The 286,096-nt window shown below is 38.2% G+C and overlaps 21 protein-coding genes and 1 non-coding gene across 31 annotated transcripts in view; 11 read left to right on the top strand and 11 right to left on the bottom strand.

Annotated features, from left to right (window-relative positions):
- Positions 1–1,320, bottom strand: part of LOC143884857 (inactive poly [ADP-ribose] polymerase RCD1-like) — an 18,384-nt gene extending 17,064 nt beyond the window's left edge. For 2 of the 3 annotated variants that reach the window (XM_077388679.1, XM_077388680.1), the window contains exon 1: positions 1,157–1,320. The gene's annotated coding sequence lies outside the window, so the exon portion shown is untranslated. The remainder of the gene's footprint in view (positions 1–1,156) is intronic. The other variant, XM_077388678.1, reaches the window with a different exon arrangement.
- A 20,381-nt stretch (positions 1,321–21,701) lies between these two features.
- Positions 21,702–28,909, top strand: LOC143884855 (cellulose synthase-like protein D3). Of its 2 annotated transcripts, none has more exons than XM_077388675.1 (4): positions 21,702–22,080; positions 23,132–24,045; positions 25,170–25,968; positions 26,840–28,909. In XM_077388675.1, exons 2-4 carry the CDS (start codon positions 23,168–23,170, stop codon positions 28,586–28,588), a joined length of 3,426 nt encoding a protein of 1,141 aa, XP_077244790.1. In that variant the 5' UTR covers positions 21,702–22,080; positions 23,132–23,167; the 3' UTR covers positions 28,589–28,909. The 2 variants fall into 2 exon arrangements, with proteins under 2 accessions (XP_077244790.1, XP_077244789.1); XM_077388674.1 differs by having other exon boundaries at positions 21,702–22,250.
- A 1,348-nt stretch (positions 28,910–30,257) lies between these two features.
- On the bottom strand, positions 30,258–45,613 carry AE7 (MIP18 family protein (DUF59)). The gene is made up of 6 exons (XM_077388677.1): positions 45,359–45,613; positions 37,403–37,569; positions 34,857–34,962; positions 34,642–34,741; positions 30,988–31,033; positions 30,258–30,897 (listed from the first exon to the last, which is right to left on the bottom strand). Exons 2-6 carry the CDS (start codon positions 37,524–37,526, stop codon positions 30,797–30,799), a joined length of 477 nt encoding a protein of 158 aa, XP_077244792.1. The 5' UTR covers positions 37,527–37,569; positions 45,359–45,613; the 3' UTR covers positions 30,258–30,796.
- A 1,703-nt stretch (positions 45,614–47,316) lies between these two features.
- Positions 47,317–57,415, top strand: LOC143884854 (bZIP transcription factor 1-B-like). Its single transcript, XM_077388673.1, has 13 exons — positions 47,317–47,578; positions 48,395–48,488; positions 48,590–48,643; positions 48,729–48,821; positions 49,551–49,640; positions 49,750–49,809; positions 49,921–50,093; positions 50,195–50,249; positions 50,620–50,632; positions 50,723–51,003; positions 56,139–56,216; positions 56,702–56,827; positions 56,905–57,415. Exons 2-13 carry the CDS (start codon positions 48,432–48,434, stop codon positions 57,025–57,027), a joined length of 1,203 nt encoding a protein of 400 aa, XP_077244788.1. The 5' UTR covers positions 47,317–47,578; positions 48,395–48,431; the 3' UTR covers positions 57,028–57,415.
- Positions 57,416–63,218: 5,803 nt separating this feature from the next.
- Positions 63,219–85,365, bottom strand: LOC143884853 (26S proteasome non-ATPase regulatory subunit 13 homolog B-like). Its single transcript, XM_077388672.1, has 6 exons — positions 85,017–85,365; positions 81,636–82,082; positions 79,718–79,798; positions 69,430–69,626; positions 69,110–69,209; positions 63,219–63,725 (listed from the first exon to the last, which is right to left on the bottom strand). The coding sequence occupies exons 1-6, from the start codon at positions 85,164–85,166 to the stop codon at positions 63,540–63,542; spliced, it is 1,161 nt and encodes a 386-aa protein (XP_077244787.1). The 5' UTR covers positions 85,167–85,365; the 3' UTR covers positions 63,219–63,539.
- Positions 85,366–90,918: 5,553 nt separating this feature from the next.
- LOC143882819 (tRNA-specific adenosine deaminase TAD3-like) lies at positions 90,919–102,332 on the top strand. Its single transcript, XM_077386225.1, has 6 exons — positions 90,919–91,071; positions 96,975–97,112; positions 97,737–97,814; positions 100,043–100,531; positions 101,384–101,493; positions 101,935–102,332. Exons 1-6 carry the CDS (start codon positions 90,919–90,921, stop codon positions 102,125–102,127), a joined length of 1,161 nt encoding a protein of 386 aa, XP_077242340.1. The 3' UTR covers positions 102,128–102,332.
- Positions 102,333–106,277: 3,945 nt separating this feature from the next.
- LOC143884852 (cystic fibrosis transmembrane conductance regulator) lies at positions 106,278–111,782 on the bottom strand. The gene is made up of 3 exons (XM_077388671.1): positions 111,511–111,782; positions 109,918–110,088; positions 106,278–106,669 (listed from the first exon to the last, which is right to left on the bottom strand). Exons 1-3 carry the CDS (start codon positions 111,574–111,576, stop codon positions 106,457–106,459), a joined length of 450 nt encoding a protein of 149 aa, XP_077244786.1. The 5' UTR covers positions 111,577–111,782; the 3' UTR covers positions 106,278–106,456.
- Positions 111,783–112,520: 738 nt separating this feature from the next.
- STRS1 (DEA(D/H)-box RNA helicase family protein) lies at positions 112,521–125,721 on the top strand. The gene is made up of 13 exons (XM_077388670.1): positions 112,521–113,059; positions 113,156–113,280; positions 114,903–115,010; positions 118,576–118,656; positions 119,484–119,562; positions 122,427–122,512; positions 122,593–122,649; positions 122,759–122,826; positions 123,232–123,300; positions 123,492–123,585; positions 124,632–124,796; positions 124,875–124,967; positions 125,075–125,721. Exons 1-13 carry the CDS (start codon positions 112,570–112,572, stop codon positions 125,168–125,170), a joined length of 1,611 nt encoding a protein of 536 aa, XP_077244785.1. The 5' UTR covers positions 112,521–112,569; the 3' UTR covers positions 125,171–125,721.
- A 15,718-nt stretch (positions 125,722–141,439) lies between these two features.
- On the bottom strand, positions 141,440–145,630 carry LOC143884850 (NADH dehydrogenase [ubiquinone] iron-sulfur protein 6, mitochondrial-like). The gene is made up of 3 exons (XM_077388669.1): positions 145,426–145,630; positions 141,971–142,055; positions 141,440–141,829 (listed from the first exon to the last, which is right to left on the bottom strand). The coding sequence occupies exons 1-3, from the start codon at positions 145,552–145,554 to the stop codon at positions 141,720–141,722; spliced, it is 324 nt and encodes a 107-aa protein (XP_077244784.1). The 5' UTR covers positions 145,555–145,630; the 3' UTR covers positions 141,440–141,719.
- Positions 145,631–146,493: 863 nt separating this feature from the next.
- SCAMP5 (SCAMP family protein) lies at positions 146,494–158,838 on the top strand. Its single transcript, XM_077388667.1, has 12 exons — positions 146,494–146,726; positions 151,531–151,635; positions 151,736–151,798; positions 152,049–152,082; positions 152,189–152,311; positions 154,374–154,436; positions 154,540–154,633; positions 157,522–157,567; positions 157,654–157,721; positions 157,919–157,967; positions 158,386–158,451; positions 158,590–158,838. The coding sequence occupies exons 1-12, from the start codon at positions 146,670–146,672 to the stop codon at positions 158,623–158,625; spliced, it is 804 nt and encodes a 267-aa protein (XP_077244782.1). The 5' UTR covers positions 146,494–146,669; the 3' UTR covers positions 158,626–158,838.
- Positions 158,839–161,276: 2,438 nt separating this feature from the next.
- PRK (phosphoribulokinase) lies at positions 161,277–166,312 on the top strand. The gene is made up of 5 exons (XM_077388666.1): positions 161,277–162,171; positions 163,975–164,059; positions 164,152–164,236; positions 164,833–165,077; positions 165,836–166,312. Exons 1-5 carry the CDS (start codon positions 161,624–161,626, stop codon positions 166,085–166,087), a joined length of 1,215 nt encoding a protein of 404 aa, XP_077244781.1. The 5' UTR covers positions 161,277–161,623; the 3' UTR covers positions 166,088–166,312.
- Positions 166,313–167,723: 1,411 nt separating this feature from the next.
- Positions 167,724–173,133, bottom strand: LOC143884847 (plastidal glycolate/glycerate translocator 1, chloroplastic). Its single transcript, XM_077388665.1, has 8 exons — positions 172,754–173,133; positions 172,128–172,443; positions 170,846–171,107; positions 170,636–170,751; positions 170,098–170,207; positions 169,679–169,856; positions 169,322–169,451; positions 167,724–167,995 (listed from the first exon to the last, which is right to left on the bottom strand). Exons 1-8 carry the CDS (start codon positions 173,075–173,077, stop codon positions 167,845–167,847), a joined length of 1,587 nt encoding a protein of 528 aa, XP_077244780.1. The 5' UTR covers positions 173,078–173,133; the 3' UTR covers positions 167,724–167,844.
- Positions 173,134–175,116: 1,983 nt separating this feature from the next.
- LOC143883444 (choline-phosphate cytidylyltransferase 2-like) lies at positions 175,117–182,083 on the bottom strand. Of its 4 annotated transcripts, none has more exons than XM_077386790.1 (9): positions 181,613–182,083; positions 178,962–179,075; positions 177,299–177,394; positions 176,977–177,019; positions 176,722–176,877; positions 176,478–176,558; positions 175,826–175,936; positions 175,541–175,600; positions 175,117–175,412 (listed from the first exon to the last, which is right to left on the bottom strand). In XM_077386790.1, exons 1-9 carry the CDS (start codon positions 181,852–181,854, stop codon positions 175,311–175,313), a joined length of 1,005 nt encoding a protein of 334 aa, XP_077242905.1. In that variant the 5' UTR covers positions 181,855–182,083; the 3' UTR covers positions 175,117–175,310. The 4 variants fall into 4 exon arrangements, with proteins under 4 accessions (XP_077242905.1, XP_077242906.1, XP_077242907.1 ...); XM_077386791.1 differs by having other exon boundaries at positions 176,490–176,558; XM_077386792.1 differs by having other exon boundaries at positions 175,186–175,412; positions 175,504–175,600.
- Positions 182,084–185,342: 3,259 nt separating this feature from the next.
- LOC143884846 (uncharacterized) lies at positions 185,343–190,991 on the bottom strand. Of its 2 annotated transcripts, none has more exons than XM_077388664.1 (4): positions 190,763–190,991; positions 190,526–190,592; positions 185,916–185,993; positions 185,343–185,732 (listed from the first exon to the last, which is right to left on the bottom strand). In XM_077388664.1, the coding sequence occupies exons 1-4, from the start codon at positions 190,922–190,924 to the stop codon at positions 185,653–185,655; spliced, it is 387 nt and encodes a 128-aa protein (XP_077244779.1). In that variant the 5' UTR covers positions 190,925–190,991; the 3' UTR covers positions 185,343–185,652. The 2 variants fall into 2 exon arrangements, with proteins under 2 accessions (XP_077244779.1, XP_077244778.1); XM_077388663.1 differs by having other exon boundaries at positions 185,916–186,005; positions 190,763–190,989.
- A 3,485-nt stretch (positions 190,992–194,476) lies between these two features.
- On the top strand, positions 194,477–212,437 carry LOC143884845 (ERAD-associated E3 ubiquitin-protein ligase HRD1B-like). The gene is made up of 8 exons (XM_077388662.1): positions 194,477–194,625; positions 195,279–195,823; positions 197,516–197,692; positions 198,720–198,869; positions 199,038–199,246; positions 207,098–207,248; positions 210,793–211,087; positions 211,967–212,437. The coding sequence occupies exons 1-8, from the start codon at positions 194,515–194,517 to the stop codon at positions 212,123–212,125; spliced, it is 1,797 nt and encodes a 598-aa protein (XP_077244777.1). The 5' UTR covers positions 194,477–194,514; the 3' UTR covers positions 212,126–212,437.
- Positions 212,438–213,235: 798 nt separating this feature from the next.
- TRNAG-GCC (transfer RNA glycine (anticodon GCC)) lies at positions 213,236–213,306 on the top strand. The gene has a single exon. It is a non-coding gene; the product is annotated as a tRNA-Gly (tRNA).
- Positions 213,307–214,676: 1,370 nt separating this feature from the next.
- LOC143884844 (uncharacterized) lies at positions 214,677–229,311 on the top strand. Its single transcript, XM_077388661.1, has 7 exons — positions 214,677–214,910; positions 218,171–218,261; positions 222,071–222,186; positions 227,562–227,621; positions 227,736–227,801; positions 228,412–228,612; positions 229,019–229,311. Exons 1-6 carry the CDS (start codon positions 214,854–214,856, stop codon positions 228,601–228,603), a joined length of 582 nt encoding a protein of 193 aa, XP_077244776.1. The 5' UTR covers positions 214,677–214,853; the 3' UTR covers positions 228,604–228,612; positions 229,019–229,311.
- A 6,689-nt stretch (positions 229,312–236,000) lies between these two features.
- Positions 236,001–246,935, top strand: LOC143884841 (protein TOPLESS-RELATED PROTEIN 2-like). Of its 2 annotated transcripts, none has more exons than XM_077388657.1 (25): positions 236,001–236,900; positions 237,170–237,349; positions 237,437–237,550; positions 237,630–237,788; positions 238,144–238,321; positions 238,410–238,536; positions 238,685–238,794; positions 238,920–239,058; positions 239,172–239,281; positions 239,422–239,491; positions 239,620–239,693; positions 239,776–239,871; positions 239,961–240,056; positions 240,234–240,361; positions 240,623–240,857; positions 241,057–241,224; positions 241,368–241,475; positions 241,559–241,693; positions 242,698–242,808; positions 242,900–243,082; positions 243,288–243,416; positions 243,822–243,917; positions 244,274–244,459; positions 245,333–245,505; positions 246,299–246,935. In XM_077388657.1, exons 1-25 carry the CDS (start codon positions 236,821–236,823, stop codon positions 246,510–246,512), a joined length of 3,399 nt encoding a protein of 1,132 aa, XP_077244772.1. In that variant the 5' UTR covers positions 236,001–236,820; the 3' UTR covers positions 246,513–246,935. The 2 variants fall into 2 exon arrangements, with proteins under 2 accessions (XP_077244772.1, XP_077244771.1); XM_077388656.1 differs by having other exon boundaries at positions 238,410–238,554.
- Positions 246,936–248,882: 1,947 nt separating this feature from the next.
- Positions 248,883–251,925, bottom strand: LOC143884842 (uncharacterized). The gene has a single exon (XM_077388658.1). The coding sequence runs from the start codon at positions 251,351–251,353 to the stop codon at positions 249,194–249,196; it is 2,160 nt and encodes a 719-aa protein (XP_077244773.1). The 5' UTR covers positions 251,354–251,925; the 3' UTR covers positions 248,883–249,193.
- A 748-nt stretch (positions 251,926–252,673) lies between these two features.
- On the top strand, positions 252,674–258,639 carry LOC143884843 (phosphoacetylglucosamine mutase-like). The gene is made up of 9 exons (XM_077388659.1): positions 252,674–252,862; positions 253,004–253,266; positions 255,838–255,957; positions 256,053–256,195; positions 256,314–256,565; positions 256,649–257,064; positions 257,165–257,340; positions 257,786–257,882; positions 258,288–258,639. The coding sequence occupies exons 1-9, from the start codon at positions 252,802–252,804 to the stop codon at positions 258,440–258,442; spliced, it is 1,683 nt and encodes a 560-aa protein (XP_077244774.1). The 5' UTR covers positions 252,674–252,801; the 3' UTR covers positions 258,443–258,639.
- An 8,286-nt stretch (positions 258,640–266,925) lies between these two features.
- On the bottom strand, positions 266,926–270,120 carry LOC143883443 (uncharacterized). Its single transcript, XM_077386789.1, has 5 exons — positions 269,536–270,120; positions 268,942–269,443; positions 268,601–268,802; positions 267,750–268,160; positions 266,926–267,579 (listed from the first exon to the last, which is right to left on the bottom strand). The coding sequence occupies exons 1-5, from the start codon at positions 269,900–269,902 to the stop codon at positions 267,178–267,180; spliced, it is 1,884 nt and encodes a 627-aa protein (XP_077242904.1). The 5' UTR covers positions 269,903–270,120; the 3' UTR covers positions 266,926–267,177.
- A 2,170-nt stretch (positions 270,121–272,290) lies between these two features.
- On the bottom strand, positions 272,291–280,055 carry LOC143884840 (E3 ubiquitin-protein ligase SINAT2-like). Of its 2 annotated transcripts, XM_077388655.1 has the most exons (5): positions 279,719–280,055; positions 278,208–278,274; positions 277,812–278,124; positions 276,207–276,593; positions 272,291–272,805 (listed from the first exon to the last, which is right to left on the bottom strand). In XM_077388655.1, the coding sequence occupies exons 3-5, from the start codon at positions 278,022–278,024 to the stop codon at positions 272,485–272,487; spliced, it is 921 nt and encodes a 306-aa protein (XP_077244770.1). In that variant the 5' UTR covers positions 278,025–278,124; positions 278,208–278,274; positions 279,719–280,055; the 3' UTR covers positions 272,291–272,484. The 2 variants fall into 2 exon arrangements, with proteins under 2 accessions (XP_077244770.1, XP_077244769.1); XM_077388654.1 differs by having other exon boundaries at positions 277,812–278,274.
- Between the last annotated feature and the right edge of the window lie 6,041 nt (positions 280,056–286,096).

The raw sequence follows: 286,096 nt of genomic DNA, 5'->3' as shown, positions 1-286,096 counted from the left end.
ATTTCTTATTTCCACAGCTTATTTGGAAATCTGATTTTTTCACTGTCAGTCACGGAATTGGAAATTCAAGGATTTGATCGGGATCCAAATGTCAACGCAAAAAGGGCTGCAAATGTGAGAATTCCAAATCAAAATCTTCTCGGCATCCAAACAGGCCCTAATGGTAGCTCAGTAAATATCATTCAAGGAAATAATACAGGTCAACTCCATGATCGGTAGCGTGACACTTTTCCTTCAAAAAATTCTTCTTCCTACTATTCCTTCTTCACTTCGTAAATCTTAACACGTTGATATAAAGGCGTTCCATTTGGAATTCCTGAAGAAGAGTTTAGCCATTGAATTCACAGCCTTTATCAACAGTTCTGAACATCCAAACTCTGTCATGGAAATGTGGAAAAGGGCAGTGCTAGCAATTAGCTTAGCCTAGTTGAGTAGCATATAGAGAATTGCAGCATGCTCTCTAGTCCTAAATTAAATAACACTTAAATATAAAGATCGAAACCTAATCAAGCAATCAGACAACCAATAAATAATCTGGTGTAAAGGTTTCAGTTGACTGAAACATATCTTAATAAGATCTGGAAGGAGCTCTAGGTAACAGATTAATCAAAAATCTTGATATCCAATCCAAGAACAATCACAATTGTTAATCAAGTAATTGTTTGAAAAAAAAAAAGAGGAAAAAAAAGTATGTAGACAGATTTCATGAATAGAAAGAAAATGAAGTGAATTCCCAAAAAATACAAAGCCAATACATAACTGATCAATAGTGAATTAGAGAAAAAAAGTAGTGTGATTCTGATATTTCCAACCCCTCTGACCCCACTCTACAACCATAGTACAAACCATATTCCCCATAATTGGAACCCTATCCCTAACCGATCATAACGAATCTTTCTCCAACCCCACTCCTCACCATAATGTAAAAACAAATTCACTCCGAGTCAAATCCACGTGTCACTCTAACAGATCATAACAATGACAAGCTTCAAACATTTGTTAAAATGAAAAAAAAATAGGAATCAGATACAGGTGAAGAAAAATGAAAGAAAACAGAACAAATACAGAGCAAAGATCAAAAAATTTCAAAAAAATACGGAAATGAAGATAAAAATAACACTAAAATCATAACAAAAATAAGTCTATAAAATGATACCTATGAACATAAGAGAATTGCTGGTTTTTCATTATCGAGAAAGAGAGAGAGAGAGAGAGAGATCTGATTCTCGAAACCCTCTAGACAATGCGAAAGAGATGAGAAAAAGACTGAAAGCGTTAATGTTGTGAAAGTCAGTCTTAGAATGCGGCTTTAATTTCTTGGGGGAAAAGCAACATCGAGATTTGAGCCTTACTAGCGACTCCCGGTGGGAGATCCAACGGTTGATATTCTGTTCTTATCGGATAAGGTTTTTTATTGGCTCATGGCTTACGTCCTGTTCCACGTAGCGAAGTATGATAAGGCGAATAGTTTCGGAGCGCTTTTCGGATCCTACGTACAGAGTCTAGGTCTCGATCCATTTTGAATTGGACCTTTCATTGGAGTCTCCTAGCTCCTGCTTACGTTAAGTGGTGCAACTTGGGTCGGGCTCAATTCAACCAGATTTTTGCTGGGGTTGGGGTAGCATTTCCTCATGTCAGGTTTGGTTGGGAAAAGCCAACCCGATTTAATTTCGGGTTGCGTTAGGGTTGAGGCCTTGGCGACCCGACCCGACCTCTGTCCTTTAATTTTATCTGCATTTTCTTTGGGTCATGTTTTTTTCTTGTATTTTTCTGTTTGGTCCTAGGTGAACCCGAACCCAACCCGACTGAACCCGAGCCGATTTCAGGTTAGATGGGTTTAGTTAGGGTTGAGAGATTTAGAGGCAAGTTGGGTTAGGGTTGACCATCCTTAACCTAAGGCTTGGATTAGGTCAAGTTAGGGTTGAGGGAATTGCTATCTCGGGTTGGACTAGGGATGGCTGCAACGTGACCCAAATTGCACCCCTACTAACAATGTACATAGTTTAGGGATTAGCGTTCAGAGGGAGAGAGAGAGCATTTTATATTTTTTTTTGCAAGAAATGTGTTACGCATGATAAATAAATTAGTTATTTTTTAATCTAGTACGATATTATCAGTTTGGTAGGATAAGAGTTATTAGTTAATAGGACTTTGTGTAATAAGGATTGTAGGTAAGTTTCATTGGCTTACATTCTTAGTTGGCCTTAGTTTTTAAGATTGGTCGGTTGTTCTTAAAAGGCTTATTAATTGTAACTTTTCTATTATCAGAATGAATGAAGAAACTTATTTGAGAAAGTGTGTTTTTGCACAGAAAGTAGGAAGGACCCTTCCCTCGCAGTGGGTCAAGAGGTTGATCTTTCCTCCAAGAAGATCAAATCACGTTGCGAACCGATCTAGGTTCGTAACAATTGGTATCAAAGTAGCACGATCTGGGCCATGGAGAAGAAAATCGAAGGAGCAATGGATCCGTGGGATGGGACAATAAGAGAGATCAGAAGGCACCTAGCTTCCATGAATGTCAAGTTCAACAAGATGGCACTCTCGCTTAGCGTGAAGATAGAAGAACCACCATGTTTGAAGAAGTTGAATGAAGAGTTCAATGAGAGAATCGTCAAGAAGGCTTGTGTGATGAAAAAGAAATGAAGAAACAAAGAAAGGGGAGAAAAGAAGAGAGAAGAAAGACGAGGAAGACACAAAAGAAAGGTCGTCGCCGAAGAGTCTACCGTTCATCTTCCTCTTAATCTGTCCAACGCAATCGAATAGATTCTCACCCACAACTATCAATGCGTCAACATCCCAATCATTCTAAAAAAAACTCAAAGAAGGAATTTCGATGAACGGCGCAATGTGATCGATTTGAAAAGAGGGCCGCCTAAACCCTTGATGATGTCTTACAAAATGTTGACTAATCGCAAGACGAAGAAAAGAAGAAAATGAGGGAGAAGGAGAAAGACTTTTGAAATGTGCGCAAGATCTGATTTCTCACCAATTAACCTGCGATTAATCTTCAACCTTGAGGACAAGGTTGATTTCAAGAGTGGTAGAATGTTACATATCTATTAGGATAAATAAATTAGTTATTTTTTAATCTAGTACGATATTATCAGTTTGGTATGATAAGAGTTATTTGTTAGCAGGACTCTGTGTGCTGAGGATTGTGGGTAAGTTTCATTGGCATACATTCTTAGTTGGCCTAAGTTTTTAGGATTGGTCGTTTGTACTTAAAAGGCTTATTAATTGTAACTTTTCTATTATCAGAGTGAATGAAGAAACTTATTTGAGAAAGTGTGTTTTTGCACAAAAAGGAGGAACGACCCTTCCCTCGAAGTGGGTCAAGAGGCTGATCTTCCCTCCAAGAAGATCAAATCACGTTACGAACCGATCCGGATTCGTAACAAAATGGGTGGATAGGGATGGAAAGGAAACCCTTTTTAATGTTTCCACCTCTTTCCTTTGTTTGTTTGTAGAAGGAAAGCAAATCCATCGTAGATTAGGTTTTTCGTTTTTTTGGATATACTCAACCTAAATCCCGAATATATTTACCTCACGGAATGTGGTATGCAGCTTTCATTTCCACCCATGGAAAGAAGTATCAGGGGCAACTCAAACTCGTGCACAACTTCATCCTAAATATAAACTTAGCATTTTTCCATCATCAACAACTCTCTCTCTCTCTCTCTCTCTCTCTCTCTCTCTCTCTCTCTCTCTCGTTAAAGGATAAAACAAAAGCTTCTTTTCTCCCCGTAGCTGCTTTTTTCTCCTTGCAATTCTGAACGCTGGGAACCTCCAAGATCGCCTAAATCTTGTCTGAACCTCCATTTTCATACTTTGCTTGAAGGACATTGCGATTTCTCCAACTTATTGCCGGAATCTTGGGCGAAATGTATTGTAGTAGCCGAAGAAAGAAAGGCCCCTTACATAAAGTTATGATATGTTGTTTTCACATGGTCTTTGTAGAGCAGATGTTTTCACATGGTCTTTGTAGAGCAGATGTTTTCACTTCTTCTTTGGAGTCATGTCACTTGTTTCTTTCAGTTTTTAAGTGGGTGTGTTTGGAGTCCGTCTTTGCAAAGATGCTAATGTGGCGATCAATTATTTTCAAGTGGTGAATAAAGACATTTGGCATTTGACGGGCTGCAATTCTGTAGAATGCATACTGTAAAAAAATACTGCAAATCTCTAGACCGAACTGTCAAATCTAAAATGTAGGCTAGTAGCACTACACATCCTACTCTATAGCAAGTAGATAATGGGGATTGTGGTCTAACTGTATGATACATGCAAGGTTTTAAATTTCGGTTTCGGTACCTATTTCGGACCCCACCGAAATCCAAAATTTCAGGCCGAAATTTGGTAAAAATTAAAAAAGAATATTTAATTCGTTCCGAAATTTGGTAACATGTCTTTTCTTTTCTTTTTTTAAAGTACATTTTCTCGAAATTTGGTAAAGTTCGAAATTCTGGATTTAGCCAAATTTCGGTTTCGATCTCTACCGAAATCTGAAATTTAAAACCATGGGTACATGTTAACATTATAAGTTGTAAATGCACATTCAACTAAGTTAATAAAAACACTTTTTATATGATGGGATTGCAGTCTTACTTTATGTATGCATGTTTTCTTTCATGCCTAAGTTTGTCGTCAACATGCAACATATCGTCTCATAACAAACTATTGCTCTTTTTCTTGAATATTATATTATTTCTACGGAATTACAACACAATCACATGAGTTATTTTGCATTCTTACATAATACAAGTTTAAGACATTGTTATTTTTGCTTTGCTTGTGCTACATATGAATATATATGGTTAATTTTTACCTCTTTTTTTATTAACATGTCTGCATTTTTTTATTTATTTCATATTTGTTCCCATTCAATCCACTTTATATGAGATTATCTTTATAATTAGAGTGTATCAATACAAACGTAAACCTATAATGTTGGATTTCTGAAGTGGAATGTACCCACTCTAATCTTGAATTAGTAATCCTTTTTTTGTGAATCTTTGATTTACTTAACTCCAAAAAACAATCCGGCATCATAACCTGGGAGACTATTAGCTACATACAAAAAGTGACATTATTACCATATACCCTCTTCTTATGAAACAAACTTGAAATGACTCAATTAACTAAGACTCTAAAAAGGGCCTAAAGATATCACTAGGATGATCTAAACCTTTCACTTGCTAAGGTATTATAGAGATGTCAATACTAGAAAGTTGTAAAAGTCAATGATGCCATTGTCCGCCCCTCAATGACTTACAAAGTGAAGGTTACAAAACAATTTGTTGCTTTCAACGTTCAAGTTCAATTTTCAAATGAGCATATTGTACAACACTACAATTATCAAATGGGCATATTGTACAAAGCTACTGATTTTAGGATATGCCATCTACAATTGGGCAACCATGCTTCTATTGGTCATGTATATGATGACCCATTGCATGATATATTCAACTAATTAGGGGATGTGACAAAAATTTTGTGCACTCCAATTTAGCATGATGGAATAAACTCTGATAGTGTGATCGGTCAAACACAAGAATAATGTGTCTTTGTTGTTCATTCATGTCATTCGAGCCAAAATACAGTCGAGCAGATATAAGAATACCATTGAAACTTCCTATTTTCTAACTCAAGAAGGAGAAACTCTAATTTATTTTAGATGTTAAAGTGTAAGAGGAAGACGTATCACTTCAACGTCTTAAAAAAGAGTAAATTATCATTCAATGAGCTATTTTCTTCGGTATTGCTTTCTAATGTTCTGCCGACCCCAACTAGTTTGGGACAAAGGCTTAGTTGAATTGAGTTTACTGCTTTCTAATGTTCTATTTTAAATTTTTTCAAAGAAATTTTGCATGCTAAGAGTTCTTTAAAGACTTCAGATATTGGAGGAAACTAAAAAAAACCCGAAGACATAGACTTGCATTCGCACCTGTAAGTATCTCTTAGAAGAAATTTTGCATGCTAAGAGTTCTTTAAAGACTTCAGATATTGGAGGAAACTAAAAAAAACCCGAAGACATAGACTTGCATTCGCACCTGTAAGTATCTCTTAGAACAGGCAAAGGATGAACATAGAATTTGTTTGGATCTTGGATAATTATTGTGACTACTACCACATAAGAATTTGTTTGGATCTTGAATAATTATTGTGACTGCTACCATGCATTATCATCATCATCGTAGTTGTCAATCTTGTATAATCATTTTTTAACTATTTTTCCAGTAGTCCTCAAAAAGAAAAGGGGCTCCTTTGCTTTAACAATTGAAGAACAAGATTGAGAGAGAGAGAGAGAGAGTAAAATTCTATATTGTGGATAGCAACCAAAACTGTCACCTAACTTAGCAGTTATCACAAATATTATTATCTAATTTAAACATTTTTTCCTTCCACTTTTATCTTTATTTCTATAAAGCAAGTAAGACCGATGTAGCATTGCTTGCAATACAAGTATCCTAACCATCGGTTGGTGACTCACAAATGAGGCCTTGTTTTGTTTTGGATTGCGAGAATCAATTTTGAGTTGAAAACTGATTATTAGACTCAAAATTAAATGTAATTTTGAGTCCAATAATCAGTTAATCAGTTCTTACAATCCAAAGCAAACGGGACTGTTCGTTTGAGACTATGATGACCGATGGTGAGCCCCAAACTGATTATTGGGCTCAAAATTAATGTAAATTTGATTCCAATAATCAGTTTGGGGCTCAGCATCGGTTGTCATAATCTGAAACAAACAGGGTATAAGTGATTTAATAATGAGATTAACGAGATTAGAATGCTTGTGGATCAGTTTAAGTCTGTTATAGCTTTTGTTCATGTGCCCTGTAGTTCTAATGCTATGGCTGATTTCTTACCTCAAGAGGAGGTGCTAGTCAGCGATAAGAAGTCTGGAGGGCAATCTCTGCCATCATTGTGTTCATACAGATAAGCTTATTCCTCTCATTTCATACAGATAAGCTTTGGATAAGGCAGAAAGGAAGCTGAAGAAATTAAGAATAGTAGTCTCAAGTCTCAACTAGAATAACAATCAACCATCTATTTTCAGGCTCTGCTTGTTCAATCTTTTTCCTACTAATACAACCCTGATTCTAAAACAGTTAAGCCCGTCTATCATAAGCATGGATCCATGAACCACAGAACTTCAAGTTCTGTTATATGAGAAAAACTATAACACTATAACTAAACTATTGTTTTGAATTAACAGGAAAATCATTACTACAAAACTGAACATCCATGGTCATAGCTCAAGTCCAAACACCAAAACATTCTACTTCGCTCATGACGTGGACAGCTTCCCCATCTATATCTCATTAAAAATAATAAAGTGATGCAAGTGGCGCATGCGGAAGCGACAAAAATAATAAAGTCTTCAAAAGGTAAAACAGCACAGATGACAAACCATTTTTCTCAATCGACAATGAGAAAGAGATGAGAAAGCAGTCTTAGAATGCGACTTTAATTTCTTGGAGGAAAAGCAACATCGAGATTTGAGCCTTACTAGCGATGGGAGATCCAACGGTTGATATTTCTTTTTTATTGGCTCATGACTTACGTCCTGTTCCACATCGCGAAGTTATGATAAGCCGGATAGTTTCGGAGCGCTTTTCAGATCCTACGTACTAACTCTAGGTCTCGATCCATTTTGAATTGGACCGCTCTTTGGAGTTCCCTACGTCCTGCTTACGTACAAGGGTGCAACTTGGGTCGGGCTCAATTCAACCCCATTTTTGCTCGGGTTGCGTTTGGTTGGGAAAAGCCAACCAGATTTAATTTCGGGTTGCTTTAGGGTTGAGGCCTTGGCAACCCAACCTGACCTCCGTCCTTTAATTTTATATGCATTTTCTTTGGGTTATGCTTTTTTTCTTGTAATTTTCTGTTTGGTCCTAGGTGAACCCAAACACAACCCGACTCAACCCGAGCCGATTTTGGGTTAGATGGGTTGAGTTGGAGTTGAGAGATTTAGAGGCGAGTTGGGTTAGGGTTGATCATCCTTAACCTAAGGCTTGGATTAGGGTTGAGGGAATGCTATCTCGGGTTGAACTAGGGTTGGCCTCAACCCAACCCGAGTTGCACCCCTACTTACATTGTACACTGTTTATAAGGGATTAGGCTTGGGAGAGGGAAGAGAAGAGAAGTGAAAGAGAGAGAGAATCATCCTTAGAGCTTCTTCTTTTTTTTTTGCAAGAAATGGGTGGAAAGAGATGGAAAGGAAACCCTTTTTCATGTTTCCACCTCCTTATGTTGTTTGTTTGTAGAAGGAAAGCAAATCCATCATAGATAAAGTTTTCCATTTTTTGGGATATACATTTTTTTTATTTACTCAACATAATTCCCGAATATATTTCCCTCTCAGAATGTGGGATGCAGCTTTCATTTCCACTCATGGAAAGAAGTATCAGGGCCAATTCAAACTCGTTCACAACTTCATCGTAAAGCATTTTTCCATCATCAACAACTCTCTCTCTCTCTCTCTCTCTCTCTCTCTCTCTCTCTCTCTCTCTCTCGTTAAAGATAAAATGGAAGTTGCTTTTTCTCCCATTAGTTGCTTTTTCTCCTTGTAATTCTGAACACTGAGAACCTCCAAGATCGCCTGAATCTTGACGGAACCTCCATTTTCGAACTCTACTCGAAGGAATTATGATTTCTCCAACTTATTGCCTGAATCTTGGGCAAAATGTATTATTGTAACCAGAGAAAGTAAGGCCCCTTACAAAAAGTTATGAACTGTTATTTTCACTGTCTCTATAGAGCTGATGTTTTCACATCTTCTTTGGAATCATGTCACTTGTTTATTTCAGTTTTTAAGTGGGTGTGTTTGGAGTCCGTCCTTGCAAAGATGCTAATGTGGCGATCAATTATTTTCAAGTGGTGAATGAAGACATTTGACATTTGACATTTGACAGGCTGCAAATCTGTAGACGGCACACTGTAAAAATATACTGCAAATCTCTAGACCGAACTGTGAAATCGAGAATGTAGGCTAGTAGCACTACATATCCTTTTTTTTTTATGATTAAGCTAGAGCACTACACATCCTAGTCTGTCGCAAGTAGATTATGGGGATTGTGGTCCAACTGTATGGATACATGTTAACATTATAAGTTGTAAATGCACATTAAACTAAGTTAATAAAAACACTTTTTATATGATGGGATCGCAGTGTTACTTTATGTATGCATCATGTTCTCTTTCATACCTAAGTTTGTCGTCAATGTGCAACATATCGTCTCATAGCAAACTATGGTTCATTTCCTTGAATATTGTATTATTTCTACATAACTACAATACAATCACATAAGTTATTCTGCATTCTTATAGAATACAAGTTTAAGACATTGTTATTTTTGCTTTGCTTGTGCTACATATGAATATATGGTTAACTTTTATCTCTTTTTTTCTTAACTTGTCTGCATTTTTTTATTTATTTAATATTGATCCCATCCAATCCACTTTATATTGGATTATCTTTATAATTGGGGCATATCAATACAAATAGTAAACCTATAATGTTGGATTTCTGAGGTGGAATGTACCCACTTTAATCTTGAATTAGTAATCCTTTTTTGTGAATCTTTGCTTTGATTTACCTAACTAAAAAAAAAAAAAAAATGATCTGGCATCATGGCCTGGGAGACTGTGTTAGTGATTTTGGATTTTCAAAATCATATGTTTTGCATGTTTTAGTGTTTTGGAAAATGTTTTATCAAAAGCGTTTGGGAAAAAGAAAATATTTTCTTGGAAAGATTAGCTTTTACAAAAAGATATAGAGGTGTAGTTGAAAAGATAGTCCCGTACCGGATGAGAGAAAAGAAAGAGAAGGGCTTATAAAGCACTATACTTTTCTATTACTTGTTTGATTGCACATTGGGTTGAACCCATGGTTGGACCCGCGGGACGGTGCAACGCACCGTTCGCACGCGCGCGCGGCGTGGGCAATGGGCTATAAGGCGCATAGTGGCGCTTTATTGGCATTTTTTTAGGCGCACTTTGCACTTCGCTTTCCAATGGTTGATCTAACGATGACTGGGTTGGAGAGAGGTTTTACTCAAACCAACAGTCACCTCTAGGATCGATCAGGACCGTTCAATTTCAACGGGTGCGATCTAACGGTCAGATTTCAAACATTCTGGAAAGGTGCCCTGTAGAGGTGTTTTTCACACTGAAAAGACACCAGGTGGTCTACAAAATGTGCAGAATTCAATCATTTCAATATAGAAAACGAATTGGCAATTCTGACAGACTTTACACTCTCTTCTACACTCCTGCAAAATCCCCAAGTATTCTAAATACTGTTTTTTCTTTTGTTTACTGTTCTAGATACTGTTTTTCTGCAGAAACATTACCTAGAAATTTCTCTAAGGCTTGAAATTTCGGAAGGGCATTTCGGGTTTGATTCCGCTAGTGCTATGCGTCATCAAACATTAGTAGGACTTCTCTACTAGGCTTCATTGTATCTTGGAGGCAATTCGCGGATCCCCTTTGCACACTACTAGTGAGGGCGAATCTTGTCTTAAGGACAGTGATATCATGCCTTGAAGCAACAAGTTTCTGTTTTCTATCAACAACAGTTCCCTCAATTTTTTCTAACAGACTGTTAGCTAGAGACAAAAGGTGACATTGTTACCATATACCTTCTTCTTATGAAACAAACTTGAAATGACTCAATTAGCCAAGACTCTAAGAAGGGCCAACAGATATCAGATATCAGTAGGATGATATAAACCTTTCATTTGCTAAGGTATTATGGAGATGACAATACTAGAAAGTTATAAAAGTCAATGATGCCATTGCCTGCTCAATGACTTACAAAATGATGGTTACAAGAAATCAGTTGCTTTCAACGTTCAAGTTCAATTTACAAATGGGCATATTCTACAAAACTACAATTATCAAATGGGAATATTGTACAAAACTATTGATTTTAGGTTATGCCATCTACAAGTCGGTAGCCATACTTCTATTGGTCGTGTATATGATGACCCATTGCAAGATGTATTGAACTAATTAGGGGATGTGACAACAATTGCATGAGCTCCAATTTAGCATGATGGAATAAACTCTGATAGTGTGATCGATCAAACACAAGAATAATGTGTCTTTATTGTTCATTCATGTCATTGGAGCCAAAATAGAGTCGAGTAGATATACGAATACCAATAAAACTTCCTATTTTCTATCTCAAGGAGGAGAAACTCCAATTTATTTCCTCTTATCAGATGTTACAAGTGCAAGAGGAAGAGGTATCACTTCAACGTCTTAAAAAAGAGTAAATAATCATTCAATGAGCTATTTTTTCCAGTACTGCTTTCTAATGTTCTATTTTACTTATTTTCAAAGGAATTTTGCATGCTAAGAGTTCTTTAAAGACTTCAGATACTGGAGGAAACTGAAAAAACCCAATGACATAGACTTGCATTCGCACCGGTAAGTATCTCTTAGAACATGCAAAGGACGAACATTAGCTTCTTTCTTCCATCATGCCTAAGATACCAGTTTTGATAATGTGCACTTTTCATCACAAGAAAACATTGGATATGGCCTACGATACACAAGCTAATATGTTAGGATTTGTTTGAACATAAGAATTTGTTTGAATCTTGAATAATTTTTGTGACTACTACCACTATCATCATCATCATAGTTGTCAATCTTGTATAATCATTTTTTAACTCTTTTTCCAGTAGTCCTTAAAAAGAAAAGGGGCTCTTTTGCTTTACCAATCTGCCAAAAGGAAGAGCAAGATGGAGAGAGAGAGAGAGAGAGAGAGAGAGAGAGAGTAAAATTCTGTGTTGTGGATAGCAACCAAAACCATCACCTAACTTACCAGCTATAACAAGTATTATTATCTATTTAAAAAAAATTCCTTCCCCTTTTATCTTTATTTCTATAAAGCAAGTAAGCCCCACAATGGATGTAGCATTGCAAAATATAATTGCAATCTAAGTATCCTGACCATCGGTTGGTGACTCACAAATGAGGCCATGTTTTGTTTTGGATTGCGAGAATCAATTTTGAGTCGAAAACTTATTATTAGACTCAAAATTAAACGTAATTTTGAGTCCAATAATCAGTTTTGGACTCACAATCCAAAGCAAACGGGACTGTTCGTTTGAGACTATGATAACCGATGGTGAGCCCCAAACCGATTATTGGACTCAAAATTAATGTAAATTTGAGTCAAATAATCAGTTTTGGGCTCACCATCGGTTGTCATAATCTCAAACAAACAAGGCATAAGTGATTCAATAACGAGATTATAATGATTGTGGATCAGTTTAAGTCTGTTTTAGCTTTTGTTCAAATGTCATGTTGCCATCATTGTGTTCATACAGATAAGCTTATTCGACCCATTTCATATAGATAAGCTTTGGATAAAGCAGAAAGGAAGCTAAAGAAATTAAGAATAGTAGTCTCAAGTCTCAACTAGAATAACAATCAACCATCTATTTTCAGGCTCTGCTTGTTCAATCTTTTTCCTACTCATACAACCCGGATTCTAAAACAGTTAAGCCCCTTTATCATAAGCACGGATCCATGAACCACAAAACTTCAAGTTCTGTTATATGAGAAAACATATAACTAAACTATAGTCTTGAATTAACAGGAAAATCATTACTACAAAACTGCACATCCATGTTCATAGCTCAAGTCCAAACACCAAAACATTCTTCTTCGCTGACATGGACAGCTAGATGGGGTTTTTACTCTGCACGCTGAAGTGGACAGTTTCCCTATCTAGCTTAGAATCCACGTGGCATTAGTTTTTTCTTATGATCGTATATACAAAAAGGGTTTTGCTAGGTACCATCGCAGAAGGCATTTCACGGAGCGCCTGTTGCATAAGAGAGCAGCCACATCGGCTCAGATTTTGTCATATTCATTTAATTCATGTGAGGTGGCTGCCCTCTCATGCAATAGCCACTCTGCGAAATGCCTTTTGCAGTAAATCCCTTCTGCTCTCTCACACAATTTCAAAATGATTCTATTTATTATCCTCCTAAACCTGTGGTAAGTAGAATCCTTTGGCCAAAAAAATCTCTGATAAAACTCTTTATTGCGGGCACGCTGCCAAGAATTTGTTTTCATGATTGAAGACCCTGAAAATAGGAAACAAGATCCCGGAAATGGCGTTTTCCATGATGAGAAGCTGATAACAATCTGAAACAAAAAACTCTGCTCAAAACCGGATCAACATTGTCCGGATTGTAGATTCTAGAAACTCAAAGAAAAGATTGGGGTTTAGTCATTGAATATCTTGACAGGGTTATAGTGGATGAATTTGAATCATAATGCTTGATTAACATGATGCACGGATGTTTAAGTTTCTTGATTTCTTGTTATTATTGTTTTTTTTGTCTGAAAGATTGGTCTGTGCGGATTCTTGAAGCTCAAAGAAAAGATCGGTGGTTTACTAGAAGAATATCTTGACTGGGTTATAGTCGATGAATTTGACATGATGTATGGGTGTTTAAGGTTTTTGAGTTCTTGTTATTATTTTTTTGTTTGAAATATATTGGTCTGTACGGATTCTTGAAGCTGAAAGTACTGGGCTTTAGTTGATGAATATCTTTATTGGGTTTTAATCAATGAATTTGAACCTTAATGCGTTTTTATATAAAAAAAAAGAATATTGATTGACTTGGTAGTGACAAAAATAAGTTGAATCCGTCTAGTCGGGGTTCGTAGGATGGCCAACTAAAATAGGGCATGGGTACGGGTCATTGGGTCCACTTCTTCCAGCAAGCACTGTGCAGCCTTGCAAGCTCAACATATTAATGGAAAATTTTCTACTTCACAGCAAGAAATCATCTCAAATCCTGTGATAAACTTGTACCAGGGGGAGGATTACGAAACCCAATAAGCATCTCAACCCAAGTGTCTCCACTCAACATGAATAGAATGATTTAATTTCTGTTTGTCTCAAACATCACAATCTCTCTCACTGCTTGAATATGAGGTTTCTTAGTAGTCTTCACTATTAGGCTGGTTAAATCTTCTCAAACTTAAGACACAGTTGAGACAGTTCCAAATATAGAAATGCAATACCCCTTTTGGTAATGGCCAAAACACTAACCGTTTCTATTCAAGCTTCTGCACATCAGAGCTTGGAAAGTATCATACCTGATTATAAATTATCTGTTATCCAAGGTTGGACCTTGAGAAAACCAATTACATTTCAACAGAGAGATTTAACAGCTTCTAGAAACTTTACAAATCCGTTCCATAACTACAAGAACATCATTTTCAGTCAATGTAGCAAAACAGAACCGAAACCATCCAGGTTCAATACAATGACCCGGGAGTTACATCGATCTTTCCTACATTCAACAACTTCTCCCACACCTCAAGCTCCCCTTTCTCACTGTAAGAGCGAATGAACTTGCTCATATCAGCCCTACAGTAAAAAGTTCCACTACTCTCTGCGCACTTGATGCCTAACTGCCACAAACAGAGAATTCATTTTCCACAACCTGTCCCTTGTTTGATCATTAAGTCCCTGTATAAATTTTGTATCAAAAAGCATCGATATGAGCAAATGTTGCGTAGGAGATGATATGGAGGAAATTGCTAGCTTCTTAGCAGTGGCCACAACATTTTCATTGCAAGAAGAGATGGCTCCCACTCTAAACCTTGGAAGAGAGAGATCTTTATGTTGTAATCACACTATTTGTTGTAAACCAATAATAGAATTGGAATGTATAGAAGAATTGTTAGGGAGATATAAGTATGATTAATAAAGCTTAAACTTGTTCCACAACCCGGAACAAAAGAGCAAGAGTATTGTATATATAAACAAAATAACAAACTTGAAAGAAATCAAATAAGGAAGTGAGGTACGGTTTACCAAATCTCCTTAAAGCGATTTGTTCCTGCCTATGGTGCTTTGCAGATAATGAACAATGCTTCCCAAGATACAACACTTCTAACCAGGCTTGATTAGCACTATCAAACTTAGACGCGATCGAATTTTACTTGGATCAACACACTCAGAGAAAACACTTGGAAAAGTTTGATTTGATTGATATCAAAAGGATGATCAAAAGATAATTTTCTTTCAGAGAATAACTCTTTCTGCAGAAGAAAAACTGTCTTGGATGAGAAATTCGTTTGCTATTTATAGAAAACGAATAGACATGTCTTTTCACCAAAAAATTGTGGAAATTTATAACTGTTAGGAAATGAATGGAGAATTTGTAACTGTCAGGAAATAAATGGAGAATTTGTAACTGTCAGGAAATAATAGACATGAGCCATTAAACCACTTTAAGTTACAACAGTCAAAATTTGAGAATTTGTAACTGTCAGGAAATAATGGACATGAGCCATTAAACCACTTTAAGTTACAACAATTCCCCACATTTAATGGATCAACAAGATAAAACATTTTGACTCATGGAATTCTGAGTGTATCTTTGGAAGGACACTGCATCAAGATAGGTAGCTTTCGCTTTGAACCTTCTTTAGTAATAGCCTATCGGACTTACTTAATTAGTCGATGGACTATGCCTTGAATTGCTAGTTGTTTGTGTAAGCCTAGACAATAGACCTCACATAGAGCCCCCTCCAATCCAAGATTGGTTCTCAGTTGTGTTCATTATTTCGGCCCTGAACCTCTCGGGATTCATGTGTGCTTTAGAAATTTTTGCCTTTAAAGAATTTCATAGAGTCGGCCAGCTCCACGCATACAGGTGCATTCCTATCAAAGGTATCCTACTATACCTCACTTGGTGTACCAAAATATTAGTTTTCCAAGATATATGAATCATTAAACGCTTAGTGTATCCTTAAAAGGTTGTAGGTAGCACTGGTGCATCATAGGAATAGGAAACAGTGCTCACATTAGAGTTTCCAAAATTTACGTTTTCCTATTTAACCTAGTCCACGGGATCTCCGATCGCTAGGTTAGGTTTCCACCCTGGAATCTCTTTATTGGGTTAAGGCTTTTAACCCCATTCCCCTCGATGCGCAGTTCACTTGCTCTCTCGACAAACCTTTTGTCGGCGGATCTACTATATTTTCCTTACACTTCACAAAGTCTATAGAAATTATACCATTCGAGAGCAACTGCCTCACGGTATTGTGTCTACGAAGAATATGTCTAGACTTACAGTTGTATATTACATTATGTGCCCTTGCAATTGCTGCTTGATTGTCGCAATGTATGCAAATTGTAGGCATAGGTTTTGGCCATAATGGAATATCCTCCAAAAAGTGTCGAAGCCACTCTGCTTCTTCACCAGCTTTGTCTAAGGCGATGAATTCAGAGGGGATCTACCTTATACACATTGAAAAGTCAAGGGGTGTAGCTGATGAATTTGAAACTATAGGATTATCGTTGAATGTGTCAGAAAGTTGAGGGGGTGTAACTGTAGTTTTTCCAAAATTAAATGTTAATTTAATTTCCACATGTACTAATTCATCCTCGTTTTGGTTTCTTCTTCAAAGGATGATCTCGCCCTACCACGCAACAAGCAGCCCATGTTCTCTTATTGGTACAACACTATCTGATTGAGAAACAAAGGCAAAGGACTTTACAGCAACTTCAACAAGAAAATCTTCTCTCTTCTTCTATACCTCCTACAGTTCCTTCCATGATTCTCAATTCTCATGGTGAGTAGATGGATTGATTTTATTGCTTAAGAATAGGCTAAGCCCCTGTTGGTTTTGAATTTTGAGAATCAAATGTCAATTCACTGATTTGTTTTTCTTACCTGTATGGAAAAAGGAAATGAAGAAGAGAGATTGGGCATACCTTCTGGCCAGATCATTGATCCTGAACTCCGTGTGGTTTTCAATGCATGGTACAATGCCGGCTTCCTGGCAAGTAAGGCTTACTTTCAACCTGGAAATTGTTTAACTTTAATATCAAATTGGCTTTCTCACTATGTTTCTATAGATTCTCTTTATTTAAAAAGGCACCAAAAGTATCACATGAAAAGATCAAACTGGGTTTTCACTTTGACCCGTTGCCCTTGAGGGTGAAACTTGGGTCGGGTTTGGTCAGGTAGAGGCCAACCGTATCCCAACCCGAGGTAGCATTCCCACAACACTGAGACTCTAAATTAGCTTGACTAGAGATCATAATTAAAGGGATCAGTCTACCTTACAATGTTCCATAACACTCAACTCCGGAGGTTTAGAAACTTGCTTAATTTACTTGAAAAGATAGCTCAAGTACTCAAAAAAATGGCTTTGTTGAAGTCAACTTGGCTTCAGGCACCCGTTGAGTTCCAATCCACCAATCTTAAATGTTTAGACATCGATTGACCCATTTATGCTTGTTCTCTTCATTGTTTTTAGATTCATTTATTTTCCTTGTTCTCTTCGTTGTTGTTAGATTCAATTCTTTTCCCATTGGCAGGATGATTTGGCATCTACACTCATAACAATGCCATCAATCTCAATTCACAGTCCAACGAATCATTGAGACATCCATTGACAATGAAGCCCTCCTTTCTGAGGCCTTGAATGTGAATGATGAAATCCAGAAGGTCGTCTCCAGGTATGAAGAACTAAGCAAGCTTTTTGTAGTCCCACATGTGCCAGAACCTTAGTTGTAAATTCCGTTCCAGTGGCCATTCCGTTTTGGCCACCGAAACGGAATTCGGGTGGGATTTCGATCATTCCGGTGCATTCCAGTCGAAACTTTTCGGTCACACAAATCTCCTTTCTTGAAATTTCGATGGGATTTCTGTCATTCCGGTGCATTCCAACGGCCATAAAATGGTCATAAACGGTCATAAAATGAGGGTAAAATGGTCAAAAAACAATCCCAACGGCTATAATGGCATTGTCGTATTTTTTTTCGAAAAATTTGTGCATTTTCAGTCGATTCTGGGCGAAACAGGGCATTCTGCCGGAATTCCGGCCGGAACAAAAAATATGCCCAAACCATTCCGGATTAAGAGTCGGAACCAGAATTCCGATCCATTCCGGCCGAAACTGAACGGAATTGATAACTAAGGCCAGAACCCTTAATGATATTTAGTAAAAAAGTAGGTTCATCTGAAGGACTGGGTCCAAAGAAGCAGCAACACGAGGATGATCTCATCTCCCTTTGAGCTTCTAAACTTGACCCATGTTCAAAGGCCAGGGGCCTAAGGTGGTGATATTAGGCTTTCAAGATGCATAGAAATTGCATGACATATCAGTTTTATTTGATAGAGAGAAACTATAGAGGAACTAAAGATCGTGGAAACATCCTAATGTATAAAGATTACACAAAAAAGATTATAAAAGTACAGTTTACAACCAAGACTTCCTTATATAATATCATAATTAATTCTAGAGATTTACTAGGCAATTCAGCGGAAAGATTTTTTAAATATAGTACAAAAGTTTTACCTAAGGAAGAAAGTATGCTATTTTTATATTTTAAAATACATCAATCTTAATTAAAGTAGAAAATATGCAATTTTTATATTGCAAGAATACTCTACGACCATTCGGTCCGGCACATGAAATAGAATTCGAGACTATTTCATGTGAAAATAATGTTCCATGGAAATTAAAATTCTAATATCTAGTAGTTTTGCAATTTTTTCTTAAAAATAGTGATTTCTTTTTTATTTTGAAAAATAATCTCCATGAAAATGAATTTACAAATGCTAGAAAATTTATTTTTATTTTTTTAAATCCATGCTTCCAAATAGCCCTTGTGAAAAGTATAAAGATAGGAAAACACTTATAAAATGGGGCTCCATTCCAGGGAATGAAAACCATGATGGTTAATAACCAAAATACCCCTATGAACTGTTAAATTTTCATATATCTACCAACTGGTCGAATATATATAGATTATATGGGATTTGCTAGGGACAATCGCAGAAGGCATTTCGCAAAATGGCTGTTGCATGAGAGTGTAGCCACCTCAGATGAATTAAATGAATAAGACAAAATCTGAGCCTTTGTGGCTGCACTTCATGCAACCCCCATTCCACGAAATGCTTTTACGATGGTCCCTAGCAAATCCCACATTATATTTTAGATATGTTTCACAACTACTAGGTCCTGGTAGAATCCGGCCACGATGGGTCGCTTGGTTTTACGTTGAAATTTTTTACCTTGATGTAGGGTTATTTTACCACGATGGGCCGACCTCAACTAGTTTGGGCCAAAGGCTTAGTTGAGTTGAGTTGAGTTGAGTTGATATAGGGCTATTTTGGTTTTACTTTGAAATTTTTGAACTTGATGTAGGGCTATATTGGTATAATCAAAATTTTGCGCAAGAAAGCTTCCACTCTGTCTTTTTGTGTACAAGAAATTGTTTTTTTTATTTCAACCCGTTTGGCAATCAGCTCTCATAAGTTTTTCTCATAAAAAAGGTAGTACTTGGGATGTTTCTATCTCATTTCCATTTTCCATTGACTTAAGTAAATTACTTTATAGTTAGGGGTAGCATGGTCATTGGGCATTAGGTGGATTTGAAAAATAATGTCATGCTCCGTTTCTCCTGCATTCACGCAACAACGGCTACACCCTCATGACATGTGACTATGTGAGGCGGTGGTGCCAAGCGGGGCCCATGCCGTCTCTGTGTACGCACACTGAGGCCCACTTTTGTGATATATTTTTTTATGGGAAATGATATAGGGAAATGTTATTAGCACTGCTGTTGAGGGCACTCCTCACTTTATTAAAAGTACGGTATGGCTTGCGCCATAGGATGATCCAAACCGTCCATTAGATGGGCCACAGCCTAAATAGGTTGCTAGGCAATTTGGCGGAGGATTAACCTATGGAAATGATTTTTATGGGAGGGTTAGGATCAACCTATGGAAATGATTTTTATGGGAAATGATATATTAGCCCCTTTTTAAGGGATTTGCTAGGCAATTTGGCGGAAAGCCATTTTGCAGCTGATTTTTGCATAGAGAACAGCTACAAAGACTCACTTTTCAGCAGATTTTGTCCTATTCATTTCATTAATCAGATGTAGCTGTTCTCTTATGCAAAAGGGAGCTGCGAAATGGCTTTACACGGAATTGCCTAGCAAATCCCCCTTATAATATTAGCACAATTTGAACTGCTTATTTTAGTGGGTGGCCATATAGAAATTTCAGACGTCAGAGATCCTCGCCATCTGATCGGAAGGTTTGAATATTGATATTTCTCATCACCATTCACCACCTGAATTGATTCCCTACAAAACTCACTATACAGTGTGCCAATATCAAAACAAAGGGGTCCTGAACTCCTGATGCCGTCTCCCGGAAGAAAAAAACGTTCGATGTTAGGAGTTGGGTCCCACTTACATCTCTTTGGCCATATTTGGTATGCTTTGGTAGACTTACGACATGATAAAGTAGTGAACCTCTTACAGCAACTGCCCTGAGACTTCGTAAGAACTACCAAGATGCCCTAAGGAGGAATTCTACGCAGATTAATTTCGGTCGTACCAAGATTTTAAATTTCGACCGAAATCTGAAATTTTTGTCGGAAATTTCGGGTTTCAGTTCGAGACCGAAATCGAAATTGACCATACTCGAAACGGTACTTTATTTCGATCGAAGCTTATCCTAAAATTTCGTCCCAAATTTAAGAGATTTCACCAAAAAATCTCGATTCTTGATGATTATTTAATATTATCCCGAAATTACTAAAATGTGGCGAATGTACCCCAATAAAATAGCCGTAGAAAGATTTCGTCAAATTTTGCAAAATTTCAGAAATTTGGGCTGAAATTTCGGTTTCAGCGATGACCAAAATGCATTCCGAAATGGAAATTTAAAACCTTGGTCCTGACCACCTACGCAAGTGACTTGTAACCTATCTTCACCTGTATTTGGGAGATTGTCTTTGGGCTGAGGAGTATTCACATGAGTCGTTGAGCTGTCTACACTTACACTATGCTTTCAGAGCTATAAATTTTTTTCATGATAAATTAGTGTCTCCAAGTGGTAGGAGAGAGAATTGAGTGGGGTGCTACTGAGATGAGAGTGAGAAGTGGCAAAAAAGTCAGGAAAAGTTTATCTACTTTGAATAGAGTTTTGTGTTTCCAGAGTTTTAGCCACTTCTCACCCAAGTAGTTTCTTGATTTTTATTTCCTAATTTTTAGGCACTTCACAGGCCGGCAGGCCCTATCCCTCTCTCATCACCTGGAGACACTAGTTTATCATGAAAAATTTTTACAGTACCCAAACATGCTCTTGTAGTTTGTCGAGAGTTCGAATTGCTCCGCCTAAGTAGAACGAAATGGAGGAATTGGAGAATAAAATGGAGAAAAAAAAAATGTTGGAATCTATATTTCGCTCCAATAAGTGAAATTCTGATTCCGCCGTCGGAATGAAATTTTTATTAGAATTTTTTTTAATAGAAATCATAATAAGATGTCAATTCAAATTCCTAATTCAGGCAAACCAAACGAGCACACTCAATTGAAAGATATTAATCAGATGGTTAGGATCACCTGATCAATTGTGAATTTGCATGATCGATGGTGGCCCTACATGAACGAGCACTTAATTGAAGGGGTAATACAGTAAAAATAAATTTAAAGTCCGAAGGTAGTCTAGTCTAAACAACCTCGAGAGCCAAACGACCCGTTGAAAAGGTATCTAAAGCATGCTCTGAAATTCAACTAGAACTCAGGGTTATTTTCGTCATCTAAAATAAAAGAACGGTCAAAGAACCCGCCCAAATTACAGCAGTACCAGAGCACCCCCTATATTCTCTCAGAAACTTCGCCCCCTATTTTCCGCCTTCTCCTACTCAGTTTTAGAAGAGAAGTCCAAAAAAGCTCAGCATTTCTCTCTTTCTCACACCCAATCTCTCTCGTTTTCTTCCAGATCTATTTTTCTCTGTCTGAAAATCTCTCCATTGCATAGAAAATGCGTCGACTTTCTGAGTTTTCTCTGTAAGAAGGAAATAATTAACAGATTTGCAACGAGGTTTTGGAGATTTTCTGCCAAGATATGAACCTAAAACTCGCTATAGATTTTCTCTAATCAAAGATTGAGACAGTTGGAGTACATCTGATTGATATCGATTCTGAAACTTTCAGATAATCGATTTCAGCTGGTTTCTTTAAGTTTGGTGGAGGATCGGACTAGATCGTACATAAAAAAGGTACTTTTTGAAGCCTCTGTTTTCTAGATTAGGTCTGCTGAGAAAATGCACTAGTTTGATGTGGAAATAGTTCATTTATGGTGGTTTTCCGCGAAGAAATGAACCTAAAACACACCATAGATTTTCTCTAAGATCAAAGCTTGAGGATCGGACTAGATAGTTCATAAAAGGTACTTTTTGAACCCTCATTTTTCTGGATTAGGTCTGCTGAGAAAATGCTGTAGTTTGATGAGGAAATAGTTCATTTACAGCAATGATTGAGATAAATAACCTGTTTTTGGAAGCGTTTCTCTAGAGATTTTGTCTAAATAGCTGAATTTTTGGGATTCTTTGCGAAAGTTGAGATTTTTTGCCCGTTTTAACGGAGATATTGGACATCAGGGATGATTTCAGTCGGATTTTTAGGAAAATGTCAGTTCCTTTTCTTTTTTCAGCATAAAATTGCTTCGGACGAGCTATTTTCTGCTTAGATCTTCTTTGAATCCCTGCAGTTCTGTTAGTTTTTTCAGTTTAAGCTATATTTTGTGGCATCCCTCACTTTCTTAGATTTTTTATTTTTCTTCAATGTATTAAAGATTTACTACAGGTAGTAATACTAGGGCATCGATGTAAGTGATTCCAAGAGAATAGTTTTTTTTTTTTTTTTAAAGGCTTCGGTTTCGTGTATGATTTAAAAGGAACATTTTTTAGCGGTTTTATTTTCTAGCTTTCTGCAGAGATTGTTGAAGTTTAAACAGTCTCTTGTACTATTAAATGGCCGTTTGGATACATGAATTTTATAATCAAGGATTGTAAAATCCTGGATTTTACATGCTAAAGGCTAGATTCTATAAGCTAGAACTTGGATTTTATAAGCTAAAACCTAGATTTTACTATCTTTAGAAAATGTACCATCTAGGTTTTAGCTTGTTTTAGCTTATAAAATCCAGGTTTTAGTTTGTAAAGTGTAGGATTTCACAATCCTAGATCATAAAATCCTTGTATCCAAATGCCCCAGAAGAGTTCCTGCTTTCCATTGCTTGATTTTGCTTGTGTTTCTGTAAATTTTCAGGATCCGGTGATCAGTGTCCACCACTAGCATTGATAGATGGAATCTAAATCTTTCAAATCACGCTCTTCTCGATCAATGATGTCGGATATTGACTCGCAGAAGATCAAGCCTCCACTTCCTCCATCAGTCACCTTTGGCCGGAGAACTTCTTCGGGCAGGTACATCAGCTATTCTAGGGATGATCTTGACAGTGAACTTGGAAGCGGTGACTTTGCGAATTACACAGTTCACATCCCACCGACCCCTGACAACCAGCCCATGGAGATCTCGATGGATCCGTCAATCTCAGCAAAGGTTGAAGAACAGTATGTGTCGAGTTCTCTCTTCACTGGAGGATTCAACAGTGTCACCCGTGCCCACCTCATGGACAAGGTGATTGATTCTGATGCTAATCACCCCCAGATGGCTGGTGCAAAGGGGTCTTCTTGTGCGGTTCCTGGGTGTGATTCAAAGCTCATGACGGACGAGCGTGGCAATGACATCCTTCCCTGTGAATGCGATTTCAAGATCTGTAGGGATTGTTATCTGGATGCAGTTAAGTCAGGAGAAGGGTTTTGCCCCGGATGTAAGGATCCCTACAAAACTACAAATTGGGATGAGGTGGGCATGGATACAGAGCGACCCCTTCCACTGCCACCCCCTAATGGGACGTCAAAGATGGACAGAAGGTTGTCTGTTATGAGGTCAACCAAGTCGATGCTGGTGAGGAGCCAGACGGGTGATTTTGAACAAAACCGGTGGCTTTTTGAGACAAAAGGGACCTATGGGTATGGAAATGCTATCTGGCCTAAGGAAGGGGGAATTGGAAATGGAAAAGATGATGAGGTTGGGGCGCCATCAGAACTTATTAACAAGCCATGGCGGCCGCTTACTCGCAAATTAAAGATCCCTGCAGCAATTATCAGCCCATATAGGTATTATCCACTTCCTGATTTTCTATGTTATTTTAGCTTGGCTTTTCGGTTTGTATTTGCTTGTTATCTTCTTTAATTTCGATGGTGGATTGTAAAACAGAATTTCCAAGATGCCTACATCTGGTACACATTGGACAATTCATGTATTTGATTCTCAAAATTATTATACCATTCTCCTGCTGCAGACCCCTGATTTGTTCCACCAAATAGAGTAATTTGTTTGCAAGATGTCTATCTTTTCAGCACGGTCTCATGGATTTCATTGCAAGGCATTTCTAGGATATGTTGATAGGAATCATAACAAGTCATCTCAAAAGACTCATACTGCCCACAGATTCTATCTATAATCATGGTTGTTATTCATTATGCGTGAGTCTGCGCGCAAATGTTTGTGTGTGGGTTGGCTTCACATTTGATTACTGCTTCAATCATTTGGCACCTTTCATTCGCATGGGGATTCGATCATGCCAATTGGATATTTGGATCTTTCCTGTGAAAGATCTCACTTCTTTCTTTTTTCTTTTCTGATTCAAATACTATGGCTACCTTTTGCTTCATGGCACAAATATTTAAGGGGAAAAGTTCTTTAAATGTATTTTAGTATCAAGGCTTTGTATTTTCATCATCACAGGTGAAATTCTCTTGTCCTGTCATACTGTTTCTATGCTTTTATTTTCAGGGAGGCTTTGTCAGAATAAAATAGAGAGTTTTATGTTGTGTTTTTTTTTTTTTAGGAGAAGGTGAATTCCTTCCCTGCTAAAGTACACTTTATTACATTTTTGGCAACACAAGCAGATATTATTGGTTGCTTTTTTTGTTTAATTTTGACATTCTTGTATGTTAATAAATGTCAATATCCAACCACGAATTTCTCGTAATGACCTTAAAATCTTGGCAACAAGTAATCACCTGCGTCAACTTATTTTCAAAATATATATAAGCTAATTTACCTTAAATGACACCAGAAAGCATCAGGCGATGCAACCGCTTGGAAACAATGTTAAAGATTTGATTTCTTTATTTTAGGATATGAAAAGTAAAGTGCACCATCAATGTCATTCTCCCTGTTTCTATGACATCAGAACACTTAATAAAGCATTCTTTACCCACACCTGTTCCCACAGGCTTCTCATTTTCATTCGGATGGTCGTGCTTGGACTCTTTCTGGCATGGAGAATCAACCACCCGAACAACGATGCTATCTGGTTGTGGGGCATGTCTGTTGTCTGTGAGCTCTGGTTTGCTTTCTCCTGGCTGCTTGATCAGCTCCCCAAGCTCTGCCCTGTAAACCGTTCCACTGACCTAGCCGTTCTAAAAGAGAAGTTTGAAGAGCCTTACGTTGATGGAAAATCTGATCTCCCTGGCATAGATGTCTTTGTCTCCACTGCGGATCCGGAAAAAGAACCTCCTTTGGTCACTGCAAATACTATACTTTCCATTCTCGCAGCTGATTACCCTGTCGAGAAGCTTGCTTGTTATGTTTCGGATGATGGTGGGGCCCTTCTGACCTTTGAAGCAATGGCTGAGGCGGCAAGTTTTGCCAACCTTTGGGTTCCTTTCTGCCGGAAACATAACATTGAACCCAGGAACCCTGAGAGTTATTTCAATTCCACGAGGGATCCCTACAAGAACAAGGTGCGTCCAGATTTTGTCAAGGACCGGAGACGTGTCAAGCGTGAGTATGATGAGTTCAAGGTCCGGATCAACGGCCTGCCGGATTCAATCCGTCGCCGATCTGATGCATATAATTCTCGAGAGGAGTTTAAGGCCATGAAACTTCAGAGACAGAACGTAGGTGATGAACCAGTTGAAAGGATGAAGGTCATGAAAGCTACATGGATGGCCGATGGTACCCATTGGCCGGGCACTTGGATGGTTCCTGGCCCTGAGCATTCTAGGGGTGATCATGCTGGAATCATACAGGTACTATTAAAGCTACTGCCATGATATTTTGGCTAATTTATGATAATTGTTTTACGGTATGTGCATCAGGCTTTGTTCCGTTAGTGGCATGCCATTACATCATACTTTATTGCCCTTCCACAGTTTGCCCTTATTAAACTATGTAGATTAGATTCTCTAATCCTTGAGTTTTAGCAGTGTCAGTAACCCGAAGATTAGTAGTAGAAGCTTATACAGATGAATTCTATTGTCATCTTGAAATTCTGTGTATTTAATCGTCCAATGATTTGCATCCGTCCTTGCTGGTTGCCAAGGTGATATGGTATTTGACTTTTATACCAAACTGAGCTTTAAGCGGGATCAGCAACCTGAAGATTGGTAGTAGAATCATATACAGAAGAATTCCATGGTCATCATGAAATTCTGTGTAATTTATTCCTTTGATCATCATTCTGGAGGATCGAAGGTGGTGGTAGCAGCAGCAGCAGCAGCAGTATAACCTCTATTTAAACCTTAATTCTATGTCACACATATATAAACCTCAATTGCTAGTGTCTAATCACTCTTTTGTTGTGCATCTTAAACCCCAATTAATGCATTCTGCCTTCTTCTACCAAAAGAAAATGGTACCCATATACGTCTGTTGGGATAAAGTATGTGTGGATGCTGTAGATACTAATAGTCACTGGTGACACATGGTTGGATGGTCTTATTTTTATGATATAAGAAAGATATATGGTCAGATGCTCTTTTTTTCTCTTGGAAAATGCTCTCATACTGTATCAAAATCTCTATGTATCTGTGTATCTGAATTCTGAACATCTCAACTTTAATAATATTTTGAAACCTTCAAAAAATAGAGAAGAAGAAAATCACATGTTTCCATCTACAGGTGATGCTGAAACCTCCAAGCGATGAACCATTGAAAGGTAGCTCCGCCGATGACACCAAGCTGCTCGACCTCACTGAGGCAGACATTCGCCTGCCCTTACTCGTTTACGTGTCCCGTGAAAAGCGACCTGGTTATGACCACAACAAGAAGGCCGGTGCCATGAATGCCCTGGTTCGTGCCTCAGCCATCATGTCCAATGGACCCTTCATCCTCAACCTTGATTGCGATCACTATATTTACAACTCCCAGGCCATGAGAGAAGGCATGTGTTTCATGATGGACAGAGGTGGAGACCGAATCTGCTATGTCCAGTTTCCACAGAGATTCGAGGGCATTGACCCATCAGACCGTTATGCCAACAACAATACTGTTTTCTTCGACGTTAACATGCGGGCCCTTGATGGCCTCCAGGGCCCCGTATATGTGGGCACTGGATGCCTCTTTCGCCGGATTGCCCTCTATGGCTTTGATCCTCCTCGCTCCAAAGAGCACCACCCTGGGTGCTGCAGTTGTTGCTTTACACGCCATAAGAAGGTTGCTTCTGAAGAAAACCGTGCATTGAGAATGGGAGACTCCGATGAAGAAGAAAACATGAACCTATCACTGTTACCTAAGAAGTTTGGCAACTCGACTCTCCTTGTTGATTCAATCCCAGTAGCTGAGCGGCAAGGGCGGCCACTTGCTGATCACCCAGCAGTGAAGAATGGCCGGAATCCAGGCACTCTCCTTGGCTGCCGAGAGCCGCTTGATGCAGGGACAGTGGCAGAAGCAATCAGTTGCATTTCCTGCTGGTTCGAAGATAAAACCGAATGGGGCCAACGTGTGGGGTGGATTTATGGGTCTGTAACAGAAGACGTGGTTACTGGTTATCGGATGCACAATCGAGGGTGGAGATCGATTTACTGTGTCACCAAACGTGATGCATTCCGGGGAACTGCTCCAATCAACCTCACCGATAGACTCCACCAGGTCCTCCGCTGGGCAACTGGTTCAGTGGAAATCTTCTTCTCTCGTAACAACGCTCTTCTCGCCAGTCCAAAGATGAAAATCCTCCAGAGAATTGCTTATCTGAATGTTGGGATTTACCCATTCACCTCCATATTCCTTATTGTCTACTGTTTCCTCCCAGCTCTATCCCTCTTCTCTGGGCAATTCATAGTCCAAACTCTCAATGTCACTTTCCTCGTGTACCTTCTCGTCATCACTCTAACGCTTTGTATGCTTGCCATACTCGAGATCAAATGGTCAGGAATCGAATTAGAAGAATGGTGGCGGAACGAGCAGTTTTGGCTAATTGGGGGTACAAGTGCACATCTAGCTGCAGTTCTTCAAGGACTTCTGAAAGTAGTCGCCGGAATTGAGATATCCTTCACTCTGACAACAAAATCCGGTGGGGATGATGGGGATGACGAGTTTGCGGATCTCTACGTTGTCAAGTGGACTTCGCTTATGATACCGCCCATTACTATTATGATGATGAACCTAATTGCCATTGCTGTTGGGATTAGCAGAACCATATATAGCGAGATCCCACAGTGGAGCCGGCTCTTGGGCGGTGTCTTCTTCAGTTTCTGGGTTCTAGCCCATCTCTACCCCTTTGCCAAAGGACTTATGGGGAGGAGAGGGAGGACACCCACGATTGTGTATGTCTGGTCTGGGCTCATCGCCATTACAATCTCGCTCCTTTGGGTGGCCATCAACCCTCCCTCTGGTGCTTCCCAGATCGGGGGATCGTTCCAGTTTCCTTAATTTGAATTCTGCCCCGAGGTTTTGAAGTATTTAAATGGTGCCAAGTTTCCTTAATTTGAATTCTCCGGTCATATTGCCAGCCTAAGCCAAATTTCAAGAAGGTTTTAGGCGAGTAGCAGGCACTCAGCTGTAACTAATTAAAGCGAAATTTTCTTGATTGTGTTCTTGTATTTTATTTTATTTTTTCCATTTGAAATCTGATGTGTATTTTAATGAAAATAGTTATTCGTTTGTAGTTTTGAGAGGTGATTATTGATCTGAACCATCTGATTCGAATAGTTGTGGGGAAATGGTTGAAATTTTAATTTTGGTTGCGTACAATTCTCTCTCTCTTATGACCACACTGTATGATGATCCAAACCGTCCATAAAATCTCTAGATTAGGGTCGATTTCGTTGCACAAAAAATTGGGAAAATAAAAGTAAAGGACATTCCTTTTTCTAGCAATGTATGGCTGCCATTTACTATATATATATATATATGACAGTCCTTTTCGCCTGAACTTTTCCAAAGAGGGACTGAATGATCCTAACCCTCTATAGATCGGAGGGTTAGGATCAACCTATGGAAATAATTTTTGGGGCACCACCTATTTAGGGTGTGGCCCATCTAATGGACGGTTTGGATCATCCTATGGTGCGGGCCATACTGTACTTTTAATAAGTGAGGAGTGTGATCATCAAAATACACTAGTGTTGATAACATTTCCCTTCTTCTTCTTTTTTGGGAAATGTTATCAGCATAACCATATCTTGATATTTACACAAACCCAACTGTCTTTTCTTCTTTTAATCGGCTGTGAGAGCTTTTTGGGAAATTTAATAACCTTTTGACAGCTCTTTAAACCAGCGCTTCATTCCCTCCACCCACAACTCCTATGAGATCCTTGGAGAGATGGAAGAAGACAAAAACCAGCTTCAGAAAATTGAAGGCCATGGGGGATGTAAGCTCCCTCTATAACCAGAGTGATTCATCCACTTCTCTTGACGCCATCGTGTCTAGCCCAGGACCCATATCTAAAGACGAGAGGCATACAGTGATTATGAGTTTAGGAAAAGCAAGAGAATAAGGAGGAATAGCTAGAAGATGATAGACCTTCTGGATCACAGCAAACATGGTTCCACCTGAGTATAAGGCAGTACTCTAAGGATCTCGTGTATGCTCTTTTCTGCTGCTCGTCGAGTTTGTCTTCAAGGGTATCTTGTCCCTAGTTGTCCTTCCCTTTCTCTTAAGCATTGTACTAAGGATTGGGAAGTGATCTTGGTCCATCATCTTTCTTTTTTAATATACTGGTAGGGGTCCGCCTAACCACAGCTTACCCATCAAAAAAAAAAACTAAAAGACAAGATGGGTTGGTGAAAATATCAAAATATGGTTGTCCTGATATCATTCACCCTTCTTCTTTTTTTTGAAATGACTGTGCTTTGGACATTTGTTAAGGTGTTTTCAAAATCTGATTGAAACCCAAATGGCTTTATTGACATGTAGGCCCTATGCTCCCTCTTTGGAGTGCCATCACCTGTTGAGTGTCTTGTAAACAAATGGTAAATGAATTATAGATAATAATTCATGTTTTAGCTAGTAATGAGCACATGGATTGCAACGGGAAAATGAGTAAAATGATATGGGTAAATCATAATTAGCACATGGATAGCACCTTAAAAATGAGTAAAATAATAAGGAAAAACCTTTATATTGCCCACCGGCCAACACATGGCAAACGGTGCCCGGGTGGTAATGATGTTCATTGGGAATGATATTATGGAGATACCATTCTCTATGAAATACTAAAATTAATCCAATGATATTACCATTTCAAATGTTACCAGTTACTAGTAAGAGAATTGATCCAATTTAGTTACTATCTGAAGCAGATGCTTTAAAACTTGTTACATTTCATTGTTTTTTCTTTGGCCTTCCCATTTTCAGCCTCTACAGAATCTTTGATACGTCAATATGAAACATACAATAACTCTTCTCAGGCAAAGTGCAACCTCACCTGAACAGAGTTCAAACTATTCATCCCTGTTCTTTTCTGATTCTACTGATGCCTAACACAAGTCAACTCCAAAATTTCCCTCTCAAGACGAAGATCGGGCCTCGGAGTTCAATTATCTGCTCATATTTGTATGGACATATCCATAAATAGATCATCCCTTTGATTGAGACACATTTCCCACACACAGATTCTGTGAGACAGTCGTACTGTCAAGCATAAGTCGGAGCGAGACACTCATCAACCATCTCCAAGAGATTAGGGTTTTCCAAAGCCGCTGCTACTCGTTCTTTATCATTTAATTGTTTGTTTACTGCAAGTTAAAAACAAAAAATACAACATTAAAACATGGATAAAGACGCGCTCTAATTCAATTCAGTGCATCTTAGAAATGAATAGATACCTGCAGCTTCGGTTGCATGAGTTCCGGGTGCTACCCTAATATCCACCTGAACATGAAGCAAGTGAAATTGTATGAGAAAGAAGAACAAAATATGAACACTTTCAGAGAACAAAGAGGGTAAAATACCATTAAGAAAATCATCAAAGAGAGGTTCCAAAATGCAAGCAGCATGAAATTTAAAAAATAGAATGATGTGCAATTAAAAATGATATTTATCAAAAGCAGAATAAAGCTCAATCACATCAAAAAAGTGACATAAGCATGACTCTCTGCGATGCATATCAGAATTGTTTTTCCATCATGATTAAGTTGTGAGAGTATTCTGGCTTCATCAAATTCATTTAGGGGCCGTTTGGATAAGCGGATTTTAGAAAACAGGTTTTTAGTTTGAAATCAGTGTAAAAGAGGGTTCATGATCAGGTTGCTGTGTGCTGTCCTGGCAGCATTTCTTGGATTTTAAGCAAGAAAATCAGGTTTTAAAAATCTCTCCTGCAACCTGAGATTTCTAAAACCAGGAAAATGGGAGGATCTTCTACTCTCTTGCTGATGGAAAGAGGGGAGAGAAGTCAAAATGAGTTAACAACGACGGCTGGTCCGCTTCTTCTCTTGTCTCTAACCCTCTTTTCTAACCCTCGTTTACACTGTTTTCAAACTAAAAACCTGGTTTCTAAAATCCGCGTATCCAAACAGCCCCTTAGTATATCACAAGAACTACCTTAAATTTCTTAGTAATTGATTATCGAATTGTGAAATCCAATACAAGATTTTAAAAAAAAGCCCTTGAAATATAAGGTCTGGAAAAAAAACTTTGCGAGTGCGGATGGTTATGCATCGAAATGATAAAAGTAAGGAACCATAGAAACTGGTAGACGAGCGTATGAAGATGACGAATTTCGCAGTGGTATGGGCTTCCCTCAACCATGGATGCCTTGAGGTGGACAACTGAGCTGCCATTGCAAAATATCTTCTACAGAATTTCAACAATTAAACCCAACACCGCACAACCAAACCCAAAATCAGGGGGGGGAAGGCAAGTTTTTCATAAGATTGTTATTAAATACCTTAACAGGTTATATGGGAGAGTGTCCAATAAAAGAGAGTCTAGCATTTCGAAAACACACCTAAAACAATCAGGACTCGGTTGGTAGATCATTTTTCCAACACCACGGAAACCCAAAAGTCCTCACAGAAAAATCTATCGCGCTCAAAAAACATGATCTACATGGTTTGATATTTATTTTTCTAGAAAAGAAAAGGAGAAAAACCTCTAGCAGAGAAAAACCTCTTCCGGCGGCCGATCCGCCGGGCCTCCTTTCTATTTTCGCTCCTCCTTTTTCACTTGCTTCTTCCTTCTAGGGTTCTTCTTCTCTTCTAACCCCACAAACCCTAAATCAGATTTTCTTTTTGACTTTCTTCTTCCTTCTAAGGTTGTTCTCTTCTAACCCCACAAACATTAAATCAGATTTTCTTTTTGCAGACCTTTATATCCCAAGATGAAAACCTCCTCTCTCTTGCACAGAAATTAAGCTTAGGGGGTGATGGAGTCTGGCTGTGTGGGTGGGTGGATAATGGCGAAAAAGAATAGATCTGGGTCGTGAGCGAAAAGGAGAGAAGAATGTTGGGGTCTTGGATGAATGGTGGTTACAGAGAGGGTTGTGGCGGCGACCATGGAGACCGCAGCTTGCGAAGGTCACCGTACTGCGGCCAAATGTCGAATCTTCCCTTGCTTATCGGCGGGGAGACCGGATCTGGCTGTCGGGTTGGGAGGCTGGATCTGACCGGAAGTCGTCGGGAGGAGACTGGATTTGGCTGGAGGCCGGATCTGGCAGGAGGTCTTGCTTTGTCTAAAGCTATGACTCAGAACCTTTGGCTTTTGGCCGGAGGACGGATCTCGAGGTCGTGGGAGCCGTCGAGAGACTGGAACTGGAAGGACATTGAGGCCGTGGGAGGCCTGTGGGTTGCCAAATGTGGAGGTCGTGGAAGGCCGGGGGAGGCCATGGAGGCAGTGAGAGGCCCGTGGTATGTTGAATGAGGCAGCCATGGGTTGCTGGATATAGCAATGGAGAGGATGGAAGAAACAGATTTGGTGCCAGATTTAATGGGGGCCGCTGGAGCCTGGAGGTGGTGCGCCGGAGATCAGGTGGTGAAAATGGCTATCGTGTACGGTTAGGTAGCACAATAGCTCTAGGCCTTCGAGCGGGATTTTTGAAAAATCGAAATCGCCAGTTGGAATGAGGTGGAGAAGTATGTGTGGCATGGCGGACACGTATCATGACTTGGTGGGGCCCACAAATATGGCACTTTTTTGTTGGATTCGATACAAGTAGACTATTGGGTAATAGGTAATGTAATGGGGAATGGGGATGGGTAGCATATAATGGATATATAAGCTACTTCTACTGTATGTAGGGGGCGATATTGTTGTAGCTTGTTAGGGGACAACTAGTCCCTTATTTGGCGCTTTTTGGAATAATAAATGTCAATTTTAAAAAAAAAAACATGATCTACATAAAAAGGTCAAAAATTCTAAAGCCTTAAAGCATAGCTCTATGAACTTGGAAACTCGACCAAGTACTCGAACCAGATTCGACCGACTTGAACCCAACAAATAGTTCAGTTAGTTAGGGTCATATATGAATCCAAGCAATTTGTAGGCATCTGCGTAGGTGGATGAGGAGAGATGAAGCTTTGCAACAAATGTGTGTCAAATTGTCCATAAATTTAACACACATTAATGAATATGCTAAATAAACCTTGTGTTCATGTAAAAGAAAAGTGAAAGGGACTCTGAGCAAATCAGAAGGCTGACATAGTATAGAGTTGTTGGCTTCCTGTGTGTTAATTGTTTACAATAAAGGTAAATATGATGGGGTTATGGAACTGGTAAACCATGGTGGGAAGAAGGTTCTGGAGTGGGAGTGCATCACCTGGGATAGGAGATCCTAGCTAGTAAGTCCGAAAAAATAGAATTCTTCCAGCTAAGAATAGAATGAGGAAAATATGGCTCCATGAATGACCTTCAATATTGTGCTCCGATCCCAAGCAATGATGGCCATGGGTGTTTGCTCTTCATATTAATAAAATTCAACCCGTATATAAAAAAAAACCAAACAATGATGGTATAATAAAATATATAAGCATAAACATTGATCTCCCCATTGAAAAAATAAAGATCACGGAAACCGTTTTACTACACCAATGTGACAGATGGAATGCTTTTATTCTGATTGTCATGAGCAAACAAAAAGATTGTCGTTAAGAAAACACTTAACAAAAAAAGAAAACACTTAACAAAAGAAGAGCTTTCCACTAACTGCAGCCCATTAATTGCTGGAAAAAGAATGCATTGCAACAAATAATAAATTAGGTTGACCCAATAAGCACATGCACACATTCCACCATGCATATATCATATATGTATGATAGAAAGATCTCTAATATCTAGCATTATTTCCATTGACTTGTCCTTCAGTATTTAAAGAGCTGTCAAAAGGTTATTACATTTCTCAAAAAACACTCAGGAGCCAATTAAAGAAGAAATGACAGCTGGGTTTGTTCAAATATCAAAATATTGGTGTGCTGATATTCCCTTTAAATCAAACACAAATCCTAATTCTACTTTGGTTTTATGAAATGAGGGAAAGAGTGTCATACCTTGTAACGAGAAGGTAGGCTGCGCATAAGTTTCACACGTATACAAAGGCCAATAACTGTAGCCATACTGCAATGTTCAACTGTAGGCGTGAATGTGACCCTGTTTCAGGAGGGAGTGATCTAATCATTCAACATAAAATATCATGGTAACTAAGTTGAGTTGCAATACTTTATAAGCACAGGCCGACTTAAAAGCAACAGAAATCGGCACTTACGAAACATGACTTCGCTCATCATTAACTTCAATAGCATCTTCTGAAACCACTTTCAGTTCTTCCAAAGAATAAGGATGTTCTGGATCTTTAATATCTCTAACATGATGTAAGATTGTTAAGATAATAAACATTTCATACTAATTGAGGATATGTGTGTGTGTGTGTGTGTGAAGTTGTTAAATATGGCCCACTACCCTTGCAAAATGTACTATGTAAGTGTTTCTCGTTAAATAGTTCCTCATTATTGCTAACACCATAGAGAGAGCTCACAAGATAACCATGTTAATTTATAAAGATGTTTGCATTTGAAGAGTATTTAGCAATTATGTCTTACATGAGCTTAGCCAGCTGATTGTTGAAATGATATTGGGTAGCTCTTTATGGACCAACTGTAGATTCATTTTCAACATTGGTAAGCCTATGGTGAGAATACTTTGTGTGGTAGATCACCAAGACAAACATGTCATGGGGTATTTGTTTTTTTTTTTTTTTTTTTGAATGGTAGCTAATTTCATTGAAAAGAAGACTGAGGTGATCAATACAAAGAAGAGATAGGAGATCGTCATAGAAAAATACAATAATGAAAAAAGAGAGCAAGGATAGAGCTCGAGGGGGAAGGGAATCAAACAACGCCAGAGCTTCTTTGGAAACTCCCTCCCTAGAGAGGCGATCAGCTACCCCATTGGCAGGTCTCCAAACATGCTTCAAAACAATGGAGGATGAACCCTTCCAATCGTTTATCTTATTAAAAAAAATTGACAAACATCCAAGGATGCTTATGGGAACCTTGGAGCCAGCCCATGACGTCAAGTGAGTCCCCTTCCACGACCACCAAGTCCCAACAACCTTTATCCAATAACTCTGATGCACAGCACGCACCTCAGCCTCTGATGCATCGGCAATACCAATGGCCCCGTGAAAGCCCAAATCACCTCTCCTCTCTCATTCATCAATACTCTGCCAATACCAATGGGGTATTTGTATGAGGCCATAGATAAGGCCAAGGAAGTCATAAGGGATAGATAGAGGAATAAGAAATCAGAGTATATGCCAATCTAGAGATTTATTGATAAAGTATAGGATCAGTGGCTTTATAGTCCCCTTCATGTAGTGGGTTACTTCCTTAAACTAACATTATTTTTTAATCCCACCTCTTCTGGGCGTAAAGAGATCACCAAAGACTTAGTAGATTGTATAAACAAATAATACCAGACGCGGACATACAGGATTTCATCAATATGCTCAAGTCAAGGAGTCTGGCAAAGCCTCAGGTGACTTCGAGATGGATGTGGCAATTTGCAACCAAACGAAGCTAGGTCCAAGTAAAGTAATTTATTTATGTAATGCTTTAAAGTTCATTTTATTTGAAAACTTTAATGAGGCTTTGCTTATTGAAAACTTTATAACTACAGGTGCATGGTGGTTACAGCTTGGTATGACATCCCAGAACTGCAAAGCTTTGCAATTGGGATACTTAGCCAAACTTGCAGTGTGACATGATGAGAAACGAACTAAAGTACTTCCGAGCACACCCACTCCGTGAAGAGGAACAGGTTGGAGCACTAGAGATTGGATAATCGAGGGTTTGTCCACTACAACTTGAAATTTCAAGAAAGGTAATTTTTTTTGTGGTATATTGCTTTTAATTAATGGTCATCCATAACAAGACTCACACTTTAAAGTAAACTAATAAGAATTTCTGTTAATTTGTAAGAAGAATTTAAAGATACAACCTTGACGTTATGATGGAGTGAATAGGAGAGAGAATGGGTCTATAATTTTCAACATAGAGGATTTAGGTTGGCAACGAGTGGAACAATATGTTGCAGATGTTGACAAGGGAGATGATGACATCGATCATGATGGTGGAGCTGGTGACGTGATGATGAAGGGTACCAGCCAGATAAGTATGATGATCAAGCTTACGAGCATGAGATGAGAGATTTGAGAGAACATTATGAATATAAACAGTTTCAGACTTTATTTATGTTTTGTAATATTTATATTTGCCATAATGACTTGTGAATGTTATTGAGTTTTGCAACGAATTTGATATTACTTAGGTTCATCAAGAGCCAATTTCACAACAAACATTTGATAGATGATTGAGTAATAAAATGTGTCTTCTTTTTTTCTTTTCTTTTTTGTTAAATTCAGTTGTTGCAATGGTTTCTTATATTTTTCTAAATATTTTGGAATTAAAAAAAAACTTCTGCAGCGTCTTTTCCGAAACAGAACACCGAAACATTCCAATCTAGGAGAAAAAACAGAACGGTCGCCAAAACATAATTGATAACTAAGCTACTTACACATCAAATGAGCTCTGACTTTAATATAAATATATAGGCTCATAAAGTGGCGTTGAATGAACTTATAAGCACGAAGAATTGGGTAACAAATTATCGTCAATAATGCAGAAGCCACCCATTATTTCATAACAAATTTACAAACTAAACAGAATGAATGGTGCAAATCATATCAGCATTCAAATCTATTTAGAAGCAACAAAACAGGCATGCACAAATCAAATTAAAATCAAAGGATATCAAAAACTTCTTGTTGGTCGATGGGTTCCACAGCGTATTCATCTGCATCAATATGTTCACTCCGCTCTCGTCTCTCTTTTCTTTCATAGATGATGGGATTAGCATTAATCAAACTGGAAATCATTTAGAAGTGTAGAACAAACACCTTTTACTTCAAATTACTATTCCTGTAGAAAAAAGAAATATATGAGAAAAATCACTATCACATGAAAAATAAATACATTAACTACATAAAAGTCATAACCTAAATGCAAGATTTGTCAAACAGAGAGAATTAAATTTTATTTAAAAATACAACTATCTATCCTCGAACAGTCTTTTTTTATTGAGATTTAGGTTCTTGATGCAGGAATCACAAGAACTAGTAATTCTTAGATAACTAGTCTTAATTCGATACCAGGGAAGGCTTACTAATGGTATCTAACTATGAAATGAATACGAAACAGAAAGTAATATTTTTGTTCTACGTAAAGAAAAAAGAAAAGCAAAAGTGGAGCACTAATGATTCTGTATATTAGCAGAATAAGAAGAACCCCAATTTCATCTTTATGTTTTCATGAATTCAAGATTGTTCTTTTGTCTAGGAAATTTAACCAACAATAAAAAAAAAGGAGAAAGTAATACAAATAGAGAAAGAGGATTTAAAAACCCTAGAAAGGCTAGAGGAGATTGGTTTGTCAAGTAAAAAATGAGGTCGGGACTCTTTGGTATGGAGATCCGTTTGTCAGGTAAAAATATGAGTTTGGGGAAGGGATTAGGTTTAGGGAGGGTAAAGGGGAGGGGATCCAAATTTTGGATGATGTATCCAATGTGAATCCGCTCTATGCCATAGATTTCCGAGCCTATAAAGATCAGCAAAAAATAAAATTGTTAGGGCTTCAGAATGTTGTGAGAGAATTAGGGAAAGAGTATGTGGGCTTGGGAGTTATTTAGAAACCTAAAATAGGAAGAAATAATCAGTATCACTAAGCTTCTTTCTGGTTTGAAACAGTCCTGTATATCTCAAGGCAAGAAAGATAAAATTGTCTGGGCACAGGACCCTAGGGGATCTTTAACAAACAGATCATTCTACAAAAACTTCAATAATAACTCTTCTAAAACTTCTTGTAGTAACCTTTTGATCGCACCCGTCCCACCTTGAATCACTGCTTTCACCTGGACTGCTTGCTTGGAAAAGATAAACGCAAGTTTAAAAAGAGAAAGTTCGGACTTGCCAATAGATGCCCTCATGCCCAATATGTCATGTCAAAGAGTAGTCTGTCAGAAAGCTTATTGTTCATTACAAAGTCAGTAACTGGATTTGGAAAAGAATACCTAGATGGTTTCAACTTTGGAGCGAGCTAGGCATTCCCTAAATCAATCAAAGATTTACTTCTCAGATGGAATCTTAAGGGTCCATTTGGATGCACCAAAAATGGGGAAAAGAAATTAAGAAAGACAAATTAAACATTTCCTAGTAGTCTTTGGTTTCCATTTACTATTCACATGGCAGACCTTGTCGGCTGTAAATTTTCCAAATGCAAGCGGCCTTGCGTTGTTTGACTTTCCTCTCATATCAAGAGAAACATGGAAGTAAAGAAATGGGAATCTATACTCCTTTCCTTCTACTTCCATATTAGAAGATGTCGGCTACGGCTAGTAAATAACAAAGGTATGTGGATATAAATATGCATCACAACATTTATTCTTAGCTAGTAACGGTTACAGAAAACTTTATTAAGTAATATAAACCTTTGCATGCTTATACTTGAAGCCTACAATCCCATGCACAATGAGCACCACATTTATGACTATTAGATCATACTCTAGGAATTACGTCAAGCTACATAAATATAGATATCTGCTTAATATGAATCCCACTCACAAACTTTAGGGTATTGTGGTTTTACCATCCAAATTTCCCATTTTACTCTCCATTTCATAATTTGACCCGTCCAAAAATAAATCAGCATATTTAACCCAATCGTGTCAAATGACCTACATTCGTCATCCCTGATAACTGCGTCACTTCTAACACACATCCTTTTGGGTATGTTTGGTTGCACAAAAACAAAGGAGGCTTGGGGACTTTGCTTGGCATTTGGGTGCCATGTTAGCAAAATTCCCCGTTTGGTGGTCAATACTCAATATCTTCTGGGTAATTATTGCGTGTAGGTTGATGTGGCATTCCGTTCTTTGGCGTAGGTAAGTTGGGGTTTGGCGAGGACCCCTATCAGTTTCTTAAATGAAAAGAAAGATGATACATATAAGAATGGAAATCAACATCCCTATCCTTGAGAAACTAGATAAGGAAAACAAAAGGACTCATATGATCCAAGAAAGACTCTCTGTAACAAGAACTTGACGCCCCTAATGTTCCTGGAGGTCTATCATATTCTGACTCAATTTCCTAATTCTTTAGCTCTTCCTCAACTTCTGGTGGTTTGTTCTTCGTGTTTTGTCCTCTGTCTTTGGTGGTTTGTCCTCTGTGGGAGGAGGGTGGTTTGTCCTCTGTGGGAGGAGGGCTATCATCTCCTGACCCAGCTCATGTTCCTCTGGCTCTTCTTCGATTTCAATATTTCATCTCTTCTCATCATGGATGGGTGCCAGAGAATTTTCTTGGTGGAGGTTGCCTGTGTTTCCTTCCTCCATATTCGAGTCTTCAATTTCAGAAGTTTCTGCTTCATCATTAGAGGAATCGTCTATCTCACTTTGATCAATATCCTCCGTTTCAGAGTCCACCTCTTGATTGTCTTTCCATAATGGTAAAGGTGTTCTTTAGGAAAAGTTGCTTTTGGACCTCGGTTTCTTTCTTCAGAGCTTGTGGTTTGGTGTTGGTTTGGCCTGTGTAATTTCTCTCTGATTCTCTTCTCCTTGGTCCATCATTCTTTTAGGGTTTGCCTTCTTGTTGTTTGCAATGGGTCTCCATTCTTGGTGAATCTTTGGTTCCTTGGATCTCTCCTTTTTTGGGCAGTGATCATTTGAATGACTCGAGTTTATACAAGTGTTGCAAGCAGATGATCTCCTGGAGGTGGAGGTGAATGGAATGGTATGAACTTTGGGTAGTTTGCCTCTGCTTCCGCCTCTATACATAGCCAAGCATAGTTAAGCCTGGCTGCATCAGAGGTTTGAGAGCCCATGAACAAAGGCCTCCCAATCTTGCTTGCTATTTTACTAATTCCCTTCGGGCTCCAGAATTGCAGTGGAAGACTTGGCATCCAGATCCAAATCGGAACTACTGAGACAGATAGTTTTTCTAATGAATTTTTCGGTGACCATTTTCGTAAGATGAGGGGGGCCTTCCAGGGAATGAGCAATCATTTGATTGTAGAACCTATTTGCAGTCTTCTATGCAGGTGATCTTGACGAGGAAGAACCCGCTGCTCAAAGTAAAGAGCCGGATCTCTCCTCGAAGCTGTCATTTTCTTGTTATCTTTCAATAATGGAAGTATGGTCTTTTACCAAGAAAGTATCCTATTAGGTTAAAGGTCGTAGAGGCAGTTTTCTGAGCAAAGAGGGCACTACATGGCTGGTTAGGTCCTGATTGGGTTGGGAACTGGGTGGGAGGGTGAAGGCCTTCTGGAATTTTGAAATTTTGGTAAGTGGCATTTTCCTATTCTTTTTTTTCCAGGGTGAAAGTTGACCAGGGCATGTTATTTTTGGAGCCTTCTATTTCTTTGTGCTCAAGTCTTTCCTTTTCAAGTTTCACCATCAACCTCTCACTAATCCCAGCCATTTGGGTTGTGGGGACTCGGGACTCTACCAAATTTTCTTTCCAAGAAATCCGTTAGGGTTGGAGGTGGTGGGAGGGGTTTTGCTTCCAGAATTTCTTTCACCGTTCCTGGGTTATCGCAGGATTTTTTGGGTGTTTTTCCAAACTTTCTTTTGTTGATGTCCAGAGAGACAGATGCCATTTTAATTCTCGCTGGTAATTGTCATTCTGCCCAGTTTTCCAGTTTGAAATTTTTAGGTGGCGTCATCATCCTTTTGTTCCAGGTAACTGGAGAAGTGCCGGTGAGCATTTCCTCCAAAGATATTATCAGTTTTGAGGTCACTAGTGGAGGCTTGTCTTCTCCCCTGACCTTTTTGATAAGGATGCATCTTGCCATTGTAGGTTGCCGGATTTAGTCATCACATCCCCTCCTTATAACATCATCCAAGCCAAAATCCACGAAAAAAGGTGGAATTTTGCTTGAATTTCTTGGGAATGGTGATTTCTCTCTCTCTCTCTCTCTCTCTCTCTCTCTCTCTCTCTCTCTCTATATATATATATATATATATATATATATATATATATATATATATATATATATATATATTGGTAATGACACCCCCTACATATTCCCCTTCTCTCCAAGTCTACGCCCCCCAACCAAGCACTACTTACCACGATTCTCCAAGGTAATTCCAGGCAAATCCAATGCTCGTCTCCTCCCTGTTGACTACTTTTCCACTACTCTACATGCCACGCAACCGAACAGACCCTTAGAGAAATTACCCAACGGAACCATTTCAGTTAAAACTAAAATCACAAGTCTACCAAACCTTTAGGGCTAGTTTGGATGCCGAAAAGATTTGGATTTGGATTTCTCACAGTTGCAGCCCTTTTTGCATTGTAATTTTTTTTTTATATAGAAATTTGGATCGGATCAAATTATTGGATTTCTAATTCAGCAGGTGACAGTGAAAAAAATCAGATTTCTAAATAAGCTGTGGAAATAAGAAATTGGAAATCCACACATCTGACAATTTTCTTCACCCTCTTTGTTCCTCAACCTCTCCCTTCCACTAGGAAATACGCCCTTCCCTCTCTCTCTTCCTCTACATGAGCTGCCGGATCTATTCAATTCATATTCAAAACTCAATTCCAAATCCAAATACAAAATAGGAGGTATCCAAACGGGCCCTTACCTTTTTTAAACACTTCTATACGGGACAAAGGCTTTGTTGAGTTGAGTTCTATATGGTAAAAACTAATTCCAAATACAATAATCCACACCCAAGAAAGCAAAACCATTTAAACATCTTAGAAAAAAAAAACAGCAAAACCGACTTGGGGAAAAGGAAACAAAATGAAATAAAGAAACCCTAGACAAAAGAATAGTTGCTGGTATGAAGGATTTCAATATCAAGAACAAGGAATCCATGGTGAAATCTATTGATTGCAACTAACTAACAAAAGCAATAAACAAAAAAAGGAACAGACTTTCCCCCAAACGTTGTAATTCAAAGGAAAAAAAATTAAAAAATAATGCTTAGATTGTACTTACAGCTTCGAATTCAACGAAGACCACAACTTGGGTTTCTCGGATTGAATCACTATTGATGGAAAATGTTCTTATTTGACAAACAATTAGGGTTTTGAGAGAAAAAACAAAGGGTCGAGCTTTGTTATTGCTTGGTGATCGAGAGAGGGGGGGAAGGAGAGGGATTATATAGTTACTGATATTTGCACTACTATTTTAATAATGAGCCAGTTCACCTTGTCCTTTCTGTTTTAACTTTGCTGCTGAACCCCATTTTGGCTCGGCATGGGTTATTGGGTTTGGCATTTTCTCAGGCTGGGCTGGGTTGGGTTAGGGTTGGGAAAAACCAACCCGATTTAATTTCGGGTTTGGTTGGGGTTAAGAGGTTGAGACCTTGGACATCCCGAACCCGACCTCTATCTAGGGTTATGTTTTCTCGTCCTTGTGTATCAAATGAGTTCTACTTCTTTATTATTTCTCTAGTGATCAAGGCACACACAACACAGTGTATTCTCGTGGTTGTTGATTCTGTGAGAGCGCGATTTCAAAGCCAAGAGTTATTGTATCTTGGAGGCAATTGTATTCAACCTTGTCTGCACCGCTGCTTCATAGTAGGGGGGTGGTTTTGCCTTAAAGAAGGTTGATTTTGTATCGTGTCTCAACTGATAAACATAACTCATCTACTTATGTTTATATGATTACAGTCATCGTTGCATGTTTGTCACTACAAATAAGATTTGGGCAAAATGAGGTACGTACTTAAGTTGAATTATTTTGTTTGTTTTTTCACCCTCAGTATATTATTGGTTGTTATATTGCATCTAAACTTTCAACTTCCATATTTGAAAACAGCTTCAAGAAACAAGATACATGGCACTAAGAGCCCTTGTTAAGAAGTTGTGCTGTCGTATCATTTTCCTTTAACAGTGTATTAGAATTATCATGCGATGATACTGTGACTTATTACCAATTTCAAGTAGATACGTATTCATTAATTTATCAGGTACATTGATTTATTATGTATTTTCTTATATTATACATTACATTATAATTATTAACATATTTGCATACATATTATCAATACACAGTTGATAGATTAACTTACAATTAATGATACACGTGTTGCAGATAAATTTCCAACAAGCCCCTTTTTGGATTGCATGCAAATATTTATGATGAATTTTTTTCCTTGGGAAAAATTTTTCTTTCCACGATTTAGAGGGAAATGATATGAGGGGTACCATCATAAACAAAAAGTCCCTCTGAACAAAAAAATTGAATAGGTTTGTTTCCGATGATCTTTTTCCGTGTGTAAAAAAAGTAGGGAAGTTTGGAAATAATTTTCCTTTCCACAAAATTATTGCAATCCAAACCGGGCCTAAGTTTAAACAATGGGATACACATGATGAGTTTTCTGTGGTGAACGATACTCATAGGCGTAGACCAACACGTGAATGGTTTAGATCAACCAATCATGCACGTGGGGCCTAATTCTTTTTTTTTTTTTTTGATGACTTAGGGTGTCCCTACCCCACTTTGTAGAGCGGGACTAATTCCCTCCGGATGCGTGCAATCACCCGTAAACCACGCGCATCAGGTAAGCCCAGGGGGATTCAGACTCTCATCTCTGGGGAGAATACCCAAGACTTTAAGCCAGAGAGCCACACCTGTACGGGTTGTATGTACTCTCTGGGGAGCATACCCTAATTCATTTTTAGTTGTATGTACTACTCCCACGACCACCAACGTATAAAAACTCAAATATGAAAAGCACCACCTTTTTCTTCTTTTAGAACCAAGCACTTTAACATGTTAACTGTGTGATCTAGATCGTTCATCTGATGTGTGTCCAATGAATGGATCCTAACCCTAGATCTCTCGATTCTACATCCCTTTTCTGCCAGACTTTTCAGCTGGTAAGCAGAAGTTAGAAGCAAGTTCAATCACAAACCTCCATTTAACTAATCAAACTCCCATTCCAATGGTTAAATAGGATTTGTCTAATGAAGGTTTTCATTTGGATGATCCAATATTCAAGTTGGTCCCAATGCAGGCAAAAATCGCCAGCTAAATTTCATCGACAAACAAAAGTTCATGAGAACTGAATAATATAACAGGTAGGTCTCTATCTGTCAAGAAAATTCCAAAACATACAACAGAAAGTACGAACATTGGTATCAAGTTCAGCAGCAATTCAGAGCATCAAAAGCTAAAAAAAAAAACAATCAACCAGTATAATAGCAATTCCAATTTACAGAAGAAAAAATCATGGCATCAATCTAAGGCCCTGTTTGGATTGCTAGAAAAATATTTCTGATGGGTTTTTTTTCTTATAATTTTTTTTTTCTTTCTATAATTTTGAGGCAAATGATTTGATTATGTCTAGTTTAGAGGGATATTATCATAAATTGAAGGTACGTCTAACGTAGAAATTGAATAGTGTTGGTTCAAATCATCTTTTTTATGTGTAAAAAAGTGAGAAAAATTAGAAATATGTTTCCATTCCAAACTTTTCCAAAAAAATCCAAATCGCAGGCTCCACTACGGACCAAAACCCTAGAAAATCAAATCAAAACCCTAGGACACGAAAAAAAATGCTATATTCTAACTCTGAAATATATAATTCCATGGAAATCCGAATCAGATGGCTAATTATAATGCAAATACAACGAATCAATCCAAAATAAAAATTAAAAAATAGAGTCAATCAAACGATGGGATTGAAACTTACATTAAAGTACAGATTTTGCCCTAGAAAACGCAATCGCACCAGAATCAGGTACGAAATTAGGAAAAAGAATAGAACTTTATTGCCAAATAGTTGAGAGAGAAAAACGAAGAAAATCGAGAGGGGTTTTGCGTGGATTTTGTTGGGAAAATTTTTCAGCTTTTGAAGGTCAAAGAGAAAGAGAAACAGTCTCCATTTCTGCTTCTCTTTGACCTAATGAATGAAACAGGCAAACAGCCCTTTCCCTCTCCCTGCGAGTTATACAGAAGAATGGTGTATACATATGAGAGGCAACGAGAGGGTGCGATTGTGTTTCGGTGTATTTTCCGTGTATACGTTTGACCGTGTGGCGCACGAGTCTAACACACGCCGGTAATGTACAAAATGCACCCTCTCTCTCTTCTCTCTCTCTCTCTGGATCTGGCAAGTGTGTATCCACCACGTAAATAGGTTATGTCCAAAAAATCATGCCCCCAGGGTGATCGCCCTCCGATATATAGGGCCACGTTTGGATACCCGTGAGATTTAGATTTGGATTTAGTTGATATTTTGAACTGGATCATATCCTTAGATTTTCAAATCAGCTAAAACAGTGCAAAAAAACAGATAAGATTTGAAAATCAAATTTTTTTGCACTGTTGTAGCTGATTTGGAAATCTAAGGATGTGATCCAGTTCAAAATATCAACTAAATCCAAATCTAAATCTCATGGGTATCCAAACGTGGCCCTATATATCCGAGGGCTAGGATCACCCTATGGGCATGATTTTTTGGACACAACTTATTTACGTGGTGGATACACACTTGCCAGATCCAGAGAGAGAGAGAGAGAGAGAGAGAAAAAAAAAAAGAGAGGGTGCATTTAGGGCTGGCAATGGGGCGGGTCGGGGCCGGATGTTGGGGTCCCCTATCCCTTCCCCTTTGCGGGGAATTTCCCCCCTCCCCTTCCCCTCCCCTCTGCGGGGATGGTGGGGAATCCCCCTCCCCTCCCCGCGGGGAATATCTAATCCCCTTCCCCTCCCCGCATCCTTCGGGGACAAAATCTCTGCCCCACTCCAACATCACCCCCTCTTTAGTCATTGATACATTGATGATGGGTGTCCCTAATCAACTTGATGCAATTTCAATATATAAAAATGTTATAAACTAACATACTTGTAGACAAAAGAGATATATTTCTTACTCTTCAGAAGATAGCAAAATCCCTTGAAGTACTGACTTGACTCTTGAGTGCCCTCGCAGCAGTCGCACCAACAGGCGTTATAAACCCAAATAGATGCCTGAGCAATGTTCAGAGGCTTGGGAATCACCAAAATGCAAAAAGTGAACTGTGTCCCTAACCTGAGCAATGTTTCTTTCGTGGGAAGGAATTAAGGAAACCCTAAGTCCCTAACCAAAATAAAAATGCAATTTATTATTTTATTTTCGCCACCGATGTTGGCACTACGATTTTTTGATAATGGCATACACTCAGCTTGTCTTTATTATTTCAACATCTGTCAAAAGGTTATTATAGTTCCCAAAATACTCTCAGAAGCTAATTAAAAGGAAAAGACAAGCTAAGTTTATGTTTTGGGGAATCTTGTAGCCGATCCACAGAGTTTCTAGTAGTTTTCCTAAAAAAAAAACACTTAAAAATATACAAAAAAATGGCATTGATTAACGGGGCGAGCGGGGAGGGGCGGGGCGGGGCGGGGAGGGGACAGCTACATCCCCTTCCCCTTCCCCTCCCCGCACCGGAGAATTTTTAAATTCCCCTTCCCCTATCAAATCGGGGAATCCCCTCCCCAAACGGGCGGGGCGGGGCGGATCCCCTCTTTTTCGGGTGAAATTGCCAGCCTAGGTGCATTTTGTACATTACCGGCGTGTGTTAGACTTGTGCGCCACACGGTCAAACGTATACACGGAAAATACACCTAAACACAATCGCACCCTTTCGTTGCATCGCATACGTATACACCATTCTTCTGTATAAGTCGAGGGGAGAGGGAAAGGGCTGTTTCATTCACTAGGTCAAAGAGAAGCAGAAATGGAGACTGTTTCTCTTTCTCTTTGACCTGCAAAAGCTGAAAAATTTTCCCAACAAAATCCACGCAAAAACCCCTCTCGATTTTCTTCGTTTGTCTCTCTCAACTATTTGGCAATAAAGTTCGATTCTTTGCCCTAATTTCGTACCTGATTCTGGTGCGATTGCGTTTTCTAGGGCAAAATCTGTACTTTAATGTAAGTTTCGATCCCATCGGTTGATTGACTCTATTTTTTAATTTTTATTTTGGATTGATTCGTTGTATTTGCATTTTAATTAGCCATCTGATTCGGATTTCCATGGAATTATATATTTCAGAGTTGGAATATAGCATTTTTTTTCGTGTCCTAGGGTTTTGATTTGATTTTCTAAGGTTTTGGTCCGTAGTCGAGCCTGCGATTTGGATTTTTTTGGAAAAGTTTGGAATGGAAACATATTTATAATTTTCTCACTTTTTTACACATAAAAAAGATGATTTGAACCAACACTATTCAATTTCTACTTTAGACGTACCTTCAATTTATGATAATATCCCTCTAAACTAGACACAATCAAATCATTTGCCTCAAAATTATAGAAAGAAAAAAAAATCCATCAGAAATATTTTTCTTGCAATCCAAACAGGACCTTAGATTGATGCCATGGTTTTTTCTTCTGTAAATTGGAATTGCTATTATACTGGTTGATCGTTTTTTTTAGCCTTTGATGCTCTGAATTGCTGCTGTACTTGATACCAATGTTCGTACTTTCGGTTGTATGTTTTGGAATTTTCTTGAAAGTAGAGACCTACCTGTTTGAAGCTCGAATTCCATTGTTTATTTACTATAATTATATTCTTCAGTTCTCATGAACTTTTGTTTCTCGATGAAATTTAACTGGCGATTTATGCCTGCATTGGGACCAACTTGAATCACAGGACAGTTCATGTTCTTCAGTGCGGAAACAACCAATTACTCCAACAGTTTAAGCTATTAGAGTTGGTTTTATTTAATCATTTATACTTCAACATTCAGGATGGCGTGAGAAGCTGTTTGAGGGTACTCTTGAATCATGGGCAGCAGTGAGACCGATACACCAGCAAAGGCATCAAAGACGTCTTCCACACAGGTCTACTACGATATCCATGCCCAATTGCCCACCTTTACTTTGATTCGGTATTTTTTTTTAAAGTTTTGGTTTCATCAATTTCTTTTTGCCTTATTATTCAGGAGCAGCCTCCTCCCACTAGCACTGCTGCTGCTTATGACTGGGGAGGATTTCAGGTGCTTAGACATCTTTTGGTCAAGCAATTTGGAGATCATATTGGATGCTTAGTCTTCTCAAATATGTATTTTTTTTTTGTAATAGGCGTATTCTCCTATCCCACACCCAGCACATGGATTCTTTCATCCTCCTGTGGCGTCAAGTCCTCCAGCTCATCCTTACATGTGGGGACCTCAGGTATTCCATCTTTGTATTTGATAGTTCTGTATGGTTATTTATTCATCTTATGATAGAATCATACCTGATTCATATACTGGTTCGTGTGGTTTCACTTAGCCACTGGGTTGGTGCATGATTGAAGAATAGTGAATATTCAATTGTTATTTACAAACTGGAAAGGGCTGAAATTGTGGGTGGCCACACCAGTTTGCAATTTCATTGCATCAAATGGTAGTTCAACTTGCCTGGTTTGTGGAAAGTTCATCAAAAGCTTTGTGCTTTGGGCAGTCCTTACTTGAAGTGGCAGCAGTTGGAGCAAGAGTGGAAACAGAAAAGTAGAAACTAATTTATGTTGGGACTAAAAGAGTGTATGTATCTCAAGATTCCAAAGAGGACAAAGCATGCAAAGTAGAAGATTCGTGCAGCTATAATCTTTTGACTGCTTCCCTTGGCTGTTGCGTGAGGTTTACTTTTTGTGTGGTTTATGCTTGCATTGGGATGTGCCCATGGGAGAATGGGGTTGAAGTGGTTAGGTTAGCGAGTTTGTTTAACGACCACCAAACTCTGTGGATCCCCATGAAAAAAAATTAAAAATGAAAAGAGAAAGCTTAAAAAAATGATTTTAAAGTGCCGAGATGATCTGTGCTTTGGCAGAACTGAACTGGAGATAATTGATTTTTTTTTCTTGTCCTTCATTTTTTGTGCTATTGGTGATAGTATTTCCTTTGACATACTTTTTTTTTGCAGCATCTTATTCCTCCATATGGGACCCCACCACATCCATATGTTGCCATGTATCCTCACGGCGGGTTATACGCTCATCCATCCATGCCACCGGTATTTTCTTGTCTAACACGTGTAGTTATAGTTTCTGGAATTTCTGTATCCGATTGTAATTATTTGTGCTTGCCACTAACTATTGGTTTCATTCGATACTGTGACATAGGGTTCTCATCCATTCAGCCCTTACGCTATGCCTTCTCCAAATGGCAATGCTGAGACTTCTGTGAGTTACCTGCTATAGCATGGTCATGTTTGGATTATGCATTGTAATATTCAAATGTGCATGTGTTTGATTATATATTAGGTGGAGGATAACACATATTGTGTCTTTTAGGGAGCCATGCCTGGTGGCATGGAAGTGGATGGTAAGTCCTCTGAAGGTAAAGAAAAAAATCCCCTAAAGAGATCGAAAGGAAGTTTAGGCAGTTTGAATATGCTTACTGGCAAGAATAATAATGATCCGGGTAAAACATCAGGAACATCTGCCAATGGAGGCTTCTCCCATAGGTATGGTTTAAGCTATTTTGCCATCCACTGAGGTTTTGGGCTATCCATTAATGTGCACTGACTATCCAACTGTGAATTGAAACAAAACCTGCTATCTGCAGTGGTGAGAGTGCAAGTGAAGCTTCAAGTGAAGGAAGTGATGCCAATTCTCAGAATGTATGTATCACAGCAACTCAACTCTTTTCATTCGTAGAATTAATAAAGTGGAGGATCTATGCTCAATTCTAAAATCACTAGTACACTACCCGATTTAATCGAATCCTAAAAAACTATGCATACCTTCTCTGATTTTCTTACGATTTTATATTTTTATCTACTTTGCTTTTTTTACCAATTCTTTATGAAAAAATTTACCACTTTACCAAATCTAGAGTTCAAATACGAGGTGAAATTTTTTCTCAGAAATTCCATTTTTTGTTATTGTTTGGATTTTAAAATGCTGGCGCCAGACTACTCATACTTTTCTTTTTTTGCAAGCTTATTGGGTTTTGCGTTGGACTCACTACAAAAGGCATGATTTGGGCAGGATTCTTTGGAAGGTATCCTCATAGAAAATGTTCTTCTCATTTGCAAATTGAACAATTATCTGCAGTGTCAATAAGAAACACAACATTATGAATGAATTACAGGTGAGGCATCTCAGAATGGGAATGGTGTACGTGGTCCCCAAAACGGAGTAGCTCGTACTTCACAGCAGACAATGGCCATCATGCCAATGACACCAGGTGGAACTCCTGGAGGTATTGCGGGTCCCACTACAAACTTGAATATTGGAATGGACTATTGGGGTGCACCGCCTCCATCTCCTCTGCCTATGTTGCATGGAAAAGTTCCTGCTACACCAATTGGGGGTCCCATGGTTCCTATTGGTCTTGCTGGGCCACGCGAGCCATCAGATCTATGGCTACAGGTTTCTTTCAAGTCTGATTTTCTGAATTTTGAGATTTAAGAATGTCAGTTCTATACTATTTCTGTATAGGATTCACAGGATTAGAGCTAGTATTTAGTTACTTAATGTTTAATGTATACATTGCGTTTGGATTAAAATTCCGAATCAATGACACTGTAAACAATACTTTATTTTTTTCATAAGATCAAAAAATCTCAGGATCAGTTCCTGTTTCTTGTTGTTTTGTGTTTTTTTTTTTTTTCCCTTTGACAATTAGGTTAAATTGGAACTTTAAGCTCCGAATTTGAATTCTAAATCTTGTCCCCAAAATTTGTACTTTGACATTAAACCAGACCGTCCTACTCACTTTTTAGCGCGTGATAATTGCTAAGGCACCATGTTTTTCCTTTATTTTATGATCTTTTGATAGTTCCACATGACACCCTTTAGCATGATGCCTGACATGATGGAGGAGTGCTATGTGTTTGTGTTTATGTGTGGTGGTGCTTCAATTTGCTGTTTGATATTTGGACGTGTGTTCCGTGTGATGTGACACTTAGCAAGGGAACCATGTATTTGTCAGTCGTAGGAGTAACGTGTGCAATAGGTTTTGACCTTCCTCTGTGCAACAACTTTATTAAAACTAGTTCTCTGGGTTATAGCTCTTATTTTGAGAATACTTAGGCTACTTTCCTGGTTTGTTACTTGGGTTCCCCAATGCTTTAAGCACTGGTCAGGATCTAACAATGAAGAGTTCAGAAGGCATCTTGGAAAATGAGACGTCTATTATCTGTAGGAAATATCCTTGTTCAAGCAACCTTGGATATTCTGTCATTGATTTAATATGGGGTTTGGAGGTTGTGTTAAGGTACCTTGAATAATATCTATATTATAGTTGGAGGCAATTCCATAATTTAATTTTGGCATGGGACTTTAGTGACTTGACCATACTGAGTAGATTTTCCTTTGTTTTTGATTCCTTATTCAAAGATAGACTTTTCTGGTTGACATTAATGAGGGTTCTTGAATTCACATAACCCTTTCGATCCATTATACGTTTAGAATTGTAGAGTGACAAGTTTCCATTCTTAAAAATATAACTCATCTAGCTTCACAATCTATCTTTGATGAATGATAGCTAATTACATCTATATGGTTACTGGTGGCCCCTCTCATTGGTGTGATTTGTTGTGATTAGGCCGTGCTAAGAAGATAAGATTGCCGTGGTGGATTGATCGTGTGGTAAAAAACTTCCTCTGTGCATGGTAGATGTTGAAATGGTTCCTCGACACTCTTATGGTTCCTTAGCTTGTGGTGCCTAGAATGAATAAAATCTTTTAGAGTGTGTGACTTGGATTTTGACTTACCTTTTGGTCTTAAGAGGTCCTAGAAGCACTGTTTAAAAACTCCTCGACCCAATCATTGATAAGCTCGAGTCGACTCCCTTTTATCTTGGTCGAGTTCTCCTCTGAGTCTAAGTTTTTCCCTACCAAGTCATTCAATAATTCTTTTACTTGTCTAAGTTAATGAAAATATTGACGTCAAACATTGACTTGCTCGTCGGCTCTCTTTTACCTTGGTCGAGTTCTCGTTCTATTGTGAGTGTTGAAGCACTACTCACAATGAAAGAAATGATTATATTTCAAGGAAAGAATTGGAGATTCGAAAGGATATAAGAGTTATGCTTATAGAATTTCCTGAGCAAGCAAAGCCTCATCTTTTGCTTGTCAATACCTTTTTTTAGGGTTTTGTCTCTTATGCTTAATCATATATGGTTGTGTCGTATTTCATTTCTACATGGGATTTACTCTAACTTGTACTGGCAAAAACATGTGTAGTGCTTGGTTAGTTGTTTGCAGGTACTTATTTACAACTACTCACATTTCTTCTTTTGCCATCTGGGTTTGTGCCTCTGTGGTTGGGCTTAGAGAAAACTGACGGTTGTTGTTGACAAATCTGGCCCTAGAAAAACTCAACAGTCATTATCATTGAGAAAGAATAAGAAATCTAAGAGGAGAGCTCAAACTTGAGTTCCAAATGGACTTTTTTAAAGGAAAAAGGGATTTCTGCCAAAAAGTCTTAGTGTGTAATATATCTTCTAATCTATGTCACAAATGTCGAATTTCTTGGCAAGGGAAAATCTCGGGATATATTATTTTATTTTTATTTTTCGGGCTTATATCGGGAAAAAACCGTAAAAAAAAAATTGTTTAAAAAATATATAAAAATATTAAATTTAATAAAAAATATAAAATAAGGAAAAATTGCCAACTGGGGATAGGAAAAAGTGGAAATAGTGGATGGGGGACACTGTTTTCAAACCTTGTCAAGGGGGTCGATTTACTGTTTTTGACATGTTTTTTGACTGAAATACCCCTCAAGCCAAAAGGAACATGTTAAAGTAAAAAAAATCTCTCTCTTCCTTTTCACCGACCTTATTTACCGCCTTCTCTCCCTGCAACAATAGCCTGAAACCCACAAAATAGAGGAAAATGTTAGTTTATGGTCTTAGGGTTTTGATCTCATTTATATGTCATGTCCATTTGTGCTTCTAACCCGTGTTCTCATTATTAGTGTTTGATAACCCTGGTTTTATCTCTGTAATGTGCTGTATATGGGGTTTTATAAGAGTGTTTGATAACCCTTATTAGTGTATGATGAACCTGCCTAGAGAGCTGCTAGCTGTGACTTGAGCCCCCTCTAGACACTTCATAACTCGCATGTAGATGATTGATAAACCCTTTTTGTAATTGATGAACCATATTTTGGACTTTATAATCCCTTATCTGTTATATATAGAATGCAACTTTAGTAATGTAAGGAGGCGGGACGAAGATGTAGTAAATATGACTGGACAAGACGTACCTAAGAGGGATATCTTTTGCTATCTTGGTTCAATTCTACATAAGGAAGGAGTGACTGAAGAGGATGTTAACCATAGAATAAGAGCAGGTTGGTTGAAGTGGAAGCTTGCCTCAGGAGTTCTGTGCAACCGTAAAATCCCTACCAAGTTGAAGGGAAAGTTTTATAAGACAGATGTGAGGCCAACCATGCTGTACGGGCTTAGAATTTTAGGCCACCAAGAAGCAGCATGTGCATAAGATGAGTGTAGCGGAGATGCGAATGCTTAGATGGATGTGTGGGGACACAAGGCTAGATAGAATTAAAAATGAAGACATTCGTAAAAAGGTGGGGGTGGCTCCAATAGAGGTGAAGATGAGAGAGTATCGCTTAAGATGGTTTGGACATATCCAATGTAGGCCTTTAGATGCTCCGGTGAGAAGAGGCAACTCGTGCCAAATTGATGGAGTAAAAAGAGGTAGGGGCAGACCGAAACCAATTTGGGGTAGAAACAGTGAGGAAAGACTTGATAGCTACGAACATAACAGAGAACATGACATTGGATAGGATAGAATGGAAGAAAATGATCCACTTAGAAGAACCCAACTAGAACTAGGATTAGAGCCGGGTAGATTCCTTTGACCTTCTTCATGAATTTTTTCTAAAGGATTCATTTAGCCGACCCCAACTAGTTTGGGACAAAGGCTTTGTTGAGTTGAGTATAATCCATTATCTGTTGTTGAGAACCCCCATTTACCTACCTGATAACCCTGTTTTGAGACTTGATACACGCTGGAGAGGCTTGATAACCCTCTTGGATAGACTTGAAAACCCCCATATATATACATATATATATATATATATATATATAGAGAGAGAGAGAGAGAGAGAGAGAGAGAGAGAGAAAAGTGTAGCTACACATACGTGTAGCTAACTTAGCTACACCAACGGCTTAAAATACAGTGGGCCCCACATTGTTTAGGTGATGCAAACCATTCATTTGATGGGCCCTCACATAGATAGGGTGTGCCCAAAAAATCAGCTCCATAGGATCATCCCAACCCTACGATTTGTGGAGGCAAAATTGGACGTGTAAAAACCTTCACAAATCTATCAATTTTTGCCTTCACAGTTTGAAGGGTTGGGATGATCCTATGGAGCTGATTTTTTGGGCACACCCTATCAATGTGAGGGCCTATCAAATGAATGGTTTGGATCACCCAAATAATGTGGGCCCACTGTATTTTAAGCTGTCGGTGTAGCTAAGTTAGCTACACGTATGTGTAGCTTCACTTAACTCATATATATATATATATATGAGGAATAAGATTGTACGCTCGACCGTACCTAAAGTTAGGTACGGTAGAGTGCCAAATCACATGGGTCCCACATTTTTTGTGAGCATCTAAACCATTCATTTGCAAGGCCCCATCATAGATAGGGTGCATACCAAAAATCAGCTCCATAGGATCATCCTAACCCATCCATTTGTGGAGGCCAAAATGGACAGACGGTCGAGCGTACAATCCTTTTCCTCTCTCTCTCTCTCTCTCTCTCTCTCTCTCTCTCTCTATATATATATATATATATATATATATATATATATATATATATGAGAAAACATTTCCTACACACTTGTGTAGGTAAGTTACCTACACACTAGCTTAAAATACAGTGGGGGCCCACATTGTTTGGGTGATCCAAACCATTCATTTGAATGGTCCTCACATAGATAGGGTGTCCACAAAAAATCAGATCCATAGGGTCATCCCAACCATTCAAACTATGGAGGCAAAAAATGGACTAATTTGTGAAGGTTTATACACGTCCATTTTACCTCCACAAATCGTAGGGTTTGGATGATCCTATGGATCTGATTTTTTGTGGACACCCTATCTATGTGAGGACCATATATGAGAAAACATTTCCTACACACTTGTGTAGGTAAGTTACCTACACACTAGCTTAAAATACAGTGGGGGCCCACATTGTTTGGGTGATCCAAACCATTCATTTGAATGGTCCTCACAGAGATAGGGTGTCCACAAAAAATCAGATCCATAGGATCATCCCAACCATTCAAACTATACTTTGAATATTATGATACAGACATGTTTCTCTTTCTGTTAACTGTCCGAGGACCTGACACATGTATGTCTTTTGGGTTCTGGGCATCATTATTTTATGGATTTCACATTAGTACTTGGGGTCTGGATGTGGTCGTCTGATGCCAGCATCAACTTTGATTCATAGCTATTTCATGTTCATCTGATTCTACTGACTATTTAACCTGACACATATTTACTTAAATTCAGGATGAAAGGGAACTTAAACGGCAGAGGAGAAAGCAATCAAACAGGGAATCGGCACGCCGGTCAAGGTTGCGCAAGCAGGTTAGAAGCTATATTTGTATTGCATGTTTCATGGTAGGCATTAGCACTGTTTAAAAACTCTCCGAGCCAATCATTGACTTGTCCATGTCGACTTGATTTTTGGTTTACCAAGTAGACCAAACATTCCTTTCGATTCGCCCGAGTAAAAAAAAAAAAAAAACCTCACCACGTGATTCCTTGGCTCACCAAAGTCGATTCGGTTTTGCCCAAGGTTTAAAATTTCGGTTTCGGTTTTGGCTTTGATTTCGGACATAGCTGAAACCGAAATTTCGGAACGAAAATTTGGTAAAAAAAATAATTTTTTTTTCAATCTTGTGCCTAAATTTCAGTAATTCCAGCCGAAATTTGGGAAAAAAGTAAATTTCAGAAAATTTCAGTATTTTGGCCAAAATTTAAAACCATGGTTTTCCCTTGAGCAAATTCTTGCCCTTCTCCGTGTTTTTAAACACTTGTTATTAGTATTCATGGGTGGTTTTGAGTTTCAGGCAGAATGTGAAGAGCTGGCCCAGCGTGTTGAAGTTCTGACAGAGGAAAACACTGCTCTTAGATCGGAAGTGAGTCGCATCAGGAATGAGTACGAACAGCTTCTTGCTCAGAATACCTCTCTCCAGGTGATGTTTGCTTCTTTTTCACGATATATTGGTCTGTTATACACGAAGGAGAGATTTTAACAACACTGGATTTGCAGGAGAGACTTGGGGAAATCCCCGGAGGACACGAAGGTTCAAGATCTGATAGGAATGACCAACATTCAAGCGATGATGATCATCACAGACGCCTGGAGCCTGATGCAAAAAAGCAGGCCAAATAGAACTTTCGCAGAGTTATCATTTAAGAACAAGCTTACTTACATTTCGATGAGAGCACAGCCTAACTAATTTATCAGCAAATCGTTGTTAAATAGAATGTCCAAAACAATTAAATTCATTGTGCTTGACTTTTGCTAGGTAGGGGTTATCTCATCAGTGCTGACCTTTTTTTCATGGGTTCTGTTTATACCATACCCCAAATAGTAATTTCAGCTGATCTTTAACAGTTGAAGATCAAGCCGGATATGTAGGGTGGGGAAGTTTTCTCTGTCAGTAAGGGTGGTGTCTTTATCTCATCTTCATTTCTTTATATGACTTACTGTTTGGTGCAATGTATAACCGAGGAGAGATCATTAATTAGTATGCAACACTGTTATGAGGTTTTATGTATAGGCTGGAGGCTTTATACATATTGTACATGTATTGATGAATATTTAAACCATGATCCTCTTACATGATATCAAAGGTTATCGAGGAAACTTTAGGGCCCTGTTTGGATTGCAAGCAGGAAATATTTTCTACATGGACATTTTTTGTTTCTATAATTTAGTTATAATTTAGAAGGAACTGATATAGTTATAGGTCATTTAGAAGGATACCATTATAAACTGAAGGTCTCTCTGGATAAAACTTGAGCTGGGTGGTTCAAGTTACTGTGTTCATTTGTAATCAGACAATGGAAAAGGAAGAAATTCTGTCAAAGTTTCTCAACAATTCTTGCAATCCAAACAGGGCCTAAATGGAGCTATGACGATGGAGCAGAACATGAGAATAAAATGAAGCTGCAGTAATATGGATTTCTAGGGCTTATCACATTTTGAATTTAGGTCCTTCAGTAATCAACTTCATATTACATTGCCTGAAAGCAAAAATCTCTGATGTTTAATTCTTGGAAATTATACATTTTCGGGAAGTTTTGTCAATTGATGATGGAATAGAATCAAGTAATTCAAATTCTGAAACAACTATTGTGGGTATGTGTTGTTGGTTGTGGTCACAACACTATTGCAAAGGTAATCAAGACCAGAGAACGCCTTATTAAAGCTTTTGACTTATATTTCTCATGATTTAAATGTTATTTGCAGAAACTAGAAAGATCCACTGATGCTGCCAAACATTACTGGAATTTGGCAGCTTGCACCCTCATCTTGGGTTTTGATCATCAGGTACAGTAAGTATACCCTTCTATCCATGTGAATTTTCTACTTTTGTGAATACAGTTAGTTACTAAAGGGATGATAGCCCACCGACACTCAAAAGACCTTTGTTGTAGGTTCATGGACAACGTTCAAAAATTCTAACCGGGGGAGATGCTGGTACTAAAGGGATGATTTCCCATATAATTTGTGAGGTTACTGAGATAAGCATGATTAAGCTCAGTATTACAGAATTCGAGATATCCTACTTGATTACAGATTCCCCACGTTACTGCTTTACAAACCAAAAGGCCTTTTTCTATGGCTGAGATTCTATCAGTGATAAAATCAGCCAGGATGTTAGTCCAGCAACATAAAAAACTTATGTTGTAAGTTCATGGATAACATCCAAATCTTCTGACTGGGGGAGATTGCCAGTTGTGAGAATTAATATTCATTATAATTTGATAGCGTTAGATGAAAATCAGAAAATGTACATGTAGTTCCAAATCTTTACCAAGCCAAAGGCCTCTATATCTGAAGAATCGATGATAAAGTCAACCATGTTGTTATGGTGCCAAATAACTCTGCTCCTTTAAGCATCTTACGAGAAGCCGAATTTTGTGACCCAGTATTTGGATCAACGGGAGATGGAGTGACCGCGGGAGCCATATTTGCCGGGGCTTCTAGAGGGGGCTGTGCCGGAGCTGGTGTCGGCAAATTTGATGGATTTGTTTTGTTACTCTCAGGGGCTGTCATCAACAACACTCCACTTATTCCATGGCATCTGATTGAAGTTCCATTTGCACATATATTTGGGTTGACAATCTCAACATTGTTGAGGTAAAATCTTCTGCTGCCATTATTAGTGACTTTGAGCTGGAAATCTGGTTCGCAAGTGGGAATTGTGGACCCCGTCGGGAAATATTTCAGGTTATCAAAGAGCAATGGTGAAGGAATCGAATGTCTGGACAGGAATTCAGAAACTGAATTCACAGGCAGTGAAACCATTGAGAGCATCCGATCATTGGGCATCAAGAAGGTGATATCGGCTGGTATTCGGTCCTCCTGCATTCTAATTAGTGTTGCAAAAGTGAAATAGTGGGCCCTCTGCATCTCTTCTATGGCAACAAGTTTGTTGTTTTTTTGGAGTCACATTGATAGGTGAAGCTGAAAAGATCAGACTAGTTAGAAGGATCAAGGTCAAGTAAGTTGCCATTAATGATTTTCCGATTGCCTGCCCCTTAAATCTGTGATTTGTGCTTGTTATGAGCAACTGACTTATGTATAACTCTTGATGTTTTATAGGTTATAGCTTTACATGCTTCTCTGGTGCTTCAACAACTCTATTCACACCTTTTGCTTGGTCTGGTTTCTACATCCATGGTCTGTACGTGAGCACTCGGTTTCTAATGGTTTAGAAAGTCACAGTAAGTATCCTGGTCACGGATTTCTTTTTCAAATTTCCTTATTGTTTATTATTCTTCTATGAATTTTGTTGAGAACTCAATTTTTTAGTACCCATATTCTCTAATCGAACGACATCCAACTTTTCATTTTTTCTGAGGGTTGTATTTAGTTCTGTGGTTGAGAAGTAGGTTATGGTATCTAGTCCTTTCTTTCTCAACTACACAACTCCAAGGACATCACCAACTACTTGAGAATGGTGAAATGAACAATACATATGAACCCAAATCATATCAGAATTTATTTTGGGAAATGATATAAGCACAACCACGATTTGATATTTGCGCTCACCCATCTCGTCTTTTAGGATTTTAAAAGCTGTCAAAAGGTTATCACAGTTCCCAGAAAGCTCTCACAAGCCAATTAAAAAAGAAAAGACAAGCTAGAACAGCTCAAATAACAAAACGTGGTTGTGGAGTTATCATTTCCCTTTATTTTTGGCAAAATATTACATATGCTGGGCCTTGCATTTTCTACTTGTTTATATTAACTTTTTGGGTTTTTTTTTTTAAAATGATTATGAACTTTATCCGTCTAGAGTATGATCTGTTGAAAGAGGTGGCAGGCAAGCTTCCTATGACTTATCCCAGACCTTAAAAAAATCAATTCAAGTCTTTTAACTCATCTGTGGTAAGTGAATGATATGTTCAAATTTTATCAGTCATAGTGCTAATGTGTTCATCTAATAAGATGTGATTTTAGATGAATAGAAGCAGAGAGCTTGTGCAGAAATGAATGGAAAAATAAAAAAATAAAATAAAAATTTGCAAATGATGATACATAGGAAACTGATATTTTCACCCCTTTTGATTAGGTGACCCGTCTCTAAAATGTGGGCAGGTAAGGTGGGGAGCCACCTGTTGCTTCATTAGGCTATGAGTGCTATCGTATGATACCACCCTTGCCCTTTTGAGTTGCGGCCTATAAAAATGATGGTTTAAAAAAAAGGTCTTTTAACATCAAAATCTTAATTGGGGGTGTGCGAGTATCAATAGCATGGTTCAGTATATCAGAAGGCAACACCCATGAAGCATCGGATGATTTAAACCATTCATTGTTGGCCCCCAGTGTAGATTGCCGACCCCAGAATTCTTCTCTAACCGTCCGATTTGTAAAGATTTCTAATTCCGTGCCGTTCATTTTACTCCAAATAGCGGAGGGTTATGATCATCTTATGAAGTGGAGTTTCCAATCATCTGGCCCCACCATGCTTTTTAAATTGGTTTAGATCATCCAATTTGTAAAGATTTCTAATTCCGTGCCGTTCATTTTACTCAGGGTTACGATCATCTTCTAAAGTGGAGAAAAAATAAATGGTTTAGATCGTCCAACAATGTGGGTCCGATGTACTTTTGCCATATCTACGCTGGGACCAAATCAATGGTTTAGATCATCCAATCATGAAGCCCCAGTCACACTTTGGGTCACACGAGTCTTTATATGGTGTGGTTTTACACGGGCATTTTATTTTAAAAATACAGTGGGGCCTACATTATTCTATATCCAAACCATTCACTTGCTGGGCCCCAACATAAGTAGGCCGTGCCCAAAAGTCACCTTCATAGTTTTATCCAGTCCGTAGAGGTTTCTATAGCATCCCGATGTCTACATATTGGAGGGTTATGATCATCTTATGGAGATATTTTCTCACCTCATGATCATACTATGGAAATTATTTCTGGGGCGTTGCATATTTACACTGAGGATAATCAGATAATTTGCCTTCCATTTTATTTTATTTTTTTAAGAGAAACTTCATTCTATCAGACCTCTTTTTTTTAAAAAGGAGTATGTACACAGAGACACCGTATAATACACTAAGGCCCTGTTCTTTTCAGATTGTGACAACCGATTGTCAGCCCCAAGCTGATTATTGGACTCCGAATTATGTTTAATTCTGAGTACAATAGTTGGTCCGGGGCTCACAATAGGCTGCCATATTCTGAAATGAACAGGGCCTAAGCTGTTCGTTTAAGATTATGCCAACCGATTGTAAGTCCAAAAACCAATTGTGCCCTACTGGCTAAAGGAAGTTTGACAATGCAAGAAAGATAATATTTGAAATTTGGTTTCTAAAGATCTCTCTTAGGCTTGATTGTCGACTCTAAGTAACATGCAACTGCTCTGTACAGAAAATTATTCATTCAGTTTCTTTGATAGTAGTTTCATGCATTATATGGTATGAACATATATTATTGAGAGATAAAGATAGAGAAGCAAACACAAAACTCAACTCAACATGTTTAAGCAAGCTGACTATCTTCTTTTATGTGTAAAGTTGGCAAGTTTAATAGACTGTATTTTTTTCCTTTCTTTTTGGGATCAACCATTCATTTCAACACTTGTACAGTCAGGGCTCTTATAGTTAATATTTTCAGTGGCTTATTTCTATATAAAATATGAAAATTTAAAGTATTAGGAAATATTCTATCGCCGGAATTTTCTCAAAGTTTCACCGCCCTTTATCACCACACTTTACATTTATGGTTAAATGTTGAGAGTGAGAGAGAGAGAGAGAGAGTACTCTTAACGCTCTCTTTTTTCTTCCTTTTACTATTTTGTACCAACATATAGTAAAATACATATACTTTGAATAACATTTTCTAGAAAGATACCCTCTTATATCTTATATCACTTGGATTTTTTTATTTTTCTTTATTAAGTAGTAGAAATAAGAGATTAGAAATCGCAAATGCAGGAACAATGTCATCCAGCTATGGAATATAAGAGATTATAAATCTAGGGAAGTGATATATCCGCCCCTTCTGATTACTTGGGACACCCAGCAGCAGTTTATCAATGAGTGCAAGGGGGCTGATGTGCAAGGGGATTCAATGGGCCTGATTGCCACGTACACTGCTGCTGGGTGTCCCAAGTACCCAAAAGGGTGGATATATCACTTCCCTAAATTTATAGAGCATTAATTATGAAAGCCCCAAGTGGTAAGGACATTCCAAATAGAGCACTACTATGAAAACAGGAATCAGTTTTGGGAAGAAAAAAAAAGGGCATTAATCAATGGAGCCACGTCCACTAAAAAGGTCAAATCAACGGTCACGTTTTTTTATATTCAACACGGAATCCCGTTTTCAGAGTGTTTTCGTTGCAAGTAGTTTCTCTATGCGAAAATGAGAATTAGGAATTTTCGTACAGGTAGTGGTAGTGTTTTTTCTAAGAGATGGAAATTTAGACCGCCAAGGGCCCTCCGGCTAAAGCATGAATGTGGTCTCTCTCACCACAGATAGCCCCACGTGAAGCATACAATTTGTGAAGGTTATGGCCGAACCAGAGTAAAATGCACCTTTGCCATAATTTTTCAAGCCCGAAATCGTGCTTCCAGACATGCCAAAGAGACCAAATCAAGCCTTTGGCTAATACAGTTTGCTAAACGGCTCCTTGGTTCAAGGGATCCAAAAAAAAAAAAAAAAAAAAGGGTAAAGAGAGAAGAATACGAAAGGGTAAGAGAGAAAAACTTTCACCTATCAAGAAGAGAATAAGGAAAATGAGATAGAACTGGCTTGGATTTCAGAGAAGAAATTAGGGCAATGGATAGATAAAAGAGTCCAGCACTGCATAACAAAACTTTCAACTCTATGTAACTTTGCCTGAGAGATATAAAGTCTACTAATCTTTCATGAAAGTTAAGAAACAGACGTTTCAGTGCCCTACTTACCATGTCTTTTAAGCATAACTCTCAACACCCAACATAAGTTCAGATGAATTAAAAAATAAAGGATTAAGCCAGTATAAAGCTGCTCCTTTCACAAAAATTGTTGAGGAAAAATTAGCAAAAAGGAGAGAAAGGGCCGGAAATCGGAGCCACGATATTCTTTCAATTTTTTTCTAGCTTCCTTTGCACCGTAGATTGTTACAGACACAAAAAAAGAAAAAGAAACGCGAAGAAACACAGATCATGAAGCCACTAGGTCGGGGATTTCTGCTTCAACAGATAACAAAGCGGTGTGTACCTTTTCCAGCCAATTATCCAGCCTAGAACGCAAGGATTTGATCTGTGGTATCCCCAAAACCCTAGGTTGCACCCATGATACATGAACTGTTCCATCAACTTGATCAATTATGCCCTCGATAAGATGAACCTACAGTATAAGTTCGAGAGATTTATATCATTGCATAGGGAACATTCAAATATCAATACCATCGAAGAACAATGCAGAGGAGCAAGTATGGATACACACACAGAATTATGACCTTAGCATTATATATTAAGTTAAAAAAGACAAGCACTAAAATAAATTATTGAGTTTGAATGCTCATTAATCATACAATATAGTAAGACATCTTCGGATCACTGTGCTCAATATAATATTTACTTTTCAAAAAAAAAAAATTCCAATCACCAGCTGAGACTCAGATTTTAGTTTGACTGATTCAGGACTAAAATAAATTATTGAGTTTGAATGCTCATGAATCATACAATATAGTAAGAAATCTTCCGATCACTGTGCTCAATATAATATTTACTTTTCAAAAAAAAAAAAAAAATTTCAATCACCAGCTGAGACTCAGATTTTAGTTTGACTGATTCGGGACTAAAATAAATTATTGAGTTTGAATGCTCATGAATCATACAATATAGTAAGAAATCTTCCGATCACTGTGCTCAATATAATATTTACTTTTCAAAAAAAAAAAAAAAAAATCCAATCACCAGCTGAGACTCAGATTTTAGTTTGACTGATTCGGGATTAAAATAAATTATTGAATTTGAATGCCCATGAATCATACAATATAGTAAGAAATCTTCCGATCACTGTGCTCAATATAATATTTACTTTTCAAAAAAAATAAAATAAATTCCTATCACCAGCTGAGACTCGGATTTTAGTTTGACTGATTCGGGTTCTAAATTCTATAATTTGTTCAATTTTGCTATTAAGTACTATAGTTAATGACGAATGAATAACGGGCTCTAATCACATCTAAGTGGCCCTTTCACAATATGTCACGTTCTTCTACTAATAATTTGGAACGGTAATTTTTCAAAAAGAAAAAAAAAAAAACAATCTGAAACTGTCACCTAATAATTACATCTACATTTTCCTTTCAAAAAAAAATAATTACATCTACATTTTCTTTTGAAACTATATAAGTAGCTGGTAGGTGGGGTAACTCTAAAAGTCAGCAGTATCAGGGTCTGATTAGATGTTCATGTTGTCATCAGTATCAGGGTCTATAAGATGTTCAGATGTTCAAGTTCGCCATCAGTTTCATATTTATAGAGGATTTTTAGACCTCTATAAATGGCAATAATTTAAACAAATTATGCCATTGCCGGTCACAGATTGAAGATCAAATTTGCATTTTGTATTTTGAAAAGAAGTTAACAGTACCAAATTACTGGATACCAGAAAATTTCAGTTTTTCTTGTATTTTCGCATTTATGTTCTCTTGTTCATTTGGTGATGACTTCCTTGGTCATCACTCATCTTTTAGGAATGAAATTTGCTACCATTCAAAAAAAAAAAGACGAGATGTCCCTAAACATCTGATGTTACTGCTCAAGACACAAACCTCAACCTCCAAAGTTCAAAAAACAGCAGCTGCAGCACACCACTACAAATGGAACCAACTGTCCACTAATTCTACTACTTTAAGAGGAAATGAATAGGCAATAACTAAAATTTCCCCCTCCACACCTTAGCCAATTGATCCTCCAATCCATTTGAAGATCGAAATTTATGCCAAATCATTGGTTGAATCTTGTTGCATAGGTCCTCGAGATCCATCCATGGTCCCGCTGATATCCTACTCGCCCACGGAGTCCAATTGGGTGAATCTCCTTCGATTAGTGAGATGAAGAAAAGATTTTCATGCCACAAAGTAGTACACCTGCTTCCAATTTGTTTGAGTCGCAATCACCGGTTGGCCCAGAAAAAGCCTCTTCAAACACTCAAGAGTTGAGTAATGGAACACCCCACCTCCCCTGAGGTGGGGGGCTCCCATTTGGGTTTGCCAATAGATTTGGATCTCCCATTCATAAGAATTTCTTGTGTAGGGTGGGAGGACAATTTCTTGCTGTTTTTGCCAGAGGATTATTTCAACCTTAGATTCCATAATCACTCGCCACAAAGTCCTGCTCGTCTCAAAAAATTTGATTGTTTCTTTCCTTCCATATTTGCTAAACCATGGGAAAAGGAACAAGCCTCCAAAAAAATTTGGTCTAGCACGTCCAAACCGGCTCCTACCACAATCAGGAATAACTTTCTTAATTGATATTACATACACTCATGATGCACCAAAACATCTTAAGATGGCGGACCACAGCTTTCACAAGTATGTACGATGTAACATTAGACGATCAAGACTTTCCTCCTTTTTAATGAGGATATACCTACTAGCTATAGATGAAAACTACTACTTATGAGCCTATCCCAAGTACAAATCTTTTATGCCACTACCGTCCATTGAAAGCAACTACTCCAGGCAGGGCGGTAGCCTGCCAAACTTTTCCAATGGGGACACTTTCCCTTCCACCTCCAAAACATTGTAACAGAAGATCGGACAGAAAATGAAGTGTTGCTAAGGATCCATAGAAGAGAAGAAAGGTTGTCAATTTCATTTCGTTTTAAGTTTTTCCTAAGTCTAATATCCCGAGCAAATGACTCATCCCATCTTCTCTCAATTTAGTCTCCCAAAATCTAATGCCCTCTATTGGCTGCTAAAAGATATTGGTCTAGAAATGCATGGTGCAATGATAACTCACCTACCCCATAAATCTTCCAAAAACTCAATACCCCCTCCCCCTTCTCTCTCCTCTTTTCCTGCACTGAATCTAACTGTAGGGTTGATCTTGAACCATGAGGGGCGCCATAGACCTGAACCTTTGCCTATTGGTGGGTTCCTACACTTACAATCCCCCCATTTCCTCCCATATTTATGATCCCCAACGATTGTGTGCCATCAGGCGCCTTTTTCATTTTCATACCTCCATATCAATTTTCTAAGATGTGCATTATTTCTCAATCTAAGCTTCTCGATTCTGAGTCCACCTTGTTTCTGTAATTTGCACTCTCTTCCATTTTGTGACTTGCTTGGTTCTTTTTGGTTGATTCTCCTCCTTCCCAGAGGAAATCATGTTGTAGATTTTCCATTCTACCACATTTGATGGTATTCTGAAGAAAGACATCAGGAGATTCACCTATGCCACTTTGATCAGAATGATTCTTCCACCAAAAGAGAGATACATCTTCTTCCAAGAAGATAGATTCTTTTGCATTCTTTCAATCACCGGATTCCAAAGAGATGGTGCCATAATCACAACACCTAGTGGAAGCCTAAGATAGGTAATGGGTAGCTCTTGTTTTCTACATCCCATGATGTTAGCAAGAGATCAAATCTCTTCGTCTTCCACAATAATCCCTGTTAAAATACCTTTCTAGAAATTAATTTTCAAAAGATTTTCTTTTAGGGTTTCACTTACTCTTCATCTTTGTTCAGAAAGATGAGTATATCGCTTGTAAATTGGAGATGTGAAATTGCAGAGGAGGGCATACTATCTTTGAAACCTCAAACTGAACTTTGCTCGTCTGCTCTTTTAATCAAAATACTAAAACTCTCCACCACCATCATATATAAATATGAAGATAATGAGTCACCTTGACTAATTACCCCAGAGCATCCATTATTGGGCATGTATGGTGGCCCTAGTTCGTTTGGATTTGTCAGGAATTGTCCCATATCCGTCCATTCTGGATGGCCACATCATCATACCCATTCACAGAAAAGATGGGTTTAGGACCATGCAAAATAACAGCAAGATAGACCTTTATTACTTGTGTGTTATAAGAGTGTTAGCAATGGTCTTGGAGCAACAAACCAAAAGCCAACAATCAAGGGAGTGAAAAATAAGCATGGCCAAGTAGCCGCCTTAAATTAGAAAGCAATATAACCACAGATTGAGGAACAAGCCAGTGTAAGGAAAATAAATGCATATAAGAAGAAAAAACTAATCTAATAAAGATTAACTATAAATAGCATATCAAAAAATACAAATAAAAGAATCATACTTAGAATTTCTGATCAAGCAGGCGCCTACTAGAGATGCTAACATCAATGTCCTGATAGAAGATAGTATTTGTTTCTAGTGTTACAGATTCGTATACCAGTGCCTGTAGAGCCTCTTAAATATAGTTACATTAAGATGTCGAAGGTTTTAATCATGCCGTGCAAATCAGACGAAAGAATTAACAAGCTTATAGTAGTAAGAAAAACGTAGCCATTATTGTTCAACATAATATTGGAATAGCATGTATGCCTATGAAAGACACTCATCCATTCCATTATAATTTTGAAGAAAGAGTGAAATCATGATTTTTTTTTTTGAATGGTAAAGGAAAATCATAATGTTGATTGTGCAACTGTTGAAAGTTCATCCAAGTCTAGTTACCAATTTGGATATATCTTAAAAATTCGTGAAATTTAACTTTTTTCTTTCCCGATTATTCATGACTTGGAATCATTGGGATTTCATTGTTGCCTTCAAAAATCATCTCTAGAATGCAAATCTAAAAAGTTATAGGCAATTTAGTATAAGGAATTTACTAGGAAACACGGTTGCTTTATGGTTTGTTTGGTTGCCAGTAAAAAATTTATCCTAGGAGCTTTTTAATCCCAACAGTTAAGTCAACGGGATTTGCTAGGTTTTTTTTTTTTCCCTACAATTCCTAAAATTCCCGCCAAAATTTAGGGGTGTCATTACCCAATATGGGAAGGGAGGAGAGAGAAAGAGAGAGGACATCATTCCCTAGGAAAGAAAAAGAGGGGACAAGGAGTCCATGTCATACTCATAAGCAATCATTACAAGAGTAGGATTAAAAAAATTCTAGTGCTAAAAGCCAACCAAACATGGGATGGGACGAAAATTTTACTAAAAACTTCCTAGGTTGAAAATTTTACTGGCAACCAAATAGACCATTAGGGTTTGCATTAGAATAGAAAATACTAATCAATAGGTGATTTCAGTTCACCAAAACTAGAACCAATTGTTTTGGGATCATTATTTTAGCAAAACCTAGTTAAACTAGGAAGAGTTGGAGAACGATTGACACCAATTTTTTATAAACTCAGGAAAGTCAATCGTGGTAGGACATAAGCCGTGTGAAGGATAGAGGAGGGTTGTATGATGTAGATGAAACAGGAAAAAAGAGTAGCTTTTGTTGTTCATGGAAATAGAAAGAAAGGTTGAACAAAAATAATGATAAACATGTCTTATATTCTTATTTCTATTCTAATTACCCCTGAACTTTCCTGAATACTAAGTACCCTTTTACCATTTTTCCCAAATCACAACTAATTGCCTCATCTTTTCTTCCCCAATGCTGAACTTGATAAGAATGCATCTTAGTTGAACGGATGTAGAATGAAAGAAAAACTACAATCTGATTGATGGTTCCACCAGTTATCCAATCAGCAGAAGTCGGGAGATGACAGAAATACGTAGGAGGTGACAGTACAGACTTACAGAGAGGCTTTTCATGAGAAGATGTTCCACGTCTTCCACCGATAGTCTAGTGCGATCCGAAATGATATTCAACGGAATGGTTCGATCTTCCGAGGGACGGCTGCAGGAAAAAAGATATGGCCGGTTAGATATAAGGTTAGATATATGGGCTACATTATAGTTACTTACAAGGTTAACACTGTAGCCATAAAACAAATATAGAATGAAAAACAAGACATGGCCAGATAGATATAAGGTTGGTGAGTCATAAAGTTGACACTGTAACCATAAACATGTATATAATGAATCATAATATGACCATGTAGCTAAACAGTTCTTACCTAAAGATGATCTCCATCAAACAAAGAATGTTAATTTTTTCCAGTAACTTATTCTCATTTGTAACTAACGCCGGCTGTGCACTCAGAGCAACTTTATGGACACGGCAGAGTTCTTGATAGCGAACCAAATCACCAGCATTAAATGCCTGCAATATGTAGTAAAGCCACTCCACCTTGGTCCCCAGGAGACTTTTAATCTGCAGAAGTTGTTTGGAAACCTCAAAACCAAGAACAAGAAACTTCCCACACAAAGTAAAAAAGCAAGACATGAGTTTTTGGATAGAACTAGGTGATGTGCTAATGAACCTCCACAACATGAAAGAAAAGACACTTACAAAATTGATTACAAAGGCCAGACAAAAAATGTTTCGTCAGTCCTTAGTATTATAAACACAACACTAAATACAGAGCACCATAGAAAAGTTAATCCATCCATTTCTTGTCCCATCTCCATGAGCTTATCATGAAAAGATAAACGGGCAGAAATGACTCTTTGGGATATTAAACTGAGGATTTCCCTCTTTCCTATCTCAACCTCTATTCGGTAGTTGGTTCTCTTTCCATTAATAGCTGTCCTGGAATGTATCAAGAAGTGTTCAATGGCATGCTCATTGAGGTGGTGATTTCCAATATGATAGTTCCATTGTCCTGAAATACTTCGGCCACAACAAACTAGAATGTAATCTTCCATCTTTGAAAAAGAAAAGTTTGTAACTGATTAATGAGACAGCGAAAAAAGACAGAGGAATCGGGGGGGGGGGGGGGGGGGGGGGGGGGGGGGGGGTTGGATATAATGATTTGAGGTCAAAAAATATAGAAAGGGATGCAGATGTCCACGGTGCCGGTCATTGATATGGATAGTGTTTGCAGGCCCAAGAATGAATGGGTTCAAAATTAGGAGATCGATATATCAAATCTCATAAATCCCTTCAATGGTCAATATATCCACCTTGATGGTTGGGCAACCAAACGAACGGGCTTAAAAATCCTTTACGTTACAAAACTCAGCTCAACTCAACTAAGCCTTTGTCCCAAATTAGAATTAGTCAATTTGAGCCGGGTAGATCCTTTGACCACCTTCATGAAAAATTTCTAAAAGATTCATTAGTCGACCCCAACTAGTTTGGGACAAAGGCTTAGTTGAGTTTTATGTTATAAAAATATCTTTCGACATGTTCCACCGGGTAGAACTTGAAGCCCCAATCCTTCTATGAATACCTCTCATGGAAGGGCATATGGAAAAAGAATGGAAACTTCTTAAAGCACATCCGAATAAATGTAGCAGGTAGCAGGAACACTAAATTTGATGTATATGAGGCATAGTGACCTTACTTTTGTATTACATTTACTGATTCTGCTTTCCATGACACATAGCAAGAAAAATGTAAGGCCCCACGGTTGCTATCTCTCCCATTGTAGTAGCCTAGCAGGAATGGAATCATTCTTAGATTTCCTGAAGATCTAAAGTCCTATTTTAGAAGTGGAAAGTTTATGGGCATGATGCCTTAATAATTGGAGACCATGAGTCATGAAAGCCATATCTTTTTTTTTGTTGTGTTTATTTATGTTGTAAGTTTGTAAAGGGATGAACATGGAATCATTCAAAAAACAGGGGGGGGGGGGGGGGGGGGGATGAAAATGCAGTTGTGACATGGTGTAGGGGGGTGAAAATGGAGCTGTGACATGGTGTAGGGGGGTGAAAATATAGCTGTGATATGGTGTATTAAAGGATGAACATGGAGTTGCGGGTCCCATTGGAGTTGCAGATGCAAATGAAGCTTTCTTGAGAATGAAGATTTGAATAAGGTTGTGGTATAAGGAGACTCGCTCAATGTGATAAGGTGGCTCAATGGCTCACATGCCGTTCCATGGAGATTTGCCACTTTCTTCAATGAAATCCAAGGATACATCTATATCCTTTCATCATGTTAGGCGGTCAGCTAATGCAGTGGCGGACAGATTAGCCAAAGATGGGGTCTTCAGGGAGAGAGTGGATCTCTTCAATTTTCTACCCCCTTGAGCATAGCAGGGGCTTGTATTCATTTTTCTTTTCCCTTTTATGTTCTTTGTATGTATTGACCTCCTCGGTCCTTTTCTGCCTTAAATGAAATTGTTTACCATTCAAAACAAAAAACAAAAAAAAATTTGTAACAATGTATTGAGACAACCATTCAAAAAATAATAATGTATTGAGACAATTATGGCGTGCTATGTGTCATTCTCTCTTTTAAAGAGAGCTCCATGTAGTTATGTAACTACTAGAACCTCCCAGCTCTTAAAAGAAAAGGACTTGTAAATTTTTGAATAATATGAATGAGGAATAAAAAAGAAGATTTGAGCCTTGCCTGTGGAAGTTATTTCCTAAATTTATGATCATGGGTGTGATGCTCTTGCTCAAACCATTGGTGTGATGCCATATGTGCCATGGAGGGATTCTAATGGTTTGCCCTAACGTGTGATGCCCTGGATACTATGGTGTGATTCCCCAGAGACCCCTAGTGTGATTCCTAGTCATTTTCTATCCCTAAAGCTTTTCCTTTCTATCTTCTTCTTCTCCTTTCCTCCATAATTCTATATTTCTTTATTTCTATAAAATTGCACCTACGATCACCATCCCACCTTCAACCAACCAATAGCCTTGAAGTCATTCCAATTGTCCACGGAAACCTTTTCCAGCAAACATGTAACCGGATCTAGATTATCGATTACTTTTGGAACCCTTGATCTGCCCAGAAACTAATCCACTTCACAGATTAGACCAAGAACCCCAATAGAACTTCCCTTTAACCATTAAACTATGTCTATTATAATCAGGCTTAGTTGTAAAATCCGTTTCGTTCGCCGTTTTGTTTTGGTCACCGGAACAGAACGCTTCGGTGTTTCGGCTGTTTCGGTCGAAACTTTTCATTCCATTACGATGGAGGGAAATTTTTTTTATATAGTTAAAATTTTGAAAAAAAAAAAAACAGAAATTATTAGAAAAATCTAAGAAACAATTTAATGAACCAAATATGTAAAAGATCCAACATTTACTTAAAGGAAAATCGCTATCAACTGAAATGCCTGTGTTGACCAGTGCATTGACCAGTGCCTCACAAAATGAAAAAAAAAATTAGAGACCAAATTATGGGATTTTTTTACCGGACTTTTGGGATTTAATAATGTTTGGACATGATAGAAATTATGAATTTTTAAAATTGGAAAAATGCCCTATCGTTTGGAAGTTAAGATTTTGACCCGACCCTTTTTTTCCAATTTTGTACTAGAACTGGAGAGTTGACTTTTTTTCCTTGTAGATTTGGGTCTTGAAACTATTTTTAATAGATTCAAATGGGGGGTTCCCTTATTTACATGTAAATCTTAAGTAGATGTCTTTATTATTTTTATTGTCCATTTACTTAAATGACTACATGTAAATACTGAGAGGAAAGAAGAAGAGAAGAGAACCAAGGAGAGATAAGGAGAGAAGAAAGGAAATAAATGTTATTCTTGAATTTCGGTCGAAATCCGGAATTCCACCCATTTCGGACGAAATTCCGGATTTCGGTCAATTTCATCCAAAATTTCCGGTTCTGACCGAAATCCGGAACAAAACGAAGCAAGGGGTCATTTCATTCCTGTTTTCGGACGAAACTGAAATGTTTCGGCCATTTCGACCGAAACGAAACGATTTTTACAACTTATAATCAGGTGACAAATTTATCACCGATAAGTTATAAAATTTTCATTACAAATCTATTGCAAATAACGAGCTCGACATCATCTCTCTAGAGAGCCAATCTAGCAACCAAACGATCGATCCTTTCAAAATCTTTTTCTGAAAAAAAAAAGACAAATAAAAAATCCCAAACTATTCTCGATGTTTTGAGTTGGGTTGGTTCGAGGAACCACATATGAGTTATAAGCTTGTGTCACAGAGCATGGAGGCTACAACCAATGGCCCAGCAGATGTTTGTCTCTGCCCAAGACCGATTCGTCAAAGCCAAGCTACGTCGATGGGCTAGAGAGGAGAAAGGCTAGATGGGTGCTAGAAAGGAAGATTTACATTGGAAAAATGGAGAGCTTAACAGTAAGGAGGAGGTATGAAAGAGATTGCCCCGCTTGCGAAGATTGATTTGGTGGAAAGGGGTCTGTAAAGAGTGAATATATAGGTTGATTCTTAAAGAGGAGTTAAGGTAGAGGCAGCGTTCCTGATCATATAGGCTAAAAAGGGGCATAAGAACAATTCCTATTTCTACACTATTGATAATGCCAAGTTGAGATCCAATAGAATCCAGGCATTTGTGATTAATGTGGAAAGAAGTAATGATAAGGACAATATAATAGAGGGAATTGTGTCCTTCTATCGGGAGCTTTACTCTTTGTATGGTGTACCCACTGCGCTTCCTTCGAGTACTGATTTTTGCTGGTTGAATGAAAATGCTAGTTGTAGGCTTGAATGCCCTTTAAGCGGGAAGTTTGGGTGGGACTTCTCAGTTTTTTAAAACACAAATGCGGGCGAAAACGCAAACTCAAACTAGAACACAGGCAAGGTAAAAGGGAGTTGACTCGGACAAATTGATGATGACGCGGGGGAGTTTTGAAACTACGCTCTTCTCCTTAAAAGGAGACAAAGTCACAGGTGATGGGGACTATCCTAAGGTCCAAATTTTAATTTTTAGTAGTCGTTTAGGTCCCTTAAGTTTTGGGAAGGGTACACGATCTTTTCCCACCAATATCACATGTGTTGTTTTTTAAGTGGTAGGTATTTAAAATGGAGCCCACAAGTGTATTACAAAAATCTTAAGTGATAGGGGCATTTAAGTTATTTGTAAACAATCACGTATGCTCCGTTTGATTGCTCGGGTTGGCTCGGAAAGTAGTGGAATATGAAGTCAATAGAAGTCAAACGGGAAGAGACAAGCATTTTGATTTGTCTAGAATTACCTCGGAAAATAGTGAAGCAATGTTTGTTGCACGGCATATCCTCGGAATATATGAGAATAAGTAGGGGTGTCATTACCAATATAGGGATAGAGGGAAGAGAGAGAAAGAGAGAGACAAGGAATCCATATCATCACACAAGTAATTATTACATGGGAGACATCCAAGGGAGTCCAATGCTATTTAGGCAACCAAACATGGAATGGCATGCCAAATCCAAACCAAATTCCAACGGCTGCCGAGCTTTTGTGCAACCAAACGAAGCATTAAGTTGTAAAGTGATCACAAGGGCTCACATTGCAACATAAGTGAGTCCTAGTATTTGTGAGACTTGGAGTGGATTAATTTCCATGATGAATCAAAAGTTCGAGTGGGTTTCAAGAGTCATAGTTTATTTATAATAGGAAGAGTCCTTGTAATAGTTTTATTTCAACGAGGAGAAAGTAGTTTAAGTGTAATAGGAGTCTTAATTAGACTAGGAGTTGTTTTACAACAAAGATTAAGAATTTTTTCAATTTTCTTGATTTTTTTTCAATTTTCATATGGCTTGCATAGCTTATAAATTTGAGACACGTTGGCTTGAAAATAGTTGAATATGAATGAAAACTAGTGGTTTCTTATGTTGATTTGGGGTGATGCCTTTTCTGAAGTGTGATGCTTCATATCCTAAGGTGTGATGCCTAGGAAAACCTGATGTGATCCTAGATCCGTTTTCTAGCCTTGTACTTTTTTCTTTTTTTTTCTCATTTGTTTATTTTCCATTCTCCTTTTCCACATTCTCTTTCACCTTCCCTTTTCCCTAGCCCCTTTCACCCTGCATTTTCCCTTTTTCTATATCCCATTTCCGCCTTTCCTTTTCTCTTCTCTATATCCTTGAAACCCAAACCAACTCATGATCTCTTCCCTTACACAAACTATAAACCACCCAACCACCAATAACCAATCTTTATCAATCTTTTCCACCATTATAATCAATCTTTTTATTAATCTTTACCCTTTCTTTACATCACATATTCTTTATCAAATCTTTAACTTTCTTGAATGTTTCTTTAAACCTTTTCAATTCAAGAAAACCATTCAAGAACATTCAAGAACCATTACCATTGATCAACCTCCTGTCCTACCTCTCAATTGGTTGTCCGACATCATTTTTGGTATCAGAGCCTAGGCTCCCACCACAGAAACCTATAGTGGTAGGACATATCAACTAAGGAACTCCAGTCCAAAGGTGATAGAGGTGCTCTTAAATCTAGTCAACAAGGTGAATGGTATGGAACGACGATTGACACGAACTGAATTTCATGGAAGTGCCTAGGTTTCATGGAAGTGATAAGGAGCAAACGTCTATTGATTGGGTAGACACACTATAAGTACTTTGTGAAGCACAACATGAAGATCTTGGCGAACGACATGAAGGACTAGTTGTTGGAAAGATTTGCATCAAAAACTCTAGTGGTACAAAAGGCTACAATCCAAAAGAGTTCGAGGGGAGAAGGCCATGAAAGCCAAGGCACGTGCAATGACGCAATCTGCTTGTCTGCGGATCTAAAAAACTTGGAGAATGTATCTAGCCATGCAAGCGTAAGAGAGACAAGTTACTTCATCCATTCAGATCCCGACCTGTGTGATGGTTGATCATGCAAATAATGCTCAACGTAAAGCAAATAACAAAAGTGGTTATCATCATTCAGAATTGGTTTCAAACTACTTGGCCCATAAACATTATACAAGATTAAGAAAGACGACTACCCTTTTTTTAAATGTAGAAAGGCGACTATCCTCATTTACCAAGCATGGAAATGAAAAATCATTCGGCATAGCAGGAGCTTCAAATAACACCAAAGGACATTGATGATGTAGCGGGCCTACATACAACGTCGTGTATTCCCCCTGTGGTCGGAAGAATCAAGGTCTATATTTGAAATGAATGTGACATTTAGATTATGCTCATCAGAGTATACGACTATCTGACATACTACGGTGGAAATATTCAGTCTGGTGGAAAGGTCATCCCTTATCAATAGGTATTTGGACTACAAAAAAGGAAGCTATTGCAAGCGACAAATATGTTTTGTATCTAATATGATGGCCAAAGTTAGGATACGAAGCATTTAAGAGCACCTTACGACTAATATCACATGATTTTTATCTACCATGGTCTTTTCCCACCATTATCACATGGTGGGACCGGAGTTGGACCGGAGTTCACATAGGATCTGAAGCAATGATCAACCTTTTTATCTACCATGGTCTTTTCCCACCATTATCACATGATTTTTTAAGTTGTAGGTGTTTAAATGGAGGCCCACAAGTTTATTGCAAAAATCATAAGTGATAGGGGCATTTAAGTCATTTGTAATAATCGATAAAGTTGTTAAGTGAGCACAAGGGCCCACATTGCAACATAAGGTAATCTTTGTATTTGCGGGACTTGAAGTGGGTTGGTTTCCATGATGAGTTAGGAGTCCTAGTGGGTTTGAAAAGTCCTAATCTACTTGTAGTCGAGAGAGTCCATGTAATATTTTTATTTCAATGGGGAGTTAGTAGATTATGTGTAATAGGAGTCTTAATTAGACTAAGAGATGTTTTACAATAAGGATTACGATTTTTTTCGAATATTCATACGACTTGCATAATCTATAAATATGAAAGGCCAATTGGCATTGAAATAGACGAATATAAATGAAAATTGAATGTTTCGTATGTTGATTGAATGTGATGCTTTTTCAAAAGTGTGATGCTCCATATCCTACGGTATGATGCCTAGGAGAATCATGTTGTGATTCCACGTCAGTTTTCTAGTCTTATACTTTTTTCTTTCTTAGTCTTTTCTTTCCCCTTTTCCCCCTCTTCAACATTCTCTTCCACCCTCCCTTCCCCATTTTCCACATCCCTCACATTCTCTTTCACCTCCCCTTTTCCCCTTTTGACATTCTCTTCCACCTTCCATTTTGTCTTATCAACATCTCTTTTCCACCTTCCTTTTTTCCTTTTGACATCCTTTACAGCCTAAACCAACCCAACCCAAGATCTCTTCCCTTACACGACCTATACCACCCCCCCCTTCCCCCCCAAAAAAAAAACACCACACACACACACAACCAGTTTTTATCGATCTTAATCCTTTCTTTACATTCTTTATCTATTCTTTATCAAATCTTTAACTTACTTGAATATTTCTCCAAGCATTTTAAAGAATTCAAGAAACTCATTCAAGAACCTTTACCATTGATCAAGCAACCTTTAGTCCTACCCATGTCAGCTGGTCGTCCTACATCACCGAGTCTGGAAGGTTTTTAAGGCCTTTTCTATAAGTGTTGGGAGTCTATTAAGGGTGATCTCATGATCTTCTTTGATGACTTCTTTGAGGATCTTCAGCTGAACAGGAGCACTATGTCTATATTAACATCTCTTATCCCTAAGAAGGATGGAGCACATTGAGTTGCTAATTTTCGCCCCGTAAGTATAGTATGGAGTGTTAATAAGACTAGCAAAGGTTTTGGTTGATAGATTGAGGAGGATTTTAGGAGATTTAATTTTCAAGAATCAAAGAGTGATCATTTCTGGAATACAGATTTTAGAAAATGCATTGATTGTTAACAAATCCGTGGATTACTATCACATAAACTGGCGAAGAGTGGTGTGTGACATTGATATGGAGAAAGCTTATGACATAGTGGAATGAAGGTGCCTTGATTATCTTATGAGTAGGATGGGATTCAGAGACCGTGTCATGCAGGCGTGGAGGGGTTTGATGAGCAGATGTGTGTTTTCTACTTGATGTTTGGTGCTAGTGAATGGCTCGCCGGCAGGGTTTCTTCATGACTTCCACAGGAATTCGTCAGGGGTCCACTTTCCCCCTTCCTCTTAAATATCGTGGTGGAAGCCTTAAGTAGGTTATTGGAGAAAGATTGGAGTCTTAATTTGATCGAGGGTTTCAAAGTTTGTGTTGAAGGTGCAAAAATTTCTCACCGACAATACACAGATTGCATGCTTTTGTTGTGAGGCTGACATATGGAAAGACAAAAATCTGAAGGTGGTCATTAGATGTTATGAGGCAGTCTTGGGTCAACGTATTAACTTGTCCAAGCCAATCATGATGGGGATCCATTTTGAGCGAGGAAGAAGACAGTTTTGCAGAGCCTTGGGTTGTAGAATAGGTTACATCCCAAATTCCTATCGGGCTCCCATTATGTATTGCCCAGCGCCCCAGCCCTTCAGATAACTTTGAGATCCGATTATTGAAAGGGTTAAAATGAAACCTTCTCCCTGGAAGAAGAGTTTGTTATCTCTAGGAGGGTGGATTACTCTAATCAAGGCAATATTAACTGATCTCCCTCTCTATTATATGCCATTGTTTTGCTGTCACATTTTGGAGAGAACGCCAATCTACTTTCAAGAGCGGTGATTGCTAAGAAATAGTGAAATACTTGTTAAACTTTGGAGGTTGGGAATAATTGGATAATTTTAGATGGAAGGTCTTAACAATTTAGAATGAAATATCTATGCACCTTCAGAAAGGCACTTGATTCAGAGTCGGGTGTAGAGGAGAATTAGATTTTGGAACGACCATTGATGTGGGTCGAGTGCTCTTCATGTAGATTTTCGTGATCTGATCATTGTGGCTTCTGAATGAAATACTCGTTTGAGCGATTGCTTCCACATACTGAATGATAAGGTAGAGTAGAAAATCAAATTTCGTGATAGTTTCTTTGACAGAGAAATCGATAGAGTTGTGGATTTTTTTTAATAGACTCCCTTATGTTGCAATGTGGGCCCTTGTGGTCACTTAACAAGTTAGGTGAATAATTACAAATGACTTAAATGCCCCAATCACTAAATATTTTCCTAATAAACATGAGAACCTCATTTTATAAACACATACAACTTGAAGAAACAAAGTGATATTGGGAAAAGACTATGGTACACTTCCTATAACTTAAGAGCCTTAAAAGACACTAAAAGACTTCAAAATTAGAATATGGACCTTATGAGTCACCATAAATTAGAATATGGACCTTATGAGTCACCATAAGTTATCCTCTTTATTTTACTCATAACTTCTTTAGTGCTTTTCGCTTCCCACATTCGGTTTTTTAAATCCCTCGCCTCCCACATTGCTTCTTGAATAAGCACTTTGACAAATATCCGAAAGGGTGCTCTGAGAATTAGATGTTCCTTTAATTGATTACAGAATTACAAGCAGGATAGTTCTAGATCCAAACAAGAGTTTATTCAAGCAAGAAAAAAAAATCCCAAAGAAAATCGAACATAAGCATCAGTCAGCGTAATACTAAATAGAGTTCAAAAGCTTCAGTTCAAATTACAAAAGACACTTAGAAAAATCAATGGAGATTTCACTTACAATTGGGTGAGCTAGCAGTTCACCAAAGTTGTATATGTTATCGCCCAGCAATGCAGAAAGGGATAAGTCAAATGCCAAATCCTGAAAAAACGAATAATATTGAAAATTAGAAAGTCATAATACGAGATGAGGCAAATCTTCACAAGAATCTCATCTCATATTGTCTGAGAGAAAAATTCAAGTGGACCTCTACATTAAACAGTTCAAATGCTGAAGATGTAACAGAAGGATGTTTTGGTCCTAAAGTGCATCCATTCAATATTAAGACACTGATCTGTAGCTTGCAAGTGACTCTTCGCTGTACTTTTAAGTTTTTAATGAAATGTGGAAACAGAAAGAAGAGAATAACAATAATATCAAATTAAATAGCAAGAATTAGCTTTAGCAGGCAAGTTTACTTATGCGACTTTTTCTTCAATCAGACCATTAGACTACTCCAACTATTTATTTTCTCATATCTACACATTTTGAAGAGGATAAGAATAATATTAAATTAAATAGCAAGAATTAGCTTTAGCAGGCAAGTTTACTCCTACGACTTTTTCTTCATTCAGTCCATTAGACTACTCCAATCTAGTTCTTTTCACATCACTACACATATCTGATTTCCAATTGGTTCCTGAGTCTGTCGTACAGGTAGGCAGAATTCGATATTCTTCCTACTCTATCATTTGTATCTAATAAGCCAGTTCATCTGTGAACATCCCATTGAAATGCATGGAAAAAGAAAAATATCAGCTTAGACACATGAAAGAAAATAGACTAGGGAAAAATAGTTAAATCGATCAAATGGGTGAGAATATTGAAGATGATTATGAATTATTTTATAAAATAACCTCTAGAGTTGACCATTGACTCACGGGAATCAACCCGGCGTCAATCATTGACTAGCCCAAGTCGACTCAGTTCCACCTTGGGCAAGTTCGAAGTTGCCCGAGCATGAGTTATTTAAACAATGGTTTGAACAGAGCCACTTGTTACTGTTGCATTGAAAAAAATGTCCATGCCAAGAAATTCCTACTATCATCAACAAACAATGCCGAAAATAAGCACCCTCAATTGTCAAATGGAAGCTTCAAAAAGCAAGTTGCTGTTTAGAATGGATTTGAAATTAATGCCCACGGGTATGAGATATTGTACATTAAATAGGCACTAGCATGTGCCATTAAGTCAATGTAAAGGGAGAAGAAACACTATATCCTCAAATAATTAACTTCAATTACAGTATCCATCTACGGATAGGAGCAATGCTAGTACCATTCATGCAAGCATCATTTCCCCATCCTTATAACCCTGATTGGGGCATACAATGTAACTCATACCCCATCAAATGGTTATCAGCTGCAGTTCCGTTAGGCCATTCATGCGTCAATGGACACAAAAATGATATTGCAGTATGACAATCTGCTATATTTAAGTCCATCCTTTTATCTTTTCAGTATAGCGAGATGGGGATTCCCCAAAACTTAATGTCTAAATAGAGGCTTTCATACCAAGAAATTACAATGATCAACCATTCTTTTCTATACATTAGTACCGACCATTTCTAGTGCAATGTATCGCTCATGAAGATAAATGCAACCTGTCATTTTTTCCTGTAACGCCAAAGCAATTAGATAGTCTGAAGTATATAATGCAGCAACCTAATTTTTGCATTTTCTTTTTGTTTCTTTGGAATGTCAAAGTTCATTTTCAAAAAAAAAATGTCAAGGATACGGATATTTAATAGATTCCTTAAAACCTTAAAAGCAATCGACCGCTTGATTAGAGTGTATCTAACATTATGGACAAAATATTGGCTAATGATAGGGGAGTCAAGGAGAAGAACCAGCAATTAATGGAAAAAAAGTCCTAAAACGTTATATTTGACTTCACAGGTTCTCGCAATAAAATATATAATAAAGGAAAAAAAATGTACCAGCTTGAATGTTTCTGAAAGTGACTCCACTGTTGTGTATGCTAAGTAAAGAAGAGCACTTTTATAGAACTCTGCAAATTCCTGACGAGATTTATGGTACTGAGAGGAAATCCAGTGGTAACTTGCATAAACAGATGGATCAATATCAGTCATGCTGTCCAGAGTTGTCTTCCCATCTTCTAGAAGTTTCTTGCATTCCTTCTGGTTTCCTTGCTCAAGTTTGAATGCAGCTATTTGCATCTTTACATAAAGGATTGGCTCCTCTATCCGCATTTCCCTAGTGGCACGAAGCTTTTCAATCACCCCTTCAAGATAGGAAGTGGCAGCTTCTTTTTCTGAATATCTTCGAGAAACTACGACCGCAAAATGTGCAAGCTTTAGGAGGTTGATCTTTGTCTCAAAGTCGGTGATGAAATTATGATATAGCTGTATGAGAGCATCACCAGCCTGAGGAAGAGTAATAATGACAACAACAACAATAGATACAAGAATCAGAATAGGTAAAAACTAAAAAATGCATTGAGATCATGATTGTACAAAAAGGGCAAATTCCACTAATGTCATGTCTTAAAATTTAAACACTGCTAGGAACAGGCAGATGGGGAAAAAAGAAAGAAAGATCCGCAAACACAAAATAGAAAGAGAGAAGGAATATGGTATAGAATCCATCAGCCGTATCCCAGTTCCCAAATAGATGGGGATCAAGCCAGCCTATTTAATAGTTGTAGATGCACGTACTGCCTAAGAAGTGAAAATATAAAGATCAACTGAGGAATAGTCATATAAATATTCATTGTTTAGTAGGTTTTGTATCAAACCAAAAAGCGTATGATATCAAAGGAGAATAAAATGGAATCCAGCTTAGAGCAAGAAATAGGAACTATTAGAAAAATATTAATAGCTAAAGGCAGCCAATGAGAACCCCCATTCACTTACCCATATACAATTGAAGGAGCATACCAGTCGAGACGAACCCTGCTAAAAATGATATTGTCTCAAATTCTCAATGATTTCAAAGATGTCTGCAAATGCACCCATAACCTACCACAAAAGATTCGGATAGTTATACCAGCATCTAAGCACATCATCCTTTGTTAGTAGCCCATGCAATGGTATACAACCCAATAAACCCAGTCCATGCCTAAGGTCTCCAACATCCACTGTGGCAGAGGCAGACTCACCAGCCCTTGAAGGACCAGGCATAAAACAAGGAATGCAGAAGGACTAGGACACCCCCCCCCCCCCCCCCCTTCTCCCACATTTCAAATCAGGCTTAATAAAACCAATACACATTAGTTGAAGAGTCAGTAGATAGAAACTCAAAGAGAACATGTGATATTCGAAAGAAAATAACATAATAGAGCTCAGCAGAAGGATCCTACTTTCTGTCACATCCATTATTACACCCTGATGACAGACACGGGCTATGAGATAGTCCATAGACATATATATCAAACTTTTTTTTTTCTGTCAATAGTTACCAAACATATAAAAAGAATATGCACATAAGTAAGCTTTGTATCTCTAACTTTTCAATGGCTCAAAACCAAAAATATCGTGGAACAACATCCATAAGCTTTTATCCTGAACAAAGGAATATTAGTTTACTGAAGGAAAATAAGAAGGAACAACAACGACCAAGATGGACATATAAGAGAACAACAAAGGAAAACTATATTTACACTCCCCCTGCCCCCTTCATTAACGGATAACTATCACTAGTTACCAGCTCATGCTATTAGCCCCACTTTTTGCTAGTGAATCAGCATCCGCAGTTGACTCTCTTCCCAAGCCTTAGATGGTATGTCCTGGGCCTCCTCTATAATGTCTGAAGCCTCCAAGGAATCTCAGCATCCGACTTCATCCAACTAATTGCACTAGAATAACACCCCCTCTACTTTAAAAGAACCCAAGAAGAATATCCATGATTTCTGAAAAAATGCATGCTTAGAAAGGATTTGAGAAATTGTCAGCCTCTGCATCACATGTGGAGCGGTGCTTCCTTTTGCCTAGTGCCAACTAATACCCCGTAAGGATGCAATTCCTTTTGTGGGTACTCCTATTACTCTATCTTCCTTTTCCAGAGCAGTGTTTCCCCATGCAGAGAGCATCATATGCTGAGCAAAGGCATGATTAGAAAGGATTTAGGGAAATTATCAACATGTACACCAAATGTAGAGCAGTGCTTTGGCTGGTGCCAACTAATACCCCACGACTCCAGGAGGGCACAATTCCTTTTGTGGTTACTCCTATTATTCTATCATCCTTTCTTCTTTTGCCAGAGAAGTGCTTCCCTTTGCCAAGAATAACATCCATAAGTGTTGTGCAAAGGCATGCATAGAAGGGATTTGGGGAAGTTCTTGTCCTTTGTATCCTCTATATCACATGTAGAGCTGGTGCCAACTAATACTCTACGAGGACACAATTCCTTTTATGAGTACTCCTATTATTCTATCTTCCTTTGCCAGAGGTTGATAAGGGTTCCGCAAGACTGACCCAAGTGCTTTTGGAACCTGATTCCAAGACCTTTGTAAATCTTCATAGACCATCTACCAAACTCATTTCTCAATAACGGTTCAGTTGTTGATCTCAGATCCTAAACACGACCCAGTCAAAAATGCATAAACCATCGACAAGTTCAACATGAATACACATATAAAAACTCCGTAACAAGCAAATCAAACACCTAATCTACTTCTAATATTAATGCAAAACATCCCCAAGATCCAGACTACCTATGCCAGGGCCACCACTAAATACCACCAGAACTATTTTTTCCTCTCACATTACATCGAAAGATCACATGTCCACGTGTAAAGCATTAGAGTTCCTAACTTTATTAATAGTCAACTACTCCGCAAGCGAACTCCCCCCACCAGATCTGAAACCTAAAATCCCCATCCAAAACACGAATTTCACTCCATCACATAAACAATAAATCAAAGCCTCACAGAATCAAAACAACATACATAAAAATGAACTAAAATAAGAAATATATCAAATCATCTCCAGTACCAAACCCTAGATTACATTGATAGATCATGTGTGCACTACAGGTTAAAGAATTTAAGTTCATTTTTTTTTTAATGATAAAGAATTTAATTCATAACTTTATTAATAGTCAACTACTCCATGAGGCGAACTCTCCTCACCAGATCTGAAACGTAAAATCTCCATCCAAAACACAAATTTCACTCCACATAAACAATAAATCAAAACTTCACAGTATCCAAACTAAATACATAAAATAAACTAAAACAATAAAATAATCAAATCATCTCCGTAGCAAACCCTAGAACAAATAAACCACGAGAATGAAGATGTCATAGATTAAAATAGCATTACAAGGAAAACACAAAGAGTATCGAGCAAGAAACTGACCTGAAACACGGCTAGGGCAACGAACTGCTCGAGTTTGAGCGTGAGCTGATGCCATAGCTTCTTCTGGTACAAATCTGCCAACGTATTGTACCAATCGGCGAGCTCCGGTTGCTCATTCCGTTGAGATTCGAGGTATTTGAGAGCAGCCATGGATTTCCGGTGCCGGAAATTGAAAGGCAAACAGTCGCCGGAGTAGAGAGAGGGGGGATTTGCAGAGAGGAAGAGAGATTGCGTGTCTAGTTTTCTGTGAAAACCCCAAAACCCTCGTTTTTTCCTCTGTTTATATGTTTTTCTTCCAATTTCCTCTTTCTTTTCTGCGCCAATGCGTTAAAATATTAAAAAGCGATAGGGGTCTTTCTTCTTTTTGTTCTTTTGGTGGGCTACCGCAAGTACCTAACACGCGCACAGTGCGAAGTACGCACCGCTGTAAGATGATGCACGATTTCCCTTGAAATAATAAATTGGGAAATGGTATATTCGCCTCGTTTTTTACGCGGGACAACCCTTTTTACTGTAAAAGAGTAGGCATAAATATACTGCGGGGGCTGTTCCATGTAGGGGATGAATATATCACTTCCCAATAATAATAAAATACTGCGTGACAAATGTACACTGGGCCACATGTCAGTATCCGGTACCAGCATTTGGCAAGGCTCTTTAAATATGTCCCATACAATGTTGGGTCACACCAAATCTCATACCTAGGCAAACCCCAACTTAGGATTGTAACATCATACCATGCTTCCACATTTGCTGTCCACAACTTTACTCTGATGGCTTTCACTCCTGCCTTTTACCATGTAGGCCTTTCTCGGTGGTCTTCTCCATAGGTCTCACCGTTTGTGACTCCAACACGAGACGTGGTGGCTGCTCTGATATTAAATATTAGGCACTCAAGCAATATGTAAAAAGCTTCAGAACTAAATGAACGGGTTAGGCAAGGCCCTTCAAAGCCTATCCCACACCAGACTGGGTCCCCATACCTAGACAGGCTTCCATGCAGGACCGGAAACATCTGATCTGTATCCTTGTATTATATATTTAAACTTTTTTTTTAAACTTTAAAAATAGTGAAGTGATATCACCACTACCATATTTTGATTAGACACGGCAAAATGGCACTCGTGCTCGTGGGTACACCCAGGCCTTAGCAAAATTTGCGGGTGCGGGTACCAATTTGTTAACCGTAAAAAAATAAAAATAAAAATACCCACACCTGGCCCGTATCCATGACCAACGGGTGAGTCTCGGTTGGGCCATTGTGCCCATGGACGGATTTGGGGAGGGAGCAAGGGGTGGGGTAGTTGCCCCCCCCTAAAAAATCTCAAAAAAAAATTCATATACATTTAAATTCAAAAAATAGCCTCTTGCCCCCTTTTATTTCTTGGTTTTTGTGAATGGTGCAATTGCCCTTTCCAACTTTTGCATATATCGTATCTTTCTGTTTACTAAAATATCTCCCCTTTTTTTGGCCGTGATATACTTGCCCACTTTTGTACACAGGACAGCCCACTATAGTGTAAAAGAGTAGTCAAAAATTCACTTGAGGGGCTTTCCTAAGTGAAAAAGGTGGGCAATCCCTTTTTTCGCAAAACTATTACTCTACAAAAGTTAAATCGTATCCTACTTTATTATATAAGTGACTTTCTTGTAAGCATTTTTATCTTTGAAATAATGGTTGTCTCTTAGGGGTTGTTTGGAAGAAGAGAAATTTTTTGCCATGGAAATTTTATTTTCAAGTATTTGGTTCACTCATTTTTCTTGGTGTTTTTTCCAATATCATGATGCCTTTGAGACTTTATGAAGATTTATTAATTATTGAGAAAAGTGCTCACTACGCACAAGTGGCTTAAAAAGCCACCGATTGGTCGCATTTTGTGGACCCCGCAGAGGTGGACCCGCCATAAGAACCAATCAGTGGCTTTTTAAGCCACTTGTGCGCAGGGAGCTCCCTGTGCACGTGCGTAGAAACACTTTCCTCTTAATTATTATATAACAATATTTGTTCGCCCCCCTTTTGCAAATTCCTAGCTTCGTCCCTGCTTGTGCCCGCGGGTTGCCCGTCAAAACTAGGGTCAGGAAGCAACTAAATTACTAAACAGTAAACACTAACGTCTATCGATTCATTGTTTTTTCTTCGCTTTTCTCTCCTTCCCTCTCTTGAATCGAGCAGCCATGAAACCCTAGCCCAGCATCCCGAGATAGCATTCCCTCTCCCATTGCTGACCACCGACCACCACCTCTCCTACCACATCTCTCGATTTTTTAGGGATTTTGGGCTCCAAAGAAGAGGGTAACAAAAAAAGATAGAGCAAGAGATATGTGTTTGGGTCCTTTGGTTGGTCTTTTAGGATTTTTATAAAGAAGAAGGAGAAACAAAAGAGGTTTAGGGAATTTTAGAGAAGGTTTCACAAAGAAAGAGAAGGCTGATTTGCTAGGGTTTGCAGGGTTGAAAAATAGAAGAGAATAAGTTAGGTTTGGGAGAGTTTTGGCCTCCACCACCACATTCCACCCGACCATCTTCTCCCCCATCACCTCCACCTCAGCTACCCTCCATTTTCCTCCCTTAAATTCGCCGGTCATCTTCATTGTCTCTGGATAGATTTCGGCTTGGTTTTAGGGTTAGATCCGAAACCTCCATCTTCCCATGACCTCCATTTTCCTCCCTTAGATCCGCTGGACATCCTCCTTGCCGTTGATTTTAATCCAGTGTATTCATTGCAATTTACAACAATTTAGGCCGCAAAGGGAATGAAATCGTCATTGCCGCAAAAAGTTTTTTTTTAAATAAAATATATATTTGCTGGGTTACCCGCAGGTTTATCCAAACATTGCGGGTTGGTATGGGTTCATGAAAAGCCTACCCTTAGAATTGCGGTATTTTTTTACCTGTACGTCCCCGCGCGGGTCGTACCTGTACCCGTGCAGGTACGTTTGCCGGGTCTAATTTTGATGATTGCACTTCTCACTTTATTAAAAAGTCGGGCTTGGCCTGCCCCATGGGATGAACCAAACTGTCCATTAGATGGGACACATCCCAAATAGGTTGTGCCCCAAAAATCATTTCCATAGGCTGATCATGACCTTCCGATCTATAGAGGGTAATATTAATCACTCTGTAGATCGGAGGGTTAGGATCAACCTATGGAAATGATTTTTGGGGCACAACCTATTTAGGCCGTGGCCCATCTAATGGACGGTTTGGATGACCATATGGTGTGGCCTGTACTTTTTAATAATGTGAGGAGTGCGATCATCAAAATACGGTAGTAGTGATATCATTTCCCTAAAAATATATACTAGCACGCAGAATTACTGGGTGGGTCCGAACTGATACCATTATACAAACCTCCCTCGTTTAAATTAAAGTTTTGATGCGGAGTGTAACCTAGACACCAAGGTAGGTGCCGCCCGTGTCTTTATCAGAGAAATGCAAGTGCGCGTTACGCACCATGCGTGTTTTTATTTTCAGCTGGTAGGCTGAAGAAATCCAGCCGTCTTGTCGTGTTGCGTGTCACCCACCTCGTGATTTAGAAGAGGGGATGTTGCTTCTGTGACAAAAACGAATACTTCTCACCAAAGAAAGAGGGCTTCTTTGCCACCGTCTAATAATATGTATAGAGTTTCTGATGAGTAGGTGCTCTCTTTAGAGAGGACCACGATGACGATGAACAAAAAAACTAAAGAAAGTCAGGTCTAAGTGCCCACTGGGCATATGTACATATCGATTGAGACCGTCGATTTGATGGATCATCATATGGCGAGTCTATGGAACAATGTTCAATAGAGAATTTTGTTAGAGAGAACATTTCCTACACACTTGTGTAGGTAAGTTACCTACACACTGCGTTAAAATACAGTGGGGGCCCACATTGTTTGGGTGATCCAAACAATTCATTTGAATGGTCCTCACATAGATAGGGTGTCCACAAAAAATCAGATCCATAGGATCATCCCAACCCTACGATTTGTGGAGGTAAAATGGACGTGTATAAACCTTCACAAATTAGTCCATTTTTTGCCTCCATAGTTTGAATGGTTAGGATGATCCTATGGATCTGATTTTTTGCGGACACCCTATCTATGTGAGGATCATTCAAATAAATGGTTTGGATCACCCAAACAATGTGGGCCCCCAATGTATTTTAAGGTAGTGTGTAGGTAACTTACCTACACAAGTGTGTAGGAAATGTTCTCTCATTTTGTTATATGGAAACGAGATTTTATATGGTTCAAGACTGTATAGTCTAGTATCTTTTAAAAAGTACTGAAAGGCCTGCATCATAGGATAGGATGTTCCGAACCGTCCATTTGATGGGCCACAACATAAATAGGCCGTGGCCAAAAACTATTTCCATAGGGTGATCCCAACCCTCCGATCTATAGAAGTTTCCATATATGCAGTTTCTTGTAGATTCGAGGGCTAGGATCATCCTATGCATCGTGGGACATAAATAAAACAGTGATTGTATATGACATGTGATAATGCATTTTGGAGGGGGAGGGTATTTAGGCCCTGTTCGGTAGGATCATGGACCAACCGATTGCAATTGTTGAAACTGATTATAACAATCAGCTATTATAAAAATAATTTCTTATGGAATTATTTGTTGGGTATATCATATAACCCATGTATGTTCTAATATAAGCCCAATAGGTAATGGACCAGGTGTAGTGGGCCCATTTGGGCTGGAGCCCATTAACCTCTTCTAACCCTAGTGTATCTCTATATATAGGGGCTGGAGGCAACAAACTTGGTATTCCAAACTAGATACCTTGGGTGTAATGCTTTAAGCATCCTGCTTAAACCCTATTAACCCTAACAATCTTAAAGCATTAAAAGAAAACCCTAATTCTTTCGTCGGCTCCTCTCGAGATAGACCATCGCCGGTGAAACCCATCTCACGGCATCTTCCTTGCCGTCGGTGAAACCCATCTCAAACAGAGGGTTTCTCACGGAATCTGCTTGCCCCGGTGAACCCATCTCACGGCATTTGCTTGCCGCCGGTGAACCCATCTCACGGCAGTAGTCTTCCGGAAAAAGATTTGGGCGAGCCGCCGGTGAACCCATCTCACGGCATCTGCTTGCCGCCGGTGAACTCATCTCACGGCATCTTCCTTGCCGTCGGTGAAACCCATCTCCCACAGAGATTTTTTCTTTACAAGAATCAGATTTTTGGGCGTGGAGGAGAAGGAGTTGCAGGTTCTCTCACCCGTATATTCGATTTGGGCGTGGAGGAGAAGGAGTTGCAGGTTCTCTCACCCGTATATTTCCAACCGGATCTTCTTCCACAGGATTGGTTTTGATCGTGGATTCTCACCCAGAGAAGGAGTTGCAGGTTCTCGGTTGAAATCGATTCCTTTTTTGGAGTTTTATTTTGTGCGTATACCATCTATTTTTGGTGGTTGTTCCATCTGTTTTGAGCGTGACTACAGCCCTCACACGTGGGTTTCTCCTTCAATAGTTCGTTTTGGGTGGATTTGTCTTTGGGTTTCGATTGGAAACAGCCCTCACTCACAGCAATTTGGGCGTGGGTTTCACTCCCACAAACTTCAATTTGGGTTTCTCTCTCGGTTATAAATTCCGATCGAACCTTGCAGATTTTCTTGCACGCAAACTTGCAGATTTTTCTGTGGAACTCAAGTTGGGAAATCTCTCTCGGTTCAAACCAGATTTGTGTGGATTTCGTTCTTGGAGCTTGGCTTGGATCTGTTTCTTGGAGCGTAGTAAAAATAAAAGCTTGGTTTGGATCTGTTGCTAAGCAAATTGGCCGCACCCTCTCAGGGAGTCCAACCTATTGGCGGAACGCTTCTTGGCATCCTTTTGGGTATCGGGTATCACGTTCTATTTACTACAGATCAGGTGCACTCTTTCCAACTTTTATTTCATCTAAATAATACAATGGAAAAGAATTCTATGCCTTTTGAGATGGTCAAACTTCAATCGTTTGGTGGGTCTGAGTTTACCTCATGGAAGCGAAAGACTCAATTCAGTCTAAAATACATGAACTGTTTTTACACTGTTTTGAGTACCTTTGCTAAGACGGATGAAGACGTTGATGAATCTCAATGGCTGAAAGATGAGGATTTCTGCAAAGACTACTTGTTGAATTGTCTTTCAGATCGCCTTGCAGAAACCTATAGTAAATTTACCACTGCTAAAGCAATATGGGACAACTTAGATGCTCAATTCAAGAAGGAGGAGGAATTGTCCAAGACCCATCTGGTGGACAAATTCATGGATTTCAAGTTTCAAGAAGACAAGGAAATCACTCCTCAAGTTACTGATCTAGAGAATTTGAGATCTAAGTTGAATAATGAAAAAATAGCTGTCTGTGATTCGTTTCTTGTGGGTGCAATTATATATAAATTACCATCTGCATGGCATTCTTTCAAAACCGAGATGTATCGGAAAAAGGTGCAAGTGGGACTGGATGATCTCAAACGATTCATTCGAATCGAAGATGAGAATCGAGCTAGGAATAACTTGGAGATGGTTAGACAGCAACAGTCTGCTGCTAACGCGGTAACATATCCCAAGAAATTTTCTCGGAAATCCAAGTCACCTAAAAGTGACCATCCCAAGTTGGAGGCCAAAAAGACTATCTTTCAGAAAAAGAAGGGCAAGTGCCACAACTGTGGAAAATGGGGTCATTTTGCTGCAGAGTGTAAACAACCTAAGAAGGCTAAATCTGACACACCACAAAAGGAAGCTCATATGATGGTGGGCAGTGCTGCGCCTAAGAGTTTTATTGCCATGTTAGGCAATGGTAAGGCCAGTACTTCTTCAGACTGGTGGTTAGATACAGGAGCCACCTGCCATGTTTGCAACTCGAAGAAACTTCTTACTGATGCTGTTGGCGTGAGAGAGACCGTTACAGTAGCTAGTGGAGCTGAGGCAGAGGTGACTCACACTGGAACTGCGAACCTGGTCCTTTCTTCAGGTAAAATACTAACTTTAAAAAATGTTAAAGTAGTTCCTGCTATTCAAAAGAATTTAATTTCTATTAGTCTTTTAGACAATGCTGGCATGTGTTCATCTTTTTTGGGTGGTAGAGTAACTTTAACTGTTAACTCTTATTTTTTTGGCTGTGCTTTCTTAATCGATGGTATGTATAGACTGAGTTTAGCAAATGAAACCGTTAGTCAGGTTAGTTCCACTTTGATTGATCCTAAGTTGTTACACACTAGATTGGGACATGTGAACTATAGGAAAATGGTCACACTTGCTAAAACTTATAATATACCTTTAGATACATCGATTAGATTTGACAGGTGTGAAGTGTGTGCACAAACCAAGATCACTAGAAAACCTTTTCGTTCGGTTTCTAGGAGCACACAACTTCTTGAGTTAATACATTCTGACCTCTGTGACTTTAAAAGTTTCACTACTCGAGGTGGTCGGAAGTATTTAATCACTTTTATCAACGATTTTTCTAGATATTGTCATATTTATCTCCTAAAATCGAAAGATGAAGCTTTTGATAAATTTAAAATTTTCAAGAATCGTGTTGAAAATCAATTGAACTTGAAAATTAAGCGATTTAGGAGTGATAGAGGAGGAGAATACACTTTGACAGAGTTCAAGGAATTCTGTGCCTCTCAGGGCATAATACTTGAAACTACTGCTCCTTACTCACCTCAATCTAATGGCATAGCTGAACGTAAGAACCGGACGTTAACTGAAATGTTAAACTCTATGTTATTGACAGCTGGCATGCCTACTAGCTATTGGGGAGAAGCAGCTTTAACTGCAAATCACATCCTGAATAGAGTACCACACTCTAAATTGCCCTCTACTCCTTATGAGTTATGGCATAAACATCCTTGTAGATATGACACTCTTAAGACTTGGGGTTGTATTGCTTATGTGAGGATACAAGACCCTAGGAGACCTAAGGTAGGACCTAGAACAAACACTTGTGTTTATCTAGGTGGTGCAGAAGATAGTGCTGCTGATCGGTTTTTGGATCTATCTACCAATTTGGTTATAGAATCTAGAGATGCAGTATTCTTTGAGAATAAATTTCTCAGAGATCATGGTTTGAACCTACCTGGCGATACTGAGATGGTTACAGAATCGCATGTAGAGTTTGAACAGAATACTTCTGACACCTGTCCTACACTGATTTCTACATCAGAACCTTTAAGGGTTTCTACAAGAGATAGAGTACCCAAGAACTTTGGTGAGGACTTTGTGACCTACCATGTCGAGAATGATCCATCAACCTATAAGGAAGCGATGAGATCTAGGGACTCTTTGTTGTGGGCAGAAGCCATTGATGATGAAATGAGCTCTCTGCTACAAAATCAAACTTGGCAGCTAGTCGATTTGCCAAAAGGGGCTAAGACTGTGGGCTGTAAGTGGATTTTGAAGAAGAAACTTAATCCTGACGGATCCATAGCTCGGTATAAAGCACGTTTAGTAGCTAAGGGCTATACTCAAGTCAGTGGGATAGACTACTTTGATGTTTACTCACCGGTCTGTCATTTGGCAACGATAAGAATTCTTCTTGCTTTGGCTTCTATTGAGAAGTATGTTGTGCATCAAATGGATGTAAAAACGGCTTTCCTTAATGGAGACCTCACAGAGGAAATCTACATGAACCAACCTGAAGGGTTTGTCATGGAAGGTTTCGAGAACAGAGTTTGTAAGTTACACAAATCTTTGTATGGTCTTAAACAAGCACCTAAATTGTGGCATCAAAAATTTGACAAGGTAGTAAAGAGCTTTGGTTTTCAGACCAGTTATTCAGATAAATGCCTTTACTATCGTTCTGTGTCGAATAAGGTTGCGATTATTTGTTTGTATGTAGACGATATGTTGATTCTTGGTTCCGATCTCTCTGTAGTGAGTGACGTGAAAACCACTTTGGCTCAAGAATTCGACATGAAAGATCTTGGTGTGGTTGACACCATTCTTGGTATGAAAGTAAGTTTTGAAAGGCAAGGGATTACTCTTAGCCAAGCCCATTATATTGAAAAACTACTTTCTACATGGGGATACAGTGAGTGTAAACCGATTGAGACACCATTTGATTATACCAAGAAGCTGATCTCTAATGGAGGAGACAGTGTGAATCAGTTAGATTATTCTAAACTGATTGGTAGTCTCATGTATGCTATGAGTTGCACTAGACCAGACATAGCCTTTACAGTTGGCATGCTGAGTCGTTTCACTAGTAATCCTGGCCATGAGCACTGGGATGCCCTGATGAGGCTGATGAGATACCTTAAGGGTACTCAAGGATATGCTCTATGTTATACTGGCCATCCTCCTATCCTGGAAGGGTATTCTGATGCATCATGAGGATCAGAATTAGGAGACAGTAAATCTACCAGTGGTTATGTTTTTACACTGGGTGGAGCCGCTGTTGCATGGAAGTCAAAGAGACAGACTTGTATTGCTCTGTCATCTATGGAATCGGAACTTTATGCTTTAGCTTCTACAGGAGATGAAGCAGAGTGGATAAGAGATCTGATCCTGGACATTCCATTGACCCATTTAAAGATTAACTCTTTAAGTTTGTTCTGTGATAATCAAGCTACAATTACGATTGTGAAAAACTCACTCTTTAATGGTAAGAGGAGACATGTCAGGCTGAAACATGCCACGCTGAATTATCTTCTAGAACAAGGTATTATCACTTTGGTTGATGTGAGATCGAAGGATAATATGGCCGATGCTCTTACGAAGGGACTGAACAAAGATCGAATATTCAAAACTGCGGGGGAGATGGGGTTAAAGACTGTGTAGACGTGTCTTAACCTACATTCCTATTATTTTGAATTTTTTCGAATCTCCCTATCTTGGCCAAGATAAGCACTTGATATGTTTCAATGATGTTTACAGTTATCTTTATGTCATTCCACATTTGATGACATGTCCTTCTTGGGAAAGGTTGTTTCATTCCAAACTTGATGATACAGCTTAACTCAATTTGGATATGATGCCTGTAACATTCCAAATGGAAACATGGAATGGTTCTTTGTAAAGAAACTGTTTAGGTCTGGTTCTTGATTGAAACTTGACATTGATGCTTATTGATATTGATATTTATTTTTCAGCCATTATGAAATTGTACTAAGTTCTTCTGGTAGAACTAGATACTTTTAGTAAAATACACAAATGATTGGATTCATTTTTAATGAAATTCATATTTGATAATTTACAGGAATTGGCGAAATTGGAGGAGATTGCCTCAATTTGGATCTTGATGAGGATGACTTACTTGATGAGTGAATCCTTATAGTGCAGTGGAACTATTATTTTCTTTTCCGTTGATTAAATAGTTCACCTACATATAAAACTGCTTATGTTTGAGTTTAGATTATTTCTAAAACTCTTGGTTATTCTTTAAAGTATTTTTGTTTTCAGTTGGATTACAAATCTTTATTGATATGGTGATATGGATGATTCAATATTTTTGTTTGGACATCACATTATCTATCTATTGGATTGTGCTATATGCAGAACAGAGGAGGAGATTGTTGGGTATATCATATAACCCATGTATGTTCTAATATAAGCCCAATAGGTAATGGACCAGGTGTAGTGGGCCCATTTGGGCTGGAGCCCATTAACCTCTTCTAACCCTAGTGTATCTCTATATATAGGGGCTGGAGGCAACAAACTTGGTATTCCAAACTAGATACCTTGGGTGTAATGCTTTAAGCATCCTGCTTAAACCCTATTAACCCTAACATTATTGTGTTATGCTGCGTTATTTAATTACTGATTATTAGAGTGAAAATCACAGATTCCATAGTTTATTATGAGTAGATTTTCTTAAAAAATAATGATAAGATCAAGCGTTAAAAAGCAATAGCAAAGAAGAGTTCGAAAAGAAATTACAATGGAATGGTATTAGAGAGATGGTATATACACCTTTGAATGCTATGAATCATAAAAGAGAGCTACAAATACTGAGAATTTGCTTCAAATCAAACAAAATCATAGATTCCAGTCTAAACCTCCATTAAACTTATAGAGTATATTTCTCAAATAATTCTTGCCTTGGCCCGGATCTCGAGCAAAGACGACGGTAAAAGAAGAAGAGAGAAACCCTAGATTGTGCTATCGTAACAGTTAGGGTTTTGTACGATCGAGAGGGAGAGAATAACAACATGAACCAGTGATAAAGAAAGTGTGTGTGTGTGTGTGTGTGTGTGTGAGAGAGAGAGAGAGAGAGAGAGAGAGAGAGAGAGAGAGAGAGAGAGAGAGAGAGAGAGGAAATTTCTGTCATACGCAAAATCAGTTTCAAACGGTTGATAATCACCAATTTTGGTGATTATACCTACAATAGCTTTTAGTTGGATTTGAATAATCACTTGTTAAAATACTATTGCTTGTTAGCCGTACGAAACCAAAAGGCATCTTTTGTGCAATCGATTGTAAAAACGATTATAATTGACAATCGCTCGTTAATAATCTGAAATGAACACGCCCTAATTAATTTGTGCAAGGAAGGGCTTACTTGTAAGAAGTTTTAGGAGTTGATTATAATATGTTGTAATTATGATGTATATAATTATAACCAATAGAACCTCTAGTCTCTAGATCAGTAGACAAGGTAGGTTGGTCATTAAAAACAAGGAAATAATTTTAGAATGGGATCCTCAATTTAATTAAAATAACAAGAGCAATGATAGATACAAGGGAGCCCCTTGCATAAAGAGCCGCAAAAGGGCTCTTCATTGGATCCATGTCATTTTCAGTTACAATTTAAAATCGGTTGAAAAAGTAAAATCAGTTACATGTGATGATGTGGATCCAATCAAGAGCCCTTTTTCGATCTTTATGCAAGGGCTCCCTTGTATCTATCATTCCTCAAATAATCACAAATACTCAAAAATTAGAGTCTACAACCTAAACTGGAGACTCCTACTAGACTAAAGCATATAGATACTTTATGGATGACTGAATTTATGGCTATTCCAGTCAGAATATGGTGACAGTTGGGTTATGTGACAGGGAAAGCTCAGTTATCAGTGATCTTGTGTCTTTCCCTTGGACAAGATCATCAGTTGGATGGCATACCTAATGATGTACTTAAGCTGATAAACGAATTCCAGTTACATCCATTCATCACCAAAGTAAGTTATTTCTTTTTCTCATAATCTCCATGCACGAATAACTGTGTACATTTACTGAATTTCTAATAGAAAAATCCCAATCACTAATGTATAAAATTCATCATTGCCATATTAGTTATCAGTTATGGAAAATATTAGGATATATATATATTATTTCTTTCACTTTCTAAATTTTAACAATGCAATCCCTGAAAAAAAAACCCACTTACTAATTCTATGCTCCTCTTCAATTTCTAACTCATCCTCCTAATATGATTTGTTATCTTTCTATTTACAATTCTAATCATATATGAAAATCAAGTCAGGTACTCCTAATATGATTTGTTGTCTTTCTATTACAATTCTAATCATACATGAAAATCAAGTCACATAATCTTCTTATATTTTGAAGTGTATGCACTGAACTGATCACGAAGCAAGGAAGTTGGAATAATGGGCATAGCTGTTACTGGTATTTTATTGTAAGACATTATATTCATAGTTGTTGATCATATTGCTCGAGCTGTAAAATGTTACTTATAAAATTCAAGTGCTGAATATTCTTATGTCTAATTTTTCTGCTCATTTATGTAACCATCCTTTATGTCTTTAATTTTGTATTAATTAATTTTGAAATGCTGCCAGGTTGCGAAGTGTGCTGCTTCATCAAAAGAAGAATGGAAGGAACAGTGCAAACTGTGGCCAACATCATATCATCCACTAGTATAGTAATTTCAATGTCCCATCTTTCTATGTTCATAAAAATACCAACCCTTAGGTGCCGAGCTGAATGTCTCGATTTTCTTCTTGGACCTGTACTTGGGATGAGACCTCCTCACTCCCTTGATCCTTCCCTTTCAAGTTCTTGGAAGGCTTGGTGTTGGAGTCCTTGGTTTGTAGTGTCATTCACGGTATAGTCAACAAGCCTTTTTATTTTCAATCTGCATAGATGCAAGGTCCTGTCTGGAGCTCAGCCTGAGCCCAATGTTCTAGTCTCTCAATGAATTGGAAGAACTTGTCCTCCTCAGACATACTTTTGATATCCAGGATCAGTGCAGAAAACTGCTTCACATATTCTCTATTCATCTCTGTGTGTTGGAGACATCTTAGATTCTTCTGCGCAATGAACTCTATTTCTCAGGCAAGAACTGTGCCTTTAGCTCTTGGTTTAGGTCCTCCCAAGCTGCAATCGCACATCTCTCTTCTTGGATATCTTTGTAGCGAGTTCAACACCACAATTTGGCATCCCCAGTGAGATAAATGGTGGCAGTTATAACTTTGGTCTCCTCCTTTAGGAACGTGATACCAGAGCATTTTTTCATGCTGAACAGGAAGTTTTGTAACTCAATGGCATCTTGAGCACCCCTTGAAGCATCGAGTATGACCTCACCATTACTACCCATGCAATTATTGATGGTCCCCGTGTGTAAATTCTCCAGGGTGGTAAGAGTCTGGATTTTGTTCTATAGGGCCTACATGGTACTCCTAGTCACCCATGGTCGCAACTGATTTAGGTCTCTTTTTCATGCATGTGAAATTTGTTGCGAACAATGTCCAAGAAATATGATATTGACCCCTTACATATATACAAGTCACGTGCCATAGGCCATGCGGACAACTCTTGATGAAATGGCCCCATGACAATGGGTAGTAGCTTAGGGGTTCCTACTTCCCAGCGGGACAGTTGCCTACACAAATTGTTAACTATGCTCTAACACAGTTTTTGCGAGAAGAATTTATAAATTCTTAACCTTTGAAACTTGGAAGTTTGGCATTGCAAGTTTGAGGAATAAACCCATTTCAGGATATTGGCTGTAATGAGGCTCAAAAACTCGATTTAGACATAGAAGAAATGAGTTAATGGAAGTATACTTTTATAATGAATTATAAGTTATCGGAACGAGTGAATTGTTGTTGTTCAATTCCAAATTTTGGTATGGTTGCTGTTATTTTGATTTCTTCAACCCTTAATATTGTTTCATCTTGACAGTAATCTACCTTTTTTGCAGAAATACTTGGGTTTAGTCCATGTTATGGTATATTACAATAGAAAAAGGCGTTGGGTTTTTAGATTCTTTATTAATTGTGCAAAAAATCATTTTTGGAAGGGTAATTCAGTGAATACTGACTACTGACCACACAATTGCATGCATCTATACAATTTCCTGATGCTTGGTAATACCTATTTTTGAGATAAATAGATAATTGTCTGTTAACTTTTAAGACAATGGCATATATAATTCATTCTTCTCTGTATTTTTTCATGGCCAACACAGTTTTCTCCTCTCTTCAAAAATCACAATGAAATCTTGAATAAAATCACCTTAGCTGGTTTGGCAACAACCGTCTGACTTCCAGTCCCTTGTACTGGCCTTTTAAAGAAAGGTCACACTGTTGGAAGTTTCTGTAAAGGAAGTTCAAACTTATAAAGATGTAAAATTTTTTCCCAATGCTCAACAGACATGATCATTTGGCAATTGGGTATGCATCATGCTCTATTAATGCTGTTCAACAAATATCTTTAGGCCTTGCATTATCGAACCTTCTGTTGCCTCTTCTGATCATCCTGTGCTCTATGTCACAAAAATCGTTCTCAGGAATTTCTTGGCAAGGGAAAATCTCGGGATATATAATTTTTTTAGTTTTTAGGGTTTATATCAGAAAAAATGATAAAAAGAAAAATATTTAAAAAATATAAATTTCAGAAAAAATGTAAAATAAAAATATCTGGATAATGTCGTGATATTATCGCAATATTTCATGATAAAAATGGAAATATCGCTATATTTTTAAATTCTCAGGATTATTTCAGGATTTTGTCGTTTTATCAAAATGTCGTGATAAAACCTCGATATTTGTAACATAGCCTGTGCTGAGTGCTTTGCTAGATTACCTTGGTATGCTATGTTTATTCTCCATCTCTAATGTACTTATATTCATCAAATTTTCAGGTAGTCAATGCGGCAGTAATAGTAGACCCTTCAAATAGGCAGGTGATTGCAAGCGCATGTGATCAAACATGTTCGGGCCCAGCTGCTGCGAACAAAGGTAGCTTGGAAAATATCAGCCGCATTGAACAAAGAAAAACCATTCCCTCCCATAATTATGATACAAACGAAGTAATGAACAATGAACCTCCTCATTTGAATTGCACAGATAATGAATTTGGGCAGTCATATTATGGAGTTGCTTGTCTATTTCCTTGGAGATGGGCTGAGCAGAAACCATGTAGTCAGAACTCCCTAGTAAAGTGTGGGAGAACTAATACATGGCATCCTTTACAACATGCGGCTTTAGTTGCTGTTGAATGTGCTGCTGCCAGGGATAGGTTCCTATTTCCGAGTTTCAGACTTACAAAATGTCAGACTAGTCAGATGGATAATCTTGAGTCTTCTCCTGTGACTTCACCAGCAAAGAGACAGAGGACCGAGTTCTCAAAAGTAAGCTTGTGTGCCATCTTTTTTTCTTCATATCCATAAGCTTTAATTCCACATCTGTTGATCTGCTATATTGATTTGGATGGCTAATTTATAACTATTTATTACATTAGCTTTCGCTCCTCTATACTTTAGGGCCAGTTTGGATACCACAAAAATAGTCCTTACTTTTAAAAAAGGGAAATGATATCAGCACAACCATGTTTTTATATATGCCCTAAACCTTCTTGTTTTTTATTATTTAAAGGGCTGTCAAAAGGTTATTACAGTTCCCAAAAAGCTCTCACAAGCCGATTAAAAAAGAAAAGACAAGCTGAGTTTGTGCAATTATTAAAACAAGGTTTTGCTGATAGCATTTCCCTTTAAAACTAAGAATATAATTTTTTTTTGCAAACAACACATCATGGCCTCTTTGGAAGCCATTAACTGTTTAATTTGAAGATGGATGTAAGACTATTAAAACCTTTATGTGCATATAAGATTAGAGGAATTCTACCATTCAGAAAAAAAAGGGATTAGAGGAATGCTAAACTGAAGGGCGCCCTTGCAAAAAACCCAGCCACAAGGGCGCCCCCAGCCCCCCTCCATTGGACCATCTCACCAACCAAAGTGCATTTATTATTCATTTATTTTTTATATTTTTCTGTGCGATTATAAGTGCACCTTGGTTGGTGAGATGGTCCAATGGGGGGTGCCGTTGTGACTGGTTTTTGGAAGGACAATTTCAGTTTAGCATTCCTCATAAGATTATTTGCAATATAATTTTTAGTGGAATCCAAAGAGTCACTTAATCTGCATGTTAGAATTTGGACCACTATATCTCTGAATTTTATGTTGAATGCTCTTCTATTACAGGAAGATGACACAATTGTGGAAGCTCCTCCCAATGGTTTGCATTCTGAAGCAACACGGCCTTACCTATGTACTGGTTTTGATATTTACCTTGTTTGGGAGCCATGCACAATGTAAGTTCCAACACTGTAAGATTTTATTTATTTATGACATAGGGTATCCCCACCAATTTTTAGGGCGGGACTATTCTGGGCGGTGATCAAATGTAAACGACGCGCATTGGGTAAGCCCGGGGGGATTTGAACTCGCGTCAATGGGGAGTATACCCATGACTTTAAGCCAAAGAGCCACACCCGTATGGGTTTATATATTTTCATTAAGATTGAAATGCTTTTGTATTTGGTTTTGAATGTTTTTTCAACCGGTGATTACATGTTTGATTATTTAGGAAGGAAAGTTCTTCCTCTTCTCTTTTGCCATGCTTATTCATCTCAAATTCCATCTTCCTATGTTCTAAGCATTTATTCACTGCATATGCTTCTTTGTATTCCTCTTCTTTTAATAAATAACCAACCATTTTAACTTTTGTATTTTGCTATGTTTTGTTATGTAAGGTGTGCTATGGCGCTTGTTCATCAAAGAATCCGGCGCATATTTTATGCCTTTCCTAACCCGAATGCTGGTGCGTTGGGCAGCGTTCACAGATTGCAAGGTGAGAAAAGTTTGAATCATCACTATGCTGTTTTTAGGGTTTTGTTACCTGAAGAAGTCATTGATAAGGTTATCTTAAATGGATGTAAACCATGACTGGTTTTCCATGCATTAATACGATAAAAACTTGATACTATTCACATATGAACATATTGTTTTGTTATTAATGTGAATTCACATCGGGTGATAAACATATTAACAGAAAATTCAGAGTTGGGTCCATTAAGATGTTGATGTAGGAAATTTCCTATCTCATCAGAGCTTTGCTTGGATCTGGTCTCCATCTCAAATGAATGGTAACTTGGCCATCTTTTCCGTATTGTAGTTGAGAAGCTGTAAGAGAAACCTCAGTAGCTGAAAGATTTATTTTGTACTTGACCTTATAGTGAAAAGATGTCTTCCATTGTTGTTATGTTGGTACACCATGGCAATGCATGTGTATATCTACTGGGAGAAATTATATGGAGCCCACCTTTTTGGATGATCTAAACCATTCATTTATTAGTCCCCAATGTAGTATGATCCTAACCCTCTGATATATTTGTTGTAAAATGAATGCTGAGAAAGTTTAAAAAAAATGACGGTGTAGAACCCTACTAAATCGAAGGGCTAGGATCATCTTATGGAGCATCGTCACAAATATTTCTGATATTTTTTTTTAAATTTTGAGAAAGCAACAAAATCTCAAAATAAAAATAAAAATAATACATAAATAAAAAATCAAATTTCTAAAAAGTCATTGACATATCATCATAAATGTCATGATAAATTCATGATCTTATTTCTTGTCCTAATTTTGTTCTTAAATTTATTATTTTTTATATATTTTTCCAGTTTTTTCTCGCTATTAACCCACCATAAATAAATAAAATAAAATTAAAACATCCTACCTTCTCGGGAATTTTTCGAGATATATGTGATTATATGCTACAGACAAGATTTTTGGGGCATGGCCTATTTTCGGTTGAGAGCCATAGGAATTGAGACCCTAGTAGTGATTTTGAGAATCATGAATAATACGGGTGAATTTTGAAATTTTTTCACGATTGGTTTTGATTAGAAATGGTTCAATCCAAGCATTTCATCAAAACCAAGATTTTACCCATTTCCCATCATTCTCAAGAATTAAATCAACTTTACTATTAGCTAGGTTGTACAGAAAAAGAAGAGTGCGACCTACTTCAAGCAAATAACGAAGTTTCCTCTCAGTAACACCATTCTGTTGAGAGGTGTACGCACATGAAGACTGATGTAAAATCCCATGTTGAGAGAGATAGGATTGAAAGCCATTAGTATCAGAAAAATATTATCTAGCATTGTCAGTACGAAGATATTTAATATTGCAATTATATTGATTCATAATTTTATAATGAAATGTGTGAAAAGCAAAGAACACGTCGGATTGACTCTTAAGTAAATATAACCAGGTCATGCGTGAGAAGTCATCAATAAACACAATAAAATATCGAAAGCCAGTACTAGACGCGACCCTAGAGGGTCCCCATACATCAGAATGGACTAATTCAAATGGACTAGACACTCGACTAATGATCCGGGACGGAAACGACACACGACGGTGCTTCCCGAGTTCACAGGACTCGCACTGAAAACTAGAAAAAGGTCCGGGAACCAGAGAAGTTTGCTGCAGCCGCTTAAGTGAAGGATGCCCCAGGCGACAATGCCACTGAAATGTATCCATAGAGCTATGTAAGACAGTAGGCGGCCGGCAGTCAAGACGATAGAGTCCATCTACCTCACGACCCGTTCCAATCGTCTTCCCAGTCGAGAGATCTTGAAACAAACAGTAAGATGGGAAAAATGAGACAGAACAATGAAGAAATTTAGTAATTTGGCTAACTGAAAGTAAACTAAATGGTGATTTTGGGACACATAAAACAGAAGATAAGGTAAGAGCAGGATGATGGGAGATATGACCAACACCAGTGATAGGTGTAGTGGACCCATCAGTAAGGGTGATAGACTGAGAGGGAGATGAGAAAGAGCGAAAAGAATGAAGCTGAGAAGAGTTACCAGTCAGGTGATTGGATGCCCCAGAGTCAATAATCCATGACCCTGAGCTAGATAAAAGGGTAGTGGGTGAACTACCTGGCTGGGCGAAACCTGCAGAGGGAGGACGAGAACTGAGCCGCAGACGCTGGAACTCCTCATAATCGGTACGGGATAATGTATAGGTGGAATCAGCTGGTGCAGGAACAGAAGCAGAGGGAGCGCAATCTGAAACCGAAGCAGTAGTAGCACCCATGTGAGCCGAGCGTGCCTGACGAAGCTCGGGATGCAGGGTATAGCAATGGTCAATATAATGTCCCCCGCGCTGACAGAGAGTGCAAAAAGAACGGCCACGGCCACCACCAGAACGACGACCACCACGGCCGGTACGACCACGGCCACGACCAGAGGAGGCTCTACCACGGGGCGGGCGAGTACTACCATTATAGGTCGCGAGAGCAGAACCATCAATAGGAACAGATATCACTGGATCACCAGGAGAGCACTGCTGGACGCGGGAGTAAACCTCAGTAAGGGAAGGAATAGCGCCAGAACCGATAATCTGCTGACGAAGATGCATGTACTCTGGACCCAAACTCTCAAGATACTGCACAACACGGATCTGATCCCTCTGACGGGCAGCCTCTGTGAGATCCGTGGTAAGCGGCATGTAAACATCAAGCTGCTGACAGAGGCCAACGAATTGGCTGTAATGGGTGGCAAGAGGAAGATCACCACGGCGGAAACGCACCCACTCAGAATAGGTAGAGCAGATCCGACTAATATTTGTCACGCCAGAGTAAAGAAGAGTAACCTGATCCCATATCCGTTTCGCAGTAGGCAGAAGCATCAAGGGCCCAGAGACGTGAGGGGCCATACTCTGCCACAGAAGGGTGCAAACAAGAGCATCCTCCTGTTCCCATTGATCAAAGGTGGGATCCGTCGTAGGAGGAGGATCACGACGAATGACGTGGGCTTTCCCACGGGCAATAAGATACTTCTCGACGGCTGCTTTCCAAGTAACATAGTTTGCCCCATCCAACTTAACAGTAGTGATATGTGGGAATGATCCATCCACAGAGAGAGATGATGACGAAGAAGACGCCAAAGAGGGTGTCGGACGAACACCAGAAGCCACTCCTGTGGAAGGATTGTCAAGCACCTCCTTCATAACAACAAGCAAGAAAGAAACGGACAATCCAAACCAAGACGAATAAGAGGAGATAACAGAATAGGTGGGCAAACTAGGAGAGGCCAAGAAAGCTAGACGAGGCTCCAAGAATGACGGGCATCGACGAGGCTTGACAAGAGGGGAGGGAAGCCATGAGACACAGAGGGGAGCCACAAAGACAAATAAGAATCAAAGTAGGGTAAAAGATGAAGATCTAACACATAATAACATGGAGAAAAGAGTGGTAGGGTTTGCCAAGGGATGAAAGGAAGAGGAGGAAAAATGATGTGGGTTGAAAAACTTGGGGTGTGAGGCTTACCAGCAAACCTAGGAATTGGGGGCTGGAAAAAAAAAAAATTTCTGATGCGAGGCGAAACGCAGCCCTGGAAACTTATTTCCAAGAAAGTGATTTTATGGGAAGGGGGTCAGAAAATATTTTCTTGGAAAATTTTGGGGGGTGCAAATCCTCGGTCTTGGAAAATTTTTTCCAACCTGGAGAGAATATTTTCCTATAAAATTTTGTTCCTCGGTCTTGGAAAAAGTTTTCCAAGCTGGGAAGAAAATATTTTCCTGAAAAATTTTGGGGGGTGCAAATCCTCGTTCTTGGAAAATAATTTCCGCCCTAGGTAGAAAATGTGTAGGGGGTTGCTGCGCAGGGGTCGGGAGTACAGGACCAGGAGGTTTGCGCAGGGGAAGAGAAACGTGGCGGGAGGGAGGGAGGGCCTGGTGCCTTCGGCTCGGAGAGAAACGACGACTCCTCAGGAGGAAAGGGATGGCGTGCCGGTCTGCCTCCGATGAAACTTGGCCCGGAGTTGGGTTTCGCGGCGAGGGGGTGGCGGAGAAGATGGAGGCTGCTAGAGAACCCTAGGGATCAGAAAACCCTAAGGCTCTGATACCATGTTAGACGAAAGTTTAGACAGAGAAAATAAATGAGTTAGGGTTATCTCCCCGTGACTCATATCTTTATACTAAAGCATAAAGGAATGTACAAAGTCCTAAATGCCCTTAGGCAAGTTACATATTCCAACAAATAGTAACTAATTTTATTGCAATCGGAGAGGACAAAGATGCACAGGAAAACTAAAAACATAGCAGATTAAGGATAATCACAAAAAACATTTCAGAAAAAGGGATAATCACAGAAAAAAAAAAAAAACCAAGAGGGAAGAGAGTCAAACAGCGCGAAAGCTTCGCGAGACTATATGCCACAATCAATTGTTATACCTATAAATTCAGAACCAGGCAGTCTAATTTCCAGCTGCATTACATTCTTCCAGCAGAGTGAGGAGATCATGCTCTGGGGCACTAATGGATGATGGTATGATAAAGCGATTGGCGCGGGCCACTCCCGGCTTTGTTCCATTGCCATTGGAAGATTCAAGCTGTGCTTCTTTCACAACCGGCAAATCAGCCTTCCTCTTGACACTAGCTGACAACCGTGCCTTCCATATTGTTCCATCCTGAATATTAGAATAACAAAGAACGATTTCCAGAAAGTAAGAACTTAGTTCTATCTTTAGAACATCTCGGTCTTTGAGTTTTCTTTGTTTTATTAAAAAAAACATAACTTCGTTAAACTAACAATACTGATTTTTTCCATTTCCAACAAGGACATTATTTTCTGTTGAAGAAATATCACAAATGGTACAATTAGGCCTCAAACTAAAAAATATGATAAACTTTCAAAAGAATAAAAGAGAGGGAAATAAATAATTTCCTTGTTTCTCAATAATCAAGCAAACAATTTTTCCTGGGATCACTTGTCTCTAAAGTAGATAAATAACTGGGATCACTTGTCACTAAAAGTAGGTTATTTCCTAACTTTTCTTCAATCATGGCGTGCTGTTTGAATATTGAGAGGGGGATTGAGAATCTAGGATGCGCTGTAGGCATGAAATACGTCATTCAGGTCCTTCGGGATTGGGATTCAGAATCTCAGATGCAGAGTCTTATGTGAGAATCTATCTTGTGAGCTGCTTCATGCATTGTAGGAATGCAATAGGTCAATCAAATTGTGGGTCGCTTCACAATTTGGAATGTTTTTCCTCCTCTCCCATGTAGAATCTATCTCATTAAGGCCACCCACACGAAGTTGACTGTTAGGTGTACCCAACCAATACGCAAAAAGTCTTAAACCACTTGTGATCATAACATTCCACACATTCTGCACCCGACGTCCCTGGCACCCCACTTTGTGATGGCTCTCACTCTGGTTGTTCTCCAGGTAGACCTTTTCAGCCACCTCTTCAGTTAGCAGCCCACTCTGTGATGGCTTTCACTCCAGTTGCTATAGGCAGTCCTTTTCACATGTCGCCCCTTCCCATCCGGCGGCCCATTTTGTAACTTCTTTTACTCTAGTTGCTCCAGTTAGCTCACCCCTTCCGTGACTTGAACACGAGAGTTAGTGTTGACTCTAATGGAACATGTTAGGCTAGGCCCTTAAATCACTCAGGATCATAACACTGATAGGATGATGAACTTTACTGCTGTAACAAGGATGGTGGGGAAAGATGAGAGACGATATCATTGTTTTTTTTTTTTGGAAAAAAAAGAGAAACGATATCATTGTGACCACATGAAAATGACTCGGATTAATCTCAAGAAAGAGGGGTAAAGATTCAAAGAAACCTAAGATAGAAACAAACATGCACATAAATGAGAGACTTGAAAGAGAAATTCCAAGTGACTACACGGAATTCATGAGTTGGGGCTTCATTATGGATTCTTTGATTAGAAACCAATGACAGGGATGAGGAAAAACACTAAATTTTTAGTAAAAAATGTTGGTTGTAGACCAACAGAAATTACAAACAAAGCAGAACTTATATGGCGTGCTTGACAAAAGAAATAGGTGCGCTACAGTGGCTTGGTTTAAAAACTCACCTAGTCTTCACTTTTTACTCGGTTTACTTATCCGAATCCACATATGGCCCTACTGAATCAATCATAAACTCCTTTTGCTAGCCGTGTTAGTGAAAAATTAACTATCTCATTGACTTGAATGAGTCGACTTGGTTTTACTACGGCTAAATTCTCATTAGAATCCAAGTTTTGAAATATTGATCCAAATCATTCATCTGCTAGGCCCCGCAATGAACGGGCCACATACAAAAATCTCCTGCATTATATACAATCATAACCCTTCAATCTGTGGATAATTTTGCACCATTGCCTTCTTACTCTGTGAACGTCCATTCTACAAAAGTTCAAGGGTTAGAAGTGTCCAGGTGTCATCCTTAAACACCTGGACAACTGTCCAGGAGAAGATCTCAATATGGTGTAATCCTTAACATACTAAATAAATCTCGAATCTAGGCATCTAGCATCTTTGCACACTAATGGAGCATGCCTAAAGACTCTCAAGAAACGTAATGTGGTTGACTGAAAACAAATCAGATAGCTAGCCTTTTATGGATGAATATCACCTTCTAAACCACCAATTTGATGCATAGTTTTAAAACTTCCCTGCGTCATCGTGGACTCTCCCGACTCCCTTTTCCATTGGCCGTGTTCCGTGTTTTGCCCTACAAAGTCAATAAAAACTCCTTTCAACTCTCCCAAGTTATGACCGCATCAACAAAGTACTCAGTCGCGTCAACCATGTTCTTGGCCGCATCCGCGCCGAGTCGACATGGACTTTTCTTGGCCGCATTTTGAACTGCATCCGCATTTTTCAACACTGATTTGATGAAGGTTTCCTAGTAGAAGAGTACCTCAGCAACAAGTTGTTTCTAAATTTAGAAAGGTTTCTCACCTTACCAAAGATCCTTGACTGTTGACAAGATTATTTTCATTTTCAGGCCTTCGGCATTCTAAGCGTCCATTGGATAGTATTGTCTTCCCAAGAGCCGACCCCTTTAATTACTCCTAAATCGACGTAACAATCTGATCAACTGCTTCATTATTCAATTCATCTTCATCACCCCATCGTGTGGTTCATGTCCTGTGGCAAATTTCACTCTTAACGAAGAAAATTTAACTCATAACTAAGCAATTCTGTTTTGCTCTGAATGTTTGAAGTGAAGAGTATCTCTACACGTGAAGAATCTATTTTGTAACACAACTGGAAATGGGCAGTGACAGATCAAAATAAATGAACATAAAATAACACTTGCAAGTCATTACCATTGGAAAATTCTATTAATCAACTCAAACTTCCAGCAAGATAAAGTAGACATAAAAATGGAAACGCATGATAGAACATGAAGAACTATACGATTCAATATGTAAACAGAAGATGGCAGAGAAATGCATGCATGGCCAGTCCTTGAGCTTCGGAAATAAAGCTGAAGAATCTTTCCAAAAAGACAGAGATGGATGCATAATGTCCTTGAAGAACCCTTCCTCATCAATACCCAATGTTCTCTTCTCAACACTCACGAGTATAAAGAAACCGTGAAAATGAAAATGATGAAAATGGTGACTGATCTACTTTATCGATATCCAGTAGATGCATGAGCAATCCCCAACAGAATTCTTGATCCATCATTCAGGAAAGAGCACAAACAGCAATGGTTACCAAACAGTCATGATCTAATCAACAGAAATAACGTCTTCCCACAAAATTACTACGATCATGTCTTTCCACAAAATTACTACCATTATTCGGATCATAAAAGAAAAATAGGAAATATGTGATATAAATGAATTGGACTTTGAGATTGGCAACACATGTTGAATATAGAGTCAGTAATTGGTTAGTGCTTACGTTTAGAATTGAAGGTTCTGGTAACGGGCATTTAACTGGCTGATCATTTTCAGGAGGCTCAACTGGGTGTTCAACCGGCTTAAACGCTATCGCTACTTCAATTCCATGGGCCGCCGCCGCCGCAGTAGAACCTGCTACCTCTGCATTTGGTGGCAACACTTCCCTACCATCCTGCGCCAAGCACCCACTTAATGTCAATACAGGCAGGGATAATCCCCAATTGATAAAAAGAATGCGCAGAGAAGATCTCCTCGTACAATCCACAAGAACAAGAAACAACAAGGTGAAAGCGATTTCTTCAAATAATTGAGTATTGAAAACCAATAAGAACAGGGCACAATTAACAGCTAATAGCAAATTCCTCGGGAACGAGAAAAGAAAATCAACTGAAACAATCTCTTCGAAGGATCAAGAACAAGAGGTTTAGGAGAACAAGATACGGCAGTCACCTATAATAATTCCTTGGACCAGAGAGAATCCGCAATCACAACCAGATAAAGAATTGCATCAAGCACATTCTCTTTCAGTGGTGTCAAGGATAAAGGCAAGGTTAACAGCTGAGGCAATCACTTTGGTTTTGAGAATCCATAATCAAGAAGAACGCGATAAATCAATGGTGGGAAAACAATCTTTCACAAAATCAAGGATCCAAGACCCAGAAAAGGATGGCCAGGGCTACCGGGGTCGTTACCCCCCTATCGAACCGCGATCCAAATCGTACGACCCGGAACATGTTTTGTTTGCAACCCGGATCACTAAAAATGGCAATCCGGGTCTCACGACCCCAAACATTGTTGGTTTGCAATCTGGACCGCTAAAAATGGCGACCACAATAGAGAAAGAGAGAGATCTATGTCAACATAAGCTGAGAAAGAGAGAGCATTCCCGAAATAAAAGAGTGGTCTCACACACATACACAAGCTAGGATGCATACACACATAGAATACTAAATCGATTACAAATCTACCTATGATCCCAAATGGTGAACCAACTAAACCTACGCTTATCGTACCGCATACCGAGCTACCAATTCTGGTAACGCGTACGGGAATGAACCCCGTTCAGATAACATTAAGGATTTCATCTTTTAAAGTTGATTTAAGAAGAAAACCCAAATAAAATTCTAAGAAATAGCGATCACTTAAATGACTTCTGCCATACATTAGCACGCAATGAGTTCCAAACAGCCTAATATTCTGAAATCTAGGATAACATGCCATTGTCAAACTAGATAATCCAATAGAACTCCACCAAAAGGAAAAATAAATAAATCAAGGACCCAACAATCGCAGGACAACTGACACGGAGATATCAGTCAAAGAAAATTTCCGATTTTTCTGGATAAATCGACCATCTAAAGAAAAATTCCGAATTTTCAGGATAAAAAAAATCTAGGACCCAGAAAATCTAGGAATAAATGAATGAGTCCAACCAAATCAAGATAGGCTATAAAATTTCATGATAAAACAATCATAAGATAGGCAAAGCAATCAAAACCCAGAAAAAAAAAAATCAAAACCCAGAAAACCATAATAACAAGCAAAAGGGTAAACACAATCCAAGAGATATAGACAATGATAGAAGGATGCTTACTAATACGCTTTGGGACCGTCGATGTCCAGCTCTGCTGCTAGAAAACCGAGAAAAAAGACCCACCATTTTTCTCTGTGTGGAAGATCAAAAGGAGGGTGTGGAATTTCTTTTTGTCTAATTATTAGAGGACAGAACAAAAAACTACTTTCTGGGTTTTGAATCTGAAGAGATATCTGGTTGGTTGGTGTAATGGGTTTTGCTGGAATTCTCTGTATCAGATACATGAATTTTATAGATCTGGAGTATAAAAAAAAAAAAAAAAAAAAAACTGTGAGATTGAAAAGGACTCTGAAGAAAATCCATGAGTGGAAAAACAGCACGTGGTAGGTTGGAGAAAAACACCGATTGAAAGACTTTCAATCCTCTCATTTGCTGGACTTATTACTTTTAATCCAGGATTTATTTTACAATCTATGATCCGGATTGTAAAACCCGAAAATTTACAATATGGGTTTTAGCTTATAAATTTTTTTAGCTTGATAAAAAAATTGGATTCTACAGGATGTTAAATGATCTGTAGTCATAGTATGATTCAAATAGGTGACAGCTTAAATGGGTTGTGCCCCAAAAAATCATCTCCATAGGATGAAAACCTCTATAGATCATAGGGTTAGGATCATCCTATAGAAATGATTTAGGTTGTGGCACAACAAATGAACGGTTTGGATCATACTATGAACTGGGCCATACAGTACTTCTAGAAAATACTAGACAAGGATTTTACAATCCTATCCGAATGGCCTCTTCAAAGGATGATCCAAACCATTCATTTGTTGTGCCACAACGTAAATTTGCTCTACCCCGTAGATCATTTCCATATGATGATCCTAACCTTCGATCTGTAAAGAGACTGCACAAAACATCTATAGATAGTCTACAAGATCAACGGTCTTTGGTACTTGGCTTTTACGATTGACCGTGAAAGTGTCTTTCTGGCTTTCTGAGTAGTGGCATATTCGTTATTAAGCTAAACATAGTGGTATATATAGAAGCCGCCTGGTTTAAAACCCTAGAAAATCAAACTCTCTTCTCTTCTCAGGGGTTTCTGGCTCTTTTCCGATGGGGAGAAAAGTCGAAGAAGCTTCTCATTTTAGAGAGCCAGAAACCCTAGATTCCTCAGAAAAACACGAAAAGGGAACGAAGAAGAAAAAGGATAGAAACAAGGAATCAGAAAATCAAACCCTAGAACAATCAAATGGAGAGAGAGTGAAAAGAAAGGAAAAGAAAAGGAAGGAACTGAATTCTCATGAAGAACTTGAGATTGAGTTGGGAGAAGAAACCCAAACCCTAGAAAAATCGAAGAAGAGAAAAAATAAGCAGAAAAATGGAGAAGAAATAGAGGAATTGGAAATTAAAGGCGTGATTGTGTCTGGTAACAACACGAAGGAATCAAAATACGCGGCTTTGAGCTCTTTTACTGAATCTGGTCTTCCAAATGAGGTTCTAGAATGCTGTAAGAACTTCAGCAGTCCATCTCCGATTCAATCTCACGCGTGGCCTTTCCTTTTGGACGGTCGAGATTTCATCGGCATTGCTGCAACTGGATCTGGTAATCTTTCACACCTTTTTTTTTTTTGATAATTTTTGCTCCAATTTTTATTCACTAGTTCTTTCTCAGTTCATCAAGTTTTTTTTTCTTTTTTAGGTAAAACTTTGGCGTTTGGTGTTCCTGCACTTATGCACATTTTGGGCAAGAAGAAAAGAAAAACATCAAAGGGAGGGTTGCCTCTTTGTCTTGTGCTCTCGCCTACTAGGGAGCTAGCTCAACAAGTAGGCTTTCTTATGTTTCTCTTGCATGTTATCTTTCTTTGTTATTTGTTTTTGCCGCTCGTCTATAGAACTGATTAATTGATAGCTGCATAGTTTTAAATTTCGGCTGAAATCCGAAATTCGGTTGTTTTTCACCCTCATTTACAAAATTTCCTCCCAAATTTTATACATTTCGGTCGAAATTAAAAAATAAATAAAAAAAACCGGAATTTTTATCAAGGGTTAACATGATTTCGGCCGAAATTTTCACCGAAACTGACATTTAAATTCTTGATAGCTTTAAAAAAAAGAAAGAACCATAATGTAGATAAGGTAGCATTGTTCTCTAGATTATTGAAGATCAGCGTATTTTTGTTATTTGTTAATGATATTACAGTTTAATTTTATAAATGACCATTGCTGCATGCTAATATAAAAATTAAAAAAGAGAAAACTCAACTCAACAAAGCCTTTTTCCCAAACTAGTTGAAGTCGGCTAAATGAATCCTTTAGAAAAATTTCGTGAACAAAATGAAAGGAATCTACCCGGCTCTAGTTGGGTTCTTCTACGTGGATCATTTTCTTCCATTCTATCCTATACAAGGTCATGTTCTTTGTTATGTTCCTAACTGTCAAGTGTTTCCTCACTGTTTTCACCCAAGTTGTTTTCTGTCTGCCCCTACCTCTTTTTACTCCATCAATTTGGCACGAGTCGTCTCTTCTCACTGGAGCATCCAAAGGCCTACGTTGGATATGTCCAAACTATCTTAAGCAGTGATCTCTCATCTCCTCCTCAATTGGTGCCACCCCCACCTTTTTTACGAATATCTTTAAAAAAGATAAAAATAAAATAAAAAATAATCTTCTTACTTCCTCACGGTCATTCTTTACATGTGATATAGTTGGAAGTGTACAATATCTTACCCAATTATCCCCATATGATAAGCTGTATTATTAAGTGGTCGAGGTTTGTTTGTGACCACAGTTGTAAATTTCGTTTCGTCCAAAATGGATTTTGGACGACACATTTCGGTTTCGGCCGAAAACTGGAACGAAATGACCAAAATTTCGTTTGGTTCCGGATTTCGGCCTAAATTGACCGGAATTGACTGAAATTTACAGAAATTTGACGAAATTTACCAAAAAGTTTCGAACTAAATTGTCCGAAATTTCGTTTCAGTGGCCAAAACGAAATGGCCACCGAAACGAAATTTACAACTATGTTTGTGACTCAAGAATTCATAGATGTGGCACTGCTAAACATGCAACTTGCAATGTGTATCTAAAATGGAGTACCTTTATTGTCCATTCAATATTTGAACTGTTGTGATGTGTTATGTGGAATAATTAGGGTGCAAATTGGTTTAGATGTTATTACTGGATCACATGCCACCGCATTTAAATCGATGGTAGTACTTTTTTGAGTTCTCTGAGGATCCTAGATTTCATACTGAAACTGTGTTGTCCTTTCGAAAAATAAAGAAGTGTCTTGTAATTTAAGTGGAAAGGTTTGGACCGTTTGGTTATTCCTATTCTACATTTTATGCTGACTATTATTAAGTTACTCTCTATTCATCAACTAGTTGGGAATTATTTCTTGATTATTTAAAGATGTATGTAGCTAATTTCTGTATTGGTGACAGATTTCGGATGTTCTATGCGATGCCGGGAAGTCTTGTGGTGTGAAATCAGTCTGTGTGTATGGTGGAACGTCCAAAGGACCACAGATATCTCTTCTGAAATCGGGAGTTGTAAGATATTTCTGGACCTATTTTAATAAATCCTTTTTTTTCCAATACTCAGAACCATTGTTCCCCTCAGTGAGTCTGGCTTTGCAAAGATACTCTTGATATGTTTATTTGCAATGATCAAGATTGATAAATTGTGTCCATTAAAAAAATTGATAAATTGCGATAAGTTTATTTGCAATGGTGCCGACCTAAAATTGGGTGGGGATACCCTATGTCATCAAATATATATATATATATATATATATATATATATATATATATATATATATATATATATGAGAAAACGGTTTCTACACACAAGTGTAGATAAGTTATCTACACTAGCTTAAAATACAGTGGGGGCCCACATTGTTTGGGTGATCCAAACCATTCATATGAAAGGTCCTCACATAGATAGGGTGTGCCCAAGAAATCAGCTTCATAGGATCATCCTAACCCTTCGAACCGTGGATGCAAAAAATGGACAGATTCGTGAAGGTTTATACACGTCCATTTTACCTCTACAAATCGTAGGGTTGGGATGATCCTATGGAGCTGATTTTTTGTGGACACCCTATCTATGTGAGGGCCAATCAAATGAATGGTTTGGATCACCCAAACAATATGCTCTCCACTGTATTTTAAGCTAGTGTGTAGATAACTTATCTACACTTGTGTGTAGAAACCGTTCTCTCTCTCTCTCTCTATATATATATATATATATATATATATATATATATATATATATATATATAGAGAGAGAGAGAGAGAGAGAGAGAGAGAGAGAGGAAAGTGTTTCTGAGCTCAAGCTCAAAAAATATGTGGGCCCACATTTTTTTGGTGATCCAAAGCATTCGTTTGAAAGTGTCTCTCATACCCTATCCATGTAAGGGCCTCTCATATGAATGCTTTGGGTCACCTCAAAAATTTGGTCCCACATAAGTTTTTGACGCTCGAGCTCAGAAACACTTTATATATATATATATATATATATATATATATATATATATATATATATATATGAGGAATAAGATTGTGCGGTCAACCGCACCTAAGCTTAGGTGCGGTCGAGAGCCCAAACACATGGGTACCACATTTTTTGTGCTGATCAAAACCATTCATTTGCAAGGTCCCATCATAGATAGGGTGTGTACAAAAAATCAGGTCCATTGGATCATCCTAACAACTCCAAAAGTGGAGGGCAAAAATGGGCATATTTGTGGCAAACGGTGTCTGTCCATTTTGCCCTCCACTTTTGGATGGGTTAGGATGATCCTATGGAGCTGATTTTTTGTACATACCCCATCTATGTAAGGGCCTTTCAAATGAATGCTTTGGATCATCCTAACAAAGTGGGCCCACATGAGTTTGGGGCCCTCGATCGCACCTAACCTTGGTGCGGTCGACCGCACACTCCTTTTCCTTTCTCTCTCTCTATATATATGAGAAAATGGTTTCTGCAAACGTGTGCAGGTAAGCTTACCTGCACACGTTTGCAAAAACAGGGTGGGGGCCCACATATTTTGGGGGTCCAAAGCATTCATTTGGAAGGCCCTTCCATGGATAGGGTGTGGCCCAAAATCAGCCCCATTAGATCATCCTAACCCTGCCATTTGTGGAGGGGAAAAATGGGTAGAAACATGGACACACAGTGTCTGTCCATTTCCCCCTCACCTTTGATTGGGTTAGGACAATCCAATGGGGCTGATTTTTGGGCCACACCTTATCCATGGCCTTCCAAATGAGTGGTTTTGATCCCCCCACACTGTTTTTGCAAACGTGTGCAGGTAACTTACCTGCACACGTTTGCAGGAACCATTTCCTCTCTTTCTCTCTGTCTCTCTCTCTCTCTCTCTCTATATATATATATATATATATATATATATATATATATATATATATATATAGAGAGAGAGAGAGAGAGAGAGAGAGAGAGAGGGGTTTCTACACACAAGTGTAGATAAGTTATCTACACACTAGCTTAAAATACAGTGGAGGCCCACATTGTTTGGGTGGTCCAAACCATTCATTTGATTGGCCCTCACATGGATAGAGTGTTCTACACTTGTGTGCAGAAACCGTTTTCTCATATATATATATAATTTTATAGAGAAAATGGTTTCTACACACATGTGTAGATAAGTTATCTACACACTACCTTAAAATACAGCGGAGGCCCACATTATTTGGGTGGTCCAAAGTCCAAACCATTCATTTGATTGGCCCTCACATAGATAGGGTGTCCACAAAAAATCAGCTCCATAGGATCATCCTAACCCTTCGAACCGTGGAGGCAAAAAATGGATAGATTTGTGAAGGTTTATGCACGTCCATTTTACCTCCATAAATCGTAGGGTTGGGATGATCCTATGGAGCTGATTTTTTGTGGACACCCAATCTATGTGAGGGCCAATCAAATGAATGGTTTGAATCACCCAAACAATATCCCCTCCACTGTATTTTAAGGTAGTGTGTAGATAACTTGTCTACACATGTGTGTAGAAACTGTTTTCTCAATATTATATATATATATATATATATATATATATATATATATATATATATATATAGAGAGAGAGAGAGAGAGAGAGAGAGAGAGAGAGAGAGAGAGAGAGAGAGAGAGCATCACACTTCAAAAGAGGGTGGGGGCCACATTTTTGTGGGGATCAAAACCATTCATTTGGAAGGCCCTTCCATGGATAAGGTGTGGCCCAAAAATCAGCCCCATTGGATTGTCCTAACCCAATCAAAAGTGTGTGTGTTGGGGGGGGGGGATGGGGAATGGGCAGACACTGTGTGTCCATGTTGGAGGGTGGGGGCCACATTTTTGTGGGGATCAAAACCATTCATTTGGAAGGCCCTTCCATGGATAAGGTGTGGCCCAAAAATCAGCCCATTGGATTGTCCTAACCCAATGAAAAGTGTGTGTAAGTGTGTGTGTGTGTGGGGGGGGGGGGGGGGGGGGGGGGGAGAGGGGGAATGGACAGACACTGTGTGTCCATGTTTCTGCACATTTTTCCCCTCCACAAATGGCAGGGTTAGGATGATCCAATGGTGCTGATTTTTGGGCCACACCCTATCCATGGGAGGGCCTTCCAAGTTAATGCTTTGGACCCCCAAAAAATATGGGCCCCCACCCTGTTTCTGCACTTGTGTGCAGGTAAGCTTACCTGCACACGTATGCAGGAACCCTTTTTTTTTTCTTTTTTCTTTTAAATTTTGAAATGGCTGCAGGAACCCTTTCCTATATATATATATATATATATATATATATATATATATATATCGAATGGAAGTTAAAGTATCGATAGTAAAAATAAGTTCATGCCAGATTTGTGGCATTTGAACGAAGCAAATTTAATTTTGTTTATTTTTACTTTCTTTTAGCTAAGCATGTTCACTTAGGTTCACTTATTAATTCTTGTCATGGTCAGAAATAGTTATTTGACTGTTTAGAGAAGTATGCAACTTTATGGAAATTATGATGAATATTTACTAGATCTCTTCAGCCTTCACACAAGTTGTATTTGTGGGCTACCATTATCTTATCTGTTGCTATTTGTTTTTATTTTCATGTACATTGCAGGATATTGTTATTGGGACTCCTGGTCGCTTGAAGGATCTGATTGAAATGGGCATTTGTTCCCTTACTGAAGTATCTTTTGTGGTGAGTATATTTTTTCTCAAAAACTTCGCTCGATGCATCTTCTCTTTTGGTTGTGTTGTAAATTCAGTTGTTTTCAGTAAGCTATTTTTTGGGGGTAAATATTTGACGTTGATCACAAATGTGAACCAACCAGTTCATTTTAAATATATGAATTGTCTTGGTTCTGTTGGAAATTGAACAATCCATCCAGTTCAGTACTCCAAAACTGGGAAAACAACTTTTGTCTGCAAACTGGACTGTTGGACCGCGTAGTTCTGGCTGAATTGGGTTGAGGAGGCCAATCTGAAGGTTTAAACCAGTTACATTGAAAGCTCTTGGAAACTATGATCTGCATGGTTGTTATTGATGAATTTCCAATACTTTCAAGATACTTCAAATTTAACGTTGGCTCAACTTTTTAATGGAATGGTCTTGCACAAGTAATACGGAAGTGGGTCGAAGTTGTAATCTATGTGGAAAATGCCTATTTTTCTATCCTTTCCAGAAGAGGGAAGCAAGTTTGGGCTATTTCCACATCTTCACCATTAGAGACAAATGTACCCTCTACTTATAGTATTCCCTGAAATAGGGGATTATAATGTACCATCTAATTGCAGTTTTCTCCTATCTACTATTTCCTTTTGTGTTTTGGCGGATTTACAGTATACAGTTTTGAAGAAAACAAATACTTGTTTTTCCTAGAAACAATCTAAGATGACATTCAATTCAAACCATTTCTGAGTTGCTGATCCTGCGTTCTTAAACTTTGAAAATTCTGTTTTAAAGAAACATGGCATACTTCAGCCCCCCCTCGCTTCCTGTAAGCATTAACCATTGGCCATTTGTAGGTTCTAGATGAAGCAGATCGAATGCTTGACATGGGATTCGAGGTCGAGGTTCGTTCAATATTAAGCCAAACATGCTCTGGTATTTTCCATTGACACATTACCTTTTTCTTATTTATTTTTGTATGCCAATTGGTTTATAGTTGCGCATAACATGAGGCTTTTTCAAAAGAGCACAGTGGACAGGTGCATTTCTTTTTTGGTCATTTAATACACACGTCTGTCAAGAATTTTTCTACAAATCCATACCTCTATAGACATTTGTGTTCCTTTAATATTTCAACACTATCTGGTCATTTGACCTATCCATGAAATGTTCTTGACAGTGTAGATTTTTATTTCAGTATTTAGTCACAAGGCATGCATAATAGTACATGCGTTTCAAGTCACAGAGAGACTGTAGCAGATACTCCTATGTTTAAATCGTCTATGTGGTTTTGTCAATCTGGTATCATGACTGCTAGTATAGTTCCCCTTTTCGAAAAGATCTGGTGATGTTATTAAAACAATTAGGATTACCATTTATTTTTTCCGACTGATTAGTGATGACAATTTTTGTTAAAGACTTAAGAGCCAAGAAACAAAGTAGGAAAGCAAATAAGGATAAAAGGAAAAATAGTTACAAAAAAGAATGGTGAAATTGATATTGAGCTATTGTGTAAAATGAATATAATTCCAAACCACTAATGTTGGGTGAGAAACCCCTGCCCTCTTCATAGGGTTTTAAAGTGTCATCTGGTACGAGGCATACCATTCCGATATTTTCGGATTTTGGGTTGTATGATTTGTGTTGACCACTACATTGTTCAATACATGCGTTCTTCATTTGAAAACAAGTCGGTCTTGTCCGATACATGATGCATCAAAAGTTGTATTCCGATGTACTAGATTTTGTGATGCCCGATACAGATATATTTTTGGTACTTTTAAACTTTGCCATTCACCTCATGATGAACATGCTCCTAGAGTGTGGTTTGAGAGGCTAAATCAAGCCTTTCAAACACACTAGGTCAGTTACATTACCCATATTAGTTTATGTCGATGATATCATTATTGCTGGATGAGAATGCAAAAATCGATATACTCAGCAGTGCACTTCAAAAAAATTCTGATAAGAAGGATTTGGGAGACTGTCATTACTTTCTTGGCATTGAGGTACAAAGAAAAAAGAAAGGGTATGCTATGGATCTTCTTGGTAGGTTTCATAAGTTGAACTACAAGCCTATTGCAGCACTTGCAGTCTATGATAAGAATGCCAAGATGGAGAAAAGTGGCACATCCACAAATGTATGGAAGTATGGTTGGTGCACTTCAGTATTTAGCTCAAAATTTGCTCATTTTGACTGAAATGACCGAAATTTGAAAAAAAAAAAGGTTTTGGTGGGGACCGAAACCGAAACCGAAATTTAAATCCATGGCTTTCACACAACCTGATGTTACCTATACAGTGAATCTAAGTGTGTCGGTGTATGAACGATTCAATACAAGAACATTTACGTGCTGTTAAGGGACTCATGAGGTGTCTTAAAGGAACTTGACTCATGCTTTTTCATACGAATTGGGCGAGAAGAACGAATTAAAATTGGTCGGATTCTCCAAAGCTGATTGGGCAGGTGATCCTGATACCAAAAGATCGGTTACTGGGTGCCGTATAGTGTCAAATAATTATCTGGTTTCATGGACCAGTAAGAAACGATAAGGTTGCTCCATTGTGACCTGGTGGTCATGGGTTCGAGTCACGGAAACAGCCTCTCTGCAAAGCAGGGGTAAGGCGGCGTACATGTAGCCCTCCCCAGACGCCTCAATGGCAGGAGCCTTGTGCACTGAGCCGACGACTGTTGAAAGATCTAGTGTGGAAATGACGACTGTTGAAAGATCTAGTGCGGAAGCATAATATAGACCCCTGACTTTTACTACCACATAAATTGATTTGGTTATGACAACTGCTTCAGGGGATACATATGTTATCAAGAGGATGTGCGGAACTATATTGTGACAACCAACATGCAATCAAACTATCACAAAATTCGATGTTTCATGCTAGAACAAAACCCATAAAAATAGACTTTCAGTTTGTTATAAAGAGAGTGTAGAAAGTGGTGAGATAGGGAGATAGGTCCACTTTTTTTCCTAGCAATGGCCACATGGCAGCAGGTTTGTTGGGTTTTCTTTTGTGGCAGTCTAAATCTGCGGGACACCTTGTCCCCGGTGTTTGTATATGGATGTTCATCTATTGAATAAAATCTTTATCCTCTTCTCCCTCCCCCCCCCCCCCCCCCCCTCCCAAAAAAAAAAAAAAAAAAAAAACAGGAAAAAAGAAAAAGAAAAAGAAAAGTTGCGAACACCTTCACAAAAGAACTCACAAGTGATAGTTGTATCAGTCTTTTTGACAAGCTGAACATGTTCAAGGACGCAGTCAGCTAGAGGGGGTGTTAGAAATGGCACCTAAGTTAATATGGTGCTTTCACTCAGGTTGTATTGTGTGTCACATCATTAATGACAGTTTTTTAATTAACTTAAGTGCTTTTATATACCAGTCATTAGGGCTGTAATGTATATCTAGTGAATGGAATTCCAGCCCCATGAATTGTGTGGGTTCTCCTGTACAAATTGGGCATCATTTGCCATCTGTATGCTCTTACTTAATGTAGAATATAAATTTATTATTGCACAATCTTTTTTTTTTGGAAGGTGAAATTTCGCAAATTGTCCATCATCTACTATTTGACTATCTCACTCCTCCTCCTCCTCCCCTCTCTCTCTCTGTGTGTGTGTGTGTGTGTGTCTCCTAAAATTTATCATGATTATTTTGCTACAATGCTTTATTGGATAAAAATATTGTGAGCCAAGGAAATATTTTTTCGTACATCCTCTTTTTCTCTGATCTCTGTTTAGAGATCTTTTCGCCAAAAGGTGAAATATTTTAACATTGCTGACATTGTGCAGCCCGTCAGATGGTAATGTTCAGCGCAACATGGCCCTTTTCTGTTCATCAGCTAGCTCAAGAATTCATGGATCCAAACCCTGTTAAGGTGTGTTCTTGATATATAGTTTTGGCCTTTTTTAGGTGTGCCTCTTTTTAATCTTATGCCAACAATCTGATGCTTTTCAGGTTGTGGTGGGCTCTGAGGATTTAGCTGCAAATCATGATGTTATGCAGATAATAGAGGTATTCTTATTCAAAAGATTAGAGTCTATGCCCAATTGACTTAATTCGCGTATGATTTTCTTTCTTTTCATTGCTTTTATGTTCAAGTACGTTTGCTTCCCATTTATAGGTCTTGGATGACCGAGCACGGAATGAACGTTTGGTTGCCTTGCTAGATAAATATCACAAATCCCAGAGGTATCTGTACTTTTTGTTTCATGTTTTTAATAGATTATTTCTTAAACTCTTCATGATGTTCTGTTCTAACTTGGAGGGAACTTCATTGGTTGGTTTTGAAAATTTGAAGAATAAAATGGGCTTGTTTCTTGTGAGCGGGCATTTATCCCGTCATCATATCATCATTTACTCTGAAAGGTTCAAAATAAATGTATTTTTTCTCTAGTTAAGAATCGAGATTATTTTGGCCATTTAAAGAAGTATCATGTATTGGTCATGATGCAAGGAAAATATATTAGAGCAATTTATCAGTGGCGAGTTCTTTTTTATTATTTTGATTTTTTTTTTTTTGGGGTGGGGGGGGGGGGGGGGGGGGGGATGGGATATGGCTGAACATCTTGCTGATACATACAATGTTTTCAACAGGAACAGGGTATTGGTTTTTGTCTTGTACAAGAAGGAAGCAGCTAGGGTTGAAACAATGCTTCAAAACAAGTAAATGTGTACCCTGTTCTACTCTCATTTTTGCATTCTTGTTGAGTTATTTACCAGTTTCATGCTGTTTAATTGCAGTTTACAAGTTAATTCAGCCTCAAATACACAATATTAGCTTAAGAATTTTTTTTGGTATTATATAAGATTGTGCCACTAAATATTTCTGAGGAATGATTTATTCCGTCTTCTAGGGGTTGGAAAGTTGTTTCTGTGCATGGTGACAAAGCTCAATCGGCTCGTACGCAGGCACTTTCCTTATTCAAGGAAGGAAAATGTCCTTTGATGGTGAGTTATCACTGTGACCATTCTATCAGCTGTTATAGTCGAGGAAATGCAATTGATCACTGCAGCCATGGTGTCAACAACCATGGCTATTATACCTTTAATAAAAAACAACCATAGCTATTATAGTCTTAGGACCTCTTGGTCAATTATTGGACACAGTGGATATTATACTTATATTTACAGTCATTTAGGCATGACTGGTAACTTAGTTTGTAGAAGGTGCCTGACACATCTATGCTCCCATTACAAACAATTCAGAAATGCTTTCTGTATTGCTTTTATGTCATCTTATTTTTTGCTTCCCGTCTTATACTTTTGGGATTGACCTCCCTTTATTATGAATGAAAATTTCCACCATTCAAAAAAAAAAAAAAGTTCCGTATTCATAGCAATGCTTAATATTTAAAATGGGAATAATATAGTCAACTCCAAAAACTAATGTGCCAGTTAGTAACCCTGTTATCAGACTTTGTGGGCACTAGGGCGTAATATCAGGTGTTTTGTTTGCTCTTTGGTTTGGCGTGCACGGGCCATGGTTGCAAATAATAACAATTTATTGTATTGTTTCTCGTACTGATAAAAATAAAATTATAGTGGATCAATTATAAGATGCCTGGGTTGGACTTGAAAATTGTTAGTTTTTATTTTTTATAAAGTGAGTAATAGGCTAATAGAATGTAGAAAATCCCGAAAATGTTGGGCTAATCATTTATGTTCTTCCCATATAGGATTCAAGTTGAATCATGAATCCTGTTCCAGAGGATTCAAAATGAATACCAAAATTTAAATTATAAATCCGTGGATTTTAACAGCAGCTAGTAGCATGTAATTTTTGTTCTCAATTGAAGGCATACTTTACTAATAAAAAAACACCTTCATATTCAAGCTATAAACCTGGTGTACAATTTAATGTTCTCTGATTAGCAGGTTCATGCCATAATCGGTAATTTTATCTTCTTCCAATTTTACCAACTATGACAGATTCAATATATATATCTGTGCCCAAGTTAATGGTGTATTTATTTGGTGACACTGGTTTTCTACAGATTGCTACCGATGTAGCTTCTCGAGGCTTGGATATTCCGGATGTTGAAGTTGTGATCAACTATAGCTTTCCCCTCACCACCGAGGATTATGTTCACAGAATAGGGAGGACTGGAAGAGCTGGTAAGAAGGGAGTTGCACACACTTTCTTCATGCAGGAAAATAAGGTACTTTTTGATACTCAATTTGAGTTTCTTGTTTGTTAATCAAGTTGACCGTATGATCTTCAAGCAAAATTATCACAGGGCCTAGCTGGGGAGCTTGTGAATGTTCTCAGAGAAGCAGGGCAGATTGTGCCAGCTGCACTAATGAAATTTGGGACCCATGTTAGGAAAAAGGTGCACATTTCTTAGACCCACATCTAACCTTTCAATGTACATCTGAGCATGGATATCCATGGCCCATTTCATGTTAATCTGTATTGGTTTCTTCTGCCTTACCGCAGGAATCCAAGCTATACGGGGCGCACTTCAAAGAAATTACGGCAGATGCTCCCAAGTCTACAAAAATCACTTTCAACAATTCAGATGATGAAGATTGATTCCCAAAAAAAATGCTAATCATAACAATTTACTTTCTCTCAAGGCTACGATTTCCGGATAAATGGCTCTTAATATGGCTGTGGAGTACGTTCAGGCATTTCAGATTCCATCCTTGTTGAATCATACATTCAAGTACCTTAAAGTTGTGCAGAGAGGATGACGTGGCCATGAATATGGAGGGTGTGGCTTAGTGAAGTTCAGAACAATGCACCCTCCTAGTCTCTCCCAACTTGGGTTTGGTCTATAATTATTTGCAAGCTAAGGTATTGTGGTCATTTGGGCAGTGTAAAGATAATAACTCAGTCTTGACTCAGCAAGTTATTTATGAACTTGCCTATTAATTCAGAATATTGACTCGGTACTCAAGATTCCAATGAACTGAGTTGGCTTTCCGAGTTCTGAGTTGATTAGTGAGTTTTTGAAAATTTTGCAGAATTATATTGGTGGCTGCAGATTCTTGTACTGGTTTATATTGGGAATTAGAATGTTTTGAACTGTGTATTTATATTCTGACCATTTTGAATGAGAAATCATCAAGATATACACTGAACGCTGTGTGTATAGTTATAACTTAATAAATATCATCCACCATTTTGCGACCATCATTGGTGGGAGGGAAATAGGGGTTGCAAGAGTTTGGGATAAACTTTGGGGGGTGTTTGGGCAAAAAAAATATGGAATAAAGCATTTAATGGGGAAAAAAATTCCGAGGTCCCTATTAGGCTTGCAATTTTCCTTGAAAACAGGGAAAATGTCCATGGAAAATAAACGTGCTTTTAGGAAGGCTTCTGATTCTCTTCGATCAAACGTGCAGAAATGGAATGAGGAGAATCTCTGGAAGCAGCTCTGAAAAATCTCATATTTAGGCTTGGATTGCAATTCGGGTTGGGTTGGTTCAGGTTGGGGCCAACCCTAACCCAACCCAACCTGAGCCTCAGGTCGAGGATGGTCAACCTAAACCCAACCCGCCTCTAAATTTCTCAGCCCCAACCCAACCCATCTGACCAAAATCAGGTTGGGTTGAGTCGGGTTCACCTTGGGTTAAATAGAAAAATACAATAACCCATAAAAAATCAAGATAAAATTAGAGGATGCAGATTGGGTTTGGTCGGGTAGGGTTGCCAAGGCCTCAACCCTAAACCAACCCGAAATTAAATCGGGTTGGCCTTTCCCAACCTAACCCAACCCGAGTGAAAATTGGGTTGAACCCAAGTTGCACCCCTAAATTTTAGGCACACTGAAGGCGGAAAATTGAGAAGCAGGCTTTGTGGGCTAGGATTGCCGAACAGCTTTTTTTTTTTTTCTGCCTTTTTTTTTAACTTTTATCAATTGCTGCACCAATAAATGCAGGGGAAACACTTCCATGGGAGCCTTATCACCCTAAACGAGCTAACTTATCATTTTTATAATAATAATAAATGAAAAAATTGGCCATGTTTGGCAGCTATGAAATTTTTTTCCACGGAATATTAGTTTTATTGATATGGAAGTTTGGAGAGGGAGAAAAATGAGAGGCATGAGTGAGGAGAGGCTGACAAGTGGCTGAAAAACAAACTCTACTCAAAATAAAATATTTGTTTCAACTTTCAATCACATCTCACCTTCTTCTCACTCCTTTCCTCTCAATTCTCTCCCAGTCTAATATTCCATGAAAGAAAAAAATTCAGGGTTGCCAAAAACGGCCTTGACTTTATCATTTTACACCAAATATATGTGAGGCTTCGGGCCTGATTTGCGACCATGAAATTTTCTTTTATGAAATATTTGTTTGCCTAGTGTTATGTATGTGTGTGTGTGTGTGTGTGTGTGAGAGAGAGAGAGAGAGAGAGAGAGAGAGAGAGAGAGAGAGAGAGAAACAAGGCTGGGAAGCGTTGTTATCATCTTAGGTGTTCTAATCTGGAACAGTGGGTTTACGTTCTTGGGTACTTTCTTCAACTCCAATAGGAAAAAGAATGCACTTATTCATGTATTGTTCTACTTTAGACCGCCATGAAATTGTAAGAGATATATTTACTGCTGTTTGGAAAGGTTATTTTTAATTAAGATTAAGATAAATTCTAGGGAAAAAGGGAACACAGTCCGTGCATACATAATCCAATAATAAGAACCAGCAAAACATGAAACTTCTTAGAATTCTAGCTAACTTCAAACAAGAAACCTTCAACAAAGACATGAAACCTTCTCCAAAGACGAATTTCCTACCACTACAAACAAATAAAAGAATAAAACAATGCATTCAAAAGAAATTTCATAAGTAAAAAAGAGGAAAAACTCTTTAATGTAGAGTAATGAACTGGCGAAATCGCACTGAGAAATGGAAACAGCCATGATCGGGATCCCAGTACAACTCGATCTTGTCTCCTTTCTTGAGCCTTCTTCATTGAACAAACTCTTTGTTCCAATTGGATTGGACGATAAACATGTTGTTTGATTCCCATTTTCTGAATTTCAAGTTATGTTCCGAGCCTGTATCAATATCTTTTATGAGAATAGGGACCGACGTCCCTATGGTAACGACACTCTCAACCATGGCCTTATCCCAAGATGGAAATAAGTGACTGTAGACCGCCTTGCTGTGCAAAGCCAACCTACAGAGGTCGCTGACATCGCTATTGGTCGAAGTTTTCGAGATTGGTGAGGAGGATCGATGTACATCGCCCTCTACACCATTGCAGTTCACCTCCTTTTCTCGCTTTCTCTTTTTCTCGATGGTTTTCATTGATACTTAGAATATAAGACTTTGAACAAGAGAAATAGGTGGAGTTGAATGAGAGAGAGGTCTGAGAAGAAAGGGTTATTTGCAGGTGTAGTGGAATTCAACACTTAGACTTAGAGAACAAACTCGGTGGAGTAAAATGAGAGGTTTTTAAAGGAAATGTTTTATAAGGACCAGATTAAAAGGGTTTTCGATTTCTAGTTGGAGAAGGTTTCCTATTTACTTAGGAACGTACTTTCTCATTATAAAACATGTAGTTAGAAACAGTCTTACTAAGGTTTTGCTTGGGTCACTATTGTAATACCCAGCCCTGTCATAAGCAAAATCCATCCCCTAAATGGGTGTCTTTACTAAAAATTGGGTTTTAATATATTAAAAAAAAAAAAAAAAACTTGTGGAGAGTGCCATTACCAAATTAAGCTCAAGTCTCGTTTGAGGTTACAAAGGAGTGTCGTTATCAAAATGGCTTAAAAATGATATTAATTTTTGGAGATAACTTTCTAAATTTTAGGAAACGAATTGTGTTGACGTTTTAGTTGTAAGCAGTCCCATGTGGCCTAACGTACGGGAGAGAGAGAGAGAGAGAGAGAGAGAGAGAGGGGCTTGGATTGGATTTCGAATAAGTAGTAGTTTCTATTTTAAATATTTTTTTTCCCAATGAAAGGTGGGAACGTCCCACCATCATTCCTATTTTCTCTCTAGTTGTTAGAGAAAATGATCAAGAAAAAGGGCTTTGATATGACAATGACCTGTCAAGGGTTATACAGGAAACCAAAAATTAGTAGTTGTAGCTATTTTATAGGGTATTCCATGAAAAGAAGAAATCGTGGGAGAGATTTAGTTGGAGATTGTGATTCTTGCCTGATTTGTACAGAGATCTGTAGGAAATTGAGGGGGGAAGGAATTAAAGGAAAATGCCATTCCAATTAGTACAATACTTCTTGAGGAATGATAGATGTAAGGGCTCTCTGTATGCAAGGGCTAAAGAAGGCCCCTTGAATAGATCCAAGTCATTAAGTGCAACCAAATTCAGTTTCTCAACCGACTTTTAAAATGACGTGGATCTATTCAAGGGCCCTTCTCCGGCCCTTGCATAGAGAGGGCCCTTGCATCTATCATTCCTCATATTTCTATCGGTCTTACAAAATGAATGGGAACTTGGGAAGTATACATCTTTTTTTTTATTTGGTTGGACGGTTTAGATTTAGTGGATACTGCCAAGAGGGTTTCCATTGCAATCTCAACATCTAAAAGGCAATCTTTGTAAGAGAAGGCCAATTCATTATCTTTCCTTTCTTCTCATCCAAACAGTAGTTGCAGTCCCGTGCGAATGTGCGATGCACGGGGCGTATCCGTTGAGATAGAGAAAACGAGAAGTGTCGTTTGGGTTTTGATTCTTGCTTAGAAATATGAAACATGTTTGACACGGTAACAGAGAAAAATAAGATGGGTCGTCTAAACAAATCAGTCAAAGATCAATTATCAACAATATAAATATCGATAATTTATTGATTGAGGGATTAGGAAACGTACCATGTAATTTGGAAATAGTAAATTTTGGAATTCCTTTAGGTATTATCCTTAAAAAAGATATTTTTTAAATAAGGGAATGCAAGCGTTCTTAAATTTCGGGGTGCCACGTGGGGTGCTAAATAAGGGAACGCAAGCGTTTTTAAATTTCGGGGTGCCACGTGGGGTGCCACATGGCGACTCCCCAACTTACTACATTCAGCTTTATAGATATAGATAGATAGATGGGTAATCATAGCACAACTCCATCAGTTCGAGGTATAGCAAAAGGGAAAATTGGAGGTGGTCGTGGAGTTGGTCCCTTTATGGTTTCTGCATAGAAGGTCTCTTTTATATTATATGCTCTATTGTTAGTGGTTGGCTGCATATTAATTGGGAAAGGAATATGATAGATCTAGTATGGTTTTGGGAAGGAAGATTTTGCAGAGGTGTCACATTGGGAGAAAAGCCTATGAGATGGACTTGGAGGATGGCGAGTATTGAGAAGAGAGATCGATTTGTCTCTAAGGTAACTTCAACATGTACAGGAAACAATTCCTTGTGTTTTGATGTTTGATATGGATCCTCCAATACTGGAATATTTCTTTTGTGCCTTTTCTTGCAAATCAGAAGCATGCCCTACTGGGTGTAATCAATGCATGTAGCCTTGGAGATTCTTTTATTCATATGAATAGCCCTTCATCCTTGTATATCGATCGTGGCCATGGGGGAGATATTAATTCCATCCATTGATGTTCCCTTTAACTCCTTGGCTGAGTACTCCCTTTCAAATGTAGCCAATGTGTTTCTCAAGCATTTTTCAACACCCAATTTTGTTACCACAGTTCGTCTGTAAGGTCCGTACTGAGATCATATTTCGAGTTCTCTTGCCGAGAGAAGAGAAGAAGAATGGAATCGGAGGATGATTTGTTACGTGCCTAATTGGCCGTAACGGAAACAAACAAAGAGAAAATAGAAAAGAGAAGAGAAGAGGGTTGATTCGAGGCAACCGGACCTCCTAACGGCTCAATTCGTGAGGAACCATGACTCTCCTCAAAACAAAGTTTCCTTTGTTGTAAAAATTCTCTACTTACCTCCTTTCATTGAAATAAAGAACAATGTTGGGTTCCTTACCGATACACCAAAAGCTCCAGAGCTGATGGAACGCGTTAGGCAAGGCCCTTTAAACTTGTCCCACACCAGACTGGGTCCCACCCAGTCCCATTCCTAGGTGGGCCCCCACGTAGGACCGTAACACGGTCCAATCGCTGGCATCCGTGATGGGTGTCGGAGTCAGTGGTTTGAGGTGATTGACACTTTGGATGGATTTGAAAGGAAGAACGTTCGTTATTGAGGTACGTAATAATGTACTACTTTGGGTGAATTGTTAGCCCTATTTGATTCGATCTTTTGCACCATTGACTAGTAGATTTGTGTACATTTGCTTTGTCCTTACATTATCTCAGCAATCAATTCGGTGTAGCATGCCTATTTTGTAATCTTATGGACCCTTATAACTTCTGTATTTGCCACCACTTTGTTTATTGTATTGTCATTGCTTTGCTTACTTTATTTGTAATATGAACCTTTGAACCACTTTTGTGGAAAACTTTAATCAACTATGATCCGTACCTTATGGACCTTTGGATACTATCTGTTTTGGACTTCTGTTTCGCCATCTGGACTTTTGGATACTATATGTTGTTTATTTCGGCACTATCAGTTCCGGACACTTTAGTGGAGGTTTGGGTTATTTTTGGACCCTGCTATATTGGGGTACATCAATTAGCAAATTTGGACCTACCGTGGGGGTAGTACATTGGAACTTCTGACCCGTCAGTGGGATAAAATGCTGGCCCTGCCGACTTGTATCTGAACTTTGAGAAACTAGTTCCAACACCATGGGCAGTCGGTGTAAGCAATAACACGTCTTTTGGACCAGGCCGATGATCTCGAAGTGGATGCATTCTGGACTTTGTATTATGAACACCTTTTGGCATTGACGATTGTTATGATATTCTTGACACCCTTTTTGGCTTTGATTTCTATTTTGATTCTGGATTTGAATTCTGTTTTTATACTATCTTTGATTACTGTTTGATACTGTTTAGTTTCAATTGTACCACCATTCAGTATTCTGTTTTGACATGCTCTGTTGATTATCATTATACCAACTCTTTCTGTATGACACTTCAATACTCACTTCTGACCTTTCTGTTTGACCCTTATTGAGCCTTGGCATGCTTAGACCTTGTAGACACCCCATTTTGACCATGCCCTGCACTTCCATGTTTTAGGCTTAATTTTTTTTTAACTAGTGTTCTGAGGTCCCTAATTTCACCCTGGGCTAGCTTAGGGTCCCACCAAGGTTCCTGTAAATTTTCGTCGAGATCTGAGCTGATTCGCCTAGTGAGCAAGCCTCGATAGTGTCGCGGTGCAAATTCAGAAGGGGAGTGGATTGTCCATTCAGGAAGGTGCCTATATCAATCTAGAAAAGAAGAGAAAATGTGCCCTGTTTTCCACTTGGACCACCCTCTGCTAATACAACGGATGGCCATAAATATATTAGAGGTGGGCTGTCCATGGAAAGTAGAGCATGCGAATATATCATTATCCCTTTTCTACTTGGGCCACCTCTTCGTAGAATAAAAAAAATACACTAGGTTGAGGGGGGGTTGTCCAGGTAATGAATGGGGGGGGGGTGAATTTTTTTTTTCTCCCTTTTAAATACCCAACAAGTTAGGGTTTGGCAAAAAGGGGGAGAGCTTCATTTTCTGTAAAAAAAAAGGGATTTCACAGCCGCATAAGAGAGAGAGAGAGAGAGAGAGAGAGAGAGAGAGAGAGTGTCCGGCCGGCCTTCTTCTCCGGCCTCGTCTCCGGCAAGCCGGTCAGAACCGCCACCCCTTTTCTTTTTCTTCTTCTTCTTCTTCTTCTTCTTCTTCTTCCAACCGCCACCCCTTCTTCTCCGGTGGGTTTGCCGGAATCCGGCAAGGTCCTCACATCAACCACCACCATCAACCTTCCACATATCCACCTTCGGCTTTGCCTCCACCAGCCGCCACTCCCTCTGCATCTCCGTCAACCCAACAACCCAAAACCCATCTCAACAGACCCTTCTCCATTTCCCTCATTACTCGACCATCAACCACCACCACCAGCCACCATCTTCCCATAAAAAGCCCAAACCCAAACCCATCAAAACCCATCTCCAACCATCGCACCTCCATCTTCCCTCCAACTTTCGGTTTGCCTCCACACCCCCGACTCCGACCGGCCATCCCTCAAGCTCCACCCCCGATCCAACCTCTCGCCGGCCGGCCATATCTACAAACCCTTTTCCTTTTTACCTAAAACCCAACCACCGGAGCTCCACCGGCCAAGCCACCATCCCCCTTTTCGCCGGCCAACCTCCATTAAATCCACCTTCTTCCCCTCTGCATCTTCTTCTTTTCCCACAAACCCACTTCAATCAATCTCCAACCCCTTCTCTGCAACCCAGCTCTGAACATCTCCACCCTTTTCTCCTCTCCTCTGCCTCAGCCGCCGTCCCCAACGCCATTCCCAACTCCGTTCGGAATCCGGCCATCTACCACGGAATACGGTCATCCCCCATCCACCGACAGCACCACAGCCACCAACCTCCACCTCCCAAAACTCAAACCCTCTTCCATTTCTCTGCAAACCCATCTCAACCTCCATTTCTACTGTTTCTAACTCAAACCCATTTCTACCATACCTTCATCTCCTCTTTTAAACCCATTTGTTTTTATTTTTTCCGGTGGTTTCAACCGGAATCCGGCCGTATCTCCCCAATTTTTATCAAACCCACCTTGGATTCTCTCTTTTACAAATGACTCCCCATTAAACCCTCCTCTGCCCATTTCAAGACCTTCTTATTAAACCCCATTTCTAACTATTGAAAAACCAAAATTCCCTACAAATCTGAAGGTCAGAGGCAATCCTTCTCTTGCAATATCATCATCATCTTCAAACCATCGGGTTTGGAAAGAAGCTCGAGGTAGGCCAAAGGAAATCGAAAAAATTTGGAATTAGCCACTTCATCAGGTAATTTAAACATGTTTATTTTACATATCTCTAGCATTCCATTCTGATCTTATGATAGAAAATCTTCAGTTTAATACTTGTTTGATTTTTCCTCTGTGTGAATTCACACCTTTGATATGAGCTGATGTTTGAGCTCAGGGATTTTGTGCAAAATAGGGCAGTGATATGGTGTGAGTGTATCTGTATAGGTATGTGTATGTAGATGAACGAAGATATGTGTGCATATGAATATATGTATCTGTTTGTGCTCAATAGTTTAGATTTTTGGTTTCGTTTGACGCACTTAGTTGCTGATTTTGCAGGTACATGCACTCACAGTTATGGATTTTGCCTGATTGAAAGCACCTAGCTGCTATCTTATTGATGTATTCACTGGTTTGGTTCTTCACAGATTTCTCCCTTCACTGTTTTAGTTTCACTGGTTTATGCGATTCATACATTGGTTTGGTCCCTCAATGATTCAGCTCTTAATTGGTTCGGTTTCTCGCTGATTTGTATGGTTTACACTGTTTTGGTTAGTATCTGTTGGTTCAAGCATCATTAGAATCTTGGCAATCCGATGGTCAATGGACATGTTATTAGCTGCTTGTTTCGTTTGAAATCGTCAAGCGTTATATCCTTGGGATTACACCTTTGTTGTTACCCTCATGTTAATCAAATACTTTAGCACGGTTCATATCAGATTTTGTACCTTTGTATCTTAAGTGTCACTTTAGTAACCTGTGGGTTTGTATATCTCCTATTCTTCTCTTATGGTCTTCCCGTACCCAACTTCTGTATCTATATTTGTTCTTTTGCCCGATGGAATGTTCTGAAATAAGTGCAGATAAGCTGGGTTTAAATATAGCATTCATTTGGCATATGAAAAGAATATCAGATTGAGCGTGCTGGGCTATATATAATGCTTACCTTGATTTTTCTTCTTTATGGATGAATGAGAAAGGATGATAGGTGGAGCATGATTGAATGTACATCTTATGTCTCAGCAGAAGGGTCGATCCTTTAGGAGACTATCTTGGTCTCATTAGTGAAGTCCGCTCCTAGGAGACAGGCTTTGTCTCTAGAAATTCCCCCTTGGGAGGCTTGTATAACTTCATTTGTGGGGCGCCCTTATAGGCAGAAGACTAACATAGTCTTTTTAGTCGCCCTGTCCTTGCCTATCATTGCTAGGGCGATGAAGGCGCTAGCCCAAGCCTATCCTTAGGGGACTTGCTCAGTCCAAGTAGCATACCCCTCCTTTGTATAGTAGACTTGCCTAGTCTTTTAGACACCTTTTAGGTATTAGAACCCTATTCTATCATCGTGAGGGGCAATGATAAGGTTACTTGGAGCCCGTCTTTGTGTTTTGTGGCTCACCGCTTCGCACTTGGATCTGCACAAGTTGATGTCCCCTGTATGCACTGAAATTTTTACTAATTGGGATTATCATAATCTTTTGATATTTCTAATACTCTTCTTATCTTAAGCATTGAGTTAGGTTGTGAAGACAATAATGAATGGACTGTTCAGGTGAGATTATCTTGAAGCTTATCATATTTGTTTAATTTTATTTAAATAAATTGTTTTAGGAAAGAAGGAGATCAGATGACTACTCTAGTCGATATTATCGACATGAGTACTGTCTGATTTCAAGGCGGGATTAGAAATATTATCTTGTGTATTATGATATCAGATGATTACTTTAGCATCATCTGATTTCATCCCCATATTGAGGTGGTGTTTGTGGTTGGGCATAGAAGTGTTTGATATTGTTTTTGCTTTATTAGGCTATCCAGCGGATGGTCTGGACTAATTTATGTTGTTTATCATTTTATGATTGCTATTAGGTTGTGTATTTTTTAATTGAAAATTCTTCTTTGCTTAACACTTGATTTATTTTTATAATAATTGAATGGAAATATGAGTTTATTTGATAACCTTTTTCTTCACTTTGATTAGAGACTAACTCAGTCTTGTTAGAGCTTTGCTTGCTTGGGACCTTGGATCGTTTTCTCTCTTCTTGGGGCGCTATCTTTCTTGTTGTGGTTTGTCTCTTTGAGACGCCAGTTTCTTGTTGTGGATCGTCTCTTTGAGACCTTTGTTGCTTGTTTGGGGTTTCCCCTTTTTGCTTTAAGGCTTTGCCTTAGTTTATGGTATTACTTGAGTGTCCCCTTTAAGATTGAAAACATTTAAAGGTTTAGAGCATTGGAAAAGCTTTAAAATCCAAAAACATTAGAAATTTAAAACTCAAAAACATTTGAAAACTTTAAAAATATCAAAAACATTTGAAAATATAAAAAAACCTTAAAAAATCTGAAGTGTGAGTGTTTCTTTTAGAAGCGTAGTTTGAGAGTTCGTTTCGAACTACGTTGGCTTGATCCTCTTCCACGAGGTACGTAGTGCAGCTTGAGATTCTTATCTCAAGTCCAGCCAAACTTTGCAAACAAATCATTTAACCATTTTTCTTCAAAACCTTGTTTTCAACAAGATCTTCCTCTAGAGTTAGGAGTTTGTCCTAGATAGAGAGTTTTAGAGTTAGGAGTTTGTCTTTTGTTGTGTGCTTGTTGTGTGTTTGTGTTAGAGTTAGGAGTTTGTCCTAGCTAGGAGCGCCTCCGTACGGTCAGTTGGCGATTCACATCGCCGACTGATGACTAGGTCTTGGATACGTTAGCAATCCTATTGTTTTCCTTAGGGCATACAGCCTAGTTACACGTAGGTTGTAGGAACCACCTGCATTAGCTTAGGGCTAACCTGCATTTAGTTAGGGCATATAGGGTGTCCTAAAATCTACAATTCACTGGAATTTAAATAATCGTTCAAGAAGCTTTAATAATTAGTCCGGTCTTTTAGATCGAGTCTAAGATAGATGTCTAGGTGTCTTAGGCATCCTAGTCTAGAATAGGTGCGAAGAACTACGTTGCCTTGATTCTCGTGGAGGCGGGGATACGTAGGCTTCTTTGGATGAACATCAGACCATCCGAGGACTCGGGCTAATATTTTAGAGTCTTAGGATTTATTGTGTTGTTATTATATGTTTTGATGTGTTTTATTACTTTCTTGTGCAGACTTATACCTTTAGCTATAGCTTGCATGTGTTTGTACATCAGAACTTAGACACCCTTTAGGAATGTCACTCATGACCTAGTTATCATTAGGTGACATTTATTTCGGTTCTTTTGTGTGCTTATTTTCATCTCCGAGACATGCATGATTAGATAGACGTTTTCTCGGAGATGCGTGTTCCCATTTCATATGATTTTTGCTTGAAATTCTTCAAGGTTAATAATAAATGGCATGAGAGACCAAGTGTTCGCACTCGGGCGAATTGGGGGCGCTCTTCGGACCTTCTCCATTCGTCATCAGGCACGGACCTTTCGTATCTCTGGTTATCCATTGCAAACAGAGCATTTGTTTTGGTTCCATGGCGTGTCCATGGATGGCGACTCTGAGTTATATTTTCAGATATATCTTGGTTTCGAGCTCTGGCTCCGGATCAGGATGTATCTTTCTTTTTATGTCGCCACTCATGCTATGCTGTGAGGGTGGCATCCGTTTCGAGAGTTTCTGGTAGAGCTCTCCTTCACATTGTGGAGATCTTAGAGGATCGCAGGAGGGATCTCGCGTCCCTCGGCACCGTCCTCGGGATCGGGGTCCACAGACCTACACTTAGAGTAGTGCTTTATTATGTGTTGAGCTTTTCGGTTGACTGTGGTTATAACATTTTCAGATTTAGATCCTCGTGAGGCGAACGAGGAAGTCGAGGCTTAACCTTGAAAATCTTTTAATTTGATTTGATCAGTTAGACAGTGAGTATTATGTGATCCCTGTAAAAGATGTTGCTAAATTTCTTTAAGTTTGGCTTAATTATGCTTGGATATGATATTATTCTATTAGCCTTGTATACTTGTAGAGCTTGCTTTATAGTTATACGACGCTGTCATGTCCTACGCCCAGAGTGGGGTTTGGGGCATGACAGCTATAAAATAAAATGTCAGATATTTTTAAAAGGGATCGCTCCCTTTTTACCTAGTTTTAAGCCTATACGTGCCAGAACAAACACAAACATGCCTTAACTACTCACATGGTCAAGTTACGTTCTATTATTTTCATAGAAGTGGTAGCCAAAGATAATTGATAGTTGGCCAAAGACATAGGAGAGGGGATGATTATATTTTACAAAAAACTGCATATGGGACATTAATGGGAGCTGATATTTACGCCCCTTATAAGTCTGCGGACACCCGCATTTAAACGCAGTTACGGGCCTAGGATGAGTTGTCAGTTAGTAAAAAAATAGTACTTCTAAAATGACGACAATACCCTTCCAACAAACCGCCTATTCCATTTCTCCCAGGATCAAAATCTTTTCGTGTTCTCTGGCGTTACTAAAATCCCCTATTCAATCTCTCTCTCTCAAAATCTTTCCTCTCTCTCTCACCTTACCAAAATCGAAACCTCATTTCCTCTCTCTCTGGCACGACCAAAATCGAGACCTTCGTGCTCTCTCCGTCTCTAAGCTCAAATCAAAAGAAGAGCTTGCCATCACAGATACACAATCATCTCTCTCTCTCTCTCCCTAGACCATGAAAATATCTCATGTCATTTTGGGCTATTAGATTTACTTTTCAAGTGCTCGGTGAAATGTCCGAGAGGGATTATATTTTCTTCTTGGTTGATTAGATATTGGGTTTAGTTGTTAATGGCTACATGTGCGAAAATTCTGCTCTTAGGATAGATGATGTGAGCAGCTCTAGGACAAGTTCAATTACAATTATAGACTTTCATCCCATTGAACACCCTGAACCGAACAACTTCAAGTAGTGCAAGCTTCGGATACCAATCATGCATGTAGAGCATTGTTTTCATTAAGGCCCTGTTTGCATTGCAAAAGGAAAAACAATTCTGGCTGAAATTTTTCTTGGGAGTTTTTTTTTTGCTTTCAACGATTTATAGGGAAATGATATGATTATGGCTAATTTAAAGGGAAGTGATCATTAATTGGAGGTCCCTCTAAATGAAAATTGAGTAGGGACTGGTTCAACCGTTCAAGTCTTTTTTCTATGAAATTTTAGAAATGTTTTCCCTTTTTCAAACTTGGCTAGAAAATTCCTACAATTAAACGGGCCTAAGGAAAAACGATTGTCTTAGTAGTCAATGTCATAACTCATAACCACATGTCCTTATTTTCCTTATTACATCTCTCCTGTCATAGCAGCCAATTAGGTTTTCAATAAATTTTTTGTTTGTGATGAAGAGGGAAGTGAGTCTTTTTCCGGTGCAGAAGCTGTTGCTGCAAATGGTGACTCTGTTACAAGACCTTTGGAAGGGGCGGCCATGGAAGGGTTCCAGATTTTTGGTAAGGTGAGAGAAAGAGGAAAGATTTTGAGAGAGAGAGAGAGAGATCGAATAGGGGATTTTGGTAAGGGCAGAGAACAGAAAGATTTTGATCGTCAGAGAGATGGAATAGGCGGTTTGTTGGAAGGGTATTGTCGTCATTTTAGAAGTACTCGTTTTTTACTAACTGACAACTCATCCTAGCCCATAACGGCGTTTAAATGCAGGTGTCCGCAGACTTATAAGGGGCGTAAATATCAGCTCCCTAAATAAAATACATGCATCTACAAGCGGAGACCAAATACTTGGGCCTACATTGTTCGAAATCCAAACTAAATTTGTTCGGCCCAATGCAACTAAAATCTTCTCCATAGGATGATCCTAACCCTTTAATCTATTGATGGACGAAACAATATATAATCCACTACAGATTGAAGAGTTGGGATCATCCTATGGAGATGATTTTATCGGAAAAGCCTATTTGCACTGGGCCCAACAAATGAATGCTTGGATCTTCGAACGAGGTGGATCCTAAAGAATTTTATAATAAATACAAATTATGGGATGATTGGATTACTTTTGCACGTACAAAAAAAATTCATTAAAAAATATATGTAGGTATACATATTCTTTTTTTAAAATAGAGTGTGGCCTACCTTATTTAAAGATCTAAACAATCCAATTGCTGGGCGTGTGGATATGTTTTTTGGGGAGAGGCCTATTTACATCAGGGTCTAGCAAATGAACGATTTGGATCTTCGAACAAGGTGGACCCCAATGAATTTTCTAATAAATACAGTACATAAAAAGGGCGGCCCAATGCACGAGGCTCCCGGCATTGCGGGGTCTGGGGTGGGCTAGATGTACACAACCTTATCACTACTCTGCACAGAGGTTGTTTTTGTTACTCGAACCCGTGACCACCAGGTCACAATGGAGCTACCTTACCATTGCACCAAGGCACAGAGGAGTATGTACTTTTTTTTAAAATAGAGTGGAGCCCACCTTATTCAAATATCTAACTATTCGGTGTTTAGCCCAATGTAATTAGACCTTACCCATAAATCATTGACGATCCTAACCTTCCAATCCATAGAGTTTTCTAATGATTTCTCAACCTTTTGGTCTTCGAAAAAAGTTGGCCCAAGTGAATTTTTTTTAAAAATACTTACACCTACGTATGGGCACCATATAATGCATATTTCTTCGACAATTTATTGGGGCCCACATTGTTCAAAGATCCAAACATTTCATCTGTTAGGCTTTCCCCAAAAAATTTAGGGGGGTGATAAATCGACTCCCCATGTGTCGATTTATCCATTTGGGGAGTCGATTTATCACTGCCCAAAATTTATCTCTACAAGATAATTCCAACTCTTCAATCTGTTATACTGTGTCTTCTGTCTATAGATCAGGTGGTGAGGATCATCCATTGGAGTTGATTCTTTGGGGGAAAGCTTATTTGCATAGGGCTCAACAAATGAACGGTTTTGATCTTCGAAGAAGTTGGGCCTAAGTGATTTTTATTTTTTTAAAATAAGCTTTATGCAGCTTACGCACATGAGAAATTATATGGTAGGCCGTGCATGCATATGCAGCCCAAAAATACAATAGCCCCACATTGTTTAGGTGATCCAAACCATGGTTTTAAATTTCGACCGAAATTTTGGAGACCGACACCGAAACCACCCAAAACCGAAACAGTCATTTATTTCGGCCGAAATTTTGGTTTTTTCGAAATTTGACCCAAAAAATCTGTTTTTTTTATAATTAATTTAATATTTCACTGAAATTTCGACCGAAATTTAATATTGATAAAATATTGGTTTCGATTTTTGTACCAGATTTCGACCAAAATTTCAGGGTCCGAAACCGGTACCGAAACCGAAATTTTAAACCTTGATCCAAACCATTCATTTGTTGGGCCCTGATGTGGATAGGGTGTGTCAGGAAAATCTTCTCTATAGGATTCTCTATAGGATGATCCTAACCCTCTGGTCCATGGAGATTTCTATATGTGCCGTCAATTTTAAAGCTCCACAAATCTGAGGGTTAGGATTATCATACGGAGAAAATTGTTAGGGCACACCATATCGACGTCTGGGCCCAACAAATGAATGGTTTGAATCACCCAAACAATGTGGGGCCATTATATTTGAGAGAGAGAGAGAGAGATGGGGTTGGAAAACAGGAAAAACAAAAAACCTATTTTAAGCAGGAAGGGGACGCTGGGCAGATAGAGGCACCTATCAAAAGATACTCAGAAGGCTTGGGAATCGGGGTCTCATTAGCCGAAGAAGACCCTGGCCAATCTAGTAGCCAACGAAATTCATCTGCTAATTTAACTTTGTAATTTCAGTTAGAAACCCGTCTTGTGCTTACTCCATCTACTTCAAATTTCAAAAAACCATTTCTTCTGGGAGTCTATTTTCCATGAAAACTGGCCAGATGCATGAAGTACATGCAGAAAATTGGGGGTAGATTCTAGCAGCCATTGTCATTAAGTGCTAAGCTTTTAGGGTGTGTTTGGATGTATATTCAGATTGTAATCTGTGTAGCATTGCAAATTGTACTCAGGCATGAACAGCAATCCAGAGAAGGTTTAAATTGTGCCCAAATTGCAATCTGCGCTAGCCTTTTAAAATACTGTAATTGCAAAATAAACAGCAACAGAAGAAACATGCCAATTTAGGATCCCCAGTTTCTTTGAATCACATAATGTTAAAATGGGAGCAATGCCCTAAGGTAAAAGATTCACGCAACTAGTGGCAGCATAATCAGTTTGAATTCTTATTAGCCAAACACACGAAATATGCCATCAATACATCCTGAAGGCGTGATACATGTTTTAGTAAAGCTTACATTCAAGAGGAGGGCTTGTTGGCAGTCAAAATAGTCTGAGGTCGACAAACCCATCATAAATCCTGCTCAAAAATACCAACTTCCTAGTGATGATTGTGTTGAACATAACGAAGACCGCAATATTTGCAAATGGCCGGATCCTTCAGGTCAAGACATATGAATTCGATTGGATGCCCTAGGGCAGGATTGCTGTCTAAAATCAGTTGGCAAAAAAAAATAAAAAAATTATCAGTTTAGAAGCAATGCAATTATTTATAAATGAAAATGGACAGAAGATGGATCTAGCCAATTTTCTAAGATAAGGTGAAACGCTTGGGTACACTTAGTGAATTACCTCCTTCGCAAGCAACAATTCGACCTTCAACTTTGATAGGTGGAACCTCATTGATCAACTCCATTGGAGATTTCTTACTTGTGTCCTGTAGCAAGTACCAAACAAATGCTCCTTAAAATTAATCCTCTTGCTATTGTTTGATAACTTTCTTCTCTAGAGCTGATTTTGAAAATGAAAATGCAGTAGAAAGCTAATGGAGTGCAGTCTCCAAATAGCATATGCCACTGAGCTTAAAGACAGACAGAGACTGATTCAACTGAAGCTAGAGAGGCTTTCTTTAATGGAAAATTAAATTTTATGATGGTCTGAAAGGCCTAAACCATGAGATGTAGTGTAATGTAATTCTACATTTCAATATGCACAGATAAGTCCGCACCTCATATCAATGTTCCAAAACTCGAAATTGGCTTGATTTGATCGAGAGCAAATGTCCACCTTTCATATGATGGGATATGCTATTGAGCTTAAAGACGGACAGAGACTGATTCAACTGAAGCTAGAGAGGCTTTTTTTAATGGAAAATTAAATTTTATGATGGTCTGAGAGGCCTAAACCATGAGATGTGGTGTAATGTAATTCTACATTTCAATGTGCACGGATAAGTCTGCACCTCATACCAAATTTCCACCTTTCATATGAAACAAGATACCCCACTCTGTGAATCAACAGAGCAGGTTTCCACTATATACCAATGCTTCTAAGTGTTTTGCATAAACCGGAATCTTATGGCAGCAGATCTCTTATACGGACAACTTCATGAAGCTACATTGCCAATCTCTTGAAACTTAATTGGTAAAAAGAACTCATCCCCGCGACCTTGACAATATAGGATTTAAAATAAAAGGGCAAGCATTATATTGCTCATCTTGGTCTCGGTTCCAACCTTGGCATCAGACCTTCAACGATAAGCACTTCCCTTTTGTTACGAACCTTGATTCGGATCGCAACGTTGTTGATCTTCTTAGAGGGAAGATCGGCATCTTGACCCGCTTCGAGGGAAGGGTCGTCCTCCTTTGTGCACAAAACACAATTTCTGGAATCAATTTCTACTTGCTTTTTTAATAAAGGCAGAATACATGTTATTTATAGAAAATCCCCTAATCTAAATAACCCTTATCCCTAAGAATCCTACCCATAACAAACAACTAAGAAAGCAAATCCCAAAAGCAACAAAATCTAAACAACTTTATTTCCTCCAAGTGGGCACGTACACCTTTGAGCTGAATTATCTTTGAATTTTACTTCCATGGATGTCTCAGTACTACATATCAGAGAATTGCATAAACTGGTGTTTTTTTTATGGAAGCTCACTTGGTAACCTGGGCCCGGCTGGTTTTGGGGGACTAATACGGGACTCTACTGGGCGAACAATAATGTCCTACTCTGGGCCAGCGGGCACTTGCGATGCTAATGAAGCAGAGGCGAGGGGACTTTTATTCGGTCTCGGGTGGTGCGTGGTTCATAACTTAGGGCCACTGATTGTGGAAGGTGACTCTGCCAATGTGGGCGGGAAATCGAAGTGGTGGTCCATGGAGGCTATATCATATCATAGATGAGATTAGGGATCTGGTCCGTAGAATTCACCCCCAGCTTGTGCACCGGAGAAGAACCGCCAATGCTTTGGCGGATACTCTGGCAAAAGAGGATGTAGCATTAATGGAAACAAATGTAATTTGTACTGACCCAATGGGTCCTTTGTAAGCACATTTAATCTCTGTGCTCCTGTAATGGGACACCTTGTCCAAACTTTTAATTAATAAATTTTCATTAATTTCCAAAAAAAAAAAAAAAACTGGTGTTTTTTAAATGATAATTGAAACTAGATTCATGATGCAGAAAAAAAAATGCAGCAACGAGGGCGAACAGAAAGTTTGACTACCATGTTGAAACCATCTAGAATTCTACGCTCCACAGCACACCCATGCTATCTAAAATCAACTGTCATCAAGCTATTTTTGCTGGCCACCCTCCATAGATCAATACAATACACTTCTGTCGAACAGAAAGATAGTTCCAAACTTTGAAAGATATCCACCATTCTCATTCTATTCAAGTCACATAAACAGATTATAATCATATAAAAGATAATATATAGCAGTGTTTTCAAAACTTGGACCCAGAATTTAGTTCAAAAAAATAGTATATGGGCCAAAATGCGGCCAATGCAAATCCTAGTTGACTCAGCACGGCTGAATACTTGGCTGACGTGGTTATAATGATACGTACATGTTTAGGCCCTGTTCGTAAATCACAATCGATTATTTAAATACAAAGAAAAAGACCTGTGAATATAATCACCAAAATTGGTGATTCACAACCGATGATACCAATTATGCGCTCCTGACGAAACTTTCAGTAATTCCGACCCACTTTTTCAACTTTAGCCATGGTAATTTTAAAAAATGACAGAGTTACTCCCGACAGTGGTTAACCTCATTTTGCCAAAATCAGCTCTCGGTCTATCAAAAAACCTCATGAAACCCTACGGAAACCCTAGCTATGTGGATCTCAAGATCAATCTGCTATACAAACGACACAAATTTTTGTGGTTTCAGTTCAAAAACCATCGGATCTATGGTTTTCCTCATTCGAAACCCTAGTTATTAACGATTTGCGGGTTTCTTTTATGTCAATCGCTCAAAATTGCAAGGGCATGAAACACCTTTTTTTAGTGTTTTGACCCGATAAAAAATCAAGGGCTAGGTGGTTTGCCACCTAGCCCTTGCAGATTTGACGGTCGGCCACCATATAATTTCTCTTATTACAATAATAGGTGATTGCAATAATAGGTTGCCATAATAGCAATCTCTTGGGAAATAATCTCAAACGAACATAGCCTTAGTGTGTATGGTGTAGTCACAAAGTAGTGATTGTAGGATTATGCATTTTAGATTTGTGGGTGTTAGTTAGTTAGTTAGTATGTGTCATGTAAGTGGGTAAATGGGTTGGTGATGTGACACATATTTGTGTTTGTATTTAAGGAGTTGTAATCAAATGGAGAGAATTTGAAACCAAAACAGAAACTTAAGTTTCATGAGAGTTATGATTTATCTCGAATTGAACCGTTAGAGGTCCGGTTGCCTCGAATCATCCTCTCTCTTCCTCTTCTTCTTTTATCTTTTTCTTTGTTTATTTGTGTTACGGCCAATCAGGCATGTAACACATAACTGGTAAAGACAAACACGCTCGTTAGGGTTTCTCAGACAAAACCAAAAGCTTGTAATTTACTGACCAGAGAGAATCCCAAATTTTGCAAACAAAAACAAAACAAGGAGAACAGATCTAATCAACGAAGAAACAAATAAGTCATGAGAAATCCAGAAAAAAAAAATGGAAATAGCTAACGCAAACAAAATCCAACTGATGTGCAGCAGAATCATAAAAAAAAAAGGAGGGAAAGAAAACAAAGAAATGTATCGATAGATCAAAATAAATTGGGGAGAAAAAAAAAATACCTGCATCCATTTGGCGGTATGGTTACTGATGAGGGAGAGATTTCTGAAATTCGAAGGGACATGAGACGAATCTAGGGTTTTAAGGAGGTTCGAGAGTTGAAAAAGGCCTGATTTTCTTCTCATCGCCATTGCCGTGACCGCGTGGTGTGTGAGAGAGAGACCTTATTGACAAAAGACACCCTCTTCAACTGTTTTTTCTACTTTTTGTGGAAGATATACCACTCGAGGGATTAAATGGGGGTGTGCCAATAAATAAACTGGGGCACATTATCACATGATGAAGCCCGTTCATCCTGCCAATCCATCAGATTTCAACAAATCTAGACCCTCCGATTAAGTGCTTTAAAGGGTAAATTCACCCCCTATCCCCCCTTTCCAGTTGCTTCAGAGCCTCTACAGCACAAGAATACGGTAGGCCCCACTTATACTTATTCTCACAACTAGTAGTTAGGGGCGGCAATGGTCATGTTTGAACCCCAAACCGAACCGAACCGAACATGCTTACACTCCAAACCAAAATTGAACCAAACAGAACATATATGTTCAAACCTAACCTAACCAAACTAAAACGAAACCGAACCGAACCCCCAAACCGAACCGATGAAAAGGAGCGCATTTACATTGCCCACAGCGAACCAATTATTGGTTTGGTTCTACAAAACCGAAACCGATCTGAAATTTGAATCGGTTTGGTTTTACGAACCGAAACCGAATTTTCAGTTCGGTTTCGGTTCAGTTCCACCAGCCTTTTCTCCTTGAACGCGAGTTCTTAATGGGGTCCAACAATGAATGGTTTAGATCTCAGGCAGGCACCATAACAAGTGTATTTTTATGGTGTATTTAAAAATTAAAAAAAAAATCACATGAACTCACTTTGTTCGAAGATCCAAACCGTTAATTTGTTGCCACCCAGCCTTGCACAGAAAATCATCTACCTAAGATTGATCCTAACTCTTCCAAACAGTAGAGATTTGCATGAGGTATGAGTCGTATTTGAATAGACTAGTGGGCTAGGATCATATGATGGAAATAATTTTCGGGTTTATTGGCATTACGCATAAAATCAGGGCAAAAAGTACAATTTAATTTTCGTTGCTTTTACGTTGTCCCGCCCTGTATAAAGCCCATAAAAAATCTCCACCATCTCAACTACATTTGCGTCTTCGCATTTTCGTCGGTGCGAAGAAAAGATCTCCCGTTCTTCTCGCTCCGTCTACTGATTTTTTCCAATTCCGAGAACGAAAATGCGTCTTCAAAACGATCCCAATCCATTCGATGAAGAAGAAGTGAATCCGTTTTCTGTAACTGCCCTGGAATCTCGCTTATTTTATTTTTATTTTTTTAAATTTGTTTCTCTTGTTTTGCCGTAGCTTTTCTTGATTTTTCCGCTGCAATCCTCTCTTTTGTCTTAGATTTACTTAAATTCTTATTAGAATGATGCATTGCTATATGTTCATTCATCTGATCTGGATTCCAATGTTTGGATCTAGACTTTAAAACCCTAATCTCTTGATTTCTAGCAGTTCAGAACACTAGTACTCTGTGGAAATTTCATTTTTTGTTGACTTCATTTCAATCATGTTGAAATGGCAACACGAAAACTATAAGTCTTGATTTGTAGAAGTACAGAATATTTCCGCTTTGTTTTTTGTTTTATTCCTCTTGTTTTGCCCTAGGTTTTCTTGTTTTTTCCTTCGGAATCCTCTCTTTATTCTTAGATCATCTGAAATTCTTATTGGAATGATGCAATGCTGTGTTCATGCACCCGATCTGGATTGCGCTGTCTGGATCTAAATACGGAAACCCTAATCTCTTGATTTCTAGCAGTTCAGAACACTAGTACTCTGTGGAATTTCATTTTTGGTGACTTCATTTCAAACATGTTGAAATGGCAACACGAAAACTATAAGTCTTGATTTGTAGAAGTACAGAGTATTTCCGCTTTGTTTTTTGTTTTTTTTATTCCTCTTGTTTTGCCCTAGGTTTCTTGATTTTTCCTTTGTAAACTTCGATTTCTTCCTAGATTATCTGGAATTCTTATTGGAATGATGCAATGCTATGTTCATTCACCCGATCTGGATTGTGATGTTTGGATCTAGACACGAAACCCTAATCTCTTGATTTGTTGAAGTTCAGAACACTAGTGCTATGTGGAATTTCACTTTTTCGTTGACTTCATTGCAAACAAATTGCAATGGCAACACTAAAACTGTGTAATCCTCGCTTTCTTCTTAGATCATCTGAAATTCTTATTGGAATGATGCAATGCTATGTTCATTCACATGATCTGGATTGCGATGTTTGGATCTAGACACGAAACCCTAATCTCTTGATTTGTAGAAGTTCAGAACACTAGTACTATGTGGAATTTCATTTTTTCGTTGACTTCATTTCAAACAAATTGAAATGGCAACACTAAAACTGTAAGTCTTGATTTGTATGAGTACAGAATACGCTTATTTTTGTTTTTTTTGTTTTTAATTTCTCTTGTTTTGCCTTAGGTTTTCTTGGTTTTTCCTCTGCCGTCTTCGCTTTTGTCGTAGATTATCTGCAATTCTTTTTGGAATGATTCAATGCTATGTTCGTGCACCTGATAGGGATTGCGATGTTTGGATCTAGACTCGAAAACCCTGATCTCTTGATATCTAGATGTCCCGAATACTAGTACTCTGTGGAATTTCATTTTTAATTGACTTCATTTCAAACAATTTGAAATGGCCACACGAAAACTATAAATCTTGATATGTAAAAGTACACTGCAGTACCATTCTGTGGAATTTCAGTTTCCATTTGCTTCACTTCGAGCAGATTGAGATGAATTCTCTCTGTAGATTTAAAAATGGTAGTCTATTCTAGACTCTATTGTTATCCTGAATGAATTTAATATTCAGGAAAAAGAACTAGAGAGATTTAAAATTGGTAGTCTCTTCTAGACTGTAGTTATACTGACTGCTTGCAGATTAAGTTAAATTATTACAAATTTTTATGTAATTATACTTAAATTATCAGATGGGCAACTCTGAATAAGGTTAGACAATCTTAAAAAGGAAAAAAGAACGAGGAAAAAGTAATTCCAATCACTTTGGAAACCCTGGGCCAGCACGAACATGAGTGTTATTACGAGATGACCAGCAATGACGAGGTGGGCCTTCTCAGGTCCCATTGGAATCACAAATTCCAATGAGGCAAAGGTGAGCGGTTTTCTAGGGCATGAGGATTATGGAGGAAACCATTATGGATTTGCTTATTGTAGAGGGAGACTCCTCAAATGTTATTAGGTGGCTGAAGGAGAGTCATCATCATCTATGGCGATTCGCTTACTGGTTTGATGAGATCCACGAGTGTGGTGGGAACATCTATCAATTACAGGCACGTTAGAAGATCGGGAAACGGTGAGGCGGATAGGTTAGCCAGGTCTAGTAATGAATGGGAGGGTTTAGAGATGTTTGATTTCCTCCCACCTTTAGGTCTCATGATTTTATGTATTCTTCCGCGGATCATCCTTTTTCATCATTAATAATATTTTAAATCTTAAAAAAAAACTAGAAAAGTAATTCCCATCACACAGAAAAACAATTTTGGCAAACAATCTTCCAAGGACCCTATCTACCACCCAAGATTAGTGCGTGGATTGAAATATGTCCTCTACTTCCCCATGCATGTCTTAGTTTTAAGTTTGAATAAAGTGTCACACAGGAAAAAAGTTTCTCCCTATTGATTTTCATTGGTTCCCTGCTGAGCTTTTGATAAAAATTTAATGCTCCTTTTGCTTTAATATTTCCTCAAGCTTCTCTATACTTTTGATTGTGGGGTATTGTCATTACATATTTTTGTTGCATAACATCCCGCAACAAATAAACTAGGAAGCAAAATTCCACGGAATGCATGAAAGGATTTTTAATTCAGATTAATAGCCACTTACATTACCAAATAAAAACAAACAACACATCAGAATCAAAACCATTCAAAAAAAAAACACATAAGAATCAAAGCAACTAAAATTTTCATAGTTTCAGTTTGGTTGCAGGTATTTAGTTATTTACCTCTTAGAGTAGTGGTGACAGGGAGGAAACAAGCATTAGATTTACCTGGAACTTACCTCATAAAATAGTGGTAAGTAGTGCCTCGCAGAGTAGTTGTAGGGAGTGTCATTACCTATATATATATATATATATATATATATATATATATATATATAGAGAGAGAGAGAGAGAGAGAGAGAGAGACAACATCATTCCTAAGAAATCCAAGCAAAAATCACCTTTTGTGGAGCCAAGGGTGATACATCAACATACCTAGGAGACATCCCCGGTAGTCTCCAGGGATTTCAATGTTATATTGGTAGCCAAACAAGGGGTTTTGCTAACGTGGCACCCGAATGCCAAGCAAAACCTGTAAGCCATCCTAGCTTTTGTCAACCAAACAGTCCCATAAAGATCCTAGGCTTTAAAATTAATTATTCAGTAGAATTCAAGTCATCCAAGTAAAAGTTTCAACAATAGGTTCCAATCAAAAGAAAATCAACTAACTAGGCTAGAAAAACAGATCTCTATAACAATCTATCAAGTTCTTTAAAAAAAATATGAAGCAAATTAGATCTACTAACTAATGTCTAAGGACAAGCCACAAGGAGTCTAACAGGATGTTCGGCTAATAGTGTTGATAGGTCATAGGTTCAAGGTAGGAAGCAGGGGGGATAAGATAGGAAATATTAGGGTTAAGGTTGTAGGAAAAAATTCAAAAGAGATATGCGTATGCTAATAGGAAATAATGGATCTCTACTTGGGATGACATATTGGGCCTCGGGTGTCGTCCTTCTACAGGCTATAGAGAGCTAACCTTCAAAAGAGGCATCACACTCAATCAATATAATAAGGAATCAAATTTTATGCATATTCAACTCTTTTCTGGGCCAATAGGTCTTTCATATTTATAGGCTATGCAAGCCCTATGAAAATTGCAAAACACACACCTAATCCTCGTTGCAAAACAACTCCTAGTTTGTTAGAACTCCTATTATACTCAAACTACTAACTCCTCATCGAAATAAAACTATTACGTGAACTTTCCCTACAACAAGTATAACTATGACTCTTCAAACCCACAAGAACTTCAAACTCATCATCGAAACTAACCCACCTCCCTTATGTTGCAATGTAGGCCCTTGTGGCCACTTAACAACTTAAGTGATTAATTACAAATAACTTAAATGTCCCTATCGCTTAAGATTTTCGTAATAAATAAGTGGACCCCATTTTAAACGCGTACAATTTAAAGAAACTATGTCTCATTGAAATAAAACTATTACTTGAACTTTCCATACAACAAGTATAACTATGACTTTTCAAACTCATAAGAACTCCAAACTCATCATGGAAACTAACCCACTTCAAATCATTCAAAAAAAAAAAACACAATGAGTATAACTATGACTTTTCAAACTCACAAGAACTCCTAACTCATCATGGAAACTAACCCACTTCACATCATTAAAAAAAAAAAAAAACACTAACCACTTCAAGTCCCACAAATACAATGACTCCCTTATGCAAGGTTTTAAATTCTGGTTTCGGTAACTTCGTTGTAAATCTTAAATTTTCGGTATAAATTTTGATTTCAGTCCCGGCCGAAATCTGAAATTTCGGCTGAAATTTTAAACACCTACAACTTAAGGGACTTAAAATAACCCCCCCCCCCCCCCCCCCACCACCCACACACACACAAAACGTAAGGGACTTAAAATACACCTGAAGGGCACTTAATTAGGATATGGTCCCTAGGATGGTTCCCATCAAAATTGAATTGCAATTAGCATCATTTGTGTTAGGGGATAATTGGGTGAGAAAGATCGTATTCTTTATTGGTTGTCATAAGTCCTGATCTTAGGGTTATTTGAATGCCACTTGAAGCGCTATTGCTTAAGCGACAAAAATGAGATCTTTTTTGATTTTAGCTTCTATATATCTTTATCTGCCTACAACTTACATTTGGCTGAAGTATGTTTATAGAGCTACTGTTAAAGTGTAAAATGAGATGAAGTTTTCTTTGCATATCTGTTGCTAATTTCAATGCCCATCTTAGTGTCACTGATGCAGTCCTTTGCAGAATTCTGCAGGTTCAAAATCACGCCTTCCGCCACTGGAACCCAAGTCTTTGGGTTTTAACCACAAACATGATGCAACTGTTGACATACCACTGGATACAATGAATGTATGTGGTGGCAGTTGACAACTTATAATCTCCCATGTATATTGAAATTTACTTTTTGTGGACTTGGGCTATTTATCCAAGGGCATGTGGATTTGTGCAGGATCCCCAGAAAAAAGAGAAAGAACTTGCAGCTTGGGAAGCAGATTTGAAAAGGAGAGAGAAGGTTGATTTGTACAACTCGGCAATTTAATATTCGTTTTAATATAGCTGCATTTTGGCACTTTGCTGGTTGCAATAGTATCTATTGTGAAAGTAAATAATTTCTTTATAAATTAGTATTACGTGTGTTCTGAAATGGTGCATCATTAACCCAGCCTTTTCGGAGTTACGTGTATCCTTAAATATTTTGACACTTGATAAGTCTATATTCTTCATGTTAAGTTTGTTTGTGATGCCTATCTTATTTAACGCAGGACATAAAACGAAGGGAAGGCGCTGTGGTAAGAGGTGAGCTTTAGTACCACCTAAGCTGCTTATTTTTTATTTTATTTTTAATTTTTTTGTTGGTGCTGCTTGTGCTCACTTTCCTCATATGCTTATTATGTGTTTTCAGCTGGCGTACCCACAGATGACAAAAACTGGCCCCCTTTCTTTCCAATCATTCATCATGATATAGCAAATGAAATACCAATCCACGCTCAAAGGTTGCAGTATCTGGCTTTTGCAAGTTGGCTAGGTATAGAATTCTAAACTGTCCCACTTGCTCTTTATTGGAGAAGCCCCCCCCCCCCCCCCCCCCCCCCCCGCACACACACACGCACAAATTTTGGACACATTTTGTTTGAAATATGTCATCCTCTTATACCCAATAATATCGGTGAATGTTAATATTTTATTTTCAAACTAAAACCTACTACCATAGCTTTTCCTTTAGCATTTGCAATGGGCAGGGATACAATTCCAGGCCACTAAAGAATTTACACGCCACTTCATAGTTCGCCTATCTACCTACTGAAAAGGTTGCCTTTTTTCTTTGTAACTGTGGAATTACATTTCAAGAAAATGTTTCTCCCAGCGGTCTTTCAAAATTAGTACGAATCCATATGGATTTGAAATCAGGGTGGCTAACATCTGGTTTTACAAACCCATAAGTATTTATAAAGAGTTTGGTTCTATATAATAGAAAAAACAATTTCTGTAGAATTCTAGTAATTGTCAAAAATTATGAGGGAATTTCGGCAATGAATGTACATGAAACTATCAGAATACGCACAGACCACTCAAGGAGAATTTGGAATTTAGGTTCTAATCTTTACAAACCCATAAGCTTTTACAACTGTCGTGTGGAATTTAGGTTCTAATCTTTGCTTTCTTTTGATAAATAGATATCCGTTTCAAAAGGAAAAAAATGTAGTGACGAATATGAAGCTCTTTTTGAAGGGAAGGGACAAGTTGGAGGCATAAGTTGAGGCTATTTGGACAAAAGGAGGGGCAAAACCCCTTTTTTTACTATAAAATGGAAAACACTAGAAAAGGAGGAATTGCAGCCATTGTCTTAAAGTGAGAAACTGTTTTGTGAAGATAAAGGGGAGGTTTAATAGGAAATTGTGAACTCTTCTTGCAAAACTTTATGCTTGATATTTGCAGATTGAAAGTGGATGAACTAATGACGTAGCCTTCAAATCCAATGAAAGGAATAAAGATTTCTGGATTGAAAGAAAAGCTTTGATGAAGAAGAGCTATGACGTACGGCAATATTTAGTATGGGGATTGGGGAGGATGAGGGAGGGAGGGAGAGGGAGCACCAGGATCTGACAGTTTTCTGATTGCATTCCTCCATGAATTTTGGGATCTTATTAATGGAGAATTGTTCAAAGTCATAATGATTTCCTCATTTCCACAAGAGGATAAAAATAAATTAGAGGTGCCAAACGAGATTTAATTCTTTAATCACTGAGAAGCAAGGAGCCACGGAAATTGAGGTATATTGATCCACTAGTTTGCTGCATATTTTTTACAAAATTTTGGCCAAGTCACTCTTGTTAGGACTCAAGAAGTTCAGTATCGTTAAGTTGCCACCCTTATTCTTTTAATCGGCTCATTGTACTGTATTGAAGTAGAAACTAGCACAACCTAATATGCTAGAATGGATTCTACTGTAATTGGGTGGAGTCCCTCCCGAAGTCTCTCCTGGCCCAACCGTGTCCTAATATACTAGAATGGATTCTACTGTAATTGGGTGGAGTCCCTCCCGAAGTATCTCCTGGCCCAACTATGTTCACATGTAGTTTACACATCACATAGAAAAATCGTAAGATATGAAGCTTCTCTCAACAGGAAAGGATACAGATCTCCACCGTAGGCTTTCAACTTTTTTTTTGATGGGTGTGTAGGCTTTCAACTTGTTTTCCGATTTCCGAATTGGGTATAATCCAATTTTGAAACCCATCAGCTGCCCCATTAATTGGAAGTGCCACAACTTGGTATTCACCTCACATGCATGTGAAAGGATCTGTGTGGTGTACCCACGTTGGTACCTTGCGGCTTCTGAAGAGTATTTGGCTTATAACCCAGACCAGGTGTGGCTGCTACCCTCCCATCTAGGCCATTCTTGCCTGTGCATCCCACTTTTTTAGTTTCATCCCATATAAAGATCGAATTCTTCATGGCAATCCTTCATGGCCTCTCTGACCGGAAAGCATTCCTTGGAGAGCTGTCAAATTATGACTTGTCCTCAAGTGTAGTACAATTCTTTTGCTACGGTGCTTGAAATATGATAATTTTTAGTGGTCTTGCAGGTATTGTTTTATGTCTCACATGGAATGTGATTGCTGTGATTGTTTGTTGGATTAAAGGTGGAGGTAAGGTTTGGTTTCCTGGCAATTTGCGTGTGATTCATTTCCCCTAATGTCATTTCACGCGGCTTAATCTACATTAATTTCTGAATTTCCTCACCATTCGCAGGTGTTAAAATCTTTTTCCTTGCAACTATCTATGCTTTACTTGGATGTCCTCTTTCATATGTGCTATGGTATCGGCCATTGTATCGTGCTATGAGGTATGCTGTCAATAGCCAATAGTTTCGGTTGTTTATCTGCACTCCTGTTTGACTGTTGTTTCTTTCTATGCATATAAATAACGTGCAACCTACTGCAGCCTGAAGCAAAAAACATCATAACTCCAGATAATGGAAATGTTATGGTAAATAATTATTTAACTATTACTATCGGTAAAAGATCCTTTTGGGTTGGTTGTTTGATCCAGGGATAGCTATCCCAGTTAGAGCTTTGATTTCAAAAGGTTTTCCTTTTGAATAGTCTATTTCAGAAAAGGTTCTTTTTAAAAATATATATATATATATATTGGTTTCATAATAATGTCTACGGTTGTTTTTTTTTTCTCCCAATGTGACCTAAATAAATTACGAAGTGCATTTTATAATTATCAATCATCATAAAGCTCTCATTTTTGAGAATATGGAATAATTCTGGATGTATGAAGGGCTAAAACAATTGAAAAACACGTCATCCTCCTTAACCTTTGCGAAACTATGCACCTAGACATTTCAAAAAGAGTGCTTTAACCATGCTGGAAACTTCAATTTAAGTTTAAGTCGTGTACTCATGATACACTCCTGCCATACCAATATTTGGGTGACCTAGTTGCTAGAATTGTCATGAACCATGTACCTCTTAATTCTTACAAAAACATATCTTGTCATCTAGAACAACGTAAGAATCAATTGTTCCTAAAATTGCTATCAACCTTGATGGGGACTTCAACAATGGGCGTTGATTCAAGGTTTACAAGCGTAGACGTGGACAAGACCGATGGCGGGGACTCTAGCATGAGTCACAGACATTGTCGTCCTTTTTTTATTATTTACTTTTTACTTTCGTTATTTTATTTGTAGCCTACTTTTAGGCATCAAATCTCATCTGTTTGGCTTGTTTTTTGTATTATTATAAAGATTTTTCAATTACCTATCTAATGGGCCAAGATCACATTATTTGGATGTGATTTGAGCAAGTTATGAGTGTTTTTAGGCGGCGGTAAAGGTCTATTACAGGATTACTATTTTAGGTAAGTTTTTATCTTTACTTAGTTTATTTTGGATGAATGGTTGAGATTAGTTTTTAACTTTAAGTTATCTTCTAGGGTTTCATTTCTTATAACTACATCTTATGAAAGCAATGGTTGAGATTAGTTAGTTTACTATTTTAGGCAAGTTTTTATCTTTACTTAGTTTACTTTGGATGAATGGTTGAGATTAGTTTTTAACTTTAAAGGGCCGTTTGGATACGCAGATTTTAGAATCCAGGTTTTTAGTTTGAAATTTTTTTAAAAGAGGGTCATGATGAAGCTGCTGGCATGCTGTCCGGGCAGCGTTTCTTGGATTTTAAGTAAGAAAACCATGTTTTAGAAATCTCTCTCGCATCCTGTGATTTCTAAAACTTGGAAACATGGGACGATCGCCAGCTCTCTTGCCGTTGGAAAGAAGGGCTAGAAATCAGAAAACGACGGCTGCTCTCTTTCTTCTCTTGTCTCCCAACTACAATTTTGAGGAAATCCAGGATTATAAAATCAGCATATCCAAATGGCCCCTAAGTTATCTTCTTGGGTTTCTTTTCATATAAATATATTGTATGAAAGCAATGTAAAAGACTTTTAAATATTGAATAGAATTGAGAATTTTTTGTGAGAGCTATTGTGGCTTGGACTTCTTCTCTTCTCCTCTTGGTGTCTTGGAGCTATTCTTCTCTCATCTCCTCTCACCTATTCTCTTCTATTATCTTTTATTTCTTCAATCAAATCAACACAAACAAGATTAGTAAACCAAATTTTCTATTTTCTTTGTTCTTGAACCCTAAGACTAGAAAAACCCAAAATCCATAGATCTATCCCTTGCTCTCCAAGATCTTGTTATGAGATTTTGAGGGATTGTTTTTATGATTAAACTTCGGCCTAATCACTCAAGAACCCTAACTTTAAACCCCTTTTGAGCCTTATTGTAATTTTCACCCTTTTCAAGCCCTAAAACTAGTTTTAGTGAACCCTAGCCTAAACCTACCATAAAATCAGAACCTAAACCCTAGAATTACCTTTCTTTTACCTACCTAAACCCTTACCTAAGATCTGGACAGCAGTTCCCTTCAATTTCCAGATTTGCAGAAAGTACCAAAATACCCCTACGGCCTAAATCTGAATTGTTTTGACCCAATTCCTGCTGCTGGACATTCATTTTTTTTTTCTTCATTGATTATTATTAATTTCTCATGCTTTTGCTACATCTAATTGATAGGTCTTACATTATCTTTTAGTTCTTTTAATTGGTTGCATGTGTAGACCCAGTTTCGGACTAATCCTTCTATTATCAATTCATCTTACGAATCTTTATCGCTTTGATTGATCTGTATAAGCTTTAGTTCATGCTTAATTACAATCTTTACAATTATTTATGCTATTTAAGTCGCATTATTGTTGTTGCCCATAGATTAATTAGGCGTTAATTCAGCCCTAGGTTGGTTGTTAAGTGTTCTTTTAGTTTTCCGCATAATCCCTAATATGTTCTAAAGTCTTAATCCCTTTAGGAGTGTAGGATTTTCCCTAAATTAGGTATTGTCCTAAATCAGACCCCCTAGATTGTATGGATACTCTAGATTGATGACCAATTATTTCAATTATTCTTTTGTTGGAAAAAATCAATAAGAAAACAAGAACAATGCATTCTTCTGCTTCATGAGGAAGATTGATGGTACCTATCCTTTGACCACTTGGATAGTTGGATAGGTGCATTGGTGTTGTGATTGTTTTGTGTTTTTCTTTAAATATATGGTGAGCAGCAAAGAAAAGATGTACTGCTGTTTTCAGTTTATTTTGCACAGAATTACAATAGTTTATTTCCCTAGATGATGAATGTTGGTGATTGGCTTTTCTCATTTGCAGGACGGATAGTGCCCTGAACTTTAGCTTGTTTTTCGTGTTATACTTGGTATTCATCTAACCTATCACTTCTGATTGAGCATAGTTCTGGATTCTGTACTTTTTTTCCTTGATATTGGTATTGCCTTGGTGCAGCTCCACATCGGTTTTTGCATATTTGCTGCTATTGCTCCTCCAATTATCTTTCATGGGAAGTCATTAACGTAAGTGCTCCTGTCAGCATTTTTTTTTTTTTGGCTTAGTTCTAAATAAAAGAAAAATTAAACCAGGAGTTTTGGGCTTTGATCTCCGTAAGGGCATTTTGTGTTTCATTGCTTTCTGCCACATTTTCTCTGCGTAAATCAACCCAGAATGTACAAATGCCTTACAAACTACTGTTATAATTGTTTTCTGTATTCAGGGGCATCCTTGCGGCTATTGATGTATTCTCGGATCATGTGTTGGTGGGGGTAAGTTGGATTAGAAATGCTTTTCGACTTTCAAAATTTTGTTTACATTATACCTTATAATCTGAATCTCAGAGACATAAACTTTAATTTTGATCAATTCACTTATTATTCTTTCGGAAGAATCAATTCACTTATTATAGTAAGGTTGTTGAGTTGAAGCAAACGTCCCTAGGACCATGTCCTAGAAGGAATCTGATTTCAATATTCCTTAAGACCTTAACTGTAGCTTGCCTGTTAATACTAAACAAAATTGATTATATTCATGCTTAATGATTAAAAAATATCAAGGGATTTGAGTTTTATATGGAGCATCATCTAATTTCTGAAATGTACCATGGTTCTTTTTACTTTTTAATATTGGAATGTTGTGTCTTTATCGTAGTTTAAATGGTGATATTGTGTTTTGTTTTTCTTGCAGATTTTCTACTTGATTGGATTCGGTTTATTTTGTTTGGAATCACTTCTCAGCTTGTGGGTGCTTCAGGTTAGTGCTTAAGGCTCCCCTCTTTTTTCCCATATCTATAAAATTTTCAGTTGTCTGGATATTAAAAAAAAAAGTGTGTATGTTTCTCCTTCTTGCTTCGTATAACTGAAGTTATATATTATTGTTTGGCTTGTGCAGAAAATTTACATGTATTTCAGGGGAGCCAAGACTTGAAGTCTGATGCCATCACGTAGCTTCTGATTTTACGTGTTAATATTCATACTGCGTGAGTTTCCATGATTTTTTATTTTTCTTTTTTCTCCCTTTTTTTTTTGCATGTGCTTGTGTTTGATTCATATGTTATTCACACGGTGACCGGCGCTCCCTAGGATTCATGTTTTCTGAATTCTTTTTTTCTTAAATCCATACATAATGTGATTCCATTTATTTGATTGTGTTCAATCAAACCTTGCTTTACCTAATTGATGAGAATTATGCAAAATCACACAAACTCTATGTAAAGTAGCCATAGACATAAAAGCATGGTTTCAAATTCCGGTTTCGGAATGCGTTTCGCTTTCCGCTCCTCACCGAAACCAAAATTTCGGACGAGATTTCGAAATTTCGGACGAAATATGACAAAATCGAATAAAATAATATTTTATCTCGTACAGAATTTTGGCCGAAAAATGGGCTTTAAGCTTGTGAATGACATCATGTAAAGATAAGTGAAGCTATTTATGATTATATGTTGTGGGTGATCTACTTGGAGTGAAGAGCTATTGCCTTATTAGATAAAAGTAAAGCTTCAGGCTGCTTTAATGCTCTTTTTAGAAGTACCCTCTGTGGGTGCAAATATAGGATGCAACCATGGATTAGCATTTGTTCTCTTATAGATGGCTTGGTTGTCACTCGCTGATACATTGGCCCTCTTTGGAGGATATCCCACTTCTTTTTTTTTAGTCCTATTTTTTGGATGGTAGATTATTTTATTAAGAAAAAGAAGGGGCGAGCACCCGAGTACGAAGAAACATAAAGCACAATTGCTTAATTTTTTGTTTGGTCGACCTTTTCACCATTTGGGCTATATGTGTAATGTGGCTGGTGGGTTCAAACACAACAATGAAAAATATACATTGTTGAATGTTAGGATTCAATGATGGGCATAATTTTTTTTTTCCTTCAGGTTTTCACATGATCCAAATGAAGGACTATCAGGTGGACGGTTCAGATCAAACAAAGGTGATACTAACCACGCCATAGTGTGTGCCTCGTTGTATTATAATGCCATCCAACCCCCATTGAAGCATTTCTCTAAAAGTAGAGAGGTCTCAATACCTCACCATATTGAAGAATTCCTCTCAAAGAGGACTCTTATTTCTTCATAAGGCGAAAAAGACCTGAGGTGAGATTTTGGGGACAAGCTCGCCAATCGCTAAGACTGGTGGAATGAGCAAAATATACATTAGGGTTCCTTTATCATTTCATAGGGCACATTTCTCACTTTCAGCAAGCCATCAGTTTTTTAATGAAGGAACGAAAGGACAAATTATAAATTCACTGTCATCGGATATAAAAGGAAAGAGTCTAACTTGACAAGCTGATCAGCCAAATCATTAGTGAAAATATAAAAAGAAAAAATCCTCCCTCTGAACATTTCTGCAAATACGGGACTATCTTTTCTTCACACTGCCACACTCTTTTGTAGAAAGCAACTTTTTTCAAAGAAAAGTTTTTCTTTTCCAAAACACCTTTACAAAACCTTTTCCAAATGACAATTTTGACTCCAAAAACCATGATTTTGAAATTCAAAATCTAACAATCTCCACTACCAACTTAATTAATACCCGTTTCAACATACATTTGTAGAATCCCCTTCTATCTCGAGGCTTCTCTCCATCAGATCACAAAAGATATACAAATCCAAGTGAAGAGCTCGAACTTCAGCTGAACCAATTAGATCAGAGGTACCCTAAGGCTCTATTCACTAGCGTTCCCGGGAAAGCAAATCCCTGGAAAACAACATCTTTTTCCCTTGACAAGACCTTAATAAGACGGAATTCTGGTGTTCACTTGCTTTCTTGAGAAAGTAACAAGCCTGGGTGGAAAATGTCAAATAATGACATGAAAATTGCCAAAAATGATGTGGAAATGTCTCTTTTCTCACAAGTGTGGGAAATCAAATCCCATTATTTTGGTTGGATTGCTTTCCCAGGAAAACTAGTGAAAAAGGGTGGGCAAGCAGTTTCTCGGGAAACCTTTTCCTGCATAGTTTCTGCGCACGTGAACAGGCGCGGAAAACCTTTTCCTACACAGTTCCCCTGGATTTCTTTTCCTAATGCCACGTCAGATTCCTGGGAAACCTTTTCTTTTCCTTTCCCGGGAAAACAAGTGAACTGAGCCACGGGTCCCTTGCTTTAGTATCTTCCAGATGGAATTGAGGCCTTTTTTTCTTCGAGCCACTACATTTCAGCTATATACCCACCAACCTGACACCTAGATAATCTAGACCTTTCATCTGGGTGATGCCAAAATCACACTCAATGGATGATCCTAACCGTTCAAATGGCGGATTTAGAACTGACCCATTTGAAAATTGACCAACACTGCATTGTTCAAGTCCTTTGATTGGTTGAATGGCGGGCCCAATTGAGAGGTGTCTTACAACTTTACATGTGTCTCACATAGGCAAGTCTCACTGTATGATTCCCTACATTAAATACAGTTAATTTATAAATGAAGATCATATGGTACTATCTTCTTCAAATCACAAGCTGCCAAAACAGTATAAAAGAAAAAGGTTCTCCCAACCAACGTATCAGAAACGGATGAAACAGTTCCATTGGATTATCCTCCATCCCTCTCCCATTCCATACCCTTCATTACCTCATCTCCAACCAACCACCTTCTTGTTGCCACGTGGCAGGCTCATCTCTTCACTGTGTCCATCTCAAAACACCTCAACTTTGTAAAAAATAAGAGCCCATTTTGAAACACACACCATCATCAATCATCAATCATCAAATCAACCTTACATGTCTTCAAATACTTTGAATACAAAAATGATTTAAAGAAAAAAAAGACCCACTGTTAGTTTCTCTTCATCCACATCTTCTTTTCCAAGTTTTCTTCTGAAATTCAAGGAAAAAAAAAAAAAAACCCATTTATTCCTGCTCTCAAAACCAGCTAGAATTACTTCATCTCTCCCTTCAAGAACTGAAGGAAAGGAGAGATGGCAATTTGCACAGTCTACACAACCCATTCACTGAACTCATCCTGTTCCATCTCCACCCCAACAAAAACCCAATTGAGTTTTCATCAGAGACAGGTTTTTTTCTACAGTAGTAACAAGAAAACAAGGAGATGCAACAATTTTTCTGAGATCACATGCTCTGCTGAAAAGACAATTGTCATTGGGTTGGCAGCTGATTCAGGTTGTGGGAAGAGCACTTTCATGAGGAGGTTGACAAGTGTTTTTGGTGGTGCAGCTGAGCCACCAAAGGGTGGAAATCCTGACTCAAATACCTTGATTAGTGACACAACAACTGTTATTTGTTTGGATGATTATCACTCTCTTGATAGGACAGGGAGGAAGAAAGAGGGGGTGACTGCACTAGACCCAAGAGCCAACAACTTTGATCTCATGTATGAGCAGGTGAAGGCTCTCAAGGATGGAATTGCTGTTGAGAAACCAATATATAACCATGTCTCTGGTCTGCTAGACCCTCCTGAGCTTATTGAGCCTCCTAAGATTTTGGTCATTGAAGGGTTGCATCCAATGTGAGTTTTCAAGTTTCTTACTTTGCTGTTTTCCTTCTGATTTGCGGTACTGCTTTAATTTCTCATGGGAATTATTGGGTTTATGTTTGTTTTTTTATGCTACTTACGTTTATCATATTCTGCGAATTTTATTAACAACTGGGTAAAAATCTCTCTTCTCTCTGCGAATCATTTTTTAAACAATGAATCAATCAAATAAATCAAAGGAAACTCTATTCCTGGTTATTCTGTCTTTATATGATTAATAGGGAACGGATTAAATCCAGAATCTACTTTGGTACCCGATCTGATTGTAATATCATAATAATAGGTAGATATTGGATCAATTTTCTTTTCTATTCAAAACTCGGTTCTTTTTATATACATAAGTAGTATTTTAGTTGATGGAAGACTAGTTATTGATATGGAAGGCTACGATTGCTAGTAACATGTAGATTCTTCTTCTTCTTCTTCTTTTTAAAAAAAAAATAATTCTTGAAGTCATTTTTGTTACTTTCATGGGTAGATAGCTTACACAGTGATGTGTATGATTTGTTTTATTTCAATTCTCTTGATATTTTCTTGTTTAACTTTTAGGATTTTGTACTCTCTAGTCTTGCTTGGTGAGAATTGGTATTTTTAATTAACTAGTTAATTACTTATCTTTTATGGATTCGTATTAACCAGTTAATATTTGTTACGTTTGGTTGTTATTGCTGTATAATTGGTGCCTATCTTAAAAAATCTCGGTGTTTTGGCCTCTCATCAAGCACAGTAGACTTTTGCATTAAAATCGCATCTTGGACTTCTATTCATCGTGGTTATTTTGCATTAATCTAACAATAATATGATTACCTGGGTAGATTGATCATTTAGTATTTCTGAATTATTATATGTAAAACTATTCACCAATGGGAACTCAGTGGGATGATTTTTATTTTAATTTCTTTCTGTAATTAGGAATTTCCATGTTGCATGTTTTCGTCATGTTAATTGTTCAATTAATGGAACTGGTTGGTCGATTTGCGTATTATAATTGCACTGTTCTTTTGATCAGTTGTCTGCTCATATTATCTTTATGTACATTTAGTGTCATAAATCTGGAAAAGTTCCTACCATCTTTAGTTCACTTCTATTGTCTAGTTCATTGGTTTGGGAAAATACCATCTCTCTTATAGATAATGACAACACCTAAGACTTTTATTGAATGAAACTGGTAAATAGTTTATTTCATTCTTTCAATTTTTAGCTGATCCTCAGGGATCCATCTAGATAAGGTAGATAAAAATGGAAACTTCTGGAGAATTCTTTCTAATAAAAATTCTACAGTATTATATCTCATTTATGATGTTTTTTTTTATGTTTTGAGTTCTCAAACTTCTAAACAACTTACAAAGTTATCAAGAGAGTTTATAAATGGAAACTTATGGAAAATTCTTTCTAATAAAAATTCTGCAGTATTATATCTCATTTATGATGTTTTTTCTGATGTTTTGAGTTCTCAAACTTCTAAACAACTTACGAAGATATCAAGAGACCAGGCAATCTATCTTGTCCACATTCCGATGAGTGCTTACGACCTTGTTGATAAGTTGGCAAATTTGAGAGTATCGAAACAGCAAATATATATTGGGCCCTTATTTCCCAATGATATCTCTTTGTAATATTTTTCTGTAGCTTTAATAAAGCTTGTTATCTTCATAAAAAAAATACAAAGTTATGAATTAATGGACTGTTGTGCTTAGGAGGAGCTCTCTCTGTGTGAATATCAGTTAATCATTCAATAGAATCAATACCAGTTGGTAACATTTTCCTATTTCTCAGGTATGATTCTCGTGTGAGGGAACTCCTGGATTTCAGTATCTACTTGGACATAAGCAATGAGGTCAAGTTTGCTTGGAAAATTCAGGTAATCAAGTAGGCATCTAATTATGAAAAATTTCTTCAAATGAGTCACATTTATCTTTGTTCTTTGGTCTGATACTGTTGGAAGAGCTGCAGAGAGACATGGCAGAACGTGGGCACAGTCTTGAGAGTATTAAAGCCAGTATTGAAGCCCGAAAACCAGATTTCGATGCTTATATTGGTATGTTTCTTCGTCAAAATCAATTCAGTCATTTTTCCCTTTAGAGAGTTGCATTTATGCCTTTTAGCTTTCTTATGAATTCAATCAATTTGAATTTAGAAAGCAAATCAAATGGCACTTTCCAAATTAGTATTTCTAAGTGAAGCAATGGACACAGACACCATGTTACAGTAAAATGGGCATGCAAAAGGGTGTCATACACGGAGAGGGATTTTTTTAGAATAACGGCGAAAGCTTCAGACACTTCACGCATAGGGCCTTTTCAGATACCTCTAAAAACTATTTTCATATAATCTTATATGCAAATGGTTTTGAAGATAAATATGTTTACTACTTTGCCAACAATGTTTTTTTTTTCATTTGAAAAATGATGTGGATGGCTTCCATAGAGACCTTAAAGTTCTATTTGCAAATAATATTTAACTTTAAAAAATAAATTTCTTTGCAAATAAGGACTGAATTTGGTGGCATCCACAGAGGCCCTTAATATATAATAGTATATGGATATAGTGGTGTTCTTTTGTTCTTTGAGTATGCAAATTACTTAGTTTTTTCCCATGAAATCCTAACATTGCCTTCATTCTTTTGTTGTGTAGACCCACAGAAGCAATATGCAGATGCAGTGATTGAAGTTTTGCCCACGCAACTTATTCCTGATGATAATGAAGGGAAGGTCTTAAGGGTTCGATTGATAATGAAAGAAGGAGTGAAGTATTTCAGCCCAATTTACCTGTTCGACGAAGGCTCCACCATCTCATGGATACCATGTGGGAGGAAGCTAACTTGCTCTTATCCTGGCATCAAATTCTTCTATGGCCCCGACAGTTACTTCTCCCATGAGGTAACTGATCCAAGCCCTTCAAATCAAATTTCTTTTGTGTTCTCATTCTTTCCAATCATAAGCTCAATAAAGCGAACTCCTTAGCCTTAGATGAGAGTGATTATGAAATTTTGGAATTAAGGATCTGTAGTTGGTCTCCTGTAAGATCCCACATCGGAAAGGGAGAGAAAGTTCCCGGGCTATATATGTGACCCCTCCCTCTCCCTGTGTAGATGCGTTTTCAACATTTCCAAGGGGTGGGCCTCATGAAGTGGGCCGGGCACAGTTAGTGCTGCTGGAAAAACAAAACCGGGGAGGGTAGAAGACCCATAACCGACAATATTTACACAGTGTGGTTGGGGCGTGACATCTCCTCACACTGCTATAAACCACTATGATGTGCTCATCTGATTTGGATGAGTTTCACATCATCTTCATTGTTGTTCCTAAATGGTTAATGGTACTCTCTCAAAATTATAGAGCCAAGAGGAGATAGGGAATTTAATTTAAAAGACTAGATTGGTTCGCCATGAATTTTTCATTTGCCGGCCTCCCATCAGCAAATGAATTTGAAACAAGAACCTTAGCTACAAACAAGGGTAAGGAAGTTGAGTCAGAGAAACTACTACACAATAATCTATTTCAAGACCTGTCATTGAGATTTTGAAGTGGGAGTGACATCTTATTATCACTAGACAATGTAATCTATGCTTTGAAACAAGAACCTTCTAATAGATCATTATTCATATTCATCCAATTATTTCTCGCTGTTTCACCAGGTATCTGTGTTGGAGATGGATGGGCAATTTGACAGATTAGATGAACTAATTTATGTGGAGAGCCATCTTAGCAACATCTCTACTAAGTACTACGGTGAAGTAACGCAGCAAATGTTGAAGCATGCAGACTTCCCCGGCAGTAACAATGGCACTGGTCTCTTCCAAACCATGATTGGGTTGAAAATAAGGGACCTTTTCGAGCAGATTGTTGAGAGCAGAGCAACAGCCCCGTTAGAAGCAACCAAAGCCTAAGTAGTAAACACTACCACCTAAGTAGTAAACATGGTAGTGTCACCTTAGTCCTGTCTTTCAAATTTTTCTTTTCCATTCCTGTTGAATTTGGATGTGGGTTCCTTTGATGGAGAGCACCCTTTTTATTTCATGTAATTCTGTGAAGATTTGTATTATAAGAGAAAAAAAGATGATGAAATGTAGTAAAAATCTAGACACATTTCAAGTATTTGGACATTTTAATTATGTCTCCTTGTATGAATTGATTCCATCCTGCCTGCCACCACCATTTCTGTCTAAGGTCTCAATATCACAACTTTTCATGTCATTATAGGAAATTGGTTTGATTTTACATTTGTTTCCCAGTGACAACGGTTGATTTTCCAAAAATGAACAATGATTAAAGAGATGAACCATGAGATGCAATATATAAAAATTTTCATGAGATGCAATGCTTGTGCCACCAACATAACATCAGCATAATCTACACGCAGAGCTTTGTACCTTGAGTTTCTGTTTTGTTTATGCCCGACAATGGGATGGGCACTGTCCAACATGGGATTGAAAGGATCTTCCAATTGGTGAATCAACAATAGCGATCAACTTTTGGATGATCATGTATTGTTTAGATATCCTGTACTTGTGGTTCACATATTGCGGAATTTCACATTCTGGCGTACTCCTTCATACCATTATCGTTGATATTTTGTGCCGATCCAGACCCATTCCGATTTTATCCAATTTGAAGTACAAATCTATACTTTCCGACAGTGATATACTATTTTCAATTGTATAATTCCACCTCTTGGAAGAATTAACGAATCGTATCAGTTCGATTTTGTGGTTGAATGAAGGATCTAGATCATTATAATGTAATTTAGCTGGGTAAAATTGCTCCATTTTCTTATTAAATGTTCATTTCCAAGGAGTTCACCGAACAATTGGGATCATCCAGTAGGATTTTGTGCTCATGTCTCTCAACAATATTGCTTACCAAGACACATTGCTCATTTTTTTCTTAACTGAACATTTGCAAGATATCCTTCAGTTGTGGTTCACATATTGCGCAATTTCACATTCTGGTATACTCATTCATACCATTATCAACTTTCGATGCATCTCCACCGCACATTTATGCCAATCCACACCCATTCAGATTTTATCCAATTTGACGTGCACTCGGTCACATGTACGGTGGAGATGTTCCCAGGTGTCAAATATATACTTTCCAGACCGTGATATACTATTTTCAATTGTATAATTCCACCTCTTGGAAGAATTAACAAATCATATAAGTTAGATTTTGCGGTCGAATGAAGGATCTAGATCATTATAATCTTATTTAGAGGGGTAAAATTGCTCATTTTTCTTATTAAATGTTAATTTCCAGTAGCGCTTACGGAGACGCATTGCTCATTTTTTCTTAACTGGACATTTGCAAGATCATATGTGTGATTTTAGGGTCAAGTCATCTTCATAACAAATTATTCAATAAGTAGAGCCAACTGAGGACTTCACTGTCCTTGGTCTCCTTCTCCACCATCTTGTGTTCTTCCCATTTCGAGCATGTGATAATTGGCACTGAAATTGCAAATCTATGAAGAGAGACAATGAGAACTAAAAAACAAGCCGACATGGAAGAGAAGGAAAGGAATCAGAAGGCTTAAGGGTGTGACACTATGATTATCTCACTGGTTGATAATTTTGTTTCAAGAATATGGGTACCAAAACAGTACGCCATTTTTCCATAACATTTATGAATAATAAAAATTACAGTTTCAACCAGCAATCAAGACTAAGCTTTGTCTCACTGCTGGAATTGAGCAAAACAATGAGCCAAATATACCAGTCAGTGCATAAGCAATGGCACAAAATGGGAGAGCCTCTGGCTCCTTTGCTGATAATGCTGCTGTCCCCAACCCATGAGCACTGAAACAAGAAGCACAAAACCAACATTCAGAACCAAATACTCTTCCAATATAATTCTTTTTATTTACTCTCATCCATCATACCACAATTTTAAATATCAGCTGATATCCAATACGCATATAGCTTATTCCTACCAGAACAACCAGTAACACCTATACTAATATCATAAACAACCCATGGATATAGCAAACCCCAGTATAACATTATTGCCACTAAACATTTTAGGAGATAGAGTGGCTCTTCCATGTGGAGGAGAGCTTACAGCAATAGAATGTGGGGATTTGGGGTTGTGGGGTTATGACAAGGAGGGAGAGGGATGAGGATAGGGTTAGGGGTTACAGCAAAGCCGTATGTGTGGGTGTTTACGCAAATGCGCAATAGGAAAGGCTACAGGATTTTAGGCTACGGGATGTTAGGATAAGGGATTACGGGGAGGATGGGGATACGTCAATGGTAAGGATGGGAGGATTTTAGGGATGACGTTCAAGGCACAGATGGGAGCAAAGAGGGTTACGACGTGGGGTACGGAGAGAGAGAGAGAGAGAGAGAGAGAGAGAGAGAGAGAGAGATGGGGGAGACAGAGATGGCGTGGTGTGTGGGATGAATGAGAGAGAGAGAGAGAGATGGACTCTTCTTCTTTCCTTCCTTCTTTTTTTTTATTTTTTTTTATTTTCAATGGATCAGATTTGGCTCTGATACCATGTTAGAATGGATAAGGAAGAGAGGACCAAAATATGGAGAAGATGGTAAGTTTCCGCTAAGGAGCTCCCCTCATGAATATGATGTATATATAGTCCCAACTTAGGGTTACATGGTACAAAGACTACAATACCCCTTGACATACACGTAATGACCAAAATATCCTTCAACACATACAATACCTTGGAACAAGATGATGGTTTATGATTCTCAAAGTATAATTAATATGGAAATTATGTTACAAAGTATAAGATCCCATAAAAACCAAAATCTTTAAAAGTTTCTCGTACCTTTTAGCATCTAATGCTTTGGCTTCTAGCATTTGCTTAGTTTATGTGGCCTCTGCTCACTGTATGGTTTCTTAATTCAAACAATGTAACATTACCTTAAGATATTCTATTTTTCATAGACTAATGCTTGTCATAGCTTCTTACCTTTGGCACTTTAAAAAGATAAAAGGGAGAGGAATGACCCAAATGAAGAAACGAATAATTTTTTCTCAGCTTGGAAATTGAACAAAAATTGAAGCAGAGAAGCTTGTGTCAAAAAATTGTAGGAATTGCTACTTGAACTATAGAGTTTCATAAATGTAAATTTATTCACTCTAAAAAAATGGAAGGTATATACCTCGAAGCTGTTGCTATGCCTCGAGCAATAGGGTCAAACAAGCGAAGCTTATCAAGCATTGCTTGCACAAAATTTGCTCCAACCAGACCAGTTAGTACAACTGCAGCTGCAGTGAGTGATGCATTGGTACCTAAAACCAAAATTAAAAACAATTTAATTCACAGAAATGATTCAATAATTATAAATATCTGTAAAATATAGAGCCAATATAAGAATGAACATAAATCAAATGATAATTGTAGGCCAAAAAAGGGCATACACGTGTGTTATAATCTATAGCTAACTGAATATGCCAGAATGGAGCCAAATACATAAGAAAAATAAAATGTAATATAGAACATGAATAAGAGAGTGTACCTTCAAACAACGACACAATGCTGAGGGCTAATGCCACAGTTATACATCTTGGAAGAATTGAAATGGTTAAAGCTGGCTCTAGTCCAACAGCACGCCCGATGATGGCGGTTGAGTACAAAGAAAAAATTGTTGAGACTATTACAGATGAGAAAATCTCTGCCGCGTGCCTCTTGACAAGCTAAGAGAAAAGTAACACAATGTCATTTATACTGTAATGAATTGTCCATTCGTCGCAACCAAAAAGTAGGTTTCCCTCGTATTTATATTGGTTTCTATTCCAGGGAAGGGGAAAAGAAGCATTAGTAATTGCACATTGGCAGCTTATAAACTTATCGAGTATATTTAAGAAATAACATGATAAATTTTAATAAAGATAAAATAAATTCAGTGATAAATTAAATAAATAAATGACAGGTTACCTTTCTCTGTTTGAACATTGAGAAGGCAAAAGAAATAATAACAGATCCCAAAAATCCCATCAAAATATCACCCGCTCCAGGATTCGATGACGCTTTGGTGAGATAGTCTCCTGCATAAAACCCTGGTGCATTAGTATTTGTAAAAACAACAGAAACAAGAAAAAGAACAACAACTTTATAGGCGAACTGTATACGGATATACAAGAGTCTGTTCATTACTCTTTCTGCATAAATCCTTTTACAAAAAAATTCTACGATATGTATTTTATGCGTAGAATATTAATCGACAACCCAACATTCTTGGAAGATATTTTATTTCACTAGTGAACCAATTTCACAGTGTGAGTGAATCTTTATGCATTAAATTTCAAACACCAATGATATTCGTTGAAGATACATGTCATAATGTAATAAGATCAAGATTATTGTCATTTCATGCATCTTTTAAATATTTTGAGACATCTCATACTCCATGAAAAGGAAACCTCAATATGACCATGAATAATAGGCTGGGAGAAAATGGCTATAGGCAGTAAACCTAGAATAGGATCCAGTCCGGACCCGGAGAAATACCCAAATGCTAATGCTGCCAAGTCAGCAGATAGAGCACAGCATATAATTGGATGTAGAACTGTCTTTACACCAGATGGTAACCTGAAAACCAAAACACAAAAGCATAATGAGATTTCCATGGAATCAACATTTTAAATATGTAATTGTGGTTTGATAAATGGAGGGAATATATTACCCCGAACCAACCATATATCCTAAAATGGTAGCTGCGAGTAAGAAAGGAAGGCATGTTCTTGCACTTGTTCCTAGTGCTGTTGGGGAAAGAAATGCCACGACGAAGGATAAAATGAAAACAGCAGTCCAAGTCCACACCTCAACTGATGAAAATGGAGAAGGTTTTTCCATGGGCTCAGCATCTATCATTTCTGTCCTTACAATCTTTCTTACAGTCAAGGCTGTGTAACCCGCGACAGAAAGGGAGGCAAGCCACCCACCAACTGCAGAGAAACAAGGGAATGACAGTCTGCAATTCCATAAAAAGAAAATCCAAACACCTACTGTTGGAAATTTTCAAAATATTTGTATTTTTTAAAATATAAAAAATGAGTTTTTTTTTTTTCAAAGAGACTTCTTTTATGTGAAATGGTATTTCCATCTATATCTAAAAATGCGGATGTGGGTCAAAATGCAGCCAAGAAAAATCCTTGTCAACGCTGCAGATGCAGCCTAGGACATGGTTGACGCGGCTGAGTACTTGGTTGACATGTTCATAACCCGGGAGAGTCAAAGGAGTTTTTAATGACTCTGTAGCGAAAAATGCAAAACACGATGGCTAAATGCAGAATGTGGCAAGGGAAGGAGTTGACTCGGGGGAATCCACGATGACAATCTGGAGTTTTAAAACTAAGATTTCCATTCAAAGGACACTTGTGTTGTGAAAAGGTGTTGAGATCATTTGAAAGGGTGCCTTCATGTCTTTTTATCTTCTATATAAGAAGGCTTAGGGTCTCCTCTTTCACTCTTTTCTTTTTCCTTTAAGTGAGGGTATACTGGTTTTCTTGAACTCGGGACGCAACCCTTGTTCTTGGCGAAAGCATTGTATCCTTGGGACTCATTTCCATGGTAGCCACCTGCATAAGTGGGGAAATTAAAGTCTTTAAGAGAAAGCTTCAGCTTGCCTTGCCTACCTCCTATTTTCTAACCTTCTTTCTATTTTCTCTTTTTACTTTGATTATTTGCGTCTCCACCATTTGATCATTCATGATACCAATTTGTCCCGACACCTAAGAGAAGTCTGATGTAGAAAACAAGAAAAACTACAAATGAAGGCATACCTAAGGTTCTAAATTCAGATCTTTACAACCTAAGGTACAAATTAAGCAGAATTTGTTATAAAATCTTTACAATGCCAAAATTCACATAGTAGTAATATTAACGTTGTCATGTGATCTTCAACTAAATAAATCAGCTGAACTATCTTAAAATGAAAAAAAAAAAATTACCTAAAAGTCACATACCTAGGATGAAACAAATCTTGAGTCCTGAAGCTGCAGGGATGTCCTTCACTGCCAGAGGCAAAACCACCAAAGATGGAACATAAAACAAAGGAAGCCACCTTTGAATAAACAGAGTCGCAGGCCCAAAGAAGTTCATCAAACTCATTGCGGCCGATGGGACAACATAATCCAAAATCGATAAAACAGAGAATACACAGAACATCCCAAAAAGAGCGCTCGGAAACTTAATAGCGGCGGCTACAAAAACCCGCTTCAGAAACTTATCCATTACCAAAATGATCCCAAGAGAAACGACCAAATGCAATATCCCAATCACCTGACACACATTTTTCCCATTAAACTTAAACATTAAACCAATATAAATGCATCAATCAATGTTGAAGTATAAATGATTAACACCAACTCTAACAGCTTAAGCTTTTGGAGACATTGGTTGTTTCACAACCCAACAACCCTTTGATATTAAAATTCCACGTGTACAACCAACCCAAAAGAGGGGCCACACGTGAGGAGGAGTGTTGAAGTATAAATGATTAAACAATACCAACTCTAATAGCTTAAGCTTTCGGAGTAATTTGTTGTTTCACAATCAATAATACTTAATAAGATTCAAAACCAACACTCACTGTTTGAAATCCTATTGAAGCATTCCCACTGTCCGAGCCCACAGAATTTGCGCGAATTCGAGAATAAGAGCTATTTTTTCCTACACCCAAGTGCCAAAACCTCGATCCAGGCGGTCCAAGACATCTAACTGGTGTTTCAATTCCTCTGCCTTGCCGTAGTTTAGGGACCTTAGAGAGCATTGATATGCCAATTGAAGCAACATGTATCGATCTAAAGGAATTTTCATATTTCCCCACCAAAATTCTGGGCTTACTAAGGACTCCAATGTAGTATTTGGGAGGTGGGAGAGGTGAAAAGCGTGGAAGTGCTGAAGCAATCTCCATGGGAAGGGAGAGTCTGGCCTTGGAAGAGTTCTCTCATTTTGGTTTTGGATTGTGTGGATAGAAATAGTTAGAATTCAAGAAGATCAGATTTCTCTCTCTCTCTCTCTCTCTCTCTCTCTCTCTCTCAAATAAAAACGATTGTACAGATATTTCCCGGGAATTTCGAAGTTACTATTATTTAGGGCGGCAAAAACATAGGGTGCTTAGTCATAAGACTTATCGGCAACTTTTCGTTTGCTGATATCCCGGAAAAATGTGGATAACATATCCCCACCGGCTAGATTTCTAATATATTCGCCCCTTTTTTTTAAATTTAATTGGGACAGCCCTTTCTATTTATGAATTATGATTTATTATGACTACTCTTTTATACCAGAGGGGCTGCCCCAAGTAAAAAAGGAGAGGAGAATATATCATTTCCCAAACCTTTATTCATGCCCACCTTACTTTGTTATAGTACGATCTGCTCCGTTCAGTCTAGTGGGCCCCATAATGGAGATGCGATGACATGAAAATCAGCTCAATCAGACAATCCTGTGCGTTTGTTCGGTAGCTTGTAAATGGATGGTTAAAAAAAAGTTGAGCAACGGCACAGATTTAATCCTTCCTTAATTCGTAAGATGCCAAGTGGCCAATCAATATTTGACATCTGTGATCCAATGGTTAATATATCTCACCGATCAGTGAGAGGATGTGGGTAATGTGCATCTATTGATGGGTCCCACATCTACAAACATGTGCTAGATGCTTAGAATAGATATCCTGGCGTTTAAATTCTTTTCATCCAGCAATTTATAGACCATTGCATCTATAAGTTGGGCCCACCTCTTGAAGGGCCGGTAGATGTTCAAATCATGAATCTTTTTCCCCCCTTGTATTCATCTTCCTTTGAAAATGATTTTCCAAGGTTTGCCAACACCAATTTTTTCCTTGTATTCTTCCTTATATTCTCTTTCTTTTTATCAATTTTCTTTTCAAGAAGGGTGGGAGAAAGATACCCTTTATTATTTATTCCTTTTTTATTAGTTGCATGGACATTGTTTCTCATTTAGCAAAGAGTCATATAGGTGGAAAGGGTTTTTTTTTTTTTTTTTTTTTTTTTTAAGGAATGGTGAAAATTGTTAGGAACGGTAGAACTCACCCCTAAAAGCTATAGCCGTTAGAGGGAGGGTGCTCGTTCCCTTATTATAACCCATCTCCATCCCCATCACTTTACCAATGTGGGACTATTTGCTTTTGTGTTTATGTGGAACCCCAACAATCTCCCCCTCTACGCGGAAGCAACGTGGACAGTCTCACCCCTCCACGCGACGGCAACATGGGAACCACAAGATACTACACCGGGGTTTTTCCAAGATCTTCCCCGATAACCCATCCCATCCCATCACTTTACAGATGTGGGACTATTTGCTTTTCCGTGGAACCCAAAAAAAATTTCATTAATGAAAAGGGAGACCGAGATGTTTCGATGCAAAAAAAGCATAAGAGACATCAACCTAAAGCACAACATTTACGCCCATTTTATGTCAAAAGAAACCGAGCATTCAGCCATGTTTGGCGGTCGTGAAAGTTTTTTCATGGAATATTAGTTTATGAAGTGGTAGGAGAGAGATAAGGAGGGTGGGAGACGGGTAGAATTGAGAGGGAGGGCACAAGTGAGGCCAAAATGTTACTGAAAAACGTGCAAAAAGAAAAAATCTACCTTGTCTTCCTTGTTTTTCAGCCACTTCGCCCCATCTCGTCACTCGTGCACTCTCAATTCGCTTCCTCTCCCATTCTCCCTACCCCTTGCTCGACACATGTAAGCTAATATTCCATGAAAAAATATGGGATTTGCTAGCGTCCATCATCGCAGAAGGCATTTCGCGGATGGTCCGTTGCATGTGAGCCACCTCATGAGTGAAGACAAAATTTACCGAAAAGTGAGCCTGTGTGGCTGCTCTCACATGCAACAGACCATCAGTGAAATGCCTTCTGCGATGGACGCTAGCAAATCCCAAAAAATGTGTGGTTGCCGGACACGTGAAAAAAATTCCATGGATAATAAGTTGACAAATACTGGAAATTTTCTTTCCCACAGAAAAAATTTGGATGGTGACCACATGATGAATGAAAATCAAAATCCCACATGCTATTGCAGAGTAGCAAGTGTTGCTTAGAACAATGAACCCAAAATTACAAAGATACAAGAGATATTATGATCTATGATTATAAAAGGAATATTGGATATGGATTATGGTGTGCAAAAAAAGGACGAAAATATGCAGCTTTTACCGGAACATTGGACGGCAATACTATTGCCGGCGGAAGCGACACCGGCAACTTTACAACCAACCTGAAAGAATTGAGAAGGAAAAGAGTAACTGAGTATGGCTCCAAAAAACTCAGTTATTGAAATCACGATCAATCAATAACAGAGCACCAACAATATCAAGATTCCTCTTCGTCTTGAAGAAGGTTTACCAATGAATTGGAATGCTGCCTCTTCAACCCTTCCTGAATTCGGTCTTTAATGGCAGTTTCCTGTCGAGAAATAGCAAATGAATTTCAAATTGCAGACCAACATGTCAGAGGTTCAACCCACCTTAACTACCAAAAAAAAAAGAAAAAACATAGAAGAGAGAGCAAATCTATTCTTTGTGCTCTGAAACTATTCTTCGGATTAATGCAGAGGTCCTGAACTCCAGTCATATTGGGCCTAGAATTGGTATTACCAACTGTTTAGATTTTTCAAGTCTAAAGACTCACCATTTTATGGCACCCTTCCTCAAACTTCTCAAGAAAACCAGCAACCCAACGATCTGCATTCTCCACCCACTCACTATGATGCATACCAGCGGTTTTTGCCACAGTATGTAACTGCAAAAAAAATGCCAGATGTATTGCTGTCACAATCTCAAGTTCCCATCAAAGTAGCTCCTTTATATAGCTTGCAAAAAATGCCGAAGACTGAGAGAATTAAAATTTGTTATTTTCCTGGAAGAACATTTGTGATGCGACAACCCAAATGGCAACAGCTAGTTGCCCAAATTGAAGCAATAGAACAGAAACTAACAACTTTCAAATGGTTGGGTGTTCTTTTTATTACTTAGTTTTTTTTTTTTTTTTGAAAGAAAGAAAATTGAAGTGGAGATGCAGGGCAATGTTTTTTTTTTCTTTGAATGTATCTCTTTCAGGAGATCAAATTTGCTTCGCAGATGTAGAAACAAAAACATTCTATTGTAATTGATAAACAATTTCAAGTGACTGTTATGCAGTATTGTGCTTATTTCTACTAAATGCGTATTTCATTCCCTTTAAGAAACAAGTTCTGTGAAAAATATGAAGAATGCTAGAAAAAAAAAAGGTTCATTTCAGATATTTCACCAAAAAAACTGCATTTGGTTTGGGACCTACGAACCTTCTGGCCCACCTTTTCCTGATGCTCCTTCACTTTCTCACGCAACTTGGTTATTCCCATGTTCACTCTCAACTGCTTCTCCTGATAGAAATAAAACCGAAGAGGTCCAGGTCAGAACACTTAATATGAAAAAACATGTCACACCAAGAACTCAGTTCAACAGAGCTATCAACAGGTTGTATAAATGAAAATGTGTCACATATTTTTTAGGAACAATATAGACACTTTTCATATCTCTTCATACCTTCACGTAGCTCACACCAAGATCCTTCCTTGAATACCCACGGGCCAAGTTACGCATAACATACTGATTGTAGTCCTTAAGAATCCTCATTATAATGTCCGATGTTGAGATCCCGTCGGTGCGCTGAGTTTCCTTGAATTTCCCAATGGCTTTAACCTATACACAAAGATCATTCTGATTAATCTCATGCTTAAATTGAAGTGTCAACCAAACTGCAACGATGCACATTTATCCAGAGGCAAGGAAGCAACTAACAAATTCATAGACGTCCTTGCCGGCTCCACTAGCATCAGCATATCTACAGAGGATCGGCATAAATGAGAACGATCAGGTTTGAATGGGGAAAAACTCCAGTGCACAACCCCATTTTATCAGGACCTAATTGTATTGTTAATACTTAAATATTAAAGAATTAAGAGCTAACTAACACTTCCCAACCTTTACAAGCATGATATGAATCATATGACCAGAAAAATATTTCCAATGCATGCAAAGGTAAACACTGTCTTGATCACTACAATTTGTTAAAAGAGATTACTACCACAAAATTGAATAGATGTATGTTCACCAATCTTACGGAAGAGAGTCATGTGCCACATAGTCTATCTGGTGCTTGTCAATGAATTCCTGTGTGATCACCCATGGAGCATCAGGAATGACTTCATCAACCCACCTATGACAAAAGGTACAAGCCATGTACCATTAGCAACTTATCAATCTCTCATATGATTTACCAATTAGGAAACAAAAAATCCATGAAAAATATGTTTTCTCGTAGTGAATGTTTTCAAAAAGCAGCCATGCAGTTATGAGAATGTTTGCCCCAGAACAGCCATGTTTCCTATATGCTAAGGTTAAGCACACCAAGATCATATAGAAAGCTTAGATATAGCATTGAAGCTGAGGTGTCACCTAGACACATACATTATGCAATTTATTGCAGTTAAGCAAAATTAAATTGATTTTCTTGCAGACAAGGTGCAAGATAGAGGCCCAACATAGACTTTAATGCCATACCACAGGTCCAAGAGACATAAGGGACATAAGCCCTGCATTAGGTATGGATATGTTAGCTTTAATAACATTGGAACTTACGCAGAGATGACCATATATATATATATATATGAGAAAAGTGTTCCTACACGATCGTGTAGAGAAGTTATCTACTCCGTCGGCTTAAAACACAGTGGGCCCACATTGTTTGGGTGATCCAAAGCACTCATTTGATGGGGCCCGACATAGATAGGGTGTGCCCAAAAAATCAGCTCCATAGGATCAACCTATGGAAATGATTTTTGAGGCACAACCTATTTAGGCTTTTCAACTAATAATAATGCAATATCAAAAATTAACAATGTAATAAGCAAATCATTTATGTCTTCTTGTCCAATTTGCAATAGCATAAACAATATGGAGAAGTGTAGCAGATTTCCTTTTCTAGCGACATAAAGAGATATCATGTTAATAAACTAGAAACACCAACGAGATTGACAGTGAAGAATATGAATATACGGAATTAAAGTCTATGCTGAGATAGAGTGGTTGGCTAAATTAACAGGGAGTCAGGGACTGTATTAGCCACTCTATGAACATTGTGTTAGAAAAACTCAAGCAAAATATCTGCAACCATCCATTCTATCTGCTCATTGGCCTAATGAATTACTGCTACATTCAATAAAGCCCATACAATTCAAAGAGCAAATCGGTAGAATGTTAAAATGGCACAATCCCCAAAGCAAAGTATCTGGGTCCCATCTTGCGGAACCCATGGATATAATGGCCAAATTAAGACCAGAGCATCGAGCCATAATTTCCATGAAAAAGACCGCCATAATCAGCAATCTCTGATTATCTAACTAATTCCATTAGTTTCCTTTTGTTTCTCCACTAATCTTAACATAGCCAAAGGGATGGAGGCTCGACAGTCTCTTGAATGCTCCAACTGTTTGAATTGCTTGACAAGTGGTTCCTTTTTATTTCCTTTTCCAAATGCCAAAAGCAGTGAGGAAATTAGAGACTAAACTATGTCACATGAAACACGGATCACAATAGGCAGATGTCTCATAAGTGAAAATAAAATATTAATAAATCTAAGTAGAATCAGAAGCTAAAAGAAATGGTAGAAATGATGCATATCATTTTGTTATGACAAAATCATTCCACTGAATACTAACAATGCCAATGCCATAAGAAGACATATAGAAACTCAGAGGTGAATCAATTTCAATGAAGTTGAATACCTGCAGTGACGAAGAGATTCGTAGCGCTCAGATTCAGTAAAAACAGTTTTCCCTTTGTACATATGAGTGACTTCATCATTGCAGCAACCAACAAGTAGGTATGTGTTGGGGAACCTAAATGATAAGTACATCAAGTCAGTTTACAATTGATAATATGCATGTATTTTCATTAGAAAACAAGTCGCAATTTTCATCAAGGTCAACAGAAGAAAATTAATACAAAAAACCCCAATCAACGGCCAATGAAACCATGCAATCAATAAGAAGAAAGAAACTAAAATCTCACAAAGTGTTAAGGAAAATTCCTCTCATCTTCACAATACTCAAAAGGAACCATGCGTAGCATTAATACGAACTAGAGATTTGCGTCAAAAATAACATGAGGCGCTTCATAGTGTAGCAACTAGATGGCTCTGTTTCATATTAGATACAGTTCTTTTGAAGATCAACCCATCCTGAGCTTTGATTGTCATAAATTTTATGGCGATCTAAAAGCAAACATCATTGTGTGAACACATACCACCAATCCTTCTTCAATACATTTGATCTTACATAATCCATTCAAATTCTCCAACACATGGTATCCGTTTACTTCGAATTTGACAAAATTACCCGTTTTGGAATTCGAAGTATTGATATTCAATTAACAACTCAATAATTCCATCGCAATCATCCAAATTAATGAAATCTAATAAATTGAGTTAGGAAGGAGAGGCAGATAGAGAAGAAACAAGTTAGACCCGAAAACTCCTAGGGCGGGTGGGTAACTCATTTGCCCTACAGCGCATTTCCGAAACGTGGTAAAAAAAAATAGGGGAAACGTTTCCGAAACGCACGGGAAACACATGGGAAACATATGAGAAATTATGTGAGACATGTGCGAAACGTGTGAGAAACATATGGAAAACTCGTAAAAACATAATCTTACGAAAATCTTTTTTGGGAAAAATTACACAAAAAAATTGTGGAATAGTATTAAATAGGGAAAACAATAGCATGTATTGTAATAAAAAAAAATTCAAATATAAACTTGAAATTTAAAAAAAAAATTAAATCTAGAAAACCATATATTTCATATTTTCCTTTTCTTTCTATTTTCATTGACATTTCTCCATTGTTTCTGAGACGTTTCTAATGTGTTTCCTAGCATTTCTCATACGATTTGCTCATACGATTTGCTATCGTTTTTCCGTTTCTTATTTCCCCTCTATTTTTTTCCAAACTTTTCTCGTTTCTGTTTCTGTTAAAGTATAAAAGATAAACAACGCCTTTCTCCAACAGCTTAAGCTTTTGGAGAAGTTGGTAAGTTAACATGGTATCAGAGCCAAAGGTCTCGAGTTCAAACCTCCCGATAGCAAAAATCCACATGCGATGGTCGGCCCAAAGTGGGACCACATGTGCCACGTGTTTGCCAAGTGGGCCACACGTGCGGGAGAGTGTTAAAGTGTAAAAGATAAACAACGTCATTCTCCAACAGCTTAAGCTTTTGGAGAAGTTGGTAAGTTAACATTATTAGAGAATGAAATCAAATCAAGATCAAATATTCTGAGATTAGAAGATTTGATTTGATTAGGCTATATTGGTTGGTTGGGTTAGATTAGGCAAGTGAATTAGATTAGGATAGGGTCTTTCCATAATTATCTTATTCTCTTGCTATGTTTATCATTTGAGTGTTCTATAAAAACACTCCTTGTGCTTAATGTAAATCATCCAAGATTAATATAATTCTCTCAAACAAAAAAAATATTAGAGAACTTGATTGAAGAGAAGTCTATTTAAATTGTAGGCGGGTCTAAAAGAGATTGAATATGCAACAATGGTATAGGAAAAGATGGGTGCAGGTGCCCGGCGGACGGCTGATATAGCCGTTCGCCGGAAAATGGAATTGAAGGGGTTGTAATCAAGGCAAAGGGATCGGATGCTTTGATACCATGATAAATTTGAGAGAATTTCTATTATTCTTGGATGAATTACAATGGATCTCAAGGTGTGCCTATATAGAACACATACAAGATAAACATAGAAAGAAATAAACATAACAAAGGCAAGAGATAATTCTAGAAATCCTACCTACTAAGATTAGCCTAATTGCTAATTTAAGCTAGCTACCTAATCTAGCCAGGTTACCCCATTCAACCCACTTGCCTAATCTAGCACCATGGTGCTCCATCGGTGTGAATTCAACATAATCTGACTGTGAGATCTCACATATTCTAACAGTTTCGCTTCCCGAATTCGTGTTTCCCACCCTGGTAACCATGGTTTAAAATTTTCGGACCCCACAGAAACCAAAATTTCGGCGAAATCCGAAATTTGGTATTAAGCGTCGAAATTTGGGTTTGAAATTCCGAAATTTCGGCCCAAATTTTGTAGCAATTTTTATTTTATTAAAAAAAATGGCAGTAAAACGAAATTTCGGACCGAAATTCCCGAAATTTCCGAAATAATTGGCGAAATTCGGAATTTCGGTGAATTTCGGTTTCGGTCCCCATCGAAATCCGGATTTCGGTCGAAGTTTAAAACCATGCTCGTAACTATGCATCAAATATTTCCAAATTAACAAATCAAGGACATAATTTCCGTTCTCACCGATCAAACACAAATAGAGAGAACAAAAACGAATGAAATCTGGAATAGAATGCAATGCTTACAATTTTTTGGCCTGTTCGAGAGCTCGAGAGTGACCGAAATGAAAGAGATCATAGATGCCATCTGCATATACACGGACAGGCTTCTCTAGAGAAGACGATTCTTTCTCCAACTTCTCGGCTGCCGCCGGATTCGGATGTGGTTCGTACAAGACCGAAGGAGTGTCCGGCGACTCACCGGCATCCACCGCCGGCTCTCCGTTGTTTTCCGGCAAGCTATGCCGCTTCCTTGACAATCGCGCCATCGAATTTCAACCGTCCGATGTGCTTTCTTTTTCCTTCTTAGATCGGATTTCTAGCGAGTGGGAGGAGAGGAGACTAGAGCAGTTTTGAAGAGGAGATCTAGGGCACGAAATAGAAAGAGAAAAAGGGTTCTTTTTAAAGGTTCGTTTTCTGGTAGTATTAGAAAACAAGGGGAGGAAAAAGCTTAGAACACCTCCTATTTCTTCGGCGCGCGCGCGAAGAGGACTGATATCTCCGCTACCATATTTTGATAATTGAACTACCAACTTTGTTTCATAATTTTTAACGGGAAATGTTATCAGCACTACCATATTTTGATGATGGCACTCCTCACTTTATTAGAAAGTAAGGTATGGCCCGCACCATAGGCTGATCCAAACTGTCAATTAGATGTGCCACATCTTAAATAGGTTGTGCCTCAAAAATCATTTCCATATGTTGATCCTATGGAGCTGATTTTTTTGGGCACACCCTATTTATGTCGGGGCCCATCAAATGAGCGCTTTGGATCATCCAAACAATGTGGCGTCACTGTGTTTTTTGTAGTGTTTGAATTCGGGTATGGGGTCTGGAGGGGGTTATGGAATCTTCATTAGCTTTGATAGTGTTTCAAAATAGGGCTCTACCTTATACAAATTGAAACCTCAGGGGTGTAGTTGGTGACTTCTAAAAGTCCTGGTTAGAGTTGAAAATGTCAGAAAGTTAACGGGGTGTAACTTTACTCTTCCATTTTAAATTAGCTCTTAACAGCTGTTACAATGATCAATATTAAGGGGTCCACTTAACATGAGTCGGGTTTAGGAATCATAGGTATTGGGTCGGGTCAGGTCGGGTTGGGTTTCATGTCGAAAAACCCAACCTGACTCTAATAGACATGCTATCTCTTAATTAACATTCCAAATTATTTTCAAGTATATTAATATAATTGTTTTCATTGAGTGATAGGTTAGTGACGCGAAAAGTAGTATTTTTCTTAAATTTATGCGCTTGACAACCTAAAATTAGAGAATTTAGTGTGAAGATTTGAAATTAAACACTATAGTAAACTAAACTTTAAAAACTTGAACCAACCCCACCCGAGAAACTATCTCAGGTTGGGTCTATGAATCTTTTGTTTTCCAATAAAGACTGGCCCCGACTCAACATGTTATTAGCATCCAATCAGAAAACTGTAAACAACAAAGTAAGTACTGCCATTATCAACATATGGAAGTCGGAAATTAGCTGCCTTTTATTCATTTGGGAGTAAACAAACGATTATGATTCCCTTAATTTGACGATTTGACTATATTATTTTATTACGCCAAATACATATGATTTGTCAAAGAGAAAAGTACAAAATGTGGGCACATGTTTCGAGGAATTACGGATTTCGAGTACCTTTTAAAACAAGAATGAAACACAGGCGATTCTTCAAAATCGGGTGATAAAAAGACCTTGATACCCTTATGACAACGACATAGTCCTCCTTGAACCGACAGAACCTTAGGTTCGTTTCTATCTTGGCCGTCGGAAATAACTGGAGACGGGTGATGCTTGACATGTGTTGAAAAACATTTTGAAACGTTGGCGCCTTTATATGGAACGATGGCATCTTTTAATAATACCACCTCTCTGTATGAGATTCCGCCGACGTATCCATTATTTTTGCTTACACCTTATTTCCGCTAGCGTACCCCTTGATATTCCGGCGGCGTACTCGATACTTTTGGAACACATGTTAGAACCCAAAAAATCCGCCAGCGTACTTGATATTTCGGCGGCGTACTAGAATCCGCTCGCTACCCATTATTTCCGCCGGCGTACACCCTATTTCAGCTTCCACCCTATTTCCGCCGGTGTACCCCTTAATATTCCGGCGGCGTACTCTATATGTTTGGAACACATGTTTGAACTCAGAAAATTCAACAGCGTACTCTATATTCTGGCGGCGTATTTGATATCTTTAAACGATGGGTGTTTCGCGTACTTGATATTCTAGCGGCATACTCTAGAATCCGGCGGCGTTGTCAGCCAAAAAAGACGTAAGAAAGAATAAAATATTCAATAAAGTCACCGTTCTAAGCCAAAAGATACGTATTCAATAACGTTACCGTTCTAAGCCAAAAGATAAACGAGAAAAAATAATGATTGACTTTAGGTTGGCAGCGTTCCAAAAAGTTTTCCAACACGTGACAAGCATCCATCCATCTCAAGTTATTTCCGACAGCCAAGATAGAAATGAAACCAAGTTCTGTCGGTTCAAATACACATTTAAAGTTTCAAACGAACCAAAAGAAGCCTCGTGAAACGTGCCAATTTAATAGGCAGTAATGAAAAATGATGACTGTCGATTCCATAAGGGTATCAGGGTCTTTTTACCACCCAATTTTCACCCGTGTTTCATTCTTGTTTTAAAAGTACCCAAAATCCATAAATTCTCAAAGCATGTGCCCACATTCCGTACTTTTCTCTTTGTGGAGGTAATGAATGCATGCTTTGGTTGGTGGTGGAAGCGTGTGGGGCCCAAATGATACACAAAGCCGCCTTTCACAAAGTTCTTTTAACGCGCTAACCGTACCAGTGATGGTCTCGTGGGTGGGCCCTCTAAAGAAATTATTTTCTACCTAGAAAATCTTAATAAATGATTTTCTACTGCACCCCGAGATTCCCTTCTCAAAAAGACTCGGATGCAATATTTTCAAACTCACGCACGCCCACGACTACTTTATATAAACTTCTCACGTAGACTCAAGTCTTTTTTATTTTATTTTTTTGATACCTACCATATATTAAACTGATAAGAACAGATACTACACATTATATTAGACTGAAGTCTTTAACTAAGTAAAGAAATAGAATACCATTTCTAATGGCCACTTGATTTTTGCACTACCATGTTTTAATAATGACACAAACTCAACTCGTCTTTTTTTTTAATACCATTTCTAATGGCCACTTGATTTTTGCAATACAATGTTTTAATAATGACACAAACTCAACTCGTCTTTTTTATAAAAAAAAAATTGGCTTGTGAGAGCTTTTTGAGAACTACAATAACCTTTGACAGCTCCTTAAATAATAAAAGACGAGGAGTTAGTGCAGTTATCAAAACATGGTTGTACTGATATCATTTCCCTTTCTAATTTGGAAGTGTATCATGATGAATTGAAGGTCTTTTTTTTATGAAGACTTCTAACTAAACCTCATAAAACAAATTAAAAAGTCCACCGCAAACCCCAGCTTACCTACCAAAAAAGAATTAAATAGTAAAAGTATTCTAATATTATCTAACTTATTCAAGTGGAAGTTTCCTATTACAAAGGAAGTTAGTTTCCTGGTAAAAGTACCCTATTACCATCTAACTTATTCAACTAGAAGTTTCCTAGTAGAAGTATCCTACTACCATCTCAAAAGAAATTTTTTACTTAATTTATTGTGGTGCTTATTTATTGTTCTTACCGGTCGGTTTAGTAAAAATAGAAGCCCAGTGTCACAAACTATAAGAAGAGATTCAAACATGGAGGTGACCTAAACTACTATCATCCATGGAATTACAAGTACAAAAATCTGTTCGAAGTTACAGGGAATGATGACGAGCATGGCCTTTTCTTTCTTTGTAACCGAGTTTCTTTCAGACCCAGTTCTTGTAGGCAAATACTAAAGACGGTTAGCATGTTTTCTTCTCTCGTATCTCCATGTAAGATTGATCCATCAGTGAAGAGAGGAAAAGGTCTCCTGTTGGCAAAAAAACTGGTCTAGTAATGATAGATATATCCTTGTGTTGATTGTGAGGTTGCAGGAGAGCTTTTCCGCGCCACTCATTCTACCATGGCGTCTGCCACCGGGGCATTTGGGGCATCTGTGGTGGGTTTAGAGGATTTTCTTCTGCTCTTACCACCTATAGATTGTCAGACCAAAAAGACACAAAATCTAGTTGAATTTCTTTAATAAATTAAAATTAAAATATCCTGCAAATATTAAAATATAAGAGGTAAAAAAGATTAAAAAAAAACAAGGGAAGATAAACTTTAACTTTCACAGTGACAATCATAATATGGGAATTTTAGACAGAATAACTTGCCTTTGCCCTTTAGTTTTTTAATTCTAAGCTTTCCACCCTTCTTCACGTGAAACTTCATTGGACTCTTGTTGTTTGAATCTTGAGAAGTCCCTAATCATGAGCGGGTGAGTACATCAGCTCAGCATTTACAAATATTAACAGCAGAAACCAACAATAGGTTCAGTGTAGGTTATCATAACTTCCTATTACGCAATTTTGTATCAAACATGCATATACGAAATATGTCAAATTCCTACTGAAGTCCAGATATTAAGATGCTTTAAGTACTCAACTTTTTCCATCACATCAGAAGAGAAACATAAACTCAACTGAAAGAGAAAAATTAACAGCTCAATTGCATTGTGTACTCGCTCGCTAAGGCTTGGTTAACAGATTTGATGCAAAGAGAATATTCATCAAAATTCATTTCGAATTGTTGGGACCCGGGGAGAACTCACCCTTAAAAGCTAGCCGTTAAGGGGAGGGTGCCCAAGTCCTCATTAACCCATCCACATCTATTAACTTTTCTGATGTGGGATCTTTGCTTTTGCGTGGAACCCCCAACAATCTCCCCCTCCACGCGGAAGCAACATTGATAATCTCGCCCCTCCACGCGGCGGAAACATGGGAACTAATAGATCTTCTCCGAGAGAATTTCACCATCCACGAAGGTACACCGAGGTTACATAGATCTTCCACGAGGAATTTTCTCCATTTTCTCCATCCTCAAGGGTACACCGGGGTTACTACGCCCCAGCTCTGATACCACTTGTTGGGACCCAGGTAGAACTCACCCTTAAATGCTAGCCGTTAAGGAGAGGGTGCCCAAGTCCTTATAAGCCCTTCCACATCTACTCACTTTTACAATGTGGGATCTTTGCTTTTACATGGAACCCCAGCAGAAGGAATTAGAGACAGTTGTAATATCAATGGGAATCCGTAGCTTCACACGGTGATAATAATAAACTTTAAAATGGGGATTTGTTGGAAAGGAATGCTACCTTGGTTCCCCAACCATGTGGACACAGTCTGAGTCGGATGCACTGACCTTGTTGGTCCACAGTTTTATAGTGAGATAAATTCCCAACACTTTGACATGACAGAGAGGCCAATTGCATGTGCCAATCACGACAGCATGTTAAATGCGTCAACATGGTTGGCACAACAAGAGAGCATTCCCCTTGCTGGAAAAATAGCAAAATCATCACTTAACATATATTTCCAAACTTTGAGAGCATTCAGTTGGATGAATGAGCTCGGAAGGCCTTCCTCTTACATGAGAAACTCTGAAAAAGTAAAACACTAAACCCCTGTTTGGATACATGGATTTCAGAATGGAGGTTTTAGTTTGAAAGAAGTAGGGTGCAGATGTGGGGGAAGTAGATTGCAGATGAAGGGTTTAGAAATTTCTCCCCCATCCTGAGATTTCTAAAACCTGGAAAAAGGGGCGATCTCCAACTCTCTCGCTCGACGGAAAGAAGGGCAAGAAAACAGAAAACGACAGACGGTCTCCTTCTCTCGTCTTCCATCCATGATTTTGAGGAAATCCAAGATTCTAAAATCCGCTATCCAAACGGCCCCTAAAACGCGATAATTTCTTCACCAAAGTTTTTGTCCTATCCTAACTCTCTAAATAAGCTGCCTTGAATACCAAAGAGTCGGGTTAATACTAAGAACAGAGGGTAGTATTTGTTGCAGCCAATAGTACCAGAGGTGAGAATAAAGTAGATATATAGCCCAATTTTGACGAGATTTTCACTAATATCCTTTTTTTAGAATGGTGATTTTCACCTATATCCTTAACCTTTTAATCCATTTTCTTCATCAAACCACCTTGGTAGAATATGGAATACTAAATAGGTATCCCAAATCGGTTGTGATATAAAGAAAAGTAAAGAATATATCCATTTCGATCACTGCTCGAGACCTAGAAGTGACACTGTGAATCCTGAAGTATTGGAATACAAGACGTGACCGACGCGGATACTTCGTCCTTTCAGAATAACATGGATACAGACACAGATAGCTCTTTGCTAAGCTTTGATAGTAGTATTCAGAAAAAACAAATAAAAGATACCTAGAACTCTAGAAGTGTCACCGTGAATCCTGCAAGTATTGGAATCCGAGATGGACACGGATATTTCGTCCATTCAGCAGAATCTGTGTAACACAGCTCTTTGCTTAACTCATGCTTTTGCTAGGGAGTCCGAAAGACAATTAGCTTCCTTGAAAGTGTGAAAAAAAATAAACGGCTCACTAGCCTTAAATAAATTCCCAATTTCATTGATAATGGGACCCAAACGCCATGGACCCCTGTGTCTCTTGGCTCCCCATTTGATCGCATTATTGGAGTCTCCTTTAAACACCTTCAAACTGGCCATTGAAAATCTGTAAACTGGTTAGGAGGGCCTTTGCTTCCGCTTCATTGAAATCAGCGCAAACAATGGGCCCATTGTGTGAAGAGATTTCTTGTGAGACGAATCCTCGAAGGTACAATGGGCCCACAGTATTCCCACAAAATCTTACCATTACTATCTCCACACCAACATCCGCTAGACCGGGATTGCCCGACAACCAGCTGTCAAAATTCAACTTTGATCAACTAGAGGCGGTGGTTTCCATGGTGCCGGTCTATTTTTCTTCATTTTGCTGTTCGCCAGAGTTTCTTTTCATTTCCTAAAATTTTCTTTCACGAAAATACCCTTAAAAACTTCATTAGCCCGACTCAAAAGAGTGAACTTCAATTCTTAAGGAAGACAGTCTCATGGCCAACTTTGATATTTGAATATTAGTCAATTTCTCTCTTACCAAACAGTCCATAGGATAGCACAAAGCACGACATACAACATAATTATAGTTTTTTCTCATTTGAATGGTCTCCACCAACTTTGAAAAAGTTCCAATAGTGTCTGTGGAAACTCCCTTTTTTTTAATGGTTTCATGGAAACCCATTTGAGTACCAAACCACCACAACACAGCATTCCATAATGTCAAGACTATTGCACACCAATGACAGATAATATTCACATGCCCCTCATCCCTTCTACACATAACACACCAGTTTGTCATCCAGAAACTTTTCTTTTGCAGCATATCAATTGTGTTGATCTTCCCATCGATACCCATCCACAAAAATATTGAACCTGGAAAAATATGGCTGACTACCGAATCCTCCTCCAAAAGGGCTGTTTCTCACCTTCTTTATAGGAGCTGAGAAGAAAGGACAAACAATAAAGTTCTAATGGCTGCTGCCAACAATACCCTACCATCCTCATACTAAGGAAAGAAAGAAAAAACTTCTAAAACCAATAATAATTGCAAACCACTAGTAGACACAAAGTCTTTCAAATTCTTGTGAATGATCCAAACCCACAGTACCCTTCCCACTGTCTCATAACCATAGTTACCATGTTGGGAAACGAATATGTGAGGTGAAACGTGAAATGGAAACAATTAAAGGGAAAACGAGAAATAGAAAGCGATAGAAAATCGCATGGGAAACGCATTGGGAAACATTTGGGAAACGCGAGGGGAATGCAAATGAAACCTAAGGGAAACGAGGCTGAAACGTACATGAAACTCCCAAGGGAGAGATTTTCGACTTTTCGAGCGAGACAGGTGAGTGATTTTAGGGTTAGATGTTAACTTTAAAATGTTGGAAAAAAATTACCAATTTGAATTAGGTAAAAATATTTCCCAAAAATACAAAAAACAGTCATTCGGAAACGCGTTTCCAGGTTCCAGAAATGCGTTTCCCACTTTCCCCTACTTTTTCAATGCGTTTCCCAGATGTTTCCTAGGCGTTTCACACGCGCTTCCCCAACTTTTAAATTCTGTTTCAGAAACGCGTTTCCCACTTGCATATAACGTTTCCGGTAACTGTGCTCACAACACTGAGAAACTTTAACCTCCTATCCTTTACCCTAACCAAATTGTAGAGGTCCGAGAAAGCATGGCACAAGGGACTTTCCCCTAACCACAAATCCGACGAAAACATAATCCCTTTCCCATTTCCTAGCCTACACCTAAGACTTGCCATAAACTCACTTCTGACTTAACGCATGCTCCAAACCTTTTTCCTCTACCTAACGACTTAACTTCCCGCTACCTCTTGATCTAAACACACCAGCAGCAAGAAAAACCTCCCAATATAATACCCTCAAGATAAAAATCAGAGAAGAAACAACTAGCTCGCAATTCGGACACTCATATACGTGAAATCTAAGAAGCAAACAGTTACAGAGAGACTACAAGAACTACTAAAATTCGCAACAAGGACAGGAACCAGTTTCAGATCCAACACTTGCATCACATAGAAAACTAATAAGACTATATAACCTAATAACCAGCTAGTATTTGGACGCTTGTTAAGATGAAAAACAGAAGAATATTCCAGTTCCGATAGACTGAACTGAACGTTCTATTAAAAACAACAATAAGAACAAAAAACAACTTCTTATCCAATACCCCATAAATATCTAGTCTAGAAACAACAATTTTGGGCATAAAATTACAGTCTTCTTATTGTAATTTCAAATTTCCAATCCAACCCCTTATTTAGAAATCGAAGAAGAGAAAAAAACCATAAGCTAAAGAAACATGCCAAGAAAAAAAAAAACGAAAATCCTTACCTTCGGCTACTGCCATCTCTACGTCTTCCATGGTGATCAGACCCTTTTGAACAGCCTCCTTCTGTTCCTGAAGTAAAAAAGATATACAGAGAAATGCATGAGTTTTCATTACTTATCGAGGCCAATGAGAGAATGAGAAAAGAAAACCAAAAAAAGGTTAGGGTTAGGGTGCCAATGAGAGAATGAGAAAAGAAAACAAAAAAGGGGTTAGGGTTAGGGTTAGGGTTATGGTTAGACCCTGCGCCATTTCTTGAAGAGCTTTCTCTTGCGCTTTCCTGATATAGAAACAGGTGGCGCCTTGATCTTGAGCTTTCCAGAGCCTTCTTCTCCGTGAAGTGCCCGCTTTCTGTCAGAGACATTCGCTCGCCTCTGCTTCTGAATAACGTTGAATTTCGGCATTTTCACTCTGCACTCGGCAAAACCCTAGAGCTCCTTTTTGCCCTTGTTTCCCTACTCTTTTATAAAGACTCTTCAAGGGCTTATTACTTAGTGACGTGTGATTTATCATGGGCCTGGCTTATGTAATTTCGAGCCCCAGTACTAGTAAAGCCCATTTATTAATATGGGCTTATCTAAGGACAAAAACCTTGTTAACATGTTTTAAAAACTAGAAAGAGGACTACGTCGTAACCATGGTTTTAAATTTAGGTTTTGGGGGTAATTTCAGTCCTCACAGAAACCGAGATTTCAGCCGAAATTCGGTAAAAGGACTAGAAATGTCGGTTTTGGGGGCCGAAATTTCGGTAATTTCAGCCGAAATTTTGTAAAGAATTAAAATATTAATATTTTATCCTAAATTTCGACCGAAGTTTGGTAAATTTCAGCAATTTATGTTTCGGTCTTCACCGAAATCCAAAATTTCGAATTTCGGATGAAATTTAAAACCTCGATTCATAGCATGGCAAATATGTTTACTCCCTTTGTCACGTTTTGACATGGTTAGGGCATGCAATAGAGCCCATATGTAACATCATGCAAGTCATACTCGACCATATTTTTTTATTTCCACTAAAATCGTCACAAAAAAATTGAAATGTTTTGTTTCCATCTTCACCGAAGCTGAAGCTAAAATAATCAAAATGCATGGACCAAAATGGTCAGTGTAAGTAGTTTTTGTCGTTATGCGCTCGCCTCTGTTTCTTAATAACTTCTTAATACCGTTGAATTTCGTCATTTCATTCAACTTGCTACACGCAAAATCCTAGCTCCTTTTTGCTTTGCTTACTCCATTTATAAGTTGTTCAGAAGGAAAAAAATGTCTCTTGATGAGTTTTGTGTAGGTCTTAATTTATAATGGGCCTAATATTAGAAATTTAATGAACCTTAAGCGGAAATAAATCGTTACCTCCACCGTGATGATCAGATTAAAGCTGCTGAAGATGCACGTGATCCAAACATTGAAGACCCTCCTCCACGAACATGACGAACTCGACTATGATGTACCCTTCAGATCTATCCAAGCCTTGTGCTTCGATCGATGGAAAACGCGGGCTTTCCTGGGTAGATGCGGGACCCCTCGAGAAAAACCATAAATCCAATTTCTTGATGGGAAAGTTGCTCCCAATAAGCAACTCCTGTATTTAATTTTGAGGCAACAGGTTAGTTTCCTAGTTGCACTAAACTCTTTACTTTTAGGACTCTTAATGAGAGTTATTCTTAGTTAGCCTAAAAACCCATTTTAGAAAACTTCTAAGACTTCCCTAATTGTCGAGGCAAGTCAATGTGGGTCACCCTTAATGGGAACACATTTCCAAACAAAAGTTTATAAACTCAATAGAATCCTTGGAAAGCAAGGATTGCTATGTTTAGACTTGTTGAATTTAAGTGTGGCCTTACATGTTTAGGAACCTTTCATGTTCATAGGGTATTTCCTTGAATTTGGAAATGTTTGGGAATAGAAAGTGACTCGAATATCACTTTATATTTTGATTAAAATAGCCAAACGAATTGGACATTATGATAGAAATTCTATGGGAGCTTTGCCCATGAAAGAGATCCTTGGTCCCTCTTTCTACACACCATTAACTTGAGAACTCATTGAGATAGTGAGAGTTCACTTTGAGAGGTTTCCCATAGTATCAAGGGGCGTTTCTGGGTCTACGCCGTACTCGGAAAAGCAACAAAGATCGCTCGAATTACACACGTTAAAGCAAAGCCATGGCACAAGGTACTACAAACCCATCTTATTCAATTTCAAGTTTTTCTTTGTTTTCAATGCCAAAGATCCAATGAGATCATTCAAGTAATGTTTTAAAATAACATGATTCTCATAATCCAAAATAAATATGGCCAAAGAATAAGTAGTGAACTGAAAATCAGTTCTCAAAATCCCAAACAAACAAGGCCTAAAATGGTTTGCAATATTATATGCCGCCCATATATTGGTTGATCTAAACCATTCATTTGTAGGGCCTCGATGGAGATATGTTGTGCCCCAAAAACCTTCTCCGTAGGATGACCATAATCCTCCAATTTGTGGAGGTTTCTATATTGTGCCGTTCATTTTAAATCTTCATAAATTTGAGGTTTATGATCATTGTACGGAGAAAACTTTTAGAACACAGCCTACCTACACAAGTGCCCAACGAATGGGAGATTTAGATCGCCCAATAATAGTTAAGCCCAATGTTTTAAAATGTGGATGTGGTTTAGAACACAACTAAAGCAAATTATAGTCGATTCGGCACGACACAATCGAGTACTCGGTTGATATGGTTGAGTACTTGGTTGCCATGGTCATAACTTGAGGGAGTAGGAGTTTTGATCGACTCTATATGGCAAAAGCAAAATTAGGCAAAACACAGTCGAGGCAAGAAGAAGTTGACTTGGGAGAGTCCACGATGATTCGTGGGAGCTTTGAAGTTATGTAACTAAGAAAAAACATGGGCTCCCTCTGTGGGCATCAATCGGAATAAAACGACGTTACCATTTTGTTACATGCCTAGATGGGTCCCACTAAGGTATGCTATGAACTTGAATCACTTTGCAACATAATTGATCTTCTTAAGGGGAAGATTAGCCTCATTCATCCCTTGTGTGAAAAAAACACAACTTATGGGATAAAATTCTTCATTCCATTACATAGAAACTAATAAATGTTTATATAACATACTCAAGGAATAAATATAGAAAGATCTAGAAAGATCTTATGATGAGAATAGAAATAACTAAATAAAGATTAGCCTACTGACCAATATCCAAATCAATCCTAGTTGCCTAATCTACCCTACCTATATGATCTGCCATCCAAGTAATCCAATGATATGATCTTTATATATTTCAAATCCAAACTAATTTATTCCACTCTAGTGAATCAGTGTAGGCACGTAACACACATTACTGTTACTATGCATCGGTGAAGCTGTACTATGCCAATTCCAAGTGGTGGGGGTGATGGGACCCATTTGAGTTCATCTATCCCACCCCCCGAATGAAAGCGGGACTGATTTAAGTAACATTAATGATGATGGAGGTTTTCACAATGTGGGGAGTGTCAGTACATCCTTGAGAGATGATTTATGGGTACAACCTATTTACGTTTTCGCCCAACATATGAATGGTTTTTATCATCCTATCAAGTGGGCCTCAGTGATAAAGATGCAAGCAATCCACGGCCTCTACAAACCGATAATAGTAGCACATTATATAATGGGAAATGATATATTCGCTCCCTTTTTTAACTAGAGACCACCCCTGTTGTATAAATAACTAGTCATAAATAAACTAGAGGGGCTGCCCAAGTGAAAAAGGAGGGATTATGTCACTTCCCCAGTATAAACCATCAGGGTTGCAACTTGTTCAGGAGTGGTGGGGTCGGGTTTCGTTTTTTTTCTTTAAACCCTAACCCACCCAAGGGTTTTTGGGTCAAGTCGATGTGGGTCGGGGACCCTAGTTGCAAGTCTTGCAACCTTATAAAATCATGACCCAGAGAGAAGATGACGTGTCCAAGCGCGACACGTGTTGACCATAGATTGGTGGCACTAGAAGCGATGACATGGAGGGACATAGCCCTTGGACATTTACTTTCTTCTTGTTTTCCTCCTTTACTCTCTCTCTCTCTCTCTCTCTCTACGTCGAGAGCCCAATCGGAACTTCAGAAGGTATGAAATTGCATTAGAATTCTTCTATTAAAATCCTCCAGTCTATCCATTCGTTTCGAATTCCAGTCTATTTGAATTTTTCGTTCGAATTTCTCTTTATCTTCACCTATTGAATTTCTCTTTATCTTCACAATAAAAAAAAAATTTGAATGTTTTCTAGGTTTTTATTTTTAGATGCCCTTTTCGTGGAATTTCTGGTAATGAATCAAGGAACTCGATGTCGCTGCATTCAATTTAGTGTTTACCGTACAAGGAATTTCTAGGGTTTCTGATTCCCTGACGGTTTAAGTTGGTGTCTTCGATTAGGGTTTTAAAACGTTCACTTTCTCAAGATCTTCTAATTTTGGGAGTAATTGGTTAAATATTTTAGTTGGGATTTTTCTTTTTTGTTTTCTCGGCGATTTAGTGTTTATTCTTTTGCTGGATTTGATTGGTTCATTTCAATTATTTTAGAATTTGCAAATTTTGATTTTCGAGATTATTTATATTGGTGAATCTCAAACAAACAGGGGGCCTTACCTAGAAATAAACTTAAAAGAAAAGAAGAGACAAATATACTATTAGATTATATACTTGTAGATTTCTCTACTCGTTGAATTCAGATTTGGGATTGTCATTTCTGAGTTATATGACCGAAAGATGTGGTGCAACAGCTTTTAGAGGAAATGATGAGGCTCCGAACCTATGCTGGGCTTAGTTTGGCGGCTGCAATTGCTGTTATTTCTCATGCTTTTAACAGTAGAGGCCAGTTTTACCCAGCCATGGTGTATCTATCAACCTCCAAGATTAATTTGGTGCTTCTTATGAACATGGGTTTGGTCATCATGTGTATTCTATGGCAGTTAACCAAATGCTTGTTTCTCGGGCCTCTTCGAGAAGCCGAAGTTGAGAGACTGAATGAACAATCATGGCGGGAGGTTATGGAAATTCTATTTGCAATCACGATATTCCGACAAGAGTTTTCTGTCACCTTTATTGCAATGGTCACAGCCCTTCTGTTAATTAAGGCTTTGCACTGGATGGCTCAGAAGAGGGTCGAGTACATTGAAACAACCCCGTCTGTTCCCATGTTGTCTCACATACGGATTGTTTCATTTATAGGGTTCCTTCTTTGTCTGGACTGCCTTTGCTTGTACAGCTCCTTAAAGCATTTGATTCAGACATGGCAGCCATCAGTGTCACTCTTCTTTTCATTTGAGTAAGTTACTTTAGTTCTTTTGCACTTTTATGCATCACGTTGCGCTTCTTGCCAGGTTGTACATTTGTTACAAGCACTTGCTCCTGACTCAAACTGAGCATGCCTCTAGCCCTTGACTCTTCAGATGATGTTGTTGATGAGTTATTACATATTTACATTACTAGGGCTCATCTGTGAATTTCCATCCGGCATCAAGTTTACTTCCACTGAAATTTAGTAATCTGACCCTGGTCTTTTACTTTTGCTATCAATTTTTGGGTTTGAACTGCATGCGTATTACACACAAATAAAAACAATCTATGTAAATATATAAGTTTGGTTTGTTATGCATCTTTTTACTTTGTTTTTTTTTTATTACAAATAAAAAGCACCAGTATTTATAAAATTTTCCATTAAAAATACACCAGGATAAGAACTCTTACAATTGAAATTGTGCTTAGATGTTCGAAGACAGAGGCCAATAGAAAAGGCAGCAAAGGAGTTAATCAAACCAGTTAAAAAAAAGAGGTAACGGAGTCAATCAAAGCATTAACAAACCATCCACATGGACCTGTCTGCTTTCTTAGACTATTTGGTAGCCAAATTTACCTCATCATCGAGCTGCTATTTGGATGTGAACGTCTGATTCTCCGTAGGAAACATTCGCATCAAAGGCGCAACACAAGATATCATAAATGTACCAATTTGGGGCTTCACATTTCCTAGCCCTGACAGTTCCGTCAGGAATTACCACTCACCTCCATTAGAGTCTATTGATAATATGGGAAAGATAATAGTTCATGCCTTGATGCTGCTGCCCGTTGTCATTCATATATAGCCATTTTATAGAGCTAGTAAAACATGAAAGGACAGCTTACCCTTGCGTGTGTTAACGGGTGATTGTGCGCATCCATAGTGATTAGTCTCTCTAAAATGGAGTGGGGATACCCTATGTCATCCAAAAAAAAATAAAAATGTAAGGACAACTTACCTTCGTCCTGGTAAACGTCATTCTAACCTAATGTTCACCTTCTACTTCCGTCAATTTTTTTGGGAAGTGATATATCTGCCCCTTTTGATTACTTGGGACACCCAGCAGCAGTGTATCAATGACTGCAGAGGGCATGGTGTACTTCACGTCAGAAGGATTCAATGGGGCTGATTGCCACGTACACTGCTATTGGGTGTCCCAAGTATAAAAAAGGGCGGATATATCACTTCCCATTTTTTTTTTGGTGTGTCTAATCTATCTATTGTAAACTTATCTCTAGTACCTCCACATCTTCTCCCACTTTTGAAAAAGTTTGAGCGATTGATTCAAGGTGACTGTGTCTTCACCATAACACATCTTCTCTGCCCTTTATACCATAATCCACTTCAACAGTTCTTCGTTTCCTGCCCTGCAAGTTCTCTATATCTGAAAATGGAGGCCATCATCTAGGGTCACTAAGGGAAGAAATAAAATGCTGCATGCAATTTTTAATATTTCTTTAATCTTATCATGGCATTAAATTAGATTATTGTATTTCCATCAGATAAGTAGGCATGTTTCTATCTAGAAAGCTTTTCACAACTAAATTTATTTCTCTCTCTCTTAGTAGGACCAAGAGAACGTTCTGAATTTATGTTTAGATATTGTTATTGAAGTTATGCTTTTGTAATTGTTTGGTGTTTGCAACCATAATGATGTTGTTAAAACCTTTTTATTTTCAGGTACATGATACTGGCAACTACAACAGTGTCAACATTTGTAAAATATGTTTTCTATGTCACTGACATGCTTATGGAAGGACAGTGGGAGAGAAAGGCGGTCTACACCTTTTACCTGGAACTTATTCGTGATCTACTTCACTTGTCTATGTATCTCTTCTTCTTTCTTGTGATTTTCATGTAAGTAATTCATTCATCACAGATTTTCTAATCATAGAGCTAGCCAGAAGCGGCTTTGATCATATTTTTTGCGAGTTTTAACTATATATCTCCAAATATGAAATATATATATATATATATATATATATATATGGGGTTGATATTTCTAGTCGGCCGACTAGAAAAGTTTTCTAGTCCGTCCGCCAAAAAATCAGTGCGGGCCCACATTTTTTGTGTGATCCGAAGCATTCATTTAATAGGCCTTGACATGGATAGGGTGTGACCAAAAAATCTGCTCCATAGGATCATCCAACCCTACAATTTGTGGAGGTTAAAATGGACGGGTATAAAACTTCACTAATCTGTCCAATTTTAGCTCCACAAATCGAAGGGTTAAGATGATCCTATGGAACTGATTTTTTGGGCACACCCTATCTATGTCAGGGCCTATCAAATGAATGCTTTCGATCATCCAAACATTGTGGGCCCACTGTGTTTTGGGTCGGCGGACTAGAGAAGGTTCTCTAGTCGGCCGACTAGAGACACTTTTCTCATATATATATATATATATTTTTTTTTTTTTGAAAATTAAATATGAAATATATATATTTCTAGACAATTGAGTATTTTTTAGGCAAGTGCTTTCTCATTTTCTTCGGCTTTGTTTGAACATGAATAGTGGACTAATGTTGTGGAACATGAATAGTGGAGTAACCAATGTTAGCTAAAGCGCAAATATCTACCTTAGACAAAAGATAAAAAATCTTTTTTTTTGAAAAGGACAAAAGATAAAAAATCTTTATCATAAAAATCTGTTGTGTGGTGGACTACATGGTTATATTTGATTACTCCATCTTGTCATTTTGATGATTCATAACAAACCATCCTATTAGTTGGTGATTCATTTTTGATAATTTCCACTTCTCTCTCTCTCTCTCTCTCTTCAGTTTTGTGTTGATTTTCTAAGGTGCGTGTCAGATGTTGACAGTTTATCCTCTTGTTTGTACACGTTTGCTAGTAGCAATTGACTTTGGATCATTCTCTGTAGAAACTATGGTGTGCCATTGCACTTGATTCGAGAGCTTTATGAAACATTTCGCAACTTCAAGGTTCGTGTTGCTGATTATGTTCGTTATCGAAAAATCACTTCAAATATGAACGATCGTTTTCCTGATGCAACGGCTGAAGAGCTTAGTGTGTAAGTAATTTGTCTTTTTTTTAATAATAGAAATTTCATTAAAGATAAAGGAATAAGTAAATAATTTGTCTAAGCTAAATGTTTTTTTTCTTGTGTGTCTCTTTTTGTTCTCTTCTCCATTATTCCAGTTTATCAGGTCATAAAATAGTTTTTTTTATCCAATTACAGAAGTGATGCAACCTGCATTATTTGCCGTGAAGAGATGGTCACAGCCAAGAAGTTAATTTGTGGGCACCTTTTCCATGTGCATTGTCTAAGGTCATGGTTAGAACGACAACATACGTGCCCAACTTGCAGGGCTTTAGTTGTTCCTCCTGAAAATGGCACAGCTCCAACTGGAGGGCAGCATGGAGTGCAATCCGAACTTAATCGACATGGTAAGGTTTCCCAACAGTTGGCAGATTTTGGTAGTTGCCTCATATTATTTAGTTCACATTGACCAGCATCACAGCTGTCTATTCTGCTTCACACACACACACACACAGGAGAAGGAAGTTTCGATCCAAATAGGTTACAAAGAGGCAAGAAACATAATCATAGCGATTAATAAAATGATAATCCAAAAGTAGGAAAATGAAAAAGGTGTTAAAGAAAAATGTGATTGAACTGATGGATGCCATAATTTAGCAGTAATCAATCATTACCAATTCCAGTGTATCGAATGCCCAAAACAGGGCAATTGCCAATTTGATAGGACTAACAAATTTCTGAAACCAAATATTCAGTATTTTTAATAAACAGAATCAAATTCAATTTTTTTCAATGGAAGTCATGACTTTCTCAATCTCGTGCCCAATGTCAATTAGTTTGAATGCCATGGATAGTAAACGACTCATCCTAATTACAAAACCTAGATGTTATGTTTGATGGCAAAAATTCTAAAGCAGCAGCAGCACTGTGGAGAAAATTGGCGGTGTAACGCAATCCCTTGTAATCGTATGCAGTGAAGATTGCTACTTACTTTAGCACAACCATGTTTCCCTGAATATAATACCAAAGATCTCTTTTATAGCAAAGGTGTTGGTTTCAATATTTTTTTTATCCTCCTCAACAATGATGCATTAACAATATACATCAAAAGAGTACCAATAGATAACAATAGAAGTAGGTCACATAATGCAATTAAAAAAATATCAGAGATTATTTGCAACATAAAAAATTAGAGAATATACTCTCCCCCTAATTTCAATTAGAACATCAGTCTGCCAGGTCATTGCTCTTTAGGGTCATTGAAAATTCTTCCAATTCTTTCAGAAATGGTTGCCAAGAGGACTCTTGATGAAGAAAAAATCAGAGAGTATATGTTCTCCCACTAATTTCAGTAAGAGCACCAATCCGTGGCATAAACAAATGGAATGGTCCTCGATGGCTCCTCAATTCAAGAATGAAATAAATTGATCAGAAAAACATAAAAAACATAGTCCCAACCCAGAAAAGGGAAAGAAATGGGGGAAAAGAGTCCCGAGAAGGAATTTAAATGGAAGTGGATTTGTAAGAGAAAACCTCACAGAAAGAGGAAGGAATGTAAGTTTGATGGATTCCAAATAGTTCTTGGATGGCTGAACCACTAACAGAGCTTCATTAATATTGCAGTAATGGCTTCCAAATAGCTCTTAGATGGCTGTTGAACAACAAAAAGGGCTTCATTAATATTGATATGTCGAAGTGTCTTCATGAGATTAGAAATCCTTGGATTAAGTTGTTCTTGGGATTGATTGATAACCCCGCTTGTATAGTATGACGATACACAGTAGGATTCTTGTGAAAGGACGAAAGCAAGCATACCCAAGGATAAAATAAACCCTAGCATGTTGTCTCCATGAAGAACACCCAATTTGTAAAGAAATCACAGTCAAATAATAATCATATCCAAGCATACCCGAGGATAAAATAAACCCTAGCATGTTGTCTCCATGAAGAACACCCTATGTGTAAAGAAATTACAGTCAAATAATAATCATATCCAAGCATACCCAAGGATAAAATAAACCCTAGCATGTTGTCTCTGTGAAGAACCCCCCATTTGCAAAGAAATTACAGTAACAAATAATCGAATAGAAAGAAGGAAATAATGAAGCTTCCACCTATCACCAAATCGCACTGAAATTTTAAGGGTTTCAGAAGGAGAGACAGAGGTGGGGTGCCGGTGGAGAGAGAGAGAGAGAGAGAGAGAGAGAGAGAGAGAGAGAGAGAGAGAGAGGGATTTGGTTTTGACTGCTATTGGCGAAGCAAAAATGGGGTGGTTTTGGGTGCGTTGAGGTGAGGTGGCGTAGAGATAGAAGGTATTTGAGATTCTACCAAAGGGAGATGATTTTTTCGCCCCACCCTGTAGGATGGTACCCCGCTTCTTTTACGTGAATTGTGGGCAGACTTTAATGCTTTTTGACAGCGGGTGTCAATAGTGGAAAATGGCTTCAAAATCCACACATCAGCACAGTAGTTTATAGAAAGAAAATAAAAAAAATATCTTTGACTTTTCCTTCTGCTAGAGAGTACGTCGTATAAAATTATCTCTGAGGGAGTGAGGTATAGAGGACACGTCTCAAGTCTCAACGCTATAGGTTAGATAGAGGACACGTATTAGAGATAACGAAACAGCAAGACACAATTTTACCCTTGCATATACGCATCTATATCTGTAAAAAAAGAGGGAGGGAATGGGGATGAGGGAGGAATTGGGAAATTTTAGAGGCCTAAATCGAATAGATGGATAGAGTGGAATAGCTCTAACGTGTTAAATTCACAAAGTATTCAAACAAATAAAAAAATTCCTTCTTTTTCTTTTCTGCTATATATATATATATGAGAAAAGTGTTCATGCGCAGCTACTTCAAAAACTCATGTGGTTCCACATTTTTGGGGTGATCCAAAGCATTCATTTGAAAGGCCCTTCCATGGATAGTGTGTGTACAAAAAATGAGCCCTTTAGGATCATCCTAACCCTGCCATTTGTGGAGGGAAAAAATGGTCAGAAACAATGTCTGTCCATTTTCCCCTCCAACTTTGATCGGGTTAGGATGATCCTATAGGGCTGATTTTTGGTACTCACGCTATCCATGGAAGGGCCTTTCAAATGAATGCTTTGGATCACCCCAAAAACGTGGGCCACATGAGTTTTTGAAGCAGCTGCTCATATAAGCAGCTGTGCAGGAACACTACTCTCTCTCTCTCTCTATATATATATATATATATATATATATATGGGAAAGGTGAGCGTACTCGGTCGAGTAGATAAGCTTATCTACTCGGTCGGGTTAAAAACAGTGGGGGCCCACATTTTTTGGGTGATCCAAACCATTCATTTGAAAGGCCCTTACCTAGATAGGGTGTCCACAAGAAATCAGCCTCATAGGATCATCCTAACCCATCCAACAACGGAGGGAAAAATGGGCAGATTTGTGGACAAACTGTGTTTGTCCATTTTTCCCCATTTCCCCCTCCACATTTGGATGGGTTAGGATGATCCTATGGGGCTGATTTTTTGTGGACACCCTATCTAGGTAAGGGCCTTTCAAATGAATGGTTTGGACCACCCAAAAAATGTGGGCCCCCACTATTTTTAACCCGACCGAGTAGATAAGCTTATCTACTCGACCAAGTACGCTCACCTTTCCCTATATATATATATATATATATATATATATATATATAGAGAGAGAGAGAGAGAGAGAGAGAGAGAGAGAGAGAGAGAGAGAGAGAGAGAGAGAGGAAATGGTTTGTGAGCAGCTGCTCAGGTAAGCTTATCTGAGCAGAGCTCACAAACCATAGGGGGGCCACATTTTTGGGGGGATCCAAAGCATTCATTTGAAAGGGCCTTCCATGGATAGGGTGTGTACCAAAAATCATCCCCATAGGATCATCCTAACCCTGCCATTTGTGGAGGGGGAAAATGGGCAGAAACATGGACACACAGTGTCATTTCCATTTTCCCCTCCACCTTTGATTGGGTTAGGACGATCCTATAGGGCTGATTTTTGGTTCACACCCTATCTATGGAAGGGCCTTCAAAATGAATGTTCATTTTTTGGGCGATCCAAAGCATTCTAACCTTTAGGATAGTGTGTGTACCAAAAATGAGCCCTTTAGGATCATCCTAACCTTGCCATTTGTGGAGGGAAAAAATGGTCAGAAACAGTGTTTGTCCATTTTCCCCTCCACCTTTGATCGGGTTAGGATGATCCTATAGGGCTGATTTTTGGTACACACCCTATCCATGGAAGGGCGTTTCAAATGAATGCTTTGGATCACCCAAAAAATGTGGGCCACACGAGTTTTTGAAGCAGCTGCTCAGATAAGCTATTTGAGTAGCTGCGGCGCAGGAACACTATTCTCTGATTCTATCTCTCTCTCTCTCTATATATATATATATATATGAGCACCTTTCAAATGAATGCTTTGGATCCCCCAAAAATGCCCCCAACACACACACACACACACCATGGTTTGTTCTGCTCAGATAAGCTTATCCGAGAAGCTGCTCACAAACCATTTCCTCATATATATATATATATATATATATATATATATATGTGTGTGTGTGTGTGTGTGTGTTTGTGTGTGTTTATGAGTTACTCTTTTGTTGTTCTTGCTTTTCCTCTTGTTTATTAGACATTCCATTCTGGTTCTGAGATTTTGATCCAAATGAGATTCATTTAAAATGCAATTTCTCTTGTTCGTACATTATTTGAATTCCTTATTCATCTTGTCTGGAATAATACATCTTGCTTATTTTATCAACAATACCTGATTTAGATTGACTTAGATACATAAGAATGAATTGACATTGGAACTGTGAACTGCAACAATGGCCTTGTATTGAGCTATGTTCTAATTATCCTTCTAAACTTGGCTTTACTTTTGGGTCAATTTGGTGCTGGGACTACTTGGTTGGTGCCTAAGGATATATTCATATTGGGTTGGTTTCCCTCCTATTTTTCAATCATCCTCGCTCTTGGTGACTTTTTGGAGACTTCAATTGAGTTTGATGCTGCCCCCTTTGATTCTACGTCTCTAGATTGTGATGGCTGCAGAGCCACAATCAGTGAGGTAGATCGTTTTAGGTTGTTCTATGTTTTGAGGATGATCTTATTATCCTAGGTAGGAGTGGCTTTGGGGGCTTTATCTGTTTGATCCCTCTGTATTAATGATTCAAGGAGATTGATTTGACTTGTCTGAATTGTGTGGGGTTTCCTTGGAGACAATTAGCAAATCAGGGCATTCTTAGACAATGTGTTGGGGACGATCTAATACTATTCAAGGCAGGGGGAGAATTTGGAAGTTTTTTCTGTTCGATTCTTCTACTCGATTTGAATTGAGATGTTCTATTTTCTTATGAGGATGGGGAGATTATAAATCTTATTTGGTCATCTGGAGTCAAATCAGCTGGAAGAGTGGGTTTTCATTATTTGATTGGAAGGGGTGAGAACAGGATTCATAGTGATAATTGGTGTTGTTTCCTTTATCTTTTGACGACAGATTGTTGCCATTGCCAGATGTGTTTGGCTCTACTTGTTGGTGATCCAGGGGGTCGTGGCCAGCGTGGGCCCAGTTGCAGGTTCCAAGCAATTTCAGATCATTTGGTTTTTTTTCTTTGTGCCATTTAAACAGTAAATGAGCCAAGTGTATAAGCTGTGTCCTTTTATGGCATTCTTCATGGAACTTGGAGGGAAAGAAACAACCCTAGGATGGACTGTCTTCCTTATTGCGTGAGCTGTTTGAACAACACCACTAGGTAGAGACTGCAGGCTTTGTGGTGGTGATGCAGGGAAATGCAAAATTCACAAAAAAAAAAGATAGAATATACTGAAATTATACATAAAATAAAAGAGATATCAAATTGAAGATTAGAATCCCTCTAACAAGGACTCGGGCTTTAAAAACTCTTCGGGTTCATAATAGTTTCAAAACTAACTAGACCTACAGCAAAAGCAACTGCATCAGTCTTGAAATCCTTCTAAAATTGTAAAATAAATGATAGTTCAATAACAAATGACATTAACTTAGAACTTCCAAAAGGCCCAAAGCAATTAAACTTGGATTTTGCAAACACTTTAAACCAGCTCATGGCCCTTGCTGTGTTTGTACAATTTTATGTTGAAGGAGCCACTAAAGTGTCACTTGGCCACTCAAAGGATCCACCCCCACAAACACGCGCGCGCGCACATCCACAAGCACAATCACTATTAAAAGCAAAAAATAGTTTTGTCAAACATGGTGGGTTCCAATGAGATTCCATCATGTTAAAAGACATCCTTTTATTTCTGACATGTGGGCTCAAAATTTGTCTCCCTATTATCCTTCACTAAGTTGTAAAAATCGTTTCATTTCGGCCTAAATGGCCCAAATGTTTCGGTTTCATCACGAAAACTGGAACGAAATGACCCTTTTTTCGTTTCATTCCGGTTCATTCCGGATTTCGGTCGACACCGGAAAATTTCGGACGATTTCTGCCGAAATCCGGAATTTCATCCAAAATGGCCGAAATTCATGGAATTTTTTTTCTTTCTTCTCTCCTTATCTCTCCTTGGTTCTCTTCTCTTCTTCTATTCTCCCATTTGAAGCAAATGTCTTTATTATTTTTATTGTCCATTTAATTAAGATTTACATGTAAATAAGGGAATACCCTATTTGAATCTATTAAAAATAGTTTCAAGATCCAAATCTAAAAGGAAAAAAAAGTCAACTCTCCAGTTCTAGTACAAAATTCAAAAAAAGTGTCGGGTCAAAATCTTAACTTCCAAACGATGGCGTATTTTTCCAATTTTAAAAATTCATAAATTCTATTATGTCCAAACATTATTAAATCCATAAGTCCAGTAAAAAAAATCCCATAATTTGGTCTCTAAAATTTTTTCGTCTTGTTAGGCACTGGTCAACGCACTGGTTAGCACAAGCATTTCGGTTGATAGCGATTTTCCTTAAAGTAAATGTTGGATCTTTTACATATTTGGTTCATTTAACCGTTTCGTAGTTTTTTCTAACAATTTTTATTTTTTTCATATTTTTAACTGTTAAAAAAATCCCTCCGTTTTAACGGAACGAAAAGTTTCGAACTAAATCCGACCGAAATGACCAGAACGTTCCTTTCCGGTCACCAAAACGAAACGGCGAACGAAACGAAATTTACAACTTAGATCCTCCCTATTCTTGGACTGAAGGGTTGTAACATCTTTCAGCCTTCGTTCTTCATTAGGTGGCCTCATAACAAAACCAGAATGTAACACTTTTTGCATTGCCTACTTGGTATAAGTAGCATGCGATGGTTGCAAGTCAGATGCTGCTGTGGTCAGGAGGGTTCATGACATGAGGGATTGCAGTTATTGTTTTAAAAACTATATATAGTTAAAGGTTCTCAATATCATACAATGGAATAGTGAGGGTAGGCCTTTGAGGGATTGCAGTTATATTCAATGAGGGTTATAGTTATAGGTATTATTCTGCTTTTTACGCCCTCTAAGGGGGGTGTGGGTAGGGAGCCAATTTTGAGGCAATCTCTGCCCCTCGTGTAAATATTTTTTCTTGTTTCGTTTTTGCTTCTTTAATATAGTCACTATCATTTCGAATACACACGCACACACACACGCGCGCGAGCGCACACATTTTATGATCTATGGAAGTCCATGTCTTTAACTGTTGCCTTGCTATATCTCTGGGAACTGTGCATCTATTGCATATTTGATGCATTCTTCTAGTTATATGTGCATATGACTTGAAAGGTTTTTGATATGCATGCATGAATATTTACTAGAAATCTTCCATGGTTTATTGTTATTGGATCCAGCAAAATTAGCTATTAATTATTGACATGTAGGAGGAACATTCCTACCCCTTATGCTTGCAAATTGTCGAGGGGGTCAAAATTAGTATGTTGTGCTAAGATAAACACAAGAAAATTCCACACTCAGAATATTCCACAATCAACATTTGCCAACTGTTTGGCTAAGTGATTACTATGATTTATTTCTGCTGTCAGAATAATTGGTGATTCCCACCATGGTTGTTGTCAGCTGGATATAGTAATTTCCAGTTTAAAACTCGCACATATTTCGTGCGAACTTCTGATGCTTTATGGGTTTTAAATGCATAAACTGTAATCCATCCTTTTTTTTTTTTCTGAACGGGTTGTTTTAGCCAGATGGGGGGTTTTCCCTATATCTTTACTTCAGTAAACTCATTGGACAAAATTGATAACTTGAAGGGCTTACTGAAATATTTTTTATTATTTGTAGGATCGGATGGAGCAAGCACATCTATTCAGGGAACTGGAGGTAGTGCAGCCGATGATAATTTGAGCCAGCATCAGGCCAGGCTCCTGGCTGCAGCTGCAGCGAGTTCAGTATATGAGAAATCATATGTTTATCCTCCTGCTACGTTCTCTTGGTATGTTTGTTCTATTTCATGGCTATAGAGATATTACTTAGCTAAGGGTGCTAATACTTGCTTTGCTAATTTGGCGGATTGGGCTTTCTCCTTGTTCTAACCGCACCAAAAAATCTTTTTTATTTGGGCTTTTCATAGTGTTTCATTGCTAAATACAGTTATGGAAATTTAGATATTAGCTCCGTGTCGGAGTAAGGAACCATGGCATATATGGATGGAACAAATTCCCTTTTGATAGATTTGAATCGACAATAGATTAATTGAAAGAAAATAAATCAATTCTTTGTTCATTAAAGATTAATTTGATTCAATGACCAGAGTTAGGCATGTCCAATGGAATTGTTACTCTGTCCTTTTGTCCACAATTTTTATTTCTTGAGAGCATATGCCAAGAAAGATATTTTGAATGATTCAAACCAGAAACACTTCTCAATGATTCCTTCCCTTTCTTTGAAACAAGGCATAATCAACATGAACTCGGGACAGGTCTTTGGAAACCTTAGTGAAACGCTTGATTTGTTATCTCATGTCTGCTTTTCTGTTTGTGAGATTTTGTTATTATATGTTTGCTGAGTGAATGACGGAATGGTCTCTGGGTAGCCTAGCACTTGCAGTGCAGGGTGCGAAGGATTGCAACATGTTCTTTTATGGCCATTATTCTGTAAATAGTAGGGGTGCTGCGCTCGTGTACTGCTTACTCCAGGAATGAGAATTAGGCTGGTTTAATTTTTTTAATTATTATTTCACATAGTTTTGACTCCAAGTGAAGTGACTGATGCCTCATTTTTCAGAAACCTAGCAAAGTACTTTGCATTCTCTTGAATATGGAAAAATTTGGTTCAACCACTTGTTACTTCATTTTGTTTTCTGAAGATCAAAAGTACATACAGAGAATGGTCTTGAGCTTTAGGATAGTAAAGCGTCTCTGTTACTCTGTGGTATATATGGCGGCATCTTTTGACGAGCAAGGATGTTTTGATTCATTCTCTCAAAACCATTCCCTGCATTATCATTGACAGTCAGTCACTTGCTATTTGATTGCATAGACGGGTGAGTAAGCGGACTCAGTCTGAGGTTGTAATGGCTACTTGTAGAATCATCCAGTTAGCTGTAAGTTCTTAGTTGCTTTAGCTGTAAGTTCTTAGTTGCTTGAATTTGGTTCTAAATCTCTGATTTAGTTTGGTTTTTAAGGTAGGGATTTTGAATAATTGTTTATAAGGTAGGAATTTCAGTGGTTAAAGAAGTCTTTTCTATTAGTAGATTGTCAAATGTGTCAAATCTCCATTGTGTGACCCTCTATCCATCTAGAATTTCCTCAATCGTACCCGTGAATCTCTAGGGATAGCAAGCCCATCTCTCACCCATCTAAGAATATTGAGTGAGTTTCCCTCGATGATATTGTAATCCAATTGAGAAATGATCAATGAGGTAGATTCCATGAAGAAGCGCATGAACTTCAACCTCATTAGAATCTTTCTCACCAATAGGCCTTGAACAAGCTCCTTTAACCTCTTATGTCAACATTTATTTAGAAGGCCTCTGATGGTAGTCAGGCCATGATTGTTGAGATTCAAGCCGTAAAAATTCAATTCAAAATCCTAGGAGGATGGTCTCACCTGGGGCAAAGATGAGCCTTGCTACATCTCCTCAACTGAATCTCCTCCCAAAATCTACAGAAAGAAGACATTGGAATACCTCTGAACATAGGAAGGATCGTTGCCCAACAGACAACTGAAGAGAAGATTTGCCTCATGATACTATGCACACTTCTGGACACCACTTTAAAAACTTTTCTCTTCATTTCCTTCCAAACGTGCCAAAGAGAGGTGGCAAAGAAAAGGTTCTAGAGAACCCCAGTTATAGAAGTCCACGCAGCAAAGGTCCATGGCTTGAAATGATCTACTTTCTGACTAGGAAAAACCAACTCATTCCGAAGAAATCAAGAAGGAAATACGAAATGTCACACATGAAAAAAGGTGGCCTACATACTCTGCATTTACAAATCGTAAAGTACAATGATTAACAATGATCCTATGCTTATGACGAAGATAGTCAATCGTAAGAATTTTCGAGACACGCTGTCCGACAAAAGACATTAGCTCTATCGGAGCATACAAGCTCCAAGCTCTTCAAACGGGCTAAGGAATTGCTCGATTAACCAGTTGATTATTATTATTATTATTATTATTATTTGAAACAGTAACAGATTTCATCCCACAGAAAACCAAGAGTACAACTAAGGGGACAAGTTGTCCCCAAAGGCTAGTTACAAATCAGACATGGCCGTACCAAACAAAGCATAGGCAGCCAAAACTTTTGGAAGCTCTCATGTGGAAGATGAAGGATTACATCCATTGACACCATCCTTGGCCAATCGATCTGCCTTCTCATATTAACCAGTTGATTATAGCAAGAGAGAACTGAGTATCTGCCCGCCCAAGACCATTTCCAAAATGGGTTGATGATACAAGATTGTTCTGGGGAGAGTGATTTGGATAGCTCCTAGAAAAGCCGCACTCCATCGAGGGGTGAGAAGGAAAAGATCAACCCTCCTCATGCTTTGGTTCATGTCCCAAGCATATCACTCTTCTGTTAGTGGGACGTCAACGAGAGCATTCCTTCCCATGAAGTCCAAGAAGGCGTTCATACCCGTGGAAATTCTAATGCTATGAGCTCTTTTCACTATGGAGTGTTGTGGCAGTGAAGTCCTTGGAAAGCCCACACCAAGGAAGAAAGTTCATTTTTTGGGGCGAAGTAGGCTTGTAGAATTGAATGCCAGATGATAGACATGATTTATTTGGATTTGGTTATATGGTTGCAGGTGGGCCAGGCCGAGCTATAGTGAATAAATGAATTGGTCTCAACCTGAACCTGACAACAGATTATATTATTGAAAGGTAAAACCGAACCTGGGGCACTCACACCAATATTCAGGTCTGAATATTCTTGGCTCAAAACTTTTGAACATAACTGGATCTTCTTCCAGAATGTCTGTGGCATTTATGTTTGATGATTTTTTTTTTTAATGGTGATGTCTGAGGAAATTTTTTTCCTTTTCCTCTATGTTTGAGTAAAAATTAAGGTTGCATTCATTTGTCTTTGCATGGAACCGGTGAATTTGATTTACTTAATAGATATTGAAGTGTGTTTCTTAGACCTATAGAGCAGGTTATACAATGATTATTTTTGTTGTTAAAGAAATTATGTTCTACTTTATTATTTCTCTGGTATATTTGGTCATTTTAAAACTATCCGGGTGTTTAAATGGCTGTATTAGATGTATTTGGATATTTATGGGAAAGATTTGTATGCACTTTTATCACAGCAATCATGCACGGGGTGATGGAAGTGATATGGGACCCCATAAAATGATAATGGCATCTCTTGTATTGGTGCTGCTCCCAATATTTCTGCCAGACCTTGTGTATTAGCCGCAACAAACAACACTACCCAAGCAAGAATCTTTTATACTGTGGCTAATTTTTATCAACATTCTTCCTTTCTTCCACTTACAGCTAATTGATTTGTTCTCCTTCACTCTCAGGTCCCCTGGATATGCTGTACTACCTCAGGTTTATATGCCATCGACCGGGGCCCACTCTGGAGAGAATGTCAATTCAACAGGAGCAACAGCTACTTCTGAACAATTATCGCAGCATCACTCTTCAGTCCCAAGCGGATACCCAAGCTTTGAATTCCCTCAAGTTCCACAATCTGCTTTTGTAACTTTTCAGGCACCCAATCCCAGTTTTGCTTATGGCGAGCGATCAGGTAGTGATACAAATATATCTGGTTCTCAATCCGAGGCTCAGGAAAGATCTCTCCGACACCAAATTGAGGTAAAGCACAGCATCTCTTGCGCCATATTGGCATTTCTGGTCCCTCTTTCTGACCCAATAATCATGACTTAATCCTGTTCAATTGATGCTGCCTTTAATGTTTACACTTAGCCATTTGGATCCATTGTTTTAAATTTTGGCTGAAATCCGAAATTTCAGATTTCGGTAGGGTCCAAAATCATATACATTTCGGTTTCGGTTTCAATTTTGGGTCGAAATTAGGTCATTTTGACCGAAATTGCAATAATTTCTGCCGAAATGACTGAAATTTGCAGAGAAATTTGGGTTGGGTTGGTAGGGACCAAAACCGAAACCGAAATTTAAATCCATGTTGGATCTCATACTTGTGGTATTGACACCATATAACCATATATTGTTTTAGCAATATCTCACTACTTTATAGTGGATACCAGCCCAGTATAGAAGCACCTGATACTCACCTGTTCACAGCCATTTGGATATTGCTTTATTGCGTCCAAATCTGTATCCATATCCATAGATTGTTGATTAAATAGGATCAAGGCCTTGTTCCAAGTTCCCAACAGGTACTATACAGTTTACATTATTCTGGCTGAAGCCCCAAACAACATATTTACCACCTTATTGGTCACAGATTGCTTTAATCTTAATATGATGGGAACTGATATTTGCATTCCCTTGTCTTTGATACTGGCAGCCCTCTTTATTTTACACATCTCAGTTCTCTCGTTGGCTGTTAACATTCCCAACCAGCTACTAACAACCAGTTGGTGAGCTTAAAATGAAGATGGGGCTGCGAATATCATTTCCTACTATGACTAGGAAACATTTGACCATGTACTACCCATCTGTGTTTGCTTCACATATTGCCCTCTAATATAAAAACTATGGTTTCCCCAGGCTCTGCAAAGCCAACTACAACTTCTACAGAAGCGCCAGCCAGAGGAATCAAAGGCAGTGAGCAAGGATGCGATTCCTTCTACTTCAGACAGTAAGGGAAAGGCTGTTGCTTCATCTGCCGAAACCATTTCTAGTTGTGAGGTTGCTAAAACAGATTAAGCTATACTGATTTTTTGAAACTGGTTTTGAAAGGGATAAATGGAAAGAGAAAAAGGCCTTGAAAAATTGTTACTTATAATAATTGAGGTGGGATTTTATCAGGAAATGTAGTGGCCATTCCTTTATATCTAGATGCAACCCTCAGTTTTTATTGTAGTCACTGTCAAGTGTCAACACACCCAGACAGTTTCCCTTTAAGATAATATCAAGACACCCAGACATTTCTCTTGAAGATTCCAAATACAATTGATTTTGATGTACTTGTTTCATGTTTAATGTTCCAAATGCTTTCATTTTTTTTTCTTCCTCTCATTTTATCTTTTTTTTTTTAATGGTTCCTCTCAATTTATCTTTTTACCTGTCTGCTTCTATTTATCATGAGAATGATATCATAAGAGGCTCATGACGATTAGAAGCACCATCACTGATGCTCAGCGATACTATGAGATTGATATTATAAGAGGTTCCTGAGAATGATATTATGCCAGATGTTTGTGTTCCTTCTCCACTTCACCTGTTAGAATCACAAAATTTCCTCTGTAAAATGGCGAACACGCTGAGGTTGGGCATGTTACATAAAGGATGAATTTTTTTTTAGATTCTTTAATACTTTCTTATGTCATTTTATCAAGATATTGATCAACGGCTTAGGATCATTTGATCACAATTGAAGGAAGATCACCATGAAGTGACACGTGTTAAGCACGGCTCGTGATCTAATGAGGTGGACCTGATTATGCCAGTGGGCCCCACTTTTGATCTATCTCACACTTGGTGTCCTGTGCCCCCCTACCCCTCCCTCCAAAAAAGCCTTAAATCAGAATCAGCTCCAACTATTCTTCCCAATGTATCGTTATTCATTTGCAGAATCTGAAAGCAATGTTTCAAAACACGAATTGTGGTTCAAATGCAGACTCGTACAAGAACCTGGCCCAAGGGATTCAACCGGAGCTTTTAAAAAGTGTCTCGAAAGTGTTGGGATTTTCTGCCCAACGGATGGTCCAATCTAAGGTTCCCAGCTGCAGTATGGTTGTTCTTTAATGAGGACATATCCCATTAAATAGGCTTAGAAGATAGTTGAAATTTTGATAATCACAAACACCAACATAAGCACCAGTGGTCTAGTGGTAGAATAGTACCCTGCCACGGTACAGACCCGGGTTCGATTCCCGGCTGGTGCATTTTTTTTTACACTACACCAGCACCAACCCCCCAAAAACAAAAAATTTCAACAGAGAGAAGTTTCATTTTTGAAAGAAGAGTGCGAATATCAATTCCCCAACCAATGTATATTAATTCAATTTCACACGTACGGGGAAATGATAAATGCGCCCCTTTTCATCACATGGGACACCCAATTGCAGTGTACGTGACAATCAGATCCGTTGAATCCTTCGTACATCAGCCCCCGATAGGCTGATACACCAGGGAAATGATAAATGTGCCCCTTTTTATCAAATGGGACACCCAATTGCAATGTACGAGGCAATCAGATCCGTTGAATCCTTCGTACATCAGCCCCCGATAGGCTGATACACCAGGGAAATGATAAATGCGTCCCTTTTCATCACATGGGACACCCAATTGCAGTATACATGGCAATCAGATCTGTTGAATCCTTCGTAGATCAGCCCCCGATAGGAGGGAAATGATAAATGCGTCCCTTTTCATCACATGGGACACCCAATTGCAGTGTACGTGGCAATTAGATCCGTTGAATCCTTTGTACATCAGCCCCTGATAGGCTGATACACTGCTGCTGGGTGTCCCAAGTGAAGGAGGAATGATAAAATGAAGGGTGCCCTTGCAAAAGCCAGCTCCAAGGGCGCACCCCACTGGTCCTTCTCAATAAAGGGCATTTATTGCTCATTTAAGTTTGCATTTTTCGTGCCTACTTTTATACTTTTACGTGCCCTAATAGGCGCCCTTACGAGTGATAAACTGAAGGGCACCCCTGCAAAAACCCATCTACAAGGGCACCCTTACTGGTTCTTATTAACAAAGTGTATGTATTGATCCTTTAATTCTACGTTTATCTGGGCCATTTTTAAAGTGTTCCGCCCTAATAAATGCACACTGTTGGAATGGACCAATGGGGCCACCCTTGTAGCTGGTTTTTGCAAGAGTGCCCTTCAGTTTATCATTCCTCACATACCCTTTATTGAGGTGGAGGGCAAGGTTTTAAATTTCGGTTTCGGGGGTGAAACCGAAATTTTGGGCGAAATCCAGGAAACCGAAAAAAATAATATTTTATTCTATCGAAAATTTGGGCCGAAATTTCGACTGAAATTTTATACTGTTTCGGGTATAGCCAATTTCGATTTCGTTCTAGACTGAAACCCGAAATTTCGGATTTCGGTCGAAATTTAAAACCTTGGATGAAGAAATGGGGCGCCCTTGGAGCTGGTTTTTGTTTTTTCAAGGGCGCCCTTCATTTTATCAATCCTCAAAAAAGGTCAACAGGAAAGGCGTGCGTACGATTAGAGCCGAGACGTATCAGGCGCATGTTAGAGTAACCCTTGCCTTTTAAGTGCTGGGTCAATGTGAGTCGTTAAAACTCTAATTGGCGAGCGAGAGAGAGAGGGAACATTTTTACATTTCTCCGACTCTTTCCTTACAAACATGGTCAAATACTCACCTATGTGTTCTGCAATCTTATTCAGAGCGTTTTGTTTATGCATGACGGGGTTCCTTCATTGACGCTTTTAGGGTTTCAGAGAAATCAGACATGGGTCAGGCCATTCGAAAGCTCTTCGATACCTTCTTTGGCAACACTGAGATGAGGGTAAGCTTTTCTTTTCTTTCTTTATTCGTAGAATTCCTTTTTTCCCATCTGGGTCTTTTTATTACCGTTAGTTTCATATGGGTTTTGTTTCTTTTCTGGGAATTTTTGTTCTTGATGCTGGTTTGGGTACCTCTAGGGTTTCTTTAAGTGCTTATCATTGTTTTTGTGGAAGAGTTGTTTTGTAGCTTTGTTTCGGTGTCTTGTTGTTTTGATAATTTTAATTGAACAGTTGTGAAACCCAAGCCACAAGACGAACGCCGAGATTTTACTTGGTTCAACCAAGATGCTTATATTCCACAGGCGAGAACAAGATGTTCCACTATGAGAAATCAAAATTACAAGGATTACAACGGATTAACACAAACCCTAAAAACCGCAAACCGTAACCCTTGCCATTGCTTCTCAACCTAGACTGTAAACAAGAGAAACCCAAGTAAACCCCAACAGTAAAAACCAAGAGAAACCCGAGAGAAAACCTAAGAAGAAACCCTATTCCTCCTCCTCTCTCTCATGCCCTAACCGCACTCCACGAGAGAAATCCATGTCTTGTTCGTTTATGTTTTTTGGATACTCTGGAAAAAGGCAAGTTCCACAAAAATTGATTAATGGACATCTTTTCATATGCACATCTTAATGATGTTTCAACTTCAACATGCTATATATGTGTTTCCCTCGGAAATTCTTAGTGATGTATGATTTTGGCCTTGGCAATTAGGTTGAGCTAGGTCTAGACACTATGGGGAGTCTTCTTGATGCAGATTGTAGGACCAATAAGTGGCATATTTGCCCATTAGGACTTTTAGGGATTTATTTTCATGATATTTAGTTTCTAGGATTTATATTTCCGTGTTTTTAGTTTTTAGGGCTGTTATTTTCCATGTTATTTGGAAGTAGGGAATTTATTTGTTTTCCATGGAATTCTACTTCAACTGCCGATATAAAGGCCTCTTGTATTAGGGATTTTCAGTTTTGGATGATTAATTGATTGGAATACATATTTTCTCCTCTCTAATTCTTCTATTTCTAGTTCTCTTCTTCTTCCCTCGTCTCTTCCTCTTCTATTCTCCTCCTCCTTCTCTTCTGCTTCTCTTCTTCTTCTATTTCTCTTCCTGGTCATACATCACTTCTACCTAGGAGGTTATAGAGGTTTGGGTTGTGGTTTTTGAACTTGAGGGGATTTTTAAAAATGAGTAGGGTGGTATGCTCTTTTACTGATTTCTCACTTTCATAAGGAAACAATGATGCAACTGATCGCCAGGCTAATCGGTAGTTTCTATAGTAGGTTTCTAGGGTTGACCCTCTAGAAACCTATTTTTTGTTTTCCTTAACCCCATTGTTTTGTTATTCTTTTCTCCTTGCTGCTTTGTTTGAAAAATAGTTGCGGTAGAAACTACAAATAGCGTGCAGTTGAGGTGCTTAAAGGCAACATTTGTTTGTTGAAATTTCAACATTTTTGGCTATTCATCATTTGAACAACTAAGAGTTTGATATTGTATTCTCCATTCCTCCACAGGCAACTGTTTTTTGTAGATAGCTACTGGCGTATTACTAATTCTTCATTGAAGTACCAATGTCACGTATTATGGATTATCTGGTCTAGCACATAGTTTTAAATTTCCATCGAATCCGAAACGAAATGACCAACATGTTTCTGTTTCCATTTCCACCAAAACTATAACGCATAACGAAACCAAAACCGTAAGTGTATTAGTGATATGCTATGTTAGTATGTGTTACAAAATTATATTTATATGAATTGCATGTAAAACTGTGGTGTAAGTATTATATATAAATATTTATATGAATTAGATGTGAAATGTGATATTTATTGAATTATCAGACATGTGTTAAAGTACATGTCAGTATGTCACTATGTATTTGATGTTATTAAACCATTATGGGTGACTTTGTTTTTGCTTTTGTGATGATTTTTAGTGTGTATTTGTGCTTACTCTAGCACTTTCCGAAGTTTCGTCATAAATGCCCATGATTTGCATATGTTTCCATATATTTCTGTAATTTTATAGCATTTTCACTGAAATTTCCATCAGAAACGAACATGTTTCCATTTCCATCACGACCGAAACACATGCTGAAATTGAAACCTCAAACCTTGGCTTAGAAAGCCTCCAATCTTCATCATTGATTTGCAGCAAGCCTTTGAATAAAACTTGATCCCGCTCATGGATGAATGTATATTACAATTTTCATGAGCCTGGTTGCATATTGGACCGCATTATTTTAGGCTTCATAGCTAATCTTGACTTGCAATGTATGACCACCACTTCATCTATTTTCACTAAAGACTTATTGATGTAGATAATAGGCCAATAAGTGGCATATTTGCCCATTAGGATTTATATTTCCACGTATTTAGTTTATGAATTTATTTTCATGTTATTTAGATTCTAGGATATTTATTTCCTTGTTTTTAGTTGTTAGGACTTTTATTGTCCATGGAGTTTTATTTCCATCACATTGCCTATATATAGCCCTCATTGTATTGAGAATTAAACTTTTGATGATTATTAATTGAATTGATATTTCTCCCCCAGAATTCTTTCTTCATCTATTCTTCTCTTCTTCTTCTCCTATTCTTCTTCTACTTCTCCCTAAATTCGTCTCTTCTTATTCTTCCCTCTTCTCTTCTCCCCTAATTTCATCTTCTTCTTCCCCTATTCTTCGTCTATTCTTCTCCTTCTTCTCTTCTTCTCTTTTTCTCCCCTTTCTTCTATATTTTTCTCCAGGTCCTACATCACTTATGTGCTCCACTCATTATTTTTAGATAGTCCGGCCTTGATAATTTTACTATGACCTTGGAGCATACCACCCTTGATGTTGATTTGGTTATCTTCAGCTTGCTTTGTAAAAAGTTATATTTCCATAGTGTTAGCTAGTTGGCGTACTTGACATAATTTCAGAATTTATTCTGAATATCAAGTTATGCTTGATTGAAAAAGGCTTGTGGATTAATTGTTGTTATTATTATTATTTTTTTGCAAAGTAATGTATAGTTTATGCCAATATTTTCTTGTTAAGTGTTACAGTCTTCGGCTTTCTCTACCTTCACATTCTCGTTTTACCATACAGCAAAATCCAACTGGCATTTGGCACTTGTGGTTTAACAGATTGAATAGTGATTATTACTAATATATTAGGATCATATGTGCCTCATTTATCATTTTCTTTATTTTTTGTTTATATGCCCATATCATTGGAGCAAAATTTCTTAATTGGGTTTCTGAATTGACCTGTCTTAGGTTGTGATGCTTGGCTTGGATGCAGCTGGAAAAACAACAATATTATACAAACTGCACATTGGAGAAGTTTTATCAACTGTCCCAACAATTGGTAGGTCATTGTAAATGATAAAAAAAAACTTGATCTTTTGGTATGGATTTACATTTAGTTTGGCTAATTGAGAGGCTAGATTACTCTGGTTTTGTTGCTGGGTCGTTTTTATTTAGTTTGCATCATCTTTTACTTTGTTAGGGACTGTCAAGTCTTCAACTCAAATTTCTATCAAACTTATTTTTGGTTTTCATGTAACTTTCTGGTGAACTTATTGGATAAATAATAGAAGAAACAGCTGGAAACTTGTTGCCAACTTTTTAAAAACTCGGCCAATATTCTAATGGTATTGGCATAAACTTATTTATTATTTTTCTACACTAAATTGCTTGTATCAAGCAATGTGAGGATAATATACATTTTCGGCTGCTTCGGGTACCGCATGCAAAGGAAAACCCAACCACCACGACACTTGGCCATGATGGTCTCATAATTTTAATTTTTATGAGAATGTCTAGGACGTGTGCAATCTTCTTCGGAGGAACTGGGCAATGATGAGTCATATATATATATATATATATATATATATAGAGAGAGAGAGAGAGAGAGAGAGAGAGAGAGAGAGAGAGAGAGAGAGAGAGAGAGAGAGAGAGAGAGAGAGAGTTCCTACTCCCTAGAGTAGATAACTTATCTACTCCCTAGTCTTAAAATGCAGTAGGGGACACATTGTTTGGATGATCCAAAGCATTCATTTGATGGGCCCTCACACTGATAGGGTGTGCCAAAAAAATCAGCTCCATAAGATCATCCCAACCATTCAAACTGTGGAGGCAAAAAATGGACAGATTTGTGGAGGTTTATACCCTACTCCCTAGAGTAGATAACTTATCACTCCCTAGGATTAAAATACAGTAGGGGCCATTTTGTTTGGATGATCCCAAGCATTCATTTGATGGGCCCTCACACAGATAGGGTGTGCCCAAAAATGTCAGCTCCATAAGATCATCCTAACCCTTCAAACTGTGGAGGCAAAAAATGGACAGATTTGTGGAGGTTTATATCCTTCCATTTTTACCTCCACAAATCAAAGGGTTGGGATGATCATATGGAGCTGATTTTTTGGGCACATCCTATCTGTGTGAGGGCCCATCAAATGAATGGTTTGCATCACCCAAACAATGTGGCACCTACTGTATTTTAAGCCTAAGGAGTAGATAAGTCTACTCTAGGGAGTAGGAACTCTTTTCTCATATATATATATATATATATATATATATATATATATATGCATGACAGTGTTTTTTTAATGGTACACATGACACTATTACAATTTTGTCAACCTTGAAAGCTCTGCTTAAATCCAGCTGGTCCCCTCTTACATCTACTGTTCCCATTGAAATTTGAGTTATGCAACTCACTTTAGATAAGGTATTAGAAATCATCAACATAACAAAGTCTGTGTCTTCTAGATTTCCTACCATTTATAAGATCTCAAGTGAACTTTTTAGGCCAAGTCTGTTTTTGTGTTATTAACTGTTCAGAAATAAATAAAAAAAGCTGTTAAGAATCCCCAAAAAGTAGGAGATGTGTACGAATGTTGCTTGCTTATCAGAACAAAAAGATGAATGTTTTTGCCAACCTTTAAGTGTGTATAAGTTCTACTAAATGGGTGAGCGGAGAGAAAATCGAAAAAAAAACCAATGGAAGACAAATATTGTCTTCTTTTTGAATTGATGTTCCCGAATCAGTGATGCCAAAAAAAGCTAGAAAGAATTAACAATGAAGATGTTTGATAATGATAGAGCAACATGACGAAAGTTTAGATAAAAACTTTTTTCATACATTTTCTACCGTTATACTGTATAAACTTGCATTCTGTGAAAGTGGGCTTCTTCAAAATGAGAATGGAGAAACTAAGTGGACTTTCTCTTGGCCTATAGGAGAGAATTGGGCTTTCTCTGGGCATATAGGAGAGAATGATGTTAACAAGGTTAAAGTGCAAGCTTTATTGACTAGGATCCATAAAATAAATTTTTGGGACCTTGGCAATTTGATTGTGGAAGGAAATTCGCTTAATGCCATCAGGTGGATGAACCTTGGGGCTTATTATCCTTGGAGATTCGTTGATGGGATAAAAAGAGATCTTAGATTTTACTAAGGGTCACCAACATGTAAGGAGCTCGGCTAATAGTGAGGCTGTCCGGGTCACTCACAGTGGGTTGGACAAGCTAAATTTAAAGCTTTTTTTATAAGCAAGCTAAGTTTAGAGCTCATTTTTATTTTTCTTCGTTGAGGTTTTGTTAGTTTTGGTCTTTTCTTTAATGCTTCTATTTTGACTATCTTGGTCTCCCAGCCTCTGCCCTCTTTTAATAAATTGTTTAAAAACACTTGCATTTGATATAAATCAATCTACAATACACATGCAATCTACTATGGGTACCTACACATATGTGTACGTGAATATCATTTGCATGCACATAAATAGAACTCCAGTTCTATTTCATGGTTACATTCATTTTTTGTTGATTTCGATCTATTTGAAACAATCTAGAATCAACCAACATTAGTAAAGACACGACATAATGTTCTACAAGCACACTGTAATTGATATTATTGGCAAATCAAGGAATGACATAAATGCACTTGATAAGGCAATGTCTCTATAATGAGATGAGTTCACCCATAGTGATTAAGAAAAAAACACAAACCATTATCTGCTTGAAGAAAAGTAAACATTTAGAATTGGAAAGGACTAGGTTGTGGGCCACACAATTTAAAAAACAAAAGGGCCAAGATCGTCTGGGATTCTACTTGTTTACAATATTTGAAACACAAAAAGCGGACTAAACACTCTTTTCAAAAAAAAAAAAAAAGAGGTCTAAACACAGAGTCAGCATGAGTGCTGAATTCCTTTGGATTTATCTCCAGAGAAGATGCTCAAAACATCGAAAAAATCAACTTTCGCCAATTGATCTATTACCGCGTCGACTGAGTGCTCGACCACGTCATGCCGAGTTGAATAGGATTTGTTTTGGCCATGTTTTGACCGCATCTCCACATTTTGAAACATTGGTTCACCCTGTTTCGGCCGGAATGGACTGGTACAAACTGGAACAGACCAAAATCTGGGCTGAAACAAAATATATGGTTTCTGTTCTGTTTTCCGAGCCGGAACGGAACCAAATTCACAACTAGGGCTTTTCCCAACATATGAATGCATTGGATCATCCCAAAAGTCCGTGCGGGCTGTAATTTCAGATCTTGAGAGCTCTGTGGTACTTGTGGTGTCCTGGGCAAACCACTATCAGATAGCCGATGAGACCTACTCTCTCTCATTCTTCAACCATGGCATGGGTTAAGATGTGGCTAAAGTCTCTCTGATGGTACGCTGAGGTTAGCGTAAATGACGATGTGAACACCTTCCTACTGCAAGGTGAGGCTCTGCCCTTCCCCTAGAATCCACTCCGGGTCGGAGGAGTTTGACATCTTCAGATTTTCTTTTATGATTATTTTTAAAAATTTATCCTTACATTGTACATGCCAATTCTTATACATGAATTCTGTGATATTTATGGTCCATTTGGACTCATGGTTTCATGGTACACCTATACCAAAAGCCTGTTTAATCTGTAATTTAAAAATCTTGAGAGTTTTGAGGTACTTGTTTCCATCTTATATCCTGTATTTGGGCCTTGATTGAAATTTGCCCAGAGACTGGAGATCTTTCAGTTTTTTTAGTATTATTTTTTGAATTATGTCCTTACATTGTACACACGAAGTCTTGTTATGGCTGGTCAACTTTCTTAATGCTCTGGGTTCTGCACTGTTGAGTTACGATTTAATTATTATTATTTTTTTGTCCTATGTAGGTTTCAACGTAGAGAAAGTTCAATATAAAAATGTCATATTCACCGTGTGGGACGTAGGCGGGCAAGAAAAACTGAGGCCCCTATGGAGGCATTACTTTAACAATACTGATGGACTGGTAGTGCTCAATTTCTCATATATCTGAATGGATTTGAATTCTCATTGGTTGCTGTTACTCTTCCATTGGTTATGGGTTCTTTAGTCTTAAAAATTTCAACCTTCCAGCCTGGCAACTATTACTTTCTAAACATGTACTTAGATCATGTACTTAGATCTGTGAAATCGATTTTTTTGTTAACTTGACAATTTCAATGGCAACTCTTGGGTTTACTTTCTTCAAAGAAATTGTTGTATGGTGAAATTGAGCTTCCTGATGTATACACAATTCCATGGATTTTATGTAATGTGGGTATAGTTTAACCCCTCTTAGGGGACGTCTTGTCCCTTGTAATTTTCATCGTATGGAATAAAATTGTCACATTTTCAAAAAAAATAAAAATCCATGGATCATACTTATACTGGCTATTTCTGGAAAGTTCATTTCAATTTTTCTTTCTGGGAGCTTAACATTGTCATTTTTAAAGCAATCAATTTCTTGTTAATTGTTTACATTTAGAAAATGCTGCAAAATCAGTGTGTTGCTGCATTTGTCTGCAAGTTAAAACTATTTATTTTTTGGAATGAAATGACTCAAGGTTGCTCCATTGTGACCTGGTGGTTTCGGGTTCGAGTCACGGAAACAGCCTCTCTGCAAAGCAGGAGTAAGGCTGCGTACATCTAGCCCTCCCCAGACCGCGCAATGGCGGGAGCCTCATGCACTGGGCCGCCCTTTTTAATGAAGTGACTCAATCACAGACTGGATCATTGAACATTGCGTTTGCAGTTCAAATTTAAATACAAGCTCATGTGTTTTAGTCAAGACTCGTTATTCTTGCAATCTAGGTGGGCATTTTAATCTTGATTTTGAGTACAACCATCGAACACAAGAAAAGTATGGTGTGGACTTGGGTGATAAATCATGGCAACTCCAAGTGACTAATAGTGAGGACAGAGGTTCAAATATCTCTTCCCAGTTACGAAATAAAGAAGCGTTTACGGCTGGAAACTTGAAGAGGTTCAAATATCCTCAACAATTACCTTCTGAAAAGTCCAAGGTGTCAGTGCATGCAGAGAAAGTGCCAAGATAAAGTTATAGATTGTACCAATACTATATAATTAGAAATTCCATATGAATACTATGCTCAGAAGCCCAAGGACACACTATGAGCATCAACATATCCAGCTGGAAACTTTGTGAAAAGACGTATTTGAAAATCCTATTTGCTGCAGTCTTCCACTCCTTCCAAACTATGAACAGAGTCAACAGACATTCTCCCTCCTCGAAGAAAAAAAAAGGACATACTCCCTCTCCTTTGCTTCTTAAAAAATTCTTTACAACAAAAAATTGAACCTACTTTCAGCAACTTTTGTACACTGCGATGCAAACTCGAAGGAAGACAGACTTGCTAGAAGGGTACATTGATCCCTGATTTTATTTGGGTTTCAGATTTCAACTCAACTCAACTAAGCCTTTGTCCCAAACTAGTTGGGGTCGGCTCATAGAAAAGTGGCAAAGTTTACGGCTGGCTACCAACCTGAAACCCGAAACTCCGCCTGTGCAGATTTCAATGCCTCAAAACACTTTACCAAAATCGTCCTAATAGTTTTTTTTTGGTTGTAAGCTTCTCCCTTTCTTTACAAGTTTATGGTTACTTCAAATGAAGAAAAAAGGAAGCTTTACCATGAAAGCAATGTTCATAACAATCTCATAATTCAGCAAAGATTTGGGAGAAAAAAAATGAGTCACTCTATATCCAAAAGTGTGTGTGAAGGCATCTGAAACATCATGCTAACATCAACAGTGGGCCAATCGATATCCAAATGTGTATGTGCAAAGTTATCAAAAACATCATGCGAACATCAACAGGGGGCCTATGAGGCTTTGTTCGTCGACAGAATTGGCTAGCTAGTTTGTTATAATTTATGGGGATTTTGAGTATTTTTATTTAATTTTGGGGCAATATTTAAGTAGGATTTGGTGGGGCCGTACTTAGAAGCAGGAATCTTCTCTCGGGGTGCCGCTCCCCACTCAGAACCTTAATTCGGCGCTCCTTAGGAAGCAACTTCCAGGGAGCGCAATCCCGAAGAGATGGAAACCGCTCCCAAACCCACTGCTATTACTCCATTAGTAACCTCCTCACCAACTTACTTGCATTAAACTCCTCCAACTGTTCAAAGTGCTTCATTGGAGCAAGCACGGTGGCAAATCTTCAGAAGGCATGAGGAAAAATGAAGACGGTTAGAAATTATTACTTTTGATGTACTTAAATTTTGAAAGATTATATAAGATAGTTAAATTTTTTTTAATTTTTTTATGTACTTGAATTTTGAAAGACATGATGAAAATATTACATTAACACTCCCACAACGCTCCCAACCTTAGACTCTTCTAGACCCGCACGCTTCCCCGCGCCTGCTCACGCCCCCGCCCCCTCTTCCTCTTCGTGTTTCTATGGGCCTATGTAATAAAAACGCGAATTGTATTTTGAGGACAGCAACATGTAAGACACTTCCAATTTTTATTTGAGGCTGCTGCTCTAAAATAGAAATTAGGCTTTATTTAGTTTGATCTAAGGACTGAATTCGATAATATATCAATGTTTAAGATTAAATTGAGATTTTAAGATGTCTTATGCCTTTATTTATGAAGTTTTGATATACTTTTTCAGAGGTCAATGAATAGTTACGATTTTTTTTTTTCTTTTTGGATTTTGGGTTTGACCTTCAGCATATGTTGATAACATCTATTGTCGTTTCATCTCTCTTACGCATTTTTTGTGATTGGAATGCTTATGTGATTCTTTAATTTTCTAGCAAATTTTCTACTTTCCGTGGATTCCTAGTAGATTTACTTGCATTAAATTCGTATCATAGCAAGTTCTATTTGAGAAATCATTTGAGGATTTACAATGGCACTGAAGAAGACTATTGGTCCACCTGAACGTCTTGATCATTTGGAGCAAATTCTCCAAAAGGTGTCGCAAAGGCTAGATCGGCTCACATTGGATGTGGATTCACTGTATGGTGGAAAATGTAGAATTAAGATGTCTCGACTAGGAGTTGAATGGAGGACACACCAACATCAATCCTTTTCACCAATGTGTAGCTCCAGCATGTGAAGTTCGAGGTCAACATTGTGATGATTCAGATGAAGGATGAAATTATGGTGAGGATCAATTTTTGGAACGCAGGAAAGAAATCATGACTTTATAATAAAGGTAGGAATACTCAAATTTCATTATAAATTGCACGTACAAGTTTAGATGAGATGATTCTTTTGCCAATGATCGATGTGTATGGTGTTTGTTGATTCGAAAGCGATTTTATCGAGATGGTTGACAAATTACAAAAGAATGAAGTAAAAACATCGCCAGCGTACAAGATATGATGTTTATGAAAGAGAGGTACTTGTTATTTTCTATTGGATGAAGTAATACATTGCCAACCATACAACAAGTACTCTCCATGCAGGCATGTACTCATTGCGTAGTTTTATTTTCTATTGGACTCAAGTACAAAAAGAAAGTGTAGTGTGCTGCAGTCTCGATGGATATATGTCACATATTGCTAGGGAGAATATGGCAATGTGATCGGGGTGCAACACAGAGGAAAGAAAACACCTTCTTTTGTGAAGGATGGAAAAAAATAGGGAAAAATACAGTTACACCGCCTCAGCTTTCTGACATTTTCAACTATAACCTTGACTTTTAAAAGTTACCAACTACACCCCCCGAGGTTTCAATTTGTACAAGGTTGATCCCCTCAGTTGACGGTTCGTCCACAGATCGAAGGATTAGGATGATCCTATGGAGTTGATTTTTTGGGCACACCCTATCTATGTCAGGGTCTTTTTAGTAGTGTCTGGATTTGATTATGGGGTTTGGAGGGGGGGGGGGGTATGGGGTCTTCATTAGCATTGATAGTGTTTCAAAAGAGGGTGTCTACCTTATACAAATTGAAACCTCGGGGGGTGTAGTTGGTGACTTTTAAAAGTCAGGATTAGAGTTGAAAATGTCAGAAAGCTGAGGGGGGGGGGGGGGGGGGGGGGGTGTAACTGTATTTTCCATCCCCAAAAAAATAACACTTTTGCCAATGAATGAATAATTTAAACCTAAATTTTGTAAAAGATGGGGGTTCTAATCTTAATTTGCAAAAGACTATGGAAGTGAAGAATAAAGAATTGACCCAACATTGGATAGTAAGGATGATATTCAATCAACATCTATTCTCAATATTATAGTGTCCTTTTTAAATAAAAAATAAAAAAAAATGAAGATTTAGTCCTCCAAATAGTGGAAGGTCGCTTTATAATAGTGATAGAGAAGAAAATTATAAGATTGAATAGATACAAATGTAAGATTGAAGCTAAACTTGGTTTCAATGTTATTTTTTAAATGGTTCTCTTGAAATAGAAGAAGTTCTTAAATTGAGTATGATTTTTGAAGAAAAGGTATTCGAGGAATGAAATTTCGTGCTTTTCATGAATTTTGATTTTTCATGGTTAGAGGGATTTGTTCCAATCTTGAAATTATTATTTTGTTGAATCAAAACTCAAAACATTGGATTACCTTTTTGAAGAATGGTAGGAGTTATTTTCCTATAATTGGAAAACAAGGTGGACAATTGATTTTTTAACTTTTGGGTGGCAAGGTAAAACTTGAAGGAAAATTCAAGAATGATAACTCTTTAGTTATGCTTGATCATTGCAACCTTGAGAATTTAGCAGCACTAAACATTTCCGAAGATGGTTGGTTATTATTAATAGAGGGGTGAAACATGGAAGAACAAGGCTGCAATTAAAACGAAGTAATTTTCAATAGATGACTTGCGAAACTGGGACCACTATAAGTTGTTGGCACTTGAAGATGCATGCTCTAGGGCAAATTTTCTCCAACCCATGCATGACTGATCAAGCAAAGTTCGTGAACAAGCCTTATTTCAACAAAGATGTTTTGGGAGATAAAAGGTGGGCCGAACGAGATTCAAAAATATGCCCAAAGGTGCATGAAACATATGCTAATGCAATACTGGGCCTTACATGGTTCAATTTTCAAAAAGATGGCAAGCTGGGTTGTTATGGTTTTTGAAGATTTTGTGATTTTTGTTTAATTTTTGTGCAATGTTTAAGTAGGATTTGGTGGGCCTTGTGTAACGAAACCGTGAACTCTGTTTTTATCACAGCAATATGTTAAACTTCTATGACATCATGTATGCACTTAATGAATTGTTCTTGTTCGTTTGCTTAACATGGAAATTATATTGACCTTAATTCTATTTATCCTTCAAAAACAAAAGGCCTGACGAGTCCTGATGAAGTGCCTGGAGTTTGCCTGAAAGTTGCTCTCTCTTTTATTTACAAGTTTGAGAGTGGCTGAAATATTCTTGTGTGTGCAGATCTATGTTGTTGATTCTTTGGACAGAGAGAGAATTGGAAAAGCTAAAGCAGAGTTTCAGGTTATCCATTCTTTAACATGTACCACTTTGACAAGCAGTTATGAATCTGGATATTCATTTTGTTCCACAACTTCTTGTATTATTTTCATGCCTAACTTATTTATTTTCTGTCAGGCCATTATCAGAGATCCCTTCATGCTGAACAGTGTCATCTTGGTGTTCGCGAATAAACAGGACATGGTCAGTTGACATTAATGATTTTGCAATTTACTTTGCAAACAGATGCCCGAATGTTTGCACGGGTGCATGCATCCAATCATACACTGCCACATGCCAACAGCTCTTGGACAAATCTTGCATAGTTGCATGCTAAATACAAGGTTTTACATTTCGGTTTCGGTGTTGGCCACCACCGATTTCGGTTTCAGTGGAAAATTCGGTTGAAATCATGTAAAAATATGAGAATATTTTCGGGTTTTTAAAAATTTCCACCGAAATGTCTAAAATTTCAGTGGATATTATTTCGCTGGACATTTTTAAAAATTTTGGTGGAAATTTTGTAAAAAAGATTAAAAATTGAAATTTCGCCAAAATCTTGTTAAAAATCCTATTTCTTGTAAATTTCGCTGAAACTGAAAATTTCCAGTGTCATTTCGGCCGAAATTTAAAACCTTGGCTAAATGCACCCTAATGCACCACATTCATCTCGCATGTGTTGCTCTATAACTGTTTCTTTTGCCTAAAGGCTTTCCATCTCGCATTTCTGTGGCTGCATTGGTTTTATTTCTTCTAGGAGGCCTGTGTTTAATTTCTGAACTGAATGAAGTTCTACCAATTTACTTGAATTCAGAAAGGAGCGATGACTCCAATGGAGGTGTGCGAAGGGCTTGGTCTCTACGATCTTAAGAACAGAAGATGGCATATCCAAGGGGCGTGTGCCCTCAAAGGCGATGGTCTCTACGAGGGCTTAGACTGGTTGGCAGGAACTCTTAAAGAGTTACGAGCTACTGGGCGTTCCACTTCGGTGGGGACATCCTCCTAACCACCCAGGGTAACATACATTTTCTTCTCAAGCTGCTTAGCTACATCACAAATATCTCCGATATTTTCAAAATATAGCTATTTTATTGATATATTTTGATAAAATGACAAAATCCCAAAATAATCTCGAGAATTTAAAAAATATAGTGATATTTTCATTTATCACAATAATATCATGATATTTTTTATTTTATACTTTTTTCTTAATTTGTATATGTTTAAATTATATTTTATCATTTTTTCCCCATATGAACAGTAAAAAATGAAAAAAAAAGAAGATATATCCTGAGATTTTCCCTTGCCTAGAAATTTCCGAGAATGATATTTGTGACATAGCCTCCTAGACAATAGCAGTTCATCTCATCGTCGCAGTTCAAATTCCCCGGTTTCTCCTTATCTGCCGATTCTTTTTACAGGATTTACTGCTGTTTTGAATTGGTGCGCCCTGTGACGACTAGCGGGTAAGCTGAAATTTAAAGCATTACGTCGGAGTATAGTATATTTGGGATTTTCCCCCAACAATGCACCCATTTATGTGTGTTAGGAAGTTGAGATGAAAATGATATTATTCTGGGGGGCCTTATACATGCTATATCTTTTGAATGTGAAATGGAACCAACTGCTTCAGTGAAAGCCAATTGTGCTTGTAGTGATTTTTTGAGCATGGAAAACTGAAGGGTATTTTGGTCATTTCATTTTTGTTTTTGAAGGTTTATTCTTATGAATGTAAAGATAATTTTCACCTCATGATATTTTGGTCCCATTTTTTATCCTCCCATCTTTGAAATTGATTTCTTAATAACATAATTTGAACTTGACCATTAAAAAAAAAACATAATTTCAATTGGTTTTTTCCTCGAAACCATTTTGCAATTTTCGTGTTGATCGAATCACAGGGATATACTGGTTATTATGTTTATTTTATTTTTTTTAATTTTTTTTCGAAGTAGAAAATTTCTCATGCTTAGAAAATTAGAAAATAATGTTTGAAGTTAGTGAAATATGAAATCAAAATTTAGTAATAGACCTTCCTGTTCTCTTTATATTTTGTTTTCTTCCTACTTTCATAAAGTTGATATTAATTTTGGGAAATGATACCCACTCCCTATTTTGACGGCTGGTTAAATAGTAAAAGACAAGGTGTGCTAATGTGATTATCAAAACATGGTAGTGCTAATATCAATAACCTTAACAATTTAGAAAAGTGGACGATAAATATTGAGGAACGATATCAGGACAATCTTATTTTAATAATTGCACTAACTTATCTTATCTTTTATCATATAAAGAGCAGTCGAAGGTATTAGAGTTCCCAAAAAGCTCTGACAAGCCAATTAAAGAAGAAATGACGAGTTGCGTTTGTGCAATTATTAAAACATGGTTGTGCTAATATCATTTCCCTAAATATTGGAGTGGTAGTTCAAATATCGATAGCCTTTATAATTAAGAAAGTGGAAAATAAATATCCAAGTGCCATTATTGAAATGAGGGGGTGTCGATATGAATTCCTTTAGGGGCTGTTTCGATACCTCATGCATTTGTATTTTGATTTGGATTCGAGTTTTGGATACAAAATACATCAATCATCTTCATGATCATGTTTTAAGAGAGAGAGAGAGAAAGAGAGAGGAGGAGGGAGGGAGGGATGTCTCGCTGTTGCCGGAGCAACGTCGAAGAGCAGCGACGGTGAATGAAGTTGCCACAAATATTGATTTTCAAATAATGTCTCGCAGAACAGATTTGAAAATCAGACTTTTTTTGCTGTTGTAGCTGATTTGGAAATCCAGTTCAAAATATTAACTAAATCCAAATCTAAATCTTGTGGGTATCCAAACGTGGCCCTAATTAAAATTTGAGAATGTCTAGTTAAATGATGCCAAATGGAGTTTTTATTCATGAGATTGAGGAATGCACATACCAATTGCCTGAGATTGAGGAATGCATAAACCAATTGCCTGAAGGCATCTCAAAGGATGCTAATTTCATCATGCTTGATCAAAGGTCTAGATTTATCAATGATGGTGGTGTTGGTGCCGAAATCTGCTCTGTTCAGATATGCTTTAGTAGGGGTTTGATCTGTGCTCGTCCTGCGCTCAAAGAACACCCGTTGGGGGTCCCAAAGTTTGGACTCCGGGAGACTATTCCGACGCTCAAGCCAGAAGTCGGCACGCAAGCAGCAGGAAATCCAAGCAGTAGTGAAGGAGTAACAATGCTCAAAGATCAGAATATATCTAGTCTTCGTGTGGGGGTCTCTTAAATAGAGGCGGGGTCCTAGGCATTTTGAGATGCTTGCCTTTGTGGGAGTCTTTCCTTACTTACTGGTCGACTTCCTATGATTACCGAGTTTCCTCGTGAGAACATATTTCTATTTAAACCACCAAGTTTTAAGGAACATTGCCGTGCCAGGTTGATCTCTCACATAGAGCACTTTCCATTTAGCTTGGGATTGCTATCCTTGGAGAATGGGCGCAATGCCAAACTTGCCGCTGTTCTTAAGGCGGCAAGCTTGGTTGCCAAAGTAAGCTAGGTGTCACATGTCCAATGCTTATTGGATGGATGTATTTTACCCCTAACAAGTGGGACCAATGATAATTGGGCGGACCAAAATGACTAATGATGGCCAACAAAATTCATGGAGCTGATCACCATACATCTGGCAGGCTAGCAACACATGGTTAGGATTGTAACCATATAACAAGTATGATCTTTCGGTAATGCTATCTCCAAGATAGTGCTTACAAATAAAGGGTCCAGATCATGTGGGTCAGCCAATGATGTTTGGCAACCACGAAATTTATTCCATGAAGTTTTAGCAGGGCCAGTCGTGATAGATGGTCAGACAGGGAAAGAATTGAGATGGTGGGAGTGAATGGGTGCCTTAAAATAGGGAAAAAAAACCCAATTTAAAGTAGGGTATTCATTGTCACTGTGTTTTTTTAAAGATTTCAAGATGTCTCCATGCTATCTTCACTTTATTCAAGTAAACAAATTAAAGATTTCTCATGCTATCTTCACTCATGCCCTCTAAATTCTGTCCCCTCTCTCCTCAGCAAAGTTGGGCCCATGAATATTCAAACATCCCAAAAAGAAAATATGAATCCTGGATTTCAAACTCAAGAAAGTGTAGGGACAAAAATGGCTTATTTTTTCATACAAGAAATCTTGAGAAAGTCTGTCTATCTACAACAACTATAAAAAGAAAGTGGTGAAAACTTGGAAAAGAATTCTCTTTCCAACACTTTCCACCCAACCAAATACGGCCCATAAATGATACGAAAGGCTTTTTAAGCTCTTTGTCGTGTTGAGTTGGTCGGTGCAATATCTGAGGAAAGCCATCAGTATCACATGTCAAGTATTAAGGTTATTTTTGTAATTTGGCGGGTACAAAAAACATTTTGACACTTAATAGGGCGTCAGAATAGGCGGTTTCCTTGACACCTCTTTTTCTTACTTTCTCTGTGTGAAGATCGACGTGGCAGCAGATGATTGGACAAAAGGCATATTGATTCCAAGCCGCAGCCACAAATCACGGTTCAAATAATCAACAAAATTTCGTCAATTTTTCGGAATTCGACTCATATCGCGATATATTGAGGTGTGTGTGACAGACTGACAGTGTCGTCTCTACTCTGTACTGTCACATGAATTAATTGAAATATCCATCTTCAAAAGGTCAGTTCATTTGCTGGGAAAGGTTGTACTTGTACCCCTAGAGAATTAATCCTAACCCTCCGATCTAGATCGGAGGGTTAGGATCATCCTGCGGACATGATTTCTGAGTAGAACCTTTTTTAAGCTGTGGCCCAATCGAGAGTAATTTCACCCTCGCCTTTATTTTCCCAAACGAAATCCCGTTTTGGAAGTGTTTTCCCCAACAACAAATTTGCTTTGTCCAATCGAGATTTTATATGACTTTTTACAAAGTACTGTGGGCCCACTTCATACAATGATACAAAACGTTAGGGCCCGGCTCATTTAAGATTCTGACAACCGATTGTGACTAAAACACCGATTTTGGACTCAAAGTTAAAAGTCTGAAAAGACTTTACCTTTACGCTTTACACATGGTGAAAGAACAGTCAAGAAAACCTAAAAAGAAAGGGCGCTGAGATTCCCTCCCCCTCTTTCCTTTTAACGGTTTCTGTGAGAGTGCTTCACTGCTTTACACCTAACGTTTTTCTTTTGCCATTAAAACCTAACGAAAAACGTTATGTGCGGAGGGGGGAGGGAATATCATTTCCCAGCATAAATGCCCACTTTCTGTTTAGGAGTGGAGTCATAAATAGACTAGAGGGGGTGGCCGGAAGAAGAAAAGGTTGTGAATATATTTGCAATGCAGAGAGCATAAAAAAAACTAGAAATAATACCTCTACTTGAATTGGTTTTTTGTTTTCATTGATTTTAGGAGCCTTTCATGCTCCTTTGCTCCCTAACTCCCACGCTCACAACTCTCTACCTCTCCATCTCATCTCCCACAACTGGCCCCACAAATACTCCACGGAATATTCTTTCTCCTCCAATTAGATCAAACCAAAAGTCGAAATTGGTGGAGAGGGAATCAGAATTCCAACAATCCAAATGGGCCCCTATGATTCCTCTTTTTACAGAGAAGGAGGTGGCCCAGGGAAGAGAGGGGGTGAATCCATCATTTCTCCTTATATATTAATTTCTTATCAAGGATATTTGAATCCAACTGCATCCCACTTCCTATCCCCATCTACTCTTTTGATAAGACGCACTCAAGTTTAATGCTAGATCATCCATTTTTTATTATTATTGAACTTTTATTAGTTCTAAAAGAATAAATTGTCATTTTATTTAGCAATAAATAAATAATAATTAGTATCATTTTATTAGAAAATAATTGAAATTTGCATATGAAAAATGAATCAAATCCATAGAGTTAGAGTTTGGTGATCTACTATTGTGGCCAAATTAGCCACTCCTGTTTTTCCTATCAACACACAGTAGGGGCCTATCCATGTCTTAGTATTAGCTTACCAACTAAACATTAGTGGGTCCCTTAGCTCTCCAGTTTCCAACATCATGAGCCATGTAGAGTGGGTAATCCATAACCCATGTAGAATTGACTTCTTTAAATGAGAATATCATATTAGAATATAAGCAAAATAAAGTTTCAAAATTATTATTTTTGGCAATTATTTCTCAATATATCTTTTTATCTATATATATATAAGATATACTAAAACATGTTTCTTTCCCTTGTAATTCGCTTTCTTTCTATGAAAACAAGGGAAATGATATTTCCACCCCCTTTGTTGGTCTTTTTACTGCAAATGACCTAATATGCCTTAATTTGAAGGAAAATTCGAAGAAGAGGGTGGGAACTGGGAAGGCAGTATGGAAATAGTATAAAAACATGGGTGGAAATATCATTTCCCTCACAACAAACCCTACTTTATAAGGTAGAAAAGAGAAGGCCTGCCTCAGTCGTGGAAAACTGGATAAAGGAATCCTTCCATTTGCTCACAATCAAAAGCGACGTGGCGATCAGAGTAAACACCACTCCAAAAAGTTTTTGCACTTGCCACGTGTCCTCTCTGAGTTCAAAAATCACGACACGTGTCAACTTAAAAGAACCTTTTACCGGCACTTGCCTCGTCCGAGCTGACCGTACCATTTTATTCTTCCTAATAGAAAATTATTAAATTAGAACGAGGGCAGAGAGAAGTCAGAAAAGACATGGACTTATCGAGATTGATATGTCCGTGTACTTATCTGCGACTTAATTTATGTTAGATACGTAGATGTTCTTATCTCTGACTGGACAGCTATTTCGCACTACGCATGAAAAAGATAGGTTGATAATTGGTCGATAAAGATCCTGCGGTAATTTTTTTTCAGAAACGCATCTTTAAAGGGAAATGATGACGTGGCAAAGAATCGTACAGATCTGAAATTACGGATATAACCTTATCTTTTCCTTAAAAGACGGGGATGACCACCTCTGTTTTCGAAAGCGCTGCAGTTACCCCGGAATATTTTCCGGATTTTTTCTATGACGAGAAAAAGGGCGCCTATTTTACCGAATTGCCCTGGGCGGATCAGTTGGATTAAAAATAGCTGGATTTAGCTAGGGGTGGCAACGGTTCGGTTTGACCCCTAAACCGAACCAAAGCGAAATTTGAATTGGTAAACCAAACCCCGGTTCGGTTCGGCCAATTTCGCCACCCTTTACTCATACTCATTAGAAATCGGGGGCAAGGTTCGGTTTCGGTTCGGTTTGAAATTTGAATCGGTTTGGTTCTACCAACCCGAAACCAAACTGAAATATGAATCGGTTTGGTTTTACCACACCGAAACTGAATTTTCAGTTCGGTTTCGGTTCGGTATCGGTTCAGTTTCGGTTGGATTGCCACCCCTGATTTAGCTAAAATTAAGGCGAAAATCTTGATATAAAAGAGATAAACATGTTTTTATACTAAAATATCAGTTTGACAATAAGTTCAACATAACTATTTCCTTTTGGCCTTTTAAAGAGAGTTCCTAGGAAAAAGAGTACGGAGCTGATAGTGATGGTGGTTTGTGTTAAAAAGTCACCAGAAATTTTGCCCCCAACGAAATGACTAGAATACCCCTGGGCACTAGCTTATTTTTTAAATTAGTTTTCCTCATGTTCTTTTAAATTTTTATTTTAATATTAATAATCATGAAATTTCTTTTTTCACATACGAATTTTAACATATTTTTTTTAATGAAAGAAATTATTTAAAATCTACACTTAAAACATCATAGGGATGTGTCTTATCGAAGTCCACTCACATCGGATGATTCTAACCCTTCAAAATGTGGCTGTGAATATAGATTGTGGCTTATTTATTTTTTAACAGCCCATTAAGTACATACACAAAAGCGCTGCCGAGAAAAGATTAAAGAATACAATCTAAGTAGTAAGGCAAAAAAATAAAATAAGAACACGAAAAAAAGTAGAAAAATGATACCAGTACAACTATGTTTTAATAATTGTACAAACTCAGCTTGTCTTTTTCTTTTTTAATCGGCTTGCCACATTTTTTATAGAACCATAATAACCTTTGACAGCTGAGTTTGTACAATTATTGAAGAGGAGTTCTAAATTGAAGGGCACCCTTCCAAAAAAAGGAACAAAAGAGTGCCCCCATTTACAACCAAGTGACCAACAGGGCCATATTTTTGGAAGGGGCCCTTTAGAACTCCTCATTATTAAAACATGGTCGTGATAATATCATTTGCGAAGAAGTGAAAAAGAGAAAAAGGCGAAAATGGTCATTTCAATGGGCAGTTTGGGTAATTCGGTGGTTAAAGTAACCCGAGGAATGGGTTAGAAATAAAAGGCAGATTCGAGAAGCGACCTAATCGGTGTAATCTTATAAATGCTAATGTTGGGTGAGAAGAGGATGTTTTTGTTCTTGTAGAGGAAAAAGTGGTCAAGATAGAAACAGTAGAGACAGGGAGAGTTTGTAGAAGAGGAGAAGAACAAAAAAAAAAAAAAACCCTAGAAATTGTTTTTCCTTCTGAAATCTTCAGTAAGGCGAACTTCTTTTTTTTTTTTTTTGTCTCTTCAAATTTTCTTATCTTTTCAGCTCCTTTTCTGATTTTCACAGTATATTATTCAGATCGGAAGCTTGGAAGAATTGTGAATTTCGATTCGGAGATCGATCGTTACTGAGTATTTTCTTTCATTTTTCGTGTTTATCTTGTTGGATCCTGACATGATATTGTTTAGAGTCTGAAAACTAGGATTTTTGAGAGGATTTTCGTGGAAAAGCAGGGGTTATAAGATTTTCATCTTTTTTTTTTAAAATGTGGTTTTGTGAAGATTATGCGTGCTATTATTACAAATCTATGGCTTTCATGTCTGAGTAATTTAATGAAGGAGGAGTAGAGATAGAGTAAGAAGAGTAAAGGGGGAAAAAAGACACTGTTAGAGTGTGAGAGAGATCTCATCGTTGGATTACTTGGGTGAAACTTTAGTGGAAAATTTCTTATTTATCAGAGTTTCTTAATTTTTTGAAGGGAGGCAGATTATTAGAAGGGGGGAAAGTTGATTTTGAGAAAGGATTATTCTGTTGGAGTTGTTTAATCAACGGTTTTGGAAGGAATTTGGGAGAAAAAGATAAAGGATTCTGTATTAGGGTTATTTGCTTTTGTATTTCTCTATATTCCTCTTAGTTTGATACAGATATTTGCGCTGGAGCGATTAGGGGCACCCGGGAACATGTCATCCTTGAGTAGGGAACTGGTTTTCCTAATCTTACAGTTCTTGGATGAGGAGAAGTTCAAGGAAACAGTCCATAAGTAAGTCTCATTTTTCAGCTGTTTTTTAGTTAAACAACCTCCTGGTTATCATTGCTCTGTTTTTCTTATGCGCCATCTCTCTGTGTGAAACAGCCAATTACTCCAAAAGCTTAAGCTATTGGAGTTGGTGTTATTTGATCATTTCATTTATACTTCAACACTCTCCCTCACGTGTGGCCCCTCTTTTTTGGGTTTACCTTATGTGGATTTTTTTTAATATCGAGGAGTTGTGAGTTTTCATTTATATTTGAACACTCTGTGACTTCTAGGTTGGAACAAGAGTCGGGTTTTTACTTCAATATGAAACACTTTGAGGATCAAGTTCAGGCGGGTGAATGGGAAGAAGTTGAACGGTATCTATGTGGATTCACAAAGGTTGAAGACAACCGGTACTCGATGAAAATATTTTTTGAGATAAGGAAACAAAAGTATCTTGAAGCTCTTGATAGGTGGGTTTTGTTTGTATATATTTGTAATATGTTCTCTAGAACTACTTTCAGAGTATTACATTTGTGGTTTTTATTTTATCTTTTCAGAAATGACCGGGCAAAAGCTGTTGAAATACTTGTGAAAGATCTTAAGGTTTTTGCGTCTTTCAATGAAGAACTTTTCAAGGAAATCACCCAGTTGCTTACTTTAGAAAATTTCAGGTAGTCACTACCGGGTGGGTCCTTTTCTATAATTTATCTTACTGGAAGTTAATGCATTTTGTTTTCTTATTGTATGTAGGCAAAATGAGCAGCTCTCCAAGTACGGGGATACAAAATCTGCTCGGAATATCATGCTCTTGGAACTTAAAAAGCTTATTGAAGCGAATCCATTGTTCCGTGACAAGCTTGCATTTCCGCCCTTCAAAACTTCACGACTGCGAACTTTGATTAACCAAAGGTTGTTTTTTCGCTTTACTGTGTCTACTGGTAATTTTGGATTCATATCTCTAGCTACTGTGTTTTAGTATGGACATTGACATATTTACACTACATATTGTCAAACTGGAAGCCTAACACATCAGTATCTTGTATTTGATTGGTTTCTGCTAAATTGCCATCACACGTCTACGATCATATGTGCAACAAAAGTTCAGGAAATGGATTGTTTAATGGCGTAATGTCATGAAATTCGAAGCATCATTGGAAATTGAGACATTTTTACATTTCAAGTTGGCAAAGTTTCTATCTGTTTAAAACCTTTGTTTTTTATTTGATTGGATATGCTTCTCAACCATTTGTTTTGGTATTTTCAGTCTTAATTGGCAGCATCAGCTTTGCAAGAATCCTCGCCCCAACCCTGATATCAAAACACTTTTTACTGATCACGCATGCGCTCCCAACAATGGGGCCCGTGTTCTCCCTCCCACCAACGGCCCCCTTGTAGGACCAATTCCTAAACCCGGGGCATTTCCTCCGATTGGTGCTCATAGTGTAAGAGAATGGGGCCTCTCTTTCATTCATAATTACGGTCTTTACTGCCTAAGAACATTGATTTATATCAAACTCTCCCACAATGCAGCCGTTTCAACAGGTTGTTTCTCCATCCCCTAGTGCTATTGCAGGATGGATGTCAAGCACTAATCCTTCTTTACCACATGCTGCTGTAGCAGCGGGACCTTCCGGTTTTTTGCAGCCACCCATTGCAAGTGAGCCTCTTTGCAAAGGTCTTATTTCGGTTTTGGCTAAGTAAAACTTCTAAAATCTTTTTTTTTGTTTTTTTTAATGGTTGTAAAACGTCTAAATCTCTTAGGAAACATTCTTTGCTTAAAAATGTGGTTTCTGGAATGCCTACAGCTGCATTTTTGAAACACCCAAGGACTCCTACAAATGCGTCTGGGATGGATTATCACTCAGCTGACTCTGAACACTTGATGAAGCGTATCCGCATGGGCCAATCTGATGAGGTGTGGAAGGATATAAACGTGTTTGAGAAATAGATAGTGGCTGGATTTCTTTTTGAGTTTTTGGTTGGTAAATGTATATCTATTTGCGTCTATATAACCAGCATACTCAAACATGGTTTGTTTAGGTGTCATTCTCTGGTACATCACATCCTCCAAGTATCTACTCGCAAGATGATATTCCAAAAACTGTTGTGCGGTCTCTTAACCAGGGTTCGAATGTCATGAGCATGGATTTCCATCCACAACAACAAACAATTCTTCTAGGTAGTTTCTCATACAATTTCTTTAGCCATTATTTCCTAATGGCAGACAGCCTTTTCATCATATTTACATCTACATTGCTGAGCTGTGTTATTTCCTTCAATGTTATCTTTTAGTCGGAACAAATGTTGGTGACATTGGGATATGGGAAGTTGGTTCTCGAGAAAGGCTAGCCCATAAAACATTTAAGGTTTGGGATGTCTCAGCTTGTTCCATGCCACTACAGGTACTGGCTCTTCTGTGCATAGACATTAGCTCCTCATGGTTATATAATAATGTCATAGTGGTTGAAGTATGTCTTATAGATGCAACTGCAATGATGTCTTTGTAAACTGTTTAAATAATCAATCCTAATTTAATTTCCAGACGACTTTGATGAAGGATGCCACAATATCTGTCAATCGATGTATATGGGGCCCAGATGGATCTATGCTTGGTACATATAAAAATTCCCCTCACACTTACATGTTTTTTTAATCTGCTTCTTTTACTTACTGAACACCAGGTGCATGCCTCATGCGATAGGATTTGTCTTGACACTTTGTTATATTGTTTTTTTTCTAGGCGTTGCATTTTCCAAGCATATTGTTCAGATATACACTTACAATCCAACAGGAGAGCTGAGACAACATTTGCAGGTAACTTCAGAGATGTGGATACTTTGTTTTGTTGATAGAACCCCATGGTATAGTTTTTGACTCCTTGCATATGGTGGTACAGATTGATGCTCATATTGGTGGTGTAAATGATATTGCTTTTTCTCATCCTAACAAGCAACTATGCATCATTACATGTGGTGATGACAAGACAATCAAGGTGACAGCCTTGAAAGCCCACGTATTTGGCTTTGGAGAAACATGAAGGGAATTGATCTTGTTCTCATGTACTTAGTTATATAATGACAGGTCTGGGATGCTGTATCTGGACGAAAGCAGCATATATTTGAAGGCCATGAAGCTCCTGTATATTCTCTATGCCCTCACCATAAAGAGGCTATACAGGTACCTCTTCTTTTACAAGATTACTTGTGCCATTATTCGTAAATTGATTGTAGTTATATCACTTTAGCATTAGCTCATCTATGGAGAATGTTGGATATTGAGTGGAAGGTTCATACATCTTATACTTTTAATTATTGCCAATTTTATACAATTGTCTCACTTTAGCTTTGTTTGCAGTTTATTTTCTCTACCGCTATCGATGGAAAAATTAAAGCATGGCTTTATGATTGCTTGGGGTCTAGAGTTGATTATGATGCTCCTGGACTTTGGTGCACCACAATGGCATATAGTGCAGATGGAACTAGGTGATTTTTCTGAGCCTTACAATATTAGTTGACGGATCAACACTTTGATGCTGGTTTTTTTGTTGTCCTTGATTGGTACAATTGTCACTCATAAAGAATCTGATATATATATATATATGCACATATACTGTTATAATTCTTGTATTGAATCATTACAAAAATATTATGATTGTTCAAATTTTCCTCAAATTCATGACATGTAGGAAGAAGTATCTTCTTTCTGCATTATCTTATTTTTATGTTATTTGTGTCTTCCTTTAGGCTTTTCTCTTGTGGAACAAGTAAAGACGGTGATTCCTATTTAGTTGAGTGGAATGAGAGTGAAGGAGCTATCAAAAGGACATACTCTGGTCTCAGAAAACATTCTTTTGGTGTTGTCCAGTTTGACACGACAAGGAGCCGCTTCTTAGCAGCTGGTGATGAATATCAGATTAAGTTTTGGGATATGGATAATATCAATATGTTAACCGCTACAGATGCAGATGGTGGATTGCAGGTTAGTTTAACTCACTCAAGTTGAATTGTTTTGGAATCACATGTTTTTAATGGGAGATGATTTTTTCGCCCACCTGTAGGATAATGTGCCCCCCTTTTAACGTGAATTGTGTGGGCAGAATTTAACACTTTTTGACGTTATGCTACGGGGGTGAAAAAATATCGCCCCTTTTTAATTGTTCTCATATTACTCCTTGCAGGGGAGCCCTCGGTTGAGATTCAACAAAGAGGGATCATTGTTGGCAGTTACAACAAATGACAATGGAATCAAGATCTTAGCCAACACTGATGGACAACGCTTGATAAGGATGCTGGAGGGCAGGGCATTTGAGGGGACTCGAGGCCCTTCTGAGCCAATCAACACAAAGGTTAATTTTCTTTTGCTTAATTCCTTATGGAGGAGTACCATTAAAAAAAATTCCGTGTGGAGGTGAATTTTGTTGATTGTGACTTCAATTTCCTGCATCCCTGGTTCTTGTTTAAACATGTTTTTTGGTGCATCGTTGTGCAGCCTCCAATTGTTAATCCATTGACTACTGTGACAAATGTCTCTGCCCCTCTAGCTGCCACCCTTGAGCGATCCGATAGAATGCCACCGGCAGTATCTATGAATAGCCTAGTAAGAGCTGTTATGCTTTATATTTACATGCTAAAACAATAATCTGTGCTTGTGATTGATTACATGGTTTAATGAAATTGTAGGCAACTGTTGATGGCAACAGGACAGTCGATATTAAACCAGAGGTTGACAAGATTAAGATCTGGAAATTGGCTGATATTGTTGATTCAGCTCAACTCAAAGCTCTACGGTTACCCGATACCTTGACAACTGGAAGGGTATGTTTTAGAATTGGGCGTCCTTAGGAGTCTGATTGAGATAAGTTTGCCAAATAAGCTAATTTGAAGCCATCAAAACTCTTTGGGGAGGAGGAAGACATTAGAGAATGGTTTTGGGGATTGTTTGGTTTTTAAAATGTAAGATAGTCTTGAAATCATCTTCTTTCCATATGGGAGCTGCTATAGGACACTCTTATATCATAAACTTATTTCATTGGCTGTTACAAATTCTCTGCATCCAATTGCGAGAAGTTTGAATTAAAGAGAGGCGTGCCAATAACAAAACAAGGAGCATATATCAATTTTGACTCTTATTCTCTAGACTCTAGAGCATGTTTTAGAAACCAAACAGGTGATCGAACCCGAAAAGGTTGTGATTCTAGCCAATATCAATTTGGTTGTGAGTTGAATTGTGATGTACTATATAAATAAATTTAAAATAAAAATGAAATTTAAGGGTAAATATTAAGATTAACTAAAAATAGAAAAGTGAAATAATTCTTTTAAATGCTTCTTTAGGGAAAACCTACTCTATGCACTTGGGAGGGACATGGTAGGAAAAGGAGGGAGGGAGACGATGAGGTTTTAAGCGGTTGGTTAGAATTGGAAGTCTATTATAATAAATCTTCAAAAAATGCAATTATTTAATTAAAATTTAAGTTTTTCAAACGGAAGGAGGGAGCTGATGAGTTTCACTATCTTTCTTTAGATGTACAAATTAATTGCCCGGTGCAAAGAACTATCTAATTGAATGGGTCAACAATCAAGCTGTGTGGTTCGTTAAGTTTTCAGTTTTCACTATTGGGAGCATCTTAATCTAACGAGAGACCAGATCGGACCGGCCTTGCGTTTTGTTTTAAAAAAATTGTTTGATTTGGACAGAAATTTTCTTTGTCCAGTTTTCTTTTTTCACCCCATCCTTTTTTTTTTTACATTTTTGTGACCCTTGATAGCATGTTACGTGGACAATTCTAGTTTTAAGATCCTTATTTCTTCTTTCACAGGTTGTACGGCTTATATACACTAACTCTGGGTTAGCTCTGTTAGCCCTTGTCTCCAATGCTGTCCATAAGTTGTGGAAATGGCAGCGTACTGATCGGAACCCCTCTGGAAAGGTTAGATTTTATCATTTGTACAATTGGAATGAAATAATCTTTTATTGCCACCTTTGATTTATAATCCCCCTCCCTCCTATGTGTTTTTCAGTCTACCACGTCATTTCAGCCTCAGTTGTGGCAACCTACCGCTGGAACTCTCATGACTAATGACACAAGTGAAGCCAACCAAGCCGAAGAATCGGCTGCATGTATCGCATTGTCTAAGAATGACTCATATGTCATGTCCGCATCTGGTGGGAAGGTTTCTTTGTTCAACATGATGACATTTAAGGTCCATAACTCACTCTCTCTCTCTCTCTCTCTCTCTCTCTCTCTCTCTCTCTCTCTCTCTCTCTCTCTCTCTCTCTCTCTCATTTTACAAGTTTGAAGCTGTGGAAATTTGTCTTCCTTGTTTAAAATTTCATTTGATTAATGGTCATGTGATTGCTCTCGAATGGAGATTCTCAAATTGTTGACCCGGTAACATGCAATCTCAGGTAATGACAACTTTCATGCCACCGCCACCTGCGGCCACCTTTCTCGCATTCCACCCACAAGATAATAATATCATTGCCATAGGGATGGAAGATTCTACTATTCAGATATACAATGTCAGGATTGATGAGGTGATGCATCTGGTGCTCATTTCTAGATAGCTACTGTTTTATTTGCACATCAACTCAACTCAGCTAAGCCTTTGTCCCAAACTAGTTGGGGTCGGCTATTCTTTTATTTGCACATGATTGCTAAATTTGATGTATAGCCAATCGTTTAAATCTAAATATTTTGTGAAATATCTTGACCTTTCACAAGTAATATACCTTGTAGCAATCATGAACATTTGGTTATTTACTATAATGGAGAGTGTTGGTTATCCTGTTAGCAGAATTGAAGTCAAAATAGAAATAATAATTATCATAGAAGTCATTTTAAATCGGTTACACATCTCATGATTTCCCTTTGTCATTCCCATGGGCTAACTGTTATTTAGGTTGCCTACCTTAATATTCAACACCTTTGCATGTTGGCAGGTTAAAACAAAGCTCAGGGGGCATCAAAAGCGAATCACGGGCCTTGCATTTTCCCAGTCCATGAATGTGCTGGTCTCTTCAGGGGCTGATGCACATGTAAGTGATTGAAAAATTGAATGTTTAGCATTCTTTAAGTTATAATATTTGGTACACATGGGAGCAGTGATTAATAATAACTGACAGTATAATCAGTTCCAGCTTAAAAAAATTTTGAATGGGTTTCTGATTTGCCTTAACCTCTATTTTCTTTTTTAAGTTTTAACAATAGATGTTATTACAGAAAATGAGAAAATGGAAAAAAATTCAGGCACAACAGAGAAATGGGCTCTATCTTATATTTGCCAAACCTAAACAAGATTTAATACTGATGTCTTCTGCCTTGTGGACCTACTGTGCATTGACTTAGTCTTTATATCTGCGTTGATTCTATTTATCAATGGACTTAATTGCAGCTGTGTGTGTGGAGCATTGATGGGTGGGAGAAGAAAAAAGCAAGGCCCATACAAGCACCAGCAGGTCGGCCAGCTCCATTAGTCGGGGAAACCAAAGTTCAGTTCCACAATGACCAATTACATTTGTTAGTGGTCCATGAAAGCCAAATTGCTGTCTATGATGGCAAGCTCGAATGCTTGCGCTCAGTAAGTTCTTTCCCTTACAATGTCAAAGTAGTTGAATTGCTTTCACAATTCTCACTTTAATGTCTGGGAAGTAGAATTTCCTGAATTTTTAGAAATTCCTTGAATAACAACTTCTCTGTACTGAGATTATGGCCACTGTTATTATCAGTTTATCTCCGTTGCATAGATTTCATTCGTCTTGTTGAAGTTACAAATGCCGCAGCTTAGTGGTCCTTGTCATTGAAAGATGAAATTTTTTAATGATGAATAAACGTACAGAGAGATATTTCAAAAAAAAAAAATAAACATAAGAAAAGATCGATAATATCGGTCTTTGACATAAATAGACAGGGAAAATGTATCCTTCAAAAAAAAAAAATAGACGGGGAAAATTTGATTTTGCTGGTTCCACTGTATCAGTTGTGCATTTATGCTCTTACCCCCAGAAAATGGGTAGAATAATTTTTTGAAAGCTATCATGATTTCTCATTGATGAGTGCTCTATCATTAGGATTTTGGGATTTGGATATGACTTCCCACCTTCCTGTATCAAACAAAAAAGAACAATAAAAAGAGGAAGAATAGTGGTGTTAGTAAGAAATCCTGTGGTGTTGTTAACCCAGAGATGGCAATGGATTCTTAAAAATTTCTAGATTTCGGATTTTTTTATCCTCTATGATGGTTATGTAAATCAAGAGAAAGAATCGTTGGTCATCTACCAATTGTTAAGTTCCCCAATCTTTAATGTTTCTGGCGAACTACAACTGATGGCTATTTGGTGACCATGGAGTTCATGCCAATCATTTTCTTATATAGTTAATTATTTTGGCCATGTTTCCAATGCGGTTAGTGTGCACTTCTCATTTCTTACAGCTCTTTTCTCTTGTTATACAGTGGTCCCCTAGAGATACACTTTCTGCTCCCATCGCAAGCGCAATCTATTCATGTGATGGTCTTCTGGTATATACTGGGTTCTGTGATGGTGCTGTTGGAGTCTTTGATGCAGACAGTTTGAGGCTCCGATGTCGGATAGCGCCCTCTGCTTATATACCACCTTCTGTTGCTAGGTATGCACTTTAAACATTGTTGATGCTTCTTTTCCTAATCTTGTGTTGTTTGCACTATAAAGACTTCCAACTACTTAGGGGCCGTTTGGATACGTGGATTTAGAATTTTGGATTTCCTCATAATCATGGATGAGAGATAGGAGAAGAAGGACAGCGTCTGTTTCGCTTCTCTTTAGAATCCTGGATTTTAAGTTAGAAACCCAGGTTTTAGAAATCTCTTCCCCCATCCTGAGATTTCTAAAACCTGGAAACATGGGATGATCTCCTACTCTCTTGCTGACAGAAAGAAGGGCAAGAAATCAGAAACGACATACGGTATCCTTCTTCTCTTAGTCTCCCATCCAGGATTTTGAGGAAATCCAAGATTCTAAAATCCGCGTATCCAAACAGCCCCTTAATCTTTGGAAAGGATATCGACACCATCTTGTTTTGAAATTGTACTCTACAATTATCTTATTGGTTGTTTATAACTTGTCGGGAAGTGTACCAGAGAATGGAAGAAATTCAAAATAGAGCAACTATATCAAAAGAAGGGTGTAGACATCAGCTTCCTAATCCTTTTTTTTTTTTTTTTGAAATAAGTAAATTTCTTTTGTCAGTGCATGCGAGAAAAAGAAACATGTGATGGTGACATGGTGAGAGAGTAGAGAGCAACGTAAGGAGGGGAGAGGGAGAAAAGGACTCAAAATTCTTTTTCGTGCCTTTATGTGCTTTCAAAATGTTTCTGATGAATTTCTACGAAAGTGTGTGTTTTGACACTGATGAAACCCTCCAATCGTGTTGAATTTTGCAGCAACAGTTCCGCTTATCCTTTGGTGATTGCAGCTCACCCATCTGAACCCAACCAGATTGCTCTGGGCATGAGTGACGGTTTAGTATACGTGGTTGAGCCCTTAGACATGGACCCAAAATGGGGTGTCCCACCCCCTCAAGACAATGGGTCTCTTCCTTCTATCTCCTCCAATCCTTCTTTGAGTAATCAGGCATCAGAACCCCCTCCACGGTGACCTTTACACGAACTGCTACTCCATATGGAAGAAGCTAAAGAGACCGGTGCCATCGAGTGTGCAGAGGTGATTACCTTTTTCAGTTGACGCCATGCAGACGCAGCAACGCTGTATCTTTTTCAGTTTAGGATTTTTTTTTTTTCTATTTTTTTTCTTATTTAGGTGCTTGGTTTTGTAGTGAGTGGTGTTGATGTTTATTTATTGTACTTATTACGGTTAGCATATCTCTATGTCCAACAATGCAGCATAGATTTTAGGATTTTTTTACTGAGGAGAAAAAGATGGGAGGTATCAACAAAAGGGTGGGTGAGTCAGGTTCCTTTTTAAGCCTTGGAAAGATGCATATCTGAAAAGGTTCCAACTGCTGATGCTTTTTGTAGGTAAGGAATGAATGTTTTTTATTTTACCGTAGGCTTTACATTATTCCTCTAGTGGTGCTTCAGAATTCTATCTTGTGAGAACTTATCTTGCTTGCAATTATTTCCCTAAACATATGAGAACCCTAATTTCTGTGAATTTCCAAAGAGACCGGTATTGATAGCAAAGAAAAAGAGTTGGGATGTTTGGAACAAAGATCATTGGTCTTTTCCAAAGAGCAATTCAGAAAACTACTGAGGGAAGAGTAGCAGAGGGTATTTTTATGCAAAGTAATGCCTATTTCTATATCAAAATCATGGTGAACAGTGGCTAATCCTCAAATGCATTTATACTTTAACATGGTGTCCTTTTTCTAGGCTCGTTTCTTTTCGTCTTGAAAAGGATAAATTCGATTTTAAGGAAAGAAGAAGAGTACAAAACAGATGGACGAGGTCTCCACAAAAGGGAGCAATCACTCAGCCAAACAGAAAGCACTACCTCCAAAAAGGAGAGAAGAGGTGTACACAAAGGGAGTAATGGCCCAACCAAATAGAAAGCACTAAGAAATCAGCGAAAAACAGCACTATACAATAGGGTATATAATGTTAATAAAGAGCTCCTTAAGGTCGGTGTCTTGTTTTGCCTGCATGTCCACATCCATATTAGACGACCTCCACTTATGTTTGAATTGTGGATTAAAGACTACAAAGAATAGCAATCTCTATGATAATATGCCCCAACTTTCAGGGTCCCAACGTAGCTCCTCTCCTCTCCTCCTCTAGCATATGCTAAAACTAATTTGGAATCCCCATTGATAATTCGATTTCCTACGAAAGTTTCCTTAAAATGCGAAGGCTGGTGAGCAAGCCTATTGCCTCTGCTTCATTTGAATCCATTATACGGCAAGTACCAAAAAAGCATTTGAGGGTCCTACCTCCTTCCTAGCAATCCCCTACTTTGGGTCATAAATATGCAAAACATTGGAACATCGGCAATTGGCATAGGAAGAACAGAATGAGGCTTGTCTATCACCCAAAGAAAAGTCCTAAATGTCAATGATGGAATCTCCTAAACCAGTAAATAAGGGGTATTTTCAAAGATGGTTATAAACATTGAAAGATAATATTGTGCTCTTAGGATTCAACTCAACTCAACTAAGCCTTTGTCCCAAACTAGTTGGGGGTAATCCTTTAGAAAAAATTTCATGAAGAACGTGAAAGGATCTACCGGGCTCAAATTGACTGAGTAATCCTAACACTAGTTGGGTTCGTCTTTCTTCCATTCTCTCCTATCCGAGGTCATGTTCTCTTCTCTGTTATAATCTTGTGCTGTTAGGATTGCAACATTTATATCCCCTTTTGGAGAAACAGAAAACGAACACATTCTTCATTGGTTTTGAATGTAAAAAATCCTTGATTAACTATATCACAACTCTTAGCAATTGGTTTTGAATGTCAAAAATTCTTGATTGACTATATCACAACTCTTAGCAATTGGTTTTGAATGTCAAAATTTCTTGATTGACTATATCACAACTCTTAGCAATTGGTTTTGAAGGTAAAAAAATCTTGATTAACTATGTCACAACTCTTAGCAAACCGTCCAAAACCCAATAGACAGTTGGTATACACGCCTTAGAGGTTGTACCATTCCTCAGCATCCTTGCACCACTGAAATTACCCATCCTCACCATATATATATATATTTTTTTTGGAAGGATCCATCCTCACCATATCTCACTTAAGAGGAGAGAAATTAGAAGTAAAACCCTTTAACTTGAACATCATGAGCAAGTATTCAAAGTGTGCTTAAAAACACCTTGAGCCCATCATTGACTAACGCAAGTTAAATTGGTTATGGTCCTACGGAATCAATCAAAAACTTCATTGCATCGACAGAGATCAAAGATTAGATTTTTTGTTGAAACTTTAACTAAGCATTTAAAAAGCGAGAAAATAAAAAATAAGAATAGCATGCACCCATAAAATTTTCAGAGTTAAAGTTCAGTGGATTAAATTAAAAACTCATACCATAAAATGAACATTGATACAGTTATTAATAAAATCATGCATGATATGAGGAAAAACAATGGAAGCCAAAATCATATCCTCCTGAATCCCGCTATCAGGAAAAAGTGGATATGCAAGACAAATAATAAAACTCAGAATAGAAACAACACAATTTATGTAGCAGCACTGAAAGTAAAATCCAGGGTTCATGGTCTAGAAAGATTAAAATATCCAATATTACAAACAAAATAGATTATTTGAAAATTTCGGTTCCAATAGAAGTTTTTTTCCTCTTTTTGAAATAAGTTCAAGAGTCTAATTCAACCTTCTCCTTTTGCTTGCATGATGAACTCCCCCATCTACATCTAAGGAGCTAGAGGCACCATTTCTTCTTCTTCTTCGAAGGGAACGGGAAGATCCCACACCATTTGGGTCATAAGTCGCATTAAGAACTCCATCACCCTGTATGATAGCCATAGTGCTTGATGCTGAAGCCTGGTCTGACGCCTGTGTCGCTCCTCGAGAACCCTCAACATGAGGAGTCTCATTATTCTGGGGGTTTACTGATGTAGAGGTTCCAGGATGATTTCTATTGTTGGGCATCCTCTCAATCACACCAGTAGTTGGAGGATCTGAATAAAGGGCAAGTCGGTGCCAAAAATCAATTCCATCATCCAAAAGTGGAGTACTACTCTGCACTCTGTTAAGATCCTCAACACGTGAGTTACCAGTTTGAGAATTTGATGCGAGCTCAGTGGTGTTTCTAGATGATCCACCACCCCCTGAGTTCAACCCAATTGCTGAACTCCGCAGCCTAAGCAACCGACGAGCAGCCCTCAAACTAGAGAGCACACTACGGTTAGCATCATCGAAAATTCCCTCCAGACTTGGCTCATGCCCCTCAACTCGATTTTCATTGCGTATTTCTTCAGCAACAATACGTCTAAATGAGCTGATTTCTTCCTGCAACCTTCTTCTTGAAAGTGGCCTAAACAACCCATGCCTCAAACTCTCAAGCCTACGTCCATGGGGTCTCGGGGGTACCTTCAAACTTGAATCACCATCTTCACCACCCTTCTTCTCAACCCTAGTTTCAGAGCTTCCCCTGCCGTAAATAGGTGTGATATTTGATTCAGTTACCTCCCCTTTGCACACAGGGCATTCTTTATAATCACAATGCAAATGCAGCCACTGATATAAACACGGCCAACAAAATAGATGACCACAAGAAGTAACGACGGGTTCATTAGCCACGTCTAGACAAACATTGCACTCAAAGTTTGCTGGACCACTGCTCTGCTCCATCGCCGCCTCTTCCACATCCTCGGTACCATGTCCTTTGGCACTTACTTTATGGGACCCAGAGGCTTCAACGGATCTTTCAGAAGCCATAATATCTTGAAAAACATGATCTGTTCTTGAAGTAGTGGAATCGGGTTCAGACCTGAAATGAACTGTTGACCTGAATCTTCTAACCGGCCAACGATGATTGGACTCGATCAATCTCTGGAAACGAACTTCTGGGAATTGAAGGAGCTCCCCTTGTGAAGCACCATCTGGCATCAATGCCTCACTGGTTTGTACCGTTGGTAGGTGTGGATGGAAGGCAGCTGAAGATAGCAAATTTTGGCCGTTGAAATTGTCATCATGGACTTGTGTGGTTCCAGAGACTGGAACATATGAAGAGGAATATGGAACATATGAATCACCATCTTGGAGGACAAAAGGTTCATTCACTTGCAGAGGTAGTAAAACTGGAGCATAGGATGGTGGATATGGGACATACTCAGCATGGTTGGTACCCTCATTGACTGTATCTTCACGACTGATCAGAACAGTCGGGGTGACAGGAGCATAAGATGGAGAATAGGGAACATATTCGGCCGGGTCGTCAATATTCAGGCCTAAAGGTTCAGCGCTGGTTTGTGTAGCTGGTGAGAGAGGAATATAGGATGGAGAGTTTGGAGAATACCCAAGATGGGAACTACCTTCATGGACCAAAGGCTCATTGCTGGTGTGAACTGATGGTTCATCAATATTCAAGCCTAAAGGTTCAACGCTGGTTTGCCTGGCCGGTGAGAGAGGAATATAGGATGGAGAGTATGGAGAATACCCAAGATGGGAACTAGCTTCATGGACCAAAGGCTCATTGCTAGTTTGAACTGATGGTGAAAAAAAAGGATGGGACGTCCGTGGGGAGTGCGAACGGTCCTCAAAATGGAGATTTTCCTCAGCGCCTAAAGGTTCAACAGATTGCTGGTTTGGAGTATTTGAAGAATGGGTTGGCGAGTAGGGAGCATGAGAATCTAAGGCCTCTGTAAAACCAGGCATATCCGTTGAAACACAGTTTTCTTCCCCTGATAGCAATATTGAACCTAGGGCTAAATCCGACCCAAGATCAGTCCCATGACGAATCGGTGATCGAGGAAGACCAAGATATAGATTGAGATCCATTATCCTACTTACCCTCGTCATCGATTCCCCAACAGATGGAATATAAAACAAGAAAACCCTAAATTTTTTTATAATTAAAAAAAAAAACCCTAATTCAAGATGAAAACCCTAATTTGATTGAGATCCATTATCCTACTTCCGTTTTCATTACCCTCATGAGCCATTCTCCAGCAAATGGAATCTAAAACAAGAAAACCCCAATTTTTTTATCATTAAAAAACCCTAATTTTTTTCATGTGGGTGAGCTGAGATCCAACCCATGATTTTGACAGTCTAACCCTAATGCCCGAACTCCAAAAAAAATTGGGTACAGATTTCAGAAACCCCCAAGAAAAATAAAAAATATACTTCTGATACATAAACTAAAAGCTAGGGTTATGATGAGATTCTATGTCAAAGAAAAACCCTAGATATGGACATTGATCCTGAAATAAAACCCTATTCCTTTTCATATGCAGAGAGATGAAAAGAAAGCAAAAATATAGAGCTCTATCTCGCCATGGATTCGTACCTGATCACAAATCTCGGCGGGGAGAAGAAAAATCCGATTTCGGAATCCTAGAAGAGGGTTAGAATGCAAATCACAGGGTACTTCTTAAAAGAGAAAAACATGTATTCTTCTTGGTAAATGATATATTATTATCCCCTCTTTCTTCCCTGATCCACCCTTTAGCGTAAAAAGAGTAGTTATCATTATTAAAAAGGAATGATAAATTCGCACCCCCTGTAGGATAATTCGCGGCACTTTTCTATGAATTGACGTCAGGCTTCCGCTTTTTGACGTCAATTCACGTTCATGTGGTTTGAATTATCCTATAGTGGGGTGCGAATATGTCAAGGACCTTATTAAAACCACTATAGGGTGGCCCAGGAAAGAAAATGGGGCCAATGTGTCGGAATATATGACTTGGGCAATGATATATTCGCACCCCCTGTAGGCTTATTTGCACCCCTTGTAAAGTGAATTGACGTTAAAAAGCGTAAAAGTCTGCCTCAATTCACGTCAAAGAGGTGTGAATCATCCTAAAGAGGTGCGAATTTATCATTGCCCATAGGACTTACCTTTCTTATCTCTTTTACCGGTTTTAATTGGTGAAGATTCGCCCACGTGCCTCCTTTCTGGCATACATCGAAGCGTTCATTTTTCTGTTATTTTTTTTTTCTTTCATTTTTTTTTTTTGCCCTTCCTCAGCATGGAGCCCACACAGTGTACGTAGCATAAAAAATCCTCACATCTGATTGGTCGACGCAACCAATTAATGAGTCCCACTACAAACAGTTCACTACCGAACGTTCCTAACCATCCGATCAGTGATCCGAGAATCGACGGTTATAAAACGATGCTCTCTCTCTCTCTCTCTCTACCAAAGAAAACTGATACTCACTTTCAGTAGAACCCCAAAACCCTAACCCTAACCCTAACATCTTTGCCAGATAAACCCTAAAAACAGCAAATAGATTCTTTCTCAATGGATAAAAATCAGCGAGCGATTCTTCTCGAATCCGCTTCTCGTTTCCCACCTCCTCAAGGCTTGTACTTTTTCCCTCTCTAAAAAACAATATCATTTCTCAAATTCTCTTTCATATCTTTTGTTTTTTTGGATCGATTCAAACCTAATTTTTCCCATTCCCTCTATATTTCATTCCCCTAATTTTTAATTTTTCAATCAGGTGTAAAGCTTTCGTATGGTACTGCTGGATTTAGGGCGGACTCTACGATCTTATCTTCTACAGTTTTTAGGGTTGGGATTTTGGCAGCATTGAGATCGTTGAAGACTAGATCTATTATTGGATTGATGATTACAGCTTCGCACAATCGAATTTCTGATAACGGAATTAAAATCGCAGATCCAAATGGTGGTATGATGACTCAGGAATGGGAACCATTCGCTGATTCTATTTCCAATGCGAGCAATGCTGAAGAACTCGTTCAGGTTAGGACTTGTTTGTATTGCAAGAAAAACATTTGAAAATGTTTTCTTGGAAAAAAAAATTCTTTATGCAATTTAGAAGGAAATGATGTGATTATGCTTAATTTAGATGGATATTATTGTAAATTGAGGCTCCATCTACGTAAAACTTCAATAAGTTTGGTTCAAGTTATCTTTTTTCTTGTGTTAAAAAAGTAGATTTTTTTACAATTTTCTTTCATTTCCAAACTTTTTTAGTAAATTCCTGCAATTTAAACATGGCCAAGTTTTAGGCCCTGTTATTGTGAGTCATTATTGGACACAAAATTAAACTTAACTTTGAGTCTAATAATCAGTTTGGGACTCACAATCTGATAAGTACATGTTATGGTGTATATGATGTAATTACAGATTATTATTTTAGGATTATGCATTTTAGAGCTTTGGGCGTTATTTACTTATTATGTGTCGTGTAAGTGGGTCGATGGGTTGGCGATGTGGCGCCCCTTCGTGTTTGTATCTAAGGAATTGTATTTTAATTTAAATGTAGGGAATTTTTTTATTTTTTATTTTTTATTTTATTTTATTTATTTTTTATTTTTTTGGGGAAAGGTAACGATGATTTTATTCCATAAATAAAAGGGGGACAAGATGTCCCACAGGAATTACAAAGAACCCAGAGTACGCAACGGTCCCTAAGACAGTACAATCCCGCTATCTGGTATGAAAATACGCGTCGGTGAAATGTCTACCCCATCCTTAGCTAGAGCATCAGCCTGAGAGTTCGCCTATGACCAATCTGAGGATTAATGGTCCGAATGAGATCACGGATGGCCTCCAGAGTGGAATATAATTTCCACGGACCAGGTGATTGATTCAAAGCCCAGGCGATTGCATTGGCGGAGTTCCCTTTGACCATTAGGGGTCCAAGATTGTTAGATGGTACCATTGAAGACCAAATAGGAGAGCCTTCGCCTCGGCTTCGTTGGCGTCGCACACACCCCACAGAGCCAGAGAATGACATAATGGTTCAACTCTCAGAATCTCTAATAAGACCCCCAATGGCAGCTCTTCCGGGATTCCCAGGGGAACTTCCGTTGAAGTTTAACTTATACCAACCATCCGGGCGTGGGATCCATCTCGGGGTGATGGTACCGGCTTGCCCTTTTTCCGGGATAATGGTGTTCCAATTGCGAAGAACAGCCCCTATAGAATACGGAATGCCAGCTTGGCATTGGGCCCAAGAGAGATGAGAGAGATGCGAATATCAAATACAGTGTGTTGCCACGACCTTGATTTGTTCAGAAAGATGCGCCGATTGCGATCACACCAGAGATGCCAAATGACCGCTAAAGGGAGAAAATGTAGGGGAATTTGCAATCAAAACAGAAACTTATGTTTCAGGAGAGTTATGTTTCCTCTCGAATTGAACCTTTAGGAGGTCTGATTGCCTCAAATGAACCATTCCCCTCTATTTTCTATCTTTTTCATTGTTTATTTGTGTTACGGCCAATTAGGGGATGTTAAAATCCAAAACAAACCCGACCTTATTGAATTAGATTTTGGTGTGAGGCCTTGGAATCAATGAAACGTTTGATTTTGGTGGTGGTTATTCTTTTCCGGGTGAAATTAAGACTCCGAGGGGGTTTTCTCATTTAGTTATACTATTAAGGGAGAAACTAAAAATTACCTTTACATATTTATCAATTCAAGTTTTAGATCAATGTCCTGTACTCGATGGAGCAGTTACATTTTCATATGTGAATTTATGGAATTTTATTTTGTTTTTATTTGTTTGCCTTTTGTGATTTAGTTGATGAATATTGGAACTTACAAATGCCCTTTTGTGTTTATCAGCTTGTTTTAGGTTTATGCTTGTGTAATTGTTTGAATTGTCACTTCGGCAGTAGATCTCTTCGTCTTTTTGTTGAGTTCAATGACGTTGCCAATTCATTTGATGAGAGGGAGAACTTAAGAGCACAACTTTCTACTCTTTTCAGTTTTTTATAGTTATAATCTGCAAAAGCAAACGGAATTTGATTTTGGTTGTTTGTGTTCTTTTTATTGCTTAATGGAGAAGTTGATGATGTTTATTAGCAGTCAAGGAAGGTGGAATCTGCTAAAAGCAATTTTTTATCAAGTTGTATTTTTTGCTTAAGTTTATGAAGTTGTGGTGTTTAATTTGCCTTTTTAGTTTTTAAATTGAGAATGTGATAATATTTTGTTGTTTGACAATGGAAAATCTGGGACCATGGGGGATAAATTGAACAAAGGTAAAAAAACCTATTGCTGATTTTTTCTTCAAATATAGTCAGATTGAAAAAAATAGGATTGTTGGATTGTCAGAGACATTGCTTATCCCTGGGGGATAAAATGAAAAGGGCACACCTTTGGGTTAATTTTATAAGCTATCGATATGCTTGAGGGACCATGCAAATGTTGTAATTGTAAGTTCATTTGGGAGTTTTCTCTAGCATCTTAGGTGTATACTTTTTAATTATTGGATAAGATGCCAATAAAACACATTTTCTAACACTTCCATGACGTGAATTATTTGAATAATATAGGTCTAATCATATTGAGTTTTTCCAACAGTTGATAAATCAGTTTGTGGATAAGGAAAATATCCCGTTTGGAGGAGTGCAGACTGCGGAGATCTTATTAGGAAGAGACACAAGGCCTAGTGGGGAAGGGCTGCTTGAAGCTGCAAAACAAGTATGGCTTCCTCTAGATCTCCCAAGAACTTTGGGTCTTCTTATATTAGTTTTTTATTTATTGTGTAATAACTTATCCTTTGTCTTTGATAAAAGGGAATCAATGCTATAATTGGTGCGGTTTCGATTGACATGGGAATTCTAACAACCCCACAACTTCATTGGATGGTTCGCTGTAGAAATAAGGGATTGAAAGCATCTGAATATGATTACTTCACACAGCTCTCGAGCTCTTTTGGGTCAGTTTGAAAAAAATCTCTTTTTTTACATTATATTCGCAAAATCATACAATCCACCACGATCCTTTTTTATTAATAACATCATTGTCCATTGCCCGATGTCAATTTATCAATGCAGGTGCCTGATGGAGTTAATGTCCAAGGAGATTGTCAGAGATACGGTGGATGTAAAGTTGATAGTAGATGGAGCAAATGGCGTAGGCGGAGAAAAGCTTGGAGAATTGAAGAAACTTCTGAAGGAATTGGTAATTCAGGTCAGAAATTCAGGCAAGGAAGGAGAAGGGATTCTTAACGAAGGAGTTGGTGCTGATTATGTGCAGAAGGAGAAGGTTGTTCCATGTGGGTTTGACCAAAGTGATGTTGGGATTAGGTTAGTTGTCGGCTATACCACAGTGTGTGGTTAGTTCTAACCCTAGTTAAATATTAACTGTATGGTTTTCTTTAGTGTTTCAGGTGTGCAAGTTTGGACGGAGATGCCGATAGGCTTGTATATTTTCGTGTCTTATCAGCAAATAACGATAGCATTGATCTTGTTGATGGAGATAAGATATTATCTCTTTTTGCATTATTTATCAAGGAGCAATTAGATGTTCTGGAGAAGAAGAAAGAACAGACAAACAATGACTATGAAGTAAGGCTTGGCATTGTACAAACTGCATATGCAAATGGAGCGTCAACTGATTTCCTTAAACAGATGGGTGTAGAAGTTGTATTTACCGCCACAGGAGTGAAATACCTGCATGAGAAAGCTGTGGAGTATGATATTGGGATCTATTTTGAGGCTAATGGACACGGAACTATTCTGTTTTCTGAACAGTTCTTATCTTGGTTGGAGGCTAGAAATAATGAACTTGCTTCTACATCTCCAGGTTAACCAGCACCTGTTGTTCAGATTTCACTTATATAATTTTCGTTTGTTAATATTGATATTGCTACTAAGTCCTAACGACAAATATTATACTCTGTCAGGCTCTGAGCATCAAAAGGCTGCTTTAAGATTGATGGCAATCAGTAAATTGATCAATCAGGCAGTGGGAGATGCTCTGAGTGGGTTGCTTTTGGTGGAGGCTGTTTTACAGTATAAAGGATGGTCAATTGAAAGATGGAGTGAGCTTTATCAGGATCTTCCCAGTAGAATGTTGAAGGTCAGTTGTTACCTGAATATGTTATATGCTTTTTTCCTTGCATGACGTAGTGTTGCCCATCACTCAGAAAAAAATGGGACATGATGCTAATTTCTTTTTTGGGGTAGTGTGTGTCAAGAACACTAGGATTAGGGATGTGAAGGTAGTGGTGAGATCCAAAACTGAATACTGCTAAGTTGTGGATTTGATCTCAAATGATGCTCATTCTTTTCCTTCTGATTTGTTGAGGGTTGAATTGTTAAATGTATCTTGTCTACTGCAAGCTGCTGTCTGTATGATGCATATTTCTGGGTTTATGCATGTATTTGGTGTTGTATTTAATCAGATAATTTGCTGTATGCCCATGTGGTTTTTTTTTTTTGTTTTTGGGCATGAACAGAAAAGAGCTTTTATTATCTTTCTCGAAGTTGATTGGTGACTAAATTCCCATTCCTTTTATACACAGGTAAAAGTCGCAGATAGAACTGTTGTTATTACAACAAATGCAGAAACAGTGGTAGTAAGGCCCTCAGGTCTTCAGGAGTTGATCAACTCTGAAATTGGTAAGCAAATATAGTACTTGAACAAATGACAATTTCTTGATAGATAAAACTTGGGGAATGTCTAGGCAGTTTCGGGGAACCCATTTCACGAAGAGAGAAGAACCACATCATAACTGAACTTTGTTTCATTCATTTAATTAGTATGAGGTGGTACTGCTCTCCTGAAAAAGAGGAGCTGCAAAATTGCTTTTGCAAAAGTACCTAGACAACTTAATATATTTTCTTGGGTAGCTGATTTGAATAGTATACATACATCCTTTCCTTTTCATGTTTGGTTGGTTTTGTTATTTTTTGCATCTTAAGAAGCCTATCATACTTTGGTTTTCATTTTGTTATTTTCACTTCCAAAGAAATTTCCATACCTAGATTAGCTAATTACACCATTTTCTCTGAATATTTGTGCAGCTAAGTATGTAAGAGGTCGATGTTTTGTAAGGCCATCTGGTACAGAGGATGTTGTACGTATATACGCAGAGGCATCCACACAGGAAGCTGCTGATATCCTGGCTCAATCTGTAGCACAACACATAGATCACTTCCTAGGGTCACCCCAAAAATGACGGAAGTTGGTTTTTCATAGTGAAAACTTCCCAGCAGAGTTAGAGAGCAACTGAAGTTTATCATTTTTTTTTTACAAATTTTGTTCCAGTAGAAAATTGTATCCCTTTTACGAGATAAAAATCCCTCTCCCTTTCTCCTCACCCTCCCGCAACCTTTTTTGTAGGCATGACCATGTGTTAATTAATAATGGGGCGAACTCACCTTGCTTTACACTTTTTAATTGTCCGCTGGTAGCTTTTTAGGAATTGTATTAAACAACATAAGACAAGGTGAGTTCGCCCCATTGTCAAAATACGGTCTAGCTATTATCAACTCAACTAAGCCTTTGTCCCAAGCTAGTTGGGGAAATTTTTATGAAGAAGGTGAAAGGATCTACCTGGCTCAAATTGATTGAGTTTAATCCTGACACTAGTTGGCTTCGTCTACATGAAGCTTCACCGCAGCCCACCCCACCTTACCTTGTGTGAGCATTATCTAAAGCTATGTTCGTTTTTTATTTTGAGAACCGTTTATGAAATTAATAATCGATTTTGTTTTTTTAGATGTAGTAGAGATACAAAATCAGACCATACCAATTTCCAAGTAAAACAAAGTTCTTCCTAATTTAGATTTAGTAGAGATACAGCCGTATCTCTTGACAGATAGACCACCACAAAATACGTACATATACCAAGAATATAGGATTCTCTAAGAGTGTCCCTCCCTTATTACAATTCAAGGCCTATTCTCTCAACTGTGGTGGGGCTTGTCTACATCCTCGAGGGGGCGGAACAAGGCCTTCTGCTCCAGAACCGAACCATTGGGCTTAGGTTGGGTCTGGTGCTCCCCACTTGCACCACCGTTATGGTCCACCGGCCTGAAAACTCCGGTGTTGGGATGTGGGGCCCAGTACTTGTCCGACTGCGGCTGGATCACTTCATCAGGGACCACAACGCTCGGACGTACCTGATCGTCTGGGTTCTTGTCATAAACCGAGATGTGCACCCCTCTCCTGCACATAGTTAGCAAAATGTGATTCGGCAAAAAAATGGGGTAAAAAAGAATCGAGTTTACTACGGCATTGGTTAAAAGAACGTAGTAAAAATGAAAACACAAAAAAATGCCTATAAAATTTTGTCATTTACAAAATATAACAGGGCAAAGTTGGGAATTTAAGCTAAAAAATCGCATTTAATACGTCTAGAACGCATTTTAAATGTGTCTAAAATGTTTTCCACAAAAAAACAGAGTTTGTTTTTCTTACCGTATAAGTTTTAAACAGAGTATTAAACAGCAATACCGATAAAACTCGAGCATTTTGCTGATCATGTTCTTGCAAACAGGAAACAACAGTCGTCCATGTAAAGTCCCCCACCAAGATACATTTTTTTTTAAAAAAAAATTATCAAGGCCCTGTTGGAATTTATAGGAAAGATATTTCTTGGGGAATATGCGATTATAGGGCTGCAACAGGGTCGGGTTTTTCAAAACCCTAGCCCAACCATGGATCCCATTATCTCGGCCCTGACCCGCCCTGACCCTGAGTCAGGGCCGAGAAACCTCAACCCATTGCTCGCCCTACAGGGCTCAATGCTGGCCCTAACCCGCCCTGATTGGGCAGGGCCAAGCCGAGCCAGCCCTAATTGACACTAGTGCAAATACCTGTTAAGAGTGCCAAAAATAAAGCAATCACTTATCATATAGAACAAAATGATCAATAAACAGAGAAAGGGAACAAAATAAGACAATATGAATTCAACAACATGAGGGGCAACAGAGACAATTAATAATAATAATCTAAAGAAACATCAATCCAAGATAATAGAAAACATTAGCAAAAGAAACATGCACAGATGGTTCAATTCTATAATAGAAAACTTAGGGTCGGGCTGGGTCAGGGTACCCGAGGCATAAACCCAGAACCCGACCCGACCTGCGTCAGGGTCTACCCTGACCCGCCCTCAGGGTTGGAAAATCCAGCCCTGACCCTGTTCGGGTTCAGGGCGGGTCAGGGATGACAGGGCCAAACTTGCACCCCTAGGCGAATATATCAATTCCCTAATTATAATCATACCTTTTTTTCCTCTAAATTATGAAAAGAAACTAAGAATAGAATTGGGAAAATTATTAAAAAAATGCAAAGTTTATGCTAAATTGTGAACAAAGGGTGGACATTTCAAATCTATAAAAAAAGGGCTATCATGTACGAAAATAGACCATTTAGGACGAAAATACCCCCCTTTGCTTTTTCCCACCAACTATGTAGGATCTAATCCCTAAGAAATTTCACCTACCACCTTTTCTTTTCTTTCTTCTTCCCCAAGCAAGTTCAAACGTGAGAAACAGCCATTGCCAAGACCTGGGTTGATGAAAAACAGCCATTGCCAACGTAAAAAACAGTCATTGTTCTCTGGAAAAAAATGGGAAATGTTATCCGCACTACCGTATTTTGATGAGGACACTCCTCACTTTATTAAAAGTATTGTATGGCCCGCACCATAGGATGATCCAAACCGTCCATTAGATGGGCCACAGCCTAAATAGGTTGTGCCCCAAAAAACATTTCCATAGGTCGATCCTAACCCTCCGATTAGAATGTTAGAGGGTTGATCCTAACCCTCTATAGATCGGAGGGTTAGGATCAACCCTCTATAAATCGGAGGGTTAGGATCAACCCATGGAAATGATTTTTGGGACACAACCCATTTAGGCTGTGGCCCATCTAATGGACGGTTTGGATCATCCTATGTGGGGGTCATACCGTACTTTTAATTAAGTGAGGAGTGCCCTCATCAAAATATAGTAGTGTAGACAACATTTCCCAAAAAAAATACCATTACTTACTAATCTACTTGGGTGATAAACATAGCTTCAAGTATGTCTAAATTATGGTTCCAAGAGCGATACTTGTAATGGGGACATTCTAATAGTATGAAATTGGTTTTGAAACTGATCATGAGTGTTTTAAACCTTTGTAAACCATTACATAGGCCCCGGAACCACTAGGGAACCATATTATAGTTGTTCCGAGGTGTTAAGTGGTTCGAAGAGTCTAAATTATGGTTCCAAGAGTGCTACTTGTGATTGGGACATTATAATAGTATGAAATTGGTTTTGAAACTGATCATGAGTGTTTTAAACATTGTGGAAAAATTACAGTCTCCGGAACCACTTGGGAACCATATTCTAGTTGTTCTGAGGTGTTAAGTGGTTCCAAGAGTTTAAATTATGGTTCCAAGAGTGGTACTTGTGATGGGGACATTCTAATAGTATGAAATTGGTTTTGAAATTGATCATGAGTGTTTTAAACCTTTTGGAACCATTACATAGGTTCCGGAACCACTTGGGAACCATATTATAGTTGTTCTGAGGTGTTAAGTGGTTCCAAGAGTCTAAATTATGGTTCCAAGAGTGGTACTTGTGATGGGGACATTCTAATAGTATGAAATTGGTTTTGAAACTGATCATGAGTGTTTTAAACCTTTTGGAACCACTTGGGAACCATATTATAGTTATTCTGAGGTGTTACGTGGTTCCAAGAGTCTAAATGATGGTTCCAAAAGTACTACTTGTGATTGGAACATTCTAATAGTATTTTGAAACTGACCTGAGTGTTTTAAACCTTTTGGAACCATTACATAGGCCCCAGAACCACTTGGGAACCATATTATAGTTGTTCTGAGGTGTTAAGTGGTTCCAAGAGTGATTCCGAGGTATTAAATGTGGTTCCCTAGTGGTTTCGAGGTATAAAATGTGGTTCCGTAGCGGTTCCGGGGTATAAAATGTGGTTCCCTAGTGGTTCCAAGGTATAAAATGTGGTTCCGTAGTAGTTTCGGGGTATAAAATGTGGTTCCCTAGTGGTTCCGAGGTATAAAATGTGGTTCCCTAGTGGTTCCGAGGTACACAGTGGGCCCACATTGTTTGGATCATCCAAGGCGTTCATTTGATGGGCCCTCACATATATAGGGTGTGCCGAAAAAATCAGCTCCATCGGATCATCCTAACCCTTTAATCTGAGGACATACCATCGGCTGCTAGCCCTACTCGGAAATCCAAACAAAATTTCGGACTTCCGAATGGAGTCCAGTAGAATGGGCATTCTATATATGTGAGGGCCCATCAAATAAACGCTTTGGATGATCCAAACAATGTGGGCCCACTATGTTTTTTGTAGTGTTTGGATTCGGGTATGGGGTTTGGAGGGTTGTATGGGGTCTTCATTAGCATTTACAGTGTTTCAAAAGAGGGGGCCTACCTTATACAAATTGAACCACAGGGGGTTTACTTGTAACTTTTTAAACATTAGGGGTTAAGTTGGATGTGTACAGTCCTTGTACAAAATGGAGGGTTATGATCAACCTATGGAAATGCTTTTTGGGGCACAACCTATTTAGGCTGTGGCCCATCTAATGGACGGTTTGGATCATCCTATGGTGCGGGCCATACAATACTTTTAATAAAGTGAGAAGTGTCCTCATCAAAATACGGTAGTGCGAATAACATTTCCCATTTTTTTTTCAAAGAACAATGGCTGTTTTTTACGTTGGCAATGGTTGTTTTTCATCAACCCAGGTATTGGCAATGACTGTTTCTCACGTTGGAACTTGCTTGGGGAAGAAGAAAGAAAAGAAAAGGTGATAGGTGAAATTGCTTAGGGATTAGATCCTACATAGTTTGTGGGAAAAAGCAAAGGGGGGGTATTTTCGTCCTAAATGGTCTATTTTCGTACATGACAGCCCTTTTTTTATAGATCTGAGATGTCCACCTCTGTTCACAATTTAGCATTAACTTCGTATTTTTTTTAATAAATTTCCCAATAAATGCTTTTTCTTGCAATTTAAATAGGCCTTTGAGCGAGATTCGCTATCTTGAGACAGAGACAACTGATCAGACATGATCCCACACTCACCACGCGCTGAAAGAGAAATTTGAAAAGCGAAAGTTAAAAGGAGTACTCCGGAGCAAATAACTAAAGTAGCCATAGAAACAAGGAACATTTGCGGATAAGTGCCCAAAAGCGACAAAAATGCTCAACCAACAATCCGTGAACATTCAGTGCAATACTCGAGACGTGGCATTCTCCACAAGGAAAATTGACAACTTTCCGAAAATTTAAGGGCGGTCTACGCCCGGTTTGGATTGCAGGAAAAAAAAAATTCTTGAGGAAAGCTTTTTCTTGGAAAATTTATTATTGCCATTGTAAATTAAAGGTCCCTGTAAATAAAACTTTAACTGAGATGGTTCAAGTCCCTTTTTTTCCATACCTAACCTTACTGTTGGGTGTAAAATTGAGCTACCAACAAGGTGATAAGACAGGACCTAGTTCCACACTTCAGAGGATTTGAGCAGCACCACTTATTATCAAACAATGGAAAAGCATGAAATACTCAGAAAAATTTATTTTCCATGAAATTCCTGCAATCAAAACAGGGATGGGTAAAACGTTTTTCATGAAATTATTTCCCAAGGGAGAGTGAATTTTCAAGTGTTTTGTAAATTTATTATCTATGGATTTTTTTTTCCCCCAAAACAAGAATTTTTCCTGTTCTCAAGAAAAATTGCAAACCTTCTAGACCTTGGAATTCCCCCCCATGGAATCTAAACTTTCCAAGCCACAATTTTTCCCTAGATCCAAGTAGAATAAAAAGTCAAAATGGAGTGTGCAGGAATAAAGGAACAGTGGTGGTAGTGTTTGGTTGCACACCAGTTATCTCGAAAGAGTAGTAGAAAAAGTAGGAGTGTCATTATTTTAAAAAAAAAAAAAAAAGATTAATAGAGATAGAGAAGAGAGAGAGAAAGAAAAAGATAAGATAAAACCTGTTCCACTGTTCTTCTACCAAAAATTTAATATTAGTGCAAAAACAAAGTAATAATGATGTTCGGAAGATGTTGGGGGAGTCAAATGGAACGAGATCTAGACAGAAAACATAAACACAGATTCATCAGATAAAACGATCATGTAAGATCTCGGAAAATTACAGCCAAATTATCAAAAAAAAAAAAAAAAAACTACAAATTTCAGTTCTGAAATTAGATCTAGACATAAAAATAGACTCAGATTCATCAGATAAAACAATCAACTCAGATCTTAGAAAATTACCTGCCCGTAGAAATAGTAGTAACGGGGGAGCCAAATTAGCAAAAAAATAGGCTAAACTAGACATAAAAATAGACTCAGATTCATCAGAAAAAACGATCATGTAAGATCTTATGAAATTACCTAGCTATGCAATTTCGTTCCACGAATCTCTTCCCAACACTCGCAAATCCTCGCCTCCATAAATTGGTTGCCATGCAATAATCGCGAGCAAGGAAGTTTCTCGATCGGATCGATAAAAGCAAAGCACCAGGAAAAGAAAAAAAAAGTAAGAGAGCAATGGAGAGTGTGTTGATTTTTCCCTCTGATTGCTCCAAATTCCTTTTTATAGGAAACCTCATTTTCTTCCTAACAGCCTCCATACCTACTCCGTATGATGAAAACGGTACAGAACGGCTAACGTTTACCGTCAGTTAACGGCGTCTACCGCATGACAGGTTGACATGAACCGTATATGAATTTGACGGCGTTACAAGCCAATGACGGAATCTTACGGGTCACAATTTGGTTGACCCGAACCCCACCCACACGGGCCGGGTGGACCTGCGGGCCACCTGTTTTTTTATAATTGCACAAACACAACTTGTCTTGCCTTTTTTAAACCACTGTTAAAGTTTATTACAACTTGTCTTTTCTTTTTTACACGTTATAATTAGGGGTGCAAGTTTGGCCCTGACCCGCCCTAAGCCCGAACAGGGTCTAAGTTGGATTTTCCAACCTTGAGGGCGGGTCAGGGTTCATTTTTTAGGCCCTGACTCAAGGTTGGGTTGGGTTCTCGGTTAATGTCTCAAGTCACCATGACCCGGCCCGACCCTAAGTTTTCTATTATAGAATTGAATCATCTATGCATGTTTCTTTTGATAATGTTATCTATTATCTTGGATTGATGTTTCTTTAGATTATTATTGTGAATTATCTTTGTTGCCCGTCATGTTGTTGATTTCATATTGTCTTATTTTGTTCCCCTTCTCTGTTTATTGATCATTTTGTTCTATATGATATGTGGTTGCTCTATTTTTGGCACTCTTAACATGTATTCTCATTAGGGCCAATCAGGGCCGCACTGAGCCCTGTAGGGCGGGCAATGGGTTGAGGTTTTTTGGCCCTGACTCAGGGTCAGGGTGGGTTAGGGATGAGATAATGGGATCCAACGTTGGGCTAGGATTTTGAAAAACCCGATCCAAGCCGACCCTGTTGCAGCCCTATTATAATATATAAAGAGCAATTAATTTATCCATTAAGAGAAATCATAAAAAATAGAATGTTGCCCTGAAAGGAAGGGATTCCATAAAATTACACACATGAGCTTAACAAATTTGAATTTAAATATATAGCTTGATCATGGAATATGGCTTTGGATGGGCGTTGAATATGGCATTGACATGGGAGCTAAATATCCATGATATGGAAAACCGACTGAATAAGGAACACTTAAAGAACTTAAATTTTTAGGATAAATTTAGGGTGATGATATTTTCACCCCTGCAGTACTTGCACCCACCCTTATAACTTATAACGTGATTTGACATAAAGTTGCCCACTTTTCACGTCAAATCAGGTTATAAGGGGGTGTGCACGTAATGAAGGGGGGTGAAAATATCATAAATCGACTCCCAAATACAAATACATGTGTCTTTCTCTCTCTAGATGATATTTGGGAGTCGATTTATCACTCCCTAAATTTACTGTTAATGGGAAATTTGATTACGTGGGGATTCTAAATTAATATTGGCAATCGAATTAGTAGCGGCAAGTTAGTAATGGCAATTTGTATTGAGACCGATTGGTTTGGCAAATGAAAAAAAAAAAAAAAAAGGAAAATGCGGAGTCTGACTTTTAACAGTATTTTTACGGGCACCCACAGGTCCACCCAGCCCGGCCCAGTTCTGAAAACTTGGCTCTGCAACGTTGCGGAGGACTTCTTCCAACCCACTAAAAGCAAGGGCTGTCGAAATAGCAATTCCATACCCCTTGATATTTTTACACCCCTAATTGATATTTCAACACCCCTTGTTCTGCTTGATATTACAGCATTGCCAAGGAATTTACCCCTTGATATTTTCACACAAATCACACCCCTTGTTCCGCTTGATATTACAGCATTGCTGAGGAATTTCCTCTGTAATGCTGCGGAGCCAAGTTTTGTGTTAGGTACCTTACCGATACGCCAAAAGCTCCAGAACTGATAGAACGCGTTAGGCAAGGCCCTTTAAACCTGTCCCATACCAGGCTGGGTCCCACCCGGTCCCATACCTAGGCAGGCTCCCACTTAGGACCGTAACATACCACCACGCTTCCGAATCCGCCGTCCTCGGCGGCCCACTTTATGACGGCTTTCACTCTGGGCTTTTTTTCCAGGTAGCCCTACACCCCAAAAATAAACAGTAGAGACCAACTCCACAAATATACAACAATCTGATAATATTGATTGTGATGATTCCATGATTATAATAAATAATAAATACTTAATTTCAACATTTATATCTAAGCAAATAAAATAAATCTGAATTTAAACAGAAAAATAAACAGGCAAAGGAAACTATCTAATCAACCCAAATTGTATCCTGACTAAATCCCCACCGTACACGTGGACGGTGTTGGTCAATGATTACATTCAAAAACCTTGTGCTTAAACCTCTTGACCTGTTGGGTTGAAATTTAAATCATAAAGGTGACAAGCTGTGGGTCAATATATTTCGGGCGTGGTCTCTCCTCGGGAAAATCCGGTAAAGTCTCAGCAATCCTTCTAGCAATGCCAATGTACTCCGCATATTTCGCGCCCAAATCGACATCCGAGATACAGCTACGGATTTGATCATCACCGTTGACTGTATCCGATCGCAGGGTTGAGATTATTAGTTGTGTGGCCTTGTTGGTGTTGTTAGTAGTGTCTATAAAAGTCCAATCTCCAGTTCTCCAGTCGAAGTTATATAGAGAGAGGAACCTGTGACCGTACATTGCAATCAACTCTATTGCGTCTAACACGAACTCCATCTCCTCCACCGATGTATAATAGCTGAAGCTTATTCTCGTCCATCCGGGCTTCAATCCCTCGTATCCCTGTTTTCATTGTAATAGAGCCCATGAAGCTAGTTTAGAAGTATGTAGAGGGGTTAGTGTGTATCTATCAAAATGAGGGGCCCTTCAATTTAGCATTCCTCAAGCTTTTAAAGGGTGGGGTCCACCTGTCTCAACAAAATAGCAAATTTTAACGGTGGAGATTATCTGACCTTTTCGATCGCGGATCGGATCGCCATGGACCGAGCTCTATCAATGTTGAGCAGCATGTGGCCGTAGGGTCCCGCACACATGCAACCCCCACGCGCTTGAATTCCAAATAAGTCGTTCAAGAGTTTGGTGACAAAGCGACAGTGTAGGTGTTTCCCACGTGCGATCTTGGGGTACACGAGGAATGAGATGATCGGCTGGCGATCAGCCCACGTGTTCCCTAGCAGATGAACGGTTGAGATCTTCAGTAATCTTTCTAGGGCTCTTCGTATCAAGAAAGTCTCTTGGGCATGTATAAGAGCGGGGCCCATATATTGTTTGACACGGAAGGCGAGTGCCGCACGTATTTTCTGCACGATTCCAGGCGTACCCGCATCCTCCCGTTCTTCTAAATCCTCACAATACAGAGTTTCCTTCAGTTTCAAAACAACCACCGTTAGATCAAGGGTTGAAAAAAATCAATGGTTGAACTTTTCTCTTCTTATCACATGGACTTGTAGGACCCGTCTAGATTTTGGGCCATAACCAATCCACGGAAAGAAGATAAAATATTGAGATTGGGAAATAGTTAGGCCAGCAAAATTAATTATCGTAGCCTTTTTCTTCCTTGGGCCACCCCTTCTCGTGTATTAATGAGTATTATTTTACACTACATGGGGTGGCCCGGGAAAGAAGATGAGGCAAATAATTTTGAATCTCTGGTGTAATTTTTAAATAACATGTAAGAAAATGAAAAACTATTCAGAAAATTTGCATTTAATTAAAAATAAAACTTTTAAAGTTGGGGCCTTAAAAAATTGTGAATCTCTCAATTGTTTGAAAATTTGGTGAATAAGAAAGATAGAGGACACACATTTTCATTGAAGCCATTGACGTAGCGAACCGTTCCTCCGCCACTGGTAGAGGGTGGTGCGCCTTTGAGGCGATAGAGAGCAGGGGACATCACCAAAATCCCAGGACTTGCTGGTCCTCCAATGAATTTATGGGGACTCAAAAACACAGCATCATATCCATCCATCTCTCCTGTTTTCATCTCCACCTTTTCATATGGCCCACTGCAAATGCAACCAAAGAAAGATTAGTAGAAAAATTGAGCTAGAGGCTCAACCCCAAGTTAATTCAGACTCACAATCTAGATAAGCTAACAACTGTTTTATTTCGAAAATAAAGAAACTAAACTTGAAAAACAAGTACCTGCAAGCAAAGTCAAAGCACGCATATGCACCATGTTCACGTAGCACACGTGCAATGGCTCGAGTGTCCACGTAAGTCCCCGTAACGTTGCTACAAGCCGAGAACGAACCCAGCTTCGGCCTCGTAGAGTACTGGGGAGATTCAAGTGCATCCACCAAGAATTTCATGTCTAAAAGCCCCTCTTCATCCACGCCTATCTCTACCACTTCCGCTAGGCTCTGTCTCCATGAGAGAAGGTTCGAGTGGTGCTCGTAAGGGCCCACAAACACGACCCATCTCTCGAAGGGCAGCAAGCAATCCAACATCCTTAACCTCAAGATTGATGGGACCGCAACCCCCATCATCTCTTGCAATCGCTTGATACAGGCAGTCGATCCGGTCCCACAGAAGAGTAGGGCATCGTCTGATCCAGCGCCCATGCAACGTTTGATGTACTTACAAGCCTCGTTCACTAGCTTGCTCGTGTGGAGGCCCACATAACTGTCCACCGTGTGAGTGTTACCTGTGACATAAAGCATGACATGTACTTTAGTTTGCAAATAAAGCAAAATAAAAGACAATAAATTAAAATTCCATTACGTTTTAAGAACTAACCGTAAAATGGGAGCACATTTCTCTCTAAACACTCTTCGACGAATCGGAGGAACCTTCCCGAAGCCGTATGATCTGAGTACGTGATCCGACGGCTACCAAATGGCGAATCAAATTCGGCGTCCAATCCAATGATATGGGACCTTAACCACTTGCACTTGCTCGTGTAATCGTCACCGTCCATCTCAATACCTATTCTTATAGACCCAAATAGACTAGCCTCATCAATCTCAGCCGTACCTTCTTTATCATCTGGGTGTGAGATGACGATCTTTTGATCACTTTCCAGCCATAGATTCCCGATCGACGACATGGGTTGTGATCCATGGATGGTTTGGACTGTGTGAGGAGACATGGGAAGAAGCAGCATGGTAAACGAACAGAGAAGTTGTCAATGGAGAATGATGTGGTTTAGGGAATGGGAAGAAATTAAATTGAATATAGCCATATATATAGTAGGAAGGGAAGTGATAAATTTGCCTCCTTTTCTTCCCCGGCCACCACACATTAGTGTATTTATGACTACTCTTTTTTACACTAGAAGGGGGTGTCCCAGGGAATAAAAGGGGCTGAATATATCATTCCAATAGAAGAGATTTTATACAGTGCCCGATCGGGGCACGTACACTGGCAGGGCATCCACCTTTTATATTTAATCCAACAGCAGCCCACTTTTTCAACTTTTTAAGGGGCTGCTGTTGGATTAAATATCAAGGGCAGATGCCCTGCTAGTGTACGTGCCCGAGCGGGCCCCATATAATCCCTCTCTATAGAATATATTAAAAAATGGAGCATAAAAAACTCAGGAAGCAAATACATGGGCAGTACATAGTCAGTCAATGTAACATCTTTTGGTAGCCTCTGTTTTCTAGAAATCAATGAACTCTATAAAAAATGGTATATTGTTTTGAAGAGAATTTATACGATGGGTGGTCCGTACCTACTTTTTCCGGACTTCACGTGGCTGTGTACGTGTGAAGTCTGGAAAAAGTAGGTACGGCCCACTTTTTCGAAGATCCAAACCGTTCATCTGTTTGGGCACAATGTAAATAGGTTGTGCTCCAAAAATTATTTCCATAGGATGAACCTAACCCTCCGATCTGAACTGAAAAAAGTTAAGAAATAAAATAAGAGAATGAAGATTAGCATTGACTTAAAGTTCAGGAACTGTAGTAATGAAATCAATGAAAAGGCGCATAAAATACAATATAAAGCGCGTGCTTCTTCTTTCTTTCTTTGTTATTTCTTTTTGGTTTAGGTAAGCTTGTATTAAAACTCCGACCTGAGGTTGAAAAAGAAAGTCTTTACCATTGAGTTAGAAGAGATGATAGCTCATCAGATTTTTGGTGTGTATTTTGTATTCAATATCGGGTTCCAGGAAGATATCTTGTGCCAAGAAAAAACATATGTAGTGGGACCCACATATTTTGATGATCTAAACCATTCATTTGTTGGTTCTCGCCCCTGAAAGTAAGCCTTTGAGTTGTGAAGGTCTAATGTACTGTTTGTTTTTCCGGCGAGATTTGATTTTTGGTAGCCGATTACATCACGCAACCAACTGAACGTGTTGCGTGGGAAATATTTCGAAATACGTGACTGGGTTGCTTGTTGGTGAAGGAAACAAATGACTTTATTTTTGGTAGGGGAATTACTAGCGTACATCACAAAAGGCTTTTCACGGCTAGACGGTCGCAATTCAGACCAGCCACCTCGTGAATGGAGACAACAGCTAAATGAGGTGATCACAGCTAAATGGAATCTCAATTCACACCAGCCACCTCGTGAATGGAGTGGGAATATAGGTCAATCCGGTTAAGGGGATCTTCCAAGATTCCATCAATAACATGATGTACCTTAGAGCAAGGTTTTAAAATTCGACCGAAATCCGAAAATTCGAAGTCCGAAATTCAAAATCGAAACAAACGAAACCCGAAATCTTCGAAACGTACTAAATTTCGACCGAAATTTTGGTAATTTTGGCTGAAATTTCAACTGCCCAGTGCAAAATTTTGGGATTTCGGCTGAAATTTTGGTTTTGATGAGGACCGAAATTGACCCCGAAACCGAAATTTAAAACCTTGCATTAGAGTACGACAGGTTGAAATTAGATCGGTGGCAATGAAATGGTCTTGCAAGGCAATACAAAATGCCAAAAATCCCAACATGATTTGAATCATCCAAATGGGTGGGCCCCACTGATTTTTCTATAGAACCACCGTATAATTTCTCCCGCGGGGAAAATATATCTTTTATATATAAGATATTTTATGCCCATAGATATCTATAGTTAAGGAAGTATTCTGCGGTTTCATAGACAAATCCCATGTCGTATATACTACACACAAGAGTTTTTTATGGGTCACATGCCTGCAGCAGCACTCAACCAAATAGTATAACGGGCCCACATTAAAGGATGATCTAAACAATTCATTTTTCTTGGTATATTCGCCCCTCTTCTTACCCAGGCCAACCCTCCTCTGGCTCATATATGACCAATCTTTTTTTACACTATAAGGAGTGGCCCCGAGAAGAAAAAGGTGACGAATATAGCATTTCCCATCCATGTCTTATATGCGTTGGCACCCAACAGATGAATAGCTAAGATCGCCCAATAACGTTGGCCCCACACACACACAGAGTAATCTCTTAGCCCGCTCTCCTCTCCACAGGTTGCCCCCTTCCGCAACTCTACACTACCAAATGTTTTAACTACCTAATCAATACGCCAAAACCCCTAGAGCTATGTAAAAATGAAAAATGATATAAAAATGATACATCATTTCATAAATAATAGCACAAGGAGTGTACAACACCAAGTAGATGTGAGTTGAGTCTCAAAGAAAGCACGTTCAGGCATCCAAATCCTACTCTTACAGCTATAGTTTTATTAACAATTAACATGGAAAGGATGTGGCCATTAGAGCTGGGAATACACTTGCAGTTGTTAGATTTTCACTGTTCTTTCCATATACGACCGGTCACTCGCAATTTCAGCTCCTGCCTGTTGCCGCCGGAGAAGAAGAGTGCCATATTCCGGTGAATGACCAGTCCATCGTAGCTATCTCGAACCTTCCTGTGGCTGTCTCTGATGCTCCTAGGCACCCCTTGCCACGTCAGCTTCCGGCCATTCCCACCCACTTCCAAACTGTAATTATAGTTCTTTGCTTCGTTATCGTCACCCATGAATCTCAAGAACGCCATATAAACAGGAGACACTCCCAGCAAGAAGGCCTCAAAATGAAGGCAAAAGTGCTGCCCAAAACAATTGAAAACCTGTGCATAGCATTCAAATAGAATCAAAACAATGCTATAAAAGTTTCTTCCGATAATATAACTTCTACTGCATTTTTTGCTACGAAGAATCAAGATAGCATTTCTATCATGTCATCTACATTGTGTGGCTGTCATAAATCCACCTGCAAAAACTTGTTTTAGCCTCTTGCCTCAGAACCAAGACCGACCCTTTAAGTTGAAAGATTGAAGCTCTTATCCATTGGCTTCATCATATGTTTATTAGTTCTTTAGTTATTATTTTCCCACTCAAAATCCTTTGACATTCAAGAGAAGTTAGTTTACAACTTAACATGGGTATCCATGCTAGCATAGAATCTCACTACTATAGCCATACCTTAAGAAATGATGCCCGGTTATGCAGGGGTAGATGCATACATTACTGGAATAGTGCTTTGAAATGTCAAGGCACATACCAAAAATGGAATCAATGTCTAGCATCCACACATGTATGTTCATCTTTAAATGAACACAAAGAATGTGTTTAGACGGCATGAAGGGTCATGCTCCTAACCAAAACAAGGGTAGCTCCACATGTGGAACCTGGGGTCGTGATCACAAAATTACATGAACCATGGTGTACACATGCTTTGACCTGATTCCATCTTTAAAGACTTGAAGAGACGCTATCTCATCCAAATGTTCTACTGCTACACATTTGTTTGTCAATGCAGTTTTTTAACCAAGACCCCATTTATTCTTCTTTTTGGACTGTGAGCCCAAAGCATGGTGTGCAGATCAAACCAAAGTTATAATTGAAACAGAGATATTCTGAGGTGGATGGATTTTTTTATATAAAAGTGGGGTAGAATCATATTTGAAAGAGGGCAGCAATGAGTTGTTTCAAGATTTGACTATTTGATACTTCTTTAGAAGTGTTCCGGAAATTTCAGCGTTCAGTAGCCTCTACAAATGATAATGAAAATATGAAGCATTGTACAAGTTATGCATATTATTTTTTTTGAATGGTAAGTTATGCATATTATGTCACTGGTTTGTGAAAAATCATTAAGAATGAACATGTCATAGTGCAACAAAAGCATACTAACATAAATCCGAGAGAATTGATAACAAGTGCATACGTATGAAACAGTTTGGTTCATAGACAGGATGATATTCCACCACTAGGCATTACGAACCTGGCAAAGTAACTACTTATCCATTTCTTCTTTATGTTACCCGGTGAAGGGAATTGTAGTCTCAACTTTTTCAGTATTTACTGGCATGTTCGCATTGCCTACCTCTCCCTTCACTGCAGAGTGTTTAACTTTCGCAGGATTAATGTTTAAAATTTATGCAACACAGAAGTGCATAGTTGCTCAATACAAAAACATGGAAAGAATCGGGACTAAGAAAATAAAACAGTTATAGAAAGGGTTGAGAAAGCAAATCGTGGATAGTTAAGTTGGTGAGGAACCTTAATTCAGTGTGGTTTTGGCATTCAAAAATTATTCGTCTCTGTTGATGATAAGTTGGTAGATCCTACTGTTTTGTTTAACAATTAGTGTACGGGATTTGCTAGGGTCCATCACAAAAGGCATTTCGCGGGACATCTGTTGCATGAGAGAGCAGCCACATAGGCTCACTTTCCAACAGATTTTGTCATTATTCATGAGGTGGCTGCTTTCTCATGCAACAGAAGTTCCGCGAAATGCCTTTTGCGATGGACCCTAGCAAATCCCTTAGTATACTGTTTCTATCTTCCTAGTTATATAATTGGCTTCCCTGTCATGTCCAGGAACACAAAATGGTCTGCCATGACCTGACACCTCTTAGGCCACAAATGCAGAAGAAGAATCCATTAAACATGGAGCAAGATGAAAAATTGCCAGCTGGCCATGTGATATAATAGTGGCCAGTTTAGAAAACGACTGTCCAAGCCTCCAATTACATGCATGACTTGACCAGCATAGGCAACACTCGGCCAAACGGTTACGACACAACGTAGACCAAGTATCCCATAGGTTCTTGGCTGCGAGCTACTGATACAACTTGACCTTTCCAAAGAAGAAAACTGGGACTCGCATTTAAGATCAAAGAATTGAGGGTCAAGGAGTCGTAGAAAGAGGCACCAACTGCCACAAAATGAAGATTAAATATATTTGAATTTGGTTTTAAATAATTTGATTACAAAAGGAAACAGAGCCATATAATGACTGAGCCTGATCATATGGATAATCACAAAATATAGAGAAGAAAAATGAAACAAAGGAAGCCGGGGGAGACAATAATGGATCGAAAAGTTTCAAATTTAGGGTAACTGATGGAAAAAATGAAGAAGCAGTCAATGGAATGTGTTGCACACAATTCAACAACAGAGAGGCACCTAGAGCTTAAGCACTTTGAAACCTCCCCTTTCAACCATTACCTTTCTATTGTTCAAGTGAATATTCCATAGAAAAGCAAAGCTAAAAAAAGAAAATTTCCCCTCTACATGAGCCAAAGAAATAAAAGCAAAACACTACAAGTACCAACAAGACAGCCACCCTGAGCAGCCAGGGAAGCCACTAGACATACACACCCAACATAAGAGAAGGAAGGCACAAATAAGTTTCCCCTCTACAATGACTATCAGTTATACCTAGTAAGCAAGCCAAGATTCTCTGATTCTTTACAGACCTTGATCGTTTTGATTTTTAGAGTCATTTCCAAGGTCCACAAAATGTAATATTCATTACCACTGCTTTAGGGAAAGTATTTATTTTAAGTTGGAAAACCTCAACTTGTCATGTGAAACTTAGATTACCTGAACAGATCACATAGGATGCCAACCCTGTCTCCAACACTTAAACATAGGATGCCATACCCAAGAGAGATCCATGTGAATTAGATTTGAAAGAAAGGTGTATACTTACTACCCTACTCATCAATTGATGCTTATACAATTTGCTTGTGGTTAATGAAATCAATAAACCTGACATATAAAACTGCAAGGAAACAAAAGTTGAAAGAGAAAACCAAACATTCTATGGAATCAAAGAACCACACCAAATTAGCAAATTGTAAGGAGCGGTCCTATTATGTTAGTGGGCTTAGACGCTTAGTATTTTTATCTGTTTTGGAAAACTGAGAATAACCACTCAACAGTTTCTGCTACATTCCAGAACAGTAAAAGACTAGATGCCGAAGAAGCACAGTCCTATAATACCTTCCTGTAAATTAATTAATATAGACAATAGAGCAATAAAAATGGGGAAATGATATCAGCACAACCATGTTTTGATATTTGCACTAACCCATCTTGTCTTTTAGTATTTAAAGAGCCGTCAAAAGTAATTACAGATCCCAAAATGAAAAGACAAGCAGGGTTTGTGAACTTATTAAAACATGGCTGTGCTGATATCATTCCCCTAAAAATAACATAAACAATATAAGTGGCTTACAGTGAGCATCCATGTCGCATTTTCAACCTCTTGTGGATTGGATTTCACATATCGATGATTAAATGTGCACCCATCATGCATGTCCACCTTATGGTCATTTTTTAGGTGTGTCACAAGCGTCGGAATATCACCAGTGACCAGGCATTCAGACCCGGCATAAGGGCAATTATAAGGCCTGAATCTGCACTGTTGCTCATGCTTCAATTTGCTATAGTACGGGAAAATGTCAGGGCATCCGTGGTTCTGATATCTACAAGGAAGTTCGAGAGACTCGGCAACTTTTTCGAGAGCTAAGCATCTTATGTTACCCAGTTCGTATCGACAGGTAGGGCAGTGATTGTGTACTCTAAGCTTGCAATTTGAGCAGAGTGTGTGGCCATTTGGACACTGCAAATGGCAACAATGGACAACTTTAATTTGTTATAAAAGAAGTATATGCCTTACATTTAATAGAATGAAAAGAAAAGGATTCCAAGAACCAGACTGATATTAGGTTTCCAGGGAAGAAGAGTTCTCTCAAACAAACAATATCAAGGTAGTCATCTTGGTTTTAATGTGCTTTTATAACTCTACACAATAGCTCAGAAAATCCAACAATTAGCTTCAATAATATGCCATGTTTTTCAACAAAGAATCCGTTCGGAGTAACAAATGGAGCTGAAATATTACTAAAAATGCACTAAATACTATTAAATTTTCTTTTCTACCACTATCTCTCTATATCATCTTTATCAGGGTTATTTAATACTGAGACATTCTAAGGATTAACTGTTTTTTAGTACTAAAAACGCATATTAGTTTCCAAAGGATTAACTGCTTTCTTTACCTGTTTCCTGAAATATTTTATGCCATTTTCTGTATACACATTTTTTATGCTGGCAAGGATGCCTGGATGATTCCATTTGATTTACGGTTCATGTTACTCAACTGGAAATATCAATGGTTACAGTGTACACTTTTTTTTTTTTAACGTTGTTAGATTTATAGTATAGCAACTGCTGGTTATAGTGTACACTTTCTTATCTTGAATAAAATTCATCATCTTGCTAGCACTCCTCATTTGATAATTAGCAGGATTTGTTAACAAAGGAGCGTGTGTTTGTGATTTTGTATGCGTGTATTATCGTGCTTTCACATGCGCATGGTCCCCACGTTGATTTGACATGAACCATTCATGCGGAGGCCTCTGCCTTGGGTTGCCCATAGCCCAAAAATCAACCATTCCTTTAGCGGCTTGTTTGGCCATTGGAACTGGATTGTTGCATGTTTAGATTTTTTACTGTTTTCTTTCTTGATCTTGATCAAATAGTTAGGATCGCCCGATCACAGCATTTCTAGGGAAGTGAACTATCTAAGATGAGGCATAAAACTTAAATGATTTAGATGAGGCGATCATGCATAAATTAAATGATTTAGATGAGGCATAACAATGGAGATTAGGTATGATGCAACCAGGAAGCATTGGATAATTCCTCTCTATCTATCTATCCATTTGTGTGCGTGTGTGGTCAGTAACTTAGAAATAGATGAGATGATGGTCCACAACTCCACATTATAATGAGAGATAGCATAATGCATTAGCTTAGAAGAGACTGAGGAGAGAACCTGGTGTATTGGAGGGTACATTGAATTTGTGCAGACTGGGCACTCAAGAAGCTCATGAACGCCATTAGTGGAAGATACACCTGCTTTAACTGAAGAAGCAAAGGAAGGCTTACTGAGTTGAAAATTTTCTAAGTCGTCACTTGCAGTGGTTAATTCATGATCCATGACCTGAGATTCAGGAACTTCCTTGCAAATGCTGCTTCCCGGAGCCATTATGACAGCTGACTTATTCGACGATCTCAGTTCCTCAAAATCAACCAAGTCAATATCCAATGCTATAATGTAATGTCCCAACGTCTTCGCAAGAATGTACCTATTTGGTTCATATATCTAAGAAAATCTTCGGTCTCACATGAAATAAAGTACATGACGAATAATTGTCACGCGTAAGTGTACCATTAAGAACTTAGCAACTACTGAGGGTTATGTCGCTAGGCATAGAACATCTTTGATCGAAGACTACCTACATAAAACAAAACCTCATGTTAGAATTCCCTAACAATGAGCTAACAAGGATAAGTAGGAGTTTCTAATGTTCACTAACTTAAAACCAAGTCATGTTAGCTGGAAAAATACGGCAAAAGCAACATGATGCCAGACCTCATCATTCAACTCATACTATGATGGATATGAACACAGAAGTGTTTGCACTAAAAAAATGGCAGACTTCCTGAATACAAATCAAGTTTTCTAGTACCTTTATCACAAATTAAATGTTTATTACTTACTGTATGATCCAAATAGTAAATCTGGGATTTAAAGATCAATAAATAAACAATGAAACAGAACAAACAGGTAACAAATGATCCTCCATTTTATAGAGATAATTAATAATTGTTGGGACAGCCAAGATTGAAAGCTGATATCATGGGAGGATTTGTTTTTAAGGAGTCTAATAGCACGAAAAAATCCCACTTAGATGTCTTTGTATGTATGTGTGTGCATGCACATAAGTGAGGAGAAATAGAGTGATAGCACAATGTGTGATAAAAGTTATATCAACACTTCACAGCTAATAAACCCATTTACGAAAATAGACATTATTCCCTGACCAAAATCAGTAGCATTACAAACATAGATGCAACTTGAAAGCAGGATTTAAGCACATAGGATGCAATTTATATGGTTATTTCTTCTTCGCATATCACATTCCAAATCTGTAAAAGAAAACCAAACATGAATGACTGTATTCAAAAACCCAAAACATGAATTAACGGATACTAAAAAAATTCGAGCTAAGATAAGAATAATCCTAGCATAACCTGCTAAAATCCAATAGAAACACCCCTTTTCACAAATCACATTCTAGATAATCACTCTCCTAGTTCCAATTGAAGACTATTACAATCATAAATTTTGAATGGAATCCCAACTTTCAAACTTCCAAAATTCCATCTCTGAGGGGAAAAGAGAAAACAAAAATATATATCACCAAATACATCCAAAATTTTTCATATTCAACGAAAACAAATTTTTTTCACTCACAGATTCTGATATCAACCTAGGCCCTGTTTGTTTGAGATTATGCCAATCGATTGTGAGTCCAAAACCAATTATTGGACTCAAAATTAAACATAAATTTGAGTCAAATAATTGCTTTTGGACTCACAATCGGTTTCCATAATCGTAAACGAACAGGACCTTGATTATCTGTATTCATCAAACAAGCCCTAATTTTAAACCATACCATAATATTTTCAGCTCTAGCAAAAGAACAATCCCAATTAACAAATTCATAAACACACAGAACGAATTTCAGACACAATTTCAACAAAACAACAGCAATAACAGCATTAGGACTAGGCTTTCATTTTCTAACTGATTTCCTAAATTCAAACCTGCAACTCAAAAACCAAAAGATCATAAAAAAGAATCAAAAAGGAAAAAAAAAAAAAACTTTCTCTTACTTTTCTACATCGGTAATTCGGTATCAAGTATCAAGCTAGTCATGGATTCAGAAACGAAGAAGAAAAATATATACAAAAGATAGAGAGAGGAGAGAGAAAATGAAACCCTAGATAGAAAGGGTATCTGCTCCTAAAGCCAACTTTAGAACAGTGGACAAAAGAAAAAGACGGAGAATCAAAGAGAAGGAATAGTAAAGTTGTGTCGATTCAATTGGGAAAGGGACGAGAAGAAAATCCAAAAACCCTAATTTCTGGTCCTGCCTTGATTGGGTCTCTCTCTCTCTCTCTCTCTCTCTCTCTCTCTAGGGGTTTGATGAAGTTAGTCAAAGTACAGCTTCCTGTAGCACTGTAGCAGATAGTAGAGAGGCGGAGAAACAGATACAGGGACAAGAATGATTTAGTGTTGACCATTATGCACCGTCGGATCTCTACATGGATGGATAAGATTTATCTGAGCCGTTCATCGAGTTAATCCAGTGGGCCCCTTTTTGTAAAAATAAGACAAAAAGAAAAGTGTCGATGGTTCGATGGGGTGTCGGTTACATCCGAAACTTATCCCAGAAACGCGAATTATCTGCCCGATTTGGTTCGTTTTAATTTTCGGGGGTAATTTAGCAAACAATTGCGTTTTAGTTCCAGCCCTAGTGCTTTTGGAGAGGTGTAGTACGGTTCAAAAGACCGTCAAGCTATTTTTTTCTTTCTCCACCACCTATGCTACCACTCAGGCTTCAACCAAGACGCTCACAAAGATCCCAACATGCGCCCATCAAGCTAGCCGATGATATAACTCGGCACTCATCCATTGAGCATTCGGCTACATCCAAAACATATACTAGACCATGGAAATCCATTGTTTTTCATGTTTCCCCTAAGCCCTGCTTGGTTCACTGAGAGAGTAGTGGAAGTAGTAGTCAACTGGGAGGTTAAAAGGATGGGAGACGTGTAGGGTAGATAAGAATAGGAGAAGAGTCGTAGGGTGTTTGGTTGGACGTCATACCATGTGAAAAATTTAGGGGTGTCATTATCAAAATAGATAGTAGAAGAGAGAAAAAGAGAGAATGTAATGATTGCACAAGACAAGACATATTCTACTCTTCTCCCTTCTAAAATCCACCAAAATGGAGATTTTCCATTGGAAGATTAGTAGCGAGACAAGTCCACCACATAGGCGTCAACTAGGAAAAAAGCTAATAATGATGTTTCCTCCATGTCTTGTAGTCAAATGGAATTTGAGCTCAAATTTAACAACCAAACAACATTTGGCATTCCATATTTTGAAAAATGCCCAGTCATCTTTCATGTTTTTTGCAACCAAACACGGCCCTAGTTACTCTCTCTACTGTTGGTTAGAAGAATTTGGATTCCCACTTTTCCTTTATTATGATCTCTAGGAATAGGAAAGTGCTTTGTGCTCTTGATTGGATTATCTTTCGAATAAACTGGTAGGGGTCCTGCCTAACCCCAACTTCAACTCGAAAGGGAAGGAAGAAGAAGAAAAAGAATAGAGATGAGAGGATAAGAAGGAAATGAGATCGACCCCATCTCCCACCTAATCGACCCCAGCTTTTACCACAAAGAACAACCACATAGGCTCACATTTTTGAAGATTTTGTCTAACTCATTAAGTTCATCTCACGGCGGCTATTTTCTCATGCAAAAGTGAGAAACGAAATGGATTTCTGCAAAATTGCCTAACATATATCTACAATTTATAATGGGAAAAAATGTGTAGACTTGGTAGGTCCACCTTATAAATATAGATTGCCTTTCAATTATTAAATACAGTGGAGCCCACTTTGTTCAATGATCCAAAACTTTAATTTTTTGGGCCCCAGGTTTTGCCCGAAATATTATATCCATAGGATGGTTCTAACCCATAGGATGATTTTTGGGGCACGAGCTATTTATTTTTCATTCCTTTTTTTTTGGTAACGAAGGGTGTCCCTACGGATGCGAGCAATCACCCGGAAAATGGTTTTTTTTTTTTGGGGCACAAGCTATTTATTGCTCAACAAATAAATGGTTCTTTGAATATTTGAACAAGGATCCCTACTGTATTTTAAAAAAAATATATGCGGAATATGCATCATATAAAATGTAAAAACTCTGTGGGTGCATTTGGATTTCCGAAATCAAGAATCATAATCAACATCTTATTTCGATCCCTATTCCGATTCTCCTGTAAACTAAATGGGAGAAATAAAATAAAATATTTAATTAAAAATCAATAAAAAAAACTCATTCCTATTTGGGCAGAATATATCGATCAGAAATACCACCTCTAGAATAAAAGCTCTAGGGGGAAATAGATTCCAATATTTCCCCTCTTTAATTTTGCTATGGTGTTACTGCTAACCTAAATTCCATTCTCTCTCTCTTTTTTCTTTTTTTTTTAACCAAATCCCCAAACCAGTCGGAATAGGAATGGGATGCCAATTCCAGTACTTAATTCCTGCAATGCAGAAGCACCCTATATAGGGGCATAGGGCTATGGATCCACCAAGATACAAATGCTAGACCCACCTGCTATTAATACGACATATGTCACAGAGATTGGACAAAAATGCTAGTATTAATTGGAAGTGATATATTTGCTCCCTGATCTACCTAGGCCACCCCCTCTAGTTATCTATGACCACTCTTTTACACTGTAGGAAACTCAGTCTGGTTGCAGGTATTTAGCTCGTAGATTAGTGGCGTAATTAGTCAATAGGGAAGAGGCGAGTGTTGGATTTACCTAGAAATTTACCTCCTGTTTGGTTTTCAACCACATAGAGTAGTGGTAGACTGGTAGGTAGCATCATTAAGGGGAGGAGAGAGAGAGAGAGCATCGAGAGAGAGAGAGAGAGAGAGAGAGGGGGGGCATCATTCCTAAGAAATCCAAGCAAAAATCACATTTTTGTAGTTTTTTGGGGTTTTGTCTTGGATTTCTTAGGGAGGAGACAAGGGTGACGCATAAGCAAACAAACAATGATTAACCATGTGACATCCTCGGGATTGGTAGTCTCCAAGGATTTCAATGCTATACGAGCAGCGAGAAAGGAGGGTTTGCTGACTTGGCACTCAAAGCCAAGGCAAACCCCTTCTCCATTTGGTTGCCAAAAAATTTTTGGTTCTTGCAATTTTTGTGGAACAAAAAACTTCCTAGGAGATTGGTGAGAAAAAAAAACTCCCTGGAAGTATCCCGATAAAATAAAAATCTCATGTTTGGTTGACCGGACTATGGTGGGGAAAAAAAATGCTTTGTTTGGTTGCTTGAACTGTTGAGAAGAAAAAAATTATTCTGCAAGCTTATTTTTGGTTCTTGGGAGTATTTTTTTTTCCTTCTTGGGGTTTCGTGCGGAGATATTTTGGGCCCACCAACTAAACGTGGGTTTCCTGCAGAAATTCCACAAGAGTCCCAAGAATCAAAAAAATTCCTGCAACCAAACGTAGCCGGAGGATAAGTTTGGTTGGTGGGCGACCCCGCTTTTGTGCAACCAAACAGACAGGGGTGGCCCGGGAAGATAAGGGGGTTATCTGGCGACGAATAGGGGGCGAGTATATCATTTTACAGAAAAGTAGCAGCTACAAAAGTGGATAGACCGCGTGAAATGTCACTTGGTTTTCCGTGTTGTCCCGTCTGAAGAGAGTGGTTGAGTGTGTAGCGCTGTGCGTGACACTGTGAGTGTCTTTTCCTTTTCAGTGCCCACATAAAACAGTCAGAAACGGTTTCGTCTCTTGTTCATAATCTTTCTGTTTGTTTAAACCGAGCATGCATAGTCCCTTACACTTAGTACACTGACTCCCTTGCTTTTTGTATTCCCCTTTCAAACCTCTTTTGTCAGTGCTCTTGTAGTCTCGTGGGGCGTAACATAATAATACGACTCTGAAAACTACTCTTCTTACTATTGAGGAGTAAAACCACATACTTTTCAAAGTTAATAGGGATCGATTAGAAATCCAGAATAGATTAAGCAGTATAATTTTTGGGTCGTAGGATGTATGTGAAATCTCAAGACCGTTGATCTTGTCCAACATTATGAAACGACCCACATATGTATTCTGTATCCCATCACCAACGGACCTTCTCCTGTGTAAGATGTGTAAAAGTGTAAGGTAAAGGAATACAGAAGTCAAAACTATTTTAGCTTTTCTTGGTGGATTGCTATTGAAGGACCATGATGTTCTCAATGGCATTTGGCCAGACATTACATAAAAATAAGGCAGAAGTCGAGAACCAAATTATCTTTGATTTAAACTAATTTCTATACAGGTTTGGCAACCATAAGAAAAAGTTCATACAAAAATCGTAGGAGTAGATTAGAGAGAGAGAGAGAGAGAGAATTTAGAGGGCTGGAGGCCAGGTTTTTGTTCAGGAGTGTAAATTAATTAGATGATTTCACCAATTTGTGTTAATTACACTAGTCATATCGAGTGGTTATATAAAATACCTAAGAAATAATCATAAAAAGGTAGAGATAAGAAGATAAGATCAGGAGAATCCTAATCTGAACAAGTTGTGTAATCTACTCTGAAGTAGTATCATCTAACTCTCATAAGATACTTGATCGTCCAACGCCAGTCAAATCTCATCAAATATGATCTATTCTAACAAGGAGACATGCCTCTTTCCTAAAAGACATTTATTGAATTCCACTTCTGCCTTTCAAAACGCCTTAATCTATCAAGCCTCGGTTATTCTTCTACCAAAAAAAGCTAAATTGAGTATTTTTATAGTCCTTTTTGCATGAAATGTCCATTCAATATGGGACTAAGACCATGTGGTCACCTCATGATGTTCATCAAGACTATTGATTTTGATTTCACCAAATTGAAATCATCATGGACTTCGTAATGATCATACAATATGTCCGCAGCAATGAAATTTTTTAGGTACGTATGTTTATTGACAAAGCCTTTACAACGCGTTCGGGTTCGAGGAAGGAATCGTTCCATGAGAAAGCTTCGAAAAAAGATAAGACTCAAATTTGAAGTCTTCTCATGGAAAACCCTTTTTGAATGTAATTAGACGTATTAGTTTAGGGTTTAGGGTTTATCAAATTCCTGGGGACACTTTCTTGGCCAGCCAACTTTGATCATATATTTAGGATCCCAGATGATTTTGATCTCTTTTTAAATAAGGCTAACCTTTTAGAGTCAATTAACAAAAGTCCACTAATTAATAGTTACAATTTTGGTCATAATCCACTTAAATGGGCCCACTGTATGACCACCCAAATCAGGGATTAATTTCGTCATAGGTTAGGTTTAACTACTTCAATTTACTAGCAAAGTATCCATCAAATAAGATTGTTTAAAGTTCACAAGCCACCAAAAGATTCGTGGGTCTTTCCTAAAAGATGGAATGACGGAAGTGTGCTACTCATTTCGCAAGAAATCATAGTAAGCTCCTATTAATCAGAGGGTTCTATTGTCATTAACTAGTTGCTTATTGGAAATTGCTTAAGGGTGCAAGGTCACTTACCTAATTCGAATACTGTCGACATGGACATTTCAACATGGTCATTGCCTAATTCTTGGCTAAGTCTAATCCGATTTTGTTTTGAAGTTTGGGAAGTGGTATATTCACCCCCTTTTCTTACTTGGAACAGCCCCCTTTACTGTATTTATGACTACTCTTTTACATTTTTGTGTGTTGGGGTTGTGTGGGGGTGGGGAGGGGTGTCGCATTATTTAGCGATCCAAACTATTCAATTGCTGGGCCCCAATGTAAATCATTTTGATGGGATGATCCGAACCCTCTGATCGATTAGAGGATTAGACAATCAGTTATCCCTAGATCAGAGGGATCATAGGGTTACGACGGATGTAGAAGATTTTCGGGGCACTAACTATTTACATTGGGCTCAACAACATGAATGATTTTGGACCATCATATAATATGAGGCCCACTATAACTTTTTTAAAAAGAGTAATGCTAGGGAAACCAAGAGTACCACCGAAAAGGGGACCCTACAAATGGGTTCTCGCCACAATATTACAGGTGACGTGTATCGGCCCTTAAATTTAGGAAAATCAACAAAAGCACTTTTTTCTGTACACATGTCACATTCCCATTGCAGGTCCATTGATCGGTGGTACTCTCGGTCTCCATATCATTTTCCTTTTCTTTTTTTTTAAATGAATGGTTTTGGATCTTCATATATAGCGCCTTGATTTTTTTTTTGGCCAGTGATAAATCGACCCCCAAATATCTTAAATTGACCCCTTATGTGTCTTTCTCTCTCCTCTGGGTTAGAGAGAGAAAGACACATAGGGGGTAAATCACTCCCCTTTTTATTCCAACAAATGTTTTTACTTGGAAAATAAAACTTTGAGAAAATGACTAAAAAAGAGGGCTTTCTATTGATTATGATGTGGCAAGGGGGGTGTTTT

Source organism: Tasmannia lanceolata, unplaced genomic scaffold, assembly GCF_043159265.1.
Source record: "Tasmannia lanceolata isolate RefF3 unplaced genomic scaffold, GAP_Taslan_0.1 ptg000008l, whole genome shotgun sequence".
Lineage (NCBI taxonomy): Eukaryota > Viridiplantae > Streptophyta > Magnoliopsida > Canellales > Winteraceae > Tasmannia > Tasmannia lanceolata.
The sequence above is the reverse complement of the archived record's forward strand: the minus strand, read 5'-3'. Positions and strand labels throughout refer to the sequence as shown.

Bases quoted from the DNA above. Each gene is read 5' to 3' on its own strand.
- LOC143884855 (XM_077388675.1), top strand. From the start codon at position 23,168: ATGGAATCTAAATCTTTCAAATCACGCTCTTCTCGATCAATGATGTCG. The intron at 24,046-25,169 runs GTATTATCCACT...CTGTTCCCACAG, and splicing joins GCAATTATCAGCCCATATAG to GCTTCTCATTTTCATTCGGA. The intron at 25,969-26,839 runs GTACTATTAAAG...TTCCATCTACAG, and splicing joins ATCATGCTGGAATCATACAG to GTGATGCTGAAACCTCCAAG.
- AE7 (XM_077388677.1), bottom strand. From the start codon at position 37,526: ATGATTTCCAGTTTGATTAATGCTAATCCCATCATCTATGAAAGAAAA. The intron at 34,963-37,402 runs ATATCCTTTGAT...TAACAATCTTAC, and splicing joins CGACCAACAAGAAGTTTTTG to ATCATGTTAGAGATATTAAA. The intron at 34,742-34,856 runs GTAAGTGCCGAT...CTCCTGAAACAG, and splicing joins GATGAGCGAAGTCATGTTTC to GGTCACATTCACGCCTACAG.
- LOC143884854 (XM_077388673.1), top strand. From the start codon at position 48,432: ATGGGCAGCAGTGAGACCGATACACCAGCAAAGGCATCAAAGACGTCT. The intron at 48,489-48,589 runs GTCTACTACGAT...CTTATTATTCAG, and splicing joins CAAAGACGTCTTCCACACAG to GAGCAGCCTCCTCCCACTAG. The intron at 48,644-48,728 runs GTGCTTAGACAT...TTTTTGTAATAG, and splicing joins ATGACTGGGGAGGATTTCAG to GCGTATTCTCCTATCCCACA.
- LOC143884853 (XM_077388672.1), bottom strand. From the start codon at position 85,166: ATGGCTGCTCTCAAATACCTCGAATCTCAACGGAATGAGCAACCGGAG. The intron at 79,799-81,635 runs GTACATTTTTTT...TCGTTTTTTCAG, and splicing joins TTTCAGAAACATTCAAGCTG to GATTTGGCATTTGACTTATC. The intron at 69,210-69,429 runs GTAAGAACTGTT...TTTTTCCTGCAG, and splicing joins TTGATGGAGATCATCTTTAG to CCGTCCCTCGGAAGATCGAA.
- LOC143882819 (XM_077386225.1), top strand. From the start codon at position 90,919: ATGGAAAAGAATTCTATGCCTTTTGAGATGGTCAAACTTCAATCGTTT. The intron at 97,113-97,736 runs GTAAGTTATTTC...AAATGCTGCCAG, and splicing joins TACATCCATTCATCACCAAA to GTTGCGAAGTGTGCTGCTTC. The intron at 101,494-101,934 runs GTAAGTTCCAAC...TTGTTATGTAAG, and splicing joins GTTTGGGAGCCATGCACAAT to GTGTGCTATGGCGCTTGTTC.
- LOC143884852 (XM_077388671.1), bottom strand. From the start codon at position 111,576: ATGGTGGGTCTTTTTTCTCGGTTTTCTAGCAGCAGAGCTGGACATCGA. The intron at 110,089-111,510 runs GTAAGCATCCTT...TGCTTGGCGCAG, and splicing joins GACGGTCCCAAAGCGTATTA to GATGGTAGGGAAGTGTTGCC. The intron at 106,670-109,917 runs GTAAGCACTAAC...TCTAATATTCAG, and splicing joins CAGAACCTTCAATTCTAAAC to GATGGAACAATATGGAAGGC.
- STRS1 (XM_077388670.1), top strand. From the start codon at position 112,570: ATGGGGAGAAAAGTCGAAGAAGCTTCTCATTTTAGAGAGCCAGAAACC. The intron at 119,563-122,426 runs GTATTTTCCATT...GACATTGTGCAG, and splicing joins ATTAAGCCAAACATGCTCTG to CCCGTCAGATGGTAATGTTC. The intron at 124,797-124,874 runs GTACTTTTTGAT...AAATTATCACAG, and splicing joins TCTTCATGCAGGAAAATAAG to GGCCTAGCTGGGGAGCTTGT.
- LOC143884850 (XM_077388669.1), bottom strand. From the start codon at position 145,554: ATGGCGATGAGAAGAAAATCAGGCCTTTTTCAACTCTCGAACCTCCTT. The intron at 142,056-145,425 runs GTATTTTTTTTT...TACTTGCTACAG, and splicing joins ATACCGCCAAATGGATGCAG to GACACAAGTAAGAAATCTCC. The intron at 141,830-141,970 runs GTAATTCACTAA...AACTGATTTTAG, and splicing joins AATTGTTGCTTGCGAAGGAG to ACAGCAATCCTGCCCTAGGG.
- SCAMP5 (XM_077388667.1), top strand. From the start codon at position 146,670: ATGCGTCTTCAAAACGATCCCAATCCATTCGATGAAGAAGAAGTGAAT. The intron at 152,083-152,188 runs GTGAGCTTTAGT...ATGTGTTTTCAG, and splicing joins GGAAGGCGCTGTGGTAAGAG to CTGGCGTACCCACAGATGAC. The intron at 154,437-154,539 runs GTAAGGTTTGGT...CACCATTCGCAG, and splicing joins TTGTTGGATTAAAGGTGGAG to GTGTTAAAATCTTTTTCCTT.
- PRK (XM_077388666.1), top strand. From the start codon at position 161,624: ATGGCAATTTGCACAGTCTACACAACCCATTCACTGAACTCATCCTGT. The intron at 162,172-163,974 runs GTGAGTTTTCAA...CCTATTTCTCAG, and splicing joins ATTGAAGGGTTGCATCCAAT to GTATGATTCTCGTGTGAGGG. The intron at 164,060-164,151 runs GTAATCAAGTAG...GAAGAGCTGCAG, and splicing joins AGTTTGCTTGGAAAATTCAG to AGAGACATGGCAGAACGTGG.
- LOC143884847 (XM_077388665.1), bottom strand. From the start codon at position 173,077: ATGGAGATTGCTTCAGCACTTCCACGCTTTTCACCTCTCCCACCTCCC. The intron at 171,108-172,127 runs GTATGTGACTTT...GTTTCTCTGCAG, and splicing joins CAAGATTTGTTTCATCCTAG to TTGGTGGGTGGCTTGCCTCC. The intron at 170,208-170,635 runs GTTTACTGCCTA...GGTTTTATGCAG, and splicing joins CGGACTGGATCCTATTCTAG to GAGACTATCTCACCAAAGCG.
- LOC143883444 (XM_077386790.1), bottom strand. From the start codon at position 181,854: ATGGCGCGATTGTCAAGGAAGCGGCATAGCTTGCCGGAAAACAACGGA. The intron at 176,878-176,976 runs GTTAGTTGCTTC...CTTTGTGTATAG, and splicing joins GCAAGGACGTCTATGAATTT to GTTAAAGCCATTGGGAAATT. The intron at 175,937-176,477 runs GTTCGTAGGTCC...TTTTTTTTGCAG, and splicing joins AGGAAAAGGTGGGCCAGAAG to TTACATACTGTGGCAAAAAC.
- LOC143884846 (XM_077388663.1), bottom strand. From the start codon at position 190,924: ATGCCGAAATTCAACGTTATTCAGAAGCAGAGGCGAGCGAATGTCTCT. The intron at 186,006-190,525 runs GTAAGGATTTTC...GCTCATGATTAG, and splicing joins AGAGATGGCAGTAGCCGAAG to GGACTTCTCAAGATTCAAAC. The intron at 185,733-185,915 runs GCAAGTTATTCT...GACAATCTATAG, and splicing joins TAAAAAACTAAAGGGCAAAG to GTGGTAAGAGCAGAAGAAAA.
- LOC143884845 (XM_077388662.1), top strand. From the start codon at position 194,515: ATGACATGGAGGGACATAGCCCTTGGACATTTACTTTCTTCTTGTTTT. The intron at 194,626-195,278 runs GTATGAAATTGC...GTGGTGCAACAG, and splicing joins CCCAATCGGAACTTCAGAAG to CTTTTAGAGGAAATGATGAG. The intron at 199,247-207,097 runs GTAAGGTTTCCC...TATTATTTGTAG, and splicing joins ATCCGAACTTAATCGACATG to GATCGGATGGAGCAAGCACA.
- LOC143884844 (XM_077388661.1), top strand. From the start codon at position 214,854: ATGGGTCAGGCCATTCGAAAGCTCTTCGATACCTTCTTTGGCAACACT. The intron at 222,187-227,561 runs GTAGTGCTCAAT...TTGTGTGTGCAG, and splicing joins TTAACAATACTGATGGACTG to ATCTATGTTGTTGATTCTTT. The intron at 227,622-227,735 runs GTTATCCATTCT...ATTTTCTGTCAG, and splicing joins AAGCTAAAGCAGAGTTTCAG to GCCATTATCAGAGATCCCTT.
- LOC143884841 (XM_077388656.1), top strand. From the start codon at position 236,821: ATGTCATCCTTGAGTAGGGAACTGGTTTTCCTAATCTTACAGTTCTTG. The intron at 240,057-240,233 runs GTACCTCTTCTT...CTTTGTTTGCAG, and splicing joins ACCATAAAGAGGCTATACAG to TTTATTTTCTCTACCGCTAT. The intron at 240,362-240,622 runs GTGATTTTTCTG...GTCTTCCTTTAG, and splicing joins TATAGTGCAGATGGAACTAG to GCTTTTCTCTTGTGGAACAA.
- LOC143884842 (XM_077388658.1), bottom strand. From the start codon at position 251,353: ATGACGAGGGTAAGTAGGATAATGGATCTCAATCTATATCTTGGTCTT.
- LOC143884843 (XM_077388659.1), top strand. From the start codon at position 252,802: ATGGATAAAAATCAGCGAGCGATTCTTCTCGAATCCGCTTCTCGTTTC. The intron at 255,958-256,052 runs GTATGGCTTCCT...CTTTGATAAAAG, and splicing joins TGCTTGAAGCTGCAAAACAA to GGAATCAATGCTATAATTGG. The intron at 257,341-257,785 runs GTCAGTTGTTAC...TTTTATACACAG, and splicing joins TTCCCAGTAGAATGTTGAAG to GTAAAAGTCGCAGATAGAAC.
- LOC143883443 (XM_077386789.1), bottom strand. From the start codon at position 269,902: ATGCTGCTTCTTCCCATGTCTCCTCACACAGTCCAAACCATCCATGGA. The intron at 269,444-269,535 runs GTTAGTTCTTAA...TTTATGTCACAG, and splicing joins AAATGTGCTCCCATTTTACG to GTAACACTCACACGGTGGAC. The intron at 268,161-268,600 runs GTGTGTCCTCTA...TTGAAACTGAAG, and splicing joins TCAATGGCTTCAATGAAAAT to GAAACTCTGTATTGTGAGGA.
- LOC143884840 (XM_077388654.1), bottom strand. From the start codon at position 278,024: ATGGCTCCGGGAAGCAGCATTTGCAAGGAAGTTCCTGAATCTCAGGTC. The intron at 276,594-277,811 runs GTTCTCTCCTCA...TGCCATTTGCAG, and splicing joins TGTACCCTCCAATACACCAG to TGTCCAAATGGCCACACACT. The intron at 272,806-276,206 runs GTAAGCCACTTA...TGCTATGCACAG, and splicing joins ATGCGACATGGATGCTCACT to GTTTTCAATTGTTTTGGGCA.